A 246,690-nucleotide genomic window follows, 5' to 3' on the forward strand; every position below is an offset into this window, starting at 1 on the left:
GAAGCCTCCACAGGCTGTACCGAAAACAGCACTCATGGGCTAATCTTGACAGAATTATATTGGCGTGTGTGTGTGGTTGAGTCCCCAACCAAGTCTTCCAATTTTCGCTTTCGATTAATATCGAAGCTCTGAATTTAAAAAAAAAAGGTATTCGGGACAGCCCTAATGCTTTCAATATTCAACAACATTAAACCCAACGTTGTAAAAATATCCCATCTCAGAACCGAAGCACAAGGATGTGTCTCATTTGGTCTGTACGTTCCTCTGCTTCCCAGATGTCATCCATTGAAGCCACAATAATACTAATTTATTGAATTTATAGTTATATTTATTGTTAGCACTAACTAACTAATAAAAACTACATCCCGTTCTGCATCCTGTGGTACGGTAGGTGGTGGTATTGCAATCCATAAATAAATTCGAAGAAGAAGACACTGGTAAATGGAGATTTGCATTATGAATAAACTGACAAAGATACGCAGGATTAGGATTAACCTTAGTTTGTGTTTGTTTTTCAGTCTTCAGCCACGTTAAAACTTCTCCAATATGCGTAATTTACGCACAGTTGGCACAGCGTGGGTACCTTCCCTGGTTATTTATGTCTACCAGCATGGCAAGTTGTGTGTAATATGATTCATAATTGTTCCTGTCATCACAAATCTATAATGGAATGGGTTACAGACCAAACAGGGTTGGATCAATATATATCCACAAATCCAAATGTATATGCCATTACAACCTTATGTCCGCCTCCTTAAGAAAATATATTGTCATGATCAATTTTAAATCATATACTGTGGCTCCTGGCTCTAAAAAGTGTGGCAGCAGGCGTCGTGTGCATTTCATCAGCGCAAGTTGGCTGTAGCTCAAGAGGATGAGTGGACGTCCTACAACCACAAGGTACCCAGTTTGATTCCCCCTCTGCCCATAGTTACATGTCTAAGTGACCTTGAGCAAGACACAGAACCGCCAGTCACTACTACTCTTCACTGCAGCCCACTGCTCCTAAATAACTAAGGATGGGTCAAATGCAGAGAAGAATTTCCCCACTGATCTTTTTTGGATCAATAAAGTTTACATAGAAACACAAACGAGTCGCTGATCAATACTGCACAGGACCGGCTCATCTCAACTGGCTGTGTGATGTAGTAGTAGTAGTAGTAGTAGTAGTAGTCGCTTTATTGTCAATTTCTTCACATGTTAAAACATACAAAGGAATCGATAGGACGTTTCCCACTCTCCCACGGTGAAACATATAAAAGTGCACAGGCACAACAGATAAGACAAGACATTTCCTAATACTAAGAAAACATAAAGATTCACGTACAGTTGTTATAAATACTATATATAAATACTATAAATACTATATATATAAATACGTCATACAATTTCAATACAATTTTAAACAAGTGATTAAAGTGCAGAGTTTTGAGTGATTTTTTAGGGGGGCGGGGGGATTTTCAGCTTCCTGTCAGACTGGAGGATATGGCTGGGAGGAGTGAGGGGAGAGAATTTAGCTTCCTGACAGCTTGGTGTATGAAGCCATTACTGAGTGGTGGTGCGGCAACGGAGGCTCCTATACCTTCTTCCAGAGGGTAGGAGGCTGAACAGACTGTGTGCAGGGTGGCTGGTGTCATTCACAATCGAGGTAGCTTTCCGGGTGAGGCGGGTGGTGTAAATGTCTTGCAAGATGCTACTGAAGCCTGTTATTTATCTGATATTAAATATAAAAATTCAAATGAATGATGAAAAGCATACAACAATCCCCCCCCCCCCCCCCCCAAAACCATATAGTTGTTGAGATCAGCCTCCCTTCGGCCTCTCTGGCTCCTTAAACCGTTTTGGCAGACGTTGTTTTCACGTGGTCCTTAGCTTGCAGTAAAACAATTTTCTAATATTACGTTAGTTTTCGGACTGGATCAGCAAACCTTCCGCCTCAGTTGTCTCTCAGCGCCGGTGACTTCCTCACGGGAGGCGGAGGTAGCTGTCTAGTTTGTGGCCGAACTCTAGGCTCAAAACCGCCAGACAAACCGATGGGTGGCGCCCCGATGCCTACTGCTAGCTAGCTATTCTTCATTCTTCGTCTGAAGATAACCACGCCGCATTCAATTCAATTCAAATAATGGAGAGAAAAAGAGCTGTGATATAGGTTCAATGTAGCTAGAAAATAAAATGTACCTGAAATAAATATTTGTGGAATTATTTAGTAAAAGTACCCCAACGTCCATTTTTTGTTTGAATAAAAAAATATTTTTAAATGATTGACTTATTTTATATGTTATATATGTGTATATACAGGACTGTCTCAGAAAATTAGAATATTGTGATGAAGTTCTTTATTTTCTGTAATGCAATTAAAAAAACAAAAATGTCATGCATTCTGGATTCATTACAAATCAACTGAAATATTGCAAGCCTTTTATTCTTTTAATATTGCTGATTATGGCTTACAGCTTAAGAAAACTCAAATATCCTATCTCTAAATATTAGAATATCATGAAAAAGTATACTAGTAGGGTATTAAACAAATCACTTGAATTGTCTAATTAACTCGAAACACCTGCAAGGGTTTCCTGAGCCTTGACAAACACTCAGCTGTTATAAATCTTTTTTTACTTGGTCTGAGGAAATATTAAAATGTTATGAGATAGGATTTTAGAGTTTTCTTAAGCTGTAAGCCATAATCAGCAATATTAAAAGAATAAAAGGCTTGCAATATTTCAGTTGATTTGTAATGAATCCAGAATGCATGACATTTTTGTTTTTTTAATTGCATTACAGAAAATAAAGAACTTTATCACAATATTCTAATTTTCTGAGACAGTCCTGTATATATACATATATTGAAATGGCCTATTCTGAACTCTTGATACTTGAAGTCCATTACAACAGAACAAATTCTAACAGAACAAATTCATAACGCAGGAACTTCACATTATTTTTGGAAAAAGATATGAGTAGTTCTTTTATATCTCTACGGTATGAGTCATGCTTTTCTGTCACGCTTAAATGGATTAACTAGCACTAAATCCCAGATTGTGTGATGTTGTCAGCACTGTAACCCTCACAAAGTTCAAAATTGATATTCCCAAAACAACAAACCAAACGTCAGAAGACAGCAAGCTCATCCTACATCAAATGCTTGATGAATAGCACCTCAGCTATAGCACCACACGTTCTTTTTTTGTTTGGTTGCGTGTGCATTACATATTTTCACTTGGGTCATATACTAAGTAAATCAATGTCTTTCAAGCATGGTCATTAACAGCAATGTCTTTTCATTCCCCTTTCCTCCATCAAACCACACTAATCCTGATTTACACAGTTTAAAACCTTGGCCGAATCCCTTACCTTCCAAGGAGATAGGGTAATTAAATTGGTACTTTTTACAAGTCGTACTCAATAAATCTGAATAAATTAACAAGGCATTACTAAGACTGCTACATTAAATTTGCATAGTGTGTTTAATGAATATGCAACTGCAAGTGAAAAGGTCTGCGACTGTGAACTCTTGGAATTAGCATAACTACTTCCAGCATCTTTCTTAAATAATGCTCTCATTTGCACATCACCGAGTTGGCTAATTCTAACTTCAGTCAGTGTAGCCTCATAATTAAGACTCTTGCTTTAATTTTTAATGAAGTTTATGTTACATCAAACCTGACAGTAATGAGAGGGACATGGAAACAAAAAGGCTGCTAATAATTAAATTCACCAACCAGTTTGAGGCGTAGTAATTCCTGAGGAGAAATTACATGACTAATTATTAATTTGATATTCATACCATTCTGTGAATATGAGACTTAAACAACTGCTTGTCTTGGTGCCAGTTATGCTGAAATGCAAAATGCCGTTTCACTGCCCCCATGACTGGGAGGTCTCACATGGATTTTAGTGCACAATTAATCATGTTGACATTCACGATTAAAAGCTTTTTATTGGTCCCAATTTATGAGGCCATATTACCTGAGTTGGTTTAACGCCTGTTGAAGTCTGTCAGTGAGATGAGGACATAAACAGAGTAATGATTGAATAACGGTGCTGATTTGAGAGCAGTTCAGAACCGGAGCTGACTTTCAGCACTTTAATTGAACCAAGTAAATACTAACTTTAAAAAAGGCTGTCTCTCCCTCCCAGTGGAGACTTAGATAGTTCCTTACTGTGTGTGACTGCATGACCTACAACTTACAGAAAAACAAGAAGAAAAATCAAGATTCCTGAAAACGAAATTAAGTTCAGACCTTTTTGTGAAATGTTCCATTTGATTCAAGGACCTTGTTGACCTTTACATCCTTTTTTTGATTTATGGCACTTTTGAAATTTTCTGTTCCATCTTTAGTTTCTCAATTGTGGGTGTGGAATTGTCTGAAGGACTGATTGTCTTCCACCTGTTGTCCCACTTATCCAATCAGAACACACCACTAAAGAAGGTCCGGCTCAGGTATTGCCTCTATCATCTTTCTGTTTGTCAATGGATGATTATTCACTGCATTGTGTCACAACACCCACCTTCAGTAGTTAATATGGAAATGAATACACTTTTGTTTTGCGAGTGGAGTCAGGATAAAAATTGTGGAAAGCTATGTAGAGGTTGTAGTTTAGTGTGTGTGCAACAATACTTTCAATGTCTTATCTGTCAATGAATATATAAAACCTTTTAGAGAAAGTGGTAATATTTCCACAAAAGCTCAGAATTTGTTATTGTGGACTTTTTGAGACCACATCCTGATAACAGATTGTAAAAGTGTATTGTGTCCTTATCCCCTGGTATCTGTACCCAGTCGAGTATGAAAAGGCTCAGAGATGTAGAGAGAAACAGAGATACTTTTGATCAGAATTGTTCTACATGCACATCCTCTCATTTTAGTTGTCACGACAACTGGCTATCCAGCTGAAAGTTAATTATTTGGGATTGTAATAGCTTTGGTTTAGGCAGGGGAACTGAACATTTCCCCAGCTGACAAGGCTGTTAATACTCTGTCGGTGCCTACAGTCGCTGTGACCGATAATAATGTCTCCTGGCATGCAGCAGTACTTGACATTTCAGAGGATTCTTCCGGTGCTTTTTCCACCAGAGCCTGATAATAGAGTAAACCTCAACTCTAGATTAAAGTTGTTTGATAGAAATGTAATTGCATACGTTTGTGTGCATGCAGTCTGTGTGTATTTCCACACATATAATTCAAATGCTTTGCCACATCTGGAGTACTTGCTTCTGAACAGGTCAGAGTCAACAACATTATTTTCAAGTGGAGCCCCTTGAGAGTTTAGTAATCAACACCACAGTTCATCAGTTCTATCAGCACTATCCTTCAAAACACACCTTCTCATCAGCTACAATGCTGCTTCAAGAATCCTTAATCAACAGGATCGCAGACACATAAATACATATTTCTCTCTAGATATTAGCCATGCTTTCCAAGGTCCTTAGCTGCAAGCTAGGGGTTGCATTTTTACACTGACTGTGTCAAAGCAGCCGAGTGAAATAATGATGCCGAATCGGCATTGCGCCCTTCCATGCTTTTACAGAAGCACAAATATGCACGCCTCGCCTTAATTAAAATGACAAAATCCTCTTGCAGGGTTGTTTCCTGTGCCCTTTTGATTAGCCGTGGATTAACAGGACCTTCATGTTTTCCTCACTGCACCCATGTTTTCAGCACAGGTTAGCTCCCCTATTACTAAACAAATGAATTAGTGCCTGGAGATGTGTTATGCATATTACCTTTCAGCAGGAGGCACATTGAGCTGGTCAACCATAAAGGAGCAGTGCAAAGCGTACCATGCAATATCGCTTGTTTGCGTTTCTCTTTAAAGCTCTTTGTGATTTACTGTGAGGCTTGTTTATGCTTAGCAATGCAAATGTGAGTCTTACAGCAGCATATATCACACACCAATTAAAATATATCAATAGAAGTGGCACTTGGTGATTGGTCATTGTGTTAGTCACCCAGGAGCAAAGGACTAAGCATTGCCTTGGTGACTGCAGTCCGGCCTCATAAAATACGAAGTGACAAAGTCCAGGTCCTCGTCTCCAAAGTAGGAGTCCCCTTGGAGATGTAGGTCAGAAAGAGCTATTTAAGTTTACAAAAGTGTCTCTCTTCTGCTTTGACAACCGAACGTGCACACATGGATTAAGTTTGCAAACATTTCAAATTCAAATTTCCCGGGATATATTTCCACTCCGTTACCTTCCCCGTGGGTGTCCCAAGCGTCAGCTGTGTGTTTGTGTTTACGTGTGTTGTAAACACTCCTGTATTGTTATTGTGTATTGTGTTGTTCTGGTCTTTGGCTCTGTTTGCCACATCCTTGGAGAGCAGGCATTTCCCTGACGTATAAGATGAAAGACAGAACAAGATGCCCCTCATTTGGTCCCAGTGGGTTAAGCATGTTCACATCACTGCCAAGGTCTGGATGAACATAAGCCACATTAAGGACCGTGCCTTCCAACCATACAAGCTCGCAATAAAAAAAGGATTTTCCTCAGTTAAATGTCCTACACACAAATCCCCAAAGGAGAGACATGTTGGTGTTGTTGCCGAGGACATCGCTAAAAGAAAACAATATCTACTTCCTCTGAATTGATCCCAGAGTCCAAGGCTTTTCATCCCTCACCATCCCATACCTTAGAAACTTGTAACTTATTTGAGACAAGCAGTCAACGTTTATACCAGTTTTCCACCATTTCTCCACATAATAATAGAATTGTAAACAGAAAAAGAGAGGTGAGACTTTAAGGTTAAACCTTTTGCAATGAGTTGAAATTTAATTTAAAGTGATCCAATATATATTTCCATTTTATACGCAACATGTCATTTGATGTCATAATGAACCTGTTATTCAGGTGTGTTGTACTACAAACAGACTTCAGGGAAACTTGTAACATCTCCTTCTCTACACCTCCAATAATATGACTTCATCCTGTGATCCTCGCTGCACAGATCTGTTATCCTCCTCAAAGCCTTCCACCTCATCTTTTATCCTCTCAAAGGTAACTCTTTGTATGTGATTGAACTATGTTAATTCATACCTTTTTTTGCATTAAATCCCTTTTATCTTTCTGCTTCAGAGTGAAATTTCATTCTTTGTTGAGTTTATGATCTCACATTGCTAAATGTTGCATTATTCTCTCATTTTCAACAATATATACAGTAACTGAGAATTATTGTTCATACGAAAGTAGTTCATTATACTGTGATATATATTATAGTAGTGAGGGCTTCTGCATATTCTTTTCAATATTGAAATGGACTCTGTCATATTGTGATTCTGTTTTCTCCTCTCATCTTTTTTCCATTAACATGTTTTTTCCCTGTCTTACCACGTTCGCAGCGACTTTCTTCTTGCTTTTTGTGCCTTCTTTTTTGTATCTGTCAGCTGGCTGAGTATCATATGTAGTTTAATAGGATGATTTGTTGTTACGGAGTTATCTGTCACCGAAACTAAATGATGAAATGAGAGTGTGAGCGGCACTGTCTTGTCTTTTATGAATTATGCAGTGGGTCAGGGGTCGCTGTTTTGGTTACAGTCGACAGCACAAACACGGACCTCAGGTAGTACACTCATCAGTCCTGCTGTTTCTCACCATATGGAGTCAATGAACTGGGACACCAATCCTACACACACACACACACACACACACACACACACATATATATATATATATATATATATATACACATATACACACACACACACTTCACATGCGTCTGCAGATACAAATTCATAGTAATACAGTAGAAAGATGAATAGATGCATTTTATATTGTCTAAAGTTTTCAAATAAGTGACTTAGTTAATGATTCTTGTAAAATCGTAGATACATTAGAATATATATATATATATGTGTGTGTATATATATATATATATACATATACATATATACATATATATGTGTGTGTATATATATAGATGGACAGATAGAGATAGATAGATAGGCAGGCATAGTTTGATTGTGGCAGTATATAAGATTATAGACTATAGATATATAGATCATTACCATAACAGAATAACCAAGGAAGACAGACCCCAGAGCCTGTCCCCATCTTATGGTCACAAAGTGAAACTGCTGCCTGAAAAAAAAGAGGAACAAAAAAAGAAAATATGTAATGACCTGGATACAAAAATAAAATAAAAGCACAAATAGGTCCTTTAGCGATCAACATTTCTTTATTTTTTTTCACGCCATTCAGTGTTTAATTGGATGAAATAATTCACAGACAAATTGAATTAGATGTTCCCGCCTCTGTGCAATTGAGATATCTGTTACAGATGATGTGGCGTATAATGAATACCTAATTTATGTAATTAGACCATTAAGCATAATCCGAGCATATGTTGTAAATGCCCTGAGGTCTTCTTCCAGGTACTCCCTCTGATGTCACCCCGCAGAAACAACTAATGGGGCGGGTTGCTGCGAAGAGTATAATCCCGCTGTTTGATAAAACCAACAGACAAACAGAAAACACATTCACCATATTATGATATCGAACATTGAGCTTTTCTTTGGATTTTCTGGTCAAAAATTAATATTCAAGAGGACAGAATGTGAAGATGGCCTTTAAATAGTGTGAATATTCCGTTATGTAGGCTAAATTTGCGATTGAGGAGGTTATTGTGAGAGCCCTCTGTCTGCTAATTAATTGTCATTCTGCTGAATATTCATACCTTATCATCAGCGCGTCCTTAATTGCACCGTAAAACATCTCTGGGGGCTGAAATCGCTACGGACTTAATTAGCAGCACAGGCCTATTGGTTGGGCTGCTGCAGACAACAAACTACACCTGCTTTCACTGAACGTGTGTTCTAAGGCAGAGGCCAGGTAACACCTCCTTTTCACTCTACAGGCCTGCTCACGATGATGTGCGTGACAAAAATAGAAAATTGCTGTAATTTAAATGTATAATTCGGTGGGATTATGAATGTTTGTTTAGAAGATGCGAATTTGTTCACGTCTTGCAATGATTTGTCTATTTATAGGGTGATTAGTGGCATAGATAAATATTGCCTGAAGTCAGAAACCATCATACTCTGTAGAACTTGAAATATCTGAATATATGAAAAAATATCTTCTCAAAACGATTATTAAAATCCATAAAATGTTTATAAATACCTTAAATAAAAGTTGCAGATCCAATTTGTATTTATTTTGTATTATTTCATATTTATTTTCCAACTCGGGCTCAGTCCTTGAATATGTGTGTTTCTTTTTAATAACCCTCATCTTTAAATTTCTCTTAATCGTTCCCTGAAAGCCCCCCCCCCCCCCTCGTAGGTCTGGGTGGCAGCATATCTCAACTCGATTCAGTGTGACAATATTGTTTGGCTATCATTCGCTGCTTTAGGATGAATGGCATCGATCCTCTTTTAACAACATTTGTTTCCTATTGTGTGCGGGGCTGCAGCAGAGGAGGGCAGACGTGTGAAAGTGGCTGTTTGATTCTCTTTTTCATCCCCATGACCTCAGCTTTTGTGTCTCGTCACCCTGGGAATGTCACGCCTCACTACTCTACTTTAAGATGTTTCAGAAAGTGCCCTTTGTTTTCGCTCCTCTTTTTTTTTAAAGCTCACACAAAATTGTTCTTGGTCCCCCTCCTGCTATAAAGGATACTTCAGGCTGAGGCACGGTTCACAAGTGCAATGCAATTTGGCTTATCCCAACCTTTGTTCGGGTTTCTACAAATGACCAAACATAGTGCAGACTTGATCTACTGCTGCTTGAACTCAGGAGTTTGGGAGCAGCTAAAAACCCTATTCAAATTCAGAGTCATGGTGGTATTTTCAATGTGTGCATTCGACGGGGACAAAAGGTCTACCAATATCCCATAACCCTGAAGCTCAAAAAGCCACTCCGTCTGTGTGTGAGAGGAGAGGAGAAAGAACTCTCACTGCTCCTGCGCGGCTCGGCTGGTTAATGCGAGTGTCGCGGGTTGACTTGCAAAGCACTAACTTGTCTTGGCAGGGCAAACATGAACAAATAAAAGTGACAAAGATTACCAATTTCAAGAGGGGAATGTAAAGTTAAGAATCATGCGTAAAAAATCAAAATAGTCTGTGACATTCAAAAGCATTGCTGCATGCTTCAGTGTTTGCAGTTTGATTTAGCTCATAATCACGTTTCACAATCACAATTTTTGCACTTAACAAAGGCAGTCTGACTGCTTTGCGCACGGCATATTAATCTCAGTGACTCCCAATAATAGGCTATATATTTTTAAATGAAGGGATGAATAGGCCGGGTGTCAGAAGATGTTTGGCACTTGGCAGTGTGTTGTCATTCTCCGCGGTGTTTGAGATGGGTCGAATGGGCCACTTCCTTTTGGACAAAACCTTTTCAGCTGAACATTAATGGGAAATGACAGGTGTTAAAAGGCACTCCGGAGGGAGAGAAAACAAAAGTCATGATACTGCACGAAGTTTTAGACTTGACACTAAACAAATGGAGTTTTTCCAATGTATATAATTTTAGAGAACAATTTATAGCCTCTCGTAATTATAGTAAGCCTATTTCTAGGAAATAGTCTTCTCGCTTTTCTTTTCTTTGTTGTATTGGTTTAGGGTTTCGGATTGTTAAACAGTGCTTAGCAGGAAGGACGGTCCTGGTTTGTGGGTGAAAATAGCTCGGTGTCCCCCGCAATGCGATTCTTTTCGTAATCCGTCAGACTGGTGATGGGGTGCATTGTGGATTTATGGTGGGAAATTAGCATAAATTATGAGCAGATCTGCGTGTGCGTGTGTGTGGTCCCTGCATTGCAAACCCTCCAAGCGGAAAGGTGGCCCTGGCCAAAAGCTTGAAAGCAATAGCTCAAAATAGGCTTCCCATTTGGGTTTCACATTCATATAATTGACTTATGGATATTTTATACAGTTTTCACCACACCATCCTGAAGGGTTTATTTGCATTTCTGAAGTACTTTTGAATCTTCTTTACATAAACACAATAGACCTGACTGCCTCATGAAGTTTCAGTTTGAACAGCGTTGTTTGCATTGTGTTGATGTTTTCATATCGCCTACTTCCTCTGTGCAGCTTGGGGCCAAATTAGCTGAGAAAAACTAATAGTGGGCTCATCAACAAACTTGCTCATGGCATATTATTTTGTATGGCAATTCGGAAACAATATTATGCTTTAATTAGGGGGGAAGCGAAATGTGTTGTCGCAACATTGTATCTGTAAAAGAAGTTTTCATTCAAATCCACATTATACATTTTTTTTATTTGCGTGCATACAACACATTACGTAAAACTGAAAACTGCTCATTACACACCCTACAAACAGGAGTATTTTTTTAATGAGTCCACCTAGAGCAAATACAATGTGCATCATGCTTACAACAATATGGTTAAAAGCTATAGTTTCGTCACAAAATATAATTAAATTACAATATACCATGTCCGTTCAAATTCCAAATATCTACACCGGTGAAGTGTAACTGTACAGTCCGCTGAAGAAGTATTAGCGCATACCTTCACACACTGAGTGTCATCGCAGTTCAATTCCGGTTGCCGAGCCTTTTCACCCCTTTTTCTGTCTTCAAATGGAAATGATTTCCATTGGCCCAAGGTGTCCATGTAAATAGGTGTAAATGAAACCAGATTATGCCTTCCTCCCAGCCCCCTCCTCCCATGGCAATTGTCATGTGATAGCAAAGAGGTGGCACATTAATGGAGCGCCTCTACAGGGGTCTTTTCTGCTCATGTCACTACATAAAACTATCAGATGGTTAGAGGAAGGCCATGGAGGCATCCACTTAGCTCGTCTTATCAAGGACGCCAAATGAAATCTATTCAGCTCTGCTAGTGGAACAATCTGACTTACTTTGGAAGAAAGACTTACAGCGGCCGTTACTCCATAAATGTGCACCGTCTGCCCGCCTGCACACTGCAGAGGCGCTCCATCCGGCTGCTTTACGCGCAACGCAACTCCGGCTTTGTCGCTATTGAAACTTTCCTCGGCGGTTTTTTTTCCACCAAGAGCGGCAAGCCTTCATCCAGGAATTAAGGGAGAATACTTTTTTTTAAATTGCTTTTTTCTGAAAAATATCGAGGATGCCTCGTCCAGGGAGAAACACGTACAGCGACCAGAAGCCACCGTACTCCTACATCTCCCTCACTGCCATGGCGATCCAGAGCTGCCCGGAGAAGATGCTGCCTCTCAGTGAAATTTACAAGTTCATCATGGATAGATTCCCTTATTATAGAGAAAACACTCAGCGATGGCAAAACTCCCTGCGACACAACCTGTCCTTCAACGACTGCTTCATTAAAATCCCCCGCCGCCCAGATCAGCCGGGCAAGGGCAGTTTCTGGGCTCTGCACCCCAGCTGCGGGGACATGTTTGAGAATGGAAGTTTCTTGAGACGACGCAAAAGGTTCAAACTGTTGATGTCCACTGATCATTTGGCCCCGAGTAAGCAGTCGGATGCTGCCCATTACCTCCAGCAGCAAGCCAAACTGAGACTGAGCGCCCTGGCAGCCACCGGCACACACCTTCCCCAGATGTCAACTTACAACCTCGGAGTGTCTCAGTCCTCAACTTTTAAGCATCCGTTCGCCATCGAGAACATCATCGCCAGAGAGTACAAGGTCCCGGGGAGTCTGGCGTTCTCCACCATGCAGTCCATGTCTGCCGGGTACCCGCTCCACAACCAGCTGACGTCCGCCTGGCCGCACATGTACAACACCAGCATGATTGACACGTCGGCGCCCATCTCCATGGCGAGTGGCGACTACAGTGCGTATGGCATGCCCATCAAGTCCCTGTGCCACGGGGGACAGTCCTTACCGGCTATCCCTGTGCCAATCAAGCCCACCCCGACTTCTATGGCCGGCTTCTCGGCGTTACCGCCACACATTCCCGCGTTTCTATCAAACTCTCCGCAGTCGCTGAGCCCGACGTCCCCTCAGACAGCGACGAGCCAAAGCAGCCCCGCGACCCCGAGCGAGACTCTGACGAGCCCCTCCACGCTACAGTCTGTTGCGGTGCACTGACCGGCTGAACTTTGCCCCACGTGAACGAACTGCTGGCCGGCTCCCAGGCCCCTTTATCAATCCCAAAGTTTATATTTTCTGTCGTCGGAAACTATCAAGGCGAGTTGCAGTTGCATATCGAATTATTTGTGTATGTGTCGAATGTGTCGCTTTAAATTGTGTCATAGAAGTCCAGCACAGAATCGCACAGCGAAGTATTGCTCTTGAAAATATAAATTATTTGATAGTTCTATTTTTCAGTTTATTGTGAAATGTGAGTGTTGACAGTGGAGCCACTGATGGGGATCCAGGGGACGTTTGTTTTGGCACCATCAACTCTGATTTGCTGGCAATTTCCGTGGCAGTTTTTCAGTTATATCAAATAGCAAAACTTTTGCACCGTTTCTGTGTGACCACTGTAATGTCAAGGAAATTATGAGGCAATGGCTCTGTGTTTTTGTTTGCTTTTTAATACTGGAATGATGGATAAGGGTATACCAAATAGGAATAGGATTTAGATGTATTCTTACCATCTCTGTAAAAAAGAAAACAAAAATGAGTTATCATATCTTTTCAAAATGGAAAAGTAGTATGAAACGTCCTCAGAATGCAAGATGTGAATATTGCAAATAACTGATACTGAAATGTTGTAAAATGCACTTTTTAGTTTTATGTTTTAGATATCTATTTTCCAGAAAATGTTCTGTGAAGCATTTAATTTAAAAGTCTGTGGTGACCATGTGTATCAAATGCTGTAAATTTGTACTTTTGTTTATTTAGGTAAAAGCATGCATTCAAAAAAATTGTGTTGGTACTGTTGTTGTTATTGTTGTTGTTTTGATTATTTTTTGCAAGCATGCATGCTTTCGAAAAGTGTGCAAACAGTCTGCAATGAGCTGGAAAAAATGGTCATCGAATTATTTTCTCATTAAAAGTGAAGTAAACAATCAAAAATGTTTCTGGAGATTTAATCTAAGACAATGTCGCATATTATTATTATTATTATCATTAATATTATTATAATTATATTATTATAATTATATTTATTAAAATGGAAAAACACCTTTTAGGATATCATACATTCATTTCCATACACTAATAATATCGTCAAATAGTAATGACAACAAAAATAATAATAATGATAATAATTATAATACCTATAATAATAACACAAATAGTTGTATTTGTATTGGAATCAGATCTGTATGATTCCAGAGTGTTGAAGGGAATCAGTGGGCAGAGAAGTGCAGTCGATTAGGATGCATGGAGTTGCGATGCCATGGTCACCGCGCAGACAACCGGGCTCATTCATCAAGCTGTGGGCTAAACACAATTAAACCCAACAATAAACATTTGGAAAAGCTGCACACAGTGTCCGAATAAATGACGTCGCATACTTCCGCCTTCAAAACTCAAAAAGCGCATTTAAATGTGTCGGGCAGATTTCTTTTATTTTAAATGTTTCGATCTTATAATAATGTTCTATTCGCGCAGACTTAATTCAACAGGTTTCTAAATAAAGAGGGGCAAATATCTGCACCAATATATTTTTCCTTCTATAATTCGATTTATTTTCAGGATTAAAAAAATAACGCGCTTTACTGCCTCCCCTATAGAAAGCAGCAGCCTATTTCGGGGGTATTAAACAAATACTTTAGAATTCCGTCACTTTATACAATCGAGTAGATCAAATAAAGGGTCTCGGGCCACTTCATTCTCCCTCATTCACTTGAATTGAAAGTGCAAAGAATGGCAAATTTAGACTGGGCCACCAATGTAGATTTAGCCTTTTTTCAGCAAGACAAAAAGACTGATTTTTCACAAACACATTGCTGACTGGGGAACTAGGAAACGAGCTGCAAGACCCTTTTGGAATTTAAATCCACCCCTCCCCCATGGACTGTTTGGACAACAGTGTTAGTTTTTTTTCTTCTCCTCACTTTGTGCATTTATGTGTGTAACATTCATTCTGAGCCTGGATGATTAAATGTATTGACACTGCAACGGCAGATTACAAGCTTTAATTTTGAATCAGATTAAATTTTTCTGGCTGGTCATTACAATTACATTTAAACCACATTAACATACATCTTGAATGTGTTGTCATTGAGCACATTAAGCATTGAATCCAGCCTCTGTAACAACAGTATAGATTCACTAAACATTTAAACTTGTGCAATTCTTTCCATTAAGTTGGATTCAAGTGTACTTTGTCTTATTTGGTATATATTGCACTGTTATAAATAAAATGTTAATGTATTAGAGATGAATGTCTGGAAATAACCTTTGTGAGCAAGAAGTCATTCATCGTAAAGTCATCCCGTTTAATGTATAAAAATAACCATGTCATTTGATGTATTATGTGTATTCTATGTCGCAGAAACGCAGACAAACCTAGCATCCTATAATTATGTTTTAAGATGCAGTGCATGGGGCGGATGTTCAATGCAAATTACTAAATTGTTGCACATCAATGGTATGGAGTGAGTCTAGAAAAAGGGCGTTTTTTTCTCAGGCAGTCAGTTAATTACTAACCGCAATAAACACTTTAAGCTCATCCAGAACAACATGTTTAAATGAGCCAATGACTTCACCCGACAAGAGAAGCTGTGAAACAACAGGTTACAGGTGGGAGACGGAGGGGAAACACAGGTTTGACCTCACCATGGGAAACTCATCTGAAACCTGATGCAAAATATTATTTATTTAAACATCAACATATTCTGACACAAATAAAAAAAATTCCATCTGCAAACATGGTCCCATAGTTTTACCTCCTATAGCATTTTTTTATTTATTTTAGATTTATTTCCTTTCACATTACAAATAAAATATGCTCTTGCTACTTCAGCCTAATATACAGATGATGTTATCCATATTTCCGGTAACATCAATATGAACTCAGCTTTATAAACTGAGCCTGCGATGTCCTTGTTCTCTCAACTATGTTCCACTTAGACAAAGAAGAAGGTCATCTCAGGCAGGGGATGAAATATAGACCACATGCAAAACCCCAATGTTGTAGTTTAATTAAAATAATTCATTAAAGTGGAGGCCCAAGGTAATTAGCATGTATAATTTATGATTTGCTTAATGCATGCAGGCAGTGGCCTCCACAATAAACTCAACTTAACCTCAAGTAGGGAGCTGATACGGACAGGGTGCTGTTATTTGCAATGTGTTTATTGTTTGGATATTTGTCAAGAGAAAGCAAGTGTTTTATAAAACCCTGGCCGTTATCTGGTTTCCACGGCACACAAACAACGTATTTGTTTATGAGTTTATCTTGTGGATTTATGCTCACTCATAAGAGAAGCTGTCATATTTGGGGAATTGCCCTCACATTTTTTCTTTCTATTGGCATCTCCGTTTACGGGTAACCTGCTGGTCACTAGTTTAAACTAGCTGACTGTTTGAGCTGACAGAATGAGGACGTGGACCAACGCCACGAGGTAGCTCCACGCCTCTCCCACAGCAGGCGGACTGTCAACGTTGACTTTCAGAAGAAGCAAAAATAATCAGTGAAAGACAAAACTTGCATTAATTATGCTCTGCAAATGTGTCAATCCTTGACAAGCCTTTTGACATTTTGAAAGATGGCTAGTGGCTATAGTTTATAATTTCTTGCAAGTACATAGTTGTTTTTAAAACAAATATTTTCAGATGGAGCTGTGGACCATGGTAAACAGATTTATTTTAGTGGTAAATAGAGCAGTGTGCTGCTCTCCTGACAAGTCGGAGAGGAGCTACACATACGTATGTTCTGAGACACTATCACTTTAAGCCTGTTCTTACAAATAATAGACAATATAATTACAGTAAATCTTCCCATTGGTAAGGTGTTGTAAGAGGTCATAAATCAGTTTTACTTGATCTCACAAAAAAGTGTGTGAATAATATTAATATTAATAAGTGAAATCCTCACGGTGCACATCATCATTATGTGACTCTATGGTTAAATCATCAGTCATAATATGTGACCCCCAGGTTAACTATACATTATATGGCCGTGTCGGAGGGCAAAGGGCAGGTATAGTGGGCAGCTCGAGGGAGAGGCAGGGGGATGCTGCAGCATTCAGGGCCGGCTCAGCCAAACACCCATGTGTGCATGAAATTAGAGTGTCAACATCTGATTCATGCTGCTGGCTGGTGACTGTGAAACAAATTATGTCAGCGGGTGGCGGAGGCGAAATTCCACCGAGCTGCAGCAGACAGTGGCTACGTGGAAGTTACAGCGGGCTGTAGATTCTGTTTCATAAACTGCGATGAAACTTTTTTTTATGTGATGAAGTTTAAGGCTCTCGGTTCATGCTCCAACTCATCAAAAAAGGGAATTATACTGTGTTTAATGTTTTTATATTCCTGAGCTACGGAGAGTGGATTTGAAGTTTTCCGATTAAAGTAGGTGTTGTAAAGAAGACCTACTGGTTCCATGAAATGGGGGGATGATTGTTCTTCAAGATAATAATGCATATTGTTGCAGGCAGGTGTGAGGCGCATATACAAGAGTTCCTTTTCTCGCGATGTCAGCAAAAGAAATAAGTCTCATAGAAATATAACATTCTTAAATTCAGTAAAGATTGAAATTCTTCCAAATGTCATTTTAAGTAGACATACATTTTGCAAACAGTACTCCTTCCCCCACTGCTCTTGATGTTTCTTCATGTGTCCTTGTTTTAGTGGTTTCTGGGGTTTCTCCCAATCTGAATAGTGTCTCTGGACAGAAAATACAAGTTATACAGATTGTAAAACCCGTTGAGACACATTTTTGATTATCAGCTACACATATATATATCTATATATATATATATATATAGATATATATAAATGGACTTTTCTAATACCATGAGAAATGATACTCATTCAGGAGAACACTGGTCTCACAGTTCAGTGACAGTTGCTGACATATATTTCTGTTTACAACATGTGATGCAACACATCGGCGTTTCTATACACGTGCACATTGATGGATCTCTTGTTATTACCTCCTGACGTGTGCAAGTGTGAGGCGGGTTGAGGCAAGGTGAGACGGAAAACCAACCGAAACTCATTCATCAAGCATCAGGCTCCAACGCTGTCCACCTCCAGCCATTACATCTGAGATCTGACTCACATCTTCTCTTCTCTCTTTTTGCTCACATGGTCGATAATGTCGAATTCTATCGTGCTTATTGCTGATAAATCTTTTTTAATTTAGATAGTTTAACATAGCATGCCAGTGAAGGGTGTGTTCTCAGGGCAAAAAATGGGCGCTCTGTCCAAGCTTGTTCTGTCTATATCTGTTGCACATGCACAGTATTAGATAATATACTTGTGATTCAATTCAAAGATGTCCCACAGCTACGCTCTGGCCAAATGCTTGTTGATGCAGAACCTCAGTGTGGGAAGCAAGCTAAATACAAACAAGCTGCTTTAATGAAGGTACTTAACAGATTTGACACTGCAATGTTTTTGCTTCTCAAGTGCTTTAGCTGTTAGGTGTTAAAACTGTAACAGATTCTGTGGATTTTCAGCAGCCTGCTATTTCCCCTTTTAAACGTGGAACGAAAAGCTAATTTATCACCTTTCCTTGGAATCTTATCGTACCATCTCCAGCCATAAACTAACACTTGCACAGGACTTCAAAGGTGCGCTGAAGGTACCAGAGGTGAGAAAGGGGCCTACATCCACTTGGGGCTAGTTCCTCCCAGAGATGAGATGGAGCTGATTAGCAGGAGTGTGCAGCGAGCCCCGTGGGGGCAGCAGCTGGAGGAGCGTTCCCCCACGGGAGCAGGGAGAGGTGTGAGATTTGACAGCTCCTGTCTCTCCCCTCTGGATACTGCAGGGTCAGGGCACCCTCAGCAGGCCCGAGCTCTGCACTGGATAGGAAGTCAGCAGTAATTGCCATTCAGCCAGTGGGACAGAAGCAGGGGCAACAATAACCAGCGAAGAGCACACAGCCTGTTTCCTCTTTGTCTTGATGTGTTTGAGGAAGGATGCTACCTCCTCTCTGACGGAACAAAGACGCAATAAAGTTCTCACAATCAAATACAATCTTGCAGATGTTGCAGAGGAAGACGTATCATGATGGCGTAGCTGGGCAATTGGAGTCTTCTCCTCCACCAGAGAAGGCCCACACGGCTGCTTATTGCATAACAAGGCTGCATTGTTTTGTTAATGTAACTTCATCTGTCTTTGATCTAATCTCATGTTGTCATGACCAGTGTGAAAATCCCTATCAAGTGCATGATCCAGCACGACGCTCATTGTGATTGTGATAATCTCCTGCATTGAAATTCCACTTTGTTCCTTTGTGTCTTTGTTAGCGAACACAATGTGAGGTTAATTAGCAGCCACTGGTAACCTCTGCGTTCCTGCATCCTTCATCACAGCTGAAGTGTACTCTTCACCGGAGCTGCTGGCACTAAGAAGACCAAACACAAGGCCTTGAGCCGATTCAAAGTAAGCAGAATACAAAAGCGGCAGCAACTTAATCCCTTTCAGACTAAAACACAGGCCCCAAACGTATCAACAGTAATTGTTTTCTCCATGTCATTAATTGCTCTCGTCATTGTTTCCTTTCTTGACTGAAAACACACAGAGGGGGAATTGACTAAACCAGTATTGCGTCAAGTTATATTTGCAGAAAAGGATGCAGTGATCACATTTGTCCAACACGAAAAGTAATTTAATGTGGTAATTATCTGATTCCAATGTGCCACAGTGTAATTTTCTGTTTCTTCTGTGGTGCAGAGGCTCTCAGCACAGTGCGTTTATCTGTAATATTGCCCTTCCGCCACTTCAGATCTCCCCATTCCCTGGTGGTCTAATTTATGTTAAGTCACAAACCTCCCCTATGGCTGTTTTGAAATGTTCAGAATGGAGACTGTGTGCTCCAGGTTTATGCCAGCACCACAATCCTCTGTATAATTGTTCTCTATGGGAAAGCACATCTCAGTGAAACCATCTGCAAGTCCATGGGGCAGTTTCCTAAGAATGAGTGGACTTCTTAGGGGGTTCCACTGCAATCCAGTTTCTCTTGTGAAGCAAGTAATTAATTCAAATCTCAGGAAGTCAATAGCTGCCTGGATCAGAGGCACGTAGCACACAGCTGCTGATACCTCAGAACCAACACATTCTCACTGCTTGTCTTCTCAGGAAGTCGCCAAACAAAAAGGTTACATTGGGCGCACAGACCCATACAAGGCCAAGTTAATGCTCGTTTTAAACTGTGATTTTTGTATCATACCGTGCACACTTCATTAATCAAAATGGCAGTGACAATAAAGTCCCCAATACTCTTGGGAAAAGGGTTCTTTGTGAATGATGTAATGTACTGTCATTAAATAAGCTTTCAAGGTTCTGTGGTCCCTCTAGCTACAATTATTTTCTCAAGCGTTGATTAGCGTTTTCTTTTCCCCCCTCCATAATACAAAAAACTGATTTAACTTGGCACGGTCTTGGTTTCCCCAAATAGTTTTAGATGGTATCTTCATATAGAGTTGAGTTTTCCAAAATTGTGTGCAAAGAAGCCCCAGTTTTTGTGTCTGTTTTTGTGATGTTGCATTAAAAATATTGTTCCTCTCTTTTTCTACTTTTTTTTTGGGTCATTAAATTAATTCGCTGTAGCGCAGAGTGATGAAATATAACGAAAGAGCCAGGGCAGCACTTTAAGAACCACAAATGAACATCACGTGCTTGCTGCATCCATCTTTCTTATCTGTAAAGTAGAACAAGTGAGAAAAATGAGCCATTTTAGTTATGCTTCGTGTCACCATATCTCTGATTTTGGAATAACGTCAAGAGCATGATGGTATATCTTAGAGCTGAAATCAAATCGCAGTTCCTTCCACTTGACAGTGTGATCTCCGAGCTGTCGGGAGGAGATCAGCAGGACAGGAAGGCTCAGTGTGTGTGGAGTGAAAGCCTCTGATTCACAGGCAGTAAACTTTCCTCTCCCCTTCTTCTGGAGACGGGGCAGGGCTGGACTAAATGCCTCGCTGGGCTGCTCCCTACAGCTCATTGTTATCCAACCCATAGAGGAAGCCACTGCTGTGCTTCCAGCCTGTCTCTGACAACAAGTGTAAATAAGGATCTAAATAACAAACAGAGGAATGCAAGCCTGTGTGTCACAGTGAGCTTCACAGGGCTCCGCTTTAGCGCCACACTGGCCACCTTAATGACTTGGTCAAAGGGAGTGTGCAATGGTCGGCTAATTTCTTTTCTTTGGCATCATTAGATGGCACTGTAGTGGACAAATGAAAAGCAGGGCCAGTGTGTGTGTGTGTGTGTGTGTGTGTGTGTGTGTCATGGATTACTTGCTTTGGCCTTGTTGTTTAAGACAATGGAGCTGGAGATGAAAATGAGCTCAAAAAACGTTTTTTAATAGTGAAGTTGTGTCTTAAATGTGGTTCACAGTGTGACTGAAAATATAATTTGATTTTAATTTGCAACATGCAGATAGTTTCAACACCTTTCTTCCAACACAGGACAAACTCCAACAATGTTGTTTATTCATTCCAGTTGGAAGATGAACATCTTGTGGGAAATGCCTCCGTCCAGAGTGACTGGCACTATGTTTGAGCCCTGTGGCAGTCAATGCTTTACAAGCCTTTTTTGTGTAAAGGTCATGCTAGATTCACAGCTTTGTTTCTTGTTTCATTCTTCAATTGAGCAAATGCAGTTAGGACATGTGTTTGACATGTCCAACAAGTTATTCTGGCTGCCATCAGCAGCACTCAATACCTGAAACTTAGTAAATAGTCATTATTAATGTCTCTCATGAGAGCAAAGTAAAAGATTTTGTTTGCACGGGATTTTCTGAGTGTGACTAAAATCCCTATGATCCCACGTCTCCTTCCACTTGACCTTTGACCATCAGGAGCCCTTCTTCTTACTGAATCGAGTGTGTGTTGTGCAGCTTGATTGAAGGTCCTCAAGCATATCGGCGAGTTATGAGTTTACCTCCTTCTGACACCCTCTCTGGTTTGGCGAGAGCGTTGTGCGGGCCCTGGAGAAAGGGCTCGGCCTTCTGGCCACAAATCAGCCGGGGAGGCAAGCTTGTATCTTCAAAGGCCGGGCTTCCCCCCCCCGTGATTTACAGCCCCCACAGAGACAAAGTTAGGCACGGCCACTGTCTCTGCACCTGGGCCTTTATCAAGCAGCCAGGATGAGCTCTTTGCAGAAGACATTCAGATGTACAAGGAGCAGATTAGGCTGACTCAATCTTCTTTTGCTCGGAGAGAGAAGGAAAAAAAAGAAAGAGAACCGGCTGACTTCAAAAAGACCTCTTTACCTCTGTTTCGTGAATGAGTGAAAGGAGTTGGGGAATGAAAACAGCCTTGTGTATTCAAAGTGCTAATTCACAACTTATTCCTCTAATACACTCATGGAGCACTTTTAATTGTGTTAGTTCGCATTCCAAAGACATGTTTGTAGCTTTTAATTGGAGGTCTCTTTGAAATCATTGAAATGTATGACTTGTGGGGCCAACTTAAACAGTTCTCATGTGCTTGGCTTGGAGGGTGGCTTTCATTCAGCTCTGGGTGGCTCTCAAATATGTGTTATAAGAGTAAAAGTGATCTAAATATAATGTTTATTGTTTAGTTTTTCTCTGTTTTTAATCATTATCTTCATTGTAATATATATAGGTGCATTTCAGACAGCAGTGTTTAGTTATATTGATAACTAAAGAACATGTATAATGATTTGTCTTCTTATAAATTGTGTCACTTCTAATAATTTGTTGAAGGTTTGAGGCAATATAAGATATTTGACCAAAAAAATGCATTGTTAAGAAAGTATGCTTTCACATTTTTCATTTGATTATTCCTTTTTTGCACTTTTCAAGAACCATGTAACTACATTGCAGCTTTTATGCATTAGACACTAGAGAAGTTGACACATGTAATATAATCAACACATTATATTTTATAACTGTTAAAAGGTTGGCATTTGGGATGAAAACATTTTTATTTTTCACACATTTTAATTTACTTTGGAATATTTCAATGTTTGTGTGAATTTCTATATTTCTATACAATTACAACTGGAAAGGATGTATCTGTGACACGTGTGTGTGAGCCGTGTGTGTGTGTGCGTGTGTGCATGTGTGTGTGTGTGTGTGTATGTGTGCTGTGGAGGTGGATGGGAGGAGTGAGTGCTGTGGCATATTTCTCTGTCAATCTTCACACATGTCCACAGTGTTCAATACACTTTGGCAACCTCTGCAGGTCTCAGTTAGTTTTTTCAGATAAACTATGGACTTCTTTTCTCCCTGAATGAATTCTTTCTTAAGCCATTCTGCCTTCCTCTCCTGAATCATCCTTTAATCCAGAGAAAAGACCCCGAGAACTGGCTGTCATTTAATGCTGCCACTGCCAGGACTCCTAGCTTAAATAAAGTCAGTGTAGCATGAATCTAATTCTGTGGATGTATGGGCCTGGGACGGTGAATGTTGCGTCTGGAGAGCCGGTCCTCTTCAAAACCTCCGTGCGAATGCTTGGCGACTGCACAGTTACCCACAGTGAAAGGACCACCCACTTAGGGTTGAGAGGGGATTTGAAGCTTCCCTGCCTGCTCATTCCTTTCCAGGCCTTTCTGATACTGTTTGCAGCTCATCCAATTGTGCGACTCTTAACGTTACTCTATAGCTCTCCGAAAGCTTCAACTGTCAATCTTTCTCTTCCGGATAATATCCATGCGTAAGTTGATACATCTCGACGGATTTCCTGAGGACCTTGAGTATACTTTATTAGATCTTGTTAATAGTTAAGTTCATAACAAACAGAGACTTGTCAGATATTTTCTGTGTTTCATGTTTTGCAGCACAGAATATACAGTAGCAAAACAACTCAGCACTTAATTTTATAAAAATGTCAGGAAAATGTAGTATTACAAAATGATTGTTGAAAGTGACGAATATAAGAGGGAGACATTTCTTTAAAGTACTTTGCATTATAAAATTATAAAATAAAGAACAAATATAATGTATCACTATTCACAAAAGCACACCCAGACATCAGCAACTTCATCACTCGTTCCTTTAGTTTGAATGTATTTGCTTCACACACACCATCTCCAGGGCTTCTCTCGCTCTGCTTTTGCCAGTTTTCTTTGAGGTCTTGTATATTTGGATTTCCCGCTTCACTGCTCCACCCCAACATGTTCATTTCCAACTGCTCTTCTCCATTTACAACCTGTTTTTATCAACTTTTTTCACAAAGCACAACAAAACAGAGGGAGGGAAGCCTCACTGTTTGTAGGGTGCTAACACAGCCAGGAACATTGTCTATGAACTTATCCTCATCTCCATCCCCCAGTGTTATAGACAAACAATCCTTTCCATATGCAGTGGAAGGGGTCATGGCGTTAACAGAGAGAGGAATGCTTTGGGGAGAAAATATTGTTCAGCAATGACACAGAAGTAATTTGGGTCTCACTGAGTGATTTCATCAGGGCCTTTGTTGCCTCAAAGTGTTTGACCCAGAGGTCCCTGTCAGCCCTGTTGTTAATGGGAGCCAGAGCAGAGTGACAGGCCCAGAAAGTAAAACATTTTACTACTAATAGTGGGCCTCCAGAGGCTTAGGCATAAATATTTAAGCTCTTCTCCCTTGTCCCAAATACTGGGGGGTCTCCATGGTGCATTTATTTATAATGCAAGAAAAAGTGTAAATGTATCCGCTAGATGCTACTATACCAGCTTGATGGTATTTTTTTTCTCTCCACAGACTTGTTTAATGAAGTAAGAACAAAGTCAAAGTGTTCCTTCAACAGGACATTGCAACAGCACTGTGTGTTGTTTTGAACCCTCCTCGAGCTTTTCAGGGCTGCATGACTAAAAATATGAACTCCTCTGGTCATTTAGGTGTGAAAAGAGTTCCCTGGCATAGCATAGCATGAAGAAAAGGTACTAGCTTTGGCCTATTTCTCAAAGTAAACTTCATTAAAAAGGCTATGTGGCTTGTGAAGGTGGTCTGACGTGCCTTGAATGATGGTCTCCACAAACAAAGCTGCTACACAAGCCATCGAATTATCTCTGTCAAACTTTGGCGTAATCTGAGCTGATCCTCTTAAAAATATTTAAATGAAACATTTGCACATCAATGGGCTCCATGGCAACGCTGTGTGTATTCTTCTTTGGGGTGCCTCTTTAACACTGAGCTTTAGAAAAGCACATCTCCTCTGTTGTGTTGACAAACAACAAAACAAACAATATTAAATGGAGGAGCTGAAGTTTTTCACAGCGCTGATTGATAGAGGAACCTGAAAGGCTGAAGAAACCCGAATTGAATGAACACTCAAGTTCGAGACATTAGTAATTATATGATTGGTGCTTGGGATGTGTCGTTATACATGGGCTATAAACCAGAGAGAGAGCATTTTGAATAAGATGACCAAGGTTGTGAGAGTGAATGTGTTGCAGGACTCTTCATAAGTATTCACTGAGCCGCCTCATCAGTACTTTATAGCTGCATATTATTGCTCTCCACAGTGAGACCTGTGATGACCACCCCTCCCCCTAGTGGCAGAAAATAAATTAGCCCGCGTGAACTTAAAATCATCTCGCTGCTCAGGTTTTACCCAAACAGCTCCGACGCCTTCTGAATACATTAGAACATCAACTCGGGCATTTTCGTGGCTGCAAGTGTTGCAACAAAATGTGATTATGTTTGTGAACATAATAGTGCTTCTGTGGTACTTCCTCTGCATTCTGGGAAATGTGCGATGTATTAATATAGCTCGTGGCTTAATTGGGTTCTGGATGGTAGATTAATTAATTTGTGGCTAATAGGCACAAACATGAGAAAACAAACTTCTTTACTTTAAGCTCAGGCAGTACATGCATCTAAGTAAGTAATGTAAATTATGCACACTGTGTTGATTATTCAGACAAAGAGGTTTTTGTAAGAGGTGCTTTAAAAGATTACTCCTTCCTGGCATTTTATCAATTGCACACTTCCATAAATAAGTTATGCTGCCGATTTGAATTATTAGTCTGCTTTGCTCTAACAAATATTGTGCAGTGATTAATGACACGGCTTGTTTATAAGTGAACAAATATCATCAACATTACAATACAATAGCGTGTAGGCTATATAATATACCACAAATACACTCTGCTACCAGTTTACTTTAAGCTCAGGCAGAGAACAAAATTATGAATATTTACCTAAGTGCTAAAACCATTACTGTTTTGTGCTTTCAGACAATACAATAGTTGTCTATAAAAGCTAATTATTCTTTTCTCTTCTCTAAATCTGCAGTTGTATCCTCCCAGAACAGACTGAATCTCTGATGCAATACAGAACAAAGTTATGGGACTCAGCTAGGCCTTGTAACTCTGCTGCAATCCATGCCTGCAAACAGATAGCTTACAGAAATAGAGACCCCCCCCCCCCTTCCCCACCCGTTCCCTGCATAAAATGTGCTTTAATCAGCAGAACATCAATTAACAGTTGAAAATAAAATGTCACCTTGCCGTTTCAGGGGAGAAGACTTCTTCCCTGAAGCTTTCATTTGGAAAACTTTTAAATGATTTCTTATGGTAATTTTCGGATTGTACTGTGTGCCAATACTATTTAAATTTACTGGGGGTGTTAATTATGTTTGCAAAGTTTTAAAACTCAACAAAGCAATTAGAGCCAAATAGTTGTATCAGAAAATGTCAGTGTTCAAATATATTGTTCCAAGGTTTAATCTGACTTTTGTATTAGGAAATGTTGACAGAGAGATTCTTTTGACACGAGACAGATTAATTGGAAAAGACTAAGTAGACATTCTGGGGAATTGACTATGATTTTAAGGAGATGCCCATAAATGTTAATATTTTAAACTCTGCTTTACTTTGATGTACAAGCTCAAACAAACATACGCTATCTCTGTCAAGACAAACTAGTTAATTGGTTATGATGAAAATTCAAGCAATATAGACTGATTATGAGACCATTTTTACAAAATAACTTAATACCACATAGATCAGAATTGTACCACATTTACATTTATGTGCAATGAATACCACATTTACATTATGTTCTGTGTTGGCATTAATTCCATGCACACTTTTTTGCCTGAAATAAAGACTTCAATGCAAATGTTTCCGACCACCATTGCACTATGTCTGCAGATTTGGTCCAAATACCCATAAGGAAGGATGATATGAGACTATGCGGAGAGGGGACAGTGCTGCATACTGTATATCAGCAGAGTCCTGCCACTGTGATAATTCTCCAAAGTTAAACAGCCATAAAAGGCTTGAGAACTCTGACCTTCACAATCTAACTAAGCAAGAGAAGCCAATGATGTGGAACAGACCCATCGCAGCACTCACATGATGATAAACTACGCTCCAGCTTTGCTAAAAAATAACTGTATGTCTTCGATGACATATATAGCGGCAGCATTTCAATACGATCCCAATTTATTTTGCACTAAAATGGTTTATTGTCGGCTATAAAGCATATGCAGCAAGCTGCGGAAGGACGAGGCTGCTTCAGCGCAGCGAGTGTGTCTCAAAGGCATATTGTTCTCTGCAGCTCACAAGCACGTCTCTATGATGTGCCTCAGCTCCACGAGAAGGCCATAAAAACTATCAAAACTTATAAACCTTATCATTAGTCTGCTTCTTGTCAATCATCCCTGCCACTTTACTCACAGTTAGCTGTTTTTCGCTCGCCGACTTTCTGCAAACTTCTATCGCGAGTAGAAATTTTGACACAACAGAAAATAATTTGCTCTCATATGAAGTGTTTTATAACAACCTCCCACTACCACAACCACCTTCAAATGCCCACATGCAATGAGTTTACAGACATTTAGGCTCCCGAGCAGTATTTGTCACTTTGTGGCAAAAAGTTATCATCGAGAATAAAATGAAAAGAAAAGAGGTTTTGCTTGTTGTGTGACTCGTGTCATGATATGAGGTCATTTACAATCCTATAACATATTCAGACACTGAGCAGATAAGCGAGCGATACATCTTTCACCATGCCTGCCCTTCACACTTGTCATAGCAGCACCATAAACAGCATCCATAACAATTGAGCCCACAGAGAGAAAACCTCCAATATGCAGAGGAGCCTGCAGCTAGGGCATACTTTGCTAAGAAAGGGATGTGTTTCTCAAGTCGTTGTGAAAATATGAAACGCATTGTTCTTGTGACAAGCAATACTTCCTGAGCAGGAATTTTATTGTGCCGCAAACAGCCTTATAATTAATGAATAATGTAGTGTTTAGTGAGAGCATTCTATTATTTGTATACTTGGTAGAGGAAATCTTTGTGGGTACATAATTAATCATAATTAAGAAGATTTTGACAAGAGCTTGGGGACAGAGCAGACAAAGCCCTCTTTCTATATTCCCAGGGAGGGCACTAAGAAATGATGGGAGAGGTATGCAGGCAACTAATGAGATATGTTTCCAGCACGGTAGGTCTTGTTATGATCTTTGGTTTCCTCTGTGTTAAGGGAGCTCATTGAGGGTTACAACCGCTGGCTGGAGAAGGGAGGACGCACACCTCCTTGTTTCTCTTAATCCCCTCCTTAGATCTATTACAGTGCTCTTCACAAGGCTAAGTACCATTTAATTTAGTCGCCCTCCCATATTTATCTTCTGCTTGTGATTTATGGGTTTCAAATCTGTGCGCTTGAAATGTTGGGGATCTTTGTTGTTGCACAGATTGTCACACTATGTTGTGTCAACAGCTCTTCCTTTCTTTGATTAATTCTTAGCTGACTTTCTAATGCCCATCATGAAAATTAATAACTTATTATTACAAGTTATTTTCGTGTACGTTTGTCAGGTTTCTGGTGGGGGATTACAAATAAGCATGGCAGCAAAACATAAACCCAGGATGGTGCATGTAGCACATTGTCTTTAGTGACTTATTTTCATTTTCATGCACATGACATATTTGCAAGAATACTACGTATGATACAAATTCTTTTTTTAAACATATATTTATAAGTTCCTTTATCCTTCTTTCCTCATGTTTTACACATTTTTTGCACAACAGGAAAACTATCCATTGCATTTCACTATATATATTATTTGTAAGTGTGTGTGACAAATACATCTTTGACACATCCTAAAAATCTTAAATTTTTCCTTGAATATTCAACAGATCTTACATTGTTCTGATAAATTATTACTTTAATATTAATTAGAGAAAAATAATAATAATAAAAAATAAAAATTCAACTATTACAAATAATTCAGCCACAGCAAGCTAGAACAATCAGCAAGTACAAGGGAGGAGTGAACACTCTCAAATTCTACCTCTTGAGAGAAACATTTACAAGAGAAAGGTCGTGACCTAAACATCGAGGAAAGTTCCAAGTTGACAGCAGCCTGTCGGCACCTGCACGTGTCTGTTTGAAGAACGCCCCGATACCCTTTAAAGTCCAGAGAGTGTGTGATGAATGGCTCCGTCCCTCACTCCACCTCTCTAATTTTCCTTTTGGAAATGAAATGAGTTTTTCTGCGCTGTCGCTTAATTGCTCTTCACGAGCAGCTTTAAGAAACAGCGATGACAAAGTGAGCATACCATCTGCAGCAGCTGCTAACTGGAGGCTAATGCCCCGAGGGCACACATACTGTCCTGACACTGGCATTTCTCACTCTGCGCTGATCCTCCGGTCAGAAGCAATAACACCTCAGGTTGGATAATTCAGCCTGCCATCATCCACAAAGACAGCCCGAGGAGTGATGGCCTCGAGGTAGCACAGTTCACACATGTTCCATTTGGCGTGGACGCTGTATTTAAAGAGACGGTGTTGTTTGAGTGAGAGATCAGTGGAACGATTACGAGCTTTTTGATGGTGGAAATGACAGGAATATGATACTTTCTGTATTATGAGCGATAACGACTGGAGATTTGTTGAGTGATCTGGAGAGCTGTCCCACTTGGCAAAGATTTGAATTGTGTTTGATTTCATAAATAATTGCAGTCATCAGGGACAGACATTGTTTTAGGCTTAACGTGTTGTTTACCCATGCCACATGTCTGAGGGAGAGACACTGTTGTGGTTACATATCGCCCTCAAGGAATCTTACCAAGGGCCCACAGTTGGCAAGTGTATTAAAGGATTTTCCAGAGAGTGTGTGTGTGTGTTTGCGTGTGTGCATGTGTGTGTGAATAAGTGAGGAAGAGAACCTAAAAGAGGAGGAAAAACAACATGCATCCAGTACTTGAGGTATTTAGGCGAAGCTGTGAGCAAACACATCCGTAGCTAATGAGGCCTGGCATATGGAGTGATGATTGGAATTTATCATAGCTCGCTGTTAAGCTCTATCGCTTATAGACAACCACTAAAGACAAGAAAAAAAGCTTATTTTTTAACCACAGTGTTAACAAATTCAGCGGCACATACACTACCATTCAAAAGTTTGGGGTCATCCAGACAATTTCGTGTCTTCCATGAAAACTCACTTTTATTTATCAAATGAATTGAAAATTGAATAGAAAATATAGTCAAGACATTGACAAGGTTAGAAATAATGATTAATATTTGAAGTATTAATTTTGTTCTTCAAACTTCAAGCTCAAAGGAAGGCCAGTTGTATAGCTTATATCACCAGCATAACTGTTTTCAGATGTGCTCACATAATTGCACAAGGGTTTTCTAATCAGACATTATTCTTCTAAGGTGATTAGCAAACACAATGTACCATTAGAACACTGGAGTGATAGTTGATGGAAATGGGCCTCTATACACCTATGGAGATATTTCATTAGAAACCAGACATTTCCACCTAGAATAGTCATTTACCACATTAACAATGTATAGTGTGTATTTTTGATTAATGTTATCTTTATTGAAAAAACAGTGCTTTTCTTTGAAAAATAAAGACATTTCTAAGTGACCCCAAACGTTTGAACGGTAGTGTATGTGGACCAAAAAGAAAGTTGAGAAGCAAGGTGATTGATTGTTCCCTTGTTGCCTTCCTGTCAGCTCGCTTTCTGTCAGCAGAGGATACATGAAAGATGGAAAGCATCGACGCCTCTGGCCCAAATCCCACTTTGCACTCACAAATGTAGAAATTCTTCAAAAAAAGAAATAGACAGAACTTTTCTCGTCCTTCATGACCCAAAGAGTTTTCAGAATGAGAAGGAAAGAGACATTTCTTTTGGAAGAGGTGTTGCGCTATAGCTTCTACATTTGTTTACCGGAGCCTTATGAGGAAGTCTCTGTGGTGGACTGTGTGTGTCTGTGTAGTTCTGTGTACAAATGTGTACACTTGCATATGTGAGTGCGCGCCAAACGGAGCTGAGAAGTGGAGGCACTGGGGAGAGAGAGCGAGAGAGGGAGACAGAAAGAAAGAGAGAGAGAGAGAGAATTCGGAATCAGCGTCCCTGCTTCCTCCGCCTGCGCTTGGTGCCGGAGATGAAAGAGAGTGGAGGTGGAGGTGTGGGTGCAGGTGCTTAAATCTTTATCTGGGTGCCTCCCTGCACAGTGGAGGGACCGCTATGTCCCTATTATGAGTGCAGCGATCTCAGAAGTCGCTCCTTAAAAACAGCAGCGCATGGTGCCGTTAGGATGGAGCAGGCAAACATATGCCTCTTTCAAGAACATTTAAATAATCCTGATGAAAGTGCATATTGATGTGATAAATTAGGAGTACAATAGATTGTTGGGTGTTTGTGTGTAAATGTTTAATTAACCCGCTTGCCGACATCACTGCTGTGCTTTGCAGCTCAGGAATCAATCTACTTAGCAACCCATTTAACAATACAAGGCCTGCCTAGTGTGACACATTCATTGGGGACAGCCGAGCAGTTGTTAATGTCTTCAAATTAACAAAGCCATTAACCCAAGTGATAATGGTCTGTTTCATGTGTATGTGCAGGTTGTCCAAGGACAATAACTCTGTATAAAACCTAGGTCTAATTTTCTTTATGGCTTCAGTTGAATTATCTGTATTTTAATGATCCCAGACATGTTTAAATCGGGATGCTAATGATCAAGGATGTGTTCAAACTCGCTGTGTTTAATCAGGAATGAAAAGGGGAAGTGTCTAATGGAAATGTTAATAATAATTAAAAGAGGTGTATTATTCCACGGTGTGAAATTGCCGTCTATTGTTCACCGTCAGCTCACCGGAATCACCAAACCAAATATGTATCCAACATTTCAATACTGCATGTGAATGTTGTGCATTCTGAAACCTGGAGACAAATCTCAATTTTAACACCCATTAAGTTCTTCATGTTTTTTTTCTTTTCTTTAACAGTGGTACATCATAGTGGGCAGTCTGCAGCCCCTCCTTTTTTTGCAGAGATCACAGAACACAGAGGGGGCCATGATGACCCCATCCCAGAGGAACCTGCTGTTTTGCCTGCGAGGTAAAGAGCTTGGATGCAGAGGAGTTTTTTTATATTTAATCACCGTGCTCCAAAGTGCACACTGTGTACTAGGAGGAGATGGCAATTATAACGGCTGTGCCGGCCTGCTGTCCTGCCCGTGTGGTGATGCATTCCCTGGGGCGTCACAGGGAGACGGCGGCGGGGGCACCATGAAAGAGAGCAGAAGCCCCCCCCCCGCCCCCCCCTCACCCCAAGCTTATCATTCTGCACTAAGAGCCAACGACAAACCGCATCACTGGGGCGGGCTGCACTTTTGAGCAGAATAAATACTCCAAAACAAAGTACAGGGCATTTCTGTGTTTTCTTTTGTGTGTACTTTTCTGCCAATACACAAAATCCCACTGACCCAGTTTACCTTCCTCATTCACATCCATTTGATTACACAGCTTTGTACACATTTTCCTTAATCCTCATATTAATGCCATTCTCACAGTCCAGATTTAAAGCACCCCTTTGATTGTATTGTTTATACTAAAAGGAGAGGATCCGGTATTATGATACAATATTGATATTTCCATAAATAAGTACTCGTGCTAGCTCTCCCACATACTGCATTCGTCAGACTTTCTCGCACTGAGAGGAACTAGCTCAACAACTTTTCATATTGGATCAATCCTACAAGGAATATTGTTGTTTATTGGCAAACACCCTGACACATCATCATACACAATGAAGCAGGCATGAATAATTAATATCCTCTCATACAAAATATTCACTCGCGCTCCAATGGTGTTTACTCCCCTGCAGACATCCATACTGACGATAACCTCTGCTGTTTAGAGGAGCTCTGCGTCTCACTTCTCTGCTGCTGAATACTGAGAAGTTACAAGAGACCCAGTAACAACATAAAAGCAGCGAGAAATAGATCAGTAAATACACAGCAGCTCTGTTTAAAGAGTCGCTCGAAAACACGGCAATTGCGTTTTTGGAGCCAGGAAAAATAGTGCAGTGCAGCAGCAGCAGCAGCCAAGAACTGGTGACTGCAGAGATACGGAGGCTTGGAACCTGAGTATGGAGGACTCAAAATGACTTAAGTATAAATAAATAAATGAAGAAATACAGAAATGCAGAAATATATTTATTTAATGATGTCTTGTTGATTTATAACTTATATTTATTCATTCCTGTATTTATTTATTTATTTATACATTTATTTAAGCATTTATTTATTTATTTATACATTTATTTATACATTTATTTAAGCATTTATTTATTCATTTATACATTTATTTAAGCATTTATTTATTTATTCTTGTATTTATTCATGCATTCATTTATTTATTTATTTATACTTAAGTCATTTTAAGTCCTCCATACCTGAGTACAGGTGAGAAGATAATGAGATGTATCTGACCTCTGGCATTTAACACCGAGGACACAATTACACACACTAAAAGGAAGGTTTAAACGTGTTTGAATTTGGTATTTGACGATAATGATTGCAATCTTTTCAGTTCCTTCAGGCATATTAGTAACTTTGCCCCGTCTGTGTTTGGTGTGTTTATTCAGGTTTGTCAGTCGTTGTTAATACATGTTTGGATTTGGTTGGATTTTATTGGCTCCACAGATTTATGGCCTTCCTGCTTCAGGATTCATTCCAAATGCAGCCACATGAATTATGCTCTACACAAATTACTGTTATTGTTTATACTTGTGCTACATTTGAGCACATTCATATTAAAGTTAGTACCCCTGGTTTAGACTAAAACCAACAGACTTACAAGTAAGTTCTGTATACCTTGGTGAATGTAACCAGTCGGGTCCTGTAGACCGTGTACAGCTGAATATTAAGCTGGTGAGTGATTGACTGATGGAAAATGGTGCAGCCCTGGGGAGACGTCTATGTGGGAGAAATGACACTCCTCTTGTATCTGTCTCGGAAGTCAATGCTATCACACTGTCAAACTCCGAACTTGCTTCCCGCATTTCTTTTATTCCCTCCACCACCACCATCCCTGCATTCAAAATCATTCCCACAGCCTACAGCTACGAGCGCAGACTTTTAGTGCACGTCCGCTCTAGACGGGAAGTGTGGGGGACGGGGTGCATCCTGGGCCACCCTCACCAGGGAAAGTGACAGCCTGGATAATTGGCACTAATCAAGTGACTGCCTGTATTGAGTGAATGTCGCTATCTGCACAGAGAGAGGAACAAGGTTGACCCACAGAGGTAGTGCCCAAGGCCCCGACTCTCTCTCAATGGATTCTGTCAATCTGCAGTGTGTGATAGTCATCATACGAGCACAGTCTGTCTTTGGTCAATATGCAAAAAACAGAAGAGAGAAAGAAGAAAGTCAGAGATAAAGAAAGAGAGAGAGAGAGGGGTGGTGGGAGAGGAGAGAGACGTTTCCTATTTCACATGAAAACTAGGATGTTATGCAGCGCATACTACATTATTCTTTTTTATAATTTCTCTTACAGCTATTGCTTTGAATTACAGAGGATTTTCTGTCAAGAGCGAGAAGGAGATGAATCAAAAATTCATCTGAAGAAGTTCTGCATTGGGTGAGGCGAATATACCTCTGGTGGAACCAACATTTGCAAAAGTTCTATCTCCTTAAGCAATTATTAGCGGTGATAGTTTGACATGTACAAGAGTTGTCAACAACTGACTTTAAACAAAGTACAAAGCAGAAGTAAACAGTGCCTTGGGCAAAATTAACTTGGGGGACTAGCCACCTCATGAATTATAAATGACCATCTATTACTGCAGTGAGTGGTGCTACCAGGAGGCTTCATTCCTTGGAATAGACTAACCTATTTTCAACACATCTGAAAGTCAAGTGACTGAGAGGCACTAAAGAATGCAGTTCAGGGAAAAATGAGCCTGTTATTTAGTAAACGAGTTGTGTAATTTCTAAATTGAACCAAACTAACCATGGAATCCCCTCGGGGGGTTTGTGTCATCTGTTCGACAAGGTTGCTGACTAACTGCCATTCACTTGCAAATGAATTCCCTTCGCAGAGCACATTTTAATCCATCTAATTAGCAAAGTGGCCGATACATTAAAGCCTGTGTTTTATCTTTTTAATCCTCACCTCCCTGATGCTGCCTGGAAATAATTGAAATGATGTCAACTAAGATTATGTCGGGATGAGTTTTTCGACAAATTGGACTTGAATGTGTTCGCTTTAAATATCCACGTAGAGGAATGTGTGGGTTTGAATCTCAAGAGAAACAAAATTTGAACTCAACACCAAAAAAAAAAATTCCACAGGTTCAGAGTATTTCCTCTTTACATACCGTCAGAGCATTTCCTTTGCTATAATTCTCAAGGTGGAAATGTAGTACATCTACTGACCTGGGATGACAAAGAAGAGGGATAAGAGAAGCTCCCAGATGCAGCTGTGCGGGAGCCACGAGAAGTCTGGCTGGTCAACATTGATAAAAGACGGCAGCTCTGTCTCAGAAAGGTGGTGAGACGTCTCGATTGGCACCTCTCTGGATCCTCTGATAACCACGGGAGAACTGGAAGGCCTGAACAGCTGAGGATCAAAGGCTCCTTTCGACATGCAGAGACAATACATGCTCAAAGTCCACCAAACAGAACACTTTGGGTATGAAGCTAATTTGTTTTCATTTATCAGAAACATAGATTCACCTTTTTGTTCCAGGTGACATACATAATCTTTATGAGAACACTATTTGTGAAACCTAAAAGGAGCAGGGCTACAGCTGCAGAGAAAGACTTCGGTTTCCTATCAGATAATCACCAGATGAGGAAGTTGCAGCACATCTGTGCAATGGTAGGAACACTGTGTGTGCCTGGTCTGACTTTAAGCACACACACACACACACACACACACACACACACACACACACACACACACACACACACACACACACACACATACACATACACACACACACACTGAAGACATAGTTTGTGTTTTACTTCCCCTCATATTTCCTCTTCTATTCCTTTTTGCAATTTGCGCATCTTTGTATTGCACATGCTGCTCTGCCTCATCTTCAAAGGACCAGTAAATACAATCCTTTTACACTAGTGGGAGTAAATACATAGCTGCATACAGTAGGAAAACAACACTGTGATCTATCTCTACAAACACCATGATTGGCAGGTGTATGTCACAACGTGGGATTCAAGCACAGCTTCACACATTAATTGTAGCTGCCGTTAAAGGATGTTAACCAATATATATTCAATGCTCCCTTTTTAGACTCAGTTCAAAGGAGTCACTCTTCAAGCATGGCAGTGTTGTGAGCCACACCGCTGTAGTTTTCAGGAGACTTGAAATACCGTTTTTAGTGAGAGCGTCACTGCAGAACAACATTCCCCCCAGCTGTTTATTGGCAGCAAAATAAACTAAAATAACTTCAGTTTGTTTTGAATTGAAAGTCTTTCTAAATGAAAATCAACAGTGCTGCAGCTATGTGCTGCCGCATATTCTTTCTCATTGATATGAATATGTATATTTACTTTGTATACGTTGGCACATCAATATTTCATTTTTCCCCGACATTATTTTGATTGTTTTGATAAGGTCCAGAATTATTTATCACCCTGGACACATGGAGGCCACTGTGCCTTGTTGTTTCTGATTAAGGCCTTCAGATACAAGGCTATGCTAATCTGAAGAACACAGGATTTGGTGAAGAACTTTACAGATGATAAAAGGACAGTGAACACAACACCGCATAACATTAGCAAGGTGCAGTTACTTCTACCGACTCATAATTGTCCAACATGCCTCGGAGATACACAGATGAGTTCACGCGACACCCAAAAAAAAATCCTCGCCCCTAGTTTTGCATAATACTCAGCTTTGCATGCTGGGAGGGGCAGGTGCCAGTGATCTTCCCAGTGTCTCCAAGTCATTTTGTTTATCATTCAAATGAAAACCTTGTTCCATTATCCATGAGGGAGCGGGAGTAATGTGTTAATGTCCCTTACCTCGTCTTCTGGTCCGAGCTGACAGCACCTCAGCCCCTCATGTCACAGATGATGAGAGACAAACGCCAAGAGGGCGGCAAAAACAGGTAATTACTTCATACCTACACTTTTATAAAGGCGACTCCCTTCAGCACTCAGATTTCTGTGTATTATAATTAGGCCAACCAGGCCGCGGTCTGGGGAGGTATTTGAGGACACACAGACTTTGGGACTTTGATGAAATCTGAGGTGTCAAGCAGACATGAAGGGACCTCAGCCCTTGCACCCTTCTCTCTGTCTTGTGTGTATGCTGCATGCAGCACGAGTCTCCTCATAGAGATCCTTTGCCTTTATGATGCTCTATGTGATTGATTATTTAGTGGAAAACTCCACAGCTCAAATCAATGTGAAGCCAGCAAATAAAGTCAAATAACAAGGGAGAGTGCAGGTCTGAGGGAGGGAAAGATCTCAAGATGTTTTTGAAGCGAGTCAGAGGAGCCAAAGGCGAGCAGATCGTCACGCTTTCATATCCACCCGTTTTAATATTTCTCCCCCGTTTTAATGATGTGCTTCCTATCTTTGAGTAAAGTTCTTCGTCGCCAGTCTTTTTTGCCAGAGAGGATTTTTTTCTCTTTGAAATAAAATGTAAGTATATATTTAGTCTCCTAGTTTAAAGGCTCACAGGCCAAGGAAGAAATTCAAATTTGTGCTTTTATGAATAAGCATATTGACGGTTGCCTGGCTATTGCCAAAATGTTGACGATATATTAATTAACAGTGTGTGAGTTCTGCTCTGAAGCTTTGCTGGGGGAGTATGATTTTTTCAGTTTGTAAATTAACAGAAGTAATCACAGTAATAAAAACATTTTCAGCTCAATTTCATATGTTTATAAGAAAGAAATACATATGCAATAAAAACATAACTTGCACATATAACTCAAGAAAATAAACAGACAGGACAAAGCGTGTCCATGCATGAGGATGTATATAGGCATATGGGGACTTTGCATAAAGAAAAATCAAATATTGATGATAGTGTAGAGACTTCCAAAAGAAGAAAAAAAACAATGAAATCCAAAGCAGCAGGCGGCTGTCATTACAACACCTTTAAATGTCTCAGGCCCAGATATCAAAGCCGTCCTTTTGATATCACCAGCCTCTGCTCTCCTTTAAACATGTCTATAATGACGGCATCTCATCGCACCGTCTCAATTATCAGGCAGAGCCACTTCTAGTCGCAAACCCTGAGGCCGGCTGAATATACCTGCATCCCCTTTTCTCCTTGACTAAAAGACACCGGGTGCACTTGAAAGGATATGCAGCCTCTAAAGTTGGCATATGTGACACTTCTTAGTCTGTATATTAAAGCAGGGTTAACTAGAAAAGAATGATTTTGAAATCGTAAAATCTGTAAAACTGCATATAACAATCTAGATGGATTACATGTACAGCAATGGAGTCACGATTCATGGTATTAACAAAAGATATCCAAAAAAAACATAAACACCAAAGAAGAATTTCTGACTATAGTGAGATGAAGAGTATAGAGTTTAAATCATGTCACATTTAGGAGCTTTTCAGAAATTATAACATTGAAAGTCACAGTTTACAGTATTTAACTGTGTTTTGAACCCATTGTTCTGTTGCAACATATTACGAACTTTCTGTTAAAGACGTTGAAAGTGAAATATGTATAGAACTTTAGTCTTAAGGCAGTGATAGCTATTGGAAAGTGCTGGTTCAGTCTGCCTCTGTCTCTGGGCATAGCTTTGATCAGTCCCACCTCAAGACTTATCCTGGAGGGAGCGCTGCACTTCTATTCCCCATGGCTAATCATACTTCCTGTCTTTGTCTTAATGTGCTTTAGACAAGCATCAGATAGAAGCACAGGGACAGATTTGCCCCGAGAAACTGGAGAATAAAGCCTCTGGTTGTGCTGCGGCTCGTCTTCTCCAGCGGATTTCCTCATGAATATTTCCACTGTTTTGGAGAAGTGGATTTCAATCCATTGCATTTTTAAGAAAAGGTTCTTTTGAGAGAGGAGGGGGAAAAGCCTTTCGGAGTTCAAGATGTCAAAGTAAATGCACTTTATGTCCTCTGACTGCGTTGTATGGGGTATTTGTAGCTGTACCTACAATCCCCGATGACAAGGCCAGAGGTTAGACCCGGCTGAACTCTGAGCCACTGCGCCCTGCTAAACAGAAGGGATGAGACTCAAGTCGTGAAATGGTTAATAGAAATATTTCACATGCACAACATATACTTTGAATTCAGTCTATATTTCCTGCCTGCCACCGGTGGGACTTTTCACCAAGAAATGTGCTTTGTGTATTTCAAGCAAGTACAGAAAAGACCATTTCTGCCAGGAGCCAAACAGAATGAAAAGAAATAGACAAAAATCCCTTTTTGCGGGGGGAGCTTGAGGCTATGAAAACCATCTTGTGTTCTATTTTTGAGCTGATTTCCATATCCATGGCCACCTGAGGGAGGTCAGGCTGCCCTGGCCAACTTCCTCTCAGGGAGAGGGACTAGCGGTGACAGGGACACAAACCCAAGCACACACCATGCTCCATCCTTTCCAAACACCCACGCCACTCACGATCCTCACTGGCACCACCAAGACTCTCACACAGAGAGGGAAATGAATCGCCATAGAGAAACAGAAAACAACAAAATCATTTTTGTTCCTTTCACTTCTTTCTTTCAACCCCCCCCCCCCTCCTCCTTTCTTTTGCTTCAAAGCCTGCAACTCTCTGCTGCGCCCAAGGGTTAATTAACATGAACCAAACATTGAATGATCAGAGAGAATGGGAAATCTCCAAAGGTTAATTGTCACATGGGAAACGTGTTGTCAGAAGGAGAAGAAGTAGAAGGAAAGTTTTTTTCTTCTTCTTCAAATGAGAGAGTAGCATAGCACAAGGAAGACATTCGTAGACACCTTTCCAAAACTTTGCATTTCTCCTGTCAGAGGAGGCAGAGCTTCGCGGCCTGGCTTCAAACAATATCTGTAATTCCATGACATTTTGATGAACAAAAGAAGTCTGCAGTTTTCTCTAACTTGCTGATCTTTTTTGTATAATATCGTACAAGTACACACAACACAACCTCATAAAGTGAGGAGCAAAAGCGTGTGGAAAGAAACAAATCCATCACAAAGTGAATCACTGCTTTTAAAGACCTACTCAATGAAATTGTGTCTCCTCTCGGTTCATCCCTGGAGGGGAAAAAAGAAAATGACTTCATGAGCCACAGATATCCGGAGTAGCATGTTTTGCAGGGGAAATAGTATGATTTCTCTCTGTAATAATTAACACAGGCTCCTCTTCTCTCCCTGTGGCTTGTCGTTGACATTTGGTTCATGCTTGAGTGTCTGCCTAGCTGATTTCAATCTCTTGCATGAAGGTGAGGCTGTGTGTGTGTGTGTGTGTGTGTGTGTGTGTGTGTGTGTGTGTGCGTATAGGTCCAGTGGCCAGTCTCACAAGGACATTGGTGACAGGGCCTGCCTTCAGCAGATGGGATTAAGCATCATGAAAATATGGATCAGGCATCCACTCAGTCAATCCCGGACCTCCAACAGGTTAGAGGTTGGAAGCCAAACCCTGAAACACAAATGAGTCTTGTCAGTGTGTTTGAGTTCTTTCAAAATTGCATTATGTAAAAGGTGATACCTCACTCGCTTCTGAATATATATTTTGACAATTCCCAAATTTATCACAGCGATCTGTATACAGCGTGTCTGCAGTGACAGACCATATTGATTTACACTGTGCTCCGAGGATGAAAACACCTCAGAATGGTCACCACTGCTGCAACAAGCCTTATTTTACATTATTACATTATGTATGCAGGCTTGAGTATGGATAATGGATGAATCTAAAGCAAAGCAGTTTAATTACCCACCATCATTCTGTCTCACCTAGCTGCGGAGCACACATCTTATTAGCCATGGTGTAAATAAACATTAATATGCCAGGCTGATAAAGACTGTCCTCCCCTTCCAGTTTCCTGGTATATTATCGCCATCGCTACAAAGTACACACACACAAACTGATCCAGTGGCATGTGCAAACAACGGAGGAGCTGCTGATGCTGGGGCCAGACCATTACAACCACTTCACAGAAAATTATCATGATTGCATCTGGCTGGAGGCCACGCTAGCGCCATCAAAAGATTAAACTGTACACACACTTTATGCATACATGCATATTATATAAAACAGAGACCCTATGTTTCCTATGTCAGACATATGATCAAACCAAGTTGATCACAACAATCTTTGCAAGTGTGGTTCTTTGTCAGAAATCGTGGCAGAGTGGCAGAATAGGCACAGGGGATGAGGGGCGTCTCCGTGGGCCAACTGGAGGAGGGGAGAGGGTGCATATAGATAGAAAGCGGGTAGGTTAACTAGCCACAGGGTATTCTCATCCCCTCAGCAAACGGCTATAGAGAGGAAGCTTCAAGCAAAGAGAGAAGTCAGCATCCAATCCAGCCCTGAGCATCAGATACTGCTGATCTGATAAACTATAAAAGTCTGGTTAAATGTCTCCAGGCACGCTTTTTAACAAACTGTATTATGACTAGAATCAGACATGATTGATTTAATGTACAATTAATATCAAATCATCATTGTTTTCCACGCAGGTTGCACCTTATGTGTAAATACTGTATAAACAGGCTGAGGATAAGCAGCAGATTCGTCGTTTGTGCCAAGTATAATATTCTCATAAATCCTTTTGGCTTCTCCAGATGACAGAAGCTGAACTCTTCACAGATATACATTGTGTTGTGTAGCGTGCAACACTACACACAGCTCTTTTATAAACTTCTTGATCGTTCTTTTTTTGTTGGTCTGCAGATGGACCGTCTGCAACCAAAACCGAAGCGGAGACGGGCCTCGTTCTGCTCTCTTATGTCGTTTCAATTGCCAGCCGACTGCACAAAGGAGGCATCCTGATGGCATGACGAGCGCACGGTGCTCTTCTGCCTGTGCTGTTGTCTCAGTTTGAGCCTCATAAAAGGAAACGGGCCTGGCTAAGCCAGAGGCGGAGGATCCGACTCTGCGGTCTGCGCAGAGAAATATCAGCAGAGCGCAATTCTTCAGAAGGAGATGTCCTTCAGAGTGATGCCAGCTCTCCCTGGGGCAGCAGCATTACACACAAGCTCTTATTTACCATATACAGGATCTCCCAGTGCCCTTAACGAGCCAGGGTCTCCAGCATCACAGAGACAAAGGCCACTCTTTCACTGAAAAAGATCTGCTTTGGCTGAATTAAATAATGATAATTAAGAAAATATTAATCAAACTCTGGCTCACTCGGCTCTGCAGCTGTGTGAAGCGAGCGGGTCCTCCAGCTTAGCCTGTAGGAGTTCTCATTTACAGAACGCCTGTGACCTATAGAGCTGCAGGCAAACACACACACACACACACACACACTCACACAGAGACACACACAAACACACGCAGATGCACAGCACACAATTAAAAGCAGACCTCGGTGGCCCACTACTCTATAATTAAACACCCTTTGGTGCTCTGCAGAAGAATTCGGAGCCGGGTTCAGATGTCTCAAGGAGGGAGAGAGATGGGAAGGGACGTTCAGACGCTGCTGGTTCTCTAAGTTGCAAGCTCTGTTCAATGCAATAAATTAATAAAAATCACAAACTAAAACCTTCCCAATGTGCAGTTGCTGTGTCTGGCGGGGCGGCAGCAGCTATACAGCTGTACTGTAAAATTGTAATGCTGCTGGATGCCTGCAGCGCTGCCTGGGCTTTGTCTCTGAGGTGAACTGCATGGGGAGCTACACATGTTCAATCTAGCTGGGACAAGTATTAGGAAAAGTAACTGGATTTGTTTGACCTTTCAGGCTAAATCCACAGAGCAGCCTGCTAGCTGAATGGTCACTGGTCCTTATCAGTGTCTTTGATTATTCAAAGAAATAAGTAATCAGAAATGCAATTCTTATTAGGTGATTATGGTATTATTCTTCACCTTTTTGCTTCAGAGTGCTTGTCATTTGATTCTCGTTGTTATGGTAATGCAGGGCATTCCATCTCCTTCCCAGCATGCTCCGTGTTTGACATTCATGGGGTTAAAGTCCTCTGAATGATGAAGTGCCAGCGTTTGGGACAGTAAATTGCATCGTTTCAATCGAGAAGAGAGTTCCCCTTGGGTTTGCTGGAGGTCCCTACGGGCTGGCCTTGAACAGAACAGCATGTTGTACATCTATATAAAAAAGGGGAAATATGGGGCTACTTTCTTCTTTATGATGCAAAGATCAAGCTGTCACCACTCACATCTAAATCTCACTCCCTGCTTTGGAAAATACTGTTTTACCTAACTTTACTTTATATATATATTTTTTTATTGCCTATAAACATAAACCATCACAAAAGGCTAATGTTCTCATCAATATGATTACAAAATGATCATAAATCCAGTGCCTGGTTAAAATCTGAAGCCATCTCTCTCCTCAGCTACTCAACCAGTGAAAATATTAGACAGAAGCATTATTTTATCAGGCACTTTCTCCCACAATAATAGATGATCTTCTGTCATATTTAAGCCACAGTACACCACTTTGTTTTAGATTATTTGGTCCCTGCGCTTTTCCTCACATCCTTTTCCTCATCGCTGTGTTCAGCATTTCTGATCCTGCCTTTTGGGGACGTTCTTTTTCCTTATACTTCAGTAGAAATGCCTTGACAACACTGTGGTGGTTCTTTCATCCTGAGAGACCACAAACTAAACAGCAGAACACACTGTATAGAAGCTTGTTTAGTGGTATGCAAATCATCTTTGCCGGAGGTAAAATTAACATTTTTAATTAAAATATTAGCACCAAACAAACACAGAAAAACACACTAATGATTAAATCATCTTGATGGAACCTCATTGTGGAAGATTTGAACCATATTTCTTCGTATTAAAAGATGCTGTATGGATCGTACGTGACTGTTTTATCCTCAAAGTAATACATCTTCAAGTTTGTGCAGTTTTGATTTAAATAACCTAATTTCATGTACGGCGTCAAAAAACGGCATGTATTTACACTTAATTTACGACTGAGAATAATTAGGGGAAAAGATGACGATGGAATGTAAAAAAATCAAATATTTGATAATATAAAAAAATGAAGTTCTCTGCATTTCTGCAGTAGGTATCAGAGACCACGAGGCCCGAGACAGAGGAGCTGGAGCGGTCTGGCTTTTAATGCTACTATGGCGCCCTCTAATGGTTATCTATGTTATCAACACACAGCAATGGAAGAACAAGACGGGACGCAAAGACTGTAAGGAACAATACAACGCAACTTTAATGCAGTTTTGGTATCACAAAAGTAAGCTTTAATACAGATGATACAAACTTCATGCATCAAGAATTACATTTAAATTGTATTCAATATTGCATTTAAATGTGTGCAGAAAAAGAAGGATGGGTTCCAAGTGTGCTCTTCATAAGCCGACCTTTCCAGTACACGTTCCCAGAGGTGGAAAGTGAGGCCCTTTTGATACTGAGGATTCATGTTCACTCCTCTGGTCCGCACAGGCCGAGCAGCACCTTCTGGTAGTCTCCCTTGGTGTGTTCCTGCAGGATCAGCGCAGGTTAGAGAGGCTGCACGACGAAAGAACGCTTCCTGTAAATCGGTGAGAGGTCAGAGGCCGGCTGAATGATTCACTCACCGTAATAGTCTTCTGCAAAGACTCTCCCAAGTTGGTCTTGTATTCAGAGCAGATCTTTTTCAGGTCCACCTCGCAGCGAGACACAATAATTCTGGTCACCATCTTCTCTTTGGCTCCTTTACTCTGAGCAGATAAGCACAAGTCAGCACTTACACGTTGTACTTCAACTTCACTACAGCCGCTGATGCAACGCGGTGCAAGAGAACTTCTGCCAACTCTGGATTCTGTGTTCCTGCAGCACAATTACACTTTCTTCTTACATTTGTTCTCAAAGAGAGAGAGAGAGAGAGAGAAAAAGAGCCACATTTCAACAAGAAAAAGAACATTGCTGGAACTACCTTCATGGCTTCATTCAGTCGGTTGGCAAAGTACAGCTGTTTGTTTTCAAAGCACTGAACTGGAAGAAAAGGAAAACTGAATAAATATCCACAATAACACATCTTGCATTTGACAGATGATTTTCTTTGTGTAGATTTAGAAGTGATTTATTTAACAATAACTAAAAATACGTGGTGAATATGTACTTGAACAATTTATAACAGGGTCTAATCTATAAATAATAGGAATTATTGATAAAAGATGTGTACCTAGCACCAGGAAGGACCGTTGCAAGTCTCCTTTAACTTCCTTCATAATGCTCTCCTGCATGTCGTAGGGGCTGTAACTCTTGTACCTTTGAAACACTAACAAGCAGAATTTACTTTTTGTTAATGGGTATTCTTCACATTTAAAAAGAATAAACAATGTAAACTTATGTAACAATGCTACCGAACCAAAACAGGCTACCTTACCCTTTTGCAGGTGGGGTACACTTCTTTGAGACATGATGGCGATCCAGGTCGGCACATCAGTTCCTTTTATCTTCACCCCGGCTTCATAGAGTGCCTGAGTGGAATCAATGAAACACCAACACTACTACTTTACACCAACATTAAGTATTGTTTTTTGAATGAGCTTGCTCAAAGTTGTGGTAAATTATAAAGAGTGTCCTGATTTGAACCGTTCAGTGAATTGTTCAGTGACTTATTTATTAGTGAAATGCAAGAAGTCACATTTTGCATGAGGTACTGCGTATTGAAATGGATGTTTGTCTACAGACCGTGAAAATGGGCAACTTACTCTGGCATCTTCGTCAATCTTTTCATAGTCTACCATCGAGGACGGTTCCGCTCTCTTGGTCTGTCGAGAAAATCACAAACTCAGGTCAGCGAAGTCTCTGCGTGGTTCTCATCAGAAAGACGCTCACTGACGAATCTCACCTGCACCAGAGCCAAGAGCAGTTTAGCAAAGTTCCCCGAGGTGTCACCTGCCACGTCTTTCTCCAGGTCCTTCTTGAACACTGTGGGGAATGATATTTTTGATTTCCACATATAGCCGTCTCTGTGTAACTCAGGCTGCACAACAAACTGCAGTAGATCGCTGGAGATCTTGGCACACTCAGCACTTTATCTTGGACACTTTAACCCAATGAAAATTCACTTCGGGCACTGCCTTATGTGTGTATTTTGTTTCCTCTGTATATTTAGTATTAGCATTTTGTATTGTGTTTTATTTTTATCTTTTAGTAATGCTCTGCTGTGATCCTGCAATTTCCCCACTGTGGGACTAAAAGGAATATCTAATCTAATCTAATCTATAAAAAACTCAAGTAATCACATAACTGTTGACTTTCTGGTTCAAGAACATTTAAGACAAGATCTTAGAAAGAGAACCTAGGCTGTACAATAGCCTGATAGGGAAAGCCCAACGATCTATAGGTGAGGCACGACACGTTCCAATGCATTTCCAGCCTGTGATGTGTTGAACGTACACTCCGTGTAGACCTTCTTGATCTCCAGCAGCTCATTGTTGCTGCGTGAGCACAAAACCTCGATCAGCGTCTCTTCATCTGTTCCTGCACCCTGAAATAGACAACATGCCACTTTAAGATAAACACACGTTGTCCTTTGTCCAGTAGGGGGCAGTGTAACCTTTAAATCCAATCCACTGACGTAGTGTACCTTGATGGAGCCTCTGATCAAGGAGGCATCGTACTGGGCCGTGCTCTTCATCAGTCCAAGGATCACCGTCTCCAGGGAGCCAGACAGCGCGGCCTTCAGGGCTGAGATCATGTCCTAAGAACACAACAACGTGACCTGAACGTCTCCGCTACGGTTTTGTTTCGCAGTGAAGCATTTTGGATCGTCTCTCTACCTTCTTTGCCCTCCTTTCATAAGCAAAAGCAATTTCTCTTCTTTGGGAGTAGGTCCGCTTTGTGAGGACGTCGATGATGGTCTGTTCGTCCACTCCTAATGTTAGACACGCACATTACACCCGGCAGGTAGGTAAGACAACAGGGATGGATGTACATGAATAAGTATATCTGCACAAATTCTTCTAACTACAATATAGCAGACTTTGTATGGATTACCAACGAAAAGCGCTAAAACGAATATGGACATTAGATGACATTGTGTCATGTGACTATAGGAAAGGCCTGAAGTGGTTTTATGAGCTGAAGTCTGATATATAGATTCAGAGATCTTAAAAAAACTAAATTCATGAACCTCTTGTGTAAGCTGAGTATTAGACAACTATATTAAACTTTTATAGTATTAATCTGAGTTGTGAGACATTCTGTAGGCTAAAATGGTAAATGACAGGTTCGGAATATTTTCAACATGTAATGTGACCGGATTTATCTTTAGTTAATGTTAACGTGTATTTAAAAAAATAACAAACAATTATTTGCCTGGCAGCCAAGCTAGCTTGCCACGAGGTCACGAGGTATTTTCCCCCTCAAACCTCATTAGTAGAAACATAGAACTTATTCTTCATGACAACAAAATGGTGGACAGTTAGCTTTCAGGCCGTAGCCAATGGCTCCCAGCTCTGCCAGCCAGCGCTGAGGCAGACTTGGAAGTGTTCCCAGCATGGTCAAAACATTTGAGGCCAGGATGCTGACTCACAAATACCAGCTACTCATCCGGAGAGAGAAGCAGAAGCACGCACTGCTTTTTCCTTTTCAGCAACGTGGACAGAACTACAGCTTGCCTTTGGTTTTGATAGCGGTCTCTATTCTGGCTGCATCGGTGTCGGGGTCAAAGTTCGTAGCCGGTACCACAGTGGGGTATGTGGGTTCATGGGCCTGAGGATCCAAAGCAGATCAGAGTGAGATCAAATTGATGCCATCTTTACACCATGTATTGTATAAGAGTTTTCATAAACTAAATAGAAGATATTACCCCAACGTTGAGAGAGAGCTGTCCCAGAAACTCTGATACCATAGCCATCGTGACGGTCCTGGAAAAGGGGACACACCCGTCAACACGACACTCTTATAATCAGATCTCATTGTAATCCCATCCCCAACTTGTCTGAGCAGCATCCAATGGGCTGCTTGTTTTGTCTCAAGATTTCATCACTTGAGCCCACAAAGGAATTGTCCTCTACACAGAGGCAGAGAAACTGAATTAATGTCTGTTCTTGATTTTGGTCCAAACGTGTCAAAAAAGAAAGAAAAAAGAAATCCCTGTGAGAGGCTTTTTACATTTCATAAAGTTGCTGTATTCCTTAGTTTTCACTGCTTTGCCATATTCACAGTAAAATGGCTCAACACTACGACTGAGGATCTCCCCGGTCTGTGAAATTCCTGTTCAGTCTGACACATCCCGAATGGCAAACCCACAGAGACACACCCTGGAAAAAGTGCTACTGTACTCAAGTCTGCTAAAACAACCGAGCACATTCCCATGCAAGAAAACAGGTAGAGCGCTCACACTGGAGAGCAGGGAGTCAGCAACAGTAAAGGAAATAAAACTACAAAACAAGTTAGCACAAACTGAATGGAAATCATGTGGAACTCATTTGCCATGATTGCAAATTGGGAAATTCCCTTAAACCGCTATGCAGTTAATCCATTAAAATGTAAAACTACACTGAACTTACCTAAGTTGTCAACGTTGAGATGATGCAGAGATTTGTCCAGGCAATGTTTGAATGTTATGAGTGTGGAGGTTCTACTTTCCTGACAGATATAGTTTCCTTACTCACCTCCCCTTTCATGCACTCCTGACTCCACCCTCTCACACACACCCTCTCACACACAGCAACACACAAATGGATACTAAAAACAAAGGTTTATTGTTTTCACAAAACATAACGATGAACATAATATACATGTCTCCAAAGAAAAGCAAAATATAAAAGGTATATTTTCTCTACTGTCAAAGTGCTTCAGCATTCACATATATATTTATGCCATGATGTATTTTCAGTATGAAATTATAGATTGAAGTGGTCTTGTTTCCTTTCCTTAGCAGTGCAGGTCCAGCCCCTCATCAAACACGCCTTATATGAAAATATAGAACTCAAAAGGATTTCTGAACTAGCTTCTTTATATACTTGTTGCGCCTGGACGCACGTTTCTTTTGCTTCTTCTTCTTGTTGACTCCTGCATTCGATTTGTTCTTTGACTGCTCAGCTCCATGGCTATTGGACTGTGATGACCCATTATTTTCTGTCTGGTAGGATAAAGGAAGATAAAAGGATTTTAGATTAAAATTCCAGTCGCATCTTACCCACAACTCACAACTTATTAGTCATTCTCAGAAGTACAAAGATCGGTGGAAAGTGTTCAATCAAAATGCCCCGTGGAAAACGTATTGCGAAACGTTTGCTGTTGCGGTTTGACGAGTTAGAAACAGTGTTAATATCTTCAAGACATTCATTGTCTAAAATTCCATGCTTCAGTCTCCACCACTGACCCTGCAGAGCTGTTGTTGACATTGCGGTGCTCTATTGTCTCTGCTTTTAGTTATAGGCTTGTAGAGCAGAACTATGCAGTCGTGTGCTGGTTCAACCTGTCGGTTACAGAAACTGCCAAATGCTTTGCACTTATAGAGACTGCATGTTATTTATCTCGAGGTCTATAGAAACCCTTGATTTGTGGGTGTGGACTTTGCAGGCATTAACCCATAAACACTTCCTATTAGTCCAAACAATGCATCATCTCTTGCCATTACTTGTCCTCCAGTGCTATTGTCTATTTTTCTCATTATGTCATCTAGTAGCTATGATGACGCAAGTCGAGTACACACCTTTATGGAGAGTTTAGGAGGGAAGGTGCAGGGCACACGGCTGTGTTTCTGGTGGAAGGGCAGGACCACCGCTGGATCAACAGGTATCCAGGGCACGAGGCCAGAGGCCGGGCGCTGGGGGACTGCGCTGTGGAGCTGCTGCAGGTTGTACGCCCCCCGACTCCCTTTCCCATTAGCCTCTTTTAATAAGGTCACGAAGGGTTCCCCTGCCTTGTGCGCAATCAGGTACCGTCCTTCCTCTAACCTACAAAACCAAATGAAGTCATTGTGGGTGTGTCAAAGTCAAAACCCACTCACTGAAACATGGAGCATTCTTAGTTTCCGGCCAAATGACTGGCATGGAGGTGAAGAGTAGTAAGAAAGCAGAAGGTGACACATGTATCGTGAGTGATGAATTGTGGAACCCTTTAACACAAACATGAAGGCAGACTAATGTCATGTGTTCAGCCCGAGGCTGCCCAGACATCTGAAACACGTTTTTACACTTTGTGTGCTCCTATTAGGATAAAATAATTCAAAATTATAAAGTCAGTCATGTGCAATACAAACATCCTTTCTGCAAAACAATAAAAATAAAAAAAAGACTTACAAGAGAGTACATTTTCAACTAGAATGAATAAAAAATAAGAATACCAAAAAAATGTTAAAAGGGGAAATGAAGGATGGAGGAGCTCAGCACTAATACACTAAAGTCAAAGCATGTCTTCAACAACTTACCCAGTGAGCTTTTTCAGGAGGTGGTGCAGTATATTCAGGGACTTGGATGGCCTGTGGATGGAAAAGAGATATCACAGCGCTCTAGTCCCTCTACTTTCAGTCCGTCTACTTTAGTGGTAATCTACATTTAAACACTAATTCAGATGACACAACCAGAGGCAATGATGGCGACCAGATGAAAAAGGATTGATGAACTCAAAAATGAAACTCAAGACGACAACTTCTTAAATGACACAATCAATAAAGGGGTGATTGGGCTAATCCTAATCGTCTGCACATCTGTTGTGAGGACACTCACTTGAAGCCACACGAGATGTTCTGCTTCCAGTCGACATTCAGCTTTCTCAGCAGAGCTACTTTTGATGTGTGCGCATTGATGTGAGCTGCAGAGATAGAATGGAGGGGGGGGGGGGATGCACGGAGAAAGGAATACGATTTAATGAGCGTGCACATCACAGGCGTCACCTCCTCATCAATCCTATTTCAAGTGCTTACGAAGTAATTAGTCTGTGTTGATTCGCCCGCGTTGTTACAACCTGGAGTGGGTGGTGAGGAAAGCTCGGCGTTCCCGTCTCCTTTCATGCCTCCCACTCCAGCGTGTAATGTCTGCTTATTTCAAGAGTGCCTTCCTTCAATTATGGACTGTTTTAGAGCCAGCACACAATTAAATAAATACACCACTGGGGGATGCCACATGATCAACCACATGATGAACTACCAACCACTTAGCAAAGAAGGATGTCTTATCAGCTGTGCCCATTGCATAATGTTGTGAAGTTAGAAGACATCTATATTGTTTGACATAGCTGGAATATTACTGTTTCCTCTTTAAAAAAATCTAGGGTCTCAGATGCCTGATAGAGGGTTACACCCATGTTGGAAAAACATTCATAGGGAAGCTGAATATAGGAAACCAGGAGACAAGCTGTGTGTGCCGACAGTGACGCTGATGAGTGGTCCTTCCCATGTCAAATATATCAAGAGACTGGAAAGGGGTATAACTCAGAGAAAGCTTTTTACTTGGGCTCTACAATAAATTCTGAAGCAGGATAGATGATGTCGATTGCTCACACCGACACGAGTCAACACATCAATAAACCTCGCACAGGACAAGGATGGAGTCGTTCCCTGAATCTTGAGCTGCAGATAAGAAGTACATGCAAGTAGATAATATGCATTATGGGAATTTGACTGAATTTCAAAACAACATTTAGCTGAGCTCTGCACACCACCTTCTTTGTAATTCCCCACAATCATGTGTGGCTGTAGTTATGGCAACAAAGTAAACTTATCCAGTACACAGTCACAGCAGGATGGTGAGTCATCTAAAGACTATTCCATTGGTTTGTGGGAGGATGTGCCGTGTGGACTGAGAGGGAACGAAGGGAGTTCTCTCCTTTCTTTTATCCACATAAATATGACTTTGGCCCTTTTCTTTTGGCGGTTATGTTGAAACATTAAAGACAAACAGCATCTATGTGTTACACTGGCACTGAGAGCAATTTGGTAACATCTATGTCTACATTTCCACTGAATTCAGAAAGAATATGATTGCAGGTAAAAGTGATAAGAGATGTTTGTTTTACCGATGTAGGACACAGTGCTGGAGTGGAGCAACGTCTCCGTCCACAGCTGGCAAGCCTCACTGCTGCTCAGACACTCAACACCATAATTCAACTGGTACTCCAGCTTGGGTAAAACATGCACTGGCACAAACTATTGGGAAAGAAAACAAAAACAATAAGGCTGTTGCATTTCATAATCTCATAACTATGTGAATTGACACTATAACATTCTGGAGGGTGAGCATAAACTAACATGAGTACCTGGTTTTGGCCCTTTTGGCCCACTTTTCGGGTATGGGTCAGTGAGACAGAGCTGCGCACCATGAGCAGCAGCTCTTGCAGACTGTAGAGCTTATAGAGCAGGTTGCCCTCCTCTGGAGCCGTGTAATCTTGTTCATCCTCCGCACCAGCCTGTAAGACCTGTGACAGAATTTCTGAGTGGGAGGAAATGATGCACAACGTTAATCAACCACATAAACACAACTTAAATCCTCTGAATGATAAAATCAACTTGAAACTAACTTTTATGCCCTGTAGTGGTAATGTTGACCACCGGGGCAGACACGTGAGGAGCAGCACATGTCTCCCCATCCTGGTTCTGGTTTCTCTCCAAATATGAGGACACACAGGGCTTCACCAGAGACGTTGGATGGGAGTGAACCGAGGGTCCCACACATCGGGTGGGTGAGTTGATCTCCTGGGATTTGGTGGAGCCTTTGGCTTCACCGGGGGAGTTAAACATGGCAGTCTGCATGCGGAGGATATCACCCAGCTGGTCGCCAGATACCTTCGCTCTTTTGGATAGTCGCCTCTGCTTTTTCCCCTTTTGAGGGGACAATGAGTCCAGATTTACAGTTTCAGACTCGGAGACGGGGATTATCGGGGGGTCTGCAGAGCGTGATGCGGTCCGCGTGTTAGTTGGAGACACAGAGTCATCGATGACCAGCTTCTCCTCATCAGAGTCTCCTAGAAAAGGACAGTTTTCATCACTTTGTTGACCAGAGTCCGAACTCATTTGATCAGGTTTTGGGGTCATGGTGTGATTCGCGACTGGCTGGGTAGTCTCCTCTTTCATGGGACCGGTCACATCTGCCGATGAGGAGTTCATCTCTTCCTGTGAACCGCTGCCAGTGTTTACAAGATGCTCACTTGACTTTTTTGTCTTATCTAAAGATGGAGAACCTGGAGCTTTTAAACTTTTAACACGTGCATTTTTCTCCTTCTGCATCTTGGGGGGTTTAATGGGGGCCGCCTCTCCAAATGTCTCCAGGTCACTGAGGTCCATCTCAAAGTCAAGACCATTGTTTCCAGAAGACACTACGTTTCTTTCTGAGTGCCTCTGATTTAGAAACAGAAATAAAATCATTGTTCAGGTGAAAAAAAGACCAAAGACATGACACCACATATATGAAATCAATGTGTGCGACTACATACTGGAGGGAGTTGCTGGTCATCCTCAGGAAGCTCCGTCAATAAATGGAACACATTTTTACTTCCATCCTTCTTGAAGGACAGCTTCAGACTCTCCTCATGGTAGATATGCGACCTCTCTCTCACTTTCATTTCAGTCTGCAGAAGGGGTGACTCGATGTACACAGTCTTCTTCTGACTACTGCCTATAAATAAGATGTGTGAAACAAAGGAAATGTGAAACAGTGCCACCTGCAGGTCATTCAATGTCAACGCAGGCTGTGCTTTATCTCTTTTTCTTCACAGTGCATTCTTTCACCAACAGGACTGTCAAATGATGATTTCACCAAATGTTGTCAAAAACATAACAGAAAATTGACCAATGCTCTTAAAATTTAAAATCACTTATTAAGAATAAATGTATACTATGTCTTCCAATACAAAACAATTAATAAAATGTAACTCCTAATATAAGCTTCTGTTTTGTACTACATTCTCTGTATACACGCTGATATTTGCATTATTCTCTGCCATTTTTACCATGATTTGATGACTGAAAGTGAACAAACAGAAACACAAAGAGGAGAGCGATGGAGATAAAACGGAGGTGTTTGGCAGCATTAGCATTTTAAAGCCTTAATTGGCTCAAGTTAAACCAATTTCCCATATAACAGCCCGAGCGGCTGAATGATGATGCTGTACCTTTTTCTGGGTTTAATTTGACCCAAACGGGCAGTTCCCATTGCTCTCCAAAGTCAGGGCCATGGTTGTCTAGCAGCCTGAGAAGGGCATCTCGAGTCAGACACACTTCAGGCTCATAATGGGCAGACAGGCTCTGGGCATTACTATCAGTGCTGATTTTCTGTGGAGAAAAACAAGATGAGGTCACGCTACCAGAACATCTTCTCTATCAGTCAAACACAGGCAACTACATGACTGTGCCATCTGTCTCGGCATCTTTCAGAAACACCATTAGCGTTGGTTCCGCTGAGCAAGACATGAACACCCTCTGGTGTCTTTTGTGAAAACTGCAAGAGCTCAAATGGATTCAACAATAGACCTGCGGTCATGAATCCCATTCTAGCAGTAAAATGTCTTTGTGACTTACTTTATTGGAGTAATTAAAAAAAGTGAAACAAGTGCTTACAGCGTGCATGTCCCTGGCTTTTTTAGCTGGAGGATTCTCTGATGAAACACTGTGATAATCCGATGCAAGCTGTGCATCAGCAGGCACTATCTTGTGGTCTGTGATATCCACATTGCCCTGGAGAAATAAAGGGTACACATATGGAAATAGAGGAAGTGAATAAACACTGAAAGACGGATTCTGCAATTCAACACTTAAAGTTGTAACATTAAATAAAAAACTGGACAATGGCATGAATGAAACACATATATATGAAGTGGTTATCCTACAGATCTGAAAAAGGAACATCTCTCGTGTGATTCTTAGCACTTCAAAAGTAGATTACCATGATCAGGAGCTGTTTCTCAAAGGTCAGCTGCAGCCCTGGGTTGAATGTTCCGCCTGTCAAACTAGTCATCTCATAGATCTGATAGAGCTCCGGAAATGTCTTAATGTGATCCAAACACCCCCTTAAGAACTCCTAAAAAAAAAAGAGGGCTCAATGTTTGAATACATATGAAAATATATATGGTGCAATCCTTGAAGTATCAGTACCTCTGAATATTGCATTGCTCCCTGTGATATGAAGTTGTAGTCGTCCGCACATATTTTGGCAACATCTTGCAGGTAACTCATGAACTGCATCACTTCATTGTTTACGCGTGCCTGCAAGTTCTGACACATAAGAGCACGTACGTTAAAGTGGGGATGCAACAAGGGATGACAGGAATAAAAATACCATTAAGGAGAGAATGATGCTACCTGTGGAGTATCTCTTATTGTTTTATTCATCAAAAAGCCAAGATAGGTCTTCTGTTCTTTGCTGGAGAGGTTGGACATACAGGGGAGGGGCAGTCTGGGTTCAGGATAAGCAGCAAGCTCCTCCTCAACCTGCTTGAGCTTTACTCTTGATTTTTCAGTATCCATACTTTCTTCTGCACCTCCAGCAGCATCATCAATATCAGAGCTGTCCCAACAGGACTCCTTTCTGATGCAACTGTTGTCTTTTAACTCCGCTGTTTCTTTTGTGGAAGGAGAGCAGGCGGTGTTGGCGGACCCAACGCCCTGCTTATTGTCATCTACTGGACTTTGGCGAAAAACAGCATGTAAGATAAATGGTCACTAGTTACACATAAAAAATGCAAGTGAACAGATGTATTACTTAATGTTTTTACATTGACATACCTTTGAAGAAAGGTCCATAGTTCTCTGATATTAGGTGCGAGTGAATATTTGTCATAGACATCTTTGGTAAAGAAAGGAGCCTCAGGGACTGGAAGGTCCTCCCTTAAATTAAAAAGAGAAAATAAATGACATTAAAAAGGACTTGCATTGTAGCCAAACAACTGTTTCTGCACCGCTTTGGTACTGGGACAGACTTATGTTGGCATGTAAGACAGAAAATGTAGTCTATGTAAAAGCAATGAGGTTATTACATTTTCTATGAGGACACACAAAATCATACTGTCCACGCATTTATTTTATACTGGATGAACATCCAGCAAGCAGCAACTGTGGAAAGGAAGCAATCTTTACTGTTGGCTAAAATGTCAATTATTTATCTTCATGAAATATGACAAAATAAGTACCTTAATATGTCATGTAAATGTGTTTTAAACGTAAATAATAGGGTGTAATTTCTCAAATGTTTCATACCGTAGGTTGAGATAACAGAGTAACTAAACTAGGCTCACACAACATTAGCTGTAGGAGTAGTCGACTTATTACAATCGTTACATGGACACGTGCTACACAACATCAAGTCAGGTGACACTTCCTGTTTACACCTTCAAAATACAAGCTACAAGTAATACAGTAATTGCGTCGTTGTTATGATTCCTACAATATGTAGCTTAATCACAACAACTTTGCGTCCTGGAGTCAGTACACACACGCAGAGTTCATGCTATATTGGTTCTAAGTTAGTGGTATAATAAAAACATCCTGTTTTTACTTTATTGTGAAGGTTAACTTCCGGTCACATTAAATAGCTTGACAAACTAAGGTTAGCATGGTGCAGCCGTCTCGTTTGGTCTTCCCCGGTACATACTCGTGTTTTCAAGAGAAGCATGTTAACGAACAATAACTACAATAGGGTAACAGACTGTCTTTCAAAATGCAAGTTATTTAGTGAACATTTGGTTCGTAAATAGTTGCCAGTCAGTCACTCCACAACGCTGGGGCGCTAACTAGCTTGTTAGCTAACATTAGCCCAAAGTTAATGTTTGTTGCCTGAATTATCCCCAAACCTACCGCCATGATATTCTACTTATTGCAGTGAAACTATTGCTCACCATACAAGCTCCATTATGGTCAGTACTACCAAGCGGTCCTGATGAATGACAGCATTGACGGTGCATCTATAGTTAGCCAGCTAGCAAACGTTTGACAGGCGACATTCTTCGTCTGGTGAAATGATGTCGACATGAAGCGCGGTGTATGCTCTGCTGCCCCCTCCGGACACTGACGATACTACACGAACCTTCTTCTTTGTACCATGACTGAGGTGTGCAATAACCGTCCTCTATCTAGGTCTGCGCGACACAGTGTCTTAATGTCGATTTATTAATGATTAGTCATACTTAATTGTCCTTCAAGTTATGGAAGGCCCTTGTCCAGCTCGTGTTGCTGCAGCCATTCTCTCGTCTCTGAGTGTCTGTAAAATCTGAAGTGATTTCTAGCTTCAGTGAAGACACTTTCTAAACAGACTTGATCTCTTGCATTTTCCACCCTAATGCTCATATCTATACCTGGCTCAGGCATTTACCATGGGGTACATCCACTGTATAATGGTTATAATATAACAAATAAACAGAAAGCTTCAGAAATAATAGCCTCATGCATCAATACACCTATTGTATTGGTCTTTCTTTTGCATTTGGCCAACGATAACATTCTGACATCTTTGCAAGTATTTAACTCAATGATTTGTGTCCTTATGAATTATTTGCCACGTTTCATATTGTTAATTGTGCTTGATCAAAATGTCCAAGGTTAGATTGAAAAATAAGATGAAACGTTAAAATTCCTTGCCGGGAATATTACTTTCATATTTCGGTAATTGAAAATAATTACTCAGTCTCATTAATTAACACATTTTGACTGATGCAACTTTAAATGTCATGACCACAATTAAGTTCTCATATTGGTAACATGGTTTTGTAATGTAATAACCAATGTGTGTGTGTATATATATTTATTTATATATATATTATTAACAAAACAATGTTTGACTGGTGTGGTTAAAGTAAGATTTTTATTGCCAGTTGCAAAAAAATAGATGCAATTCTAAAACAAATTTATTTATATTTGTTCATAGACTTTGCCAAATAAGTTTCATTGGTAAGGCTACCATCTCTTATTAAGAGACACTAATTCAAACAGTTGGGTCTAATACAATGATTGTGAATCAAAAGTATACAATTTGATTAATTTGGTTGAAAAAGATAAAGAGCGAGTCAAAGAGAGCAGACAGAGACAGATAAATAGTCAGGAAATAGAAGCCCATTACAAGCGTTAAATTTTATTATGGGATAACGGCACATAAAGCACATCTAAAATCGATGTGTCCAATGCACTTTTAATAAAGGTAATAATAAAGGTACAGTTTCTAAGTACAATATAACAACATTCATATTAGAATGAAAAGTATTTAAAAGACAACATTAAATTTCTTATTTTTCTTTACAGCTGTATTTACAAAATGAATCAAAATACTTATTTTCATATTTAAGAATCAGACAAGAAGGAGCAAAACTACGTTTGTGAATAGACTACCTGCTAAAGAGAGTTCAAAAGAGCTGGATAAAAAGGTACATGATCATCTGTCCCCATTTTAACATCAGTAGCAAACGTGTGACTTAGAAATGTGTGACAACCACACACTAGTTTCGGCTTTTCCATAATTTGCACTGCTTTTGCATGGAAAAGGAATCCACCCCTGCTCCACCCACCCTTCATGTTAAGTTACCCCGACCGACTTGAGCGCACATTGAACACGGAACATTAAAGAAATCCAGATGTGTTGTATGCCTCTTTTACAAACACATAAAACTACTTGATATACAATGCATTAGTAAATCTCAATTAAATTAAATTAAAAAAAGAGTTGATATAAAACAAACAGAAATTGAAGAAAAGTGGGTTGCCAGTTAGTTTTTGATTAAAGAAAGGTGAACTTCTCTGTCTGCAAGCATTTATTTGACCATTCAAGATCAACATGAAACAAACTTCCCAGTTACGTTTCTCAATAAACGAGGTAAGGGGTGACATGTACACTCTAAACGGACCATCTACAAATTGTAACCCTTTAACATCGAGCGCTTCAACCCATGTGAACATGATTAACATCACATAAAGAAAGAATCTGAAAAAACATTTGAAGCATGTGAGAGTTGAGAATTCATCCTCATGTACAAAATACATCGTCACTTCAGTACACGTCTGTAAAACCACAAAAAATGACAATCAAAACCATGTATGCATCTTGTTACACTGAGAGGCACTCAGTGTGATACGTTGTGTATTATTGCAAGCATATTCTCACTGATATTTGCTACAGAGTGGAGAGAAAAAGTCAACTTTGTCCTCAAATGGCAATTTCTTTCATGTAAATTTGTAACACTTCATGTGGCGCTACTGGTCTAAACAAACCAGTTTCAGGATAGTCTAAAATGGTGAATAACAAAAGCATACCGAGGATCTGTTTAATAAAATCCAAGCACCACTTCCCTGCATCAGGTGAAGAACTATGCAGACACAAAGAGAGGTACATATTTAGTATCTTAAAACCTGACAACTATAGCCTCAGTGAGTGGTTTTTACAATCAGACAAAGAAAAAAACACAATACTGCTGTTTCAGTTTGAATATTATAATTTTTTCCATAAACCGGAAAAACAACCTTAAATAGTTTGTTAATTAACAGGTACTAGCTTTGCTATAATTCAGAAGGAAATAAGTGCCTTATCCCAGGACGTGCACACTGATACAGGTACTGCCGGGTAATTTTACCACTATCATTTTTATTATCATTATTATTTATTGAGTCCTAATATCAATAATACATTAATATGCAATGAAATGAACAGACTAATAGGGCGGACAGGCTTAGGAATCAATACTTTGTTCACTAAATTAACTTACCTAGCACCACACATCAGGGCAACATAAAATAAATGTCAGCACACCTCATCTCTATCAAACTAATCCTAAAGGAGGGAAGCAAACTAGAAACTAGAAAGTTATCGTACAATAGGGTGTAATTGATAAACAGATAAATAGTTTCACTGGGTAGGCCTTAGTAGCAGTATTTTCCTCTTACCTATACAGTCAGAAATTTCAAAGCTACCTTTATACATGTGATCAATAATAACATTAAATATGGTGAATACATGGCTGAGAATGAGGGAGAGAGAAAGAGTGAGAAAATAAGTTCTTAGTTCTCCACCTGGGAACAGAACTGGTCAAATATACAGATGGAACATAAAAACATCCACAGAATCAACACAAAGTAAACCAATAAGTGATAAATAAGAGGTGTATTTACATGCAGATGTTCAAAGACTATTGTGCACAAAATAATCAAAAATAATACAGACATATATTATTGCTTGACATTCGATTATGGCTAAAAGTTGCTTTTCATTTTTTGTTTTACTATATTCTTAAATGTATTATTAATCATAAATCCTTATCAGCTGTGCTTTGTAAAATGAGTTATCTTAAAATGTGATGACTGACTCATAATTCGGGGTAACACACCGACATTCCAGCACATCTTTAAGCGTGACATAACACTGATCTTCACAATTTATGTCCGAGAAGACTCATTTTTTAAATTTACACTCCAGATTTAATTTCAATTTCATCTCCGGCCGTAGCCGAAATGATAGCGAAGCATGTTTCCGCTGTGAAGCCGCTCAATGTTGCCTCCCAGCATTCTGCAGACCTATGAATTGTTGAAGGCATTATGTCATGCTTTTAAAACCTACACTTATTATGGATGGATCAAGCTTGGCATTTCTAAAAACCTTTCATAAAAAAGAAAGAAAAAAAAGACCAAATTAAAATCCTCGTCCACATAACCCTGTTCTTCTGTAATTATTAAAGCCTTGTCTGGGGTTTATTTTATTCACACACTGTGAGAACAAACACATTCACACATAAACACACATACATACATACACACATACACACTATTGCTTTGTACAAACAGACAACAGAGCAGAGACAGAAGGACCAGCACATTTGACTGCTTACTATACACTGATTGAAGAGCACACTTAGCATCAATCCCTTACTTAAACTGGGACATAACAAGTGAGAATATACAGAAGGACATCACTTTAAAGGCCTGTGTGAAGGCGCAGTTTATAGTTAGACACAATAATTCATGTGTATGATGACCGTGTTCTGCTATCCTGCCAATATAAACAACCATACCAGTACAGAAGATGAAAACAGAATGACGGGGGCTTTTGTTCTGGACTGAGAGTTCACGTCATCAGTTTGAGTCCGCTGAACGAATAAAGCCAATTCAAAAAGGATGATGACTGCACTGTAGAGACCCGTAATTGTAACACAAGGCATATTGCTTGTTTTGTATTGTAGAACACAATACGTGCCATTCGCAAAAATGAAAAACTAATTTTCACTTGATGAGAGAAGAACCGTTTTGGTGGTAGACCGTCGCTGATCATATTTGAGAGAAATACTGAATTGTTTAAGCTTTAAGAAAATGGAATCATTTTTTTCTTCGTCAAATAAATAACAGGATATCAGCCAAAGCTCCATCTCTCGATAATTTTCTGAACAGTAAGTGCTCGATGCTCTGCATGTTCAGTGTGCTACGCCCCCTCCTCTCATCAATCGGGTGCTTTGAAGAGATTTTTTTTAAAGATCTCGTAAATTCACATGAGAGCTAATCAAATGCTTCGCACCTGTCCAGAGGAAAGCGAGCTGCTTCTTCGGTCTACCTGTTACCTCCCTGAGCGTTCACACCTCGTCCTCGTTCGCTGCTCTCGCTGGGCCACTGGGCCTCTCAACCTGGATTGTCTAGCAGTGTTCCAGACTGGGTTTCTTTTGCTGGGAGACTGAGGTTTACTAGTCGTAGAGGGCTTGTGCATATCCAAATAGAGTTGGATCATAACAGAGATTATTACTTCGCTACAGCATATCAACTACAACCCAAACACAACAGATTTAGTATTGCATAAGAATATTTGGTTTTTCTAACAAAGAGGGTAATCATTTTTAAAGACCCTGATGACACCGTTTGAAACCAAAACAGAATTTCTTTTTTGTGTGTGACAGGATTATGCTGTGTACTGATAAAATTGCAGTTTCTAAAAGTGATGGGGTTTGTTGTTTATACAAATGAGATTATTTTTTCTTGAACTTGACCAAAGGGGCAAAGTGGTCTTTGAGTGGTTGGACATCAATAAGAAAGGACGTCAATAATTAAAGAATGGGATGAATATTTAAATGTGAAATCTCAACCACATTTCATGGAACATCCCTGACAAAAAAAACACACACAAACTAAACCTAATGAGTACAAACAAATCTCCTCTCTAACCGAAAGCGCAAAAGAAACTCTTCCCTGAGGGGTGACAGCACAAGGTGGTAACACCTTGTACAAATTGCACGGCTGAGGAATGATAAGTGTGCAAAGAGAAAACAAAAAGACAAACAACTGGATTCTATGTTACGGTTGGTGACAGATGTATCAACATGCTTTGTTGGGTTTCTAAAGGGATATAGATATATTTTTCTTTTTTTTGGAAAGATATTTCTAGAAGCCGCTACCGAGATTGCTGGAATGTCTTAGGAATCCATTCTACATTAGAGACGAGTAGACTGGAAAGCGGCAGCAACGACTACTGTTTGGCATATCCAGGGTTTTTTCTACCACTTTACTACCAACTCTGACAAGAAAGACACACTCAACAAAACAGAAGCACAACAACAAAGCATTCTGAAAATAGCACGTGTCCTACCGTTTTTATGTTTTTCCCCTAATCATACAAACAGCTATCCTAATTATTGCAGGAATATAGTTAAGTGCTACCTGACATCTTTTTCTCTCCCTCGTTCTCTTTCATGAGTTTTTTAACCAAAACATGTTACAAAAATAGAAGCTTTACTACCAGACAAGGCTTTGAATATTCACTTTCCCTTCACTGTTCCTTCTGTGTCCTGTTGTGGCGTTGCTGAGGCTGAGGCTGTGGTGAGAAGGCAGATAAAGTCACTCAAACACAACACAAGATAATCAGACCAGTTTGACAGAGGCTCACGAGTGTGCTTTTAGGTTAGACTTCATATCTTTGTCGTCAGGCCGTCAACTTGCTTGCTGTGTCTTCAGCTTCCACTAGATGGAACAATTGGATCACAGTCTGTGTGTGGAGCTTAACACCTGGCTGGGCTGTTTCCTTTCCGTTTTCATGTGGCCTTCTTAACTGAATAATTGACACGTTTCAAAGTAAAATGAGTACTTAATATATTGGTTGTATATGAACGGTGGTGTATTGCAAATGTTTCACCAAACAATAAAAAATTTTTTTTGTGGCTGTTCAATGCAGATCTGTTCATAATAAAGATCAAGAAAGCCAAAAGACTTGAATGACATAAATAACAGTTAGTAGGTTGTATGTGTGCGTTCTCTCTCAAAGGAGTATCAGAGCTACATTTTGACAGGTGTCATGCTGATGAGGTAACAGGCGACAGAGCTCCTCTAACCTGCCTTCTCACCCGAGCCTCTTTGTTCACCAGGCAGCAGCCCTAACAGACAGCCCTTACACTTCCAGACCAGTTTCATCTGCAGCTCCCAGGACTAGCCTCTGTGACCTTGGTTCAACTTGTATTTCTTGTGCACATGCAACACATCACTAGGTAAATATACGAGTCTTAAATTAAAGAAAGGTGTAACTAAAAGTGCCTTATCAATTCAACAATTAAGAATGGTCTAACTACTAATATCATACATGTTATTTAAAATAGATTCTATAAACATTTATTTTTTTCTGTATAGTAAGTACTTATGACCATATACCCTGTAGTACATTATAAAACAGGTGGAATGGACCCTTTTCATTGTGTTGGTGCCCTGTGCTTCTCCAGGGCACCTGTCCAGAGAAGGATTAATAGCAGATGGCCTTACATGATTTCACGTTGCAACAATGGTGGATGGAGACTTTGACAGCTAAAATCATTGCGTTTTCATTAGAATTACCAGAATTCTATGATTCATTTTTTCCTCATTTTTTTTTAGATTGTCCATAGAGAGGTGTCGATTGCATCACCATGCCGACAGACCTTCCCTCAACGTCGCTGTGAGTTTTCAATCCAAGAACGGCATCCAAAATATACGACAAGAGAAAAAGGGCTGAACTTGACCAAAATGTGCGCATTTGTCAGCTGTTTATTTTCTGTTAGTGGAGATAGCGATACGACTAGTAGAAGTTTTGAATGTGAAAATACTAAAACTGTTTTGGGAATGCAATCTGAAAAGTAATACTGATGCGGATTTATCTTCAAATTGAAGACGTCTTCAGCTATTTTTAAATTCCAAAAGTGACTCTTAGTAATTGTTGATGTGATTACCAGTCAGATGTACAGGTAAATCATAACAACGGCGATGCAGAAAATACTTGTGAAAATGAATGAATGAAATGAAGTGAATCATGATAGAAATGCGCAAAAGAGGGTCAAGTTCAACCAGACAGAAATCATATGTCCCTATCTCCTCTTCGTGTCCCGTGGGGTGTCGGGTCCCACAAGTCTTCCAAAGAGAACTAAATTCAATAAAGTAAACCTTGAGAATCAACTCCCTAAGCCCTCCCCTTCAAAGTAAAAGAAGAAGTTGAACAACGTGCCATCTGTCCGCTCTGGTTTTGTGCAGGGCACCAGTAAAGTGTCTGAGATTCCTCCTCCACATTCCCCTACGGTGGGCACACTGGCACCTGGCAGGGCTGCTACCCGTCAACGGGCATGGACTGCTCAAAGTCTGATCCGAACAGCTCCTTGTATAAGGGGGGGAAGTGGGCACGCACAATGTCTGGATATATTGCTTTGAAAGCTGTAAGCTTCTCTGTATGCCGACTGCACAGCGCTCGCAGTGTCGACACTTTGCATATCAACTGTGGAGAGAGAGGAGACAGGCTGTTTAGATTCACAGGGAGGCGGGACAGGGAGCAGTGGTCGTGAAAAACATTCCTCCCTACAGTGTATTCCCTCTCACACAGGGGCAAACAGACTTGTAAATATTGAGAGAAGCGCTCAGGCAGGAGGAAAGCTTGACACCTCATATTATGGAGCTGGTACAATTGATGAATTGCCACTTCTCTGATAAAAAGGCATTACATAACACATTATGAATGCTTTCCCTGGAATATGTGTAAGCTTAACCCACTGCTCTAAAAATGGCTGATGGCCTGTGGATAAAGATCCTAAACAGTGGGAGATCGCACTACGACAAGGGAAGAGCATGCTTAGCAGACAGCGACTCTCAGGGATAAGGGGTGTGGAGTGTACGGCATCGCACTGTACCTTTGTAAGTATACCATCCTCTCTGTGGTTCTTCTGCAGGACGTGCTGGAGGGCCAGTTGAATCTTCTGCTGGAGTTTCTCCACCTTCACCTTCTCCTGGAGCCAAGACCGGTCTGGAAGGTACATTTTCACAGCTGTTAGTTACTGTAAAAACACACTTGAAAGCCTCATAACAGTCAACGTGGCTCATGGGAAAAGGAAATAATGCTGCGCCACTAATATCAGATACTAATTGATAGAGGAAAAACAGGAGGGCAACAGCGCTCTTTGTCGTGGTGAATGTGCGTCTTCCCATTTTTTCCCCCTTTGCACTGTGAGTGACACCTACCAGCAGACATCAACACGAAGGCGGAGAACAGGGCGATCTCATCCTCAGACAGGTGCATAGAACACAAGTTTTTCCCAAACTCGAAGACGGAGCTGATCAAGTCGTCACAGCCTGCCACAGCAAAGGACACAGAGAGAGGGCTTAGGATGAGGAAAACCAAAGAACAACATTCACTCTTGATCTTTATTGGGAGCGAGGCAGACAGGGAGGAGAGAGGAAAGGGAAGGAAAAAAGAGAGCGGCATGCTGACAGCACATTGGAGCGTCTTAAGCAGAGCAGGCAACGCCTTTACTGAGTTTTGCCTCCCAGACGAGTCACTTTTGGCAGTTGGGGTGGTGTTATGCAAGCCAAAATGAGGTCACTATTGAGGCTTTTAGTTAAATCAATTATTGGGGATACAGAGAGACAGGCGGATGCCACTGCGGCTCGGGAAGCCCTTCACTCTCCAAGCTGGGACCGGTACACACGTTCACTCACATACACACACAAACAGGGCGGCACACGGAACGGAAAACTTACACCAAGAACCAGAATTCAGCAGTTTTACTGCCGCCATGGGACATATTTACTTTTTTTTTTTACGGTCAAAAGAGAGTTGGAAATCCGAGAAAATCCACAGTGGAGTGTCTTCCTATTTTCACAGCAGTCAAACACAATTTCTATTTGCTTTTGCCTGAGATATTTTATATCAGACTATCAATGATAGTTTTGATAGCGCTTCCTCTAAAGACACTGTCAGGCTTTATTTATTCCACAGTTACAGGTGCAGCAGAGCCTCACTAACATCTCTGTTCTACCATTAATAACCATGGCAGAGACAGCAATGCCAGGTGAGGCCGGGATGAGTGCTTAGAGTTTGCTTCCAGGCCTTCAGCATTGTGCAGAACAGAGCAGAACAGAGCAGCACACTCTAATTTTGGCTATTACACTAAGGAAGGGAGTAAGAGACTGTAAGAAACACACAGACACAGAAGTGTACAAATACACACATGCAAACGTGCACACGCACGCACACACGCTCCACTTACCTAATGACTTGAACACATCAGGTCCGGCATACTTTCCATCAAAATAGACTGTGTTGTTTTGCGAGTCAAAGGCACGGCACATTCTGACAAACACAACTTCCAAAGAGCCTGTGGAGACAGACAGGAACAAGATGCTCAGTCTGAGAGTCGTTTCTTTTTTCCTCCAACAGCTACACATCAGTAAGGGATCCAAAACACATGATTGTGCTTTGTGCTATGCTTCTAGAATGTGAGTAACACAACCACTTTGACAAAAAGAAGTCTGCCGTCAGAGAGAGAGAGAGAGAAACCACCTCCGCAGATGATAATATCAGAGACAGAAGGCTATTCCTCCATAATGACATACCAGATAAAAAGTGAGCTTCATTCAGTTGTGACAGTGTTTATTCATTCAACCTTTATTTAGCAAGATAGGAAGGGAATTTATTCTATCCTACAATTGTGTACCACTCCGTGGGAGTTGATAAGAGGATCAAGAAAATGTAACGGATGCCATTACTGCCTCTAAGGGAGATGCGACTGTTTTAAATGTCATGTCTGACAAGGGATCTCCGTCTTTATTTCATTATTCATATTGGCTGTGCTAATGTAAATAATACTCAAGGAACGACCCAGGAGAGGCGTTTGTTTGCTGCATGAGCGGTAAGTGTGCTTGTGTGTTTCAGCCTCCGTATTCATGCGTAAATATAGTTGACAGTGTGCAAAGAGCCATAGCTGTATTTAATATTCTGTAAGTACGTCTTCATGAGAGCAGTCGGAATAAGCAGACATCACCGGTGTCTGAGGAAAGAGAGGGGAATGGCAGCCGTCATGACAGGTATCATCTGAGCTCAGGAACACGTCGCTGATCTAATGTTGTGTCCGTCTCTGCTCTGCATGTAAGGAACAGAAGAGAATAAAGAGCGACAGAGGCAGAAAGAGGAAACAGGCGGGGCGGGGCCTCCTCTCTGTGACAATGTGTGTGGCGTGTGAAGAAGAGGACTTTGTGCAGTCGGGTCAGCTACGCTCTTGTGTCAATGCCAGAGGGGGGGGGGGGTGGGGGTGGTGAGTTTGACGGCAGCGGGGCCATGTTGACAGGCTGTCATACCTGCTTTCAGCAGCACTATCTGATCGTTCTGACACAGCTCCATGAAGCCGTCGATGCGCTTGGCGAACTCCACCACATACTGAATGGCCTCTGTTATTTTGATAGCACACAGCTGCCACATGACTTCCCGGGGCTAAGAGCAGATAGGACAGAGAATGTGTTATCTGCTTTAAAACAATGGGTTCGATTACTGTTACTGCTGTGAAGGCCAGCGCGGGCCCGCTTGTGGTCGGGGTACCTTGCTCTGGTAACTCTCGACCTCCTCCTGCAGGAAGGCCTGCCAGGTCATCTGCTGCAGCTCCTCCCTCAGGTACTGACATGTCTCCATGTGTGACTTGGAGATGTTCTGGGCCAGGTGCTCTGCAACACAAGAAGAAGATCACAGTTGAGTTCTGAATGTTACTCACCAGGATTTGTGAAAGGGAAGTCCTCACTGATGAAATATGCCACGGGAGAAGAAGATTTATTTACTGAGCTTTTAAAAAGGAGGAGAGGCGGATACACGTAGGCTTTTTTTGACTGGGAAAAGGCTTGTTGACATTTCCTTTCACTGCCTGCAGGAATCTCATAACTTAAGGTTGAGGCACAGCCAATCTAGTTATGACACAAATGCACGGCGAGGAGGAGGGGCGCCACGTTACTCGCTGAAACAAAGGTCACATTTTCTCTGAGAGAAATATTGAGTATGAGAATTTAAATGGTTTTGAAAACACATCTGTTAAAAGGAGTTCCTGGGCACAGGGGAGCCTAAAAAAATGATTTCCCCAGACACCTGCCCTGCTGGATCCTGATTGGCCCTAATTAATGGAAACTAATTACAAAAAAGAGGCTCTTTTAATGAGTGTTGGAGATGAGTCTCCAACCTCCTGCTATTTTAAGCAACCTTTGTGTCGTTTGCCCCACGGTTGAGTTGTTCTCCCCATCCTCCATTTTGCTGTCTCTTCTCTCTCCTGCTACTTACCTAGTTCAGCCATGGACACGGTGGGGGAGGTTTCTCCGTTGGTGAAGGAGCAGTAAGGAAAGAAGCCAGAGCCAGGGGCGAAGTCGCAGATGGGCTCCGGCTTGATGCCGTTGATGTCCAGGCCTGACTGGTCAGGAGATGGCTGGATGTCCAGGTAGAAGCTGCTGACCGCCGAGTCTGGTTTGCTGCCGTCAGGGGTGTGACCATCCATGTAGCCGCTGAGGTCGTCGTGGAGCTCGGTGAGGCCATTGGCTGAGAGGCCATAGCTAGGTGTGAGCGGCTCCGCCTCTCCAGGCTGTTGTTGGCGGTCACGCTGCTGCTGCTGCTGCAGCCGGTGCTTCTGGACCTCAGCGTACAGGCTGTCTCGCTGCTTCTTCGACATGCGGCCAAACTTCACCGCTGTGAGTAGTAGGACAAAGCATGTGTTACACAGTGGAACATTACACAAAATCAACCTAACTGATGTCTAACTGTCATTTTGATTAAATCATGACTCGTATAACAAAAACACAATTATTGCCGTTTCGGACTTGTTTGGACACGAGAAGAAAATTGAATTAAGGATTTTTGAAGGGCATTAATTCCGTACTCATACTATATATTGTGAATCACATTCAGATCATCTGTCAATGTATGCCCTCCCCATACCAAGTAAAACAACACTCATTAAAGTTGTATCTTACTATTAGACTAAAAGACGCCTGCTACTAGCATCATTCTCCCCAAAACTCATGTACAGGACAGTACAAGTGATATACTCTTCTACTAGAGAACACTGAGGACAAAAAAGCAAATCTCCATATTTCAGGAGGGATCACTAATGATGGAGATTATTACAAAAATGAGCTTCATAAGTGCAGAGGCAGAAGTGGGAAGTGACTAACGGCTTACCAGCCACTCAAACGTGAGGCAAGTTGGTGCCTCCTGTTTCAAGGTTTCCAGACTAAACACTGGTGCTGAGAATGTGACTTCTTGGCCAGAGTTCTGGGGGCCTGGCAGCATGTCAGCCGGTCACAGTCTGTGTGTGTGTGTGTGTGTGTGTGTGTGTGTGCTTTTCTACGCACAGTGGAAAGCGAGTGAAGCGGCGAGGAGGAGAGTGCGGGCAGATGGGCTCTGGTGTGTTGAGTGAAAGCAAGAGTCACCTTCGTCTGTCCTGAGTGAGTGTGTGTGTGTGTATGTGTGTGTATGTGTCTGGCTCTGCAAAAGGCACTCATAAGTGCTAATGTACTTCTATGTTCATTCATATTCATGAATATGTACGTGTGTGTGTGTAAGTGAATTTAAGAAAGGTAGTGTGCATAAAGATATGCCCGCCTCTGTGTCTGTTCAGGTTTTCTCTTGTCTGTGTGAATTCCTGTGTGTGTTAAAAGAGAAAACCCATCATGGATCTGCTTCGTTCTGACATAATCTCCTCAGCTCAGTCCAGTCTGGACTGGCCCAGAATGGAGCAGCCTGGCACAGCAGGAGCCCTCCACACACATCCCCACCTGTGTGCTCCCATTGCAGCATCTCAGCTGCAGCAGCACTAATGACTCTAACAACCTCACATTTCATCAAACCTAGTTTCCTGCACAGCAACAAATTAGTCCCACAGACAAAGCACTCACCTGCTACTGGCAGACAATGAACACAGACCGACGTCTTAGCATGTGTTCATGTCACCATTTTCTTGGGCTGTGTCTGTTGTGTGTCTTTGAGAATAATGGCGTTCATTATCTCTGTGTGTGTGTGTGTGTTTTTTTTCTTTTTCTCGAAAACAAAAATATCAGTATTTGATACCACATCAATATAGGACCAAATAACAACAATGATAGAAAGCAGTTAAAACAGAGTTATGGTGTTGTTTTAACTGACAAATACCCACATTCCTACCCGGGTGTCGGGATGTATCAAAAAGTCGCATTTCTTGCCGCAAGAAGATAGTGACGAGAAGTTTACGCTACACAATGCAACAAAAAAAAAATGTTATGTATTTTTTCATCCAGTCTTTACTCATTTTTTAAAATCCCAAATAAACAGATACATTCCTGGCTTGTTTTTTGTAATTAAAAATGAGCCCTCACTAAACACTAAACCAATAACTTCATATAAGGACTTTGATATTTCAGAGTCCACAACAGCATCCCTGAAGTACACAGCTTCAAACACAGAGCAGAGCAGATTCTTGCCCACACGTGCTCTTGAACCTGGGCTCTTCACCTCCTCTGATTTACCGTGCCCCCCTTCTGGGTCTGCCCACCTCTTCCATCAAACACTTACCATCTCGTGACATGCCCACTGCCAGGCACTTCTGCAGCCGGCAGTGCTGGCAGCGGTTGCGGCTGGTGCGGTCGATCAGGCAGTTCTTCTGACGGGGGCAGGAGTAGGCTGCATTGCTCTGCTGACTCCTCCTGAAGAAGCCCTGGACAGAAAAGGGGCATGGAAACACGTCGGGTTACTGGATGAACACGCGTGGGAGGAAACATGTTCTGGGAGTAAAGGATCAATGCATGTTTTCATGACTGATTGATAGAGATTTAATGTTTTCCTGGTGGTGATACAGATTAGATAATATTACTCTGACTGTTGGCTGTTAAATCAGGCATTTAAAGAGTGTTTTATTTCATCAGCGTGTACAGCATGAGGGTGGTGTGTTTGGGTAGGAATGATAACAGTGCATGGTATTTCTCTTCAGTGGGGCTATTAGAGTTGATTAACGCAGCACTGGCATGTGCAGTGCTAAAGGATTGCGAATGCACACCGACTGGATTCCTCATCCTTTGACTTAATGAATTGATTCCAGCACATCATTAACATGCCCCACTCTACTGCTCCATACACATATGTCTTAATTAGCTGCTCATTGGCTGTTTAATTACAAGAAAACAGCTGACAGCTGCCAAGTTGCTTTATAATGGAAGCCATTATGGAAACAGGCTATAACTGCCAGTGACAAGCAGCACTCTTTAATAAAGCTATGATTTATGGTCCAAACCTTTGTACTCGCACATATCATTAAAGGCCTCTCTGCCTTGGACTAATTAGCAATCATTAAAGATAGATTTCAGCAGTTTATTCTTTAGTGTTTTGTTCCTTCCATCTCCTGTGTGAGGGAGAGTAGTAGGGAAGAACATAAACCTCTCTCTCTCCCTCTATATATCTCTATCTCACTCTCTTTCTCTCTCTCTGTACACACACACACACACACACACACACACACACACACACACACACACACACACACACAGCAGCAGCAGCAGCAAAGGTGCAGGCTGAGGAATGCTAATGATGTGTCTGGTGACAAGCACTGGGACAAGAATACACTCTAAGCACAAAATTCCCTTCACTGTGAATGGCTGGTGCATTTGAAACAGTACAAAAGGCAGCTTCAATGGAAGCAACGCTGGAGCAAACAGCCAACAATCTGCTATAATTCAAAGCACTGTCCTTTTGATCATTTTATTTCAAGAAGAGCACGCTGCAGCAGAAACAACAAAAAAGAAAAGAAAAGTGAAAAGACATGTCCCTGGGAGGAAAAAGAAGAGAGAGCGGAGGGATGACTTTGTCCTACTAATCGTGCTTTTCTGTGATGTCCTCTGTGGTGCTTGACCACTTTAATGATCATGTTCTTTGTGTTTACACTTTGCAGTCCCTCTTCAAATCATTGGAACACTTCAGCAACATTCATAAATGTTTTTTCCCAGCAGGCAACTTTCTTTACCTTCTCAAATTACCCTGTCTTCCCTTCTCAGTTCTCCTGTCCCACACACACACACACACACACACACACACCCGCACACACACCCACACGCAGTCTCTCAAGTCTTACCTTACAGCCTTCACATGTTATCACGCCGTAATGGATGCCTGATGATTTGTCTCCACAGATCTTGCAGGGAATTATTTCGATTTGAGCTGCAGAGAAGAAAAGAAGAAGAAAAAAATCAACATTTTGCTGTCACAAGTCACTGTACAACACCCTCGCCATGGATCCACGTTGGTACATGAAAGAGCACTGTGCTTCTAAAAACATCTCATCCTGTGGCTTTGGAATCCTCACTTCCACAGAGCATTAGCTGAATATTTACTGAGTTGGATGTGTGTGTGTGTGTGTGTGTGTGTGTGAGAGAGAGAAAAGGAAGAGGATATTTTAAGTTCTCACAAGCAGCCAATGTAAACAAAGTGTCAAACACAACTTATACAAGGAAAACTTCCATCTACCCACAAACTCCCAAAAGGACTAGTCGGATTAATACTAGCCTGGAGCAGCGACAAAGGCTCATTTAGGAACATGAGGAGACTTCATGAAGCCTCTTAGACTTTAAAACCATAAGCGCCTAATGAGTAAATAACATCTAACTACATCTTGTGACGCTACGAGAGAGAGAGTGTTCCATGGTCGTGGTGTTGTGCTGCCGACAGGCCTGTGGTTCACCCGCCATAGAGGACAAAAGCACAGAGGAGACGGGCCTCATCCATCGCTGGCCCTCTCTTCAGGAGCGGACCACAGGGCAACACGGCACAACACACCGACATCAGAGACACAGAACTCCCAGCTCGTCCCACTGCTCTCAGCTTTATCATTGCAGACACTGATGCTACAACCCCCCCCCCTCCCCTCCCACACCCTCTCTTCCTCTAGAGATCTCTATCTCACAGCCCTCCTCCACATCTACAACATCTCCGTCCCAACAGTGCACTGCAGTGCCAGACGCACACCGCTATCTGATCTAAATCCAGGAAAGATCACCGCAGGGTATTTTCTCACAATGTAATCGTTTTCTCCAACCAATCGGAGCACGTGGAGCTATTGCAACACCATTCTACATCAATTAGGGGAGGAATAATATGAGTTTGCCTTAATAAGATGCAATACAAATTATAATAATTAAAGAAATGGTGGTAACTTTGCTATGTCAAAGAGTTGCATCAGCCTCTCCCCTCCAGCCAGGCCTAACTGTCTCTTCACAAGACTCCAAGCTTCAAATATTCCTCGTACACCTTAACAACCAACCTCTTTAAACTAGTTTGATCACATCAAAAGTACTTCTGCTGAAGTTCAATCCAAAGATCCCTGCCCATTTTAATCATCTGCCTGGGAGCTTGTAATGTGTCATGTGGATAATGTCCTTGTCCCTGAGGCTTGCCCGGGAGAGGCCCTTAACACAGAGCCTCTAATCCACTAACCCCAGAGCCACTCTATTCATTCAGGAATCTGTGTCTGTTCTCCTTGCGCTGCTGGAGTCAACAAGACCGGCCATGTTTACATGGAATTAGCCTACACTTCAGTAAAATTAACAAAAGGGAGTGGTGGAACATGGACAATTAATTCTCCTCCAGACAACACCTCCTGCGATTTGTGATTCTCACATACAATAGAGGGCACTGCACCTCGTTGGCCCGGATTAGAGTGAAATCCGGGCAGGAGGCGGGCTTCGAAAACCTAACTGAGAGGGTTAATTCATAATTAATCTTTTCCTTACTGTGCACAGTTGCTTGTTATTTCGTTTTGGTCTATCTCTGTATGAGTGCACTCTATTGTTTGTTTTTGTGTTCTCCCAGCATGAGCATTAACAGTGCAGTGTGTTTCGACTCCTTTAGCGTTTTCAGCCTCATTTCTTACATAATTTGTTCTGACATGCACTCACAACAACCGAAGCGTGCCAAAATCATGACTAGTTGTGGTTGTAGTGAGCTAAAGGTTGTAGTGACATGCCCCAGCCATTGGGTGGTAGTGCAGGGCTGTGGCTATGGTTGTCTTGCCAAGTTAAGCCAAGCTTCTTCCACCCACCCTATCCAGCCCACAGGCTTTTGGCTCTGAGCTCCAGCCTCTGATAGCTCCAGGCTTAGGCTGCTGCTAGCTTCCCCCACCCCCACAGCGTAGCTGGGAGATGCCTTCAGCTCTCCTGAAGAAGTGGAGCTGGCTAGGCGCTCGCTCAGGCCTGACAGAGGCTGTGCCACATCAGGTGAGAGCAGTAGGAGGAGAGACACGAGGGTGCCAGGCCGGGCAGGGCATACACATAGACGAGCATGCCTCACAAAGCCCTATCTGCAGCAGGAAGACCCTGAGTGCACACAGCCTCACCAGCTAACACCCTCTCACTCCCTGAATGCTCAGTGCACTCAACAGTAAAAAGGGTTTGTCTCTGGACCGGCTGAGACAGGCTCTGTCGTTCCTTGTATGAGAGAAGACCTCATTCTGATCATAAAGTAATTTCCACACTACGATAAGCTGCTTTCAAAGAGATGTGGAGTGAGGGGTCAAGGAGAATAAAAACCCAGCATTGACACAATGGAGATCAAATACACCCTGAAGTCACCTACAATCATCAGCCTAAGTCAATACGTGTATGTCTGTGTAAGTTGTCGTCTTGTGTGGCTGGTCATGGGGCCCCTATGCTACACTTTAGAGACTGAGGATGATTTAACCCTCCTGTTGCCTTAGGGTCAATTTGACCCCATTCAATGTTTAACCCTCCTGTTACCTTTATATTTACTGACATATTTTACCCTCGAGGTCAATTTGACCCCAGCAATTAAAACCTCCAGAAAATTATTAGAATTAATATTGTTTTCCAAGTTTAAGTGTGAGGTACTTTATGTTTGTTTGTTGACTACCTAAATAGCCCTTTAAATATATAAAAAAGTTGATATTTCTTGACAGTGAAAAACAGCCTGGGGTCAAATTGACCCGAAAGAACACCGACATTAAACATTGAATGGGATCAAATTGACCCGAAAGGTAACAGGAGGGTTACACATTGAATGGGGTCAAATGTACCCTAAGGTAACAGGAGGGTTAAACTGAATTCACACAGGAGAATCAGTCAAACAAAAAGGCCTGCGCTCATAAGCACTCCCAATCTGGCAGTCAATATCTATTGACATGAGCTGCGGTGTTAACTGTCTCTTGGTGTGAAACAGGCAGCTGCTGGCTCGCTTGAGCTTGACCAGTGCAGTGCCACTGATCCCATTCCCTGTGCCTGCCTGCCTCCCTGCCTACCCGCTTCCCGGCCAGCCAGCACTGCCTGCACTGTGTACGACATCAAAGCCAGGCACAGTTAGACGGGCAGCCATGGTAAAGCCCTTCCCAGCATCCCGACGCTCCTCACAGCACTGAGATGGCCTCTGCACGCGGGCAACTTCAAAGACACCTGCTGAGACGTCAAGATTATGTGTGAATCACACTGCAGCACAACCGCACCACGCGCATAATCACGAGGGCTGGACGGCGGCTCAAGACTGATTTCCTGTATGCAGCATTGCAGCGTGGCGTGGGTGTCTGGGACAATGGGCATGTCCGAGAGAGGAGACGGTCAAGCCGAATGCTAAAGCTCGTTCTTTGTCCGTCTGTGGTTGAGCAGTTCAAGGACACTGATTCACCACACTAGCAGGCCCTTTGAGGGGATGACGTGTCACTCAGAGCACATGCACAATAGGGCAGCCGGGCCTCTGCACGTTCACCCAGTGCCCTTCACTTTCTTCTCCACAGCCCTGAGATCAACCCACTGCTAAAAACTACACTCTCCACTATCAAAGACCTGGAAACTGACCGTCAAATGTGAACACCCAGAACAATTTGCCAAACACACTAACAGCTTACTGTCATAGTTTATATTGTTATGAGCATCAGGCAGACACCGTCAGACAGAACACTTCTTCCCTCTGTGCTGCAAATGTCCTATTGATTCATTCAATGATAGAGAGAGTGATTCACGAGACACAATACAACTGTGAAGATGAGAAATAAATTTAAAAAGTAGTGAAATATTTAGTAATGATGCTACTTTGGTAGTCACGATGCAGTTTCAAGTCTTGATGAAAATCAACAATTACATGCAAAAGAGAGGACCTGCTATTCTTAGCTCCTACAGTATAGTGCACTATATTATCAAATGTAAACATCCACACACATATGGAACATTTGAATTGGCTTCCCACAAATTTTTTGTTTTGCATAATTATCTGAATTATATCGTTTAAATTTGAGATATAGCATGCTGGTAACAAAACAAAATAAAAAATATATATCCTACAGGCTTGTGCAAATATCCTGGCTGCTTCCACTGAACCCTTGGACTACTGACATAACGTTGACGGATTAAGATTATCTCTTACATTACAGACCCATGCCCAGGCCACCGTCATAATGCTAAGAGCTTAACCCATTACTCGATTGGACCAATAAATCATTTTCTCATGGCCTGATGATTCATGATAGATGTGCACAACAACGGAGGTCTGAGATCGGAGTCTATATTCTCTTTCCTTTATGCAGAGCCGTTATGTTTTTCATTGGCTCATTTACAACACACATCATTCTGAAAGAAAGCATGTGAAGCAGTTTGGGGAAAAAAACCCATTTGCCTCTCCGAGTGAGTATTTGTGTGCGTCGGCCGTGTTGTGTTGACAGCTGTCAATGACAGTGACGCGAGCCAGCGGGCTCATGTCAGAGATTATGTAAGGAATTGAACAGGGCACAGCGTTATGAGAAGATTAACATTGTTTCTCCTATCAGACAAACTGTGTTAATACAGCCTCCATTTCCAATATTTTTGGCAAACAAAACAAACAAAAGTTTATTAGGACACATGCCTTCTTGTAAAAATGTACACACGGTTAACATAGAAACACCGGAGGCACTGAACCGGCTGGCAAATGTGCGCGAAGCAATGTTCCTCCATCATTATGTGCAGCGATTCATTTTGCCCATTTGGAGATCAGCTGTCGGTTGATAAAGAGTCTTCTTTAAACAGATACCAATGTCAGATCTAGCGGTGGAGAGACGACAGCCGAACAAGAGCTGGAATCAGAAATCTGCCTCTTTTCATCTGCCGGGGCTGTGCTGTCATGTGAAGTCGCACAACACAATACTTTTTTATTCCCATTTAAGCAGCAGAAGAAATGTTACTTGAATGTCAGCGGCAAAGGACAGTTGTGCAACGGAACACAGGCTGAATAGTATTAATGTGTTATTTGTTTAGGGATCGGAGGCAGTTGGCATTTTACCATACAGCTGTTCTAATGGCATTTGCAGGTTTGTAGCACAAAGAAAGCACACAGCGCGTGTACAGAAATTCACCTACAGACCAAAACTCTGTATCATCACTTCTTCCATTCAACCTACAAACACGCCAAAGTCAGAATTTTTTTTTTGGACCAAAGGGATGAGGGCAAGTAAAGACATAATTGGCACATTTTGGTGTCTCTATACTGCGCCTTGCTAATTCCCCCCCAATCATTTCGCCGCCTAAGCTCTGATCCCCCTTCACTAGAGACCAGCTATATTTAAAGAGATATTTCCGCTTTAAGTCTTTCCATATTATTCCTTCATAGCAGTGCGGTGACTTTGCTAAAGCTCAGGTCTGGACCATTGCCCTTGTCTGCTTTTTGGATGAACTCAAGCGTCTATCTTTGTGTTTGTGCGTGAGGCCTATTAATATTTCAACACTGGCCAACTTCAGTTGCCTGTACAACACAGCAGTGCGTCTCTCTTCATGTCTCTCCCTGTATTTACTTCACTGTTTTATTGAAGTGCATTCTGACACCCTCTACGAGGGGGGAGCAGGAGAAGGGAAGATGTATTCCCAAACCGCAGCACAAGACATCTCTCTCCACGTCTCTTTTTCCACCGGCGTAACAGTAATTTGGGCACTAATTTATGTGGTGTTGTGGCAAAGATTGACGAGCTTCTTGACTGGGAGTCTGCGCGCCTGCACTCTAGGGGAAACAACAAAAGCCTGGGTTTACCGAGCAGACGCGCGCCATGAAGGGTAGCATGTTCGCGGCGTTCCTCTCCCCTCCCCTCGTCTGCCCCACCTGAGCTCAAATCTCTCTCCCCATCACTCCGTCTATCTTTCTTCCCCCCACCTATTCCCTTCTCGCCTGTGACTGCCGTGACAGGCAAAGTTGTGTTGGGGACCGGAGGGCACGCCCCCTTTGTGTGTGCTAGCTTGTGCGTGGGGGCGTACATGTGTGCCATGAGGGAGAAAGACTCACACTGTTTACTCTGGTGGCATATATACAATCTGTACACGGCACTCACTTATGCAGCCACCAGCTCCGAGTTAGTCAGTCATGAGAGCTGAATACAATAAATCTGGGTTGCAAATGTTTATATGCTTTGTTTAATGATTTAGATCATTTGGTTTGGGCCCTTTACACATCTAAATGCGATACATCTTAGATTATAACGACACACATTTTGAAGGGAAATTGAGGTTTTTCCAAGTCGGAGTCAGAGTTGCTTGTGTATTGTTTGCTTTCCTCATGCATTGTGCAGCACGGCAATGGGATGCACCAACACTCAAGATCACTGAGGCAGAAATCACACAGGACCGCCTGATTGACTGGTGCAGGAGCTGCAGTCTGAATTCTAAGAGTTAGCGGAGGATCATGTGACGCTTCTCCACCTTTAGTCTGACCACTTGAACTAAGCAGGCAGCGGTTAAAATCTTGATTGTTGCACAGTGACTTAGTGAAGCACCTCTCAGCTCCTCATCTCCCTGCAGGGACAGCAGCAGCCTGGTCGGCTTCGTTAGAAAAACACAGGAATATATAAATAATGAATCTACCAAACATCCACTGCAATTACACGCAGAAACCTTTACATCACAAAAAAGAGCCTTGTTCAATTGCACCAGGGAATTTACGACTGCCACACTGTACAACTTTCTTCCTCCTATAATTGCTGTATTAGTATGCGTTTCTTTAAGACAACTGGGATTCTGCTACGGGTTTTTGAATAAGATGTTTCTACTGTTTCACACAAAGAAATCAAAACTTACATTCATACAACTTCCTGCATTGTCTATTTGCCAGAGGCGTGAGCATTTTTTTTTGTGGGCAATTTAGACAATTGCCCAAGCCTATCTGTGGGTGCTTCAGTGAGAGTAGATATTGGGGGAGAGTAGTGGGGGTGTGAGGGGGAGTGGGGGGGTGGGGGATGCTGGAGGTCCCATCTCATGCTGCTGGCTCAGGGTCGGTGGGTCAGAGGCACGCAGCCAGAACACACATGGAGAGCAGGCTGAATAGTTCAGCTGACAGTAATTGTCCCTCTGTGGTCTCCTTAGGAAAACATGTTTCCAGACAATGCAGACCGGCTGCACGGGCCAGATAGTAATCATGATCTTGATTTGCTCCATCGAAGAGGGAAACTCAGCATAAGCCTGCAGTTATGGCGCAAGTCAGTATTTTCCATTGCAGCCGACACCAGTCCTGCGCAGGCACATGCATTAAAACAACATTTAAAATAAATTTGAGGGAGGTAACAAAATACACGTCATCACGTAATAGCTCTACAAAAAAAAAAAAAAGAAGATCCACAGTTTCAATGAAACATTATCTTTTAAAAAGTTTGATTGTTAAATGTTTCCTCGATGACGGGAACTAGCAGGGTAACAATAACAACACAGAGGCCGTCAGCAACGTCTTCACCTAGCTCCCGCTGCCTGCTAATGTTTTATATCTTAGTCACCAGGAATTGTTCCTTATATAATGGACATCCGACTGTGGAAGGAAACTTTCAAGCTTTTAAATCATATGCACGTCTATCATTATTATTATAATGCATTATAATCTCCAAATGAAAAAGTCAGTCTCCATAACAGGTGCAGGTCTGTCTACCGTTAATCAGGAACGCTACCGTCTATGAGTTTTATGAACACTGCACACCGCGGATACGCGACAGCTTTTACTGCTAAGCTGATGAACACTTTTTACAGCATCTCTGACATTCTGCTTGAAGGTCTTCGGTTTTCATCAGCTGAAAAAGAGCAGGCAAGGACAGGGAAGACAAATGACACCAATGGCCAGCCGATACTACCAGGGACATGTGATTGAGACAAATGAGCCTTGTTACACTATCTCGTGATACTGAATCCTGCTGCTCACAGATCCAGAGCTTGATAGAGCTGAAACTAGAAGCACCCAACCTTTCTACAGATGACCGGTGTCATGGGGCCCCAAAGAAGAGCTCCCCTTTAAAGAACCTGCTCCACTGGGCTCTTTCTGTTTGTACCTGGACCACTTTTGTTTTGCCATCATGCAAGCCCATTTTTACGTGCAAGTGCACACATGCACACGCACACACTATTTGGCCTTCAAATATTCTCTAGCCCCTTCCTATCAGGTGCAAAAATAAAATGAAAGTGAGACAGAGCAATTATCTAATCCATATACAGTGCCCTTGGCTAATAATAAGTGACTGTGAAAACTTCCATTATGCATCATTTATCCTCAATGCTACTAAATGATTAAACACAAATGTTATGATTGCAAACCATGTGAAATATTTACTTGTGATGAAATCAGCCAGACACTTAAAAAATCAATCCGTTTATTTTATTTTGCTCCTGGCAGTATCAGTGAGGCGTTGATGGTCAATTGCTTGCTTAGTGTCTTGTCACTCTATTAGTAACACAGTGAAGTTATATTACGTGGGCTTACAGCTAGTCGCATACTCCTATATTATATACTGACAGTATATCGGCGCATGGTCTTGAATACAAAAATAACCACAAGTTCTGCTCTCACTGTGGAGGAGCTGCTGAACAACTCCACTGTCTTCCTCCCTCTCCTATTGTTGTCGCCGACCGTATAAAAGGCATTCCTAGACGACAGGGGTGCACGAGGAGAGTCTACTGCCACGCAGAGTTCACAGACTGCTTACAGCGTGAGAGACACATTCCCCTTGCACCGCTGTTTTCATAGCCCTACCAACACTGCCCTGCTTGTGTTTAACATGGCAGGATTAAGCAGCCGTGCGCACAGATGCTTCCCTCCCCCTGCACGCTTTTGCTTACGGTGGAAGGCCCGAGCCCTCGCCGTTACCTTTTTGGCGCAGCAGTTTTTCTGAGTGCCGGTGAACGCGCCGTGGCGCTTTAATCCCAGGCACATAAACAAGTGCCAAGATTAATGATTGCGTAAACCCATCCCAAAAGCCCTGGAATAACAATCAGCTCTTCAGCTCTTTCTACATCCAGTGCGAAGGCTCTTGGAGTCAGCTGTCAGGCGGTTCATCCCTCTCTCCTTTGCTGCTGCCTCACAACCGTCAGGAGTTGTCTGTGCTTTGTTGCTTCATTAACAACAGGAAGCTGTCAATATTTTCCACATGAGAGTAGGTATGTGCAGCGCTGCAGTAAGAGGGAACTTCTAAGCCAGAGCGGGACACGGGGTCCTCCACAGTTCTGCAGCTCCTCACTTCTTCCTGCTAACCAAGGTCACTACACAGCATGTCTGGCCCTCAGCGCCTGTCATAACGCACATGTGTGGCTGAGGCCATAATGAAGACAGCATGCTTTAAAAAAAAAAAATCGAGATCTCAGTGCAGTTCTGATTAATTTGTCAACCTGTTCCTCATTGTGGGATCTAAAACAATATCGTCTTTGACTTGTGAAAAAGTCACTGAAGTAGACCTCTAGGAGGACATTAGAAGTGTGTTTAAGCAATAAATCACAACCACAACAGACCAAACAAGGCCATTAAAATGACATTAGGAGCACGGACCGTCCTCTCATCCCTGTCATCCCTGGTCTACAAGATGAGCTGCTTGGTAGGGAGGAGGAAGGAGGAAGTCGTGGAGACAGGGAGAGATAGACAGGGAGAAAGAAGAGAGACAGAGTGCGGTGCAGTCCACTGGTCCAGGGCAGGGGAGCGTGGGACGTTCAGATGAAGTGGGAGGCCCCTCTCCAGGAGGTTGCTCCTCAGCATGAAGGCAGAGGCAGCACCCCGCCTAATGAGGGGTGAAGTGGAGCCCCCTGTGGGACCCCCTCAGGCACATTCATTAGGAGATGAAAAAGCGTTTCCTGGGGCAGAGCAAGTGCCTGCCTTGGCTCGGACATGTTTAATTTAGGGCCATATGAAAACATAAGGCCACACTGGCTAGGTCCGCCATTGTGGGCGAGGGGACTCAACAACACACAGAGCCATTGAGCCACAGCTTGACTAAATGACTGTGTGCAGAATTGAATTGTGTTTTGTTTTTTCTCTTGTAAAGGTTTAGGGTTTGAAACATCCTTTTAATCTTACAACATTCAAATTATTGAAAGGTCAAGTGCGCTGATACTTCCAACTGTGAGTAAAAAGTCTGTTGCAGACAGGCTATTATAGAGAAAATGTGCGACTTATCACAAGTTTTATTCCCTTCAATGCATTGCATTTTGTTGCACTTTATCGGCTCCAGGCAAAAATAATAGATTCATTTAGCCAGTGGTGGTTTGTGGAAGGGAACCAAGGATTATGATAATGCAGCACTAAACGCTGCAAGCAAAATACAGTGAAAGAGAAGTTGCTGCAGTAAGAGACACAGGAAGAATATCCGAGAGGTTAATTCATATGATTGTACACATCAGCATTCACCAATGCATCTTAAAAATCTCCTACTGCACAAGGTATGCCGTTTGCAAAGACAATAGAAAAGACAATAGAAAAGACGGTGCTTCTTTTCTTTCACTGTATGAAGAAGAGCATTACAGGGTATCAATCTACGGTCATTCAAATGCATGTCCACTTATCACAGCTGCTTATTCTTGTTCCTAATGAATCCTCACTTATATTAAGGCTGTCCTATTGCCTTGTTAGATATGTATAACCAATCTCCTGTAATTAGCAACTGCTAACCTTTGGGGTGCTAATCCTCCTTGAATTGTGGATTTGTACATCAAAGCCCACCCTCTCCCATATAGCCGGTGCTTGAAATTACACTTGATTTGAAACCTGCAATTATTTGTATAGCGTGGATGCAAACAGTCTCCTCTTTTATGTCTCACAGAATCCCGTGGGTTTGCAGTGAAGAATCCTTAATCCACTCCAGTGGAATCCAAATATAGAGTTAACACACTAACTCCCGAAAATGTAGACGCACAGCCAAGTGCCTCCTGTGCACGTAAAATGGAGAAAGCTTCTCTCTCTCTCTTATTCAGATGATATTTCTTCAGTGGCTTAGATGCATCATATAAAAGCGAGGGGGATTGCCCAGGGGTACAACACAACCATACTTCAATAACGGCGCATGGCTACACTTGTAGTTGTGATCTTGTCCTTTTCACAATTAATAAGGGAAAGTTGATTAGATAATCAATGGTCTTGGCCCTTTGTTTAATGTAATCACATGTCCAGGGCGCCGTTGACAGGGTGAATGTCCAGCTGTTTAAGAGTCAGCTGCAATGTGTACTCTCTCCCATTCAAGGCCAGACTAAATCCATGGTACAAGGAGGGAGAGATTATAGAGAGGGAAAACAACCGAGATAGCTTCCCACACAAAGGCGCGCGCACCCCCCCCACACACACACACTTGATGCTTTTGCGGGGAGGATGCCTGAAGCATTTATTTTCTTTAATGAGAGACAAGAGCCTCACATGTGTCAGAGATGCACAGCATGGGAACAATAGGGTGGGCTTTAATTCCATCAATCTACTGCATTTATCCTTGTATCACATCAATACCTGTCGGTTAAGCAGGATGAGATAAATCATGTCAAGCAGACTGAGTCAGGGACACACTGAGCTCCGTAAATATGGAGACTTAAAACTTATCGTAAAACTCGGGGGTTGGATGCGTTTCCACACAGTCGGTGACAAATTTAGAGCATGGGTCTTAAGCAAGGAAATACAAGAGATTACCTTGTGAGACAACATGACACAAAGATCATCCTTCCTGCACTTACTAAGTGATTAAATAGCTATGAATTAACAATGATGTTGTTAGGTATTTAGAGGAAACGCTACACCTCAGCTGTCACCTAAGCCTCCCATGGAAATCTCTTTACTTACCTTGCTGTAACAAGGATCCCCCAGTCACACTTCTTTTACCATCTTAAATGGGAACCGACACCCCACCTTCTGACACCTGACAGAAACTGCATGCATAAGCACCGGCAAGGTGCTATTGAATGACACGGAAAACTTGACTGTGACGAGCAGAATCAAGATTCATATAGCTCATCCTTGTGTTTTTATTTGTTTTGTATGCGCATGCATAAACTTGTAAAGCGTGTGTGAATCTGCGAGATAGCAGGCAGTGAGATTTTGAAAAGTCCTTCCCACGTATGTGCAATAACATCAGATTTATCGTCAGATAAAAATAAACACACACACACAAATAAAACACTTCAAGGATTGTCTTTGAGCGATACCAATAACCCTGCAGGCGGCCAAATGATGATTTATGTAGCTTGGCTTGAGAGTGCATGGCGCAGTAATGTACATGTCTATGGTAGCCAGGCCTCTCACTGTAGGAGCGACTCAGTGAGAATACATTTGGGGTAAAATTGCTTCATCTGTTTACAATTCCATTTGGAGTTTATGAGAAAGACAGGCAAACACAGCCTGATATATTGCCCCTGTGTCACGGCATGGCAGGAGCATCCACACAAAGATTCATCTCTCACTTAGAAGCCAAATGATACGTCTAATTTGCTGCGAGCACAGTTATTTTTAACCTCTCCAGCTGTCAGATAATGGAGCTTGACTGTCAGCGCTGGTGTGTGTGAGTGTGTTAAAAGGTTGCAAACTCCTTTCAATTTACCATTCCTTTTGAGTGAATTACAAAAATGCACATTCCCATTAGTTCACCTGATTGACAATGCTTTTTTCTTTTATCACAACCAAAGGGGGGATTTAAAGAGAGTTGACTGAATTAAAATGGAGACTTCCAACGGCAATCTAAATTTGGTTTTTTGAATGCGGTTTTCTTCTTCCCCCGATGGCTTGAAAACATCTCAAAACTCACACAGAAGTGAAGGTTGTTTTCGTGGTTATTAATTGGACAATGTGATGTCTTTTTATGACTCCTGAATGATCGAGTCCTTTTGAGCAGCGCGCTACAACGCCAGCATGTAAACATCTGCTACATAGCCTACCCTCTACACATGTTACTACATTATCTACATTATTCAATACTCTTTTAGGAAGGAGAGTCATCTGGAGTTTAATATTGGCAGCTTTTTCAATGCAGAGGGCCAGTTACATAAGGCCATTGGAAACAGTTCTTAATCAATGAGCTGGCAGTGGACTGCAGGCTGGTGTCAGTGGTTGGGCTGATGTAATTTAGATGGACACTAATGGATTCCCCAGCCTCTCTTCATCAAACATAGCTGTGAATCATTGCACCGCCATTGTTAAGGGACATTAGACATTTATAACAGGCAGCACTGGTTAGACCATGCTAACATGATATGCTAATAGGAAAACATCATGTCCTCAAAGCTGGAGAGATTCAACATAACAAAGGGCTGGGGGTGGGCGGTGGCATGGAGGCATGGACAGAATCTGTCCAGGTCTACTTTACATTTAACACACCCTCCATCTTGAGTCTTTTCAGTCTGGTAGAGAAAACGGACTAAATAACTAATCGGTCATACTGTTTATTTTTCAACTTACAACAAATGGCAGGAAGAACAACCTCACACAGCCATTGCATTTTTCGACTATAAATACCTCATCCAGTGAATGACTGCATGTCCACTGTTCCAATAACCAGCTGACCTCTAATGTTTGCTAACTCCATCTTAACAGCATGTTATGTAAGAGAAGTGAAGAGGACATGTGAGGACTGAGCTCAGTTTACTTGGACCGGGAGGCAGCCTGAATACAAACCATGCTCATGGCACAAGCCCAGTTGCTCTCAGCCCTGTGCTTACACGGCCAGACCGGAGCTCAAGTGAACTGTTATAGGATAGTTCCTGACCTAAGAGTTAAACTATAATCTGTGGTTGTTATTGCCGTTAAAGCTCTCTGCAAGGTGTAGAATCGCAGCGAAAAACTGCCACAGTATAAAAGGAGAAAAGAAGACAAAAGAATCATTGTGGTAACCAGTAATGTGGCAAAAGATCTGGCGCATCATATCTTCAATTTACGGTTCACTTAATTTGGTGTGAAATGACAACCTCATGCCCGTCAAATAGAATCTTGTTATTTCGAGACGGAAATTTATAAAAATCACGTGCTGCGCTTGAAAGTTAATGTGCTCCAAGATAAAAGAGGAATCATCTTTTTTTTCTTTTTCTTTCAAAAAGATGCATGCTTCTCAAAACAGAATATCTGCAAACAGGCCGATGCAGAACAATGCTGTTCTTGCTCAAAAAACCTGCTGAAAGAGCACACTTCTAGAGCAGCCCCTCTATTGTTAATGGGCGTCCATATTGGCAGTGTCTCCTGCTTCACTTCACAGGCAGCTACGCTTCACACTCAGGTGCCAACAGTAGTGCTCTTTAAGAGTTACATAAGCAGCAGCTAATGGTGCGGGGTCAGTATTTGGGATCTAATCCTCAGAGGCAATATGATCCACAACAACAACTTTCTACATGTTGCCGTGGCCCGGCAGGAAACACAACACTCTTTGTGAATCGAAACAAATCGCATAGAGTGGTGACTAGAGGGAAGAATGGTTTCTCTCTCTCGCTCGCTCTGCCTTCTTGACACACTAGATCCATTTCTCTGCTTGTTCAGTTGGCACACACATTGCCCCCTCACAAAAGAACATCAGGCTTGGGGAATTTTCTAGAAAACCCATTGCAGTTCTCCTCCATGCTAGTTAAATTACAGACGAGGTCACAGCAGGGGGACCTCGGAACACAGCTACCAATCAGCTGCCGCAATTCTCCTGGTGTGTTTGTCAACATTGCTGCCTGGTGTAATTGGCATAATTGTCAAGTTAGAGATCGGCACTAACCGGGCGTCCTCTTGGTGAGCATGGGCCGTGTCATTGAAGGGACATGTTTCTGGAGGCGCTCCCGGGGACATATAACACGCAAGCATGTTGGAGCGACAGCTCGCCTGATAAAATGGCTGCCTCTTATCTCTACTATGCATATGAAAGGCTTATGTCTTCTCCATGACAGACTCTACGCCTCATCACCACGGGATTTGCCCAGATACACCAGAACAGAAGCTGGGAGAAAAACAATGTATCACATATGTAGCCTCATCTTAACACTGTCAACGGATGTTTGTGTGTTTCCGTGTGTGTATGCACACACGGAAACACACAAACACACACGCACTCGCTGAAACACAGATGGAACAGGAACTCACCAAATGGATTCATCGCTAATTCTCACCTGCACAGTAAATCACAGTTTGCGGCACGGTGAACTTGGCAATCCTGGAGCAAGCTTCAATTATCATGATAATCTGTGGTGAATACTTGATATAATAATGATATAGTATCTATAATTACCATTATGTGGAGAGGCAGAGCGTGCTGAAAAATTATCGTTTGTATCATCACCGCTGGGTAGCATCATTATTAATCTGACAGCACTCATAAAAAGCTCTTTGTTTGTTTTCTCTGATTGCTCTTTTACTACCAAAATAAACAACTCGGCTCCTTTGAGTTACAGCGGTATAATTTGCGGGAACAGCAAAGGCATTTATCTATAAATTTATTTTCAATTTGAGGTAAGCTGCAGTCATGAAAGCTAAATCACTACCAGGGAGAAGATTATTCTAATTACTAACCAGCTGCCGCACATGCTGCATGAGCACAGGATGTGTCAGAACACAGAGGAACCAGTAATCAGTTTCACAGAATCATTTGAGCACACATTTACATCTCGCACTAAATGTTAAACATGAAATTGTCTTCAATTGTATGCTAATGTTGTAAAACTAAAAGAAGCACATGCTATAACACGGTGTGTCTTAATTTAGAAACATATTTTATGGTCAATTTGCGGTGCGATCTTGAAAACTGAGGGTTTATTTGCAGCTGGAAATAAGCCTGATGGTATTTTAGTTTCCACTCAGATTATTCTGGAGGATATGTTGACTGGCGGCATGTACTTGGACTTGCGGGTAATATTATTATTTTTTAAATGGAATAGTGAATCCAAAAGGTTCAGTATACTGGGATTCATCCACACTGGAGAAGCCAAAGGAGAAGTATGTTCTCATATGTGTCTTTCCCGAGCTATATGTGAATTAGACCATAATGCTAGCATGGCTTGGTCCCTGGGGTTTTCTTTGCCATTTGGGCTGCTCGCGCTGCAATCCCCCTGACAGGCCTGTTTACGACCGCTCTGCTATCAGAGCCAGGGACGAGCCTTCATTAGAGATTAAAGTGACCGTCACAAAGTCCAAAATCATCACTGCTTCCCACAGCAAGGCGAGGGGAGACACTGAATGGGCTTAGGCTCATGCATCAACAACAACTCCGTATCAGACGGATCCTCTGCTTAACACACAAGTTCCTTTTGAATTCCAATACCCTGTTGTGAATGACATTTAAAGACATTTTTTAAATTGGCTACAATCAATCTCTTCACTGGCAAAAACATGTCATGTTCATCATAGCGTCGGTGCCATAAAACAGAGATGGTGTTTTGGAAAACACCACGCATGACATTGCGTCCTAAAAACAGCGATAGTTGAAGCAGTTATATGTGCGCTTCAGTAGCAGACATTCATATCAGAGAAATAAGGACATACTGCATCACATCAAGATAAGATGCAGTTCCTTGCTTATTAGAGCTATCATACATGATTTCTACTGACCACAGAGGTTAGGCTGAGGAAAGCTTCTCGCTTTTAGCGGTAAAGCTCATCCATCTCGCTGCTGGAAATTATTACTGATAGATAGGAATAATATGAGACAGAATATGTGCCGCTGGATGGAATTCCTGGCTTTCTGACTATATCCACTCAAGATGTCTTCCCCTCCGAGGCCCTGTATGCCATGCACTCATCTGTTTCTCTCGCAAAACCATCACAGGATTCACAGAGAGGAAGATGCTACTCTATTCTATGCTTTTTTCTGTATGGGGAAAACTCACTGATGAGTTTAAATGTAAAAAATCTCTGACTCCTTTTTACACCTACTTTGTAGGTAACAAAGACTGACGTAACGCAGAACAATACTTCCCAGAAATAATGGCAGACGGAGGTTAAACAAAGCAACAAAGCCTTTATACACATTACGCACTCATTTCTCCTTCCATCAAAATGATTGCTGTAACTCCAGAACAAAAGCAGCTATTCTCAGAGGAATAGGAAAGACAGACACCTGTCAATCACAGCTCCTGTGACTCTATATTTCCCGTGTCAGAAGCTGCAGGATGGAGAAATGTGCAATATTCTGATAATATTTCATGCAAACTAATGCAAGTCAGAACACTTCCCTGCTGGCCAGAAGGAGGGGAAATGAGAACAGGTAATTATCGGATTGCCTCAAGGCAAGAAATGATAGAGATTGCAGAGAACGGGGATATTTAGCCCTGCTAATGAAGGCCCTGGTTGTGGGAGCACCAGGCAGGGGGAGCAGCGGGAGGCTCGGCTGTGGCTCAGCAGGAGGTAGAGCCTGATAAGACCATCTTACATAATGGCCACATCCAGGCCTGACTCGCCGTTGGACCGAGGCTCCTTGTCCCTCACGTTCTCTCCCATCCACTCTGCATGTCTAGCCAAGGCAGGGTAACATTGCAGGGGTATGAACACGAAGAAGTAGCATCTACAACTTTGAGGACTGGGGGCTGAGCCAGTTCACAGATGTATAATTATAGTTGCGATGTAAATGAGAACGGCATTTTAATCAATACTTATTATATTCACTAGAGAAACACATAATTGAGTGATTTGAGTGAAGGATCACCCCCATTTAACTGTATTGAAGGAAACTATGAGTGCTGAAAAATAAAAAAAAGATAGCTTATTTTGTATATGCAGCAGTTGCCATGGGCGGTTATGAAAGTTTTAACATGACATTAGAATTCACAGGCACATGCAGACATCAGAATTGCTCATTTGCCCAGGAAGAGCTGGCTGGTGGTGAGGAGGCGAGGAATGGAAACAGGAGTCTGATTTGTCCAGATAACCTTGAACCCCAGTGCTCAGCTTCCTGTGGATGTACGGAGCTCAATCAGTCCCTCTTTATCATGTTGATCTGAGCTGCTGTCCAGTGCAGCGCCTCACTCGCTCTTACCTGACTACTGTGAGAGTGTGTCATTAGCCAAAATCATTTCCTGCTCTCTTTCCTGCCTGTTCTGAAACGGCCATTAACTCGCACTGAAATGTCATGAATGAATAAATGCAGCAAAATAATTGCCTTCAAAAGTCAATCTTGGCTCTGCAGTTATGTCCCGATCAGATATCAACATTAAGGCAAAACAAATCCTTTGACCCAAAATGGCCGTAGTTGTGACTCGATTTTTTTATCTGGATAATTAATTCTTATTGCGTGTGATGAATCCACTGGAGACACAGAGATGCTGAAGAAGAAACGTCCTGACAGGGCTATGAGTCAGCAGAGATGTGAAATTGAAATTGGCCAGGCTAAGCAGTTTGAAGCTGATGGTGATTTGAGTAGACTCACTGGTCAGCCCTACAGTACAAGAGCTGTGAGCTGAAAGATGGTGGAGTTACTCATCTGCACAGGAGCTTTATCAGCAGACCACATGTGAGGGGTGAAGCAGTAATAATTGTAAGCTTCATCGAATGATACGCTCCATGTTACAGTAAATTATGAAACATCTTCATCCGAACTAAAGCTTTCCAATGTTCTCTTTCTTCCAAAAATAAATCAAACCCATCTTCATGATTAGTTCATCTCAACGAAAAGTGCGTGGAAGTGCCGTTTGTTTGTTGCTCCGAGACCGGCGTGGGCTCTGGACTCGTGCTATTAACGCAATTAAAGTGGAGCTCTATCGTTGGCAGGTGAAGATGAAGCAGCAGGAGCGGAACTCTCACTGTCTTCTGTCACAGCCTCAGCTGTGTGCACACACTCTGCTCACACACTGCCATCTTTCACTCAGCCAGGCACTCGCCTCCTCGCCCACTGCGCCCACCGGGCCCGGGGAGCACATGCCACTGCCAAACATCCATTTACTCCCCGCAGGACTAACCACCTATCTGAAGTGGGCCTGTCATCGAGACCCGTTTAGATTTCACGACGCTGAATGCATGCTGGGCGCACAGGTGAATACGTGTTATTTGGTGAGCTACACACAAGAACACACACAATACACGTAATTAAATGCTTGGTTTAAAATCAGCTTTGATAATTTCTCCGTTAACACCCTGTCACGCTGACCGACTAGACTCAACAGAGGGTGGTAATTGCTTCCCTGTTGAGAGGCCGGTAGCTTGCAAAGGTGTGTGTGTGTGTGTGCGTATGTGTGTGTGTGCGCTTCTGTGTGTGTGTGCGCTTCTGTGTGTGTGTGGAATTACAGTACCACACATGTCCACTGGATTCAGCCAGTGAAAGCTGAAAAACACACATACTCAACAGCCACAATACACAGTCAGTGAGCGTCTACAAGTCTTTGTTTACCTGTGTGGGCATAGGGTCAAGCTGTGTAAGCAAACATGTGAATTGGCTAATATACACGCATCATGACATGATGGCCAGAGATATGTTCTCTCAGCAAAGAATCCCACCAACATCTTAGCCTGGAGGCAGGTTTAATGCTTATCTGCAGATTCTGCCTTTGTCTTTGAAGTGGAGCGATGAATGCAGCACAACAGATGGAGATGTTGGATGCGTTCAGGAATTATTAATGGCACGCTATGATCCCAAATGACCTTCAGCAAATAGTCTCCCAGCGCTAGAGTACACAGGCAGCCCTGCACATCCATATTGTATTCAGACAACACACCTGGGCCAATGGAGAAACACCAAGCCATCATTACTGTACTTGGAGCACTAATCCAGTTGGGAAACTTTGCCTCCGTTTTCACTCAAATGCTACGAAGAAGCATCCAATCAAATGAAATACCATCGTATGTTTCAGGAATAGATTTTAGATTTATGCAGAAAACCCTAATTCCGTAAAGCCCAATTTGTTTCCCCCACAATGGGAACCATACACTGGAATTAATCCGCAGAAAGCCTTTCCTGAAGTTTTAAAAATAAACCCCTCATCAATGGAGGCTTTTGTGATTGCTCAAGGGATATACTATTGTGACATGAAATCTATCTGACGGACATGCATCATAACATATCTGTTGCTTATGGATAACGTTCAGTTTACAGTACAAACCGAACAATCTCTGGATCGCCTCGGAGAGAAACTGAGCTGCTGAAATACACCACCTCCGCTTTTCCCTTTAGTGTGATGAACCCAGGTAGAAAACTTGTATATCTTAATGGTTTCCTGTCGGGAAAATAAACGTCTCACAATGCTGAGATATTAAAAAAAGATTCTGGACCAAAACAAGAAACAGACAAATATATATAGTTTTTGATTTACAATAAACAGGATTATCCCATTCATGAGCATACGACATTGTTGCACAGTGATTGCAGTGGATGGCTTACTGTTCTTTTCATCTACTACATGACATGACACGAGAAAATTACTGTTAGTGTCTCCAATAAACAGATGTTAATTTGTTTTACAGAGCGACTGGTAAAACTTGACATCTAAAATTACGCTTTTCAGGACATTCATTTAATATGCACTTGAAAATGTATGGAGTTAGCACGTGATTTACAGTGCGGCTACTAATTATTCAATCAGCAACTGGAACTGCCCTCTAGGCACATTCATGTAGAAACAAAATGAATTTGCAATGGTTGCAATTATAGCCTGAAGCTATCTATATTTGATCCCTGGCAGAATTGTTTTACACACCCGATTGAGCCGTTGTTTTACTTTAAAGAAAGCCAATATGTTGGCCCTGATTGAAGCAATACTGTGGGTGTTGGGTACCATTCACACTAAAGTATATTGTAGGAGAAAGAGTTATTGTGTAAGCCAATGCACATAACAATAGTCAGGCCATCAGTCCACTGCTACGTGTAACTGTGTGTGACAGGTGAATGAGAGGCAAGCAGGAAAGCCTTTTGGCCCTCGACTGTGGGCATCAACAGTAAACAGACTACATTGTGCAAAGTGTTTTGCACCTATGGGTTTAAATGGAGTTATACAGTTCCTATATTTAGGGGGTATTGTGGAATATTAGGCTGAGGCGAGAATGCCCTGCAATGTTTGTACAGTATATGCAAGGTCTGCAGCCTTCAGTTTCCAGATAATAAATACTGTGGTGGTGCTCTCATAAGACACTGCATGTCTTCAAAGAGCTACATCTAAGGGAGGAATTGATCAGACACTTTTTTCTCACACTCGGTAAGAGTAGAAAGGAATACATTATTCGAACGGTGTCTATCTCCTCATAAACACGGCCTCTGATTAATTACCTTAGGGCTCTCTAATGAGAATGTGTAAATGAAAACAATGTTAATCTACTATGTATACCATGTTTACTCAAGTTTGCTGAGGTTCAAGAAAAAAACAAAATCCCCGATGTATAAATTATAATAATCCCACATCAGAAGAAAGAAGAAGAAAAAAATCCATGCTGAGATCAAAGCAGAACGGCCCGACGCAATCATGTGTCAAAAGATGAAAAAAGCAACTTCCTTACCCACTCAAGTGGGAAAGGTGTGTCAAACGTACAGTAGTTTGATCATCCTCAATGAGAGGAAAATCTGCTTTACCTATCTCCCATCATGCCTTTGCCTGTTTCCCCTCTTACCTTTGGCTTATCCGCAGTGACAGCTGATATGATCCAGAACAATGAGGCTGATACGAGATATGTGACAACATATGAAAAAGACATTGCAATGTGCTTTATGTAACAAAGACATTGCACTGAAATACAAATCTAAGCATAATCATACCGAGATTTCTCAATTTATTCCATAAAAATGTGTTAAACTAAACTATAACGTTGCACGCAATTTGCATTTGTATAAAAATACATACAAAATACTTTCATTTGATATACATGTAATAAAGGCAAACTAATAACATACCCTGCAACATATCAAACATGCACAGTCTGGGAGAACCTTCCCCATCACTTCACAGACACTGTGGTTGAGACTGGTGTCTTTTATCACAGCAGAGTAACACCTGAAAACATTTCATTTACACGAGGAGGCAGAGCTCAGACAATAGCCATTTGTTTACCGGGACTGAGGGAGTCACATCTGGAACTCCATTAACTACCGAAACAGGCGGTAACATAAGCCTTTGAATACAAACACACAAAAGCAAGTGACATTCTTCTTCCACAGTTTTTAAACTATGTGCACTTGTGTAATATTCTTGGCAATATTTTGGTTTCCATGGAGTATATGACAGTTTTGTCCGTGAACAACAAAACATTTAAGCATTCAAGAAATAAGCAGTAACACTGTGGCTGCTTCTTATGACAGTTAGAAGTCATTAGCAGTGGGCTGTGCAGCTTTGAGAGTAATTGAGAATGCTTTGTTTGGGCAGATTCCTCCTCCGTTGCCCAAAGTCACACATTAAAGAGATTAAAACAGCCTTCAGCGCAGTAGGAACAGGGCGGCCTTCCTCTCCCCTCCAACTATTGACAAAATAAAACTTAGAAGCGACAGCTGCTGATTTGTTACTAAGCGATGGATCCCTGCAAGCAAATAAAGCAGTCCTGTCAGTCTCTCTGCAAGAAAAACTCTATTTGGTTCCTCGTGACAGAAATCCATCGAATGCTTAAAACTTTAAGTCGCCATTTCTTTCAATTTGTAAAAAGGAATCCTGTGAGCTCTGGAAATGAGCTAATGGAGAACTTTTCTACATTATGGAGCAAGATCCTTTTTCTTTGCCTAAATTAAGCTCCTGTAAGAGGGTGATCACAAGCACAGCCTGAGACTTTGAGCGAGGGTCTCTGCTGACGCTGCTGTTGTCCAGGCTGGACTGAGCTGAGCAGCCAGGTTGACAACGACCTGCGCTCAGCACGAGGAACGCTCTCATCCAGAAACAAGAAGCCCAGGGGAACAAGGACAACAATATGCCAAAATACCCTCTTGAAGACAACAAAACAACACAAAAAGGCTCAGAAAGAGTCAGTGGTGGGTGATTGCCAGCTGCACTCCAGATTACCAGGCTCTCTGAGAGTCTTTCAGCAAACGCTGAGAGCCGTCGCATCGTCTTCAGCTCCTTAATCAGTTCAGTCGGGGAGGGATGGATCGTGACATGCAAAAGGCTCAGCACGATGGGGAATAAACTCATAATCAGCAATCAGATATTCCACATTGCTCGAGGGGGCGGGGAGCTCATCTCAGATAGGTCAAGGATCTCTCCACAGCCAGTTAACCCCTTTGCTCCCGCTGGGAAGCATGCACACTCTCATTGTCTAGGACACGCATTGTTTAGTTGGCTCTGCTGCCTGACTTGCTGAATTGAGTCAGACACATGCAAAAGAGCGCATCCTTTTGCTCTTGTATATAACTGTGTAAAGACGGTTTCAATGGCAAAAATAAACTTTACAAGTGCATAAAAAAGGTTGGAGTTCATTAAAGCGCCATGGCCCTGAATAAGCCATGTGCTGCTCCTTTAAACAAAGTTCATTGCCTTGCAGATTATACTTCCTTTCATCTTTGCAATTAGCCCTGAAACAGCATTTCTTTTATTTCAAATGAATGCATGTGCATACAAATCAATCTTAAGCAGTCTGTTCAAGCAAGGCTGTTTTTCTTTGTTATTTATGATGATACAATTCCTTTCATGCATCTTAGTTTGGGTGAGGGGGGCCTAATGCTGCTAACCTTGAGTTAGTTTTCACTCAGGCCTACACAGGTTCCTCTGGGAGATTCAAACATGCCCTATAACAATGTGCTGAAGCAATGACAGCAAAGTTAGGAGACTGGAGCAACTTCAACATTATTATTATTATTTGTCTATCTTGAACAGCACCCCCTAGTGCTCGGAGGGATTCATAATCTTTGTTTTTCCATCACCGCAGACGACAGATCATACGAGTGTAATTTATGCCATCCAACAAGTAGAACCCCTAATGGCCTCTGCTGGGACACGTAATCAAACGCCTCACAAACTTCTCTCCCTTTTGTAATCAAGCGTCTCAGCGCATGTTGTGATCTTTGTTATAACGCTGCCTGCTCCCTCATCTCATCAACATTCTGTACACCTTTCATTTTTCATCCTTTGTTCCCCGCCAGGGTCCTTAGATGCTGCAGCCGCTCTCCGTAGAGCAGAGGGGAGTGTGACTTAGTATGCTGTGACCTCTGACCCCTTCCAAGCTCCCTGACTATACAGCATTCTATTGCTGCAACTCTGACAATGTCATCCCAATGTGCAATGTCTTAATACAAATTCCATAGACATTCATATGTGCAACCGAGGTCATCACTTTCAATAAAGTTCACAGAACATGGCTGTACCACATGTCCATCGCAAAAGTGCTGAGTTAGCCATTATAGTGACAGCTCTTATTAGCGGCTGTCACTGAGAGCTCCTTTTTGGTCACCCTAGGTCACTTTAACGGCAGAAAAGAACTCCACTCTCATCTCACCTCTGCTGCGCTGACCCAGGAGGAGGAAAAAGGGGATGAACCACACAAACAATCCTCCTTTTCTTGTCTGCTGCCGGCATGCTTAACAAGCAGGGAGATCTGATTACAACTGAGAAGAGAGCAGCTTGGTGTTTCATGGAAAAGCAGGTCAACTGGAGAGTGCTGTCAGAGCTCGGAGTCACTGGCCTGATGGAGGAGGAAAAGCTATCGCGCGCGGATGGATGGAGGTTTGTCTCCAGCAGTACAGTAATGGCCTTTATTTACTCTCCCATTAAAACCAGAAAGGATGGGACGAATGATGGAAGCGAGAGAACTGAGCATACGGCTCGAGGGAGAGATGCATTAGTGTCGTCTGGTGTTCCTCCTCACCTTCGACCACTTTTTTGGTTTCTCCCCCGTCTCCCCCTGGCTCACACCCACAAGAGACGGAGCTGCCCCATTGCCATCACCTAACTCCTTATGTGTTTTTCTGTCCTCAGTGTTTGAGTCAGACAAAACGCAAAATCAATAATGCTTTTTTCTCCCCATTTCCTCTTTGATGCAACTTCAAAAAGCCAATGGACAGCCCTCAAGAGGCCCACAGAGAGAAAAAGCCAGTGGTACGAAACACGTTCAGAATGAAAGTACAGGGGGGAAAAACTTCTCTGAAAACACTGTTAACTTCTGAGCCTCAAGGGACAAAGCCTATGAGGGTAAACCAGGACAAGTCAGGCTAAATAAATGTTATTTATTCTTATTTATGAATTTAATAAGTCCACAGAGTATGCATATAAGTACTGTAACTTACTAAAATAAAAACTAATTAGAATGTACAGGGAACGGTTTCTGTGAACATCGAAACACATCCAATGTCGACTCACTTCACATATTCTAGTGGAAGCTACAAAAAGAAAGAGAAGAAAAAGAAATGGACTGTGGTATATGATTATCTAAGGAGTGCTGACTGTGGGAGTATTCTGTCAGCAGCTAAATGCTGCATGACAGGGAGACACTTCAAAGGATCTATAAGTGACTCCTGAAATACTGAGTGAAAGTAACGCAAGAAATTACCCTTAAGTTGGAGGCGTTTGAGGAAGCCCAGCTCAGTTTTTTTACCTGGCTGGGCAGCAAAATTGAGGATCCGAATGAACACAAATCATCTCATGTAGCCCAATGCTTATCTTGTTTGTTGTCCCCCGCTGTTTGATTGGACATGGGACAGGAGGGTCATTTAATCTTGCATGTGATTGGACCAATCTGTCAAAGCCACACGGTGTGACTGACAAGACGAGATGACTGACAGAGCGGCCTGGCACACTACCAAGGGCTTGGGTGGAGTCACAGATTAATGTTCATACAAACTATACTCCCATATGAGTATAACTAGACTATTCATTTGGTTACTGCAAAGACTCATCGAGTCTCCTCCATATATTCTACATAATAGCATATTTGTATCAATACCTTTCAAAGTATGGCTTGTAATAAAGCATGTACTTTTTTGCATTATGCAATTAAGAATATAAGTTCTTACTTATATCATTTTGTAATTTATTCGTATGTATTCTTGTTGTATCCTGATTATTAGTAACATGATTGATTATGATGTTATTTATAATACTACAACAATAATTCCTAAAAGATGAATTGTAACATCACAAACTATACTAACTATAACTAGTAACTCAAAACAAAAAATATAAAACTATCCTCTCCACAGTGCACCTCCCTATCCTTCCAACTTCTATGGAGCCAAATCAAAAATCCATGCTCTCAATGGGCAGTCAATATCTCATTAACTAGTCCCTCCAGACACAGCCAGGCGGCCAGGATGTTCGTCTCAGTGTGCGCAGCAGAGACACACCTCACACACTTTAATAACCTGTGGGGACGCCATTCCCCTTCTTTAGCCAGCTGAGAGGCAAGCGAGAGGGCTAAAGCATGCAGCCTCCATCTGTCAGAGGGACTCTCGTCGTTTCTCTGCTCTCATATTATCTTTTGAATTTGACTGTAACATGGAGGAAAAAGTTGAAATTAAATCAAAACATAAATATTTAATTTGAGGTGTAATGTGATCAATATGGGAATTATGTTCACATTCAAAGTCAAATTATTCTGATCGGCCGAAAAAGAAATATGAACACTTCTTAAAATACTCTCTTTGTAAATGAGGCTTTTATTTTAAATCCTTGCAGGTGACTTGTTCTATATTTGCCTTCACTTTAATCTGTGGTGCTTTTTCTTTTAGCTCTTCATGTCCTCAATCCCTAACTGGATAATAGCCAATCTTGTTAACCTCTGCTTTAATGTGTGAGAGCCTGCAGCACTGGGAAGTGAGCACCTCAATCGGCCCCTGATAGAAAGAGACAAAGAGTACCAAATCTACAGCAGATATTTACAGCCTTGTTAACATAGCCTTAAAGCGCCCATCACAAGATATTTGGCTTTAGCTTCTCTACGGGCCCAGAATTTTTTTAACAGTCTGGTACACACTCGTGTTAAATCACATATTAATGTGCAGTCTGCATGCATTGGGCCTTGCTTTCGACGCTTTTAAAAAGAAGTACTCAAATCCTTTATTTTACTAGTACTAATACTACACTGTGAACGTACTCAGTGTTAAGTAACGTTATAAGAATGAACTGAAAAATGTACAATACAATAATTAAAGCATCCAACTCGTAGAAATAGCCCCTATGGGTGCAATTAGTATATCTAACCATCGATATCTTTTCATTTTTTGGATCTGCTGGTTATTTTCGAGTTCAATTCATTTTGTAAAACCTAATAAAATATTTTGATATGTCAATCAAAATCACCTAGAGCTCAAAGGGACACCTTGAAATGTCTTCTTTAAAAAAAAAAGATTGTTCACCAACAAAGAGTCCAAACTTCTAAATTATTCAGTTTTGTATAATTTAGGTTCAGGATTCACTGACTAATCATCATTGGTTACATATAGTTGAATAGTACATGTTTACAGCATTTCATATTTTAAATGATCTAAAATGTCTTTCTTCTGTTTTGCATGTAGAATCTTAATTGGTCAGGTAACTACTGTCACATAAATGTAGTGCGCTAAGACATTTGGAGTAGAAGTATAACATGTACATGGGTAAAAGTAATCAGTTACATTCTGCACCGCTATGTACACCTCGTCACAATGATGCTCTTTATGGAGAGGTAATTATATGTACTATAGATGAGACACACGTTTTACCTTTTCTGTCAATCTACACATCAAACAACTTTCTTTAATTATGTAATTGGAATTTTCCTCCTAATTGTGCTGAGTAGGCTGGCTAATTTGCATGGGGTAATGAGAGGGATGTTTCCATTACAGGTAATTAGGTACTTGAGAGGCAGTGGTGTGGTAGAGAGGCTGAATAGAGAGGAAGAAGTGGGTAAGGGGGTGGGTGGGGGGCGGGGGGGGTGCAGAGTAGAGACAAAGCCACAGTGACAGAGATGTTTGGTGTAATATATTAACATTATTTTTTGAATGGACAGTATGAAACACATTTTATTTTTAAATCAACAAAAAAGGCACATGAAGTATGAACACTATTAACATAATAACAAAGTCATGTTCTGTTCATCCATCTCACTGACCATTTTCAGGAAGAAATTACTACTGCCGTTTAAATTAGTTTCCAATTATACAGCTGGTTCATATTCTAATTTAATTTCTGACATTGCTACAGTGTCCTATCATGACACGAGCAGCTCCCATCCAACTGAACGTACCAGTAAGGGGTGAGACCGAGCACAGAGTAGACATACAGACTGGCAAATAGGCATAAACATCTTAATATGTTTACGGCTGATGACAAACACGGAACATGTACACATTAAAATGTTGTGTCTCAATGCCGCACTTTAAAAAGTCATAGAAAAGCTACACAACAGTCGATTCTGTCCAAACCCATTTGATTTCATACAGCCCTTCACGATAAACTGCATAAAGGACATTAGGTCAAAGGCCATTTTTCATATGCATCTCATTGGAAATGAGCTACAGGCCTGCTCTTACTCTCAATTCACAACTGACCGTGAGCCTCACTTCATAAATGAATTCTCACATTGTAATCGAAAAAAAGAAAAAGGAATTAACACTATGGTCAGAGTTGCAAGTCGCACACAAAGAGCACGATATTTAACTGCATCTAGATGGCAAACTTAATATGGAAATACATCAACTGTAATTAGGATAAGCTACAAATATACATACAATTTTTTTTATCACACATGAATTATTCATATATATATTTTTTTACATGGATTATTATTTATTAATATGAATATGTAGTGTATGCTTTTTTTTGTCGGGACGTAAATACCATAAAAAAGCAATTATATTTCTGGACAGATGGGAAGACCAAAAAAGCGTCATTGAGCATCAAATTATATGATCATTACTGACATGTATCCTTCAACACAGAATGACAGCTGCCTGAGTCCCATTGATGTCATTGTATTTGACTGTAATATGAGTGCATTTGTTTTGATATGGTTGTTCACATTTCTCCACATGGAAGAATGAGTGCATTCATATGTGCGAGAAGCATGATTATGCGCGTGTGTGCAAGCATGCGAGAGAGAAGTGTGTGTCCTTTACTGTATGTCTGACTGCACTTTCACTGTCTGTGTGGATGTGTGTGCGCATGTATGCCCGTATGATGTTGGGGGTGGAAGAGCTCGGATTAAGCATACTAGATCAACATCACAGCGGCTGGGAGGACCCAGTCCGGCTCTCATGGTCACATATGTAAACCCGACTACCCGAAAAATAGGTCAGTGGAACACAACACACTCACACACAGATATACACACACACGCATGCACCGGTATCAACTCAAAGAATCACTGTCTGCCAGTCGCGCCAGTGCCTTGTCGCCCGTCTGCGACCCATGTTCAACACTGCCACGCACATCTTCCCGCGGAACAGACACATCCTCTGGACTGGAACAACAGGATTAGGAACGGGACAGAAAGGAATAGCAACGCGAGCCCCCCCCCCCCCCCCCTTTACGACCCTTTGCCCCCTGTCTCTGCATGCAACCTCGCATTTATGCGAAAGAAACTTCTCAGGAGCGTTGCTCGTCAGAGACGTGCAAAGATTACACCGGCTGTGGTTTTGACAGCACACCAGACAACAGAGTAGCAGCGAGAAACACACACACACACACACACACACACACACTCACAGACACACGGAGGAAAGGAATCAAAGCAAAATACCTTCACAGATTTTTAAATAAGTTAAATAAGTGTAGCTCAGTTTCTTTTTCTGCATAAAAAACATAAAAAGACGACTGTTCATGCATGAAAAGAAATATTCGAAAATCTTAATTCACTTGCGCGCATTCAGAAGCACAGTATTACTGTATTCCTCCCTCCCTCTCTCTCTCCCTGTCACACGAATGCCTTGCAAATGAAATGCAAAGAGTTGGCAGGCTATGAATAGCGGAGTCGTACTTCCCTACTTGTTACTCAGAGTGCAGGATCAGCATGCATTTCTCTCTTACCTTTCATAGCTGAAATCACAAAATACATCATTAAGCTTCGAGTCCATAAGAGAACAACTATCACCAGCGCAAAGCCCTCCACTGCTGTCTCAGCAGCAGCTGGCCAGCACAGCTCTGTCTCTCAGCCTCCGAGCATGACCACACCAGAATCCATGTGACTGTGACATCAGTGTTCATGTCTGACTGCTCCCCACCCACTAGCCTTTGATTGGCACAGCATGCAGCCAGTAGGGGCGCTGAGAGCTCAGGCAGGGAAGCTGGCCCTCTTCCCACTGATTGCAGTCAGAGCCTTGTATGCCGGCTTGCTAGACACAGCACACTCGCGCTATCTTCTCTGGCATATCTTTTTTAGTGCATGGATAAAGTCAGAACCAGTTCCAGCAGACATCGGGTTATCGCACGCTTGTTCTGTCCCTTTAACTCTGTTTGTTTTCTGCTTTGGAAAAAAAACAGTGCTATGTCAAGGATAACAAAAAAAAGAAAAGAAAAAAAAGAAGAAGGAAAAAAATAAATAAAAGGCGGATACGTGGCTACACGGGGATGAGAGAGAGAGATGAAGCAGAAAAATAGCCCAGGAAACAAAACAGAGCAGAAGTAATACAAGGGAAGTGGAGAGGAAGGATAAGAGGGGAATCTGTAATTTTTCTGTGGCTCAAAGATCGAAGTGCTCCGCTCTCCTCCGCTCTCCTCCTCCTCCCTGTCTGTAGATATGAGTGATCAGTGTGAGGCCAGATGTCTGCAAGCAGCGGTGGGCGCTACACAGAGAGAGGACGAGTGGAGCCTCAGCTTCTTCCCATGACCTCTCAGAGGACCCGCATGCCCTTCTCTCACACACACACTCCGATGGCTCTCACACACTCTTTTTGACAGGTGAAGAAGGGGAGATAGTGACGGAAGGGTTTGGATGATCCCTTCCACCCCACAGCGACCGGGCAATGAGTTTCTTGCTATCATTTCTCCTTCTCTCCCTCCTGTGCCCCTCACTCTCGACCCCTGCTTCCCATTCCAGTCCCTACCTCTCTGTCTCTCTCTCTCTCTCCTCCTCCACTCTTCGCTCATCCTCTCTCATATGATAATCTGTTCTGACTCCTAACCAGCTGCCTCTCTCTGATACAATATTCTGGTTTTAGTGCAATCCAGCCTTGGCCAATAACAATGTTGCATTTGGCATTTCCATGAATAAGCTGGCGCTCATATCATCTTGTCTCAAGACAAACATCATGCAATCAGGCGATGCAATATTTGCCATAAAAAATGACAGGAAAAATATATTTTTTACACCATCAATATTTTGAATTTTGATATTTTATGGGGCTGATCTAAAAATCTCTACAGAGGTTTGAAATTACTAACACTACAGCAGCACTGTATCTTGAACACAAGATTCTGATGCTTTCACATGGACAGCATTTCAACATTGCGTTATACAATATTGTATTCCCCTTTTACACACTCAATATCTATCTGAATTTGATGCCGTCTATTGTGGTCTGTTAAATGAATAAAGGTCCTTCTAACCACATATGCAATGGAAATGAGGACTCAGCAGCTTGCAACATAAATCTTCCCATGACAATGTTTCATTAGGACCTCTATGATCCATTAGAGGCACTAAACACATTAACTCACATTGTGTCAACACCGGTCTCTTATTGCACACCGTCTAATGAACACAATATCATTCAGAGGCTGATAGCATCAAATGGAGCGTGCTTGGGATACAAACTACACGGAGACGGGCTCTGAGAAACTATTCAAAACAATATGATGTCAGAGACCGAGCCGTTGACTCGTTTCAATGTTGCTGTCTTCAAAGTTCACCAGATTCAGAGCCAGGGCCTTTGCAGGGACATGTTTCACTGCCACTATCTGTGGTTGTCTCACAAACCGGCTGCTCCATCAGTGTACCAACCGTGGCTCGACACACAGCGGCTCAACGCTGAGCTCTGGTTAAGGGGGGAAAAGAACGACATGATGCTGTAGGAGGAGTTGCTCCTGTTGACTAGTTATCCAATAACATCTGAGAGGAGGATACCATCCTTATTACCAGTGTCAGGAGAGAGAGATACATCTTACATATCTTCACTATTTATCATCTTAAAGGGTTGTTTCACCCAGATTACAAAACTAAAAACAAAAAGCATTTTACTTTCCACCAACAATAACTAATAAATGCCAGTTTTGCACATTTTCCACAGTAACTGGGAAACTTTCTGCAGACAAATACTATTTCAAACGTTCTCTTTTGGTGCAGTCCTGAGCCTTAAGTGTGTAAGTCACCAACCACGGAACACAATGTCCGGAGCTGGGGCTCTGTGTGGCGTCATTCCGCATCTCTCCGTCCTCTCATTTCCTGTGGCTATCTAATTAAGGAATATAAATAATAAATTAAGTTTTTGTACAATACTGTGAGCCTCACAAACAGTATTGCACAATGTATTTTATTTTTATTTTAAGTGAACTTTCCCTTTAAAAAACCCCATAAAACATAAAACATAAACTAATAAAAAACAATCTTGATGTTGTTCTACTTCTTTAGCTCTACAACAAATATAGTGCCTGCAACTGTATATAATTGTGCTTAAAAGCCCAGGCCTCCCAAAGGAGAAATGTCTCCAGCAAAGCTGCTTCATTTGCTCTTGATCACACTCTCCCGTGACTGCTCCACATTACCAGGGACAGGATGCCAATACCCTGCTGATAGTTGTTCATTAGGGCATTGATTAAGCCACAAAGGCTGTGATGGTCAAATGTCTGTGTGTAGTAATGTGCGGATCACTGTCGCCATCAATAGGGCCATTTTAGTCAATCATTTCTTTGAGTATAAAATATAAATCTTGAAAGTGAAGTTGCTATGTCTCCAAGAGGGAGAAAGTTGGTGGTAAAGACACTAAATGTGTGCATTTAGACAAGCCCAGTCATGTGTGTCACACACTCTTCTTGGATTAATCCAAGCAAATGTATTTACTGTAAACAAGCCCTGTGGAATGGAATTCAATTGAGATGAGGTGCAGAGCATCCACTAGTGCCCCTGGAGGAGAGGAGAGGACCAGAGCTGATAATGGCCTCATTAGCAGTCTGTCAGTAGCCATTCCACGCACAGACTCACCGTGCAGCTGATCCATTTTAACTCTTACAGCTCTGGACCAGCCTCAAAACTGTCCTCTGCGTGCTGTTGCTCTCTGCGGCCTTTGACCCCACAGGATAAACTGTTATGGACTTCCTCATTATGTGTGTGGCAATCTTGTCGTGAGGTATTTTAGAGAGTTGAGGCTTATATTCCACCACGAGAGCCACCTGGGTGTTTGGAGGCACGACACCAGCCTGAAGCAGAGGTAGAATTAACAAGCTTCAACAGGCACTCCATGAAAACAATACAGAGCTATTTAATATAGATGCCAAGGAGTGGAGGGCATAATATTAGAACCATAACAGCACTGGCCCACACCACACAATCATAAACCAATTTAGGGCCATTCCAGGCAATTTCCTGGGGGCTTCCACTTGTGGGAAGACTTCAATAAATCACACAGACAACAATGGGAATATCTATTTCAGTGAAAATAGAGGACACTATTGGGTTATGTCCAGAGGACTGCGCTGGGCTGCACTTAAAGACAAGTTTGAATAAGAGAAGTGAGAGTTTAAAAACATACAACATGCCGCTGTTGTGCCTGGGTTTCATGGTATAATGTGGAGCTAGAGGAAATGTTGTTCACTCATTACAGCTAATGGGTTTTCCATGGAGCAAAGCCGTGTCTAGTAAGGTAGCAGCTGTGGGTAAGTCGTGTGCTTTCTGCAATCTTAACAGTCACTGTGAACTCTGATCAGATGACGATGTACACTGCTCTTCATCCTTTATGTACGCTGCAACTCCGGGGCCAGCTCAGCACTATTCTCTCTTTCTATCTGTCACTCAAAACAAACACACAGGAACACTATTTATAGAACAGGAGGGTCAGAATGAATACACCTGAAATCATATCATTCCTATAGGTGCAGTGTACAGCCATCAACTGTCATGTAATCTGAATCAACAACAGTACTGATAGTGAATGGCTGACAAGGCTATCGCCTTTTGTTTTACTGCCACGGTTATTTATAGAGTGAAATTTAAATCTTTTTTTGAACCAACACAAAAAAGGAGTATTTCCAAATCAATTCAATCAAAAGTTTTTGCAAAAAATAAATGAATACAAGTGCTGTATCACCGTGGTAGCAAAGCCAAATTGCCCTCCATGTATTGACCACGCTTTACATTTAAGGCAGACATGCATGCCTGCCTCCCATTAAATGACCCCTAGCAGGTATGAGTGAGGGGGTGACAATGGGCTTTGAACAATATTAATAAGCACTGCACTTCTATGAAAAACATCAAACACCCTCAGCTCCTTTTTAGTCGCTACTTTGTTTAGCGGCTGCGTCGTAGTTGCTGTTATTTCTGTGCTAGACTTGAACTAAGTGAAATGCGAGGCCATTTCTGTCCGTCTTCAGCAGCGACACACGGGTTTACAATCTTCCCACCGGAACTGAATTGATTGATACCGCCTTTAAAAAAAAAAAGCACCCTCATACATTCAACAAAGGTTGTCATTTAAGTGACTGGAATAAATCAGTTTATTTATTTGGTTTATCAAATGAAAAGGCAGTGGTTAAAGAAGGATCATCAGCACTGCTGGAGTGCTATCATAAATCTCACAGAACAATTTTTCAATAGATCAATAGAAATCAGATTTAACAATGAATTGCACCGCATCCCCTTTGTGCGAAGCTGCCCTTGGGGACAGAAAGGAAAGGGATAGGAGGATCGAGAGAGAAGGAGCGAAAGGGAACGAGGAGGGGAGATTATCGCAGGCATGGCAGTCTGTGTGAGAGGCTTAGCCTGGCTAGGCGGGGAGGTGGAACCCTGTGAATTCTAATGAACTGGCAAGACTCCCCCAAAACCATCTCCATCTCCATGGCACGAGGACGACAGGAGGGAAGGAGGCGGTGATTAGGAAGGCGCAGCCTCTCCACGGCAAACCAAACAGAGCAGGTCATTTTCCCTGTTATAATTATGGCTATAACCAGGCATGAGGGATTGATAATGGACCTGCTTATTCTTCATGCCCTGCAAAGGCAACCACTGGGCCTGTCAAGGGGCAAAGCATGATGTTGTGGGTTTTATCTTCTTCTGTTGGTCGGGTGACTCTGGTAAGAGTTGCGATAGCTGTTGAAAAGGGCAGCAGGGGAACTTGGCCTTTGAGGGAGAAGTTAACGAATGAACTTCATTATTGAGGAGCATACCAGGGAGACCCCCCGGAGTGTGTGATGTATTACCGAGCGTCAAACTTACACACTCCCCCCAACATCACTAATATAGCCTGACATCAGCTCTGGGGGGAGGTAGGCGTGTAAACTAAAATAGTTAACCTTCTGGCTTGAGGCTATAGAAGGAAAGAAGAGAACAGAGAAACAAACTGGGATGTACAATATTTGCAGTGGCTTTCAATAAAAGAAGAAAAAATATGTTAAAACCTCGAAATTACTCAATATTTCCCTGGTGTTTAGGCTGAACAATTTCACCATTATTCTCTTTATTGAAACACCAAAGTGAGTAATGAGGCGGAGCGTTTTTCTGTGACTGCACAGCGCAGAAACCCTCCGAAGAAAACGGTTTCAGCTTAAACTAACACATATTTATGCGTCTCTGTCACTACAGGTAATGCGGTCGGTCCGGTGAGACAGTCCAGATCAACGCAATGTAGATCACTCTCATTTATTAAATAGCAACTCTGTTCAAGCGTGAAAGTAACTTTTCCAAAGTTCTATGGGCTTCATAAAAACAAGTGTCCCACTCGTGGGACAATGTTTTCCGAAAGATTAAGGGAGATCTTCAGGCTATTCGCGATGTGCACCACTTAGCCTTCCCCCTTCCCCCGGATGGAGTTTCTCGATGGTGGACGGGACGCAGGAGCTCTTTTACTGAGCACACTCGCAACACTTTTACTCTTGACTTATGAGGATGCCATGGGTGCAGGGGAGTGATTCATCACTGGGTGTGCTCCTCTTGCACCCTCACACATTAGTAATGTGGTCCGCTGAGGAGGAGTTCTGTCATCAGTCTGTACCTGGACCCTCTGAACAAGGTAGGTCAACAGGAGGCAGCAGCGGCTGGCCCACTTTTAGTCTTTCACAGCACCTTTAAGTTTCCTCCAGCTCTGCCACAGCTGAGCCTGACGCACACAGTAAGACCAGCCTGGTCAAGGAGAGACTTCCTCTGTGCTGTAACCGGTGATCTCTCTATATCTGTTGACTCAGTGAAGCGTGTCCCCCCAGTGCCAAAGTACAGCAGGCCAAGTGAGACTTGGTGAGACATTAAAGCAAACAGAGATTTGTATCTTCATTCAAAATATGACAGTGTAAAAGCAACGAAAAAAAGCAAAGAAAAACTAACAAATGACTCATAGTTTGGAAGAAAAGTTCCCAGACTTATCCATCTGAAACCGCCTGGGGAAATTTCATCACAAGACTTCCTAGTATTCTGTAATACAGCCGCAACAAAATAAGTGATCGTCTGTTCTTTCACAAGATGTAGCGCCACTTTAAGTCAGCATAAGCCTTTGACCTTAACATTGCAGGTAATGCACATTTAAATACCTACCTCAGTATTCATGTTTGTCATTTTACTTGTGAAGATTAGGTGTAAAAAGGCTATTTGAATCCAAAACACAGGATTAAGGGATAATGCTGCTCTGTGTCTTGTGAGTCGACCTTGATTCTGTAATCCAGCATATTTCTCTCTCTTGTACATTCAATACTGGAGAACAGCTCACGCTGATGTAATGGCAAACGCATAATGGCACCATGCTGAAGGAGAAAGTAATCTGAATTAAAGGGAACTTCATTGTGATATCTTTGTAATGGAACTGGAAATGGCATGACGAGATTTGTACAAAGAAAAATACTATTGATAATACCTTTTCATTGATTATATATCAAAGGATGCTAGATGAATATATGAGCTCAATAATGTTGTTGCACGCAAGAGTGGATAACATTTTTTTTCAAAAATAAAATAAAAAATAAAAATGTAAGTGTATAGATTTGATTCACGCAGACCGGCACTTTAATGACCACAGTGAGAAATGAACTTGATCTTTAAAGTGAACCAACCTGCACGGCCACGGCGTTATTAAGGACCGCGCCGCTTAATCAGAGCGGATGTCGATTTAGCAACGAGCTAACTACGCAGGAGGGACCCACTGTGGTGGCAAACACATTACAGAGCAGTGTGTCACATGACTGGCGCAGGTACGTATACATGCTCTTCTCTCTTCCCCCAATCTTCCTTATTTTCCTGACTGTGTCTCCTTTCCTGTTTTTTTTCCTTCTTCTTCTGCCGCAGACACAGTCGAATGAAAACCTGCCTTTGATGTCTGGGATCCTATAATGCTGAGCCGTAGAAATCCGCATGCCTGTTATCTGTAGAATCTTAATGATGACAGCTAACTTCACAATGGGTTAACCACATCCCTCTGTTCTCGCACTGCACACCCACAGAAACACAAATTAATAGCAACGGGGAAAAAACAGCATTTCTCTAACAAAGCAGATACAACAGAATGTGCACAACGCACAAATGTCAATGTATAATATCACGGAGAGCTTTTGCGAGCACTTCTGCATTCTTCTCGGTCGATGTAACTTCTTTTTATCCTTTGGTTTCTGAGCAGAATGACAATTTTTGTTGGAAAGACGTGATCCTTACTTCAAATGCATCTAATTACCTTTCAGTAAACATATGAAGCTCGCTATTCAAACAGACTATTTTGTTCTGTTTTACCCCAACATATTTATTTTTCTTTGTTGCACTGTGACAATCATTACTGATCGTGGAATGGTGCTTACCTGATATTTCATTTACTATGGGGGACATCTAACTCATTACATGGTTTATTAAACACCATTCTTCTCATGCAATCAAATTCTATATGTTCATTTCACTTGCCTTAATTCATGCATGATATTGCATCATCATTTTCATAATGGCATATTTCTGATAATAGATCATTTTTCTTTTGCTTCACTTCAATTTAGAATAATTTGTCTAAAAAGTGCCCTTCAGTGAGAAGTGAAGACAATCAAGATCAGATGCATGCTGGTCAGAGTGATAAGCTCTGAGCTTCCCGAGGACAGTCTGTGTGTATGGCTGCGACTGAGGCACTGGATGACGGCACGGGGATATTTAATTATGGTCCCCATCTTAAAGCTTCCCCATCAGCATCAGTCAGGATCATATCTGGAGGAGCTCCATGACCTCCGTCTCGGTCGCCCTCCATGAATCAAACCATTCATTACCCGCTGACACCCTTGTCCTGCGCTCAATGTGTGTACACCATGGGAAAGGGATGAGACATCGGAAACCTGATGAGTGACGGATAACCTGCGCAAAGGCCGGCCGGCTGCGTGCCGGCTGCGTGCCGCCGCGAGCGCAAGGCCGGCCGTGCCCTCGCAGCCATGCCAACTGTTTCGCCTGGCAGACGCCACCCTCTCGGCACAGCCCACGGACCCCGGCCCCTTTCACCTGAGGTGGCAGACAGCCGGCAGAAGAGAAATCGCCGGCAGCAGATGGGGCCACTTACTTTGGCTGGCCCAGCTAAGCATTGTGTCCTTGTCACATGTCACTTACTCTTGTTTTCTGGTCTGACAACACTTCTAGACGGGCCTTTCAGTTTTCAGTGAGACACAAAAGGGAAATAGTGAGGAAAAGCTGACGAGGCCTCTCTTCACTCCGGCGCAAATTCTCTGAAAGAGCCGGCACCAAGAGAAGAACCAGATTAAGAGCCAACAAAAGCAGAACTCCCCCACAGAATGCTGTTGTGCATCCCTACGGTTCCCCGAGCATTCTCCTCCTTATAAAACACCCTGGACCCCAAGGAGGTGATAAAAAGAAGTGTCCACACCCACAGAAACGTATGCAAAGAAAGTGCATGTACAAAGGTTTGCAATTTTACCAAAATGGCAGACATAATGTTTTTCCTGAAAGATGAGGACCTGCCATATTGTGTTGAGGAGAAAGTATGGCACCGGAGGAAAAATGGAGAAAAATCATGCTGGCCTGGTTTACGACAAATAGATAGCTCTATTGATTTCCCTTTTACAGTGACTGTCCATCCCTCAATGTTGTGATTACATTGACCTATTTCAGAAAAAAGAAATAGCCGTCTGTTATAGATTATAACAGAATGTCCAAAAAGAATACTCTTTTTGTGGAACAAACAAAAAGAGAAAGATGAAACATAACCTACGGTAGAGAGGGAGAAAAAGATTGTGTCAATTTAAGCGTTCAATGTTGCCCTGGGAGGAGAGGAAACAACAAGTTATTGTACCATGCTGAGAATCAAATAACTTCAACAGAAAGAGCGGCGGTGCTTCGTGGGGACCCGCATTGTCAACTTCAATCCCAACAAAAGGGCAACAACCTCAAAATGATTGCAATATTGGCCAAACAACGTTCAAACATAATAATGCCAATTCTACCAACGTGGAATTATGTTTAGTCAGAACAACAGAGTATAACGTTTGATAATAATCTAATGTTCGGCATGAGCTACTATATTGTGTTTTTTACTCTAAGTTCAGCGGTGTATGCTTTGTGCTGATGATTCCTCTGCGTCTGGGTGTATTGCTGTGTGCACTCGTCCTGCTCCACTCTGCCTGTGCGTCTCACTAGACTATCTCTCTGGCGGAGCTCAGGGGACTCTGGCTGGCTGATCTTCATTATCAGCCCGAGCTTAACAATGTTCTGGATGCACTTCCCACATGAGTGCAACTAACAAATCCCCACAGAGCTGAATCAAGGCAACAATGTGATGAAATACCTTCAAACAGCCATTGAGCATGGAAAACTGAGCTATGCAGAGACAACTCGCTCTGCCCCGGGCGATTCCACAGGAGTGCGCCTGTTGCCAAGCAAAATTAGACAGCAACTGGGACATATTATTTTCCTTAATTGGCAATGTACAGCACTATTAAGGACCATTAATCTCATGTTTGATTAACTGACAATACCTAAATTCACAGAGCCATGGCATGGCAATAGCATTTCTACCACTTAGAAATCCAAACAGGCTCGGATGTCATTTAGAAGTAAATAGATGCGTTACGGGGGTACAATCTGTATGTATGTGTGAACTCAAAGAGCATTATTGAGATTCATAATTCTGTTAAAATATTGTTACAAAAATACACTAAACTACATTTCTGAGAGGAATCCAAATGTGCAAAAGCAAAACAAAATCTACAAACTCTAGCTTTATAACTTTGAGTTGAATCTCAAGGACTGGTATTATTTCACTGTAACTCTGAGACAGTGCAGAAAAATCTAAATCATCCGTTTCTTTGAAAACAGATTGGCTGTGCGATTACCATGCGAGTGTGGATCTCTGACGAGAGAAACTCAATACAAGCTGCTAGAAAGTAAATTAAGATGCAGGAGCAAGGCCATGTTTCTCAATCAGTGTAAGGAGTCTGTCATCGCAATGGAGATAAATATAGGGTGAAAAAACTGGGACTCTGCAACATATCTGTAAGACTGAAGAGGCAGCATCGTCTCGCTCCTTTTTTCTTTTCCCGGAGTTACATTCACTCCTTCTACTGCCTCCCTCTGGCCACTCGATTCCCAACCTAAACTCAGACACATGCTGCACATGCCACACATTAAAACAGGGGATTGGCAGAATATTGCAAACACCCCTGAAATATAATAAAATAAAATAAAAATCCATTTGTTAAGACTGCAAATTCAGCCTGATGGTGATTTTTGAGGACAGTTTGGGGGATTTTATTAGAATATTTGTAAGTGTGTCTGTTATATGGAGGTATTTTTTACATACACTGTATGTTTTGTCTAATCTTTTGTACACACTTAATGTAGATACTCAAGCATTTGTTTTATTGAGTGTCATAGTCTGAACAGTAAGTCAGACAATCAGTATATTGTACTTCATCGGCAAGAGTGAGAGAGGATTAGCTCGAGGTAATCAGGAGATCTGCTCTGTTCGAGGAAGAGCATCCTGGCTACACAACCTGTGTGTGTGTGTGTGTGTGTGTGAGCGCTAGCTAGCATCCTGCTATTCGAGCTGTGAGACAGAGCCCCAGACTGTCGATAGTAGATTAGAGGTGAGACGTCTAATCTCAGTGTAATCAGCTGCTGCATCTGATCCTCCACTCCACACTACCTCTCTCAACAGGTCCGGACAGAAACTCCTCTCGCTGCGATGCAGCCTTGGCTGAGGTAAGACGGTGGCCGCGTGCGTGTATCTGGTGTCCGGCATCAAAGTGAGAGGGAAAAAAACATCACAATAGGAAATTGAAGCCCTTAATCTTTTGCTGAAACCTCTGTCACAGGCAATTTGTATTATTATTGTTTAACAGCAACTGCTACTAAAAGTCAATACAACAAAGCATATGTAAAGCTGTCAGGGAAATGTACAGGAAAACCACAGCCAACTTCTTGCTGAGAATTATAGCCTTGTGGTTAAAGAAAGTGCTGCCGAGGGACCGCGAGAAATATAGAAAAGAAGGGGAGTCAGACCGAGAGAAGAGAGGTTGATGCCTCACAAAGTAAATCTACTTAAGTCCTTAGCAGTCAGACTTGAGAGAGGACATCACAGTCATTGGCACAATGAGTATCTGTTTTCATCTAGAATACTTCCCCTTCTGATGGCTGGATGATTAGTCCAGTTGGTTGAATGACAGAGGAGAGGAGAGGAGAGGAGAGTCTGCCAGTGAACAGCTGCCCCTGTAATTTATATTGATGAGGGGACTGGCATGGCGGGGAGCTTCCAGCAGTTTGATCACTCAGGCAGAGTGGGGAGTTAGTCAGAGACACGGCCCATCCCTGTGGTCGAGGTTGGACTAGGAAGACCTCCTAAAACAAACACGCACACACACACGTGCGCACACACACACACACACACACACACACAGGCAAGCAAGCAAGACTGCCAAGCTCACATTACGAGTGGCGGTGTGGACTGGCGGGTGGGCAAGCCAATGTCTTCACTCCCGAGAACCGAAATAGATCCACGGCCCGGCTATAACCATGTAGGGCAGAGCGATCACCATCATTATGACTCCACCATATAATCACCAGGCTTCTCTAAGAAAGACATTCGCTCCGTACTCTCAATGACCATTAACCAGCCCTTGAACTTGTTCTTGTGCACACAGTTCTGACGAGGTTCTACCGCCGCTTCCTGTCTGTGAGGCACAGCAATCAACGACTTGTTAAGGGGCTTTACTTTGATTTCCTCACAAGGACAAGATTTGAATATTTCCCACTGATATGAGACAGCGTGGTCCAGTCTCTGCCCAGGGCTTTGAACCCAAGACTCCTAAATGATGCTCTTTGATTTGAGCCCCCTTCCGGTGTTGAGGTGCTTAGCGCCGCACTAATTAAGATAGTGAGGTGTTGGATGGTGGGTCAAAGTGTTTCTGTGCTACCTTGAAGATATCCTGACACAACACGAACATGCACAAATTAAAACATGTATGCCAAAGCCCCTCCAGACCAGCAAATAGCTTAACACACAATCATGCTGCTGTTTGACAGGTCTGTTTGAGTAAGGTAGACCTGTCTAGAAGATCATATCCTATGCCCTGTTGTCTGATGGAAAAAAGAGGCGCTCTGTTTTACAGAGCGAGATGCAGCTTCTCACAATCTGAAACTCTTCGACCGCTCTTACAGAAAAGCCCTCTGGCCTTCCCTCTCCACAAGTTTCATCAGAGTGATCAGAGGGAAAGGATAGCCTTCAGGGCTACTTTCTGCCGTTCACACAGTGGGATATGAACATGAACACACACACACACACACACACACACACACACTGCAGTACACCACACAAAAGCGTTTGTACATGCCTTTTCGATTAAACTTCACCGGGTCAAAATACGTACAAAGTACAAATCTCCTGGAAATCATTGATTTCTACGGGTTTGACTGTTCATCAATTCTTCATGAATACAGTGAAGTTGAAAAGGCAGCGATGGTGGTTAGACAAGACAACGCCTGTGTACTGTTGTTGTTCAGCATAAAGAAGTGTGTGTCTTTCAATTGAAGTGATAGGATCTGTACATGAAGACTACAAACTCCCGGTAGTTAAGGCAGCGTAAGAGGTTGCACACCACCACACAACACCACATCCGTGTTGCTCAGCTGCAGGGCTTGCAGAAAACAAAGAAGTGCTTCAGCACACTCTGCTTCAACTGTGCATGATTATCAACTAGTCATATGACTGCATAGCATTTAAATGTCCTCTGTGGGGTTTTCATCCTATTCACTCTAGAATGAATACAAAACAGTGGAAGTGGATGGCACTGATCTGATTGAGGGTATTGATTTATTACAATACTAGTCAGGTAACAATATGCATATAGGCACTGATGAAAGAAGAGTCAACAGAAACAAGATGATCTTATCATCTCTCCTGCATATGAGGTATGGATAATTTGTTTCCCCTACATTAAGTCAGTGTAGAATCGTACAATAAAAAAGATATTGCTTACAGCCTTAAAAATGTAGTGCAACACAAATAACAGTAATAACAAAATCAGTGTACTCACATGTATGTGTCTTCTTTGCTACCGAGATACCTGCAAAGAGAAAACAAGAAAATCATGAAAATACCCACCAAATAAAAACTTGACATGGCTCTGCTTATGGCTAACTGGTGATGGTGAGTTAGAGGTCGACACCGTCACTGTACAAGGTCACTGAGGTGGCGGGCCCAGGGCTATTATGTGTGTAGGCGACCTGCAGCCATGCTACATTAACATCCACGACAACGCGGTTGAAAGTTAATCCTCTGCGGGCAATGAATGAAAAATTATACTAAAACAAACAACATTTGGAATGCTAATGTGTTGAGCAGCCGCACTGATTGGGCACGAGCACATGACTAACTGAGCCTGTGGCCCAAATCACGATGAAGGCACTTTGACCTCCCTGTTAGTTAATTAATCCTTTATTTATATTTTGAGATTAGGACCTCTTTTGTCTGTGAACAAAAAATACATATGAAAGCACAAGATAAATATATAAATTTAAGCACAAATTATGGTACACAACATCAATGAACTCAGAATATAAAGAATACAATTACATGTAGTATTTGAATGTTTTAAAAGGGTGCTGCAGTGGGTGAAATACAAATCAGAGATGTTGAAACAGCGTCATGTTTTTTGTTTATTTATTATAATTTTGACAAGCGATTGATAAGAGATCATATCAAATCAAATAAATTAAAAATGTGAAGTTGCCGGTGGTATATGACACCATCTAAATGTATAACAATGTGGAGTGGCCCAGATTGCACGTATTATTTATATATTGTGAGAATGAATCAGACCGGTGAACAGGGTGACCATAACCAGTATTCTCTTGTGATTCTGATACGTAAATTAAGCTTTTGAGTACAAAAATATACTTTACATACTGTTGGGGAGATTGTGAATTTTCCCTTGGGCTCCAATGAAGCCATATCGATGAAATAATAGAGTTTTTAAATTCATAGAAATGAATAAATTAATTATTTTCTGTCTCGTTAATCTGAATTTGCGAAGTAACTAAATCTTCCAGATACATGTAATAGAGAACAAAGTAGTTGCCTCTGAGAAGAAGCAGAGTATACGTATAAAGTAGCAGAAAATAAAAATATTCAAGTAAAGTGCAAGTACCGTAAAACTTTTGGAGGACAATTCCTGAGCAAATGTTTTTAATAACTTTCCATCAGGTTTGATAAAATAATAAAAATCCCAGCACTGACAATGACTCACAATCGATAGTAATAATTTTAATCGGTTCGACTTCCATGTGGAATTATACTGGCTATAAAAGTAAGGACAAACATATTTGCACTGAGGCGACGAGGATGAAGGATCTAAATTATTCTCAAACTTAAACCTCCTAAAACTTACACTCACCAGTTTAATGTCAAACTTATGGTGAGAGATAATGTAATAATAGAGGTAGAAAAGATTTGATCAACCATATATGAGATACAAGCAGTGATGTATGCACGTTGCAAACTGCTTATCAAACAAGTGGCCCGTCTGACCAGTGCGAGTCAGAGCGGGCGGAGGTGGAGTCGGGCTGCCGCTGCTCATGCTGCCCTGCGTCGCCCCTTCGGGTGTCAACTCATCGAGTGAGCCACTTCGGCTCTTGAGGTCTGCAACATTGGTCTAATGCCCCGGGAGACTGACGCGGACGAGTGCACAGCCAGCCGTGGTCCCCAGCGGCCCGCGGGATGCTCATGCTTTGCGGGGCGATAGCACACTAATAGATCCCACTTGTCATGCGGAAGCGATGGCTAATTCTTCTACAGATTGCATTTGAATCTCGGGGGACGGCGAGCTGACATGATTCAATAACTCTCTGTGAAAAAGGCGTCTGGCCGGAGATAACAATGTTTCAGACACGTTTGAGGGGAAACGAGTCAAAGAGCAACGAGGGGGAAAACAAATAAGCCCTTCAGCCTCCTATAGACATACACACAGAAACACGTAACTAATATCAACTCCACTGAGCGGAAAGAGGGGAAACAGTCACCTAGGGGCCCCCGCAGCCTGTGATGGAGCTCGAGCATTGTTCCAGTGATCAGGGCCAAACACTTCTGTTCTGTCCAACTGTGACATTACGCAAGGAGAAAATAAACAGTAATCCAGTCTTAATTCTACACTTCAATCAAATGACATTGAAGCCAGCGAGAGCTGATGGTCCATTAAAGAGCAGTGGTCTCAAGGCAGCTGTAAAAGACAATATGAAGCAGTTAACTGGCGCTTAGTTTTGATGGGTAAGACAACCTAATAGACCATGCGAGGAACATAGCTGGTGTGCCTAGTGGAAACTGTGTCAGAAAAAAAGAGAAAATCAGCAGCTTTTTACTGGCTTTTTGTCACACCTCACATTATAGTTACAGACACATGAAGCACACATTCTCAAACAGTTTAAGGGGAGTCTGGTGACAATTATAAAAGGGATATTATCAAATCAAAAGGCGCCGTATTTCAAATTAATTGTGCAGAGCATATAGCGGGTGCAAAAAATGACAGAATTTTAAAAAGCACCCTGTTTATCTTCTAACTGACCACAGAGAACAGCCTTTTGCAAAACAGTTTATGACAAAGGAAGTGAGCATCCGTAGAAGTATGCGCGGGTGCTTTAGCCCAGTGCAAACCACACAGACCAGTGATACTAATCTTCACTGACAAGTCAAGGAGGAACAACTTATCACTTTCTAATGCTCAGATGTTGAACTCTACATCAAAGAATGAGCATTATTGTAGATACATTTCCTATTAAATAAACTTAAGCCCTATACATTTTTGACTATTTTATCTTCGTGTAATTCTGATACTAAATTTGACCTTTATTGCCACACTGCTTCATGAGCTCAAGTCCATTTATTTATATGTATTGTAAAGGCTGTGAATGGTTTTGTTCACTGGACTTTGGACTTTTTCCCACGACTTAGTATTGTGCATATCCCTTGGGCCTTAAATGTACCAATATAAAATAATAGTGTATTTGTTTTGAAACCTGCATTGTTTAAATCATCCAGTTGTCAACTTCCTCTCCTTTTTTTCCATGCAGTCAGCAGAAATGTAAACTACATTACAACATGTATGCAGTGTGCAAGTGTGTCTGCGTGCCACAGGAAACGCAGAGACCTTTTTTTCTTCTGTGCCCTGAGTAGTCAAACACTCCACCACATACCGTTAGCAAATGTTAAAGAGTCAATAAAACCAGATGTACAGAGGAAATATCTGCCATACATTCAAATCACAAACTCCAGAAGTAAACACAGAAAAAGCAAAGACAGCCAGAGCTGTGTGTTTGTTTCTATTGAGGGGTCCCGACAACAACAACAACATCTCTCACTCACCGCATCCCAAACACCTCATAAACTAATATACCTAAAACTATTCTCTTCACTAACGTGTTCTAAAATGCAGAGAGAAAACCAATTCTGTCCTCACAGCAAATGCTCATTTGGCCTGTTGCTATGCAGGTTACAGGAAGCAGGAGGGGTGGTAAGTGGGCCCACTTCCTCCTCTGGGTGTCATTCAGAGCCCTGTGATTGGAGGTGGCAAGGAGAAAGGGGCCACAGAGCCAATGAATGAGTCAGGCAGTGGGAAAGAAGGAGTTCGCTCTGGGCACTGACATTGGAAATGCCTGCCAGCTCATGTCTTCTCCACTGGATGGCAGGTTCAGAGGTCAGTCTGGAGGTGAAGCTCTCCTTGGCTGACAAACCGGCTGCTCTCAACACTCTTACAACTTGAGGTGCGCCTTTCATTAACGCCAATGTGTTTTATGGGGATTATTTACACACGATAGATATTGAAGTTAAAAGAAGAGCATGTTGTCTGCATGAGCAGCTGAATTCTAATTCCAACATTTGTCACGATGGAAGAAGGGACAGTTGTCACTGAGTGGCCTTTGGTCACTCATATTTCAACATGCATTGATAAACAATGCAGCACATGTTCTCATGAGACTTCGCCCATGCGAAGAGAGGAACTGTGCAGGCGAGTGGAGGTTAACCTCCACCACATCTATCTGCAGGGGGGGGGGGGGAGCACACATCCTGTAAACATGTCGTTTAGACAGGAGGAGAGCGAGTCTGGGTTTGGCCGCCCCGGTGCCGCAGCCGGTTGTGGAGCACCGTGCCGTCGCCGGCGACTCAAAGTGACAGCGCTGTAATGAAGTCTGAGGCGCATGGCAGGTTGTACGTCATAATTTCAGGTTCCTTAAAGCCTGACAGGGAATGATTATCATGGATGGTTATTGTCACCCTGCCTCCCTGGGAGACGAGGCGTGCTCTGGGGTTGTTGCACCGTGACATTCAAAGTTACAGTCTCCTTCATATAATGGAGCTGTCCTCTCAGCGCACTAATGGGAGCGATCCATTTAACCTGTGCCAGAAACACACAGACGAGGAGGTTCCTAATGCGAGGCCTCTCCCGTGGGGACGCCACACTCCCCCCCCTGGCTGCTCCCTTCCTGCTGCTTGATTCATTGACTGGTGCTCCTCACTTATCCTCATTCACTGTTCAGTCTGGGGAGACAGGGAGGCTCGCTTCCTGCCGCCTGCTCCACATGCCACCGCTGCACGCCCGTCGCACACAAGGACATAGCCAGCCCAACAGACCCAGCAACCGGAAGAGCCAGGTAGGGCCCAGGGAGGGACGGACCAGACACCTACTGGAATGATCGGTGAATACCACATAGGCCTTGGGAATGCTAACGGTACAGACGCTCTTCAGTTAATAAGGCCTCTCCGACATTAGACAATAATGAGCAGGTTTGGTTATGCTCCTGTGTTAATGATGGCGGCTGTATGCGACTGTTCATGTGAGTCTACTCCTGAGGTCGCTGGTTAATGATGGTCATCTTAAGAATGATAGATGGAGCCACATTCTGTAGTCCATCTTTTGAGTGCTGCCGCGCTGCCGCCTGCCAAAAATACTTCTACATTCCTGATAGAAAATAATTAGGAACAATTAATGTGTTTCTTTGCTTGGCCATCACAAAGCTCCAAAACATGTTTTGATGTGAGTTATGTTGGTGTACATATATATATATATATATATACTTTGACATTTTACAAATTCAGGCTTGAATGAATAGGTGACTTGTTTAACCCTTGTGTTGCCTTCGGGTCAATTTGACCCGATTCAATGTTTCACCCTCCTGTTACCTTTATATTTACTAACATATTTTACCCTTGAGGTCAATTTGACCCCAGCTATTAAAATCTCCAGAAAATTATTAGAATTAATATTGTTTTCCAAGTTTAAGTGTGAGGTACTTTATGTTTGTTTGTTGACTCCCGAAAGAACACCGACATTAAACATTGAATCGGGTCAAATTGACCCGAAGGCGACAGGAGGGTTAAGTCTTCAAATAATGTAACTGCTCAGATGTGAAGCTAAAGTTAAAAGATGTGATGCAAGGTTACTCTAGCTGTAATGCCCATCTCATCAACAGTCATAAAATAGCATGGATTCAAGGACCTCTGTGATGTTCTAACTTTGAAGTCTGAAGGCCAAGTTTCATACACAAAGTCATTTAAACAATCTTCAATTTTGCAGTGACACACTTAGCCTTATTAGCTATTATACTGATATAAACTAAACATGCACAAATTTAATGATTAAAAAAGCACAATGATTCTAATCAGCTGCCCCCTAATATACTAAAACACTTAATCCATGGAGAGGCCAATTCTCTGGGGAGGCTCAAGAGAAAAATGACTTCTCTGTCTCCAGGCGCTGTTATTTCTGGTCATTTCTAATTGGTTTTAACTAAAAGCAACCACTCCGAGACTCCACAGGTTACGCCAATGCATCGCCATGGAATTGTCTGCAAATAGAAGATATACATCCAAATTAGTTTTAGAGGACACTACAATTGTCTTTCAGAGGAGGAAAGGAGAAAACGCAGAACTAAATAAAAGCATAGATGCCTTACTGAGAAAGGAAAGACGTTGAACGATCCCAACGGAAGAGGAGGGACGTTACCAGGGTGACCCTGAGATCATCGAAACCGGAGCTGACTTGAGGTACCATGTCACACGCACCTCGCCCCCTACAAATGTCTCCCAGGCTTCATGTTCAGCGTCTCCCCCCGCGCGGTTCTGCATTGCTGGGCCCGTGAGTCTCCAGGTGAGTCCTCAGTGCTGTTTGGTGGCTCGTGAATTATACATTGCAGCAGAGGAATTGACGTGGCCCAGGAGGGCCGAGAAACAGCAGGCATGGCTGGGAGGCAGATTGAAGACTCTGACGGAATTTTAATTGTACCGCAGGGAACGCTGCGATAAGTGCTATTGTTATTGGTAAGACACCGCTGCACAGGTTCACTTAGATGAGAGCTTTAAAAAATTAGAAAATACAAAATACAAAAAACCGACCAAAACGTCTAAAGCTACACGGCCAACCGCCCTGTAGTGAATAACTGTTCTGTGGAGTATGGTTCAAATCACTGTCTTACCTATAATTATCATTACGCTCTCTCTGTGCTGAGTATTTATCTGCAACATGCTCAGAGGACCAGTGAAGGTCAGCTACGCCGAAGGAAGTAACATTCAAACTAAAAAAGGAACCGTTCAACCAGAAAGCACTAAGGCATCCCATCCAGTTGTTTCGTTGTACCATTCAGTACAGTACTGCAGGGGGAAAGCCAAAATGTGAGGGTTTTCTGCTGCTCTGATGTTGTTCACTCTGATGCAGGCTCGAGCCGTGCTATACAGTAATTCTCCCCTGAGTGCGAGCTGCTCCCGGGGGGACTGACGGATGCAGGAAGGCTCAGGGCACTGGTCAAAGTGAGGCCAGGGGCACAGGCAGGCCTCTGTCAACCCTCTGTGCCGGTGGTTCCCAGCCCAGCGGTAATCTCCCAGTAACCCAGCCTCAACCACACATGAAACCCAATAGCCTTTCAGCCCACACCGTAAATAAAGACAAATTCAGCAGACCACCCTGGCTTACTTTACCTTTATTGAGCTACACTGAACAGCAGTCTGAATGAGCCACCACTGTGTGTGTTTACACACTTAAACATAAAGGCTTTAAGTACACATGTGAAACGGATATGTTGTCAGAGGACCGTTTATTTCAAGTGGTGCAATTACATAGCCGTTCAGTAGTTTCTTATTTTCAGACTGTAAACATAAACATACAGCACAATTCCCAATATCACAATACAGTACACATGGAGGTTATAGGTTGCTGTGCCTCTCTAGTCAACAGTAACATTCCCCGGAGACATCTCTTCTAATCACATTACAATATATTAGCCCCACGCAAGTTGAAATCTAAAGGGGGAATACAATTACCTGCAGCTCCTAAGGCACACACTCCAGTTATTCACAGTAATAGCTTCTAAGAGTATTACAGTCGGCCGAAAGAGAAGTGCCCCTTTGGGCTAACCTATTCAGAATTGCTTAAATATTTACAATGCACAGAACACTGAAAGTAAATAAAGAGAATCTTAGGTATGCAGTTTGCCTGAAATTGCTTGTTTTAATTTTTGTCTGCCCTCTGTTTCCATTCGTGGTCGCAGAGGATGATTCAGAGGCCTTCTACTTCAGGAAACCACGACGGTTTTACCAAATTCAATGTTTGTAAACTTAACTCTCCTGTCCGGGCTCAGTTTTTTATTTAATCTTAAGAGTAGCAGTTATAAAAGGTGGGATTAGAACATATGAGTTGATATGGGCTCTGACAGTTAGTGACAAGCTGTTACCAGAGCTGTCCGGGTCTGTCAATAGACTGACCACACAAGCCTGGGAGGGAGGGGCTGCTGGGAATAAAGCTTTGATGACAAACTAATGTCAGCTAATATCAGCTCAATAAAGGCTGACTCAGAAATATATTGGAACCCTTTCATTACATCCCTCATTCAGTCTCAATTCTCATCCAGTAAAGTACAGTACAGCAAGCACTTGTCTAATGAACAAGGGTCTATGGGGAAGGATCACTCCACGCGAGTGTGTTGGAAGTCGAGGTCCCACAACAGTGGACTCGTGGCTCTGCTGATAAGGACTTGGTGGTAATTGCTCAAAAGGGAGGGAACAGCAGCCCCATTAGGTCTGGTCTTAGCACTTGCCAATAAGCCAAACTGCCCCTCTGAAGCCTCCCATGTAATGAAAACTTCCTCTGAGATGAATTACATGTCTGTCAATCCACTAATTAATATCATGGACTTGTCTTTTTGGCTTCTCCGCAGTAACGAACTGAGTCAGAGAGATGGGGATTGAGGGGGGTGTATCTGAGCACTGGAAGACATAAAGGAAGGAGAAGCCGAGGCAAACTAGATAGTGCGCTGCTACTGTGATGCACTGCAGTCATCGTCGGCACTTAGTGCAGCATCTATTTTTCATGTATTTCATAATTAAAACCTGCGAGTTCTGTAAGCCCTCTATGCTCCATGCAGATCAAAGGTAGTCCTATTAGCAGGGAGTTCATCAGTGAAGCCACTGTTCTATTTCCAGGCAACAGAGCATGCTTAAAGCACAAATACCCTGTAATTACACACACGTATGATAGCGGAACAGTCACGGAGCTGGACTATGATTAATAGAACACAGATCACAGTTTCCACCTCCCAAAGCTAACACAACAAAGGACTTTACACTCGAGGATAACCCATATGGAGAGGATAAAGAGGTTGATGAAAGACTGAATATATATTTCACACATCGCGTCTTGTGGCGCAGGTGGAGTGTGATTCATATTTTGCATTCTCCCTCCACCCGCTGCATTCTCTATGTAAATGTAATCGGAGGATAACGCGGGATAAAGCTCTGCAGAGTGAAGACATGAAGCCTCACTTCTGTGTGGATAGAGGAGGACAAATCGACCTCACGCAGTGTAATCAACAGACTGAGCTGTGTTACGTTATTTATTTGCCACATTGACTCTTGGGTAACTCGATACCACAAGGCTAGATGCCCAGACTGTGGGAGTTTATTTCCACCAACACTGTCACTAGAATGCTGATAAGCACTGTCCTACCGTTCAAAAGTTTGGGATCACCCAGACAATTTCGTGTCTTCCATGAAAAAACACACTTTTATTTATCAAATGAATATAAAATATAGTCAAGACATTGACAAGGTTAGAAATAATGATTAATATTTGAAATATTAATTTTGTTCTACAAACTTCAAGCTCAAAGGAAGGCCAGTTGTATAGCTTATATCACCAGCATAACTGTTTTCAGCTGTGCTAACATAATTACACGGGTTTTCTAATCAGACATTAGTCTTCTAAGGCGATTAGCAAACACAATGTACCATTAGAACACTGGAGTGATAGTTGCTGTAAAAGGGCCTCTATACACCTATGGAGATATTTCATTAGAAACCAGACGTTTCCACCTTGAATTGTCATTTACCACATTAACAATGTAGAGAGTGTATTTCTGATTAATTTAATGTTATCTTTATTGAAAAAACAGTGCTTTTCTTTGAAAAATAGTCATTTCTAAGTGATCCCAAACTTTTGAACGGTAGTGTATCTTTTAGTGCTTGTGACCCCTAAAAACAAAGCAATGTCAGTTTGCAACCCCACATCAGTGGTTGCATTTGTTTAGCGCTTGTGACCAGAGAATAAATTAATGATGAATTAAATTAAATCAAATAAAAGATTAAATAATCACTAAAGTCACAATAATACAATCTACTTAATTGGGGGAGAAAAAAACATGCCAGACACTGATATGTCTGATATATATATATATGATAAATAAATAATAATACACCTACAGAGTATTATTATGATACATGTTTGTGGCTTATAAATTGCAAGTACATGCAGTAATAGAATAAGCATTCAGAACTCTTAAGTAAAAGTAGCAGTACCAGAGTGTAAACATACTCCATTTCAATAACAGTTTACATTAAGTAGCAAAGTAGTTAGTAAAAGTATTCATTACTTTCCAACACATCACCACCCACGATCGAAATCGATCTAACTTAACCAGCAATTTATAAGATCTCAATTAATATCTCAAAACTCTGCCTACTGTATCTTGCTGCGACAACGCTGCCTGCTGTCGATGGGGTTATTCTTACACTGTTGCATAACAATGTCAGAGGAAGAACTTGAGGTGAAGTCATATGAAAGAAGATCTAAGCGTGTTGTTCATGCTTCCTTACTGAAAGCATAACAACTCCCCACTGCAGAGCCAAGTCAATGGTTGGGAGTAATCCAATGAACTTCCCTCCAGGCTCATGAGGTCAGTTACAGTTCATACTACAGTTGCCTTACACTAACAACACGACAAGTTAACAGTAGGGGCTTGTGGTTTATCAAGTAGGAAGATGACAATCCTAATATATACTCCTAATGTCACATGATAAAAAAGGGCATTTGTCCAGGAGGCCCAGCGAGATAACACATCCCAACCCAAGTCAGGTTACAGAGAGGACAGACAGAGCAGGAATCTTGCACTTTACACGAAGGAAACAATCAGCATCAGCAATCACAATGTGGGCCTGCCTGGAAGGCTTGGTGGCAAACTGCCCATTATAGTTTTTGTGGATCTACATTACATTCTCGTTTCTGCAACTATCAACACTGACATATAGACGGCCAAATGGTATCACCAGAATACAGAGTACACCAATGGCCCGATACGCACGACACACATCCACAACATATCTCCTCCATACAATCACACGGTCAAGAGGGGTCTGAGGTTGAGTGGGGAATCCATACTGAAACCACAGCCATACATTCTCAGCAATATGAAAGCTTGCAGCCGTGGCCAGCAGTAATAATTAATAGCATAGTCTATAAGCATTCCATTAGGTGCAAGCAGCTGTCATAAACATCTTAATTAATTTACAAAGCAAGCAACTAGGGAATTATGGCGACGTCAAAATCTGCTTCCCTCTGCCGCTCCACAGCACTGGAACAGATCGGGCTTTTAAATTTTTAAACATGCCTTTCATGTTCTCTAGAGCACTAAAAAGCCTTTGAACAGTCAGCTTGTTAGGAGATGCACCTAGCAGCCCAATACCTACGGGTCGGCTTGCTATTCTTTTCATACAGTGACAAGAGGTTTTGGGCTTTCCCCCCGTGCTCTTTGCAGCTTGACTCAAGGAATCTCTCTCTTCCTGTACAGCATCTATCCTCCTTCGTATTTTCTTTGTCGCAGTGACATCACTGCGCTTTGTTTTTCAGTCAAATGCTCCATCTGAGAGCTCTTCTCCGTCTTTCTCAGTTTGCCTTTGTTTCTATGGATTTTCTTTAGGGACAAAGGACAAATATTTACAGATAAACGGCTACTACAATTTCCTGAGATGTACTATGTGAGAGCTATTGGGAGCATGCCTACTGCCTCTCAATGGTTCTCACCATGGTGACGGCTGAGCCGGCAGCTGACAGCGCTAACGGTGATAGCAGCACTAAAGGTTCTAGCAGCGCTAACGGTGATAGCAACGGTGAATATGTTCCTAACAATGAGATGATGACGAGGCGGCCCAGCGATTAAAAGACGTGACTTAAATGGGTTAAAAAATTCAAACTCTTTTGGCCTCCATCTTTTCTTTCCCTATATAAATCCACCCCCACCACCACCTTTGTGTCTTAATTAAACACAGAAACACTCAGTTTGCCCCGGTCCTTTTTGTCCCATTCCTGGAGGTAAAATTATTGTTTTGGCTGGACTTCATGGACTGAAATATTCAATAGAATTTCTGATAAAACACATTTGAAATAAGACCAAGTAAATGTATTGTGTGTTGTGCACCATAAAGCAGAAGCATTAACAAAGCTTTCAGATCTGAAAAGCTCCCACTGTGAGCCTTAAATAAGAGGGACATCCTCCTGGGGAAACTGGATGGTGCAGCTGACAGTGGCAAAAAAACAAAGATGCCACTCTCGTACGGAACTGTAATCTGGACAGTGTATTGCCACAGCTAGGGTCAGAGTGTTGTGGTAAAAATTCCTTTCCTTACCTGCTCTCACTCAGAGAGGCCAAGATTAGACTGGCCACTCCATTATAGGAGAAAGGCTTAAGAGCATTTCCACTTTCAGAGCTAGGATATCAGCAGCTTCTGACACTAAGCGGGGCTGACCCATCATTTTGGAGGAGAGGATCTCAGCGGTTTGCCCAGCTACACAATTCAGTTTGGGCTGAAAATCTTTTTTTTCCTAACACTTGCAGTTTAAAAGAAAAATGCATCCAGAGAGAACAGTGCATGTGTGATCATTCTATTGAAGGAGCTTTATTTAACATTCAGACTATTATTATAGCAGCAAACAACTACTTGCTATATGTAAAGTTATAGTGGAGTAATGTCTATCTCAACAGAGAATGTCTGTGCTCTCTCTCTCTGTGCGAGTTGTTATCTGAGCTTCTCCTTGCTTTGTTGACATAGCTGGGCCAGCCGCGTGTCCAATGCTGTCATACTGCTGTTACTGCGTCATCGCGAATGCGTAGCACACACCCACGGGTTCGACCTCAGGTAAACACAGTTAGCTCTGTCAGCACGCTCGCTATAGTTTGGACTGTTAGCTTTGAGACACCGGCCATGTTGAGAGCCAATAAGAGGCGATCAAACCGCACCCAAACTGTTCTTGCCCATATATATATATATATATATATATTAGGGCTGTGAAACGATTAAAATTTTTAATCGGGTTAATCACAGGTTTTTGTGGATTAATCATTATTAATCACATATTACCGATATTCTCGGTATATTTTGTGAGAACATCGAGATTTATGACAAAAGACGGATATATACATTTATACATTCTTCTATACAATGGTGCTGCAACTCAGCAGTTATTTAGCAGTTTTCTTCCATATGGAACATTAATACATCTTCATCCTAAACAGAATGTTTAACCCTCCTGTTACCTTTCGGGTCAATTTGACCCCATTCAATGTTTAATGTCGGTGTTCTTTGGGGTCAATTTGACCCCAGGCTGTTTTTCACTGTGTCAAACATATAAGAAATATCAACTTTTTATTTATTTAAAGGGCTATTTAGGTAGTCAACAAACAAACATAAAGTACCTCACACTTAAACTTGGGAAGCAATATTAATTCTAATAATTTTCTGGAGGTTTTAATTGCTGGGGTCAAATTGACCCCGAGGGTAAAATATGTTAGTAAATGTAAAGGTAACAGGAGGGTTAAACAGAACATTTTTCTCTTGTTTGTCAACCATTAACTCCACCATGATACAATCTAAAGGCCTCTAGTCTTCCTCTAGCAGCTGCTGAGGCAAACTGACTGTGGGTTTTCTTCATGAACTGGGCCGTGATGAAAGGGACGGCGGGGACACCGCTGCAAAGCTGAAACTTCACCGGCCCGGACAGGTGGACAGATTGACGGAGCTCTGTGGCGCGCGAGACGGAGATCGATAAGTGTTAACGCAACGCGAAGAGACAGAAATGACATGCTGCTGTGGAGATACGATCAACAACAGACGTTTAGTTTAATAAAAGAACAAAGACGTGCTCTAGAGAACATGTCAGGGGCGGGCCAATCTTTTTAATGTCATGCGATCTACCAACACTACGCCGCGATCGACTGGCAGGTCGCGATCGACGTGTTGAGACCCTGATCTACAGGAAGTAAAAGTCGTAACAAGGTTTCCGTAGGTGAACCTGCGGAAGGATCATTACCGATGAACAGACCGTCTGCATGAGAGCGGACAGAGTTCAGATTGAAGTGGTGTATTGGAAGCTCATTTTGCAAGTGACTTTTTTTTCGTCCCGACGACCAACAACAGACGGATTGGAAGCTCATTCTGCGCATGCGTTAAATGCAACTAGTTAAACCTGTAATTGAATTAACGCGTTATTTTTCACAGCACTAATATATATATATATCAAATCTGCAACTATGAATCAATTTAACTATGCTTAACATCTACAATATGCCATTTACCAAACAGACATTGAATTTTAATGTGCCCAATACTCTCTGATGAAAGCCAGGCATCACACATCCCTTTTTTCTCACTCCTATTCTAACCTGTCTCTTCCTCCCCATCTCTCTCCATTCCAGCCCATGCCATATTTGCTTAACCCAGCCAGTGTGACAGCACTCAATGCTAAAGCACTCCCAAGGCAGATGATCAAAGTCAGCAGTCATTTCACATTACAATGCATTGATTTGATGTTTCCTAACCTCCCAGGCCTTTCTCTAACGCTGCCAAGGACCTTCAGGATATCTTACAGCGTACCTCCTTTCCAGCTTTCCCCTGTCCCCATCTCCCTCTTTCTGTGAGTGTAACTGAACTGAGATGACAGAGATGTTTTTCTGGTCCTGTTTGCATATGATTTGATATTCGGTCCAGTTAAAAACACGGACAGTGTGTCACAGTTTCAGCTCCACACCCTCCTCACTCCCCGTCGTCAGTCTAACTCTCTTCACCTGTTCACACACCTGTTGTCACAGTTCAGCTCCTCACTCTGTGGTTCAGTCACTCCCACCTCGTCAGTCTGACTTCCTTCACATGTTCACACACCTGTCTTTGATCACTAATCAAATCCCTATATAGTCTCCTGCCGCACACGCACACGCACACCCTGCCAGATTGATCTTCCTTTTCTATGCCAGACTCTCCAGCACTTGTTTCTAGACGGATTTCCTGTTGCCGACCCTGCCTGTCCCAGGTTAACCCGCTAGTCCGACTCCCCGTGAACCTACCAGCCCTTCGTCCTGTTGATACTCTGCCTGCCGTTTTCCAGAGTGTGGAATATAAGTTTGAAGGATCCCTGGAGTCGAGGGTGCATTTGGGTCTATACACGAGTCGTTACACAGTGTAAAATAACGGGCCAGACTCAAACCCCAGTAGTAATTCATACGAGGCCGACAACTTCACAACCACCCTCCTTCTACAAGTTAATTACTGCCCTTCATTCACCTGCTGTTTCGAATATTGTTTTAGAGTAAATCACCCCCTTGTTCTCATATGCCACACTTCGTTTGCTTCTCATCATTTATTCATTTGCGATTCTTTATTGAGTTGGCTTCTATGCTTTAGTGACTGCCATTTCCCTCTGTGGGGATGTTCGGAGCACTTCCATATTTTATTCAATTATAAAAAACTTAATATGGTGGAAAGGTGTGCATGGCCATTCCTCATAACCATGCATTATTTCACACATATTTATCATGCCTCTTTGTAGTTGGAGGGCAGAGACTTGGACAAGCAGCCTTCACAGATGCATGCTCTTTTGTTCCTGGCCTTGACCCCTGTGTGCAGGGTTAATAACAAAGGCCACACACAGAGAGATACCATTTCCATGTTTCACAACTGAATCTGTTGCATCTGTCTGGCTTTTGGGGGGTGGGGGGATAGAGTTACTTTTTTCTCTCTCTCCACGCAGAGGTTGTCAAAATGCGTAAGCATCATGGTCACGGCACAGTGACACACTGACCTACAAGCACAAATGAGAACTTTGCCTGCCTTGGAAAACACACACAAAAACACACACACAGAGCGAACCAGAGGGAGGAGAAAAAGGATTGAGTGTGAAAGAGGGAAAGGAGGAGAGAGAAACAAGAACTATTGATTTATGTAAGAGAGGTATTCCTTAAACAGTCATCATCTCGGTTGTGTGAAGCGAACTGGCTCTTTAATTATTCCTCAGAAGCCAGACAAACTCAGTGCTGCGTGAAGAGCACCTATCGATTTCGGCCTGGCAGATGGGACACACTTACTTAAAGCAATTCACAGACCGAGTGGATGATCAGAAAGACAGATAAGGCACTTACCGCCGATTCAATCTACAGAGCTACAAGAGAGCAACTGTTAAGAATGGCCATTAGACAGGTGAAGCGGACTCAAGAGTGTATGAAGCCGGACTACAGAGGTAAGAGAACCTGTTGCTTCGAGGTGACTGTATCCGACAGGTGATTGGCATCTGTTGAGGTAAATCAGTGAGAGGTCCCAGCAGCAGAGAGCACGAGGAGAGGAGCTGCATGTTACTGAGTGTAAAGAGTGGGCGGAGAGGAGGATGCCGATGGCATGGGTGAGTTATATGGCTATTTGTGTTGATGTGACGATGTGTTGATGTGTTTAGTGCAGCTACAACTACCAATAGTTTGTATTGATACATTTGTTTTTGATTAATTGGTGGTCTGAAAATGCCATTGTTGAAGAAGAATGTCTTACATTGTGTATTGAAATGTCTTATACTGTCAAACTGAAGAAATTAAAATTGTCATTAATTCATGTTTGTGTGTGTGTGTGTGTGTGTGTGTGTGTGTGTGTGTGTGTGTGTGTGTAAGTGAGAGAGAAATAAAGACAGGGACGGAGTATTCCATGTCAGCTCTATAACATTACATATGGTAAGTTCTTTGCCAACAAGATTAGCACAAAAAGGATATAATTAGAAGGAACCGATATTTAACACCATACGGTTGGTACATTGATACACTAAATTTGTTGTTGGATATTTAAATGTTCCAATTAGACACCAAATAATCCATGAGAAATACAAAAAGCACAGAGAAAGCTTTATTATAAAGGTCCATCTCTCTTGCTGGCATGCCTTTTTCAGAGCCGATTGCTCATCTTCTGTGAGGTCTGCGTGTTAAAGTGCAATTCTATTGTTATTTTATGAGAGGGACTGAACACAGAGCCAGAGCCTCGTCTGAGCTGGGAGAGAGAGAGAGAGAGAGAGAGAGAGAGAGCAATAGAGAGAGTGAGTGAGCGAGTGAGCGAGAGAATTCCCCTGCATGGCTACACACTACACAGACAGCACATTTAAAGATGTCACCCCTAACTAGAGAGCAGTCAGTGAGGTGAACCCACGAACCCCATGTCTTCACCATGTCTCGCCAGGCTGCTCTGGAAACCCCCGTTAAAAATGCATTTGGTGTCGTTGATGCAGCGGGCAGAACGTGCGAGAGCATGGCAGACGGGCTAGTGGGCTCACATGTGCTGCTCACAACCCGGGTTACTGAAATGCCACCACTGTATGCCTCATCACTGCTGCCTTCCTTGCACTTACATAATTTACACAAGCAAAGGGAGGTGAGGAGAGTGGGGGGGGGAGCCGGTGGATGAGGCTGAGCTACGGGGAGCTCACGTCCAATTGCGTTTGGCCATGTGGAGAGACAAACAAGGCAGTATGAGGGGAGCTCATGCCACAGCGGGCTTTGATGACGACATGCTGAGACGCCCCTACGACATGCTGGTAGACATCAGAAAGACCCCACTCCTCCTTTTGCGTTTACGAAGCCAGGCGGAATATAGACGCAACAGGAAAAAGGCAGAGTCTGAGCACATTAGAGGTGCACTGATCCACGACCATGGCATGGTTATTTATTAATCAGCTGAGCTTAGCTAACTGCCGGCTTAGATGAACAGCACAAGCTTGTGGTACACTGCAGCATCAGCCCCAAGACAGCACCACTGTTGACACAATGCAACATAAAATACATGATGCGTGAACATCCAATGAAGCTGTGTGCAAGTGCACTTTTGTATTTCCTTATATTTACATGTAGCATGTACCATTTTCCCATTAATGATGACAGCGAAACGGGAAACAAACAACCCAAAGCGTAACACTGTAGATCCATTTGGCGACAAAACAAAATAATAGTATTTGATCCAAAGTAAATACTGTCAGCAAACAAAGAATGTTTGCCCATTTGTCATGATTCATCTCCTAGGGTGAAGTCAGTGATGAGTAACAGCATGGTGATGTTGTTAGAAAATGCACTCTAACATACACAAAATCCCCCCCTTTCATGTTGTACTTTTAGAGTTCACTGGCACCACAACACCGTGCGCTGACAAGGTTGTTTTTTTTGCCAATTTAAACACCTCACAGTTGGGGTGTCAGCACATTGAAATAGTGTTGGGAAGCATAGCCTTTTAACTGAGAAGTAAAATCCCTTGGAGGTAAAAAAAAAGAGACAAGAAAAACAGAATGGGATGCAATTCTCTAGAGTGTATCCCCCTTATGTCTATTCCAATGTTTTTTTGGCAGGCCGGGTAACACACAGGAAAGCATTGGCACACAACACTCCTTCTACCTGCACACAAAGGGAAACATCTTAACTTGGAGTTTGGGCTTGAGAGGATAATAGGAGGCTTGCACATCACCAAAGGGAAAATGAGTGTTCGGCCCTCTATTGGCTTGTACTGTTGATGCAAGCTTTACAGACTGAAGTGTTTTTGCTAATATCTTCATTAATTCAGGAGCCATTTAAGGAGGTGCCATACAGGAGTGATGGAACCTTCGGAAAGCATTTGGGTAACAGGCAGTTAACAGAGGTAGGAAGTAGATTTGGTCATTACGAAACATTTCCTTTCATCATTTCTGAGACTACCTCACACACTCTCACATTCTCCCAGACTTTTGTGGCACTGAGCTGAGAGAGCCTGAGCCTCTCGGACAGTTCATTTAGGATAATGCAATGATGAGAAATGGGGAGGGGAGGGTTGTGCGTGTCTGCGTGTCTGTGTGTGTGTGTGTGCATGTCAAATCATGTCTGATAAATGGATCTTTTGAAAACATCTCCTCTGACTCAAACTCATTTCAAGCAAGATGCAAAACACGTCAGCAAAGACTAGAATGATTATTTTCATAACCTGCTGAACATAAAAAGGCAATCAAAGTGGAGACATAATAATTTGATGAATTCAAACAACAAAAAAGGATATTTCAAAGAATATTTCATATTAGAAAGATGGACCAGAAATTATCTCGGGGCTTTTTTCCCCTTTCTTCAGACTTCAGAAAAGAGAAATTTATTTCTGCCTTCATCTCTAAATTGGATGCAATTCATTGCCTCTCTAAAGCTCATTTTTCACTGACTTGCCGGATCCATGGGCCATGGCAGGCAATGCGAATCTGCCCGCCTCCCCTGGCCTCGGGTGCTAATATGTGGAAACTGGCCTGGGGATATGGAGCCCAACCAATGGAAGAGGAGGCAGAGGGACAGAGGAGAGAATCAATCCCTAATCGCTGAGGAGTAGAGTGTAGGAGGGGTGAAGAGTAAAAAGAAGAAGAAAAAAAATCAGGAGAGAGAAAAGACAGAAAGCAGTGTGTTTACCAGCAGACATGTGGGTGCTGTCAGCTGACTGCAAGAGCTCTGGGATGTCTGAGAGAGAAAAAGGAGTTATATAACCAGGCTGTTAAAGCAGGGGGAGAGAGTGAGACAGACAAGACAGACAGACAGAGAACGAGAGAGGAACCGGGGGGGAAAAAACGTTGCCATTTAAAGTGACAGGGACAACATTATCAAAGCAAAAACAAACATGGTACATGGTGCTGGCTGCACAGACACCAGACAGAGGCAGGCGAAGGTCCAATGAGCACTGATCTCTGGTGAGTAGTTACAAATGCAAGAGTCACCCAGATGTGAACACAGGTCAGAGGTTATTACATCCTTCATGTATGCATTCTCTTAGCACAGGGTCTCATGTAAGCACGGCTTGCATACCCCTGGAGACACATGGTTGCCTGGTTACCTCTGTGCTTTTTGGGCTTTCTCCAGCTCTACAGAAAGGGATCTCAGATAGTCCAAGCCACACCACAAGCCAATGCCCACTAGGGCCACTAATAGCCTAATCTAAAAGTCCACTCAACCCTGCAGTGCCCACCCATCCACTACCATTAGCTTTGCACTTGAGCTGGACTCCAGTTTTGTATGTAACATAATAAATAATCGAATAGTCTAGGATGCAGAATAAGGGCTTTATGTGATGAATCCGTCGTGTTGGACACCACACACGCTGTGCAGCCACACATGAACATTAAGTACAGTTAGCTCAAGGTGCATTCTGTCCTGTGACCTTGCTGTTACACCTCCGCAGAGCAATGAATAACTATCGCATTTCTTTGGCTGACAGCTGACACCAAGAGGCCCAGGTGATATACGAGACATGACAAGTGATTCTAATTAAATGTAGAGCTTGTGGATGTAAAGTGGCAAGAAGGGAACAAATCCTGTCCAGGCAGCAAGCGGCAAAGCGGCATGCCTTGCTCCAATCGAGATGAGCTGGGCTGTCAGGGCTGCCTCAGCTGTCCTGTAAACCTGGGCCCAGCTCCCCGGGGGGACTGACAGGTTTCAGCTGGAGGCTGGAGGGAAGAAGGCCCACCGCAAGCCTCCTTCCCCTCCACAACAACAAACACATGACACGCAAACAGGCAGTTCTGATGCAAAGCAAAAGCTATGTGCACCATGTGCATTTGTCGCATAACCGTGTACTAACAAGGTACAAAGCACGGTCGTCTGTATTCTCAGCCGAGATGAAGACTGTCGTCGAGGTTCCGGTGCGATTTGGTGACTAAATAAAAAAGCAGGCTACAATCACAAAGAATCAATAGATACAGGAAGCAAGACACCTCTGTTGATGCTGCATCCCACTTGTATTTTCACCATGACTGTATTCATCCAGCTCAGGTTGACAACAAAGGACTCGACATGGTGAGAGTTTTTTCACAGACAGCGTGTTTGTTCTTTTTGGGACACGACAGAGGACCCAATGGTACTCATGGCAAACATGACTGTGTCAGTATGTGACACGGGACTGCACTTTACAGAGGACACTCAGAGGGCCGTCAGCTTCCCAATCAGACCCCCGGAGACAACCCTCACCAAATCAGTTAACCTTTGACCCAACTGGAACAACTTGGGGCCCGAGAGTCACGGCCAGCCCGCTGAAAGACAATGAGCATTACACGCCGTTCATATGAAGTCATGTTGGTTGGCGATCGTCCGGAAATCTATCATGAGCTCATCCAATGCCGGCCAAGAACTATTTCTTTGATAAAACACAGTCATGGCTCAGTGCTTCCTGTTCTCTCCAGCAAAGCGGTGCCTGACTTGATGTATCTGGCTGAGAACCTGTGTGATATAATGTCTTCAGCATGACGCTAAACTGGATTTATACACAATGTGCATTCAAATATGTGCACGTTGTTGGTGGCTGAAATGTGTTTCTCATTTTAGTGTTCCACAAAATATTATTTTTAAGGCTGGGAGTCGTTCCTGTGATGATTGTAATGCACTGAATTTGGCCAACAGACAGATGCTAATAAAATATCTGCATTCATATCTGTATAATTGGATGCTATTATAATCAGGGGTGCACATAACTGGTACGCAGGTACGCATGGGCGAAAATAATCAACAATGCGTAATGCCACTTGTGTTACTTCGCGCCTTTGCGTACTTGACCGATCTGATGTTGATCGTCTCGACACAACAGCATGTCATCTCTGTCTCTACGTGTCGCGTTATCACTTCTCGTCTGTCCGTCTCGCGCGCCGCAGAGCTCCGATGCCGGCGCGCGCATCGCTCAGCCGAGATGCGCGCACACAGGTGAGCACACTCTCACTAGCACAGCACCCCCCCCCCCCCCCCCCGTAGGTGGACGTCACAAAAGCTGACGCTACACATGGAGTGAGTACCAAACACCATCTCCTGGTACTCACCTGAGTAACTCACTGAAAAAGGTATGTGCACCCTTGATTATAATCATATTTTCTGATGAATTTAAAATCTTTGAAAAAATTAAACAGCCCTTTGTAAAACTGCTTTTTGTCATTGAGTCAGGTATCAAACAAACCTAACTGTGGAATAATTAATGTAAATATCTAACAAACTTTTGAAGCATATGTAAATATGCATTATTTATGCCTGTTGTCTGCAAGACTTTTGACATGTCAGAGCAGGAAATATACGTGAGCAATTAATAACATTAATGACGACAGCATTTCCTCACATGAGAAGTTAAACGTCTGCCATAAAAAAACTTGTATTGAGTTATATTTTTAACAACACTGTTAACTGTTTTAATTTTATACTTTAGTGTTTGTACAGTTGAAACAAATAAGATATAATTAATTGGTGAATTATAGAGGTGCTTAATTTATTTATTTTTAATTTATATATGAGCTTTAGTGCAATCCTATTGCCTCTCTATGGCTCTCAACATTGTGACGGTTGAGTTGCCGGCTCACAGCTAACAGCGCTAACAATGCAAACAACAGCTAACAATTCAACCTGAGGGGAACACAGAGGGTGGGTGCCGTGCCAGCGCAGTGCAATTTGGCAGCTTTGAGCGAGCCAGTGGGCCACGCGTACATGCACTAACATGCACTAAATGTTCATGCACTAACATGCACTAACATGCACTAATATGTCATGCACTAACATGTCATGCACTAACATGTAGTAACATGCACTAACATGCACTAATATGTAGTAACATGCACTAACATGCACTAATATGTCATGCACTAACATGTCATGCACTAACATGTAGTAACATGCACTAACATGCACTAACATGTAGTAACATGCACTAACATGCACTAATATGTCATGCACTAACATGTCATGCACTAACATGTAGTAACATGCACTAACATGCACTAACATGTCATGCACTAACATGTAGTAACATGCACTAACATGCACTAACATGTAGTAACATGCACTAACATGCACTAATATGTCATGCATTAACATGTCATGCACTAGCATGTCATGCACTAGCATGTCATGCACTAACATGTAGTAACATGCACTAACATGCACTAACATGCACTAACATGTCATGCACTAACATGCACTAACATGTACTAACATGCACTAACATGTACTAACATGTACTAACATGCACTGACTGACGTGCGGTAAACACACAAGTGACCGGCCCGGCTATGTCAACAAAGCAAGATGAAGCTTGGATAAAAATACACACAGAGGGAGAAGTACTTCATACTCTACTTACAAACCAAATAGATGTTGTTTTTTCTGAGATAGTAATGCTCTGATTATTAGATTGTGCCACTTTAAACGTTTAGAGCCAGGCGGGCTGTTTCCCCCTGATAATAGTGAGATGTTAAGCTAAGCCAATTTGCTACCGTCTTCGTACTTAAAGTACAGATAGAAGAGAAATATTGATACTATAATCTTACTCTCTGCAAAAAAGCAAATAAGTGTTCTACCCGAAATTATTCTTTAAATTAACACAATTATCACCTCATGTGTGCTTCATGGCAGCTCAATTCACAACATTCCTCAGGATTAAATAACTTTGTGCTAAAGACAAAAACCCTTTCTATGAAAAGTAAATAGATTTAATTTATTTCTGGAGAATTACACCTCTTTCTATTTCGTGCAGTCCAGTTAGTTACGCCTTTCTTTTGCGACAGCTGTCTTTTTCAGACGCTTGCGGCCGGGCCCCAGTCCATTTACTTTCTTTGGCCCTCTCCAACACAGACCCGTCAGTTTGCCCCGCCTCCTGTCCAGCCCACAATCCTTCTATTTCGGGTGTCTCACAAAGCCACTGATGTGATTAGAGGGGATGATGATTACAGTTACATAACAGAATCAAATTAATGTGTGGCCTGAACACAGCAGAGGCAGCAGGAAATCACTCACGCTCTCAAATCTCCAGTTCTCTTGGTTTCTCCTGTGTTCCCTATGTTCACTCAACAGCCTCCTTTCCGACCCCTTCCCTGGCCCCCCCTCTTAAAACACACAGACACACCCCTCTCTCCTCTCTGCCCCGCCCCTCTAGTCAATTAAAGTCACATTGAGGGATTAAAAAGAAGTAGGTCAGTGGAGCATTGCTGGGGGAAACAATGCAACAAACCACGTCAGAAGTCACTGTATCGACCTTGTGAAACACAGACCAAGCTAGCGGCGGCTTGTGATCTCATCCTGCCTGGACCAATACCGTGGCTCCTTTCAGAAGCCAGGTTCAAATCGCACAGACTGAGCTTTACTCTCAACTTGATTTCTCTGCAGCTCACAAGAAACCCCCCTGGAGGGCAGCCTAGGGAGCTGGGCTTTGGTGGCGGACACTTGATACCGTCGACAGAACGCTTTGTCTCCGGTCCCTTGAACAGATCCTCTTCAAATGCAGGATTATAGCAGTGCCACAGGCAACGAGAGCCCCATAGCTCCACTGTGAGCAGACAATGCCAAGAGCCACCATGGAAGGCAGAAACAGTACACATGCTGTGACTTTTTTATATGCCTTTCATACAGTACGCGCACGTACAAAGACTGAAAGCACATTCGGAGAGCTTTGACCCAATCACGCCGTATAAAACGGCTGTCGCAGGTAATCTCTTGCCTTTACTGTTTACCGTTTTAAAACCGCAAATGTACTTAAACACGCATGGCTGATGTATAATAGATCAACATTACTTACATCATATAGTGCACATGGTAAATTAAATAACAGGACAATAACTCCCCATTTGGAAGTTGTAGTTTTGTAAACTTTACATTTTTCACATGCATTGTGTACAGCTATAGGTTTTGTATGTACAGTACAACTGATAAAAGCAGCCCATGTTTTTGTTCTGTTCCATATGGATAAGAGAATCTAAGCAGTAAACATCAAGTCTGCATTTACGATGCTACATTATTATTGTACTGATATATTTGTATACTGAGTAAATGAATGGAAACCAGTTGGGGCCTGACATGGCAGCAGAATGGCTGCAAACTGATGACCTGTGATGTAAAGTATAAGGTTAATGGACTATAACATGAAAAAAAACATGGGATTGGTGCAAGTTACAGTGACTTTAAATGTAATGTTGTTTTGACATAAATTACATGTATTATTAAATAGCAGTCCTCTTATAAATGTCAACGCGGGTTTAACCTGCCCAACTGTTTCTGAAGCTGGTGTTAGAAGTGGTCTCCACTGTGTGATGGAAACTCAGCGGGGGAGGTGAGCAGGGAACGGCTCCGCTTGTACGGTGCAATGACAGAGTGGCGCTGCTGTCAACATATTGTACTGCATTTGTCCAATTTAATCAGCCTCACCACACACTATAGGGGAGGGAATAATAATGGGAAACAAAGTAACGAGCTTGTCATCGTTGCACATGAAGTGAAAACTACCGTCGCGAGTTCCACACTCACCAGCTGTGAACGAATTGACGACTAACGTATAAGGGTCTTTCTATGGCGCCGACACATCTAATCATACTGCAACATTGTGGGTTGACATGACAAGGGGCTTGAAGCAAAGGGATGCCGCACGCACCTTGATAACCAAACAACAACAACAACATTAATAAGCTGCAATACTGGAAGTCACTTCTTAGTGAAGTATGTTCCAACAGTGTGTTGGCTATATTGTTTTGACTTCACTGAGCCATTGGAAGAACACGGAAGAACACGCCCTGTGGTGTCAGACATTTGCATGGGTCATGATTGCAGGCAATTATATGGAATGCCATTTAATAATACAATTAATGGGAATGAATTGACTGTGTAACATGACTGCATTGATTTATTTCATTGAATTATTTTTCATAAGGTCATTGTGTGTTCAGTCAAGCCTATATGAGGTGCACATTTACATCACAGGCACTCGGTCTGAGAACTCTCCCCCCACCTGGGACTGGGGGGTGTGTTGGAAAAGGCTTATTTTATGTACATGCATCATGTAATGTAAAATAACTTTTTATCTATATATATATACATATCTATATCTATATATATATACATATATTTATATATATCTATATATCTATATATCTATATACATATATATATACATTTTTTGGTATATATATGCTGCACCGATACAACTAATTTCCGCTAAGATACCAGCCTGATATTTAAAGCAAACGCCACATACATGTACAAACAACCGGCGAGGCGTTGGAACAGTTGTCATCGATCTGCGAAGCTGATCTATCGAGTTACACTGAGATCCACAGAGTTCATTTAGGGTGTGGGCATCAGAGAGCAAAGCTGCAGCCTCACCAAAGTCAGAGGGATTTGCAGTGCCATGTCTAATGCTCCCTGATGACCACTAAAGGGCCGAGATGGAGGAACATAAATATTTCCTTTTGACATCAGATAGTCTGAAAGACTCTGCCAAGTTCAGCTCATAATGCCCGTACTGCCCATCTACCGCTTTCCAACACACAACTGCAGTGCAATAGAACTACACTAACAAAACACTGTGCTCAGTGCTTCAGAGACAGTGATACTTCCTTGTAGAATTAGTTGGCCTTGTATTGTTTTTTATCAATACAGTCGTATTTTACAGGTATTTTTCAGCTTTATCTAAGAACCATTACTGAGTCCTCCACCATGTTGTGCTATTATCTCATGTGATGAGGCATGAAGGAATCAATACTCCCTGTGACAACCAGGTTGAGTAAACAGCAGTCTTTCCCTTTGTGAGTGACCACACTAATTATTTCATAATGCCTGTTCAATCACTCCCCTCACAGCCATTAGCATTTCATTATACGATCGAGAGCATGGCGGTTTAGTGTAACACACGGAGTGCTGTTACATATATTCGTAATGTGCCATAGCATAGGCTAAATAGGCAGCTGAACATTGCTTTTAGGATTTAAGGATTAGAAGAAAGGGATCTTGATGACGTATGCAGTTAGTACTGAACAGAACATAAGGAAAGAGATCCAAACTAACAGTTCAACTGTCGTTACTCCGGAGAAAAAACTATCAATGTAATAAGGAAGATCATTTGGAAAACAGAAATAAACGTGCAATTTTGTATCTATATAAGTAAACTATACTGTAAATTAAAAGTGGAAGTACAAAGCCCTCGTGTGAGTCTAAACACATCAAAATGAAAGAACTTGGACCTTTTCATCATGAAGTCTGTGGTAATGTGGTTCCCTCTGCTTGGGACCATACACTTCCATGAATGACACCAGGATGCAACGTACTGTAACAGTCCCCCAGTTAATGGGGCGTCACACGCTTATATCTCAACACAAACATTTCATTAAGCCATCAAAATAAAAAGCAAATCGCTCAACTCCCAAACAGCGGCACACTGATGATGATGATGATAGGCTAATCAGCTTCAGATGCTACTGGAGACACTTTGCCCGCTGACTCAACACCTCCTCAGTCTATATGTTGGAAAATGAAATGCCACACTGCTGGGGACATTGATTTATGATTTTAAAAAAGTGGTCAAGCCTGCCACATCCACACTACATCAAGGCAAAGCACCGACAGGGTTGTTGGCTCGAGTCCATCTCCTCAGACTCCATAATGAGCATGTTATCGCATCCTGATTTCAATTAGAGCAGGACACAGATCTAGACAGCTGCATGTTAAAGCGTCTGCACCTCAGGATTCCCCAGCGTTATCAGATGAGGAGATGACTGGGACAAACCTGATTGGTTCTGTGACAAATTGCCGCAGGACGCGGTTTAAAACAGACTTGAGAATCCATTTTCTGCGCCTATCATATAGAGAAATCACAAGATTTGATGAGTATTTTGATGAGATAAACGTTGTCGAGGAAAACATGAACTCATATATTTAGAGTGCTAACATCTTGCATTATGGGAGGTTGAAAGGCCCGACCTGAATAAAGTGGAAGCATTCAACCTTTTAGTTGAAAGAATCATCGTCGATACAAACTCACAAAAAGGATTCAATGTGATTCCTGTGAAAAATATAAAATAAATAAGATTTAGAACCACTTCATTATACCATACATACAATAACATACATAAAAGCAGATACTCTGCTATTTTATCAAAGAATCTTCACGAAAAGTTCACATCATATTTTAGGAGGTATGAAAGGATGAAGATAGCAATACTGCTCGTAAGATTAGCCATTCTGACCCTTTGTAGAAATGGCTGTGACAGTGTGAAATTCCACAGACTCGTCACTGTGAGGATGAAAGTCGAAGAAAAGTAAGGGATGAAATCTGCATCCCCGAAAGAGCCCGCTGCTTTAATCTTTTGCATTGTGAAGGCAAAAGACGAGTGAGTCAGATTTACGTCACTATTTGTTTGCTCTTTTTTCCCACCCACAAATGCCTCTTCCTGCTCCCTCTTTCAGACTTGCCTTGAGGAGATGAATCGTTTTACAGTTTAGTTTCTCATTTAAATGAAGTGGGCGGGATGTGGGGAGGGTATTTTAATCACTTATATAAATATTTGCCTTCACATGGGCTGACCCCTTGGAATAGTCTATTACTTCATTTCTTTCACCCACTGGCCCCCACCTCTCATCCAGACACGCTTATTTACCTCTTCTGCTCACCCATTCAGTAAGACTCCAACCAGCCCGGAGACATTAGCATAGCCACACAGCTTCACACACCAGACGGCTATGCAGCTTTGTTCTCCGCTTTGTTCTGAGAGGACAAATAAAGCCTGCGATGTAAGACTGGGAGCAGAGGAGGAAAGGGGGGTTGGACCACTGGGGAGACTGGCAAGTCCTCTGTTTCTACCCTCTAATGCTTTGACAGCGAGTAATAAATTGATCATAGCGTTGGGCATGATGGCGACCTTGAGAGTCTCTTAAAGTAGTAGCTGGGCAGCAGAAAGACATAGGTGGTCAGTCTCCGACTACAGAGTGTGTGTGTGTGTGTGTGACTGACTGACTGGGAAGACTCAATCATAGTGGTCTGGGATGGATCTCAGAAGAGACAGGGCTCCTGCATCTTTAATTGTTCAGAGGAACAGAGCCTCATCACAATTATAGAGCATTCAGGAAGCCTCCAAACTCATTTAGCGCTCCTCATCTGGGAACAGGAATCCACTAAACACAAATTCCTCTTCTGCAGCCTGCGGCAAAAAACCTTCTTCTTTTTTTTTCTTACAAAAAAAAAAAGATTAATAAGATAAGAGACTTAAGAATATCCAAAAGAAAAAGGTAAAGACTCATTGTTGAAAATTAAACATCTCAACGTGTCAGCATGTCCAGTCGATGGGGGAGAGGGGAGGGGGGGAAGATGCACAAAAAAAACTTGACGATGCTCTTATCGTCCATCTCATTATTTTAATTAAAACTTAAGTAAGCTATAAAAACACACATATTTTGGTCTTTAAGTGTGCTCATCGTCTCCTTGTCTGTAGTGATCGCACAGGGACAGTGAGTGAAACATGAGCTCATGAGAGAAACAAATGCACAAGGCAATACAACTAACAACCACTATAAACCTTCTCAGCTCTCTGTGCACTCATAATCTACTCCCCCTTCCAGTCCACGAGGTACATTATAACTACAGTTGAAGCATTGCATATGCTTAGCAAATGTGAGCACTCTTATCTATGAGGAGAGGGAGGCTGGAGATACAAAAAATATTAATAAACCAATAAAGTCGACGCAAGAAAACACAAAGAATTTGAACCAGTGCTGCATGTCAAGATGGACAGATGTGAAAGAAGGTGATGTTGCAGGAATAGTACACAAACTGGCAAGAGGTCATATTCGTTCTAATAATAATAATAATAATACATTCATTTTATAAGGCGCCTTTCAAGGCACTCAAGGTCGCCGTACAACATATTTAAAAATGGACACAATTAAAAAGCAGAACAGTTAAAAAGCAATACAGTTAAAAAGCAGAACAGATCTTAATGGTTATATGGCTGAATACACCACAGCCATTGTGATAGATGTCCCTGGGCACCGGCAGTAAGTGCACTCTGATTCCCTGCATGGCCCTCGGTAAGATACAGCATCACAGAATGAAGCCCAGAGTGAGAGAAAGGTGTGACCAGGTATCTCTCTCTCTCTCACACACTTTCTAGATTTTACCCTTTCAAGCAATCCACGTTGAAGCTTTCAAGGACCATGAGTGAATAAATATTTGAGGTTAAGTAAGCAAGCTGCTCCTTTACCTTTGACAGCGTAAATATTTAATGCCTCCACAGACTGGCCGACCACTTTATTGTTCCCTTTCAGGGGGAACCATGTTTACAAGGAACTCTTTACTCAGACGGCCTTTACTAATTTTAGCAAGATGAAGTCTTAATCCGCTCTCTTTCAGGAGAAAGGATGTTGTCACTGTAAATCAATGCAGGGGTTTTCTAATCGGGACAAGAGCCAGGACTATTTTAGCTCAGATTCATCATGAAAAAACTGTCACCCTCATAGACCTGTAGAGGGCATTGTGATGCATGTAAGGACCGGTGCCCCTGCTATGTGCCTCATGAAGCAGCGGAAGAAAAAACAGACACGGCACAACTGTCACCGCAGCGCGAGTCGGCCGCTGCGTAATCACGTCGCCCTGATCACGGCTCTTTCGTCATCACGGTCACATGAGAGAGAGGGGAAAAAGAAGTGACATCATTTCCTCCGTTTCAGCACATCTGTTTCACATCTGACAGCCATCCAGACAGATTTAGTGAGGTTTGCTGCCCTTGCTGTGGAGATTGTAAGCAGGCTGCTCAGCTTGTGTTGTTAACTCAAACAAGATGTGAGGCCCTGGGCCAAGTCTGCGTTCAACCGGGGGGCCTTCTGATCACGCTGGACTCGGGGCGGTTTCGGCCCCCTCGCTGACTGTCAGCCTAAGCCACAACACCTGGTCAGGGATCAGCGAGGGAGCACAGAGAAGGCCCAGGCACAGAGAAGAGGGGGTTGTCCTGCTGTAAGCAGATAACTCAGTTACAGCGTAACACTGCCCACTTCAACATCCACCACTTAATGAGGAGAGCGCCTTTCAATTCGCCTCACAATGACGACCTGTAAAGTGGAGAGGGAGAGAGGAACAGCACGGGGCTGCAGGAATCCCATTTGTATTTCCAAGATGAGCTCTCTCAGACAAAAGGGTGTCGTTTGTAAGTATCACCTCGTAACACGGCTAATCTCACACCGAAGACATTGTAAATGACTGCTTAAGACCTCTCATTCATCTGCTGCACTGCTGGCACTGATCCATTTGATCAGCATCATTTAGCACGTAAACATGCTACGGGTGACAGGTATCAGAGCCGCCTCTCTAATCATACACATACAGTACCTCAGCATCGTGGCATGTCCTCATCTATCTCCCGCTCCTCCGAGGCAGCGCAGCCTCCCAATCAGAATGGATAATACCCTGTGGACCAACTACCAGTCGACACGGACTGAGAAACACTGCGGCTAAAAGGGAAAGACAGCCCAGGCCCATTTCGCATTGGTGTGTTGACACTAATGGACACACGGACTACCCCCTCATGTTTGAGAATAAGGACATTATGCAGACAACCATCTATCCCTTTTCTCTCCTCCCTGAAGCATAAGGTGTCGGGTGAACAATTGGTTTCATGGGTGCTGTGGGGTGTCATTTGGTAAGGTCTCCCTGTCTCTGCTTCTACTTTGTGAGCTGGAGCTGGTGGAGTTTAAGAGGAAGGGGTATTATCTCAGACTCTTGCCAGCCCAGTGCACTCTTTGGGATAATGTTCTTATTGGGTGTGATCCTCCAACTGCAGAAGTCATGCTGTCTTTACTCAGAAAAGCAGAGGGGGGACTGGAGGTGGGTGGCTGGCTTCGGCCCCAACAGATTTTTAAAAAAGAGAAAAAAAGAAAAGAAAAATCCTTTCCTATTGCTCGAACCCCACTCTAATAGCAGAAAAATTAGTGAAACAAGAAAGGCGGTTCACACTACCATAAATGCGCTTTTAATGGCATGAAAAATGCAAGAAAAATACACAAATTTATTAGATCTCACATGTGTAAAGACTTCAAATTAGGACTTTTATTTACAGATATGGAACATTTTATGTGTGCTATAAAAACCCAGTTTCAGTTTTATCGTTGCCAGATATTCTGTGGTGAAAAATACACTTTAAAGATTTCTTCCCCTGAAGTCTGTGAGCACCTGTTTGACTGCTCTTGCTAAACTAATAAACCACTCAGGAGGTCCAAAGGGAGAACACTTTAGCTATTGTCTACAGTGCAAACTTTGAAGATTTATTTTCAGTTGTAACTATAAGCTGTCAATATTTGACTCAGAACCTGACAGGATGTTCGGGGGGAAGCCAGTAGGATATACTGTATAGATTCATAAGCACATTATAACACCAGAATGCATACCAGTACGAGAGTCTAGTAACGCTGTATGGGCATACTGTAGAGACGGGTACACCCTCAGCAGAAGACAACAGGATCATAGGTTGGTGCCATGATTGTTTCTCAGCTCACATAAGTAAACATAGCATTATGTCCCCATCGCCCCTCCAGTATCAAATCAGAGTGTCTTTTGAAGAATAAATAAACAATTTCCGAAGGTTCAGGTGACAACATGGCGCACTGGCATCTCCTCAGCATCTGATAAAGTCCATCTCCTTGCCTGTGGCTCACAATCGGCGAGATCAATTTCAATCTGGAGACGTGATAAAGAGAGATGACAATGTGCCCCTGCAGCTGTAAATACACAATGTCATATCTGAAAATAACTGATGAGAAATGATCCCAGCTCAAAATGTGCATTGATTTCATTGCCTCATCCCCATCCCATTCCAATAATTCCAGCGAACAGTCCTGTTGACTGTGCAGCTCCCAACTCCCCCCCCCCCCCCCTGTAAAATCAACAGCAGAGCATTCGCCTCAAACACACACTGATGATGATGAGTGAAATGATCACCCTTTCTGCTAACGTATGAATGAAAGATATTGCATTACAGTCATTTTCTTCCAGTGTGGTTTCCCAGTGAGCTAATCAAAACAACAAATGTGTTCTTTATTAACCAGCAGACATTGTCGTCAGCCTGTGCTGATGCCAGGCGGAGGTGGTTGTGTTATCTGTGAGGCCGGCTGTGCGACTCTCCGCTGGGCACCGGCAGTTCGAGGATTGTCCCTTACCTCTCCACTACCCAGAGCACCGCTTCTCCCCTGCACTCTAATTGCCTCCATTACTGTATCTGCTGTTAGATAAAATGCTAATTTCACAGCACATTAATTTCTCCAGGCTGAACAATAAGCAACACAAAGCCCAGGCCGCCTGTCTTTGCCCGGGCAAGCACGTCTGCAGCGCTGGGCTCCGTCCCCATGGTGGAGGAGTGAGAGCACCATTATGCACAGGTCAATGAAATGAAGGGAAAATCCATCGATTCTACATTTGAAAAGAAAACACAGGAGAAGGGCTGGGGCAGGGTGATTTATCAGTCTCAGACGGAGTCTGGCAGTCAGGGCTGGAAAAAGCTGAGGAGAAATGCTCCATCCTCATTGGCCTGCTTCGGCAAAGCCATAATACAGCAACATCTGTCTATGAATAGATATAGCTTTTCAACCTTCACCTCTAACATGAACGACTCTTTGAAATGGGATCAGAGGTGTGGAGATACCACTGTAGGTTAACAAAAAATATGTTTTGTGGACATTTTTGGACAACAAATATCTCCCATCTACTAAAACTTTATGGGGTGATTTTGCCAAATTTGTATTCACCATTGTTTTGCTTCTGGAGTTCATCGATCACCCCCATTTGTCCTGCTCAGAAGCATCCGTCTGTGTGCATCAACCTAATGTTCTCATATTATATGCATGGCTTGATTCCTCCCTCCAGCCTCCCCAACTGCCTGCGGATTAGCAAATCTACACCCCACTTCACAAATCAAAACGTTTAACATAATAGCTCCCATCCTCTAATGGCTACACAACACACTTCATTTATTCAGCCACAGTTTTTAATAAGTCATTATCAAATGCTGCTTAATTCAACTCAGCCCTCCAGGATAGCGGGAAAAGTGTGGTTAACCCTATGCAAAATGTACGTTTGTTTGTGCGCTCATGCGTTTGTGCCGGGAGTGGAGTGAATCCTGTGTCAAGGACAGTCACTCTTCCTGGGAGAGGCAGCTTTCCGCCCTGGAGTGGGGCTGGCCTCGTCACTCGCTGATAAGCCCTTCACACGAGGGGCACTGGAGGGCTCACTACAGTGTGCACCAACATAAACAAGCCACATTAAGTCACAATTCAACTCTGTGGTTATACTGTAAATCAACAAATGACGTTGAAATTATAATATGTTACAGGTTGTTTGGTGAAGAACAACCAGGCAGGGTCGAATGAGGCCTAGACGCTGCATCAAGGATGTGAGAATGTCAAAAGGTCGATGGCAGAGGGCACTTGGTTATAAACTGAGAAATAAGCACAACTAAACATATGCAATTCATATATATAGATATATATATATACATACATATATACAGATATATATATACACATATATACACACATATATATACACATACATATATATATTAGGGCTGTGAAACGATTAAAAATTGTAATCAAATTAATCACAGGTTTCTGTGGATTAATCATGATTAATCACATATTACCGAGACGACCAACAACAGACCTATTGGAAGTTCATTCTGCGCATGCGTTAAATGCGGTAAAAAAACAAAAACTAATTAATCCTGTAATTTAACCATAATGCGTTAACGCGTTATTTTTCACAGCACTAATATATATATTTATACATACATACATATACATATACACATATATATATATATATATAAATGTAAACCTGCACAGTGTTACGACTATAACATTCTAACTTAATAATTTAAAAAGGTGCGTCCACACAACTGGAATGGAACTGAATATCTCTTAAAACCCAGTCGGCTAGTGAAAGGCTTAAGTGTGGCAGACTGAGTTACATCATACGCGAGCTGGTATTAACCCCTGCTTTCCGAGGCCTGTTCTGGCAAGTCTGTATGGTTTCCTCTCGTCTCCATTCAAACACTCAGAGTGCTGTGGACGTGTTGACAGACTGAGCACGCCCGCACTGGCTGGCTGGCTAGGGACTGGGTGGGGTGAGAGAGAGAGAGAGAGAGAGAGAGAGAGAGAGAGCCTGCTGGAGAAAAAAGGGAAAAGGATAGGAGGCTGGGGCCACAAGCTGCACGAGGGACAATGAACAGACAAGCTCTGTTAACTCTGCATCTCAGTATGCATCAGCAGGCACAAAGCTAACAGCTCAAAAATATATGAATCAGATAATGTTCAACAACGTTTGGAGGACGACTTCTGATAGATTGAGAGGAGAAATCGCTTGGTGCATGTTTGAGATGGCAGGTGGGATGCGATGATGCCTGCCTGCCCCCCCCCCCTAATTAAACCATTACTGCAGGGCGTGGAGACTTGGAGGGGATTACATAATGCACTCCAATGTGCTGGAATGGGCCAGTCCCAGTGGGCAGCAGGCAGTGAGAAAGACAGACAGACAGAGAGAGAGAGAGACAGAGAGAGAGAGGGAGAGAGGCATTTGAGATTAAGTTCCTTTCATCTTCAACCAGACTCATATTTCCTAAAGTTAAGTACTAGATGAAGACTGTGCGATTACTCTCTCCCTCTCCCTCTTCATCTCTCTCACTTTCATTCTCTCTTTCACACACTTTTGCAGACGAACGCTCTTGGTCTCTCTCTCTCTTTTTTTTGCCTTTAGAGGACTCACGAAATGCACATTCAAATGCCTGTGGAAGACTCAGGCTCCCAATCCCCAGTGCGAAATACAGGAATTTCTAAGAATCACAGTTCAAAAAGGAGACACTTAACCATCTGCACTCACATTGCGCAAGAGAACCACCGTCAATGGCTTGCTAGGGTGCTTACAGTAGATGCTTCAACATGGAGTGGATTATTTTAGTGTTGTCTAACCACACAATAAGGGTTTGTTGTAGAAATCCCCAATGTCACTTTCTGAATTAAAACAGACATGGAAATAAAGTTGGTGAGAAAGTGATGTCTGGAAACCGCTTGAAAACAAAATGTGGAAATGTGGAAAAAATGGGTTGTGGCAAGAGGAAATACAGGCATGTGCTTGTTGTTGTGGAACCATTTTCTTCTCATTTATACGGAGCATTACACTGACAGTCTTTTGAGAAGTCTTCCTAAAAGAGCAGACTCTTTTGTTTTGCCCCCACATGGGGTCATGGGTCCCGTTGTAGGGTAACTGCTCTGAACTGCTTCGCGCTGCTTTCTGCCTCCAGCGCTCATTGTGGGAGGCCGACGACCGCTGCACGTCATCTCTAAACACGGAGATGCACCTGGACAGGAACTCGGAAAACAAACGGCAAAGTTCAGACCGGCCACATGTGTGCGAGTAAATGGACATATTATTTAAATCGCGTGATGCGAAGATCTCAGAAAGATCTCGACGCAGGGGAGTAAATCACTGTGATTGCTCGCAAACAGCCGGATTCCTCCGTGATGGTTGGGGAGCTATCACTCAAGCCTCGAGAGACGGAACACACTGGAATCCGCTCTCACTGAGCCCTCTCCATGTCAAGTGGACGGAGGAGAGGGGGGGGGGGGGTATTATGACATGAGAAACGACTATTCTCTTGCTCCAATCACACCGGCTCCCGTATGGTTGAGCCATTGCGGCAATCAGGCAAATCACTGGTGGTGTGTTTGCGTGAGAAAAGGAGCGCTCTCCACCAGGGCAGGGCTTCTCCGCTCAGCCAATGTTTGCTGAAATGAATCCTGCATCTCCAGCGGTGCCCGACAGCAGACGCAGCCTCTGCCAGCTGCCTGCCGTGCCGCTCGGCTCCATCCTACTCGCCGCTTGCCGCCGTGACTGCTGTCCGACGCGCGGCACTCAGCCCCTTGTTTTCATAACAGTTCCGGCACGGACGGCTGGCACAGCTGTTCTGCGGGTCCCCACGGCCTTTTAAAAAAGGCAATAAATCAATCTAGGCACTCAATATAGGCGGGAAATTGACCAATTAGAGTGGCCCAAGATGCTTATGTTCAGGCGGACGATTTTACAAATTGGCTATCTATTTATACAAACACACAGGCACTCCACAAGAAAGACTCACTGGCTGCAGTCAGTGCATTCATGTTTTACGTTGTTCTTTTTCTCTGGCATTAGACGCCACATCTTAGTATTCTGAGGCCCTGCTGCTTAATCACACACCCCTTAATCAACACAGCCTTTGTGTCGCTACAATGTTCCGTAGAACTCCCACCGTTCTCTACCAGAAACACAAAGAACAGATCTGATCAAACATCGCATGGTGTTGTGTTGTGTTTGTTTCAATACTTCATTTGAAAAAAATAAAAGATGGTCTTGTGCAGACCTTTTAGTAATGAGGTCTTATTAGCATGTACACTCTTTGACGAAGCCTAATGAGGAGAAGCGGCCCAAACCAGTACTTAAGTGCTACTAAGCAACTGCTTGAAAAGCAATCATTTATTTGGGCTATAAAGTACACAGGAGCACACAATATGTATAGCGTGAGACTTAAAAGTTGATGTGATTTAATGAATATAAAACAATGATGTTTGGTTACTTGCTGACTCTTAATTTATACAGAACATTACCCGTTTCATGTTCTTTATGGCAAGGCTAATAAAATATGATGTGTCTAGTATGTGCATCTTGTTTATGATCACAATAAGTGTTTTTTTATTTTGTATTCAACACCGTTATTAATGCATCATTTCCCCCCCCCTTGCCTGTTGCCTGTCTCAAAGCTTCCCTTCCCCGTCTGAGAGAAAATTAGCTCGATTAGGAGCCACAGGTGCGGCGGCATCTGTTAGAAATCTGTCTGTGTACTGGCATTTTCTCAAAAAGATGCAGACTGAACATCATCCTAAACCTCTGCTGCGTGCTTATCAATCTCCAGGTAACAATAAAATAGCAGGCTTGCTTGCACCTGCGCGGCGGTATGTCCATATGCTGCTCTCCAAACAGGTAACAGAGGAAGTTAGCATTCATGCCCACAACGGGCTGATGCAACGCTCGGGCTAAATCATGCACAAGATACAGAAACAAGCCACAATGGTATTTCTTTTTAGAGCCGCTGGCTAAACGCGGTGGTAAGGCCTAATTAGTGCTACTCTGTAACAAAGTCTACTGACTACGTTCTGAAGAATGCCATGAGCACAAGCAGCGGTCCCTTATGTTATGCTAAGTAGGACTCCTGAGCATCATTATCATTCACAGTCTACTTGCCTGCAGACTCATTTATGCTTACATGTCACTTTCCTTCTATACAGTCTAATCAGCTGATTAACACACACACACGCACACACAGTGAAGACCTTTAAGGTTACGGTCCTTTTCCGAGTACTTCATCTACATAACCCTGTGTAGCAGGGTGTATTAAAAATAAACAGGAAATGGAAACAAATGGGCCTGTGTTGTCTTTCTGCAGAAAAGACTGGCCCGTGGCTCTTAAGCTGCAGCAAGGGAAACAAACACCACTGCCCGTGCCACGACTCCAGCTCCTCCGCTCGGCCGCCCGCCATTCGTGTCTTCCGTGCTCGTCTGTGAGCCGAGGACGCCACGCACAACTGTAGGCTTGTGGGTTAGAGTTCGACAATTTTATCACTTTAAGGAAGGAAAATTGTTGTAGCTGCATTTTGAGCACGTATTGTAGCAGAGTTCAAACACTTTCATTTTGATGCTATCAATTACCCTCTTTATTCCTCAATTCCAAACCCTTAAATATTAATATGATTCCATAATGAGGCTGAGTGGTCGGAATCACTCACTGTCCCTCAAGGCAGCATCGCAGTGGACGAGTGCACAGACCTCGCTTGATGAATAAAACCATCCCATTAAAGCTACAATTCACCACTCATACATGCCTCGGTGGAAATTGCGTCTTCCCCTTTGTCACAGGAACAAAATAAAAGGCTTTATGCTCAGTCTGCAGGTGCCTCCCCTAATAACTACATTCCTCATGTGGTGTCTTAGAGCAGCACGCTGCCACGTTGGATTTAATAAATTGTAAGAGGTTTGTGCATGTGTGCTATATGTAGGTGTGTGTTTTGTGGTCTCTGGTAAAAGTCCTCTGTACGATTCGAGGTGCAAGTAAGAATGAATAAACATAAACTCAACGAACCGGCATCGAAAACAATTGTCCACAAAATATTTTCGTAATTTCTTCTTTCAGCCTCCTGACAGGCTTGACAAACAGTTTTAAACTGCGCGATTCATTCTAAACTAAGGGTCAACGGTTTACAGGCAAAGGAGGACCTTTCAATTACTGCCTGATGAAGCCTGAAAAGAGACGGTCCTCTGTGGCGTGCATAAAATGAGAAACGAGACGCTTAAGATCACTGAAATTGTTACATTTCGAAAAGCAATTTTCCTAAATGGCTGAACAAGTTACTAAAATCAGACACCCAATTAGGATCTGATTTTTAAGAGTGGAATTAAAGGAGTGGCTCTTGTATCAGCCCTGTCTGGGGTACAGGAAACCGTTGCTCATCTCCACAGCGAGGCTTTTATATGGAGGACCCCATATCATGCAACTCACACAATCTAATTAGCTCGTCTCGAATGGAAGAACACTCATTCTGAAATGCGGCTAAAAAAACGGCACACGATAACTTGGGCTTCTGTTATTGTCGCATTTATCGACAGATCCTCCCTTTCATGTGTCACGTGACGCCGAGTAGCCATTCTACTGAATCATCACTATTTAGACAGTCGACTAATACGCTGTGAAATGAGCACCGCTTCGCCATCACAGAGCAAAATAAATCATGCTCTGAATAGAGCTTCTGACAAGAGCGTTTATTATTTCTATAATACTAGCAGCTTGATACGTCTTGTAATAGTGCATTAGGAAATGATCCTCTCTTGGAACTGCACTGACCTTTCACCGAGCAACTTAACATAATGTGCTTCAGAGAAACGAAGTGACAGCGGAATCTGCCCCTCACTTACAAATTCAAATCGTTACATAAAGCAATTCCTTATACATGAACACACACCCAGACCCTCGCACACACCCACACCCACACACACACACACACACACGAGAAAAGACGAGGCAACCCGTGAACCATGAAACATCTTCATCTATCTCTGTTCCCATGGCAACAAGTGAAATCATATTCCTTTTACAACTTTGTTCTCGACTCAAAAATGTAACCATCTGCTAAAAACATATAGTCACACAGAAAAGTTCTGTGATGAATATTTTAGGGGGCTTTGCTAACGGCTGCAGGCTCTATGGTCCCTGGCCAACGTCTTCCTTCGAGGCAGAAAACAGCCACATCCTCCCCCACCGTCGCTGGAGCAGAGGGGGATGTCCTTTTTCAGGAGAGCCCTGGCTGCTCGTTCACGTACGACTATTATTCTTCCACCAGAACGACTCAGAATTATAGCTGACCTGTCTTTTTTTCCGTTTTAAGCCAAACACAATTTGTATCACAGAGTATATATATATATATATATATATATACTGTACATAGTTCCAGGTTTAACTTTCTTTGTGGGGAATTTTGTTCCCACATAGATCTGCGTTCATGTTCTGATATCGTCTGTGATCACTGCAATAAAAAAATGTAGTCTTAAACGTTACGGAATGTCTAAATTCAGTGTTGCAATATTAGGTTATAATTGAAGGCTTCAGATTATCACTTAAAACTAAATGCTGCTTTGTAACTTTAAACCAACATTAAAAAGCACTCATGTATATATATATATATTTATATACTCGATTGATATTTTTAATATGTACAACACATCAAAAACTTTTATACAGATGAAAGAAAATGACCTAAGATCGACTTCTCTAATTTAGTAATGAAATACATATATATTTATTTATTGTCGAAACAGTTTTCTGCCTCAAAGCTGATTAACAATCATGCCACCAGGTTGTGAATAAGATAATATTTTTACACCTGAACAATCTTAATGATGAATATTTCACAAAAGCGTAATCAAAGAAAACAATCTTTTTTATTGTGTCTGCTAATAGCATCTTTGTTGGGACTAATTGAAAGTACAGAGTTACTTTGAGTCATCCTCTCAACCATAAAATGATCTATTCTCTGCTATTAAAGTCTATTATTTAGAATATTAATGGTATATGTCATTAGCGTTGCTCTGTGGACAACGATGGACAGGCAAACACGGTCATTCAGAGTCTATTCACTCCACTCTGTTATCCACCAGTTTCCTTGTAAAATGTAACGACTAAGAAATAATTACGCCTATGTGTTGATGCAAGTTACAGCTGGTGAAGTTCATGAGATCAGTTTAAGACAAAGTAAACCTGACTTACTGCTACTTGTGGCCACTGTAATATTATTAAGCAGATGCCTACAGTAAGCATGTTATCTTAATCACTATTGGAAATTAAAATACTGTTTGACATGAATATGCTAATATCAAGCATGTTAATATGCATACAGTAAGCAATGTAAAAATATAGCTCTTTTTTTTAAATCACACAATATTATATTTCCCTAATTGAATTGCAAAGGTAAATTATGCAGATTCATTTAGTTTTAAGGACACATTACTCAAATGTATGAGCTCACAGGGCCACAATAATCAATTAATAAAAAACTGAATTCAAGTATATAGTAAGTGTAACTTCTTTGAATAGTTAGTATTAAAGCTGCATTACATTTGATATACTTTTTGGCCATTTGGGGGCGGCAGGAAAGGCTGAAAAGAAAATGTCGTAATTATTATCCTTTTATAAAATTAGTATTTCAACCGTTAACTATTTACACATCAAGTCGACTTGGAGCCAATTCACCAATCATTTGGAGTTGTGATTATTGCATATACAATATTAACTCTAACAAAACTGCTCGTCACAAACTTTTCATGTGCTGCATAACAGGTTAAGTACGGAGGGTTTATTTATCCGAGAGGAAAAGCTGCAGTTGCAAAAGGTCGACAACAGAATCTGCAGGACAGAAAACAGAAAACGATGTCCAGGGCCCCAAAGCGCTCTGTGACAATTATCTCTGGGTTTGTAATTATGAGTGACACACTACATTTTTGAATTACACCAAACTGAAAAAATATTGATTAGTTCAGTTAATAAAAATATATATATTTGTGATTGGTGTCAATTTTAATTGTTGATTATTTAGATGTGTTAATTTAAAGGATATATGGTCACTAGCTGAAGTGATGACCAAGTGGAAGATATTGCATTAATCTGGAAATCAAAATCAATTTATATTCAAAAGCAGAATTGAATTGAATTCCAATCAACTGAAATCAACTCTGTTAATCTTTTGAACTACGTGAATCTAACATGTGACACTTAATAAACCACTGCCAAAATGTATGCTGGAAACCCGACGGGTCCAGTGTAAAAAAAAGGATTACATATGGAATTGCTACCCTAAATAATTATTTATTACACTTTAAAATCTGGCCATTACAGAAAATTGGTTTGCCATTTAATTTGTTTGTTAACATATATATATATTTTTTTCAATAACAAGACAATTGAAGCCCATTCCAAAGTGAAACGCCACCATAAAGGACCCCCATTAACAGCTATGCTATCCAGCAGGAACCCGCTCCAGACACCACAGCTCAGACCGCTCTCTCTCCCAGTCTGGACCAGTGCCAGAGAGCTTCACGTGGGTTGAAACCCCATTGTGTACCGGTGGGTTCGCTCCCCGTGCAATACATCACAGGCCGACAGGACACGGCCGAGGAATAAAAGGGACAACTGAACCGGTATATTAAGTACAACAGCATCCAATCCATAAAAGTCAGCATTAATGGCCAGGCTGGCCATTTCATATTTCATCTACAATGAGGCCAATTTAGAGGAGTTGAAATGAGCTGTTGGAAAGATGCCCTGTTTTTTAGCACAGTGTCACACAGCCACATTATTTATCTCCCCCCCCCCCCCCCCCCCTCTGCCCTCTTCACCTGCCAGAATTAATGGCTCACAAAGAGCTAATTATCCGGTTTAATCTGGATTATAATGCATGTTCACCTGACCAACAGCAACAGTTTGTGAAGCATATGTAGCGAGTCTGCGGTGTTCTGCTGACCCCGTGTCGAACATTACTCAGGAGAACGGCCGTTCTACTCACCAGATGGAGGAGGAACCAGCTCACTGTGTTCAGGAGAGTAAAGAGACGGGCTGAAACAACTCGCATTAACACCACAGCCAACACAGCTGTTTCATCCTGTGGTGATACTTGTGTCTGCTCATTTATGTTCCGACACCTTTTGGTTGTCTGGGAGCAACTTTAAAACATGACAGACCGGGCCCAAGACGTGGCATGTCACAGAGAGGAAATGTTTGCCTTGTTTTCTTCGAGAGGTTCCAGTTCAACCACATACGAGTGATGAGCACTATTGTGAGTGTCTGAGGCTCATTTTTCTTTCTTTTCCCCCTCACGATCCTCTAAAACCACTGGAACCAAACATAAACTCACAAACATCTGTAAACCCAATCCAGCCAACTAAAGGAGGGGAAGAAACATCACAGCAGAGCTTCTTCTGAATTTAAAAAGAAAAGTCTGCCAGTATTTTAGTTGTGGGTGCAACATTAGTGCCACCTGTTGAGGAATCACCTCTGGAGCTCAAAAGCATTAAAACATGTCGATGGTGCAGCTTTATGACATCACAGTGCTTCAGAGACTCGTGTTGTCATTAGAAGTAACACTGACATCTGCTGGGAGACGCGTGACTCCTGGCTGAATTTGGGGACAGATAGAGGAGTCACATGTACCGGAGAAGAGTAAGTTCAGAGTTACTGTCTTCAAAGTGTTTAAACTAATGACATCATAAATGTACGCAAACCCACCGAGGCACTGCGTGGGATGGGGGTTGTGGTAAGTGGTGGTGGGTACAGTTTAGCTCAAATACAAATACTATATCTATCCTTCCCTTGTTGACTGCATCCCCAGGCTTAGAGACAACTTAAAGTACCTCGTACCTCTTCCCTCCACCACAGCTCAGGAGAGTGGAGGTGGCAGTAGCGGGAGGAATAAATCATTTGGCACTTGAGGCCCCATGAGGAGACCAACTTTGCCTGTAAAATAATCACAAATACAAGTGAAAATGTTCCATTTCGAACAGCATGCTTCCTAATGTAAAAGTGGCAGGTGGCATATTTCAAGTTGGCTTTGATTGATCCCCAGCTGTTTGTAAAATTGTCTGTCGTCACAGAATTCAGGTCAGAGTGATAAGCATTGTGGGCACTCCCTCTGGGACTGCTGTTCACATGTTCTCATTCAGACGCCTGTGAGTACACCGTCCCACTGTGGCGGGCCCAACACCGCCGCAGATGGAGAGAGAGAAGGTTAAAAGAAAATACTATTCGTATTTAAGATATGTCACCGGAATTAACCACACAATGTTTAAGATGATACATTAATTTTACTTCTTGGAACATTTTATTTTTTTCTTGTTGAAAAACCTCTCGCAATCTTTTTTTAAAAAGCAACATATTACATGTGTAACTTTAAAATGACTATTTAGCTTAATAAAATTATATATTTATATATATATATATAAATATATATACACACACGCACACATATACATATATGAAGAACATTAAAGTGAGTGTTCTAGAGAGACAACCTGAGGAAAAAGAGCTCTTGCCATGAAGTGCATTTTGAAACAAAGTAATATTAAATAAGATGGCAGCTGTAATTTTTTGTAGTCGTTCTTTTTATTTTGCCAACCTGGCGACTAATCAAAGCTTCAAACAAAAGAAAGGAGGGGGGGGGGGGGTGAGAGAGACAGAAAAATGAAATAAAAACTACATGAGCCGTCATACTTTTCTAATGGGACTCTTTTAATCTTGCGAGGGAGCCTTTCAATAGTGAATTAGTCTTTTTTTGTATACCTTTAATGATTCCAAGAGGAATATATGCAAATCTCTGGCTAATGCTAACAGCGGTGACAAAGGAGCCAGCTCTTCCTGCTGCTCGGTGTTACCAGCCGGCTGTGCTGCAGTGGCCGGCATAATGCCTCCAGATTTCAACATGGCCTGCTGGATCAAACCCAGTAATGAATATATGTGTCTGTTCTCCGCGAGAAAGATTTCTCTCTTCTGCCCGACACCTTGGTCAAGGCTTGCTGTGCTTTTTAAGCTCCACTAGGATAGGATTTTAACCACCACTGCTTTTGGACAGAAGACATCTATATCTTATTTTACTCCATGAAAAAGATCACTTCACATATTCGGTGGGACAAAACGTCACCGAGCTTCAATTGCAGGTTAAATTAATTTCAGGGCGAGTGACAAAGGCTTATGTAAAAATTAAAAAAAAGGGAAATAAAAGGAAATGTTAATTTTAGAGCGCTATAATGAATATGCATATTAAATAATGTGATACAAAAATGCCATGAAAATCAACATTAAAATATCATAATTAATATCCACATGCCAAATATAAAAGTTAATCATTGCTGGAAAATAAATTGAGAAATACTTTGCCACATTATACTTGATGACGGAAAATCTAAACACATTGATGTAGGCATTTGAAATCCATCTATTTTCATTTTGAGGGCCTGCCTGGCAAAGTCTAAACGTGGTTAACTAGTCGAGGCAGAGTTAATCCTTTTATCTAGATCCCTGCTGCAGGGGATCCCAAAAACACTCTGATTAAAAAAGGAAACGTGGGCAATGAACAGTTTAAGAATCATGGGCCCTAAACAGATAAAGGCGGAACATCTTGTTGCTATGGCAGTGCATATGGAATGACTGGCGACAGTTCTCTCCCCGTCTAATATATTCACATTATTTATGAAATATTTTATAAGTAGCATAGCAAATGCTAAATATAAATCCCAAGAGATGCTCTGTGCCTTTCCAGCTGGAGTTGTGGACTGCCAGTGCCCGTGTTACACAGCTTTTTCTTTGGAAAGGCTGAGTGTTTGTTCACAAGACACACTGCTTTTGATTCCCCCATCCTCCGATTCTTCAATAAGTACAAAAAAAAGGAGAAGAAAAAGAAACCTCGATCTTTTTACATTGGCAGATAGAAACCATGAACAAAAGAGACAATTTGATCTGCTCATGTGGGAAATCAGATTCCCGTCGGAGATTTATCCAATGCACTCCAGGATACAAGGAAAGAACGGCCCAAAAAAAAAGAAAAAGGAGGAGGAAATTATAATATCATATAGAATAGTAGCAAGTAGTAGAAACAGAAATGCCTAACATCTCCGTGTAATTATTGTTCTCCAACGGCAAACGAAAAAATCATCAAAAGCAGGCAATGGCCTTTTAAGGCAGTCTGGACACGAGTGTAGGACCCGGTACCACGTTACACCTCCCTCTCCTCGAGATGCTGTGACGGAGCAGGACAACTGCACTGCTATTTCTCCTGTCAATACCCTCCCAACATCCATTTTCACCTGGCTGACACCTTTTACTGGTCAAGGGATGAATAAATCACACTTAGTGTACTCCCCTGGTAGTTTGACTAAAAAAAGGATATCAACATGAAGGAGGACTGCAGTGTTTTCCTGTCATTGCTGCCCCTGAGGTACGCTGAAAAATTACCGTTGATAAAATATCATTTTTCAAAGAGCTTTATTGCTCTTTTAATCCATCAGCCACAATGGATGGCTTCTGGGATGCGTTTCATTTCATCTGAACACAAACAATCCTTCAAAGGGGTTAATAACAGTTCCACAAATGAGTCATTAATTACCTGCTAATGGAATAATAGATGTGCCATCTACTGCAGCCCTACAACAGGAAAGGTGTGGAGCTTAAACTAATTTATCTTGGACTCCACTTGTCTTTGAGCTTCATTAGTGCCACTAACACAAGCACCATAATGCAAATAGAGGCACACAAACATGCTGATCATATTCTCTCCGATTCTGGTTATCTGTTTACATAATGAAAGAAAAATTCACGAGTGGGAATCATTTCAGCTGCATGGGAAGGGCAAGAAAAAGAAACTATGCAAATTGGGCTGTGCTCTAATTATCATTACTGCACGGATTCTTCAAAAATGTTATTTTAGATTTTTCCTCCATTTTATTGTTTGTTGTGGAATTCCTGCTATAAAATTAAATTGCAGTTTAAATGCAACCCAAGCATTAATCTAAATAAATTACTTGAGTCTAAAAAATGTAAGGGGGAAAATGATAGCAACTCTGTGCCACTTCAAGAAAAAGAAGAAGAAAAAAACTCTACAACCGTGGGCTGAATCTCACTTTGGATTATCAAATCAGATCTGACGGATGTGACACACTTGCAGTGAAAACTCACATTAATCTTCCTGCCGAATCAAAAACTAACACACGGGTATTTTTCATTCTAACTTTAGTGATAAAAGTAACAAATAGAGATGGATTTGGGGGGAGAAAAGAGTAGTTAATGAATGATGAATTAGAGACGAGGGGAAACATCATAAATTCTGACAAGGCGCCGTTGTCGGCTGGATGATAAACAGCACTGTTGGATGGAATCTGCCTCGCTGTGTATCTCTCAGACGCTGGATGCCACTTTATCTCTTCCATCCTGCTAGATTACACCTGCAGGGTTCAGGTGGGAATCAATCATTGCTATTATTACCTGAAGTCACAAGATGCATCTATCACCACTAAGGTTACCATAACCTCAATATTAACAGAGGAAAAGCCCCTCTAATAAACAGCAGAAAGGATGGTCTGGCTTGTGGGATTTCATCTTCCTTTCACTTTTAATAAGGCACTCGGAGGAATAAAGATTACAGGCCATATTTAGCATGCAGAACAAATCAGGCTCTTCCAGGCTCTTCTTCTCCTCCACTTCTCATTCTGGTTAGTCATTAAGACTGAAGAGGAGGAGGAGGGATGGGGGGGGGGGGGTGTCTAGTGTTCTCCTACCGCCTGCAGCTGCTGTCAATAAGGCTCTGCTAAGGCCCAATAAGTGTAAACTTAGGATGAGTCTCTACACGTCTCCACAAGCCCGGCTAGACCACTGGCACTCTCAGGGCTCTGCCGTGCACCACCAGACAGAACCAGTGGCGGAAGGATGGTTCAAGTCCTGGGGACAGAACCCTGGTAATGTTCATCTGCTTTTATAAGCCACCATTACACAATGGGGTCTCTGTAAAACAAGATGCAGAAAGAGAGAGAGTGAGCATCAGGGCAAAACTGGCTAAGCTTCTTTGAGGATTAATGGAATTTAGTCAAGTAGGAGTCTGTGAGTGCATTAGAGCAGCTGACATGAGGTCATGTCCCTGCCGAGTGTTTTCAAACGCCACCCCTGACATGAATCATTCATTGCCATTCAAATTAATATCATCAGCCGAATGAAATATCATTAACCGCCGCTAAAGCCATTCCATGATCATATACCTCCAATTAAACTATGATCACAGCATCAAGCCTGATAATAGATTCATGCCAATTAAGTTAGGAATATATCCAAACAACTTGTCACTTTGAAAGCAGTCTTGTTCTTCCCCTCAACATTCAACAACAGCACTCATTACAGTGGCTCCAAAACTAGAAATGGGGAGACCATGTAAATATTTAAAACCCTCACAAATATATAAATATTAATTCCAGAATGATTTGATGTGCTAAATAAATAATCCCTTGTTAAATAAATGTCACCCTAAATAAAACTTTAAAAACAGGATCTGGGGAAATGAAGATGAGATGAATCAGAGGGGAGGATTCTGGAAAGAGGGGAGTAAGGGGGAAATGTCATCTTTCACTCCACCCTTTTTGAATTCTTAATGGCAGCCATGCAAACAAGACGGGCTAATTAAAGCCCAGCAACCAATTAGGCGAGCTTTAGCTGAACCTTATGGGGCGGTACTGAGGCTGAGCTACAGAGGGGAATATCTGGTTGGAAGGTGGAGCTCCGGAGTCAACCGAAAACATTTCTCGACTTTTATTCTGAAACATGCCAAAACACAGGTTGTTAGTTCTCTCTCGCCTCTTAGATCAATACACGTTGGGGCTTTTTACTGCGAGCCAAGTGCAGCATCAAGCAGGATGTGCAGGAAGGAGGTTGGTAGGAGAGGGGACATAAATAAACCAAATATTTTTGTGAATAATCTGTAATCTCCTATGAAATGATGAATGAGAAGAACATTATTCATGATGCTCTAACGTCACACACACGCTCCGTAAAGTGCGACGTTACACAACCGTTTTCGTTTAACCTTTTCTTGTTCTCATCATCGGTTCTGAAAGTATAACTGTTCTATTGCTTCCGTCCCGAGCCTGACCTCCTCTGATGGAGGCCTGGTCCTACAGGCCTGCGGTCTCCCCGCACGATGGAGGAGACGTAATCTCGGGTGTCTCCGGGCCTATTCAGCTTCCCATTTGACTGCTTCTCCCAGCCTCCCGGCTCTCTGGAGGGCCGGGCCTTTATGCTGCCGGAGCCTGTCCTATCACACACTGGGCTGCAGGAGCAGCCCTTTTGTGATGGCTGTGATTAGTCTTTTGTGTTCCCAGGTAGAATTAAGATGAAATTCTACAGGCAGTCATTGTGTTCCTATCTTCAGGACACTCAAAGAAATATGTTGGGTTTTGAAGGGGTGAAATGAAGCCCGCGGGGCCTTGGCAGACCTTGCTCTGTGGGGAAATACACAGTGGAAACACAATGGGAACAATCTTGTCCTTCAGTTTCCTTTTGTGCTTTGCTGAACCTTACTCAGTGCTGCCCATTTACTGTAGCCTCTTTTTAACAGAGCAGTATTGTCTCACTCCAGTCTGCCTTTCCCTTTTTGCTAGCTTCTGAGAAAGACCCAAAGGCTGATGAGATGACAGCCGCGACTTTGCCAGAGTCTGGGAGACCCTCAGGGTTTATTACACACATTCCTCCAAGTGTTGGATATGCAAATAAAGTTTGGGATGGCGGCTTTCAGATGTGATAATTATGGATTTATTTGTAAGCTGTCACTTCCCTTAATGCTCAGGGACATCAAAATAAGTTCAAATGCGAGCATCAGAGAGGATCACATGTGCTAGTGTAGCAGAGATTCAAACAACATGTGATTCTCATGACACCAAAGGTCTGTCAATAACCACTCATTTAGACAGCCGTGTGCTTTGGAGACCTTCACTGCATGCAGTCCCGCTCAAAATGTCTGCGAGAAGATATTTACATTTTCTCATTCGGTTAGATATTCAAACATCAAGGAGCTTTTATCAGCGAGTAACGCACAAACAAAGAGAGCGATTTTTTTTGCCACCTCATCTCCCTGAAACATACTTGAGCTGTGTACAACGGCTTCAATCAAACCTCTGATTAAAAGCAGAAGAAGCTTTTTAAGATCCGAGCCGGTCCGCTTTCTGTTGCAACAGTCCTCAATAAATAGGACTCGATAAATAGCCTTACCCTTTAACATCTGGTGATTACATCAGCAAGATTATTGACAGGAGGACATAAAGAAAAGGGTTATTCGAGTCCTGCCAGATGTCGGGGAAAGACAACAAAGTGCCTCACAATGAATTGCACATCTATTGTCTTGCGTGAAGTGTTGCCTAATGGTGCGGGAGTAGGTGAGGTTTTCCAGCTGCTGCTTCAGCAGGAGTGGAGCGGGGAAGGCAGAGCGCCGTTCCTACCTGAGGAACAGCCTCGCTGGCAGGGCTGCCTCACATCAGACTCTCTGATGGAAGAACATGGCTGGGCCCGGAGAGCGCCATCTCCTTCCAGCTCAATTCTCAAACACTGGTCCGTCGGCCTCTCGGAGAGCTCTCCGTCACTGTGTAAGTGCACATTAAGGCCTGATAAAAACTATGGAATCCAGCCATCTGTCTTGATTTGCCGGTGTTAGTGAGAGGGGAGTGTGAGCACTGAATAGCTGCCACTCAGTGGAAGAGTACTGCAACTGTAGGTGGTTGGCTTGAGACACCTACATCTATACTGATATTTATCACTTACAAATAGATTAACTGGAACAATTATTGTTGTCGTTTTAATGAAAATTGCCTCATGAATGAAAACATGTCCAGGGATGAAACTGATGGTAAACATGTGACCCCCTTTTCACATGCAGAAGAGTTTCTTACTTGTCAGGTGCGCATCCATTAATAATCGTATTAATTTATGGTGAAATGAGCACATGTCAGATAAAGAGCTAGATAAAGACAGATTTTTATTTCTGAACATTTAATTTTACTAGTGCTTGCTTCCTTTATGGTGATCACTAACTTTAGCCTAGACATTTAATGTGTCAGTCTGTGACACTTACTCTTGCCTTGTTAGTCTTTAGAGGAGAGGGAATGTTGTAAAGCATCGTAAAATGTTGCAGCAGATTCTGAGAAACACTATTTTTTTATTTTTTTTATTTCATCGGACCAAAATACTTTTAGAAACATGTATCTGTGGATCGTAATACCTCATTAAGATATCAGGTTTAAAATAAGCAGTGCTAAACGGCTGATTCACCCCCGGTGTCTGAGGGAGAGGAACCACAAGTCCTCCCTTCCCGCTGCTGTCAGGCTGCACAACAAACTGCAGTAGATCGCTGGAGATCCTGGCAAACTCAACACTTTACTCAGCACTTTACTTTGTTTTCCCCTTGTTTCCTCTGTATATTTAGTATTTTAGTTTTAGTATTTAGTATTGTTATTGTGTTTTGTGTTTTATTTTTATTAATGCTCTAACGTGCACCCGCTGCTGTGATCCTGAAATTTCCCGACTGTGGGACGAATAAAGGATTATCTTATCTTATCTTATCTTAAAACCAGTTGAATACATCGACCATCACAAGCAAAACCCTGTCTGGTGTAGTTGATGTATTTCAAACAACAGCAGGTTGACGTGTGGTTTGGAAACAGCACTTACCTTTAATATGTGGTTCTGATCAGATGAAGACAGGAAGGACACAGCACCGGAAAGAGAAACACACAATTCATATCGTTAAATATCTTTTCTCTGGACGCACTGACCGTTGTGACAAGAGATCATTTTCAAATGATATGTTAAATCTTATTTTTCTGCCTAGGAAAATGTTGTCGTGAATAGCATTAAAATGTAACGGCACAGGTCACAATCCTTCAAAATATAGTGGAAGACAAGCAGTTACCTTGTAGACAAAGACCTGAAAACACGTCTGTATTAGCCCTCTGCTGGTTCCTTTCAGGAATTCAGATGATAAATGATGCACAAAATTCATCCTCTTATTACAGCACAGTCTGTTCATTTCAAACTAAATTAAATGTAATGATAAGAATCAGCGCAATGACAAACCGAGGTTAAATACTGTACCCTACTGGCAAGTACGTGTCTTATATTGATAAATGGAGTTCCCAGAGACTGTCTTTCTGTCGGTCCCCGACACACACACACACACACAAAGACAAACACAGATAGATAGAACTCACACACGTGATGCACACACGCTGAGGCTGTGGCTCTCTCGGGGCTGTTTCACAGTGGTGCCGGGCTGCCTCAGAGCACATTCTATCACGGGCGCCAGATAGCATCTGATGACTTGTGCGATGTAATTGAAGTGTAGATTACTATATCTCATGTGCTTGCCAGATCAAAATAATAAAATGCAGCGAGAGGGAGATAGAGAGTGGAACGTGAGCGAGCTACTCCGCTGTGGCAAAGTTGTGCATGCCTCTCTCCGCCGCTGGAGACGGAGAGAAACTATACTTCTCAGGAGGACGATATGCCACTTAGAAAATGGAATCCCCACCCAGCCCCCCACCTCCCTCCTAAACTGCACTCTGGATGAGTGTATGACAGGCCAGGACTTGTTCCTCTCATACAGAGAGAGGCGGAAGCCTGGGTGTTGAGAGATGGAAAAGTGTTGGAGGACATGGGCGTCACTGAGAGCTGACTGACAGCTGTGACAGCGCTGAGAGATGTCAGACGTTCGGCTTTACAGGGGTCAAACCTGGACGAACAGTTCAAGGACGCCAAAAAGCGCGGCAACTTCCAGACACATGATTGCTAACAGACTGATTCTGTGCATCGTCTTTATAGTTTGGGATATGAAGACAAAACAAATGTCCATATTAACAGGGTGAATACTTATATGGCAGCTTAGTGATGCTTCTGTGCGCGACGGAGGAAGAATCTCATATCTCAACTCTAAAATACATACGGGATCAATGAGAGGAAATGTGAGGGAAGAGATGGAGACGGTGGAAGGAGATGAGACACAGAGATTTTTTTTTTTTTGAAAGAGTATGAGAGGAAGCAGGAGAGGCTGAGCGGCATTGAGCAGAGAAAAGAGCGAGCGCACACAAAATGAGAAAATGATCAGGTTCACATGGAGCGGGGCCACCAAATGTGTCGTTGTGTCGCAGAACCCCTCATTACTGCACCTCATGGGCACTCGGCGTGGCCTTTGAAGTGCTTTGAGGAACATCATCCCATGAAACGAGCATAGTTAATCCACTTGTTAATCAAGTGTGCTCATGAGCTTATGTCTGAAGTGGCTCTTTCTCCTCGGAAGACTCAAAGCGGTCAAAGGAAATTGTGGCGGGGGCAAAAGACGAGGTATCCGAAATTTCAGACCAAATCCGAGTGCGGCTGTGTGAAAACAGACACACTGTGCCACATGTGTTGGACAATGTTGCTCTACAACAAGCACTGACTTCTAAGTGTCTTTCTTAAACCTTAAACGGCCCACGACTCAGCTAAATATAAACATGCATCCAATTTTCTGACTGTCTATTCAAGATAAGCATCTCTCATTTATTACAACAAACAAGGGTTCCTCTCCTTGGGTTCTTGTGTATAAAATGAAATGTTAAAGAGACGGCTGGGAACGGTGGAAGCTGGCTTCTCATGCTTGTCTTCCCCTTTCTCTCCTCATCCATTTCTGATGAATGGCTTGTCTCCCTTTCTCTCCACAGCAAACAGGAAACAGACAGGAGAGAGAGAGGGATGCCTAGCTCCTTCTCCCTCTCTCTCTCTCTCGCTCGCTCGCTCCCTCCCCCGCCCCGAAGCCTGTGGGTCGCTCTGAGGCACAGCCACGGAGGCCTCGCGCTGCCTCCCCCTGCTGCGCCAACAAGTCTCCTTTTCACTTCAATTAATGAGCCATAAATAAACCAATGAAGGTGTCAACAAAGAGCACCATTTATCATGGCTTTCACCAACTCCGCTTTATCTGACGAGGAAAGCTCATTCCCAGCCTACAGTTTGCCGAGACAAAGACAATGCAAAAAGAGAGAGATTTATTCCTGGACGAACACTCCAACCTAGAATTCATCTTGCACAGGGACTCTCACAGGTGCAGTGATTTGACAAATATACCGGGAACAGTGGGCCTGTGCCTTTGTTAGATTCCCACAGTCAGACAAGCAATAAATTTGGTTAAGAGTGGGGGACAACACTCTCACAAAGCTCCCGAGAGGCTGCCAGGGAGCCCATGTTTAAGACACTTCTTTCTGTCTCGGTCTACTTCGGGGCTGTGGATCACAAAAAGGTCTCAGAGAAAAGAAAGAAAAAGTGAATACGAATGAGAATGAGAAAATCTGTTGAAAATACCGGCCTGGTCTGAGCAGCAGGAAGAATTGCTTTATCAGGGTGTCCCATAAATGTCACTTTGAGTCAACAATGAGGGGGGGAAAAAATATTCAGCACTGAATCATAGACCCTCCTCTGAACTGCACGGCTCCTAGAATCATGCAGCAAGCCGAGGTGCAGTACTATCGCGAAGTGCTTCGGAGAAAAGATGAAAACTCCCTGAATAATATATGACAGCTTGGGTTTTGAATCCGACATTAAAAGTGATGACGTGAGTACAAACTCGGCTCCGCTTCATCTTGGATCCACAAATCAAAACCTAACGGCATGAAAGTAAACGTAAATAGTCCATCTTCATAGTGCAAGCATTCGCAATGTAAAATAAAATAATAATAACAACAACAACAAGCAGGAGCTTTTGAATACTTCAGAACGTGAGCGTTTTCTGCCTGGCAGCTAAGCCGGAACTAGTGTCTATATGATCCTGCTAAACCAATTAATGGTTCCTGTTAACCCACTCATCTTTGGGGAGGATCGTCTTTCTAAATAATACAGCAAGATGTCCCCTATCCACCACGCGGCCCACACACGCTCTGACAAAGACGAGCAGATTGTCACTTGAATCTGGGGCTCGTCTCACACCACAAACACACACTTCAACTCATACATTGTGCACAACACGGAGAGCGGTGGAAGTCTTTGTCTGGGTGAGGAGTGAATCCCCGATCTGAACGCCTCCACACGCCAGACACTTTGATGGCGTCTTATAAAATCTTCACGAAATAAACTAGCAAGTACAGCATATGATGTTTAGACTATTCAGACAAGGGAAAAGAAGGCGAGGGAACACAATCAAACCCATTACGGCAAAAGGGGATATTAAGTGCCGTTATCACAGAAAAGCATATAGCATTCGCACAATTTTCCAAGCCAGCCCCAGTGATATAAATGTCCAGCAACCATAATCAGTCTGGGTTACAGACACGGCCAGAAAGCCACGATAAATGACATTTCCCAAAATCACGCTGACATTTTCTCTTATCAAGCAGCAGGCACTGGCATGGGGAGAGCAGGCTTGTCAGTCAGAGGCAGACAGGCCTCACACCTTATCACAAGGGCACTCAGCCTCTCTGGAGCTAATGCTGAGGCCGGGGATGGCGTTTAGAGATGGGGCTAAGGGGCAATACTGAAGCCGAATCTGGGGCGCGGTGTAGTCACACCGGGTCTTGGATCTCTGGGTGTTTAGAAACGGTGGCTTGGAACTGGTCCTCAGATGGAGCCGATGTGGAAAAACACTGCTGTACTTCTGCTTTGGTTGGAGCCGACTTTATAGCAACGGATGCAGATAAGGCTGACGCTACAGCGTGACTCCCCTCCCCCCCCCCCCCCTCCCCCCAGCCCCCTGCCACCGCTGCTCTTCCAGTCAGCCTCCCTCGGAAGCAGACACAGAGCGGGAAATTAAATATTTAAGGTCGATAATGACGCTCTTCATTAACATGTGATTCCGAATAAAAAGTGGAATACAGAAATAATAGAATGCCTATAAGCGGACGTGTTGAATGAATGTCGGTGGCGATAAAAGGGAGCGAGCGAGAGGGAGCTCTTGGTTGGGGAGAAAATGATTGAGGGAGAGGGGAAGAGATCAAAAAGAAATGGTTGTCTGGGGGGAGAATTGAACATATAGTGTCATTACTGATTGTCATGAATTTTCTGTTAACTCCATATGGATTATTTTCCCTCTATATTTGTTTTCTTTTAAGTGTGACACATCTTATTGTGGCCTTGCCATTTGATAAGTTTCTCTCATCATCATCCAGTAGTTATGTTACTTCAAGAGCCCATACGGCTCATCACTGTCAAATCTCAGACCGGACTTCCAACTTTCTTAAAGCAGCTGGCTCAGCATCTCAACACTAACAACCGTCAGCGAGATGTCTCTCTCTCTTCCTGACAGCACGCGGCCACCTTAACATAATGCAACGTGGGTAAGAAGCCCGAGTCGTCCTCCTGGAGGTTTCACCGAGGCTCTGCAATTGGCCGGTGTGTTCACGAGGTAACGGATCCAAGGGAGCGAGTCGCGTTTCTTGTGTGATGAGGGATTGTGTTTGAGATGGCTGTCTGAGGCGGCATTGTGGCGGTGAGACAATACAAGTGGGAGAGAAAGCCTCCCTCCTTCCCCGACAGCACGCATTGGGAGTCAGAGCAGAAGATCCTGCTAAGCCTCGGTGACTCACGGCACAGCTCGCAGTGCAAAGCGTCAGCTGTGTTCCTCTGATGTGTCGGAGCTTTTCAAAGTCAAAAGCATTACTTCAGGAATGCAGGGTTACAATCTGCATGACATGAAGGACCAAGCAAACAAACACTTGTGTTTATGAGTAGAGAGCGTCGACAAAACAAACAACGCGAGGAAGAGAACTTCTGGTGTACATTACACATGAATGCCATTTGGAGATCTTTTTTTCTTCTTCTTTCTTTCCCCCATGTAGCCAAACAGCACTTGGAACTTGTAGTTAATTGTACGCAGGGAGGTGATGGATGGTTAATAGGGTATAAATTATATAACAGCAGGTAAGCACAATACAGTCATTAGATTCCAATGCTTTTGTTATTTTCCCCAAGAGTAGCTGCAGTAATTGATGTCTCGCTCTTTTGTCTGTTTGTCTTACCCCGACAGAATCAGCCAGATAATTCACACTCGGCTGCCACACTGGCACTCCATACAAAGCAACAGGGTTTTCTCCAACTGCGTGGAATAAAAGGCGACTATGGAGAAAAGTAATTTGGAATACGATGCAAAAAGATGTCAAACCGGGGGATTTGTTTTCAGAAAAATACTCTGCGACATTAACAACGTGGATATTCCCTCTCAATCAGTGCATACGGATGCAGTTATAATTTAAAAATTGTATAATAACATTGACAGGGTGAACAAATGAAATATTTTAAATAGCAACTGAAGACTGAAGACAGAAAACAAACATAACTGAGTGACTTCCTGTCTGAAGTCCTCAACTGAAAAGGTCACAAAGGAGTCACTCACAGAATCCACATCTAATGAATCCAAATTCCAGTGGATTGAATTTCTGTAATGACCTACTGTGCTGTAGCTTAATACCCAGTTATGGTAGAGCATACACACAGGAACATCATTATTTGTTTACTCCTGCCAGTCTCTGGAGTCTGTGAGTTATCTTGGTGTTTATGCTCTCTTTGTGCATCAGTGATTTCACTGCTGTCATCTTTTACAGAACGACACACACATTATTCATAACACTGTGTGAGTGTGTCCAAAGCCACTGATTATATGTGTGATTTATTTTATTATCGTCCTCTCCGAAAACCGCCTGTGTCTCTAAACAACAACAACAACAACAACGTCTTATTTTGTTTGTATTTTACCGATCCAACATTTCAGAGGCGGTCAAATATGCATGACAATAAAGAGGACTGAATTAAATATTAAACAACGCTCTTGGTTTTAACGTACAGTAAGAGAACCTTTGTTGTCATCATCACAAATGGACCAGACATGACAACAAAACATAGATGAGTCATTCATATTGTTTTGAGTATATGGGCTGCTATGTCTCTTTATAATCGTCATGAAAGTTCTCTGGAGCAGTCTATTACAGAGACAGGGCTACTTGACCCCCCCCCCCCCCCCCCCCATGGTCTTATTTATTCCCCTCTGACATTTGTTCTTCATTGTGTGCTGTGCCTCCAGCCAGTCAGCTCCCTGTCCACTCTCTTAAGTCTTTAAATGGGACGGCACAACTGAGAAGATTTGTGGGGGGGGGGGGGGGGGTGATGTTATTGGGACCATACTGAATGAACAAGGCTGATCAGAAATGATCACGTCAAAGAGATTCAATTATAGCCAGAGAATCACTCGTCAAAAAAGTAGATCCTTTCTATTGTGGGCACACAAAACACACGGCGATGGTGCTCGCCTTTTTAATAGGAAAATGAAAATAAAAAAAGTAGTGATGCTTACCATTTGACATTCATTTTTCAGGGAAGATATCTGACGCCCAGCACACTAGCTGTGATCAATATCTAATCTGGAGAAATAAATTGCTGCTGTTTGTCTTTCATCTTTGAGGAAATGTAGAAGCATTCTGACAACACCGTGGAAGCAGTAATCAAATAATGAAATAATAATTTGGGGAGGAGGGGGAAAAGAAGCTCTGGTATTCACTGCGACCCAGCACTGTTGACATCCTTGCATCTTGTATAACAAGAGGAGGAGGGGGGGGGGGGGGCTACAGCAGAGATCATCTCCTCTCTTTGTCAGAAAGCAAAGCGATGAATTGGATATCTAAGAAAAGGTAGTGGTCCCCTGTGTACACTGAATAGTACACTGTAACATGCATGGATGTCATACACTTGTGCTTCTGACCTTCCTCTCTCTGACAGTAAAGAACTCCATTTATACTCAGCCCTTGTCTTTGCAATTACCATGTTCCAATCTCGCCTTGTCCCCACAGTCACAGGCAATACCCAGAAGGATCGGCAGTCTTTCTTCGGGTGCAGCAATTACCGCCCCTATCTCTTTGAAACAAAAAGTTTGGTGTAGGATATTAGAAAATGTCAAATTCAGGTTATATTTCACTTAAGTCCAAAGGCAATGCGGCTTTCTCTCAGGAAATACTATTCTCACAGCCTTTGCATTATGCATGAATCTCGAGGTCCGTCATTTTTTTTCTTGAGGATGCAAAGGAGTACTGTTTGCTTTCAGAAAGTGTAGAAGATCAAAAACAAGAAAACACCAGGTATTGACATTCATGGAAGCATGTCTTTCCCAATCAAATGTAGCAGCTCTATCAAATGTAAGGTGATCGACTTTAATGTGGATTTAACTTTTTTGACAAGTCTTTATTAAGCATCACTTTTCCAGAGTCAAGTCAAACAGTTCCTCCTTCGGTGATGTGCATGAACTGTGGCCTCTTATCACAATCCTGCAGGACAGACTAATCACATTCCAGTCTTTCACCTGCATGCCTGACATGCTTTGCTAGAGCTCATGATGAACCTTCTCGGGCAGGCATGACACCACTCTGTCACTGATGGTGCCAGACGTTCATCTGCAGGAGGAAATTCTGCCATTGCTCGCTCCATTACTACCACGACTGTTACTACCGGTAATAATAACAGCACTGATAATGAGACTTTTACTACCACAGTATAAAAATAAACATTTTGTTTGGCCGTCACACCGTCTGCTTACATTAACAGCTGAAATATAACATTAAATAAACAGAGACGATAGCAGGCTAAGTGTTTCAATGGGAGGGGGTCCATACAGAAATATCACTTTTTAAACATATTGCTAAAACCACTTGCATTCCCTGTGGAAATGGGAATGCATTTTTAATCAGCACGTTAACTAGATCATTACTAATTATCCGAAAGTAAGAAGATTGGCTCACCAAACCCACAGTAGACTTTTATTCTAAATGCTTAAATCTAATACTCATCTTGCTTTCCTACATTAGTTTGTAACGATCTAGGGGTAATATTGTAAACCAGACGCTCAGTTTCACATAAAAAAGGAACAGCAACTCTGTAAATATCCGGTGATGTTTTTTTAATCTTTCTTATACCACAGTGTTGCTGAATATTAGATATTTGTCATGAACAAAATATAGTTGTTAAAAAGTGTCTATGTAAATATTTAGACATTTATGTCTTCCTTTATTTATTATATGTACAGATTTCTAAAATGACTATTATTGCCTGATAAAGTTCTTCCAGCACATTTCAGGAAAATCTTTATACATTTTGTATTATTCTCAAGATCCCAAATTCCTAATCTATTTTGGACTATTATTCCTAAACTGCATTCAAAAATAAAAGAGACAGATTATAATCTCAGAATATGTGTAAAATGCATTTAGTGTCACTGGTTGCCATCTGTTATTGGTTCTATGTCTTGAATCTCTGATAACAAATATAATACATGATGATTAACTTCCTTTTGTTTGTGTAATCTGATGGTGGCCCAGTACGCCACATCAAAGAAGGAGATCAAGGGGTTTGTGTTGGACAGTATGTGAATGCCATATATATTTCAGATTCGAAGCATCACACACACAACCTATCTACATATATAATACATGCGTTACAAGTATGAGGAATATTTTTTTTTGGGAATTTCAAAATATGATGACTTTGCTTCAGGCTTTTTTTCCCCAGAATTCTCATCTTGTGAAAAAGAGCTTGGTTTAAACCAAGATGTCCACCAAAAGTTGAAGTCAAACTTCTGCTAACATTTCAGTACAGACTCCTGAGTCTGCTTCGGGACTCTAGTCGTACAACTTTCACTGCGGTGAAGCATGTGTGGCCTGATGGAAAAGTGGTCTGGTGATGTCACACTGTGAGGCCGCCACACCCTTTTCCTTTCTCTGCTGCCACTGCGACCCTCCATGACGCTTCTTTTCCTCCCCGTTGTATTGTCGTGTTTGCAAACACTGACAAATCTGCAACGGAACATCCCAGATCGTTTGACAAAGGACTCATGGGTGGTATATGCAATGTCCGCTGTCCAATTAAAAAGCCTCCCTTGTGAGGTCACTCGCAGTGAGATTTTAACCAGTTTGGAAAGAAACTGTCGATGAAGTGTTATGAAAAGGAATGAAGCTGCGTTACACAAATTACTCTGGAGAGGATCTGGAAAACAATCTGCAGACATCTGCATCCTAGTAGTTTAGCATCGTTATACTAGTTCAGGCTTGGTAAGGACAAGTTAAGAGCTGCAGTTGCTACAGAAACAAAACAGGATGGACAGTATTGTCGGTGCTTTAGTTGAAGGTCTGGGATGAATAGACATTCATTGTGTCTGGTTGGGGATTTGAAGGAGTTTTAAGTGAAAGAAAAAAAACAGTAATATCCTGTTTTGGCAGTAGCGTAGCTTGTAATGGAAAATACAAGCTTTATATATCCAAAATACGTAACCTTTAACCCATTACGTAATTCCTCAAGAGGAAAATGAATAATATCCCACCAGCCGACTCCCAGTTTGGGACAGTGCAGATGAACCTGAAAACAGAAAATAATCTGGGAAGTCAAGGTGGACAGATGGTCGTGCTACGGGGTTGAGCCTCATCATTTTAAGTGAAATCATGAAAAAAAAGGAACAGCATTACCTCAAAGGATTGCTGTTCACAACATGAGAGCGGTTGCTCATTTTCCCCGGGTTAGTCAGGATAAATTTCCGCGTAAAAATAAGTCTGTCAAAAAAGTCACTTTTAATCCAGAGGTAGCAACTCATCTGAGCAAAAAACAAAGCCTTCCTATTACTTGACCTCCGAGATGAGAGGTATTCTCAACCGCTGGTGAACGCATATTCAATTACAGGCAGGAAAAAGCTCCAGGGTGCCGAATGGGTGAGGAAAGCCAGACTAGACAGAAATTAAGCTTGTTATCGACGGATTTTTCAACTTCACTTAATTCAGCTTCTCTTTACGGATCCTTGCCATACCCTCCCCCCCGCTCCTCAATATGGAAGCATGATTTACATACTGCAGGTAAACTGGGGAATAAAGAATGCAGATCCTATTAAACCTCTCGGGAGCTAATTAGTTACAATTAAGTTTCTGCTTCACTTGTTGTGTGGGATTATTTGGTAAACACCTACAGAATGTTGAAAGAATCTTGGCCTTTTCCCTGAACTTGAGAAGCACTCTACTTATCTAGTGGAAACTTATCCTTTAGAAGAAAATCACATTAATTAATCTAAAAAGGATCCCGAGTTGAAATATTGACATCAAAGTTGACAGAGACATGGTGAAGGAGCAGAACATTCACTCTCTGGCTTTTTTAAAGAGGTAAACGATGTACATAATTCGACGCTGTGAACACAAAGAGTGGCCAGTGTTACTATCAAAGAGGGTGACGGACTCATTGCACAACCAAGGCCTGCTTGAGGTAATTGAATGCTGACTTCATTAACCTTGATGTTCAGTATTAAGCACCACTTCCACACTCATTATGCCCAGACACATCCTACACTGAGAAACCACACGCGGACAAATAACACAGACAAAGATAACAGAAGCGATTGTGTCCGACTCGCTGCTCTGCTGAACTGTTCGCGACAAGCAAAGAGCAACGTCACATGACATTAGACAGCGACGGCTAAGGCCTTTCACCTGCCTCTGCAGACGAGCCCCACAGCCAGTCGGAGGTGCGTCCCGTGGCTTAGTCCTGTCATCACACGTAACCATTCACTTGTGCGTTACGAGGGTCCACACGGCATGTCCTTTTCTGTTACAATGCCCGCTAAGTGACAGATGGAGTTTCAGCTGGCCTGTCAAACAGTCACATACAGGACTGTCTCAGAAAATTAGAATATTGTGATAAAGTTCTTTATTTTCTGTAATGCAATTAATAAAACAAAAATGTCATGCATTCTGGATTCATTACAAATCAACTGAAATATTGCAAGCCTTTTATTCTTTTAATATTGCTGATTATGGCTTACAGCTTAAGAAAACTCTAAAATCCTATCTCATAAAATTTGAATATTTCCTCAGACCAAGTAAAAAAAAGATTTATAACAGCAAAACAAAATCAAACATTTGAAAATGTGTTTCCAGGTGTTTCGAGTTAATTAGACGATTCAAGTGATTTGTTTAATACCCTACTAGTATACTTTTTCATGATATTCTAATATTTAGAAATAGGATATTTGAGTTTTCTTAAGCTGTAAGCCATAATCAGCAATATTAAAAGAATAAAAGGCTTGCAATATTTCAGTTGATTTGTAATGAATCCAGAATGCATGACATTTTTGTTTTTTTAATTGCATTACAGAAAATAAAGAACTTTATCACAATATTCTAATTTTCTGAGACAGTCCTGTATGTATCTGACACAAACTTTTGCACTAAAAACATCACAGGGAGCTTCGAATGAATGAGGCGGCTGCCTTTCCTCACGCAGGGCTCCCGTTGGTCTGCTCGTGGCCTGAGCGCTCGCCCCCCTGCATACAGGCTAATGGTGTTTGACGTCTCGCTTTCATGGGTCAAGATGTGGAGTAAGCCACAGAGCGCTCCAATCACATATTGTACATAGTAAGGACTAACAAGTTCCTTCCTCCTCCGGAGGCTGTCGAAAGTAAAGGTGGAGTTGTTAATTATTTTTAGTGCCTGCCCAAACAGATCTGCACATTCACCAGGTCTGAAACAAAGATTTAAGCCCATTGAGGAACACTAATGTAATGGGATTCTGGAGAGGTTAATGACAAATACATGTTTTAAAGAATTTTAATCTGAGTGCTTTTTGGCTTTGTTGACTTATTATTGTCTATTTTTTGCTGCATATGGTATTTGTACTCTTGCTTTTGTCTACTCTGTATATTTTACACACGGTTCATGTTTTTCTGGCCTGGATAAGGAATCCCTCATCCAAAGGTGTTCCCATCAATTCATGATATATTTTATTCTGAAGTGAATTAAATGTATTTTGTAGTGCTAAAACATAAATACAAAACTAATTCAGTAAAGAGCAACACATGTTTTCCGATCTGTTCCGTGTCCCTGATTTATTGGGAAATCCAAATGCGATGTGAACAGTTTCTTTGGAATTACTTTCTTCAACCGAAATAGTGAAACGATTCACAGCATCTTCCAGAGAAACTGGGATTTTCATTTCATTTCTTTTCTTGAGGGAAACGTTGCGGTGTACATTTCTTACTCACTTTTCTCACCTCCACTGAATTAGGGTGGAGCCAAACATGTAGATGACAAACTCAAACCTGAGAAAATACAATGTAAACTATCTCTATTGCTGGACACCAATAAGAAAATATGTTTAAGAATTTTTTTTATTTTTTCATTATTTATTTAAATTTGGGTGAGCCACCACTAATGGAGTTTAAAATGTGGCCTTAATATGAACTGATGTTAACAAGCAGCACATTACGTTACCTTTTTCAGCTGGTCTGCGAGCTACATGCCAAGTTGACATTGGCATTCAGTGCGCAAGCAAAGTGTTTCATATTACGGCAGAGAGGGAACTGGCACCTGCTGGGCCAACACGCCATATACTGTAATGTAGCTTAGCAGCACTTGGCCAGCTCATTGCACTACAAAGTGAGATCTGAGAGGGAGCGAGAGGAAGATCGGGACTCTTTTCACACCTTGTCAGACTGACTCACCTCTGCGGTCAGTGGTTTTCCTGTTAACGTGAGGCTGTGCACGTTCAAGACCAGTCAGTGGTTTTCCTCTACACTAGAGGTTCTAGCTGTTTCGGACCGGTCAGTGTTTTTTCTCTGCTCTAAAGGCTGTGCCCATTCAAGAACCATCAGTCGTTTTCCTCTGCACTAGAGGCTCTACCAGTTCCAGACCGGTCAGTGGTTTTCCTCTGCACTAGAGGTTCTAGCAGTTCTAGACTGGTCAGTGGTTTTCCTCTGCACTAGAGGCTCTACCAGTTCCAGATCAGTCAGTGGTTTTCCTCTGCACTAAAGGCTCTACCAGTTCCAGATCAGTCAGTGGTTTTCCTCTGCACTAGAGGCTCTACCAGTTCTAGACTGGTCAGTGGTTTTCCACTGCACTTAGAGGCTCTACCAGTTCCAGACCGGTCAGTGGTTTTCCTCTGCACTAGAGGCTGTGCTGAGCCCCACAAATAAACTACGGAAAGCGGGATAGTTAGAATCAGTCTGACTGTGGGAACAGAAGCGAGCGGTGAGGTGGAGTTCATTTCCAACTCAAACAATAATGCATATGACACTTTTTGCTGGGAAAAAACATATGAAATATAAAAAATACCAAGACTTGGTATTTGTTGGTATTCAAAAGATAATTGCAGGTGAGCATTGATTTTTCTTTAAGTTTGTTAGGGGGCTTGTGATCTGAAAAGTACTTCAATCAAATTGCAATATAAACATTTGCACCTCAGTGATATTTAACGAAAAGAATGGAAGGCACACACAATGTATTTTGATTTTAACCTGCACATTGATTTATATTGTAATGAATCAATTTTAGAAAAGCAGGATATTAATCTACCCAGTAAACTTTGATGACACTTACACACGTCAGTGTAAACCTAGAGCAACATTTGGATGTTCAATGTTTCACAATAAAGCCAAAGGAAGCTCATTTCCATATTAATGACCTGTTTGATGACGCTCATTTAAATTATTAAATATTTTAGGAAGATCCTCTCATTTCTTCCTAATGAACAGAGTAAAGTTGGGTTGTTCATGTTGTTGAGAGAAATTTTCTCCAAAAGGAAATGTGATTATATGGTGTGAATATATTCTATCGTTTTTTAATGCAAATGTGTGATGTTCTGTAAATACATTAATATACAGAAAGACATACAATAAACCAACTTAAAATGCTCGTGCAATGCAATCTAATACATTACACTGCAATACAAACTAACTTTGCAAAACTTAAGAACGTCTCAGAGAGGTACTTCTTAGTCTCTAAGATTAATTACAATGTTTGTGTTCGTAGTGTGGAGTTGGTGTACTGGAATGCACTATATTGAAGGTATTCCTATTATTTTGTGGACATCTTCTCAGCTACTGCAGTTTTAATTTTGACATCCATCCATAAAGAGTCGATTTTGTTTCATGAGTGAAAACCTCAAACCGTATCACTGATGAAAACTTGGCATAGAACGTTAACTATCCTCCGATTACAAGCCACACTGAGAACTCTTGCCGTGCAGCGGCCTTATACATGTCACAGGAACAGCTTTGCACATGCCGAAGGCACTCGTCTCCATTAACGCTCCGCCGGGGGAGACTTACTTAGACTGACAGGCAGCAACAATACTGAAAACTCTCCCAACTGTGAGAAGAGGGACACAAAATAAAGAGAAGTGAGAAAAATGAGTTTGGAACTTTCATTGTCCTACGCCTTGCCTCCGCACAGATGCGCAGCTGAGCCGGTGCAGCTGGCCGACTGACAAATGGGAAAAAATTGTCCAATTTGAGCTGGTCGTTAGCAGTCGGAGCGCGGCATTCCAGATAAATGAGCGGCTGCCTCAGGTATGGCAGGAGATCTTCCTGAAGCATTCCTGGGAGACCGGTCCGTACCACTGCAACCCCTTAGCCATGCCTTCGATCCGACAGGCCCGACACCACAGCAGAGGTGACCTTGCTGTGCCGCTCCTGCCGGGCTTCTTATTTTTACACTCCCCCTCATAGCCCCCTCTCCTCCCTTGGCCTGCACTCCTCTCTTTTTTTATAATCCTCACTTAAAGAGACAGTGGGATGGTTTTTATGTCATTAACTTCCCCTTCCCGATACTTTTTTTGTTGTCTACAGACAGAGGCAACGATCGGGAGAGAGAGCGAGTGAGAGAGAGGTGGTGGCGTTCCGTCGGAGCTGGATCCACAGAGAGAGATGGATGGAGAGCCAACTCCATTAAAAGTGTCTGTGAGGGGTTGAGCCGAGTCAAACACTTACGACGGAGGTTTGGAGTCTGACTCTTTGTTGGCGATGTGTAAGTCCGCCTTTCTCGCTGCGTCCGTTTGTGTAGGTCGCTGTGTGCCAGCGTATGCCACTGTGCCTAAGTATATATGTTCCAGAGCGAGGCCACTTTCTTCTGCACAGCCACTTTGGCCTGTGGGACCGTAATCTTTGTCAATGCCACGCTGGTTAAGTTTCGCAAGAACCCAGAACGGAGAGGGCAAAACAAACACAGTCATGGTTGATTCCGCTCGTTTCCCCTTCTATTTCCAGGACAAAGCTCATGAAACCCTGATCCAACAGGCAGTATTTTGACATTAGAAAATAACTTTTTACTTCCTAGTACTTGATCGTCAAAATATGACATCAGAAGACAATTTATGTCCCGATAGTGTAATTTGGCACTTATATTCCCCACATCTGGACATTACTTATTCTTGAAACAAAGCCTCTCCATCTCTCCGGATAACAGAACAAACCAGTGTGTGCCTCTCAAAAGCGTCTTCCCACTTCACACAACCACTTCCTGACAGCTACGTCATTGAATAAATCATGACTATTGATTAACATGCACAACAGTGTGCACCGGCAAATTGAGGTTTGTTTCTTGAGAGCCAAGCTCATTTAACGTGGGCTCTTTCATGTGAGTGATTGTGCGCGCTTCCAGCCATCTCCAACCCCCTACTTCATATCAAATAGAAATCCTCACAGCTATTTCTCCCCCAGAAATTAGTGAATTGTGATGAGGTGAATTGAATCAATTATTGCCTAAAGGTCAGAATGTATTAAAAACATGTTCCCCTGTTGCCATCCATTATCTGTACTGATGTACGCAATCTCATTTTGTGCACTAAAACAAAGTGTGACACGCCTTGTGATTGTAATTATCTATTATCTATTAATATGCATTGTTCTTTTTCATTTGTAGAGTTCCTCAAACCATCAAAGCCTGACTTGGTTATGATTGCACACGTGCTTTTGGTGAGAATGTCTCCCAAATATGATCTTCACGTCATACCTCTTAACAGAGGCATATCGTAAATCATATTTGTACTTCTTTACAAAGATCACAGTTCTTTAAATATACTGTATTCTGCACATTATATAGTACCAATCTGATGGAGATTAAAAAACAAGAGAGGAGATGAGAAAGGAAAAGAAGAGAAGAGAGGTGTTCCAAATGTCCCATCTTGGAGGAGGGATCCCAGAGACAAGGTGCACTCTGGGACTTGTTCAAACACCTCGGTGCTACAGTGAGTATGTCGATCCCGTCAGCCATCCAGGTGCCCCTGGTCATCCCAGCCAATCCCCTTCCCGAACCAACAAATGAGCCACCAGTCGGTCGGACAGGCACGCTCATTATAAATGAGGATGTACATTCATGGGGGGAAATATGGGAAATAAGGCAGAAACACCAGGACATTCCTCCCACTCTGCCCATCCCTCTGTCTCTCCTTTTTCCCTCTTGTGGAAAGCTGAAGATCGGGGGGATCTGGATCGTGACCTTTCCTCTGGCGTGTGGAGACAAATTAAAGCCAGACATCTGATGAGAGGAGACTGAGGAGACCTTCCAAGCTGCTCCAAGAGCAGCCTCAACGCTTCCTCACCCTCAAGTCACGACACATAGAACAGGTTACATCCTCTTCATAACCAGCTGGGCGGCTGCATTGCACCTCACTCAGAACTAAATGATTTATTTCATTATTTTATACATGAGTTTAAACTCTTTGAATTTACAATGCCGGAAATACAAGATGCAAACATTTAACTCGAAGAAACTGCATCGTTTCTGCTTCCTATGACACAGCAGAAGCCTTAGACTCTAAGGCAGAATCCAACCCCACAGCAAACTACCTCAGCCATGGAACTAATTGTCTCTGTTTCAAAGCCGATTAGCAGCCTCGGGGAAACTCTGACAGTTGGACACCACAGAACCAAACATCCAGGAAGACGAGCTGTGGCTGAGGCTCAAGCCGATCACCCAGCACATCTGCTTCTCTGCACTCTGGCATAGACAAGAGACTCACTTAGCACCATGGTCCAGTCAAGACCAACAGAAGCTACGCATCACAGACTTGCGAGACTAAATAAAACGATCCCTGAAGTCTGAATGGAAAACGACTGGTGGAAAAGTCCTTTTCTGCACCATCTTAATAGCTGAGGAAGACCAAGAGACGGAGAGAGTATTGCTTAAAACAGCGGTCCCCAACCTTTTTTGAGCCACGGACCGGTTCTGTGTCAGAAATTATTTTCACGGACCGGCAATATAAATGATGTAATAAATATGACGTCATACAATTATACGAAGGGCATAAAGTGCCAAAACTACAACTCATCATTACGCCGAATTATTTCCGACTGGGGACCCCTGGCTTAAAACATCAGAAACGAGTGCTGAGATTGGATTGACGTGTTAACCCCAGCCGGCAAGAGGACCTGCTTTGCTCAGCAACAGAGGATGCAGATGTTGATCTGCTGTGCCATGTTCAGCAGAAAATGAATGAGGCTGATGAAACAACCAGGAGAGTTTCTGGAAATACGTGAATTAAAGGGACAGTTTATGTCATGAAACTTATATGCAACTCTCGGGAGGACTTGGACTGAGAGCAAATAGATCTGTCAAGAACTTTATGCACTTATAAACAATTGTGTGCTCCAGTGGTCAAATGTAACTACATGTACACTTCTCAAGTCTTTAGTAAAGTTACATTTTTAGCGACTCTTATCTTGAGTATTTTCTAGTTTATGTAAGCTTACAATATTGTACTTTAGATTGCACCACATTTATTTGAGAATATTAGTTGCAAGCTATGTAGCAAGATTCACATTCTTAATAGAAAATACAAATGCATATTCAGTACTTTTACCAGCTGGGACTTTCATTTACCGAGCTGAACTAGAGGTAGTCGCTGTGAACCGCTGCAGAGAAAATGTGCACAGAACGAGCCAGCCAACCAACAATTGTATGAAACGGTGGCGGTGAAAAAATAGACTTTGGCGAACCGTCACAGTCTAGGTAAGTAAGAGCAAACATTAGAAGATTATCTTGATAGCAAACTCCCATTGTAGTTGAGAGAAGGCAGGCATCTCTCCAACTGATATCTCCAGAACAAATGTATTTGGGATTTGAGGGTGAACTGTCCCTTTAGAGGTCATGCTCCTTGAATCCCCTTATTTCAAAATGGACTGCTCATGATCTTCCAAATGAATGTTTCAGTTCATGCATTTGTGAATCAAAATGTAGCCACATACTTGCTGCAAGACTATATTGCTTAAGAAATTGTCAAAATTAATTAAGAATTCACATTGGTAAAAGTGAGCTTTGCCAGGCTTGAGCTATAACAGAGTATAACATTGAATGATTAGTTACATTTTCATAAGCTGTAGAGACAAAGGATTAAATAAAAACCCTTTCTTACCTGAGGTACAGCAGACCACCAGCAATGGGACAGACACATGAGGAAAGAAGAGAGAACATTTCCAATTAGGAGAGCGGTGGTATAAAGTTTCTATCAGTATATATATATTTAGATAGACAGCATTGAGAACATTTATGGAACAATAATATATAAACTACATCCATCAGAATGTCTTTTGACCAAACACAGATGCATACGCTCAACAAATGAAAACTTCATGATCCCCAACAGAAAGATTGGAAACATTCAAACTAAACGACAGCTTTATTTCATACGGTATGTCTGGTCTATGCCCTACAGACAAAGACGCGTCTCCTTGAGAAGCTCAAAACAAACGTAGCTTGTAAGACACAAGCACTCTCCTGGTAGTCTTCTCACCTCCCTCTGACTCCTATACCCACAAATCTATACAGACAATCAAAGTAGCGTGTTAACACGGAGTAAAAGTCAATGGAGATAAAAACACTATTGTTTGAAGTACAGATTATGTGGCAGGGGCAGTTGTTCCACTGAAGTGAGGTTTGTAAAGCCGTAATGGAGGGGATGTCTTTGCAGGAGAGCCTTCAGCCAGGGCTGAATACTGATGCGTCTGACTGATTGCCACGTCTGTGGGATCTAATTTGAAAGGTGGACAGTGATGAATGTCTTTCCTCCACTTACTGGCTATCTGATGTATTATGCATCCCCATCTGATCAGAGGGGCTGATGAGGCGCGGGGAGATGAGGGGTGTCCATGTCCGACGCACCCTGACATTGGTTTATATAAATGACGGCACCTCCACGCCTTTCATTTCCCAGCTCACAGGTCACGGGAGGAGCTAATAGGGCCATCGTTAATAGGGGATGACTGACTTCAGCTGGGTCCACCCGTGCATTTTGATGTGCTACACGTTTGACAAAGTCTCTGAACGCAGTGGCTGAACCGTGCTCCCCTGTCAGCCTGGAGTCTAATTGTCAGAGACACAGACGTGGGCAGCAGCCGGGGGACGCTGCTATCGGCTGTCCAACCGCCACTGCGATCATCAGTCGGCGTACGCCTTGGCTCTACATGGGTAACGGTACGCTCACTTCAGTTGTTTGGCAGACAGACGTGGAGGGAAAAAGGACCCTCATTGTCACAGCCAAACCCCATGATTTAGGACTATTGCTTCGATACCGGATAGCGTATTGTGTTGCTGACATCGTGTTGCCAGCTGCGGAGCCGCAGGAGTGAAACCCTTCTATTAGCCCTGAGGAAAAAGTCTGAGTCCCGTAGCTTCGTTCTCTCCCCAGGAAAAACAGCACTGGTAATTGTGCCTCTGCTGAGGGAGAGGAGTCGGCTCATTCTTTGTTTAAGTGTCCACCAGGAGAGCACTCTCTGACACAACCAGGGCTCCTGAGCACCCATCAACTGCACATTTTAATGTGCTGAAGCAATATTAACCGCAGCGGCAAATAAAAAAGCCCCGGCCCAGGCGGGCACAACGTGGGACCTAACGAGTTTATGGCTGCCCTAATTGAGCCATTTTCACATCAGCTGCTGTTTTTTGTCAGATCAGGAACAAGTCTCCCACTCCCAACTGGGATGTTCTCTCCAACAGTCAGCTCGCGGCCTCCATATCAACCCGGCACAACGGAAGGTCAACGTTGGTCAGAGATAAAGCCATTCACAGAGGCCCGCACACACACCGACGCACCCCGAGAAGGATTCGTCGTCGAGAAAACATCTCCTGGAAATACAAAACAGGATGTATGATCATTTGTCACGACTGATAAGACCGAGCACAAGTACAACAGTCGACAGTGATTGAGAGCTGCTGCAACTGCATCTGTTTACACGTCCCCGGTTTGTAACATCCTTCACTTCCAACCATTATCTGAATTTGGAATTTCAACCATGGCACTCATTTGTATTAATCTGTATGCTGATTATGCGGCAAACAGCAGTGTTTACCAGCCAGAGAGCAAGGAAGCCATCTTTAATTCATTAGAAAAACACACTTTGCGGGAAGACGTTCAGTTGAGGCTTTACATTGCTCAGTATGCAGAGGAGGCCGATGTTAAAGTCGTGGATAATAGGTGAAAAAGGCTGGGGTGAAATGCAGTCCTCCTTCAATGGGCCATTAATTAGTGCTGAAGGAGGTGAACGACGTGTTCAAAAGCTGAGGATTCTTCATTAGTCATCCCGAGGCGGCACACTCGTCATACAGTAACACAATTAGCCCTCCCACCCCGCCAGCAGCAGCCATAGGGCGGCATTTTTGCGATTTGACGGACGGGTGGAAGCGAATGTCCGAGCTGTCCGCACGCGGCGACAGTGTCAGCGCTACTTCCCCATCGACCCGCTCTGCCACACAACCGCTTTGATTTAAAATACATGTGTCCCATTACGGCGTATCTGGCCGTTATAATTAGACGACGGAAGCAGATTTCACGAGGAGACACTGCCTGTGATTTAATTAGCATTGTATTAAAGCGCTGAATCAAAGTTGTGGCGCTTGTGCTTTTGTTTGAGAGTTCTTTCATCTTTGGGGGATTGTTGTAAAGATTGTTCGTGTCATTAAGCTCTCTTCAAGATGCTAAATGAGACAGAATATTAAGTACGTGATTGACATACTGCAGCCCAACTGGATTTGGTACATGGTTTTCGAAGATTTCTTATAATCTTTCAGGGGTATTGAGAGTGTTTTAGTGAAGACAACCACTGATAAAGTGGATGGATCAGACGTGTATCCATTCCAAAGCTCTGGTGAACGACTACTTACTGCAAGAAAGACAGAGCTCTTTGGACCATTACAATCTCCAATTTACAGCAAGGAGAGTTCATACTGACACACGGCCACAAACAGACTTTATTATTTTATTTTAATAGAATTTATGTCAGCATGGGGTTTTTCCTCTGACCACTCTGAAATAAATGACTGCCATAACGCTTTTATCTACTGGTCTTTTCTACAGTGCAATCTGTACCTAACATTTCATTTACACATCCCAATTGTAAACTATAATATAGAAATACTATAAAATGAGCTACATGTGAATCAGGTTTGAATACTTGATGGCTTCAGAAGAACAAGTGCTGCAGCAGTGGGGACGAGAGCACCAGGTAAAGAGGAAGGAGAAGGAGAAGAAGACGACATGCCCGACTCTGCTGAGCATTACCTTTCCAGCTCGTGCGCAGAACACAGGCATATACACACACGCGGATCCATTCAGACGCAGGTTCCCGTCACTGATAGCCCTACAACATATTTCTGTTTTTATGCGCTTCCTGTCGTGATACGCTGATAAGTGGCAAAGAGACCAAACGGTGAAAAGTAAGAAAACAACAGCAATATAGTCATTTAAAGAGAGTCTATTTTGAGTCGGGGACAGCTTCTCTCTCCCTTACTGAATTAATCAAATCCAAAGGACATCATCTTCAAACTCGACATCCCCCTAAAGGCAAGCATCTCATTCTGTATGCAGCTGAGGAAGCTTCACAACATCCTAAAAATACAGCGCTCCTGGAAGAGAGGTGCTCTACCAGTCTGAAGGGAAGCATGAAGAACTAGCAGACCCATGGGAATAGACATTGTGATTAGATGCAAAAACTCTGCTTTCATAAACAGCATTAGTTCGTGTTAGACATCCCACCCCTCCCACAGATGCAAGCCCTCACTGCTTTGCCAAGCAGGAAGAAGCCATTATTGTTTTATTTTCATTTTCATTTCCTGAGCTCTTTACCCCGACATGTCAAACACTAGTGGGCAAAAGCTGTTTCTGTCAGACAGGTGTTGGACCGATGCTCCCATTTTACCCACTGCCTCTTTGAACTAATCAATTTGCTCCAGGCTATTGCTCTCCTGTGATCATATAATATGAGTCCAATAAAAAGGCCTAATGCCGGGCATGGACAGGGCATCCGTTCATTCTGCTGTTTCATCATCAACGTTAGCTTGCAGAGAAAAATTAAACTATCAATAATGAGATGCTTCACAGCTTAATTTACTGAGTGTATTATCACGCCATCCCTTGTGTTTTAAATTATAGAAAAGTACAAATTAAATCTGAATATGTTTGCAATAAAAGTCATGTGATTATAAAGTATGATATTGTCTATATTTTTATTGAGGTCTATTAGAAGTTACACGCCATATATATTTATATTCAAAACTATTTGCTTACCAATAATCAATGTCAGGTAATGTAAAAGTTGTTTTTTAAATGTTGAATGGCTGCAGTTTCAATGAATACTAATGACACAACACAACATGTATTTCAATTCCAAGAGGTAATGGCAGCAGACAATTTTTGGACCCATCACTCAGTGTCAGCTCCAGTTATCAACAAATGTGTCTTTCCGCCAGTTTGTCAGTCTTTTGCCTCCCCTATTAGTCTTCTGCCTGAATTCAAGAAAATATGTAATGTTACACTCTGAAACTGTAACAACAAAGAACGACTGCTGTGCCATTATTGTACTTTATCCAAATAAATATTGCATTACCGCACAGATCAATTTAAGGCCCACTGTTCGTCAGATTATTTCTTCCCCAACGCTTTAGTTATTAATAAAGTAATTATCCTATTTAGCCAACAGAGTGCGGTTTGGCCATTTAATTTATCATTTCATTTATCGGCACATTTTAACTAACTTTCCAGATAACGAAATAAAATTATTGTTTCATTCTTGAATACATCTGAATAAAAAGAGCATTACATTTAAGTAGTTGATTCTAATTCAGGATGCCAATAAACTAAGAAAGAAGAAAATGTTATGTTAGCTTCATGTATTGAGGAAGGTTGCCATGTCCTCATTGGGCCACACAAACCGACGCTTTCCATCTGCCTCCATTTGTTGTTTTTGGAGTGGAGTGTAATCTCTGTGATGTTTCAAGGTCCAATACCATACGAATATAGCAGCAAACAGCTGTCTGCTATGTAAAGATAGAGTGGAGTAATGTGTAATTGTGCTGGGAATGAAGTCAGGAAGTTCTAAAACAAGCTTCTCCTTTTCTTTATTGACATGGCCGTGGCCGCACTTGCTTTTAGTGCATACTCTTGCATGTGAGTGTTCCCCACTGGCGAGCTCACGGCCGCCGCTCTGCACCGCTGTAATCATCCAGGTTTCCTCTCAAGTTCCTCTACGCTCAAATTGAAAATGCACATAAAAAAACAGGTAGATGGGAATTCATTTAGAGGCTCCATCATTATCCAGCTTTGAGGCGAAAGGAAATTAGTGTTACCGTGTTAAATACGGGATACTCTCCAACATGAACTTTAAAATCCGTGTGGAAGAAATGATATATAGTATACTTTTAGGCTACTGGTGTTGAATCAAACTTGAATTTCGGTGAGTTGAAGTTGCTGTACAATAACAATGGTACGTGCGTATAAACGTCTTTCATTTATCGTAACCCTTCGGGCTACATCCAGACCGCTTCAAGAGACACATCAGGGCTGGACGGAGAAAAGTCCCTCGCACTGCTGCGGTTTCAAAACAGCCAGGAGACATTTTAAATTCCCTGATCTATTTTGATTACAATGTCTTTTCATCTAACTTTAACAGCCATCGAAACAAATACTGCTCTGTGCTTTCACATCGAGGCGGCTATATTGGTCTAATGCGTTTTGAATCTGGAGAACTATTCATTCTTGTAGCCTGCAGTAAAGACATGCAGTGTCTCTTGCTATAAAAGCATTTTTATTTGGGCCTCAACAACTATCAGTTTACGATATATGATTGTCAGTTAAAATGGAGATATATAAAATTGGCACTACCGTTTTTAGAAATGTCATTTTGTTTTAATTTGAGATGGCAATAGAAGCAAAGAGTCCAACGTGTAAAGTGTTTCATCATCGCGTTAAATACAGGACTCGTTTAAAAAAGAGCTCCATGGATGATTGAAGTGTTAACTGGACATGAATATTTCAGTGTTTTAGGTTGTTAAATTCTTCCTTCCAGTTTCTGGGAGCCAGTTAACAGATCTACCATTACCAAAACATATCTTTCCTCTAAGTGACTGACTCCTCTGCACTCAAACCTGCCGCAACTTTTTCGATACTTCGGCCGCTTTTCCATCTGACCGATGCAGATGCTCCGAAATGTGAACGCATCTTTTTGGTTTGCCATTTAATGCAAAATCCTTTTGTCCGTCAGTGTTGCGAGGCTTCTGTGAGATGCGGATGGAGCCATTTTGTGAGGATAGATCATGTAAAATGAAGTGTATGTAAAGTAATAACATGCGGGAGGGTCTCCTCTCTGCACCATGAATGAGTCGCTGCTGCCGTGGGGAGTTGGTGACATGATTGTGATTGGACGAGACACAGAGAATCCAGATCAAAGCAATCTCTAGTGTTTTGGCCCCCAGCGCAGTGTAGAGCAGGCCCACACACACACACACACACACACACACACAATGTACACATGCGCACACAGCCTTGCACAAACACTGAAACACATGCATCCTCTCTACCTTTCTACTCTCGCACAGTTACATTCACACTTGGGGTCACACCTTCGTACACTTTGCCTCCCAAACTCAGTCTCAGTCTCTTCTGTCACATTCACACATGTGCAGTCGACACTGATGCACTCAGTGGCTGTCGAGCTTTGAAACGACACAATCTGAAGGACACTACGATGTCTTTGCAGAGCATAACATATTTAACATTTAAGTATTTACAATCTTAGTATTTACAAATGAATATGACACTTTTGTTGTTCGTGATTTTTTAAGTTTTTGCATAATGTTTTATTAATAGTAGTGCTCCAACTAAATATTAATTGAATTGGGATTAATTTGATGTTTATTTTCTCCATTAATCAGTGAGTTATTTGGTCATTAAAATCTACTCCTCAAAGGCTCTTGTTTTTTTGTCCACAACTACAAGATATTCAGTTTACTTTAATAAAGGAGCAAAGAAACCAGAACATAGTCACATGCAAGGGGCTGGGAAATCAGATAGTTGTACACATATATTCCTATCTACAGCATATACATATATATGCACCAAAGCTTCTCTTTTGTTTGAAATGCAACAATGACACATTAAATGCAAAATCCTGGATTAAAAACATATAAATCCACCTTTTATGCACCAAGTTAAATGTAAAATATATTGCCAGAAGTTACTGTTCCCAATGAAATATTTATTTCGTGGTCTGGTAACATCCCCATGTTTTTATTGACTGTTATTTTTTTATTTTTTGGCACGAAGAGCTATAGATTAAATTAAGTCTGAGAATAACATATACATGTATGTCTTGAGATAGGATTTCCTTCATAACATTTGTGGCGGGTCTTATTGGAGAAGCTTGGTGATGATATATTCGGCTTTGGGAATATGTTGTCACCAAGAAAAATAGAGAAAATCACCACAGCTTCTAATAAACCGTCTCAATAAATATATCAGCACGCCTTACGCTGAAGAAACCAGAAAAACACACGGCTGACATTCACCTCATGTTTACCAAACTCTCTCCACTACGTGTTTAGTCTTGTTGTTTCTCAACAACGTGGTGCTGTGACTCCCTGGATGCGTTTGACAGACACACGCAGGCTTCCTGCTGCCTGCACGCATTGCATGAGCCCCAACCTGACCCGAAATGTCCAACATCATTAAAATACTAAATGTAGCTATAAGGCATGTCTACAGGTGCCTCTCATGGTGTTGCCTGTCACATGTCTGTTCTGAAGAGCTGAGGTGAATAAGAGGTGATAAAAAAATGTGCTGCAGTTTAGAATATAAACACAATTATCGAACAAATGCTTTCAGCATTGTGGGCAACGATCTCACCGTGGCGCTGTGCCATGGACGGCTGCACAGTTTGAGACCGAGGTTAAGAGCGCCATCATCAGATGCGAGTGTGCACTTGTTTGTTGTGACTACACGTGCAATTTAAAGTTCTCTTTTGTGTCCCTTTCTTTAAAACACACGCACACAGAGAGAGAGAGAGAGAGAGAGAGAGATGTGCACACAAACACTCATTGGTTGTGTACTAGTGTCTAGCTGCTGATGGGAGGGGTTAAACCTGAAGCTGAATGGGAGGATGTTGTGCCTTCTACGTGACCTTGCTGGTGACATCAGAGCATTTTCTAAGCAGGCAGAGACAGACAGCTTCCATCCGACACACACACACACACACACACACACACAGAAATGGGAGCAGAGCGTGGTTATAAAACTCTGTCTTATTTCATACTTTCCAGTGGTAACAGTTAAATTGACATTTTCTATTCCCGCCATCCCATAAATGGAAGCCTGCGTTTAATTGCTTTCATATGGTTAATCCAAATTAAGCATGTCCACAAAATAAGATATTCCATTACATTTGCATAGCTGGTGATTCCAACAAATCTTTCTTTTCCATGTGCTCCCAATACCGCGGCACTTCTGAATGGATAACTTCAAATCCTGGAGAAGACCCAATTTTGGGCTAAAGTGTTTGTACAAGACAATCCTCTATATTAGCCGTGGCATGAATGCTGAATACAGCAGTATTGAAGTGTTATTGTGGCTTAGAGAAAGAACATTTCAGTTGGAAAAAGTTGCCTAATTGAACCAGATACCCTACTGGGGAACATTCATGTTCTATCTCTAAAACCAAAAGGGCAGAAATGAATGCGTGAAACAGCCAAAAGAATGCTGGAATTATCTTCGTGTCATAATTCATGCAGCTCTTTATGCCTGCTGATTTATCTCAGCAGTGGTCGGATACATTTCCTCCTTCATAATCAGCGGTGAAGAGGGAATTAGAGCTGCGTTCATTAAAATCAAACAGTTTCTTTATTCTAGCTCTACTGCTGTGCATCTTGTTTGAGATTCCCCCCCCCCCCCCCCCCCCAAAAAAAAGAATAAATAAAGAAATATGAAGATACTCCAGGAAAAAGTATTGATATTCTGGACAAATACAGTACCTGTGTACTTGTATCTCCTTCAGTTGTTGTTACCTTGCATACTTCCATCAGGTGGGACTTTGTTAAAGTGCCTCACTTCCATCATTCTGTAAACTGAACGCAGGAACAACTGCGGGCCAGATGTTGGAGTTACTGAAGACAAGACTGACTCTAGTTCACAGATATTTAGAGTGGCAGTCTTTAGTTCCAAGCTATAAACTATTAGTATTAGTTCTGCTGCCAGCTCCGTCTTCACTCTTTCAGGCGAGAAAAGGGACACCCTTTTCTTCCTCACAGAGGACTCGCACACACAGGGAGTGCTACCACTACTCAAAAAAGGGAAAGGGCCTTCAAGTCGGAAAGTACTCCCTCCCTCGCCTCTTTTTCTCCCAGCTTCACACTTGATTCCCACAGGCTTCCATTGATTCATGTGCTACAGTGTTGATGGAGAGCAAACAGATATCCTCTGCTTCAGAGAACTAAAGTCTGTATCGCCTTTCTAACCTGTCGACTGATAGAATTCCCTGGTTTGGAGTCCGAGGCGTACTCACTGATAAAAAAGAAAAGCAACCCTGATATTCCACACAAAAGGGCTTCATTCCCACCATAAAATCATCGCTTAAAGCACAAACATTCAGCCAGTATTTACACTCCTGGTGCAGTGGAGGGTCGAATGAGACATACGAGAGACACAGCACGTATCTCTACTGAACAACCTTGGATTGTTGAGACGTGCCACCGCCAGGCTGTAAAAGGGATTTTGTGCAGACAAGTCAGAGAGAAGGCCGACGCGACAGTCTTAGGGTGACTCGGTTTACAAGTTCAAGCCGGGACACAACTCAACAGCTGTGTCCACGGGAGCTCTTGTGCAATTATCAACAGCAACAGCAGGGAGAGTGGACAAGGGGCCAAACGTTCCATGCAACGAGTGAGTGTCGGAAATGTACCATGGAGTGACCGTTTCAATTGATCACAAATCAGCTGGAGATTAAAATACCTTTGGATTGTTGAAAATCCCCAAAATGAATTGCACATTCGGCGGCTTATTTTGCGATATCTTGCTATTTCCAAACAGTTACACCGCAACAACCGATAAGTGTAATTACCTAACATTAACTCTATGCCGATCGCACAAACCTCGGAGGGTTCTCAGCTCTTATCTAGTGGGGCTGCGAAGTAGACTAACAGCAGCTGAAAGCCATCTGCTGTGGAGGAAGAACTGGCTGCCTTAACAAGTAGGCAAACTGTCAGAGAGGATTAATGCTCTACCTTAAACCTGAGTTAATAATAAATGGGCTGTTTACTTGTTCAAGGGGGAGGCCATAGATAACAGCACTCAAAACCCCTCCTCTTACGGCCAAAAAGATAAATTCTGGTTAAGTGGGGACCTGCCTGCGTTGTGGCCTCCAGTTCCCCAATCATCACGAACAAAACAAGAGTTTCACGCTCACTCACTAATGGAACAGGTCACATCGTGTGCATGTGTACGCCACATTTTGAGGAACCTTTTTGATACTCTGTCTATTGTCAGTCATCCTCTGGGCTGTACTGGGCTTTCTCAAAGTGAAAAGTTAATTTCGTCCGTTTACATTTTTGGAATCTTGAAAAACAATGCTCAAGTTTGCCGACTCATCGTGATCGATCGATTACGTCTGACCAGCAGCATATTACCCATCACTGTGAAACCTCCAATAAAAAAGGCCTCAATGGAAACGCCGAAGGCGGCTTTTAAACTGACGACGTGCGTCACCTTCTTAGTTGCTGATGCATGCAAGAAAATGTGGGAAAGAAACCCCTGAGAAGGAGTCAAAGCAATGTCTTCTCTCCCCCTCTCACTTTCGCTCCTCGAGGGCTGTATTAGCCCACGGTGGGGATTTAACTAATGAGCCTAGCTGCTCTCCACTGTGGGCATCCCAAGACAGCCTTTCTCCAACAATTGGTTCCAAAGGGTTTAAATGCGCTGGTCCCTGCAAAGCTCCACTCTGTCCAGGAGATTATAAGGTAATAAAATAGATGGAGGAGATGTAGTAGCGGGGTAACTTTTCACATTATTTGTTGTTACGTTGATTGTTCGGTCTACAATGGCATGCTGGAAAGTCAATACATTTCATCACTGGACAAATCTTCCCCCTGCATTTCTAATTTCCTCCACAGATGCATCATGAAAACATATCGATTGCACACGAATTAAGTCTCTACCGTAGTGTTTGTTGTGTGCTGTTTACGAAGGGAAGGTGGAAGTCTTGACAATGTGGACAGGGAGGAAGAAAAAAAATGATGTTGATACTTGTTTTCAACTCTAGTCATTTCCCAGCTTGCATGATCACTTCTCTGAGCTCTGGTTGCTGAAGACAACGACACGTGTAACCGGTGCTTCATTTCCTGGCCGCTAGAATCGGACTATCCGGTGGCTAAGTAAAACCCATTAGCTTCTCTCAAAAAACGTGAATCGAGTATTTCTAATTTTGTGATACTGTGAGTGTTGTGGGCAAGAATCAATTTTGCACTACAAAGATATCAAGGCGTCTCGGAGGCAGCAGTTCAAGCTGTGAGCACAGCATTAGCATATACCGAGTTTATAGGTACTCACTTTTTAAGTTGGCAAAATCGAGCTTTTAAGCAAACAATTGCTTCCAGCAGACATGGAGCAAAGTTATTATTCATTTGGAATTCATTCATCCGTTTCTGTCCATCTGATGAGTGATGAGTCCAATATTCATCTTGACCGGATTAGGTCTCCACTAATTTGTGGAAAGTATTTGTCTCCTTGAGCTGCTAAATGCTCCGAGATGTTCACCAGCTGGTCACTAACTTGGTCATTTCTGTTGTTTGAGGTGTAGGAAATGGACAACTTTCATTAAATACATATTTTCTTAGCCTTTTTTCTTTTTAACCCCGTTCAAATGACGAGTAATCAACACTGTATACCATAATACAAAAACAGATTCAAACTAAACAGAGGCATGTTTTGGGGTGTGGGCGTGTGCGCCCGACTGACTGCAGCTTGTTTATTCCTCCTCAGATGACTGCATATAGGAAGCGTAGCCACCACGACGTCATCCATGGGTTTGAGGACTGCGGTTTTTAAGCCTCTAGTTCGGCATTGTGACGGTCGCTATCTTGGTTTTTTGCTGTCGCCAACTGTTGCATAACAGAAAAACGGTAGATTATTACTGATATCGGCTGTTTATGGAGGATCAAGCAATTGCAAAGGTCGAGACTGAAAAGAGGCCACTATGACAGCTGGCACAACCATTGAACCATAACCATCCGATTGTTATCAGTATCACCGTTGTGCTAACACACTGCAGGTTGTGAATTGAGTTCCCTCTGGGAGATGAATTGACTGAAAGCTGTTTAGTTGATGTCATTGTGTCTGCTAGCGTAAACATTCAAACACAACGCCGAGCTGCACCTTCTCTACACTGAGTGCTACCGGTCGTCTGTGACCGACACAGACGAGGGACACTTTGAATCTCTGAAAGGGAACACTCAGAGAATAATTTCACAGACGTAAACACGATGTTTGGGCGCATCAGCAATGACATGACGTCAAACCAAGAGGTTGTCAAATCATACCCAGAAGTTCCCGTCACTGTACCACACCACGAAGCATTCCACACGTGACTCCTTCAATCAAATGGAAGATGTTTTCATCAAAGCCTCCATCTTGGCAACGACCCAATCATTCAGAAGGAATCCATTTCAATGTCGTGTCCAATTGTTGAAGGCTTGTTGTGTCCAATTTAAAAACAAAACCTGCTCTAATCCTGACTGTGGTGTGTGCATGTGTGTGTGTAAGGATTGGATTCTCTTGACTGTTCCTGCGACATGAACGGCTGACAAAGAGCTTATCCCAGCGGATTAACGACTGCTTTTCGAGGTGTTTTTCCACATCACAACCGTAATTTCTGGCACTCCACCAAAGAGCACGGGTGTGGCATGCAGCACATCTCGTTCTCTTTCAAAATCTTCCTTGTGATGGTCGAGCGCTCTACATGACAACTTGTCTGGCAGCGAGCGGGGTAAGCATGTATGGGGGGAAGATGAAAACTGACACTTACTTTGATTACTCTGTGTGTACAAAGTCAATGCATATTATCCTGAAAAATCACAAAGGAGATGCACTGATCGTAAAGAAAGATGCAAATTCATCTGCAGTACAGTCGACTTCCCCTGTACGATCACAGATGGCTTCATCCAAGCTGAACTGAAACGTGAGTGTGTCCCCTTCGATAGCTCCTGCTTTGTTTTCATGACAACCAATAATAAAACCTTGAACACCGATCGAAGCTCCTCCACCACGTGGCCGAGGTGATAGCTCAGAAAAGCAGACCAAAGAGTTTGGGCTGTCTCCCCACTAAACGAGAAACAAGGGACTAGGAACACTTTTTCGTATCATTTTACTGACAAAGCCAGGAAACAGGCATCTCCTCTTTTTCCTCAGCTCCTCGTCCTCTTCCTCCTATTAGGCATCCAAGGGACACTCATTTGCAACACTGAAACGACGCCGTGAATATCACCCTCAACTGCTAATTCTCAAAGGTCTTGGTGGCGGTATAAATCATTAAGACAGATACTCCTCAGAGATGCTGTGGTGGTCACATACCTCTTGCACCAAAATGCATTTGATTTCATTTATTCTCCGCTCCGCAGTTGGCAAACTGCATAACAAGACGGGTGATGTTAAATGTAACACCTTGTTCGGATCATTTGCATTATGTTCAGCTAATTTACACACTGGAGCAGGATCTGCAAAATGAATGTTGGCCGGGGACAGTATATCACATTAAATGATACATAACGTCTCACTTGAGTCGTTTACAATCCAAAGATTGATGAAATAACGGAGCAAATTCAGTGTAATTGAGATGCATATAGGTGTGCCGTATCTGCAGCCGTTACAGTGATGCTATATGGAGGATACTCATTGTGAGGGAACCATTGTTCTACTGCTAATCCTGGCTCAGCTTCTCCACCAACCAGCACTAGAGGCTTAAATGCAGCAGCCCTTTTAATTCTCCACTTGCCGTTGTTGTGCTCCTTTCGGAAATAATACCAACAGAATCAAGAAACAAGCCCGCAATCGAATATGGAAGCAGGTCTGTGGAAATGCATTTGTGACTTGCACATTAAGTTTTCTTTTTCCTCCTTCCTTTGGACTGGCTCTTGTCGTCTTCCAGGAGATGTGCAGTGGCAGAGATATGACTCTGGTGTCAGGGCCTATGAGAGGTCTGCTTTACCTTTGAACATAGAATAGGATTGGAGGCTGCGCCCGCTCTCTGCAGGCGAGGCTCAGGCTGATCAGAGCCTGCCCAGCGCAGCAAATGCAGCAGCAGTGGGCACGAACACTCGTACTATAGTCAGTTTCAAAAGAGCCCTCTACCCACCACTGATAGCCGACACACAAGCTTCGCCGCTGAGGGAAACCGAGACTGCATGCCAAAGCAAAACACCCTGCAGAGCTGAGGCGGTGTCGTATGGATCAAAGTTACTGATTCAACACATAGTTCCTCCTAAATACTGCATTTCCCAGTACGCCACGCCAGCATGAGGAGAGAAGATAAGTGCATGCTTGACTATCGTCTCTCAGAGGGAGGCTCAGTGTCCACAGCATTATTCAGAGAAAAAAAAAATCACACACACACACTCGGATACACACACACACACACACACACACACCTTTATGTCTGCACCGGCCAACGGGAATTGGATAGTAGAGATACATTCAGCGTGCTCCTCTGACCTGTTCCCAGGGATTGATTCAATTAAAAATTAGCATGATGTTTTTTTTTTTTTCATTCCTTCTTTCCCTTCTTCTGCACAAAATATTAATTACATGAATCATAGTTCACAGTCTCTTCGTTAATTGTTCAGCAGTAGAGCATTTCACAGAGCCGTAGCTGAAGCCTGGGAGATGAAAACAGGATGGAGATGGGGGGATGTAGGGGGTTGGGAATGGGGGAGGGGGCACGCATGCTTGTCCACTTTCACTGGACTGTAAATGCAGATGGGACCCCGCTCATGTGATGCGTGTTCAGCAAAGACTAAAAAAACTAAAAAAACATTACAAAGTTATATTCTTAATTATTATTCATGTCAACAATAGACAGTTATAACTTCGCTGCCTTCTGGCCTGAGCGACATGTCGCTGAGATTGAAATCATATTTTGCTGTATTTTGTCGTACAGTATATGATGCCAAACTCCTTCCTCCATTCCTCCTCCTAAAACCGCAACACGATAAAGTTCTTCATCGGAGCAAATGTTCTTGTCAATTCTGGGAAAACGTGATTGTTTTTAAATGAATTTGCAAAATTAGCTCCCAGAAATGTACGTGGGCGGAAACCTGTTTATGAGCACAAACGATTATCAGGTTAAGCAGAAGAAAGCCATGAGCTGGCAGTTTGCTCGCTTTGTAATCTCTACCCCCATATCGCTGTAACAAATTTAGTGTGAACTGCGCAGTTTACAAAAAAAGGGCCGTTCTAAGGCAGTCTGTCGCCAATTAAACAGATAATTATGCAAATGTAGCCTTTACTTAGTCAGCGAGTGGGCAGCAGCAGCGGCAGCCAGAGCTTTCTACAGGGTAAAGGCGACCACTGCACTCACACAGGAGAGACCACAGTCACGCAACACACTCATGATCTCGCCTCCCTATCATTCACACACACACACAGACATACACACACACATTCATGCAGACACAGAAACACGCAGACACTGTTCACCTTTAATTATCAGAAACAGGAAGCTTACAAGCTGAAGTCAATGACCACAGGGAGAAAAGGAGACACCGCTGCTGACTGTACACGCATGTACTGCATCGGTAATGGCTGCTTTCCAGAACCGATAAGGCACATGTCTATCTCTAATGTGTATTATCACTGGTGTCACTTTGTCAACAGAAAACCACTTGCCTTGATTCGAATAAATGAGGTTTGGAAAACAAAGCTGAGTTGTAAAGTGACAAAAGTGCCAATGCAGTTTTCGTACGACAGCAGCCTCATTAGTATTGGATGCGTCGCCTTTTTAAAACGCCTGCCAGATTGAGCGGTTCTAGGAGCGCACCGAGCCATTCAGGATGCACACCACAACAAAATGCTAATGGAAGACACAAAGCACTGTGCCGACAGGATTTCGAAATGGGGATTGTTAACAGTCAGAGAGAGAGAGAGAAGGCTGGATGCCAGAGTGCTGTAATCCCACCTGCCTCTCTGTACTGTACACGGGGGGGGGGGGGGGGGGGGGCAAAGCAGCCCCCGGGAAGTTCAATATCTGCATCTGCTTGACCACATCTCAGCCCCCCTTGATGAGAAACGGTGTCTCTGTAGCAGGGTGAAGCAGCGGGGCTCAGGGAGTGCAGGATGAGGCCAGACTCTCCAGGCAGACCTCACAGCACTCTGCTGAAACATTCATGAGGTTGCCAGCGTGGAGGCGCTGAGACAGAGGCCCTTGCCTGAACTGGACCCCCAGCCGCTCCTTCACCAGTGGGAGCGTGACAACCGCTCTCGCAGAGCCCATCAGCCACCAGCTGCGGAGCTCTGTTGGGCTCTGCAGGTACTGGCCACTAACCAGTTCCCTCCTGGGAGGCTCTGGTATCCATGCTGAGGTGCTCTTTAAGCTGAGAGGACTCGCACTCCAGAGGCAGAGGTGAGGGCTTCCCTTTGCTACACGTGTAGCAGGGGGAAAAAATGACTTTTTTTCTTCTACCAATGTATTTGATAGATTTACTTGACAATGAAACTAATTAATTAATAATTAATTGCTGCCCAGCAAATACAAACAGTTCTTACAATCAAAACTAAACTATTTTAAATAAAACACATTCTCTGATTACATTTAAGAAGTTGCAGATAACTTAACCAACACATCTTGAAATGAATTGCTAAACATACAGTAGTGCGTCTGAAACACGAGTACAGTTCCACTCCGACCGCGCAGCAGAGGTGCCTGACAAAGCAACGCACACGCCGAAGAACTGAATCACAGCGTCTGCGTTACCTCGCCACCACCACGCTGCACGACAATCACTGCACTGCAGACATAAAGTTGGGCTGTGTTAATTTGAGCACTACACATCCACAGGCAATCTGCAGAAAGACACCAATTACACAGAGTTTTAAAGTGTCTAATTGAGGCCCTTCAGTCTGAATATGTTATTGCCAGTTCTGATTCAAGGATGAAGACAACATGCTCGGCTGCAGCCTGCTGCTTACTCTTCAAGGGATATGTGGTGTTAATAGGATGGATGCTCAGCCTTTGGTTCAGCGTCCTCCTACTGAACCAGCACGCCACAGGGTGATAATCCTTATTTTGTTGCACTGGCTTATTACAATGCTAGCAGTACATTTTGCATTTAACCACAGGCCATAGCTGCTTGATGTGAGAGCAAGCCTCTGGAGGGAGTGTCAAGTCTACAGCACATCACGAAATGGCCTATTATGCTGTTAAGAAAACTTTTTAAGCTTCGAAAAAAGAAAATGTGTGCTTAGAAAAGCTAAGCATTTTTAGGAAAACTGCAGAATGTTCTAATTCCTGACATGAATTATTATCATCATCATCACCACCACGTATTCTGATGTTAGATTGCACTTAAAATAATAAGTCAGGAGTGAGAAACCCAAACTTTAAGCTCTTAAAAGGAGACACGGCTGTGATGAGTGTGAATGATTCCTAGAACTTGAATCAAACCTTGTCTAAATTGGAGTGCTGATGAACTTGGTTGGCCATTAATTCCACTTCCAGTGAACCACAGATGCAAAGCTTTGTCCACAGACTCGAGTACGGGTCACACTGACTTCCATGACTCTAACTCCAAAAACAGCCACCAGACTCTCATTAGGAACCCCATGTTGGAGAATATGAATAATGCAGCGCACTTAGAACACTGGCCAGCGTCTGTACATTCGTGTGTTTGATCTTGTCAAGTTTAGCTCACATTTCTGCATTTATTCGGTGGCGTTTAACTAAGCAAGTTCCCCGAATGCACACAAGGGTGTCGCAGGCAGTCACTGATATTTGATGGGTATAAATATGGGAACGTTTGAAGATTAACCCAAAAGACTAATGCTGCTGTAACACTTGCAACGGGTAGATCAGCTAATGAGAAGCCAGCCCTGGTCTTTGGCATCATAAACATTTTACCAAATGTATTCCAAAGCCCACTGGAAAAGCATCTTGAGAGTTCTTCCCCTGATGTACTGTACTTCATCTCATTACAAGAAGGAGTCAAAAACATCGGCAGGAACTTTGAAGCTCTGAGCTCTTCTGCAAACCAGAAGGCACAGAGGTGAGAGTGGGCATATTAAAACATATATATAAATAAAAACTCCCACTAGCACACCCACTGAGGTGTTACAAAATACAAAATGAAGTTCAAGTACCCAACAAGTGTTGGAAAAGGAAAAATAAAATTACTTTTTAGAGGTACGGGTGTATTTTATCAATCCATTAATCATCATTTCACTCTGAACTAGATCTAAAGACAGAGAAAAAGAAGCTGTGGTTTGCTTGAATTTAACTGTTCCCTGCATGTTAAGACATACTAGAAATGGGATTTATATCTCTCCCTACATGATGGTGGTCAGGGTGATAAAAAAACAACAGCAGACGAAACAGTGCTGGCCTCTGTTCCCTCGACTTCACACTGTGCCGTTTAAAATAATCATTAAATAGTTCACAAGTTTATTCCAAATCAAATTTCATCAGAAAGGATACTGAAATGATACTCTGAAAGAAAATGAATGAGGATGAAACATTGAAGCATATAAGTTATAACCTCAGGGAAAGTCTTCGTAATTCCTGCAAATACGGACCTTTGAGAAAAGTAGGAAACTGAAGGCGGTTAACAGCGAGCCATCTTGTTACAAGCCCGCTGATTTAAAAAGACTTGGGCCAAAAAGGGGGAAATAGACATGTCAAGCAGAGCTTTACTGAAGGTCAGACTAGCCTACTTGCAGTGCGGGCCATCTTCCCCTCAAGCCATTTAGCTTTAATTTCCACATCTGATATCACAAAACGTGCTCTCTTTGTAAGAAGGATAAGCGTAGCATTGGCCAGAGCTAAAAATAATAAGTCTGAGATGTTAAGAGACCAAGGTTTGTTCTCCCAAGTCATTAGCTGAGATAGCCGGATACTGACTGTTATTCCCTGAGAGGCGCAGGAGGAATGGTGCATCGCCCGCTCTTGCCTTCAAAGTCATTCCAAAGAGTTTGGTCACCTCCAAATAAAAGGAATCTCCAAGAAAATGTAATTAAAGAAAACATTACTGACGCGATCAAGATCTGTGTTCTGATTTGAGCGTGATGCTGAAGTAATGCTGCGACAAGTTACTCATTTAGTCACCGAGTCAGAACCTATCAAGTCAATTTAATGATGATTATCCGAGCACCCGATGGATGACAAGCTGCATCGAGTGCATAAAGATAAGAGCGTCGTCAGTGCACACTGGGGAGATGCTATCAATGCCCCTGTGAAAGCAAAGATGAAAAAGTTCAGTACTCATGGAAGAGATCAATTACAGAAAACAAGAATAGTTAATTTGTTGCCAGCAGATAATCAAACCGGATTAATCTGATAAAAACAGATTTTAAGGTGCCGTGGCAGTGGATGCAGTGCGCGAGTCAAAATGTTCACCGCTTTATAAGACGGCCGGCTCCACCTTAAAACAACAGAATGGTAGATTTGATACACAGTCACTCATCCTGCCCCGTTGACAGCAATGAAGGTAAAAAGTTAGGGGCTATAAAAATGATATACATGACAACGGCATTTCATCATGTGTAGTACGAGCTCCCAGATACTCGCTGTTAGCTCAGGACCCAGAGGAGTGTCTGCATCTCCATGATAAACTCATCTGGCATGATTTATTAACTAGTGAATCACAGTCTGCTCTCGCTACGTAACGCAGACACACACACACACACACACACACACACACACTCGCTACTCTTCAGCTTCTCCTGAACAGTAAGCCTTTCCACAGGGACAGTCAAAGTCATTAGCACCTCTAAACTTTCTCCATGCTAATTTTTTACTTTGATATACTGGGTAGCTCATTTAAAACATAGTTTAGAAACAGTGCGCTGATGTTTAAAACTTTCACGACCAATACAACGTCGTACTGCTCCCACAGAACTGAGCTCACTCGCAAATTGTGCAAAACTTTAATAATGCTTCTTGGAAAACGCAACTTTCAAGTTCCACGGCTTGAAAAAAAGTCATGACACGTTTCACTGTCGGCTCATCCGTCTTCCCGTTGATCGGGGGTGCCTCCCCTCATCAGCGCCACGCTCTACTCTGGCCAGATTGACCTTGTGGAGGTTAGGCGAAGGCAGCTGTCTTATCACATCGGCCCTACCCCGGTCTCAAGCGGTCCATCGAGTGCACTGCTGGCACCAGACGGCACAAAGAATGCTGGCATCATTTCATTCTTTGAGCCTCCATCTGCCTCGACTCTGACCAAGGGGCTACTTCTTATTTTAGAACATCTATTCGCATCCTCGCGTCCGTGTCCGCCCCACACAGACACCCACCGGCCCATCACCCCCGTCCCATTTACCCCTCACATCCACTCTTCAAAAGCAAAACTTGGGCTCCCAAGGCGGAGCGAGCCTGAACTCTATAAAGTAGACTGGAAACATCCATGTCCTTTCCCAAACTTTGTCAGGTGAAGGATAGTGGTTCAGCTCTACTGGACAGAGGAGCAGCATTGGCCTCACACTTACACAGCACTTTCAAAGGAAATCCCAGACAGCCGGTGCAAAGGCAATATTCAGACACTTCTTCACTTTGTAATAAGTACAATTCATTCGTGCAGTGGTCATTTCAATAGCTAAAACATGTGTGAAGAGTTTACCGAGCAGGTCAATAATATGTATATAAGCTATACTCTTTTCCTGAGTAAAAAACATAGACAAGATTATCACAGATGGGCAGTTTGAGTATCCTAAATATTCACAAGTAGAGTGCAGCATATGTTTCTGTGGCCACCAAAAGCGCTTCCAATTCAGAAAGATTTCCCATCATCTAACAAATAAAACCCTGTTTGTCAGTATCGCTTGCTCTTACTCATTCATTGTTGCCGTTTTTTCCCACACATACATGCAGTAACTATGTAGAGACATATAACAACACTCTGCACATGAGGTGTTAGGAAATGCATCACTTCATTTTAGGACTACGATAACAACCTGACACACCAGGCTGGGGACCACCACATCTGTAATGATGGATGGCCATCATATTAAAAGATATCAAAGTAACCCCAAAAGAAATACATTCTAAGTGACATCTGTGTATTACCGAGGGGAAACGGTTGCACATAATTGACTTCATGTGCAGCGAGAATGAGATCTGGCGTGCAGCTGACAGCTCCGCGGAGATAGTGAAGTTGCACTGTGCTGTGGTGAATGACGGACTGCGAGGACCAAACTGGTGGTAAACAACGTCAGTTTCTTTCTATTCATAGGGTTATTTAGAAATGGACTTCAGAATATGCCGAAAAAATGTAGTTCACCATTAGCTTTTCATATGCAGAAAGTTGTAATTTTGATCCGAGACCTTCTGCCATGTGTATGCTTCAACATTGTTGCTTCTGTTACCACCTTGTTGGCTGGCCCGGTACGCGTAAACTCAGAGCCAAGCCGAGAAGTGAAAGATTGCCAAAGAAATGTCTGGCAGGAAAGAAATAGTTCTCTCCTGCTGGATAAACCTCCACGGTAGAAACGTACACCTGAGGCCACGACTGAACCAGAACAGTTGACTTGTTGTGTGTGCGTGGTCTCACAGGTGGGACTACATTAATGTCATCATACCCGACTTCCAAATGAATACACCTCTGAACAAGCAACATACGATTATATCTGAGGCGATTCTTAATTTGGAATTCATCCAAATGATGGCCAGAAAGACGCAAGTATGGAGCTCAACTCTTTAAAGGGCTTCTGGGACAGAGCCGGATTGAGCAGCTTGTTGCGTGAGTACTAAAATGTAGTCCACTCAGAAAGATAAACTTCAGTTCTGTTGTCCATGGCCTCCACTTCTTGAACTTTTGGCTCTGCAGCTTGTGTTCCTCGTGTCCCTTGGCTGCTCTGTGCTAGTAAATTGTCTATTCTCCAGTCTTGTTCCGTGTTTAAAGATTACTCTCCAGAGTCTGCATCACAGCCGTTAGTTTGGAATTCATAGCAGCGCGGCTTAATAAATCACAATCCCGAACTTAGCTCTCCTCAGTCACCTTTTTTGTTCCATCTAACACCCCAATTCCCGGCAGGCTGGGCACACAAAGGCATGTAAGACCTGTGCTGCTCGGGAAGGGAAACAAACAGGTGGTGTAAACCTCGGCGGGCCCGATATCTCTGCACGAAGCCTCCCTGACTCTGTCCTATCAAAGCAGGTTGTGAGACCTTACTGCAGTTTCCTGATAGTTCCTTGCTATGCACACTTAGCAGCCTCTGGGAAAAGCACTCCAGGTGCTCATTGACTTGCATGAAGGCTGACTTTAGTTCTCACACTGGTGGATTTGAAAGACTGATGAGCTGCTATTGATCTCTTGCAGTAGATGCTTTTTCTCATGTACAAAGAAGATTATATGGTAGGTATTAGCAAGTAAAGGATTTTACCAATTATCTTCACCTGTTAAGCCTGAAAGAATTACAGCAGCAGATACATTTAGCATCCTTTTGACCACCAACCCTTGTTAACGCTACCCGCGGAGGAAGCATGTGAATCAGCCTGATACAATGAGCACAGAGTTGAAATGTAGACTGCTATTACCCGCGAGTGCTGCGAGACGCCCAGCATACGTGAGACGCCGTTTGCTTTCAAGGACACCGAGGATCCCAGGGTACTTGTTGAAGAGGAGGAATATTATTAACCCCAGTGGCATGGCTTTCCATTTCTTTATATTTCACAGGCGAGAATCGTCAAACCATTATATTACGACATTTCTTTCAATGGTGAAAGCTAATTTGACTTGGGGAAAATTGTTCGGCGTAAGGTCACAACAATGCCACAACAATGGCGGAAATGGGGCATTTTAAAAATAACTAGACAGGGGAGGAAACTTCAGCAACACAAGCTGTTCTTTTTTTCTAGGCCAATGTGAACCAGCTTGCCATGACTAGACACTTGTCTAAGTTAAAAAAGAAAGTAACACACTTTTACTTTCGAGAAAAGCCAGATGAGAGTTGATAGATGCACAACTTGTTTTAAGAATTCCAGCTTCACCGTTCACTTTGGGAAACTTTGTAAAAGACCTTGACAATTCTCAGATGACAAATTTGTCTCTCAATTCATCCTACAATAGCAGATCAGGTTGGAAGGGCGGAGCCATTGGATTAAAAAGGGACATTTGAGAACAAAGAAGCAGTGTCTGAAATGACCTTTTTGACTCGTCTGAAAGGTGCTGACAAACTAAACAAGACTAAATGTTTGAGGCCCCACTAGTAGGTCAACGAAGCGGCAATGTGTGATACGCAAAAGTGTTAGTGACAACCACACCGATGTTCTTAGAGCCGTGCTGCCAGAGGGCGTACAAATGTAAAGTCTCACCTCAGAATGGCACTAGCAAACAGGTCATTGAATCACACACACCTCAAATGGGTTTTCAAAGTATGAATATGTACACTACCGTTCCAAAGTTTGGGATCACTTAGAAATGACTTTATTATTCAAAGAAAAGCACTGTTTTTTCAATAAAGATAACATTAAATTAATCAGAAATACACTCTATACATTGTTAATGTGGTAAATGACTATTCTAGGTGGAAACGTCTGGTTTCTAATGAAATATCTCCAGAGGTGTATAGAGGCCCATTTCCATCAACTATCACTCCAGTGTTCTAATGGTACATTGTGTTTGCTAATCGCCTTAGAAGACTAATGTCTGATTAGAAAACCCGTGCAATTATGTTAGCACAGCTGAAAACAGTTATGCTGGTGATGTAAGCTATATAACTGGCCTTCCTTTGAGCTTGAAGTTTGTAGAAAAAAATTAATACTTCAAATATTAATCATTATTTCTAACCTTGTCAATGTCTTGACTATATTTTATATTCATTTGATAAATAAAAGTGTGATTTTTCATGGAAGACACAAAATTGTCTGGGTGATCCCAAACTTTTGAACAGTAGTGTACATATAACATAATGAGAATCAGCCACAAACACATAAGATATATATTGTGTTTAAGTGGGTTTATTTATGTAAGTTGGGCACTACAGGAAACACTAACCTAAATCAAATAGAGTCCTTGAATACCCAAAGTAAAATTCAAAGCAACTTGGCCATTATTTACATTGCTAATTTGAAGCAAAGCTGGCACCAGAGAAAAGGTCACACTGTGACCAAAATGGACAAAGTTCTTCTGTGGAGTATGACAGCCTGAAGTAATGTTCATGGTCATCTGCCCTTTACCTTTCGAAAGATGTTATGTCCATGTGGAAACTCTGACCCCGACAGTGGTGGTAAAGGTCAAAGGGTCACCGCAGTAAAACAGAGGCTGGCAGGGTGAGACCTGTTGGTGTGGGTCCCACATGAGCATATGTGTGTGTTTAAGGAAATGTGTTCAGAGTTCTTCGGTCCTGATGATTGTGAAAGTGCGTTGGTGGGAATCTAGCAATTAATCATCAAGAGGTCAAGGATGGAAGTGTCGGTCAAGTAGCGATTTCACATTCCAATGGCACAAAAAGAAAGGTCAGGGGATCACCAAAATATTCAGGAACCATTCTGTGGAGACCTTAAATAAACACCAGATGTAATTGCAATCCTTCCAGCAGTTTAAAATACTTTGCTCTGCACCAACGAGCTGGATGACCCAACAGAGTGATGGACATCCGCATCCAGAAATACCTGCCAACACTGTTTCCCAGTGAAACTAAAAGGACGGCCTCCCGGTTGCAGCTTACATCCATGTCCGTCTGAAACGTCATCACTTTATCATTCTATGTCATTCGACGATGTGAAATTGGCACAATTAGCAAATTAATTATTGAGTTATAAACATGTTTTTTGAGGTCCCAGTGACTTGTAACCACCAGAATCTAATGGGGTGAATCCATTCGAGTTGGTCCAAGTGGATGTTTATGCTAAATTTGTAAGAAATTCCCTCCAGACATTCTTGAGCTATTGCGTTCACAATAATGAGACAGGCGGACTGACGCATATGGACAGACGGACAACCTGAAAACACGAGGCTTCCAGGCACCGCTATCGCCGGCTGAGACGCATAAGAAATGACAAATGTATAATGGAGCCCTATTTGTTGATGAGTGTATCTCAACGTTTGTAGAAGGAAAAGTTAACAAGACCCAGATGCTAATACTGTGAAGGGAGTCGGAGTAGCAGGCAGCCAATCCGCTTCCGGTTTGACACACAGCTGCAGTTTAGATCTCGCTTAAACCGATTTCACACATGACATTTTGTTTGCAGGTCTTGGAGAGCACCACCCGTTACCTGCTCGAGGCTACAGGAGACGCTACCAGCATGAAACCGGCATCTCTGACCTGCCTGGCAACATCAATTTAGAGACATGTTTTTTCTTTTTTTTATGTCGATAGAGTCCGAAAAAGGGCCTCGGAGTGCGATGCTAAATGGTGGGAGAGCTCTCTTAATTTCCCCCATGCTAAGGAGAGGTGTGCAAATGCAGCCAGGGACACATGGCTATAACAGAATATTTTTGTATTTGATATGCCGAGATCGGACCCGATATAGATCCTTATGCCGATACGTGAACATGCTTCAACAACATACCGTGCAAACAGGAGTGTTACCGTAGGGGGTATTATTACTGATTCATCCACCAAACACACATTTTACAAAACATTTAGCTCTTGGCAACTGTTTATTTCAGACCTGGAGTGAAATGACTGGAAGAGCGAAACACTGCAGAAAGTGGGGCTTAGCAGGTGTGCTCTTACTCTTTTCTATTCTGCATTGGACATGGCAGTATGACAATATTCTGTCAACCATCCTTAGTGACACAAGACTCTGGAGCTCCCCTATAATTAACCCTGGCGGAGCTCCAGCCCAGGTAGTGCAGGAGGCCCACTGACTGCCAGCATGTCTGGCAGACAGCATCCATTCCCCAAACCTGGAGATGATCCTGCACAGGAGACACGTTGACACTCTCCACCGCGTACACGGTGGAGCTTCAGCCAACAGACCCATCTGTGGAACTCATTATTAGATCACTGCTAAAGACTCGAGCAAGACCCTCCACACTGAACCTCACTTCTGCAGCTATGTTTCTAAGCTGCCCATATGCATGACTGTTCTACAGGATTATAAAGTATATTACATGTTCGCGATATATTCCTCATTCACACCTGCGTGGTGGTGTGGAAGGCATATTTCTTTGTTTAGATGGTAATTAATGAATATAAATGACAGACGGCAAAATATGTGCCCCTTGTAAGATGATGAAACCTAAATATGTGAATGGTGTATAGCTTGTAGAACTCCAACTGCATACTGTATATAAAGCTTGGGAACATTTCCAAAGCATCCAGAAGTGCCATTATTCAGCATCAGCATTTCTTAAAAGGGCCCATAAGAGCTGTAACATTCCCGGTACCGTCTCAGTCGTTGCTGGATAAAGAGAATCCATAAGCCCCTCATTGTTAGCAGTTTGACCAGGTGCTTGGCACATAAATCCCCCATATTCATCTGCCAAATACTGATTGGCTCGCACACAAGACTGCTAACGTCTCCTTCTGATCACTGGTCTGAAAAAAGAAAAAACATTGTTTCAAGAAACTGGACTCTGTATGGAAAATGATATTCAGATATCTCTTTTGAGAAAAGAAAGAATGGAATAATAAACTTTAATCTTATAGCTGTGGATATAGTGTCATTGTTTTATAACAATGAAACATTATCGTTATCCCATTATATGTCTTTGGTCATGATATGTTACCCAGTTCCAGATAATACAATGCATATCATCGTACATAAATCAAACTAATCATATGTGCCATAATGTTAATGCTTCTGCACAAATGAAAAATAAAAATAAAAGACAGTCCAGTGAAATCTAGTCTTTTTAAAATATTAATATGAACCTGGGGTTAACCTATTCTTTACAAAGACTAAGAATCAATTATAAATGTTGAAAAAACCGAGGGGCTTTTCATAATGTCTGCAATATTTTTGACTAGATTGATTTAAGTGTTTTTCATCAAAGGTAGCGTAACACCAAAGCTGCCACATTTCCTCCCCTTCACAGTTTTGCCGGCACTTTTCTTTCAGAATGATTGATTCATGAATGGATGACTGCACAGGCCTGGTGTGCAACTCACTGTTTCTTTCATGCTGCCGACACAATCTGGTTTGAAACATCTTAAAAAGGTTTCTGGTATAATGTTTTACACACACCACGTGATCAGAATAGATAATGTTCATAATTCAGATGCAGGCTGTATTAATCATATATTGTATAAACACAAACTTCATTGATTAGTGTAAATCAGGTGTGATCACATTTGACTTATTTTTAATACAAAAGCTTCTCGTCTGTTGTTGCTCGACTTATTAAATACAAAACACACTTGCAGTAATTTAGCATCATTAAATTCTCAATTATAAGCTGTCACTTTATAACGGACAGTGAGCAATTTCATTGATTTTTTTAAGTGAATAGGATCCACTGAGCAACGATGACACTAATTGCGCCACGAAAACTCTTGAGTCGAGCCACAGATAAACACAAGCGACATCTTGGCATGCATATCCATACCGCTACACGTTAAAGACGCTCACAGCGTCTGACGGCTTTGATGTCCTTCAGTCGCCCTGATATTTCACTTCTTTCAACACCCTGCTCTAGTTTCATGGCGTGGATTTCTAAAATTGTACAAAATAACCTTTATAGTCAAGATCCCAGAGGGAGCCTTCTTTTGAGTTGCAGCCTACGAGCATCTACAAATAATGTTATCGCGATGCAATTACCGGGAAGCTACATTTTCATTTCATATACAGGACTGTCTCAGAAAATTAGAATATTGTGATGAAGTTCTTTATTTTCTGTAATGCAATTAAAAAAACAAAAATGTCATGCATTCTGGATTCATTACAAATCAACTGAAATATTGCAAGCCTTTTATTCTGATTTATTGCTGATTATGGCTTACAGCTTAAGAAAACTCAAATATCCTATCTCTAAATATTAGAATATCATGAAAAAGTATACTAGTAGGGTATTAAACAAATCACTTGAATTGTCTAATTAACTCGAAACACCTGCAAGGGTTTCCTGAGCCTTGACAAACACTCAGCTGTTATAAATCTTTTTTTTAACTTGGTCTGAGGAAATATTAAAATTTTATGAGATAGGATTTTAGAGTTTTCTTAAACTGTAAGCCATAATCAGCAATATTAAAAGAATAAAAGGCTTGCAATATTTCAGTTGATTTGTAATGAATCCAGAATGCATGACATTTTTGTTTTTTTAATTGCATTACAGAAAATAAAGAACTTTATCACAATATTCTAATTTTCTGAGACAGTCCTGTATGCTGACCTGTTGCCTTCATCCTAATTTTAAATTTCATTTAAAATCCCCATTTCTCAATCTGCTATTTAATGGATGTTCAAAGGCACCAGAGGTCTGATTTGTTATGAAACAATCAAAAGCCAGTGATGATGCTTGTTAAGCTTCATCATGTTCAGCATATCCAGCTGGCAGACCATCATTACACACAATCACACTTGCTGGCAACATCCTCCGAAAGCTTTAAAACAAGATTGTCATCTCTTGATATTTAAATCCTCGTATCTAAATTAGAAGTATAAATCAGAAGTATAAAACATTATTAGGAGATAACAGATTCATCAGCGATTGGATCTTTTTTTACTTCACATGGTTTCAAATTACAATGTCATGTCACCTTTTCCCATTATGTACAAAATGGTATAAATCATTTTATGGAATAGATGGTTGCACTTGTGCTGTCGTTAAGGGTCAAACAATACCCAAATGTATGACACGAGTTGAAACCACCCAGTGCTCCCCAAATCAGCTGGTCACAAAATACCCTTCTGTTCCCACTGTCACCTCCTGGTACCTTCACGCTTAGTGGATATATCTGGGAGGGAGGGGGAGGCCGAGGAGAGCCAGGAACCAGGGGCTGAGGCCGAGGAGCCTGGGTAAATTAGCCAAACCACTTAGGTGATTTCAACTAAAATTAGCAGTGCTGCCTGTGGGCTCCATCAATTCTGAACTTGCTCAAACTCTGACAAGCATGGGGGAACTTTTCCCCCTGGCCCGCTATCTTGGAGCCCCCACTGTCTGGCTCCCTCTCTTTCCTCCTTACACCTTTCCTCTGCTCCCCCTCCAAATGTTACTATGGAGAGGTCCAATTAGGGCTCAAAAAACACTATGCATGAACACCACGGTACTTCCCGACCTTGCGAGAAATTAATTTTCTTCATGTCTTACCTCATTCATGTCAGGAGCAAGAGTAGCTCGTCAATGTAGGAACATGTTGTCAATATATTAACCGAGAGTGCCAAGGGTTGATAAAAAAATATATATAAAATGTAACATTATTTTAATCAGAAAGCACAAACCAATGGTGTTAGTGTTTGGTGCTGTGGTGCAATTCATGTTCAAGGTTCATATTCAGCATCCAGTCATACGGTCGCAGGTGATCAGTGTTGTTGACACACAACAATGTGGTCGCTATGAAACCCCATGATGTGGATGAGGAGGAACACAATGAGCTGCCATTTCAAAAGGCTCATTTTGCAAAGCTGCAATTCAAATATTAGAAACGGAGCAACAGAGATTTCCTCTGTTATTGCATCGGCGGTGTGCGACACTCCAGAACAATGTACATAACATGAGGGAATGTTGCAATCTTTTGTTCGAATGCACATGCATGATGAATCGACAATGTCTTTTATAATCTGATGACATATGTGCAACATGTATCTACACCTGGCTCTTCTTGGCACCGGGTTTTCCCTCCTGGCCATTCTACCTAAACTGACAGGTGGCCACCCTGAAATGGAAAAATGTGCAACACATTTTGTATTTAGTTAGTGTTAATTGTCTTTCTGGAAGGCAATTCCAAAACGCTGCGTTTTAAACAGAAGGTACTGTTAAGAAACGTTCAAAGCAACATTGACGCCTGAATTATTTTATGAGCAGTGGGGATAAAACACCTTTTATTTAGCCACACAGACACCGCATCCATTCAGCCTGAAACATCCTGCAGAAAGCTCACGTTTGATGTGGGGAGCATTTCTGTTTCAACATACGTTCATGAAATCAACCGCACCAATTGTAAGGTGATTTTTATTAGCGTAATTAATTGCTCACAGTAGTTCAAGCTGCGGGGTGAACGTCGCTTTTCATTGCTAATCAGACAGCAACTCATCAGCACGCAGACGGCACGCAGACTGAAAAGGAGCACGGGAGCATGAAAACCCAAACACATGCGACTGAGCACACACACACACACACTCACACACACACCAACAAGCTGAACTAAATGACAACCTTTAAAAACTGCTGGCATGACTCTCAAAGACGTTCAATCAGACATGTAAACAAGCATAAAATAGTGACGGATCAGATTTGCTGCTCGAGTGACTGCCCGAGCCAACGCAGCCCCGGCAGATGAAGACAAAGACACTTCAGAGGAGGAAGTGCTCCGCTCCAACCAGCCAAGCAGACTAAATTGACCTATTCCTTAATCGTTTTTAATGAAGACAATGTGAGCCCCGAGTGCCGCCGAGACCGCGAGCACTGTCGCAAACTGGCTGCCGCACAAACAAAGCCGAGCAGCTGATTTTTAATTCTAAATTCTAAATCATCTCTCCCAGAGATTACCTTTCCCCCAACAGACTCTCTCTAATTTGTTCAATTAATGGGAATAGTGTTCCAATTAAAATGTCATATCCAAATGAATTTAATTTGGGAGGAAACTGCCTGTGACAATTGGTTGGTGAGAGATCTCTGAAAAGGAAAACGAATAAAGCGGTTATATTAACATCCGTCCATCCCTAGTGGGCTCTTGCTTTTTATTTCTTTTTTTTTATTACTTCACAAGATACCTCACCATCCTGTTCCAAAATAAAATAAATGTTCATAGAGTTAAAATGATAGCTTGATGTATTGCCGTGCCCGTACATACAAAGTACACTCCACATACTTCCGTATGGCCCGACTGGCTCTCGTCTCCATTCGTCCCGACCGGATGTTGACATTAATGACTCGTACAGGAACCTACCAAGAGCCTGAGATACCAACAAGACACAAGATGTGATCACAGCGCTGTACAACAACACAGACGGCTGTTTCTTTTCTTGCCATTATGCAACTGCTAACATCTGTTACTTGTTCATGATGTGCAGCCTAATAAAGCTGCAAGATAATTTGTTGGGTTTAAACAAGAGCTTGATTTTTCATTTCCACACAGCTGAAGAAGATGGACCGGTGCAGACCTTTTTGTGCAATTAATGACCAAATCAAATATCACAAGGGTTAAAGATCTAACGGGCAAATTGGATGACATATTCCCTCACAAGTTAAATTAATTCATAATACTTCAACCTCCATTTCCTACTGGGCCAAGGCCGGTAAAAACATACGCGGACAAATGTTCTCATCTCTTTTGGGAATGTCGAGCGGAGGACATTTCTCTGGGAATATGCGAAGAGTCTATATTCCGCCTAACAGCTCCGGCAAACCTATTGTTTTGAGTTGACAAGGTGCTCCATGGAAGCCCGTCAGCTCCGATATCAGATTCGCCATTCTGACCTCCACCCTACTTCCAAGTGGGGCAAAAAGAGTGCACGTGAGAGGGAGAGAGAAGACTGGGTCAGTTATAGAGAGGAGATTTCCAAGGACAACTCCATCTTCCTAATGGAGTCACTAAACGAGGAGGAGGGCAACAGGAACAACGGCTCCCTCTGGGGTGAGAAGACGGGGCAGTGGTCGAGGTACCAGAGGATAACCAGCCACATGACGGGCAGCTCACCTGATCCATCAGCGGTACAATGAGGAGTCAACACGTCTATATCCGGCTATCATCTATCGTGTAGATGTCTTGATAAATATACCACCCTACTCTTCACTTCCTCTCGCCTTACTGTCGATGCTCTTGTCATCTCGCTTGGTTGGTGAACTACAGAGGATTAACAACCTGTAAAAAGTATTCAAACTGTCCAGGGGCCAGATTTCAAACACTTGGTTTATTATTGCACACCTCCCAGTTTTAAGCTGCGTTCACAAAACATCTCTTCTCGACCGCTGCTGGAGCGCTTCACGTGCAGCCGAAAAGTAAAAATACCTTTTTTTAAATAAAACATGGAGGGGGATTTCATTTGCGTCTGCCTCTTTACATCATTGTGCATTTTGATTCGGTATCGGTTTCCGTGAACCGATACCGAATCAGCATGTTGATATTAATATAATGCAGCTTTCGGAGTGTCCTCAGCCATATTTGAGCTTATTTAGCATCTTTTATCGCACTACATTCCCTTGTTCATTTTACACAAAACTATGGCCACACTATTCTTTTATCAGAGAAGGCACACAAAAGTACGAAGACACATCTCTTTTGTCTTTTGTTATTTAAAGCCTGACACGGTGCTGAAAATGTGGCCATTGCAACCATTTTCTCCATATGCCCCCAGACATCATCAAAAGACTATTTTTACTTTTTATTGGTAAATCATCAACTTTTATTTGAAAGTAAAACAAATGGCAGACGTTGCAGCCGCTTGGCGCACCACCATGTGGGCAGCGCTGCAAAGCCAGGCGGCCTGACGAATGCGCGGCCAAGGCGAGCTGGAGGGAAGTGAAAGAGCCCTCCTCAAACGGCCCGTCGGCTTTCAAAGAAGCAGCCATTAGTGAGTGCTCATCAAGCGAGAACCGGGTCCCGTCCATTCCCCTGGTGAAGCCACAATGCCTCTACAGGAGGAGGGAGGCGGAGGACTACAGAGATGAGCCCCGGACCCAGTGGTGTTTCCGAGCGGAGTCAAGCTGCACGGCCCCGGCACACTCAATTCCCCGCCCAACTGTCACTGCTGGCACTCAATTCGGCCCCTTCAAGCACATAATCTGTGCTCGTATGGCTGTTAAACACCACAGACGCCGGTCCCTCACTCATCCCGTGCCATGGTGTTGTTGTGTCTGGCATCTCTCTGTCCATTATTGAGCCTTTAAAAGGACTTTCCTCAGCGTATGGCATCTTGATCTTTAACAAAGCAACTTAAGGACAATAGATTCTTTGCACATTTAGAAACGGATAATGTTGTGCACTCGCGGTAACAAAGGAAACATCATTAAATTCATATTGGTTGTGTGCTTCGGAGCGCGGTATAACCACAGCAATCATTCGCTCGTCGGTTCCTGCAGTGAGGGAGTATGGGAGCGCGGTGCGATCACCGGGAACAGGTGAGAGAGCCGACGGAGATTCTTGCAAGAGGGAGAATCATTGCATTAATCTCAGCGAACACAGTGGGGTCTGAGGTGGCACGCCGGAGATTCCCATTTACGGCCATCTCTCCCGATGACGGAGCGATAATGTCACATGGGTCCAGGTGAGCGAAGAAATGGCAGCCTGCTTGATGCTCAGCCGGCTGCTTTAATTGGCTAAAACAAAGTAATTTGAGAGCGGTATGGGGGCAGAAGAGGGTAAATGATGGGACAGAAGGTCATCGCTTCACTTTTACTCTGCTGTGTGCCATCCACCGACACTCTCAGCATGTGCTACAGTTAATATTGAGATCCATTATACACAAGCGTTTCACCATCTGCTTCACACACTGAGAACCTGTGCTGCACTCCCTGGTATTGAATTTTAAAAAAAAATTATAATTGTTTGAGGATGTTGCATACGTTGATTCTTGGGGACCAGGAGATGCTCGGATGTTACTGATGGTTGGTGAATTATAACAAATTATATAATAGCATCAAACAGGCTTTATAAGGACAAAGAGCAGAGTATTTGGTTTATGTTCTCTGTACCCATATGGTGCAGCCGAAGCATGTGAAGAGTTTTCTGGATAGTCTACACTTCAAATGATATATGCAACCAATGGTTATTAGTATTATCAATAAATTAACTTAAGTCCTTAAATTGCTTATGTTGTTCCAGAAAATATTTTTTATAAATCTATTACATTCATTTGAAAGCTTAAGCACATTTAAAATATAACTCCAGCTTTACATGTGCTACATATCACATATTTCTCAAATACTGATGCAGTGTATTCATAATTTATCACAACACTGCAACGACCCTACAGACCATATCACACTCCCTTAATCAGTGTTTCCTAAAGTACACAAAGTACTATAAGATCACATATTTTCCGTAGTGATACTTCATCAAGACTTCCAATAAATAACCATGTGCGAAGACAGCATTTCATTAACACTTGTGTAGCTCTGTGTATGTGTGTGTGTGTGTGTGCATTCAGGCATGCGTCTGTCTCTGAGCGTGTGCTCAAGCGTGCGGGTGTGTGTGTGTGTGTGCATGCGCTCGTTTGAGTGCGTTGAGATAGACGATGCACCTGTGTTAAACAAATGACCCCCATGCCTGTGTTGGTTTCTCCCAGGTGCGGCTGATGCATGGATCATGTGGTGCAGAGTGCTCCGGGCCACATTGGCTCAATCGTCCTGGGATCACCTCTGAATGTGGCCCGGAATTTGCATTGAGTGAAGGAACGGTTCACCTCCTCGACGCATCGGAGGTGCAGGGGAGGAGTGTGCTAGACCAACCCCCTGCAGGCAGAATCAGGTGTTATCTGTCTGACTGGGGACAGCACCATCAATCTCTCCTGTCCACTTCCCTTTGCCCAGAATCAAATCAGCGCAGGGTAATACATCTGCGCTGACGACGTGCAGACAAGATAAGCAATTGAGTATGCCACAATGTTGCCAAGATTGCCTGATGTGAGAAGGGAGCAGTGATAATGTATTTATCACGACATGCAACTGGTTTCTACCAGCAAGGGGCCACTGGGATATAATGTGATATTGTTCACTTAATTGTTCAACTTATTCCTCGAGTCACATCAGCGCTCAATGCAGAAGCAGCAGTAACACCCACACCACCAACAACAACAACAACCAAGGTGCAAAGTTGTTATAAGTCAAACAACAGCTTTTGTGCACAGAAACCAAAATGCATAACAATCTGGTTTGGGTTCGATCTCGTGATGTTGAACAAAGGATTTGACTGACTAAAATATTGAATTCCTGGTGGAAAAAACAACACCTTTGAGTATTCGATTCAGCTCGTTCTATTTCACACACATTACCAGAGCTGCTCTACAAGGTTACATTGTAAGCCCAATCGTATTGTCCATTACAAGCCAACTCTTTTCATATCAACAGGAAAACAAACAGGCTTTTTCCACTTGGTAGGATTCTTGAGGACTTTATCTGTAAAACAATTATGAAAAGAAAAATTCTGTTATCTTCTCACATTTAGACCACCCGCATTTTATTCTTACATCAGTCACTAGTCACAGTTTCACTTGGCTCATTCAAAATTAAACAGTTTCGCTTTTAGCTTATTCACACAGAAGAAATGACATCACTTGAGCTCTGCTCTTTTCGCTGGTTACCTGTTATGTGAAGAACAGATCAGAAGATTTCACCTATTACTTTTACGAGCAGAGTGAGGTCTGGCCCCGAGACTAGCTGCAGACCTAAAAGCCCCCGTGAGCTCGCCTGCGGCCTCACATTCTCCTTCTTGCTGGTTCTGTACTCCAGACCAAAGATGACCGAGCTATTGATTTAGAGATAGAGGGATCATCGGCCGGCACGTCTAGCGTCATCTGTGAAATCACTTGAATATTATTGTGAGGTGCAAACACAATAAAAGCTCCAAAGTGGAAAATAACAAGTGCACTTTCTTGTAATCAATCTGGAAGACAAGGCCTATATTATGCCCCCCGGGCCACGAGGCGGCCGGGAGTTGAAAAAGCTGCAAAGCAGAAAAAAAAACACCGGGAGAATCTGAAAGTCCACACAAAGACGCACAAGGAGAGCGGGAGGAGAAGAAGGAGGTGAAATACCTCTGTTGACACCTGGTCTGGATGATAATCTGATGTGTGTATGATGGCTCAGAGTTTGAAAGGCACTTTGTCCAATTAGAAGTGTGCAGCACATTTCCACCTGCCCCTGACAGAGATGAAGTGGCTCTTTCAGAAGACGCTGTGGCACCGAGCCAGCAACGAGGGCCCGGACACCGCAAGTGGAGCACGCAGAAATTAATGAGCATCACTAGCCACACTTATTTGACACAAGACGACATCGAATGAATATTCCCTCAGTTAAACTGCTGAATGAAAACAGTTCATAAAGAGAGAATACTTTGATGAAGGGTTTGCCAAAAGTTCAAAAAGAAAAAACAATCGGATATTTCAGAATTCCAGACACTGATTTGTGTTTGATTTGGACTTTTATTTACGGTAAATTAAATTGGATTTAGACTTTTATTGATGAGCCACTATGCCACATAAGTACCTCGCTATAATCCCAATACGTAAGTACATGAAACAAATAAACTTTTAAAAGTAAAAAATAACTCCTGATTTGTACAACAACACTTGAAAGCAACAGGGATGGCTGCGTGCTGAGTTAATCATGAGTTCATAGTACAATGTATAAGGAGCGTCTGCACGATGTGCCACTATCAACATCAACCACAGGCCTTCATCTTCCTATTTCTGTAGGCCTATTTCTGTCTGTCACATAAAAATAGGCTTTTAACAACCCAGCGTGGCGTTAATTATTGCCTCTCAAGCACTGCATTAGTAAAATAAAGCTGCAAATATTGATTGATCAGACAGCTGATATTTGTCAGTGCATGAGAGCAGGACTCGTGGACCATACGTGGTGAAGAGGGACTGTCTCTCCATCACTGTCAGAAAGCAGCAGCAGCATTGCTGCTCTGATTGAGCCCCATCGTGCCACACTCCGTCTTCGTACGCCTCCTAAAGCAATCAATCCAGAGACATGCAGGAGCCAAATATTCATTAGTGCCTTCTTCAAATTCAAAGGCGGCCTTTTGAAAGTAACAAAAGAGCAGAGTTGTGTTTGACAGGCACATTACAATGATTCTATGACATACTGTGTGAGGCATGAACAATCGTGATCATCTTCTATTATTTCATGAGTAGAGAATTGTGAGCATTATTGTTGTCTGCCAGACGAGAACATCTGTATTGTGACGACCCCTCCTGTGTGGGGAGCCCAGTTATCTCAAAAAGATTATAGTCGTATGATGTTACACTCGGAAACGTATACAAATGCCTTTGATTTCACCAGAATTCTATATTTAAGATCAGTTTTAAATGACACAAAGGTCCGTAAAAAGACACGGACGATTGTGAGATGTTTCCATAAGAACAAGCTCATAGTTTCACACGGAGTGATTCTACATGATTAATACTTATGGGTATTGCTTATGAACTCAAGCCCATTGGCCCTCCGTAACTGGCAACAACAAAAAAAGGAGATGGGTTGCAATGTTAATAATTAGTTGGTTCTGCGCAAAAAAAAATGAGATTATGTCCAACATCACCAGATTTTAATCAAAGGCTGAAAATAGTAGCTGATTGTAATCGGCACTCAGAAGTCACCAGGGGTGTTTGAAGAGCCCGTCAAGCCTGAGAGTGGAGCTAATTCGATTAAGTGGTGGCAGTACCTGGAGGGGACGGATCTGTATCTCTCCCTTTTTTATTTATGAGATTAAGTCGCGCTTGTTATTCCAATATAAATAATCAAGCCAACAGAAATGACACTAATTTTCAAGTCGTTTTTCTCTCGTCTCCAAAAGTTTTTTGCTGATATTTTGATGACAAATAAACTTTGTAGAGTAATACTCCAGTGGTGATGTAACAGAAATGAGAGTGGAGGATGTGATATGTGAGCTTTGACTTGAATATTTGAATATTACCTCAGCCCAAGTGATGGGACTAGAGAAAAATCAAAAAATAGGCACTCGGAAAAAATAAAAAATAATTGCTCCAGCAACTACATTATTTATATTTGTTACATTTTAAGATGGATTTGTGCAAATGAAAAACCCAAACTGTTCACATGTGGTGAAATAATGATGTAGGAACTAATGACGCAAATCCTGAGACCACCTTAAGGAGTCTAGACGTTCCTAGTTATAGTTAATGAATCCTGAGAATACATGTGCAGACACTGTAAAGTTACATGATTATAACTCTCACCAGAGAAGAAAGCACATGACTTATTATGCCTTGTTACGGTGTCTTCGACGGCTACAACATGCAACACCTATTTCCATTTCCATCTTAGAACGATGTCATAGTCCACCACTCTACAGTCCTTTAAACAGAGCTGCCTGTGAGGACCACTTAGTCTTCAGAAAGCAAGACAAATAATGGTTAAGAGGCCCTTGAGGTGTACTTGTTTGGGCTAACATACCTCACATTTTACAACGTTGCCTCTTCCTGCTTTAAAGTGTGCACATGCACATAACGTCTGGGAGAGCCTGCGTGGCCGGGAGATGTTTCTCTCAAGTGTTCAACACTTGTCAGCGCTCTGCAGCCTGCATGAAGCCGTAAAGGCTCGGTGGTATGAACAAAAAAAAGTATATAAATATACTATATATACAGTGTATATAAGTATAAATATATCTTCTCTGAGAGTTCAAACACTCGTGACTTTGTGTTGACATGACTTGACATGAGGCAGTGTGGATGTATGCATCCAGTAGGACTTGGCTCAAAGATACCGTGTGAGTGCCGGGGTGTTCGTGTGAAGGGCTCGCCTACCTGCCCGGGAGCCTTGCACCCGCCACACTGGTAGAGATGTGGGAGAGATGTGAAAAGGCTTGGCTCTAGATGCGACAGAAGAATTCCTGAGAGTGATCCTTCAGACCCCTCTCAGCACCTCTCTCCCTCCAGGCCTCTTCTAAAGGGGCCCAATTCATATCAGAGAGGCACAGAGCAGCACGGAGCCAAGCAGCACCAGGACTCGGGTCACAGTGTACCGCATTAAATTTAGACTCCTTTAACGCCCTCCAATAATGCATCTGGAGTATTTCCGGTCATTACTATTCAGGCTTTTATTTCTAAGATACTAACTTCTGTAAATGGGCCATAGATCTGAGCTGTCATTCACCACTGGAGATTTCACATCAAATCTGGTGCCTGTCACCAGTTAAAACTTCCTCGCCAGCCCCAGTTAAGTCACTGGTGATTCAAACTCCAAAATAAACTGCCCCAAAAGAATAGAACTTCAGATTGGTCTAAAGTCAGTAGGACATTTCAAAACTTTTTTAAAATTAATATAGCCTATTTGGGCTTGCATTGCCATGCCCACAGTCGACACGCGATACATTTGAAAAATGACTTACAGGTTACCAAAATATGCAGTTACACCAGAACAGTTGTGCTATGCATTGTTAGAGTGTTTGATCCTATCCCTTTTTTTATTATGCCAGCACCAATTAACAACTTTTGAACAACCGCTGCACTTTAGACTGATTAGCGCTGTCAAAAAAAAAAAAAAAATGTTGAAGGTTCACATAGGTTCAAACTGTTCAAGTATCCATTTATGTGCATTATGTCCATGACACCGTGTGTCCTAACTGAAGGGATGATATGATGGAGGAGTTATCTCCTCATTTCACTGTAAAACCTTAAGAGGTGGCAGCTGGCTGGTCGCGTCTTACTCGCTTGTTGTCCTCGTTTAGCTTGACCGTACGTTACATTTCATCCTCAATCAATGAAACTGACGCCGTGTGACTCGCGTCACGTGATGCATTCAGTGCGCGCGAAGCAGGACGCCATGGTAGTGCTGCTATTTGTAACAACCAAATAATCTTTATATTTGATTGAAAGCACACGGACTCAAATAACTTGAACTTTGTAAACACAGTTTTCTAATTCATATTAGGTGCCACAGAAGAGATTTTGGAAACATGATTTGCTTACAGATTTCACCATGGGGTCCAGATGCTGAGGCTCATAGAGACTGAGTATTGAACTCAAGCACTGGTTTTAGTCCAGCCACTGTGTATATTCCTACTCGCTGAGGACGACCAATGACAATGTCTGAAATGTGGCTCCAATAAAATCCACAGGAGTCCTTTCAAGCAACTTTCCTCGTACCAAATACAGAAAAAGTTGCACTCAACATCTTCATAGGTTAGTGATGTTAGGCATGATTTATAACTCATTTCTTTGATGGGGAAGATTAAAAGCTTGAACGAAAATAAAAAATAAAAATCTTGAAGCCCCATAAATGCAGCACTGATACGGGTAACCTTAACCGCTTCTGCCATTTAAAAAAAAATAAAGCCACATAAATATTTAGGTTAAAAAGTCCCATAACATGCCTTTGTGCGAGTAAGCTGGACCTGTTCAATATTTGAAAACATCGAGTTTAAAAGTTGAGCCATTTATATCCACACTAAGACACTTAAGAGATGCAAACACAAAGTTTCTATAAAGAGACCAACACGCCTCACTGATCTGTCATATCTTATAATGGCTTTATTACAAAACTAAACTTTAACATGAAATATCATGTTTTATTGGACAGTGTTGGTATACAGATGTATACACAAAGACAATTATTTTTCATCTTAACAGGAAAATAATTAGTTTACGATATATCCAGGGTTGTCATATTTTTGGCATCGGACAATAGAAAGCAAAACAACCCACTGAGGGAAGACGAGCTAGAAAAGGACACAAGGGATTTTTTTTAATCTAACGGGACATAGAAATGTACAGCACTTTACAAATAAGCAGGACAATTTGAGCCCAGACTGTATTTCATTATTTGTACGCATTGTACTTATTATTTTAAACTGACAGCGAGGAAGAGAGGGCCAGAACACTGACATGATCAAATCTCAATCAGTTCTCATTTAACCACTAATCCTGATATTATGTTGACATTCACAGGTAGATCCTCTTGAGATAAGCAAGCTGCCGCACAATTGAAATTTGACCTTTGAAGCTCATAAAAATAAAAGACCTTTTTTTTTAACAAAAGGTAGCGTGTGCCAAAGTCTAAACTGGGAGCAGATGTCACCGGCTATGTAACAGCTCGGCGTACCGCCGGAGAAACACCGTTTATATTTTTCAGTTAAACTGTTTTATATTGTTGGTCTGAGGGGAACTTCATGTGAATAAATCAAATACCGAGCTTTGACTTCAAATAGGCAGATTATTAACATTTAACAATGTTAACGGTCTGACAGGTACCAATAAAAGAGCTCTTGATATCATCACCTCACCCACATGTAAGAATTGAAAACGCAGGAGGACTGAAACTGGATATTATGGTTCAGGCAGACAGCCAGAAAAAAAGGAGACACCTAATGGAGTTCCTCTGCCCGAGCTGAGGGCTCAGCTAGAAGCCCATACCTGTCTCTTCGTGCTCTCCAGCGGGCGGAGAGCCCTAATTCATTGAATTTCAGAAAGCCACGGGCTCAATAATGTTGCCGTCCACTCCAATGGCGAGCGAGCCCCATGCCAACTCCCGGCTTTCTGATATTCTGCGTAAAACCTTTTTTTTTTTAATGCCTCTGCGTTCCGGCACCTCATCCGTCTTGTGTCAACAACAACTGAATAAATGTTGCCACTCCAGCCGAGAGAGAGGGCGCTCATTTCGGTTGCGTGTTCGTTAAGAGAAGACTGCATTTGTGTGAACTCTTTCTACTTCAGCGACTAAAACTACAGTTACAAGTAACAGTTGTTTCCCTCAATGAAACACTTAAAATAGATACAAAGACTTGAGATGTTTAAATGTTGTGACATATTACACTACAACCTGGTATTTAGCATGAAAATATCAAAAGAGATTCAATCTAGAGATGAAACTGACGTAAGATAATAAGTAGGACACAATATATACGCAATATTTTCTCCTGTAAGAAACCACATCACACTTCAGCCAATTACAATTTTGACAATAATAAAAGGCAACTTCATGTTTGAGCCATCAACTTCACATCTTTCTCCCGAACAAAGGAACATGACGTCCGGATGACTCAATAACAAGCTTTTGTGCAGCACAAGAAAACAAGCTTCATGGACAGTGTCACATAGGGCACTATAACACACACACGCGTGCGCACACGCAGACACACACGCGGCTTCAGAGCTTTTCTGTGTGATTGTGAGGTTCAGGCCTCTGCAGAGACCGTGACCTTACATAACCACGCCATTAATATTGATTGTTTCCAAATTTGCAAACCGAGGGATCTTGCAATATGAAAATAACACGCTTTCTTTTTTCCAGTAATGATACCCACAGCCCTCCAAGGCCTGTTCTCTGACCCACTCAAGTCTTACAAGCAGACTTTCTGCTGAAGTAAGCCCTTTCTACTTAAAAAGGTATTAGCACTCAGGGTTAAAACAGTAAATGCTCAGCGTGCAGGATAAGAAATGTGCATCCTCAGAAAGTCTAATACAGCCGGTGTATAGAGGGAAACTGAGCTTGAGCAAGTGTCTGCCGCCTTTCAGATGTTGGTTTCTCTGGCTGAGTGTAGAGCTGTCATCCTAAAAAAGGTCTTACAGGACTGTAACACGACCGTGTGCCATAAACATTTATAGTTTTATTTTTGGAGTAATCTGAACTCAACTGTGCCGCCGCAATAAACCAACTGCAGTTACTTCATTAATAAAACACTTGTATACTGCATCAATGATTTATTAAATAACGAAATGAAGCCATCATTTCGTCATGAAAGCAAACTGTTCTTGTGCATGGACAATGTTCTGAATATTTCTCCATGATCCCACTTCCTGTATGACGGAATACACCGAGGGAGAGGCCAATACACATCGAGATGTCATCAACGCTGGTAAACATGACAGAAACTGAATCAGAACTCGACTTTGGCTTAAAGTTTTACAAAACTTCCTCAAACTTTTCTGAAAGCCCTCCACTAGTCACACTCTCTAACAAACGTGTGTATTTGTTGCGTAGAGGTCAAAATAAAGTTTCAGTGCAGGGAAACTCCTTTAAGGCTGCAGAGGTTGGCCCACTGAACATGTGTTGGGATTTTTTGTTTTTTTTCACCCATTCAGCATTACATAACAGACTGAAGGCGTTCTTTTTCCTGTCTTTCTCTTTCCCAGACGCACTTTAATCCTATGCATAAATGGGAGAGGTGAATATGGGTCAGCAGGTTAGGAGTGTCTCAAAGTCAGCAAAGAAAAGAAATCAATCCTTCCCAACAACCTGTCTTTGCCCCGTTATTACATAAGTGCTCCAGGCTGTGCCAACCCACAAAGTCGTAGTTTCCCTTCAGTGGTAGGCCTATAGAAATGCCCACTGAAGCGGTGATGTATTATTTGTTTTGGCTCTAATTAAACAGTCTTGGGTTTCGTGGAGAGAGGAGAGGGGTGGTTGGAGCACAGAAAGCAAAACTGATCTGCGATGATGATTTCTGCTCTCTGTTTATGGCTAAACCTGTTACATAACCAGCTTACATTCCACATTCAACATATTACACTCTAAATATACCCTTGCGCACAGGAAGAGCGCGCGCGCACACACACACACATAAACCACCGTGCAATGAAGTCATTTGCCCACATGTACACCGCTCGCCTCTGTAACGCACACACCAAATGTGACCGTCCAGAACCAGAGAGAAATCCGTCTTTCTTTGAACTTGGATGAGCTCGGTTCGCCTGCGCCGGAGACAGCCGAGAGCGAGCGAGGGGGTGTGGTTAAATACTGTACAACATGGACGGGACGTGGTGGATAAATCATGTGCAAATCAACGGCTCCTCGGCAGCGATGTGGGCAGACTGTTGACGGGCTGATTGCTCATATAAGTCCGTGTGGGCTCGATGGTGTGATCATGAGGCGCTGTGGTTGCCAAAAGGCGTGCAGCACCCCTTCATGCTCGCGGCAGTGTTTTGAGAGCAGCGGCTAAAACAAATTCCAGCTGCTTGGGCGTCTTTTTTTTTTTTGCACGCAGGAATAAAATCTGTAAACTGGAGATGTAAAACAATAAAATAAAATAAAAACAGCCAGCCGGCGTGTGTGCTGTATCGGGTAACAGTGGAGGACTCGACCCTCTGTAAAGGAGACTACTTGATCGATAAACTAGCCCACAGTTTCCAAAAGTTCACTTTTGACACTTTGACGTTACCGCGTCGGAGCGGTCCGGTTGGCCCTTTTTGACACGGGGGAAAGATCCTGCTGGTCCGGTTTAAGTTGCTGGGTAATTGATTTATCTTACAGTCAGAGTAAACGTGACATCTGTGACCGTATCACCCCCCCATGATTTGAGCTGTCAGTGGAGCCTGAAAACCAGCAACACACACACACTCTCACACACACACCGATCGAGGCATTAACACAAGCGAACGGGTAAAAGCCGCGGTGGCAGTAAATACAATTTCAAAAAACGTCCCCGTGGTTGGGTGATTATAAACAGTGTGCAGTTATTTAGGTGGAGGCGATTTAATTCATTTGGAAGTTTGATATTTAAAAAAAATCCGCGATCGGTCTTTTTTTATTTTTCTCACACAGTAAAAAAAATAACAAAATAAGAAGAAGTGAAAGGTGTTCCACTCTTACCTCTGTTGGTGCTTGAGCAGGTCTGCCTCCGAACCGGGGCTGGATGCTCCGCTTTCCGGAGCGTCTCCAGGTTTACCAGGGTTTCCCTGACAGGGGTAGCCGGCTCCGAGGCGCTGTTGCCCGGGTCGCTGGCTGGATCTGGAGGGGACTCCATGTTGAATTTCAGATGTTGCTGTTGGACTAGCGCTAATACTTCAAACTAATTCTACGCGACCTGTGAGCTCCGACACCACGTCTGGCGATGTAATTTAGGCTAGAAGTAAGAAATGAGAAATGCGAGTGTGTCTGGAGGAGGGTGTGTAGGTCTGATTGTCCACTAGCAGCGCTAGAGAGCTCCAGTCAGGCACACTGGGAAGGGAGAGGTTGTCAATAGCCGAAGAATAGATGTAGGCCTGAAAGTAATCCATGCTGATCGACCCTGCGCAGTCTGACACCGGAACGGCGATGTGTGATGGGGCTCCCGTCTCACCGGGATCAGCACGTGTCTACAGCTTATTCACAAGGTGGGGCAAATAGTCATAATAGTATTATTATTCGACCAGAAAGAAGATCTATAGACTGCTGCTGACATTGAAACTGAAAACTGTCAGCAACAAAAAAACAAAGACATGCATGTGCATCATCTCATGATCTAAACAGTTTATAAAGGGCAACTGAACTTAATAAGTAGGTTATTTGTATGGTTGCTTTAATCACAACAATCTCTCCCCCATCGTACTATTCCATTCACAATACAAGGGAAGTATCTGTGTCCAAGTCCAGTCAAACGCTGAGACGGGAGAGACATTATCTAATAAAGGATTATCTTATTTTATCTTAAATGATACAACATAAAGCTCAATCCTTAAGTGGGGACGTCATTCCTGGCTACAGCCGAGAGCAGTCAATAAGATGCTTCTGACCATTTAACAACTTTCACGTCTGAGAATTCAAAGAAGGATATCCGGAGCACTACTCGTTATGTTCATCATCAACATCATCATCACCATTATCATCACCATCATCATCATCATCTTCACAGTCCTGTGGGAGGAGCGCGCTGCTCGGTGCGCTGAGAGGACTCTCCCCTCCCCTCCACTCGCTCGTGCGCCGCGCTGCTCTGATCCCGGTACGGACCGACGGAACGCGAGTTAAGCCACACCGCCGCGCGCTGCTGGCATCAAACGTCTCTCTGACAAGCCGCATCCATGCGCCGCTTGTTGCGCAACAATTACAAACGCCATGCTTCCTGCACGTGATCAGCGGGCGAGCGGCGAGGCGGAACCCCGCCTCTCTGAAGCGGTGCACGTGGACTTTGACATGGCCCCGCCCTCTCAGGGCAGCCAGGCTGCTGACAGGCCAGTCAGAGGAGGACACAGAGCACTATGCCAAAACAATAATGTCATTAAACACGACACATGTCCACGTGTGCAAATGCGCTTGTTAATTTATATGCATTCATCTTTACAGGCTCATCTCATTATTGTCTTTACCATCATTTACATTACAGTGTATCCAATTGGTGATTGCATTTGATTGAAACCACCATATCTGTCTTCACATACACAAAACAAAAGTTAATATCATGGGTTTTAAAATGCACTCTCTCTCTTTTCAGTTACTTATTTCAAACGGCCGGCTGTGATAGAGTGGGTCATCCACTAATCAAACGATCGACGTTTCGATCCCCGGCTCCTCCAGTCTGCAAGTGGAAAGTGTCCTTGGGCAAAATACTGAATCCCAAATTGCTCCTGAAGGCTGTGCCACCAGACTGTGTGTGTGTGTGTGTGTGTGTGTGTGTGTGTGTGTGTGTGTGTGTGTGTGTGTGTGTGTGTGTGTGTGTGTGTGTGTGTGTGTGTGTGTGTGTGTGTGTGTGTGTGAACATTTAGATTGGATCCTCATGGGCAAATTGGCACCTTGTATGGCAGCCTCTGACATCACTGTATGAATGTGTGTGTGAAATGGTGAATGTTGACATGTACTGTCCAGCCCTTTGACTGGTCAGTAGACTATTGCCTTGAAAAGCACGAGATCTAAATGCAAGTCTATTAAGCAACATTCATGTCTCCATCTATTATGATTTATACTATTCAATCCTGTATTGCCATACTAACCTTTAAAAATGACACATATTTATATAACACTCTATTTGACTCATTCCACATCCAACAGCTGTGGCATCTACAACCTGCTGTGAAATAGTGGAAATTAAAGTAATGTGCTTTCTATCTTACTGGTGTAATTACATTTGTCTTCGTCCTTTATTTGGATTGGATGTAGATTTGGTTACCTGTGCTTGGTGGTGTATGTTTGTGCAGCTTTTGTAATTGGTGTTGACCTTCGCTTTATGTTTGTTTTCAAACTGGATAAACACTTCATTAGTGGAGTGACATCATTTACATGAAGGTAAGTGGTGTCAGACATGGCAGTGAACCACAATCTGCGAGACGCGGCGCACAAGGCTTTACAATGCCACTGAGCCGTCATTATGTTAACACATTTTATTTTCTCCGATAGCGTGCAGGAGTGGGAAATTGAAATAAAAAACATTGAGACAAAAAAGTCCGATATTTCATCCACATAAAAAATACAGAGTACACAAAAGCCTGCGAAAGAAAAGTCAATATTTGGAGTTTGGACTAGTCACAGGGGGAATCCGTTTTCATGTTTCCTTGCATGTAACTCACCAACAGCATGATATAACTTGTGTGCAGCGCTGAAGGCCGACTTCTTGACGAAGCGCCAGAAGGAATCTCTCACTGCCAAGCGAAGAGGCAGATTTCCATTCCTTCTGCTCAGCTTCAGCTCGTCCTCGTTCCCCTGACCTCCTGACCCGCTGCAGTTTAACCGTGCGAACCCTGCACTCAAATTCCACGCCTGTTGCATGTTTAGCATCGAAGCGTAGAAACCTTTGACTTCAAAGACACGCACTTTTACCTCTGAAATACACAAAACAGCACGTCTGCCTAACTGCGCTGAGAAGTGCTCGGTTGAATACGTGCACCTCGGTAATCTAAAATCTACATTGTACACAGGTACATTGAAATAAGGATAATAAATCATGTTTCATTTAGCACGTGCAGATTATCGGGGCGATATAAATGTACACGACACAAACTTAAATCCAGGCCAACACGTCTAAACACAAACAGGACGCAAGGACGAGTTTGATGCCGCCTGTTTAATATGTGAGTTAAAATGAATTATGCTGCTGTCACATTGTTGAGCAGGGGAAGGATGTGGCGGATGTGAAGCGGGTAGAGTAAGCATGCCTGCCTGTGTTTAAAAATGATTGATTAAGCTGACACCGGCTCAGGGGTGCAACACCGCTCTATTTTTCTCCCTCATTATGTAAGGCTATATTTCAAATCAGGAGTGCACTGGAGGAAGACACCAGAGACACCAGACAGGACACCCTTCAAATAAAAAGTTTATCAGACAACAGCCAAGGAGACTGATTGGCCGGCGATAGAACAGAGGGGGAAACATGGTTGTTAAAGGACGAGGAAAAATACATCGGACCGGTTTCTTCACTTCATTCTGGGGTCAATGTTTGTTTGAATCCAAATTCACAATCAGGCAGAGGACAGAAGGTTGCATGCTATGAATTTTGAATAATGTATTAATTTTCTTCTGAAAAGATAAGTTCAGCTGGGTTTAAAAGAAAGTAATTAATTCAGATGACTGCCGCAACGTTGCTCATAATCTGAAGCAGATAGATCTCTATGAAATGTACTCTTCTGCTCGTACTGCACTCGTTTTTCACGCTTCAAAATAGGAATTCTCGGAATGACACATTTCTTTCATGCGGACAAGTTGACGTATCTTTGTTGCCGTACAAATCGGACATCAGAACCCGAACCCCGCAAACACACAGTTCTCTGCATGCTCGTGCAGTGCAGAGTGCCAGAGTGTAATGAAAGAGACATATTAATGGCCTCTCACTTATTCATGCGTCGGAAATGAAGAGGCACAGTCACATTTTGAAACGCTTGACAGAATAAAGAGCCAACATTGGGGAAGTGATTGTTTTTATGATTTCAGTCTGACAGATGAAGGTATCAAGAGAGAGACAGAGTGACACGTGTCTGACAGTTCAAAGTGCGAAAGGATGTGATGTATGGCAACATACTCGAGCACGGGGGCATGCGCTCTTATATGTTCTCACTTTAAGAATCAGCGGCTCACAAGTGCAGACCTGAGAGGCAAACACGTCTTCGCTGTTATTTCAGCAAACATGGCGAGGACTGTAAATTGTACAGTAAATACAATGTTAAGGAATAACATCATTAGAATTGCAGGAGAGCTACTTACTAGATGATTTTTACAAGTTTTAGGAATTTGGCAAATACAGAGGTGTATCAGCAGCGTTGCTTCACTCTGTGTGCAGCTTCTCCCCAATAGCACCACCTAGCAGCAGCTTGACCACAGTAAGTGACCGTGTCCACACGCAGCCTCAGGTTGCTCATGCAGCGTTAATGTGATTCACTATTTACATCCTCTATTTCTACTTTTCTTATTAGCAAATATGTAGAAAATAAAAAAAGAGTGCTTAATGATGCCTGTGCTGCCGATGTAACCCACATCCAAAGTTGCAAGATTGACATTTATATTGATTATTCATCATAATTATGCATTTCAGGCAATTAAATAGCTTCATTCCTACTTGCTAGCTAAAGATTTAATAAGGATATTGCTTCGGTGACAGAAAATGGATATTAATTGTGTCATAAATAGTCTCTGTATGGTGGAGCATGAGACGAAGACAGCCAGAGTTGCTACAGTGCACTCATCCGTGCTCTGGGATATAGAGAGGAATGCGTTCATCTGGTCCGTACGTTAAGATGGGTATGTTACGCATAAGAGTCCAAAATACTGATTGGACTAGAGAAATAAAGATTTGCGCTTGAGGTGAACTCCTTCCTGTCAGAGCCATGATTTGACTCATTGCATGTGTGCAGAGTTCATATGACTGGGGACTGCAATGATTTTCTAAGTTAAAAATCACGAGGTGAAAAATGGCGTGGTTATTTGTGCCTGACAGAAGTTAAGAGCTTTCCCCCCCCGAGGCCCGCTGCCTCCCTGCTGACCGCAAGGCAGCCTCCTCCTCCAGCACCCTCTCACCTTGTGAGATCACACCCCTCGACCGGCACATCCCGCGACTCCACAGAAACTCTACTGCCTGTGCATGAGGCATGAGGGGGGTGTTTCTCTAAAAATGTCATTAATTTGTGAATTCAAGTTTGTGTATCAATCAGTGTGTCTGTTTTTGTTCATGAGCGACATGTCTAAAGTTACATTCCCAGGCAAAGCACAGAGGCAGGTAAATGAAGTGCTCGGTCAAGGTTTCCAACGCGTGTAATTAGGGTTGTAATTGCTGCCGGGCTCCAATGTCTATCGGAGAGTCCTGTGTGGCACCAACGGGTCCCACAGGACCAGATCAAAGCTCTCTGGGAATCTCGTTTACAGTTTACGTTTTAAAGGTTCAGAGGAGAAAAAAATATCCTATATCCAGGACGGAACGATTCATATGGACCCGTATGTGTATTACACGGATGCAGAGGAAGCCACATGCGAGTTCACCTAACACGACTGAGGAGAGGCAGTCCAACTACGGTCCACTCTGCTCATCACTGGACCACGGTAACATGTGTTGTGCCTGTTAAATCTCCTCTGGCAGTTGGTGAGAAACAATAACCACGTCGGTGATACTGACGCACAGTGTGCCACACCGATGCCACGCGGGGAAGGAAAAGGATGGCAGACATACGGTAAATAGTCAATAAATCATATATGTTTAGCTTTTTTTCTTGATTTGGTGTCGGTTAACGCGGCGGTTAACCCACGTAATGTAATTTGCAGACCCTGCATTACAGCAAACATTATTTTGACTCGTCCGTCAACGGCGCGGCGTGGTCGCCAGCCTACGCTGTTGAACGTGATTGTCATGATCTGGAGTTTGTGTCTTGTTTTGTGTCTTGTTTTGAAGTCCTCTTGTGTCATCTGTCGCCCTGTGATTGTCTGCCCTGGTCCTGATTGTTTCCTGCTGTGTGATTGCTGGCCCCGCCCTCATTGTGTCCACCTGTGTCTCGTTCCCCGTTGTCCAATCACCTCCGCCTCCCTGTGTATGTAAACCCTGTTTGTCTCATTCCCAGTGTGGCTTCCTACTGTTTGGTCCGCGGTTTGTCGTCCTGTCTAGTTTGTGGAATTAAATATTGGGTCCTCTCTCGCTGCGACATCCGTGACACCTCATGACAGTGATAAGACGGCGGCACAGTCCCGCCCGCCTGATCCCGCCTGACCGCCCTCGCCAGGCCGACGTTGCTGTGCGGTTTCTGATGTTGGGCGGCTGGTAATTTAGCCTTTAGCTCCCTGGTACCGTAAATCACGACACTCAGGAAGACAAATGTCAGAACACATGTTGCCAGACTGTGTCTTTGAGCACAAGATTCCTTTAATTGGGTGTACAGGGACCGGGTCCAATCCCCAGCACCCTCCTCTTCCTCCTTCCTCACTCTCCCTCTCTCAACATACTAACAAAAGGCAGAGAGATGAAAAAGACAGCGCCTACCCATCCCTACTTGGTGCCATTATAGAACAGACACACTGGGGGTAAAGAGGTACGATGCTGAACATCAAGGAGAGCTTTATATAACTCGCTTTTTATTCGCCTTGTTTCATGTTTATTTTACTTCTTCAAGCCATGATGTCTGATTGACACTGCTCCCTGTCATAACAACCAGTATTCATCGAACCAGCTTATGGAATACAGTAATAGCTTCTGGATATATTTGTCTGAGTTTAGGAAAAATGTGTAAAGAATCAAAAATGCTCTCCAAAGTATGTTCGGTGTCATCTCGTCATCAGTGTTATGATTCCACCCTTCCTCCGCTCACGCACACTCTGAACTCCAGCAGAGGGAATAGAGATCATAAAGAATAGATATTCAAAGGCTTTAACACAAAAAGACTTTCCTCAAAGCCTGCCTCTCTTTGGATCCGCTGGGCGAGGGAGGGCGAAATGTCCACACAGAGAAATCACAGGGCAAAAGAAGTCTTTTTAATTCAGTTAAACTGTATTCTTCACAATTTACATGCCCAAAGTGTTCGAGTATGTTTATTTCATTGCTACCAGATCTGAATGTGTGCACACTCACAACCAAAGTTCAAATGCATAACCCCCTTAGTTATCATAACACTGTGGGAAGAAATCGGATACAATTGTCGAATCCTATTCCTTCATGTGGCTGAGGACTAATAAAGCAGTGTTACAGCCACACTGCAATCACTTCAGGTAGTATCTTCTAATCACAACATGAACCTAAATACACCCTAGAACCAAAGTTTAACCACAAGATATGTTTATCTCTGAACAATGCCTTCGCCAAAGTCGAAGGATTTGTAATAATGATTATAATAATTCTGTATTTCTTCATTAAAAGTGTGACTTAATTGGCTCAGTTTGAGTATCAGGGCATGCAGATTAAAAGTTGAAACGGAGCTGGGATTCCACTGCAGGTAAGAGGAAGATGAAAATAAAATTAGATATTGCATATAGTATAGATGAAGCTGCTCTGAAATAAATCATAGCCATCTTATATCATCGCTCTCTTTCAGCAAAACCTGGAACTGGAATATCTTATTTCTGCTCCTGTGTGTGAAAAGAAGGCCTGAAAGGATATACTCCCACTGATAGGGATGGGCATCGAGAACCGGTTCTGTTTTAGAACCGGTTCCCAGTGAACCGATTGTTTGGGATCGTCAGCCAAATTCTTTAACGGTTCTGCTAACGGTCCTCTGTGGCGTTGCGCATGCGCGAATTTTTTTAGTTTCTTCTTCAGACTGCAGCAAACATGGCAACGAGGCAGAAGCGTTCTAAAGTTTGGCTCTATTTCACACGACAAAATGACAACTACGCCACTTGTAACGTGTGTAAAAAGTCTATTTCGTCGAAGGGAGGAAATACAACAAATATGAATAAGCATTTGAACACAGCGTGGAATTAAATGACAGGAATGTCATGTGTTCGCTGCAGCAGCTCAGCTAACGCCGGCGATTCATCTCTTTCTGTCCAAGGTAAACTCCTCAAAAGTGATCACAACCACTCACTGTGTGAAGCAATTTGCCTTTATTGTGTGGAGTCGATCAAGATATCTTCTGTCCCTTCGTTTGAAGCATACATTTGAGCTCCGGCATTGGTCTCCCATTATTGATCACTTCACGTTTGGATTGAAAGTCCAGTTTTGAGAAATGTTTGATCGTAACGGTGTTAATTATCGGAGGGCGTGTGTTATCAGCAAACGTTTGCGTTATCGTGTTAACCCATTATTAAACTGAGCATATCGATTTTTAATCCATTATTAAATTTAGCATATAGCTACGCTAGTTTAGCAACAGAATCTTCCATTTTCAGCCCCCTACATTGAGGCAGAGGTCGTGTTTGCCTCCCCTCTTAATGTGGCTTTATGTCAGCTCAGCAAATTCAGCAATTATGTTAGTGCCATTTGTTTCATTGTGTAAACCAGCTTTCACTATATAAATAATCTCCATTGCCATCCAATTTAGCTGATGACGTTCAGAGTCAGACCGGTTCAGAGGCTGGTCATCTGTCTGGGTCACAGGCTACAGCACGTCTTGTATACCTCCTCATATCTTTGTGTTCAGGCATCCTCCACCCCATCTGAGAGAGTGTTCTCCATGGCTGGAGACACAATAAGTCCTGAGAGATCGCGTATCCTCCCGGAGAAAGCAGACATTTTTCTGCACAAGAATTGTTGATGATCCATACAATTGATGGTTGCACACTTGGTATTTGCCACTGCTAGTTTCATTTTTGGCAGCTCAGTTCATATACCCTTTTAAAAAAAGGAAGGAGCACTGTAATTTCTAGGAACATGTTTAAATTAAACAAAATACATTTTATTTAAGTTATGTAAGTTTTATTTTAAGTTCAAGAGGAATATGTATAAATGTTTTTGGTTATTTAAAAAAATGTAAATGTGTATACATACTGTATATGGTGTGTGCAGCATTATAGAAAATTATAGAAAAGAAAATTAATGTAAATAAACCCGTTTGTGCTCTTTTTTTCACCCCTTGCCCAATAAGAATCGATAAAAGAATCGATAAGGAATCGAATCGATAAGCAGGAATCGATAAGGCATCGGAATCGTTAAAATCTTATCAATTCTCATCCCTACCCACTGATGATAATGATTTATTGAATGAGAACATAACCAATACCAGCGTTAAGGACAAATATGTGGTTAGTCGAAGAAACTCTCTGGCATAATATCTACCTGGCGGGATATTTCGCAGTTTAATAATAAACTTGTCAGCGGCAATTATGTAAAGCATCCCCGTTTCTAAATGTACTTAACCCTCCTGTTACCTTAGGGTCAATTTGACCCCATTCAATGTTTAATGTCGGTGTTCTTTCGGGTCAATTTGACCCCAGGCTGTTTTTCACTGTGTCAAACATATAAGAAATATTAACTTTTTTATATATTTAAAGGGTTATTTAGGTAGACAACAAACAAACATAAAGTACCTCACACTTAAACTTGGAAAACAATATTAATTCTTATAATTTTCTGGAGGTTTTAATTGCTGGGGTCAAATTGACCCCAAGGGTAAAATATGTCAGTAAATATAAAGGTAACAGGAGGGTTAAACATTGAATGGGGTCAAATTGACCCTAAGGCAACAGGAGGGTTAAACATATACAGTACGTCTGTGCTGCAGTTACATACAGACAGGGCTTGGATTTGCTCCTGTGGATTTCTGGTTAAATTATATTGATCTTTTCTCCGTAAACATTCGAGCATATTTAGTTTAGTTTAACGGATTGTGTAAACTACAGTATGATGACCCAGTCCTTAGTAGTAAAATGTGACTATTCATATACGTGCATGTGGTGAACTAAATGAAACCGACACGAACTGTTTTTCAGAATTAGTTTTGAGCATGCAGCGAGGTCTCAGTGCTGATAAGAAATATCAATAAACAAATCAATAACTCCCCCTGAACCGCAGTCCCAGCTCACATGGACATCGTGTTGCCGGCCGTGAGCACAACAGAGACGCTGATTCCCTTCGTGTGATTCACATCCTCTCGGTGTGTTTCTGCACGGCCCTGCAGAGCGGTGGGCCGCGAGCGCCACCGCACCGCTCTAATGAGCGGAGCTGGACGCAGACAAAGAGAGGCCGGACTCCGTTATCTGGCTCCGGTCCAACACACGGATATTCATTCATGTTCCTCTTCAGCGACGACAGGTTTCAAACGTGTCACTCTGTCCACAAAGGCACTTGCATTTATAAGCCTTAAATCAATATGACATGTTCCGTCTAAAGCTGTTGCATTCTCGAGGGAGCCCTGATTTACTACATGTGATTCATTTCACAATAGACCAAGATATATTTATTAAAAAATGACTAAAATGGGATGCACTTGAATCCCATGTGAAATAGAAGAAACAAAATATTTGAAAAACATGCAACGAATGTCCACAGCCTTGATAACAACTCGATCTATACCATCATATTATTACAGAGACAAACTTTTTCGGCGTATAAAAGCACTTCATCCCAGAATGCACCCAGACACGTTGTTCACATCTTCCCCAGCTTCATGAATGGATCACGTGTCTTTATTCTCTTTATATTGAGCTGCTTTAGCAGAAAGTGTGACCAAACTTTGAGTTTTTCTAACTATCTTTTTGAAACCGTGTGGGTTGCTAAACATCAGTCTAAAATTTCAGCGGCACGAAAATAGACCGCCTGTAGAGAAAAAGACAGAGACAACAGCCCGAGCTGCCGTTTCCCCAAGGTTTCCCCAAGCAGGAATTGTTCACAGTAATGTTCGTCTCCAACAACAAAACAAGTCTCTTCCCTTTTTCCTCGGTGGGTTTTCCCCCCCCCAGCAAGACCCCGTAGTGAGCAGCGGGCACCTTTTATTGATCAACACAAAGTCCCAAATAAATGAGCGCAGAATGAGAGCTATGCTCCAGGGAGTCCAGGGGAGCTGCAGCTCCATAGGTTCCCATCAATTGTAATCACTCCGCTAATGAAGAGGCTCCTCTCTGCTGGGTGTCCATAACTCACGGTGCCAGAGCTACCTCCACTACCTCAATCAAATCATTTCCACACGGCCCGCTTCTCTTCACAACTCTAATGACCTTTTCAAAATAAACAATGCCTGCATTAACAGAGCTGAAAAATGGTTAGATATGAATAGAAAAGTTCAGTGCTTTACAGAGAGAGTGCATGCAGGACAAAGTGAGATAATCAAGCTCACTTCAACTTGTGCGCCAAGACACAACGCGTGTTCGGTAATGCATTCACAATGAGGGAATCAGTATTTTTACAATATATTTAATTGGGAATACTCCAGTAAGAACAAATTAAGTGTCTGTGTATTCCTTGCAAAAGACACACATTTGAGACTGATGTGCTTGTTTGCAGAAGTTGAAATGAAACAAATTCATAGATGTTAATTTTATGATGCGATTCATACGTTTTTCCTTTGTAAAAAGAAAGATCAAAACAATATTCCACCTGGGCAATGTTTCCAGCCAGTTTTACATATTATATTATTTTCATTTCTTCTGCATTCAGGTGCACATTTGTTTTGTCTCCAACGTGTCAATAGGTACACAACTCCAAGCCCTCAGAAGTAACTTGAGAGATCTGGGCCTTCCTGGAGAGAAGCTCCTCATGCCACGACGGGGCACAATCCCCACCCGCTCATCCTTTTTTTCACCCTCCAATTATTTCAGAAGTTATTGAAACTCCAGAACTCTGTGAACTAGTGCTTCACACTCGCACACAACACACACATACATACACACACTCATATATTACTTCTCGTGACATCCAGAATCTTTCTTCAGCATCTGCTCTGCTCACTGTAGGTAAGGGGAAAAATCCATCACCTTCCCCCTGGGTTTGCATAAGCCTCTCAAAGAGGTGAGTCACTGCCACTGGGCTATTTGTTGCCACGTTGGGGGATTTGCCCTGTCTTTTTGAATTTGATATCTGAACTCTCCGTTGTGGGCATCTTGGCAAATGCTCAAGTTCGACACAGTCTGTTGAGAGGCATTAGGTCTGTGAATTCTACTCTTAAAAATGTGATATTTCTATATCATCTGACTCCAAGTGCACTCAGACTTTTTTTAAACCAACCAAAATGCATATGTGACTTTAGTTTAATGCAGGGGAGAGTCACACAACATAAGTACAGCCATTATACGCCATTATGTTAAGCGCCGCGCTGCCAGTGCGATGATGTGTTCACTATTATGCGGAGACATGTGAAACATTAAATAAATAAAAAACCTTGACTGAAAACACACAGCGCGACTGGAGAACTCTCGGGGTGATCTCTCAACCGGAACACATTACATTCACTGTGATTAACGGCTTTCTCCGCGAGCCCACGGTGAACATTGATGTTTGATCTTTCATTCGCGATGTCGCACATGGGGCACTCTGTGTGTGTTGTCGTCGCAGCCTGTGGGCGCGGTGCGCTGTGTGCGCAGGCCGGGGCAGTGGGCCAAGTGGACAGAGACATTGCTCTCGTCTCCGCAGCTGGCCTGACCCGATCATACATCCACATTAGGAGGCGATGTGACCGGCGCCGGCGTTGCTCTTCAGACCTCGCTCTGGGAATACTCGTGACACATTGCCGCATGAGAGAAAAAACAGAGTATTACTGTAGATTCAAAAATAACTTTTGAAAAGGTAACACAGGGATCTAAGTTATTAGGAGCTATGTACTTTTGTCGTTAATACGTCTCTCGCAGCTGCAGATATGTTATGTGACATGCCTTTGACAGACAAGGATGAACTATTTCTCTCTGTTTAACGCAAATTAAAGAGCTAGATTATGACTGCATGCTGATGAATGAGTTTGTGTGGCAGGCATGTCTATGTTAAGATGTGTTGGTTATTATCGATCAAACTAAATAACCTGATGGAGCCCGCTGAAAGTCACCTTGATATAATTCTGGCTATCAATCATTTGGAGTGCACTCTTCGTCATGGTTGGCAGTGCCATTAGCATCTCCATGGCATTGTTTGGTGAAGACGACAGGGCTGTTCCGCTGTGATTAACACAATGAAGAATCATATCCTCCTGTCCCGCTGCAGTGTCTATTGTTTCCCATTTAGCTCGCTAATCTCCTCTGGATGCCTCATCTCTGCATTAGAACCGTCCCGAAATGTCTCAAATGTCACTCGGAAAGTGTTTGTGTGTGAGACATAGTACACTTGCCTCTACATTTATATTTTTTAAGCCTGGCATTGTCAAGCAGTTGTATCACAATGAGACAAATTTACCGTGAATAATTAGTAATAAGGAGCGAAGAAGCTAGATCGCTTAACGTTTATTTTTTATTTTTTAAACAGACCTCTTCAGCATTTCTTTTTGCTTCTGTAAACAACACTGACATATTTAAAAGGCACTTCAATTAACTAAAATTAGCCTCGATCCACTACGCCTGATTAATTTCCACGACGTTGTGCTCCATCTGAAAAATGACCGTATCGGACCTGATGTGCTGTACAGTCCCTAACCAACATGTACTCAAGCTGTTCACTCGATGGCTTTGTCTAATGCTATCGTCCTCTGGACACAAGAGCTGGCAATGTCTTTGACTCACAATCATTATATCGTTATTACACACCAACATCCAACCATTAGCCATTTTGCTGCCAATATTCACAACAGCGGCGCGGAGAGGCAACGCGCTCAACACCTGGTCTGGGATCAGGGAGCAGAACACTCTTGGCCTCTGGTCTCAAATGGACTGCATTCAGAGGCAAACCAGGGGCTTCCTAAAGGTTGGCTGTGGTTGGGAGACATATGGCTTAGTCTGGTGTTACGTAACCCTCAACCCTCACCATCTGCTGGAGGCCCAGGTGTGCAGAGCTTGCCAGCCACCAACTGAATCCAACACTCCTGGAGCTCTGTCATTCATGGGTTTTTAATCTCTCCACCAGCCTTTCCCTTGTTCCAATTACAAGACATGCCGTGTACAAATGCGCTGTATTAATAACTAGAAGCCGTCACCCCCCCCCCCCCCTCCCCAATTTGTCTGGACAGAGGAAGGAAGCACTGGTGAAGCTGCTACATGGATGTGAGAAGGAAGCTGTAGGGGGATAGTGGTGCCCGGCGATTGTTGACAGGAGGGCCCAGTGCACGGAGCATCCGGGGTGTTGTTGGAAAATATATCATAAATCATATCTCCCCTCGGTGACAAGGAAAGGCCCTCACAGAGCACATCTCCTGTGTGGCCGGTCTCACTTCATCTGATCGCCTGCTCCGGTAATACTCATGCTAATATCGCTCAAATGAGTATGCACGCACAACACCACGGACCGATCATTAAGGAGAAGAAGTGAGACGCTGATGAGGAAGGACAACTTGAATTCCACGAGCAGGAATAACTTTGACCTCTCTATGAGCACCGCGCTGTTCTTCCCACAAACCCTTTCTGTCTCCCATGAGGCATCACGGCTGATTTAGCCAGCCACTCATCCCCTCAGAATATGGGGGGGGGGGGAAGATCTATCGTGGGCCTAGACATACTGTGGGTGGCTATATATCCAAAGTACTGACAGCTTTGTAATGAGAGAGTGCAAATGCTGCAAAACCAACAAATGCATGTGCCTTTACAAACACGGTGCATCCAGTCAGGTGATCGAGTCTTTTGTAAATATTGAGTGGAGGGGTGTCCCAGCAGCGTGGTCTGCAGAGCGAGGAGTACAAAGATGAGCCCCCATGAGGATTCAGGGAGAGATGGCTCGCGTTTGATCACCCATCAGGTGTCAGCGATGTTTCGGCTGTTAAAAACACAGGAGAGGCTACCGCTCTTGTTTGTGCCAAGCGCATCTCTTCAAAGAGCCTCCGAGGCTCTGTAGCTCCTCATTTAAATGGGAAACTTTCTTTCAGCTGATAGCGAGCACTGGTGGATCTCCTGTTGACACGGGACATTGTCTTCCTGAGAAAACACATCACTGTTGTTTTTCTGCCTTGTGGTGAGGTGATTAATGACCAATTTCGAGATTCTATCAGAGCAACTGCGCCGCTGTGCAAATCCATCCTAATTACTACACATTGTTACAAGAGAGGAGAACAAGAATATCACATGCTGAGACCAGTGGAAGAAACAACCTTTTCTATTTGAAATATATATTTGAAGATACTTTCAACAATGCTGAATCATTTCTACCTAGGTAATCACATCATTGTTTTGTTAAGTGTATATCTTTTTTTAATCATCCTTATCTATGTAGAAATCCATTGCACTCTCAGCACATATTTGATCATTAAAATTGCCACAGCTCTGCCCTCTGCAATAGAAATAGAAAGTTGAGAGGAAAAGTCGGAAAAAATAAAGAAATTAAATGTATCCCCGCATACTGTGATATGGTAAATGTTAGCGCCTGCTGCATCGCACTCCATATCACTTCGCTCCATATGAAAAATAGTTTGCTATTTTGGAACCCCCTGGCAGCCATAGTGGATCACCACAGACCCAGAGCTCATTTATCTTTTGTCAGAGATGAAGCCAAACTAACGCCATCTCCTGAAGCTGCTAAAGAATGAGGAGGGACATAGGGAGGGTAAAAATAAACCCGGAGCCCAGGTAGCGACACAAAGAAGTCACTCTACAAGTAATGGGTGGCTTCTGAAAGTGGAACTCTGTTTGGAACTGTCTCTCCGCTTGGAAATGATATTATTTAGTGTCCAAGTTTACTCAATTACCGTTGCTAGGTTTTATGAGATTGGAGACATAATGAGCATGAGTGGAAACAACAGAAACGTTACCCGACTTCATAATTGACCAGTTAAATTAGTATTTTTTTAGGTCCCATTTAAAAGCCCTTGCGAGTATAAAAAGGTTAGGTAGGAGACAACATTAAGAAAGCTTCAAAATAAATTGCTGCCAAACAAGTCCCAGATCAAATTAATCACCCAAAGGAAAATACACTACTTTAACACTGGTGTGAGACACCACGAAAGGTTTAGAATGTCATCATTAAAGGTTCTGTTTAAATATATGATATAGTATTAATATGTCCCTTAAACTCTACTAATGGAGACACAACTACAGTAACTAACAAACTGGATTCATGTAGACATGTTGTTGGGTCATAACATGCCTCCAGAGTTCTGTAGCCAAATACAGAGATATTCAGAGCAATTGCTAGAATAGCATCACATACATAGAACTAAAACTGTAGTTAAAATACAAGCTCATACAAATCATTATAGCATCAGACAAAGTTAATGAATTTCCACTATCATAACCCCATAATGCAACGGTATTTTCCAACATAGATGGGTCACATTTGGGTTTTGCAGACATCATTCTGCTCCTCATCTCGGCCCTTCCTCTTATAGCACCAGGTAATGTACAAGAACCACACCTGTGCAGCACAATTAACACATAGAACTTTGAAACTTAGTCACCTCAGCCACGCTCTGCTAAAAGTACTAACGCTCTCAAACTACTCTTGCTTGGCTTTTATACAAAAACCTTTGATGCCCTGCAAAAGTATCCCCGTT

The 246,690-nt window shown here is 42.4% G+C and overlaps 4 protein-coding genes across 6 annotated transcripts; 1 reads left to right on the forward strand and 3 right to left on the reverse strand.

The window, feature by feature from the left end:
* Nucleotides 1-12,048: 12,048 nt before the first annotated feature.
* On the forward strand, nt 12,049-12,990 carry foxb1a (forkhead box B1a). Its single transcript, XM_056417574.1, has one exon. It carries the CDS (start codon nt 12,049-12,051, stop codon nt 12,988-12,990), a length of 942 nt encoding a protein of 313 aa, XP_056273549.1.
* A 31,504-nt stretch (nt 12,991-44,494) lies between these two features.
* LOC130195492 (annexin A2-like) lies at nt 44,495-48,864 on the reverse strand. Its single transcript, XM_056417039.1, has 13 exons — nt 48,814-48,864; nt 48,111-48,168; nt 47,920-48,013; nt 47,080-47,174; nt 46,887-47,000; nt 46,697-46,787; nt 46,146-46,225; nt 46,006-46,065; nt 45,678-45,771; nt 45,474-45,569; nt 45,225-45,283; nt 44,887-45,009; nt 44,495-44,791 (listed from the first exon to the last, which is right to left on the reverse strand). The coding sequence occupies exons 2-13, from the start codon at nt 48,156-48,158 to the stop codon at nt 44,732-44,734; spliced, it is 1,014 nt and encodes a 337-aa protein (XP_056273014.1). The 5' UTR covers nt 48,159-48,168; nt 48,814-48,864; the 3' UTR covers nt 44,495-44,731.
* Nucleotides 48,865-48,987: 123 nt separating this feature from the next.
* On the reverse strand, nt 48,988-57,180 carry ice2 (interactor of little elongator complex ELL subunit 2). Of its 2 annotated transcripts, none has more exons than XM_056417037.1 (15): nt 57,077-57,180; nt 55,968-56,069; nt 55,545-55,864; nt 55,338-55,457; nt 55,129-55,263; nt 54,804-54,920; nt 54,359-54,518; nt 53,681-53,862; nt 52,769-53,585; nt 52,508-52,680; nt 52,268-52,397; nt 50,980-51,064; nt 50,682-50,732; nt 49,965-50,208; nt 48,988-49,388 (listed from the first exon to the last, which is right to left on the reverse strand). In XM_056417037.1, the coding sequence occupies exons 2-15, from the start codon at nt 56,026-56,028 to the stop codon at nt 49,236-49,238; spliced, it is 2,748 nt and encodes a 915-aa protein (XP_056273012.1). In that variant the 5' UTR covers nt 56,029-56,069; nt 57,077-57,180; the 3' UTR covers nt 48,988-49,235. The 2 variants fall into 2 exon arrangements, with proteins under 2 accessions (XP_056273012.1, XP_056273011.1); XM_056417036.1 differs by having other exon boundaries at nt 55,545-55,869.
* A 1,086-nt stretch (nt 57,181-58,266) lies between these two features.
* roraa (RAR-related orphan receptor A, paralog a) lies at nt 58,267-230,418 on the reverse strand. Of its 2 annotated transcripts, XM_056416824.1 has the most exons (12): nt 230,141-230,418; nt 167,241-167,255; nt 116,097-116,126; nt 72,542-72,627; nt 70,993-71,134; nt 68,734-69,132; nt 68,011-68,132; nt 67,773-67,905; nt 66,686-66,793; nt 65,658-65,768; nt 65,330-65,442; nt 58,267-64,920 (listed from the first exon to the last, which is right to left on the reverse strand). In XM_056416824.1, the coding sequence occupies exons 1-12, from the start codon at nt 230,292-230,294 to the stop codon at nt 64,756-64,758; spliced, it is 1,578 nt and encodes a 525-aa protein (XP_056272799.1). In that variant the 5' UTR covers nt 230,295-230,418; the 3' UTR covers nt 58,267-64,755. The 2 variants fall into 2 exon arrangements, with proteins under 2 accessions (XP_056272799.1, XP_056272800.1); XM_056416825.1 differs by lacking the exons at nt 116,097-116,126; nt 167,241-167,255; nt 230,141-230,418 and adding an exon at nt 102,489-102,586.
* Between the last annotated feature and the right edge of the window lie 16,272 nt (nt 230,419-246,690).

This window comes from Pseudoliparis swirei, chromosome 6 (genome assembly GCF_029220125.1).
Source record: "Pseudoliparis swirei isolate HS2019 ecotype Mariana Trench chromosome 6, NWPU_hadal_v1, whole genome shotgun sequence".
In the NCBI taxonomy this organism is placed as follows: domain Eukaryota; kingdom Metazoa; phylum Chordata; class Actinopteri; order Perciformes; family Liparidae; genus Pseudoliparis; species Pseudoliparis swirei.

What these genes read in the sequence shown, in the direction of transcription:
- roraa (XM_056416824.1), bottom strand. Translation starts at nt 230,294, where the DNA reads ATGGAGTCCCCTCCAGATCCAGCCAGCGACCCGGGCAACAGCGCCTCG. An exon ending in GATAGTGCTGCTGAAAGCAG is followed by an intron (nt 66,794 to 67,772) that starts GTATGACAGCCT and finishes CTGTCTCCACAG; the next exon opens with GCTCTTTGGAAGTTGTGTTT. An exon ending in AGGATGGTATACTTACAAAG is followed by an intron (nt 64,921 to 65,329) that starts GTACAGTGCGAT and finishes CTCTCTCCACAG; the next exon opens with TTGATATGCAAAGTGTCGAC.
- ice2 (XM_056417036.1), bottom strand. An exon ending in CAGCACTGTGTCCTACATCG is followed by an intron (nt 51,065 to 52,267) that starts GTAAAACAAACA and finishes CTATCTCTGCAG; the next exon opens with CTCACATCAATGCGCACACA. An exon ending in CTCCTGAAAAAGCTCACTGG is followed by an intron (nt 50,209 to 50,681) that starts GTAAGTTGTTGA and finishes TTGGTTTTGTAG; the next exon opens with GTTAGAGGAAGGACGGTACC.
- foxb1a (XM_056417574.1), top strand. Translation starts at nt 12,049, where the DNA reads ATGCCTCGTCCAGGGAGAAACACGTACAGCGACCAGAAGCCACCGTAC.
- LOC130195492 (XM_056417039.1), bottom strand. Translation starts at nt 48,158, where the DNA reads ATGGCTATGGTATCAGAGTTTCTGGGACAGCTCTCTCTCAACGTTGGG. An exon ending in GACCGCTATCAAAACCAAAG is followed by an intron (nt 47,175 to 47,919) that starts GCAAGCTGTAGT and finishes GTCTAACATTAG; the next exon opens with GAGTGGACGAACAGACCATC. An exon ending in CAAGAAGGTCTACACGGAGT is followed by an intron (nt 46,226 to 46,696) that starts GTACGTTCAACA and finishes CATTCCCCACAG; the next exon opens with TGTTCAAGAAGGACCTGGAG.